The sequence below is a fragment of the Ascaphus truei genome, chromosome 7 (genome assembly GCF_040206685.1).
Source record: "Ascaphus truei isolate aAscTru1 chromosome 7, aAscTru1.hap1, whole genome shotgun sequence".
Taxonomy (NCBI): Eukaryota; Metazoa; Chordata; class Amphibia; order Anura; family Ascaphidae; genus Ascaphus; species Ascaphus truei.
Window position 1 is genome coordinate 72034896 of NC_134489.1, and position 288358 is coordinate 72323253.

Here is a 288358-nt window from a genome sequence, read left to right on the forward strand (position 1 = left end):
AAGGGAAGCGTGGGGGAGAGGTCACGCTAGTCAGAGGGGATCTGGAAGGTAAAGGAGGAGGGTGTATGCATGCAGGGGGTCTGTGACTCACCTGCATAGGCTAGCTTTACCCCGCAGGCCCTTAGGAGAAACCCCTGAGTCACAGTAGGTTGCTGTGCTCCAGGGACGCCTATAGTGGTAGCAATCAGTCACCTTACTGTGTAGACAGTTAGGGACAAGCGTGCGGAGCAGGTTTGCTGGTGAGCTGCTTGGGACCAGACAGCTGCACTGCAGACATCAAAGACAAGCAAGGATTCGGCTGATCCTTTTCGAAGCATTACCGGTCACCGCCATGACCGGAAGGTATTTACGTAAAGTGCACCAACACCGGTCAACAGGCGCTGATCCCGCCTTAGGCGTAACTCTTTGAGGACACTAGTGAGTGACCAAAGGCCTAATACACTGAGTTATTCTAGTTACTAGCGCAAGGACACGGTGTGTGGGGCACGCGGTGGCGGAACCCGGACATACTCATTGAGAGCATGGCTGAGCCACTACTGTACAGGACAATACTCATTAAGAGCGTGGCCGAGCCACTCAAGTTATAAGGACATTAGCATTTAGCTGCGTTAAAGTTATATTGCATTATAGGTTATGTGTTGGGTTATATGCTGCGTGTGTATTAATATGATAGAGTGCTAAGGTTATTGTGCATATAGTAAAGTTGGTTGCATCATACATGTGTGTGTATATGTTTCTTGCCCAGGGGAATCTCACATCACGGGGATCCTGGGTAAGTGGAGGCGCTGCGCTATAAGTGTGTAAGGAATCCGCTCCGCAGTTTACTGGTTGCCTTACCTTGCAGACGTGTGCAGTCCTGGAGCACCTCTCCTGATGTTTGCTGCAGCCTGGATTCACTCACCAAAGCTATACACACTCCCTCTGGTATCTACTGCAGCTGTGCAGCCTATCACTGCAACCTAGACTTGCATTCATTCATTGGAGCAGTACCTTCACACCCCCCTCCGGGGATTGGCCCGCTGGCCTTTAAGTATTGTCTTCCCATAATGCTCCCTGCCGAGCATAGTCCTTCCTGGATGTCACTATCTGTCCTGCCACAAGCCCTCGCTTGTTCCTGTCTCTCATGCTGAAGCGGAGTATTCTCCTTGTTGTCTGCAGCTCCAGGTTTCCTAAGGCCGGCTGCTATATTCACGCAGCGGTCTGCTCCAGTCTCCTGTGTTGTAGCTGAGTACTCTTCTTGTTCACTTCAGCTCCTTGTTTCCTGTGACCGGCTGCTATATTCACGCAGCGGTCCACTCCTGTTCTCCTGTGCTGAAGCGGATGTTTCGTCCCTGCGTTCTTCAGTCTCCTGGATTCCTGCACTGAAGCGGAGGTTTCCCTGTGTATCTTCAGCTTCCTGGTTCCTGGGGCCTACTCTTTCCCTAATCTAGAGAGGCCGTGTCCTGGTTCCTGCGCTGAGACAGAGGATTCCCTAGCCCGCTCAGGACTCTTGCGCTGTAGCACTGGTGCACCCGTGCAGCAAAGCGGTGTGCTACTCTGGTCTGCCTACCATCTCCTGTGACCAGTACCATGGGCCATGGTCGTCGCTCGCGCAGAGGCCAACCCCGCGCTCCTAAGCTGAAGCGGGGCTCTCCTGACTACCTGTTGCCGAACTCTTGCCTGAACAATGTTTATCCTGATGTCTCCTGTCCTGACCCTGGCTTCTACAACGACGACGCTGTCTTCTCCAATCCTGATCCTGCGACATATGACTACGAACTGCGCAATCCGGATCAGCCTGCGCGGTCTCAGGTCGGTGCTTTTACAACCCCACCTCAGCCTCACGGTCCGGTCCTGGTTTGTGGCGAGCAGAACCCTGACAGTATGCTCGGCCGCACAAACTCGGACCGCCCTGTGGTGAGGGTTGGTAAGTTTCTGTCTGAAAGCCTGTCCCAGCCTGTAAACCAGTCCCAGTGTGAATACCAATTTCTATGTGAGATAATACCCCTGATTGAAGATCTGATTGTGTTTGTAGGTTTAACCCCTTTGCAAAACAAATGCCGTAATGATCTCATGATGAAGGTTTACCGCCTCCGGGACTTAAAACAATCGCTGGCCGCTTGTATTTGCTTTCCTGGTTACCCTTTAACTTGGGAAAATGTGTACCCTTTAGAATTGGACGACGCCCAAAAGGAACTCTCTTCCCTGGCCTTGTCTTTAGACATTTATATAGCAAAAGAGGACCCTCTCCTCATGTTGGCTGATGCCCAAAAAACACTCTATATCCTTTCCATGACATTGGACATTTGCATAAAGGAACAGGATCCTCCCCTCGCCAGCTTCGCTGCCGCTTGGCTGTATCCCTGGTCTACCACGGATCCTTGCCCTGAGTGTATGCCCGGGTTCCCTGACACCAATTATATGTTTTCGTTAACCCCTGCCGATCAGTCCTGTGAGGTCCCCCTGGAGAATACATATGTTGCTCTACCCAGCCCTAATGTTCTTGTATCAGAGAATAAGTTCATTAGTTCTCCTATTTCTAGCTCAGAAGTCCTTTCTCTAGGTCTTGAGGGTTTTCCAGCTTTAACCCCTGCCGAGCAGTCCTGTGAGGTTCCCCTGGAGAATACATATGTTTCACTAGCCAACACTAAGGTTCTACTATCAGAGAATAAGTCCCTTTGTTCCCCTATTTCTAACTCCGAATCTGTCACTCCAGCTCTTGAGGGTTTTCCAGCTTTAAACTCTGCTAGGCAGTCCTGTGCGCTTTCCCCGTCAGAGAAAGAATCCCTAAGTTCTGTTCCCAGGGTCATTTCTGTATTAACCCCTGAGGGGCAGCTCTCTGAGTTTCCTTTGGTAAATCCCTGTTCTCTGTCAGCCATGGTCACGCCCCTAGCTTCAGAGGAGAGATTCCTGGTCTGTCCTAATACAGAGAGATTAGCTATGTTTTACTCTCAGGCATTGTCTGCATTAACCCCTGTAAATTCTTGCTGCCTCCAAGTTAATGCCTTCGTTTTAGCCTCAGAGAATGAGTCCACAAGTCAGACAGCAGAGGTTGCATTGAGGGATTCCTATAGCCGTACGGAGTCCCTAGATATTCTTTGCTATAAATCCCCTGCTTCAGCTCAAGTTTCCGCAGCTTCGCCTCCGGAGACTTCGGCTAAAGTTCTGGTTCCTGATAAATGTAGTCAGGAGTCAGGTTTTTCCCTAAGCTTGGTCGCAGAGTTCCTTCTCCCGGGTATTTCGCTGAACCAGCCTGTCGCCCACATAGCGGTGATCCCTGCTTCAGCGCATAGTTCCCACATTATGGAGTCTGCAGTAATTTCTGGTTTCCCAGACATTCCTTACCAAATACCTACTTCAGAGACCAGTACAGTTATGATTCACCCCCGTGTACTGTCTGAGTTCTCCTCCTCTTTAAGCTTAGGGTTAAAAGCATACAGTAGTCTGTATGTCCCTCCTGGGGTTCATATTATGTTCCCAGGAATGTTTGCTGACGCACGGTTTTCTCCCCAAAGTGACGCTTTTTCATATAGATTAGTAAAAAGCTTGCACACTGTATCCCTTTTCGCTGAATTGTGTCTTACTAGTTTTGAGACTCTGAGAGCTAATGATTCTCCTTCTGATTCTGAAGCTCTTCCTACAAGGAGTATCCTGATTGGGGGTCCCCCTGATTTCTCTGTCCAGGCTAATTCTCCAGGGATCAGCATATCTGTGGTCACTTCCTTAGTACTGTCTGAGGTCACCATGCATATATTACAAGTCCTGGGGTTTAAATCTGAGCTATTTAGCTGTCCTGCCTTTGCTGAAACCCAGTCCCTCAGTACTGTGTCTAAATATGCCCCAGCAAACATGGGGTTACTCTGGGAAGAAATGAAAACTCCTGTCTTAAAGGGTATTTTTTCTCACATGTCCAGCAAATCTAGAACCTCAGTAATTGTTTCTAAGTCACTTATCAATACATCTGATTTTTTCTCTAATCAAACCCAGACACCCTCACTATCGGTTAGGAGTCCTGTGATCAGAGATTTTGCACTAGAAAACACACCAATTCATGTTTTTGTCAGGTTAGGTACCCCTGTGGTTAGGGCCATTGCAGTTTCGGAAAAGACTCCTTGTACTCCTAAGGTGCCTGTCATTAAGAGTTTTCATAGTTCATACTTGCTGCTTGTTGATTCTCAGGGCCCTGTCACTGAGGTACAGACTTCAGCTTCTGATGTTAGCTTCCCTCCCACCACTACCCTGGCTCTGCCTTTTTCTCAAGCTACTGATTTAAAGATCCCAAGGACTATTCCTGATTCACTGACAATATTATCTCCCAATGAAGATTTCCCAGTATTGGAGAGCTCTACTGTTGTTTGCTTCTCTGCTCCTGCTAAACCATGGTTTTGTCCCTCGGAATTTTCGGTTGCCCCTGTTATTTCCTCTCAGTTGGAAATACTCTGTACGTATCCCAAGATTTCGGTCCCTATGCCTGGTTTACTGCTTGCCTTGTCACCTTCCATACCAATACCGGGAGATGCTTCCAACCAACCTATACCCTTACTAACCATTACCTGGGAGCCTTCTAGAGGAAAAATTCCTCGCAAATTCCAACATGCAGTGGTCAGCCAAGACTTTTTCTGTTACAAAGTTCCTCCTGGTGTATTCGATCAACTATCAGGGCCGCTGATCCTAGAGTCCGGTTCATTTATTAAAGACTGGGCTTCCTGTAGGGGTTCTCCTGCCGTTTCTGCTCTGGAACCCTCTGGTTCTTCACAGCCCTGGATTTCCAAGTCATTTTGCGAGGCGAGCCATGTACCAAAGATGTTTCTTCCATCAATCTCATATCCTAGAACTGTACTCACCAAAGAACTGCTCGTTTACGGATGCCCTTTCCACCTAAAGAATTTTAGGAACAACTCAATGTCCCCAAGACCCATGGATGGTCCTGTCTGGCCGCAGTTCTCACCGGGGGTTGGTGGTACACTAAGGACTAACCACGAGTCTCTGGACCACGACTCTAACCCCAATCCTAGACGGTTCAGCAACAATTCCCGGTCCCCCAACTCTAGGTGTGCTCATGTTCGCCCGGAGGTCTCGCGTGAAGGGGGGGGTACTGTAAGGAATCCGCTCCGCAGTTTACTGGTTGCCTTACCTTGCAGACGTGTGCAGTCCTGGAGCACCTCTCCTGATGTTTGCTGCAGCCTGGATTCACTCACCAAAGCTATACACACTCCCTCTGGTATCTACTGCAGCTGTGCAGCCTATCACTGCAACCTAGACTTGCATTCATTCATTGGAGCAGTACCTTCACACCCCCCTCCGGGGATTGGCCCGCTGGCCTTTAAGTATTGTCTTCCCATAATGCTCCCTGCCGAGCATAGTCCTTCCTGGATGTCACTATCTGTCCTGCCACAAGCCCTCGCTTGTTCCTGTCTCTCATGCTGAAGCGGAGTATTCTCCTTGTTGTCTGCAGCTCCAGGTTTCCTAAGGCCGGCTGCTATATTCACGCAGCGGTCTGCTCCAGTCTCCTGTGTTGTAGCTGAGTACTCTTCTTGTTCACTTCAGCTCCTTGTTTCCTGTGACCGGCTGCTATATTCACGCAGCGGTCCACTCCTGTTCTCCTGTGCTGAAGCGGATGTTTCGTCCCTGCGTTCTTCAGTCTCCTGGATTCCTGCACTGAAGCGGAGGTTTCCCTGTGTATCTTCAGCTTCCTGGTTCCTGGGGCCTACTCTTTCCCTAATCTAGAGAGGCCGTGTCCTGGTTCCTGCGCTGAGACAGAGGATTCCCTAGCCCGCTCAGGACTCTTGCGCTGTAGCACTGGTGCACCCGTGCAGCAAAGCGGTGTGCTACTCTGGTCTGCCTACCATCTCCTGTGACCAGTACCATGGGCCATGGTCGTCGCTCGCGCAGAGGCCAACCCCGCGCTCCTAAGCTGAAGCGGGGCTCTCCTGACTACCTGTTGCCGAACTCTTGCCTGAACAATGTTTATCCTGATGTCTCCTGTCCTGACCCTGGCTTCTACAACGACGACGCTGTCTTCTCCAATCCTGATCCTGCGACATATGACTACGAACTGCGCAATCCGGATCAGCCTGCGCGGTCTCAGGTCGGTGCTTTTACAACCCCACCTCAGCCTCGCGGTCCGGTCCTGGTTTGTGGCGAGCAGAACCCTGACAAAGTGTTACCCCAGGCTCCCAGCTAGCAGATGGCTCAGATCTCCTGGAGCCGCAGGTGCGTGCAGATATCCGTAGTCGCTTTAGCGTGTCAGAAAAAGGGCTACATTTGGAGGCGCTGCTGAGATCTCAGACCTGGGGTGCCCTATATTTTTTTTATTACTGTGCAACCATTTTTTTTCTCCCGCCATGTTTGTGCCCTCACAGCCTGAGGTGCGCAAGTGGGCCCAACGGCATGAAATTCCCCTCCCTGGGCACTGTGACCGATCTTGTCAGGAAACTCCCGCTCATGGACACTGCCCGAGTGCAAGATCACTATTACGACCGGGAACAGGACTGGCGCAAAATACTATTTGTCACTGACCAGGACATATGCCCCAAAGCCCTGCCCTTAGTATTACTTCTGCCCGAGGCTCCCGGCATCCACTGTCCGATAGTACAGGTGGATTCCACCGAACCACTGGCTGTGTCCACACCCCAGAGGGGATACCCCGACTCGTTAGGTACCGTCACAACCAGCTCTGATCGCACCCCTGAGAACAGTTTGAACCCCCGGTGGCCCGTTCACTCCCTCGGCCTTTAGGCCCGCGCTGAGCAGAACCAGCCTGTCAAGGCTAGACGCCTATTCACATGCTGGGAGTAGCCTGCCGGATAACGCCTCCATCCCTGCGCTAGCAGAAGCCATTCACCACACTACACAGTCCCTCTAATACCGAAAACTGAAGGCGTTTTCTGGGGACAAACCCAATCCACTGGGAAAAGTCGGGTTCGAGGAATGGCTGGACCACACGGAGCAGGTACTACCCGAATGGTCATGCACAGATGCCGTCCGGAGGCAGCACATAATTGAATGCCTGAGGGCCCCAGCATCCCACATGGTGCACTGCTATCGGGACGACCACCCGGATGCTGACGCGGCTGGCATCATCCACTGCCTGACCAAAGTGTATGGGGTTCCTGTGGATGCCTTTGCGCTAATGGCCAGGTTCCACGCTCTGGCCCAGAAAGAAGGAGAGATGGTGTCTGACTTCCTTCGACGGTTGCATCTGGACCTGTGGACCCTGGTGAGGAAGGGGGAGGTGCAGAAGATGGATGCCGACGGCCTACGCACCACCCAGCTACTGAGGGGACTCCTCCCCTTGCACCCGGTGTCTGTACGCGTCAGCAGCTGTCTCACGCCAGGGCAAGAACTGGCGTTCGACGACTTGATGGATCGGGTTCAGGCCCATGAGACTGTGCTACTGGGGCGTGAGCTGATCCCGGGAAAGAAGGCTAAAGACACCAAGAAGTCGGATGCTAATACTGAGGCACCCAGGGATGCGAACCCAAAGAAGGAGGACCTGGAAGCGCCTGCAGCCGCCAGGGAGCGCCTCGCGTCGGGGCAAGCATCATCGACCTTCCGAGACAACTCCTACCGCAGTCATCTCCAGTGCTATGCTTGCAGAAAAATGGGGCACATTCGTGCGCACTGCCCCATCCTACGGAAAACGGGGTCCCGACCGGCCAAGTCTATGCTGTGTACTCCGCAGACCGACGAAGCAGTGGCCCCGTCCTCGACGAGTAGTCGAATAGGGCCAGCGGCCATCGTCAAGGTGGTGATTGAAGGCATCTACGCCTCGGCGCTGATGGATACTGGGTCCCAAGTGACCATCGTGTATCGGCCCTTCTACGATCAACACTTGCACCGGCTGCCGCTGCTATCTGCTGACTCCTTGCGGTTGAGAGGTTTGAGCCATGAAGATTACCCTATTGACGGTGTGGTGAAGGTACATCTGGACATTCCCCAGTTGAACACAGGCAAGCATCACCCCATGGAGGTGGAGGCCTTAGTATGTCCAGAACCCCAGGATCATCCCAGCGCCCCGATAATCATGGGGACCAACACAGACATCGTACAGGATGTGCTCCGCAAGTATCTCCAGGAAACGGGTGAATCACCATTGCTGGCTCTAGCTGCTTGCCTGGTGTTGCAAGAGGTTTGCGGTAAGATTGCGACCGAAGAGGAACATGGGATGCTGTATAGTCAAGAGCGGGGGCTAACCGAGATCCTGCCCGGGGAAGGAAGAATGATGATCGCCGCCTGTCGTTATCCGGCCAGACGTCCGGAGGATCAACTGTTCTCCCTGGAATGCTCGATCCGCGATGACCAGCGACTCGGCTACGAAGTATTGGCCTCGATAAAGAAGTGGTCGGGAAAAATTCCGGCTCGAACCCAGGTGTACGTACGGAACCTTTCTCCCTACACCATGTGCATTGATCGCCGGCAACCATTGGGTCGAATCTATCCAGTAACCCCGGTGGAGAATAGTGTAGGTGAGCGCCCGGTGGTCACCACTCATGCCGTGACCCCAAGGTTGGCATTCGACTTCGGAGATTCACCCTTGACGGAGGGCTGGAAAGGAAGACTGCAGACCAAACTGGAAGAACGACGGGGGTTTTTCTCCATTAGTGATATGGATGTAGGGTGCAGTCGCCATACCATTCGACTGAGCGACCATGCCCCGTTCCGGGAACGTTCTCGCCGCCTAGCACCCCGAGACGTGGAAGAGGTGAGGAGATTACTAGCCGAAATGGAGGAAGCTGGTATCGTTCAAGGATCACGCAGTCCCTATGCCTCACCCATCGTAGTGGTTCGCAAAAAGAATGGGACCGTACGCCTCTGCGTGGACTATAGGACCTTGAACAGCCGTACGGTGCCTGATCAGTATACCCTCCCACGCATCGAGGACCTCTTGAACGCCCTGACGGGAAGTAAATGGTTCAGTGTACTAGATTTGAGGTCGGGGGATTATCAAGTACCCATGGATCTGGAAGATCAGGAGAGAATGACCTTCATCTGCCCGCTAGGGTTCTACCAGTTCACCCGCATGCCGCAAGAGATATGCGGGGCTCCTGCCACCTTTCAGAGGCTAATGGAAAAGACCCTGGGGGACCTGAACCCGCAAGAATGCTTGGTGTACCTGGACGACATTATAGTGTTCGGAAAGACGCTAGAGGAGCATGAGGAGCGGCTGATGAAGGTGTTGGATCGACTTCAAAAGGAGGGGTTGAAACTGTCCCTGGATAAGTGCAAATTCTGCCGCACGTCCGTGACATACGTGGGTCACATTGTATCAGCTGAAGGGATATCCATCGACCCAGGGAAGATAGAGGCAGTGGTGAATTGGCCCGGCCTAACAACGTTCAAGAACTTTGATCCTTCCTGGGGTTCTGCGGCTACTACCGGCGATTCGTGGATGGCTACTCCAGCAAAGCTAAACTCCTGAATAATCTCTTAAAAATCTGTCCTGAGGACACCGGCAGGAAAACCACCACAGCACAAACGCCATTTGGAGAGAAATGGACCTCTGCTTGTGAGCAAGCGTTCTTGAAATTGAAAGCCAGCCTAACGCAGGCCCCAGTGCTGGCCTATGCCGACCCCGACCGAGAATACGTTCTACACGTGGATGCCAGCTTCAGTGGCATGGGAGCAGTGTTGCACCAGAAACATGACACAGGGCTCCGCCCAGTGGCGTATGCGAGTCGAAGCTTAACTCCAAGCGAACAGAACTATCCTGTCCACAAGCTGGAGTTTCTAGCCCTCAAATGGGCTGTAGTGGATAAGCTACATGATTACTTGTATGGGGTACAGTTTGAAGTCAGGACAGATAATAACCGAATGACTTACATCAACACGTCCGCCAAATTGGATGCGACAGGTCACCTGTGGTTGTCGGAACTGGCCAACTATCGGTTCAACCTTAAGTATAAACCAGGGCCCACTAACATAGGGGCCGATGCTCTGTCACGGAGGCCGGGGCTTCAACCCACCATGGATGAGGAAGTATGGGAGGAAATTCCGGGGCCTGGCATACGTGCTCTATGTTCGCTAGCAGCAGTGGTCAACGATCAGGTGGCGTTCTCAGAGCTAAGAGTAGCTGATTCATTAGGGTGTCAATCCCGAGCCATTCCCCGGGCCTACCGAGGTCGGGAAGGAATGAACATTACCGAAGATAAAATCATTTCCTGGAAAGAATTGGTGCAACACCAGATCCAAGATCCAGTGGTGGAACTAGCTCGCCAAGCTCTGCAGCAAGAGAACCCCTCTATTCTTAAGCAAGCCCCCAGAGAACTGGTGAAGCTATTGTTGAATGAATTCGGGAAGTTCGAACTGGACAATTGCCTATTGTAGCGGGTCATTCCATACCACAATCATCCCAATCGGCGACAACTATTCTTGCCTGAAAGTCTGAGAAATATGGTCCTCCGGGCCCTTCACGATGATCATGGCCATCTGGGCTTTGACAAGACATTCAGTATACTTCGGGACCGGTTCTATTGGCCAAAAATGAGAGAATCAGTGGAAATGCATTGCCGATGGTGTACCCGCTGTATACAGAGGAAAACACTACCCACACGGGCGGCCCCCATGGCCCATCTGAAAAGCTCTGGTCCTATGGATTTGGTGTGCATGGATTTCTTGTGTATCGAGCCAGACACCCGGGGCATCGGTAACGTACTAGTGATTACAGACCACTATACAAGGTACGCCCAAGCGTTCCCCACCAAAGATCAACGGGCGGTGACAGTGGCTAGAGTATTGTGGGAGAAATACTTCATTCATTATGGATTACCGAACCGACTCCACTCTGATCAAGGCAGGGATTTCGAGAGTACTCTCATTAGAGAACTGCTGAAGTTGTTAAACATAGCTAAGTCACGGACTACCCCGTACCACCCAGAAGGGGATGCTATGCCCGAACGGTTCAACCGAACACTGCTGGACATGCTGGGGACATTAAAAGGCTCTCAGAAGACGGAGTGGAGCAAGCATGTGGAGACGTTGGTGCATGCCTATAACTGTACTCGACACGAGTCTACAGGGTATACTCCGTATTTCTTAATGTTTGGGAGAGAAGCCCGACTACCTGTGGATGTGCGACTGCGGATATCTACCGATGGGGTATCCAACAGAACGCATTTCCGTTATGTACAGAGGTTACAGGACAGCCTGCAGCAGGCCTATAAATTGGCTGAAAAGGCGGCGGCGCAATTAAATGCGGGTAACAAAAGGCGCTATGACCACAAGGTGCGACATAAGGAGATTCGCCCGGGGGATGCTGTTCTCGTTCGTAATTTAGGCATTCCCGGAAAGCACAAACTGGCTGATCGGTGGAGAGATGGGGTGTATGAGGTAGAATCACAGATGCCTGGCCTCCCGGTATACCGCATCAAGGACTACTAAGGCCGGGTAAAGGTGTGGCATAGGAATCACCTACTCCCCATACCTCAAGTAGGGGACAACGAATTGGAGGTACCCACTGTTTCAATTGATGGAGAAACTGAAAGTACAGAGGATGGCCTAGAGACTGTAATAAATGCCACCTCTGAGAATCCTATGGAGGGAACCTCTCAAAGGGGCCTTCCGGCCACGGGGGCATCTCCCGAAGGAGCTACAGGTAAAGAGCCCCTTGGTCCAACAACAGATACGCTGACTCCCGTGAGCCAGCCACTAGACCCGCAGAGCCCGTGCTTTGTGCCACAAAGAGACTTTGCAGACTTATCAAGCCCCTCAAGGGCAGAGTTGGAACTGCCAAATGGGAAATGCTACTCTCCAGAGGAGGTAGCTGAAGAGCAAATTCGCCCTAAGTTCTATCCCCTCATCAGCAGAACCCATTTCAAAATCAATTTCTCCATCCCATGGATGGTGGAAATAAAGTAAAGCTTTTTGGCGATTCCTGGCAACTCTTGCCGACACTGGAGGCACATAGGGTTTTACCCGGGCAACAGGCACAATATGAACAACATTGGTAGTAACCCCAGAGTCCTGAACCAAACCCACCCGTACCGGTAATCAGTAAGTGGCTTGGGGCCTTCCCATTTACCCAATGACCCACAGTGACTATGGCGGGGACCCGAAATAGCTGGGGCATGGATAGGGGAAATGGCATGGGCAAAGTGACTCTGGGCTGGGGCCGGGGCAGCAACAGTGAGCGGGGTAAAGTCCTTGACTTTGGTTAGGTCACGCCCTACTGCAGGGGACAGTGGCTTCTTGTACACAGCCTCGACAGGCTGTTGCTTACCTCGGTCCACCACCCTGTAAAGGTAGTTATCCATTCCTTGCCTGGAGAGGGCACTACTCATCGGAGCAGTTGCAGCATAGTCCCGGTCCGCTCCAGCAGTCGCCGCTGAAGTGACGTCATCAACAGGAGATGTCACGGGATCCCAGTGCAAGGCCAAGTCCCGCACCAGAAGTATGTCATCTGCAAGGCTTGGCACCGGAAGCTCGACGCTGTCCTTCACTGGATCCTGCGCCGGAATTTCAGCGACGCTCCTCTTCTCCGCGTAGGCCTTGTTCTGGGCCTCTTCTACGGCCTCCTCCATCGGAGCCTGTGGAGAGTAAGAGGGTATCTCACCACTCCGCTGGCTTGCGATGGGATCCATTCCTCCGGTTTCATCTCCGGTGGCTCCACCGACACACTGGGAGTCACCACGGCCGTAGGACTCTTCCACGGTTCGAGCCGCACCAGCGCTTGCTGTCGGGGGACATCTGGGCTCACCCGCTCCACATCACAGGTAAGTGGCTCTCTCTTTGCAGCACCACTGTAGGGGTCCGCCGGTAGGCGCATCACCCCCGCTGAACTGCTATCACGCTCGTCGTCCGACGAGGCAGGTAGGGACACCTTCTCATGGGTAGTATCAATGCGGCCTGCTTCATTTGGCGTAACAGCTGGGCTATCACTCCAGGCACAAGGGCACTCTGGATATGGGACCCCTGCTACTTTCACTGCCAGGAGATTCCCAGACAGGCTATACCTGAGAAAGTCACAGTGTGCCATCTCAGGTGTGAATAAGGTACTTGGAGGAAGCAGGACAGGTAATATAAGTCCTCTTTCTTGATCAACTCCGAGGAACTGAGGGTGCGGCAGCTTGTATCGGGCTTCTCCCTCAGTGACATCGGCGGATACTGATTGCCCCTCACTGTGCCCCCTCCCTCTGGTGGAGTTTAGAGGAGGAGCACATGGTAGTAGGGCGTGACTTTGGCTCCGCTCTAAGCCCGTCACAGCATAGGTAGGCGTGGCTCCTGCTTTCGCGTCACTCACCTCCCAGGGGTGGGACACTGACTTTTGCGCCAAACCCCGCACAGGTTTTGCAGATGATAGCATGCAACTTTCTGCAAACAGTCCATGCGGTCTCTCAGGTCGGCGTGAACCGCCATTTTGGTCACCAAGTCCATACGATGCGTTCCCTTGCAGGGGAACCACCAGTTTGGATGAAATAAAAGAACCTCACGATTTCGCAGGAGGCCCGCTCTGCTGGACTCAACTTCGTGGCCTCCGGTGGGGTTCCGGACGTCATTTTTAAATAGTCCACAATCACTTGCACATACTGGTCAAACCTGGGTAGGTATTACAGGCTGAAGAGCAGGCACATACACAATCTCAATGTCCTTAGAGTCTGCTCCCTCTGGTGGAACCAGGGGATCCATGCAGGACAAAAAGGGCGCGGCTATGGCTTTTGCGCCATTCCATAGCAACTTGGCAAAAGTCATTTCTGCATTTTGTACCTCCGTTGGGCACACAGCACGTGCGCTATCCAGGCTTGGCGCGAACCGCCATTTTGGATTCTTCGCACCACGCGGTGCATCACCACACACAGCAGCCGCCATTTTAGGTATTCCCAGTACTTTTAACACAGCGCGACCCTCCGATTTTTGGGGGGGACTCGCTCTCCTTTGCTCACTGCAATACATGTAGCCTCTGACAAGTGGTAACTCAGCATACCCCAGGCTAGGCTAAACTCTTTCTTGTGTATGCTGCACACGGTATCAGTCCAGTGTAAGTGCTCTGTGGTGTACAATCTGGTTACTGGCTAGAAGTACCTAGGATCAGCACCACTGTACTTAACATGTCACCTATTGTCGGTTATACATAGCGTTGACCCATACCAGGAGTTCCTGACCAAGTTAACAGGCTACCGCCTAGGCATCAAACAACTACCCTCCTCCAGGTGACCCAAGCAATAGCCTTGTCTCTAGAACTATATCACACCAATCAGGGGCATCTAGGGTGTGCTTTGCGAGCAGACAATCTACGCCTGACTACCCCTAGGCTTCCTTCCACTCTGCAGCACTTTCCTGGAAGCATACATGTTCCTACATCAGTAATGAAAAGTTCAGTCCGCGCTCTGGCTCTTTAAACTTGGAGTGTTGGTCCCTCTCACACGTGGAGGACAGGAGAGTGAACAGAGACAGCCCCAGCGCGCGGGTCTGATCTCTCAGAACTGAGATTACCCTTCATACTTCCTATGTGATGCCCTACTCCTGTGATAGACACCAGAATCGGGGATTATTAAAGAAATTTTATATGTAAGTTACTAATTTTATTATTTGTTGCTAATACAATATCTATCTCTCATCTTGGTGCGCTTTTGTGTTTTTTCTTGTTATGTTCCTACATCAGTTCGCCTAGCTGAAAGCCTGTCCTGTTGCCTATCCCAGCAGTGACTCCAAAATGTAACGGGTTTCCCCCCCCCCTCCCTCTAGGGAAATACTACTCTGGTTACACATGGCTATAGTGTGGTGCACCTGCTGGTTTACAGGACTCCTGAGTCTCCCGCTTGATGGTATGGGGAAGATCAGGACAGGCTTCTGGGGACATACCCAGTACATACTCACGGTGACAGCGCCTCCATCTATTGCAGGCCCCATGATATGGGGTGGAATCCCTGGAATAGAACGTTCCCCTCAGGGATGAGAGATTCCAGTCTCAAAACTGCTTCTTATAATCAGGAACACTTTATTGCACCAACAGCATACACTGGATCAGCATACACAGCAGTACAGGAACACAGTAACACAGGAGTTCTCCTGCAGGATGGACCTGGCCCTTCTCTCCCAGTCAGGGCCCTGGAAGCAGGCCTAGCTCTTCCACTACCTCCTATCAGAGTAGTGGAAACAGTCTACCTGCCTCTCCTCTAAGGGAGGGCCCACAGATTGGCAGAGCCCTGCACAACTGGGTTTGGTGACTGAGCTCCTCTCAAGGTAGGAGCAACTGATCTAAATCAGGAAGTGCTTCTCCCTAAATCACATTCAGCAAGAGCCCGTCCCTGTCCCTTATTGGACACAGACAGAACAACACTGCCTTATCTGACTCAGAGAGCTGCAGTGAGTGGGGAGAACCCATGATTACTCCTGGCAACTTACCCTTACTAAGTATTACTGCCAGGAGGAGAAAGAACAAAAGCCCCCAAACTACCCAGGGCTACATATGCAATATCAACATTTCGGCCCCCGCACCCGCCATTCTCAAGACCATCAGTAAAAGACCGACCACTCCACCTACATCACTTACGGTTAATCTATATTTTTTAGATTTGTGAGGATAGAGTAAATGTTGCAGTTACTCTCTTGAAAGTACACGTTTTGCTGTATAATAATGCCTTTAAGCTGAGTTTATGACTGAAATTCTAAATAAAAGTAATATATTTTTTATATATTTTGATCCCCTGTGTCTCTAAAACTTGATGGTATGTAAAATGTCTGACTTCCTCTTTGTTACATCTAACTAAAGAACAAGGTTAGCAACTCAACTCATAATGTGGGGTTAATTAACTTCTAATTGTTACCATATACATTATGCTAGCTATAGTAATGCTATTTCTACTAATCAGTGTGAACTGTGCAATATGTATTCAAGTGTATTGTAATATTGTTACCTACAATCGATATATGTTACTTTTCTTCTGCAATAATCATTCTAAAGTGTTTGAAACATTTAAGAAGTGACAATATTTCACTTACCAGTATATATATATATTTTTGTCTCTTTTAGATGTTCTGTCTACACCCTCGCTTCTTGTATTAACACTTTAAATATCTACTTTTTTCTTACTATTATTTTTCTACTCATTGTCGTTAATCAACATGACAATGACTTTTGTGGTTATTACTTTTTTCTATGCCGTCCTTCACTTATTATTTAATTGTCTTTGTAGTCATCAGTCTTTTACGGATTGTCCTGAGAAAGACCTGTTTGAGGGCTGAAACGCTGATATGGCATCAATAAAATGTATTTTGGCTAAGTCCACCAGAGTGCCCTTTAGGCCTTTATCATTCTGGCATTTCTTTTTGTTTTTTAATAGTTTTTTTTTATTGGGTTTACATGCATTAAACAACAACATTACAACATTCCAGACAGAAAAAACAATAAGAAACACAGAAAAAAATACCTTTACACAAAATAATTTTTAGTATTGCTCATCATACTTATAATATCAAAATTCAACACATTAACACAAATAATAATAAAAAGAAAAAACAGATAATAGCATTTTTAAAGATTAACATCAAAGCTATCACCACACAGCCTCCTAACAGAGTCTAGCATAAGATTCCCCATTCACTATCTCCCCCATCAACAATATACTATCATATTTCCTCATGGGTGAAATTATCTGTGACCCATCGCAATCAGTCTTAGGAGACCCCAAGAGGTATGCTCAAATGTCTGCATGATTTAATCCCTATCTTGTTGTGTCATAGTATCAATAAACTTTTCCCATTTTAAAAAAAAATGTCTCGGTTCTTAATTCTTTATTTGTGTCAGCTTCTAATTTGCCCATCATCATCAATTTATTCAGATAATCGTTTAAAATATCTAATGTGGGGGGTTCGGGCTTTATCCATTTCACCATGGACAATCTCTGCTAGCCTTGGGACATTCATTGTTCCTTAAATTGACCTCATTTCAACTTTCCATATTTCCCAACAGCAAGGCTAAGGGCTCTTTTATTGTAGTTATCCCAATAACTTCTTGTATATACTGCAGAACTTTATCCCAAAAAAGTAGAAATAACCAGACAATCCCACAAACAATGTTTTAAATCTGTTCTTTCCTGGGAGCACTTATTTTTAGATCACTCTATCCCCTTATAATTTATATCAAAAGCATATTAGGTCTTATGCAGTATCTTATATTGCATCTCTCTCCACTCCTCAGAAATGATCATTTTCCTAACCAGAGTTAACAGTTTGAGTAACAGGTCAACGCCTTCAATTCCTGGGAAATCTTTTCCCCATCTAGTGAACATTTTTCTTAGACCCTTACCATAGTCATTGTCCCTAATCCAGTCATATAAATCTGAGATAGAATATTTGGTACTATTAGCATCCTCAAAAAAGATATCAAAAACATTTATTCAAAAGAGATATGATTTATATATTCCCGTACTCTTGCAATAATGCACTACTTGTATATAAGGGAAGTGATGTGTTTGAGGCAGTCCCATTTGTTCTTTCAGCTCCTGGAATGTCAAGAACCTACCACTGTACACATCTAGCAACTGGCTCAGAGTTCTAATCCCCTTGTCTCTCCATATCTGAAAAGAAGCCGACATCTTTCCCGGGAGAAACCTTAAATTCCCTTGTATACTGTAGTTAAACATTTTGAGCATGTATTGTGACATAGTCCCAGGATAGTAGGCAGGTTTCTGTCTGATTCATAGCAGAAAGTGCAGATATAGTGTGGATGTGATCCGCCCCACAGATTCACAGTCACTAAGGCTGGTGGAAAGGAAATCCATACCAGACTTTACAATGGTTCTGGTTTCCCTCACCTGCTCACCTAATTACTAGAACAGATATTTAGAGAAGAGAGAGTTGCTTTTTCAGTCTCTCTCCTAGAGCCTGGAGGCTGCTGCTCCCCAGGATCCAATTCGGGGAAGACGGCCCCTCACGTGTTGCAGCATCTGAGAATCTATTGGGACGCTGTCCCCATCAGACAGTTAAGAATAGAATGTTATGTAGCGCACTTTCACCACCACCTGAGAGATGTGTGGCTACAGTGTACTGTATGTATATGGTGCAATACCTGTGGTGCACAGGAGATCTGAGTCTCCGCTTCTGGGAACCTGGGGTATACCTGAGTCGATGTTCGGTCGGTAGTGCCTCCACCTGCACAGGATTCTATGATAGAACAGGGGGGCGCAAACTTTTTTCCTGCGCTCCCCTGCCGGCAGTCACCTCATCCCCACGCCCCCCTCCCCCCACTGGCGTCGGCTCCGGCGTCATGACATCACGTTGCCATAGCAATGTGACGTCACATGACCTTGTGGCGTCATTTGATGCTGCGTTGCCATGGTGACGCGTGTGGAGCCAAGGTAAGTAAAGGTTTACAGAGCCCTGCAGTTCCCCAGCACTTAATTTAAGTGCCTTCGGGAAGCGCACAGGGCCTCTGTATACCGCGCAACCCCCGCAGGCAGTCTCGCACCCCTCCTGGGGGTCACGCTCCCCAGTTAGCGTACCACTGATGTAGAATAACCCCGCAACAGGACCCTCATACAATAAAACACACACTTAGGAAAGATAGCAGTTTTACTGAACATAAATAACCTATGATATATACTGTATAAAACACCAACCAGACCACGCCCGGCCGTACTCTCCAATGCTCCGCTCACCCACCAAAGGTTTGTGTGACAGTGCTGCCCCACTATAGTGTTTGAGTTGGTGCACTGATGCGTTGGGTACCTGCCGGGCGGTGCCACACCTGGGTGCGCGGATGCCACGATGCTGGGATCCACGGTTCCGATGCTGATACGCGAAGCCTCTGCCTCTATGTTGGGCGGGTCCCTTTTGGAGTGTACCACCGTAAAAAAATTATTTATTAATGTAGGGCGATCTGTGTCCTGGACCACAGGCCGCAGCCACCGTGTGGCGTCTCCCTGTGTCCCTAACACTAATATTGCTGAGCAGGGCAGGGTCCCTATCTGAGGGGCAAGTCCCTTTCGCAGCTACAAACTATCTGAGAGTTGGGGCCTAGCTGGGGCATAATAGGGAGTACCTAGTGCAGATGCCGCTGACACCTGCACATATCACTTACTCCTTCCTTGTCCCAGCTCCAACAGCCAACTCTCCTAACTGTCAGCTCACACTTCAAGCACACCCAAAGTTCCAATCTCCCCTCAGGAGATTCTAGCAGACCTATTGGCTGTACTTTCCATGTGTTGTGCAGCCCCTGCAGCTGCTGGGAAGTGTAGTTCCCCGGCTTAGCTTATGGGTGTAATGGCTGCCATTTCTGCTGTACTGCGCATGCGTGAGGAGTAGCAAGATGGCCAACGCAACTCGAACTACCATCTGCGCATGCGCAAACCTTTTCTGCGCATGCAAGCGCACAAACAAAATGGCGGCGCCGTTACCGGCTACCCGCTGATGCGTTTCGGCGACCGGGTCACCCCCACTACTTCCCTGACTGCCTGGCAGGCTCCCCGCCTGCAGCAGAGGTGAGGAGAGCTAAAAGGAGGACCGGGCTACAGTTATATCTGTGTGTTATTTAAAGTTGGTAACTGGCTTACCCAGCCAACATTGCAGATAGGGTTATGCTGTGAGTTAGACTCCTGACAGGAGTAGATGTTATTTTTATGATTTCTTTTGTTTCTTAAAGTGACGGTGTTTGAAATCTTTAATGTCACTAATGGAAAAAGAAACCGCTGAAGGTTGTGGGCTGAGTGCCTTTTGTGTGTATACATGTGTTTGTCCTTCTTTTCTATAAATTAAACCCTAGAAGATTGTGTCGCGAAGAGCCTACATAAAGGGAGCCGTTTGCCACAGTATATGATAGCCCACATTTTGTTTCTCAATATTCTCCAAGTAGCCCATTGTGACAGTCACTGACTCAGTAGGCTGAATCAGTGAAGTAAGTGTGCTTTCCAGTCCACATAGCGTTAATCTCCTTAGAGAAAGAGCAGCAGCTGAAATCTGATTAATCAGGGGCTGGGCTCCTCAGTGAAACAAGGAATTGTTTAAGACAAACACAGAGAGACAATGCTGGGAGTCACAGAGTGAGAGATTGTTTTCCCCAGAGAAGGGGGGTGATAGAAGTGTTCCCCAGCTGCGGAAGCTGTTTACAGAGGAGTTTCTCTGGGCTCAAGGTGGGACTGAGTTCCCCTAGGAAGAAAGGATGCAAGGCCATGCTGAAGCATTGACGTCTGCTCCAAAGGACTGACAGATAAGCAAAAACACTTTATTGTTGTATGCAGAGATTGTGTTACATTGTTGCATATGCCAGGGCATGTTTTTGGCTTGGGAACCAGCTTAGCTGACCATGCAGTTAGTGAGGACGAAAGCTATGGTTTAGTTAGCTTTCCCTAAAGGGAATAGGTGTTTATGTTCTATGCTTTATTATGATTTAAAGGGACAGCACCCATTATGTTAATTTGTCTGCTGGTTAATAAACCAACCCGGTTCAGCTTAATCCTCTGCCCAAGTGTCTTACTGCCGTGAGGCCATCCTGCCATACCCATGTATCCTTAATTAGCGGGTTTCCTTTGCTTCCATTGGTATTTCTCTCCATTTTACATGTAAAATCCCCGGGAGACTCTCTGGCGATACCCACTGCTCCTCTAATTCTAAGCCTGAGTAATAGCTGTTTCCAGTTATCCAATCTCCTACATGTCTTGCTACACAGGCCAGATTATATTTTCTAATATTAGGCAAATTAAACCCCCCATTTCTGGTATTTCTATAATAATCTGACAAAGAAATAATGGAGTGGAGTGTAACAAAGAGGATGGAGAAATACTGTAGCAAGAAAAATCAACCCATTAGAGAAAATAAATTGTCTTCTTTCAAGGCCCAGATCATTGGATATCCAAAATATTGACTCATACATAAATATGAGCAAAGAATGGACTTTAAACATTTGCAACTGACAAATAAAGACATGAAACTTCGTTGAAAACTGCCAGACCCGAATCTCTTATTCAGAGAGTGACTGTGACCGTGACATTCTTGAAAATGTAAGTTATTTAAAAAAAAAAAGTTGACAGAAATAGTCACGTTCCTCACATATTCGTATTAAAAAAAAATAAAGTTTGTATTTTTTACATTGTATGTTTGAACACAAATTAAGTTATTAGCAGAAAATCGTAGAAGAAACCAAGGACAATACTGTTCAATTTCAAGATTCACATAATCAAGAACATTATCATAATTATTAGTGGTCTCTTCACTAATCTCCAAATTAGTTGTTGAATTTTCTGTTCAATGCATTGAGGTTTCAGGACTCGAGCTTGGTCCTAGGTCAATTTTATCCATATCAGACAAAGGTGGCTATTACTAAGTTTAAAACTGCCCTATTGCCATTGTATTTATGCAAATAAAGATACATCAAATATGTATCGATGAATCAAGGTACTATGAATCAATGTTGACTGCTTTAACAGTTTATGTGTCAGTTTTTGATTTGGAGAATGGTTATGGGAGATATTAGGGTGAAGTTATCCAACACATTTATTATAATGAGATGTATCAAAGTCTGTCAGCTTCTTAGAAACCAAAAAAATTCTGCCATATCAGAGGTGCTGTAAACTCCTGTGACTAATGATCTGCGTCAAATGTAAGTCACTTGATTAACTGCTCCACCGCATAATACATGGGGGCTTTAATCTTTTATACAGTATTTTCTCTAACATATATGGTAATGAATAAAGAGTCAAATAATTAAGAGGAGGTGAAGTCCTATCCAGACATATACAGAATCAACTGCAATCCATAAGCAAACTCCATTACAACTTTATGACAACTTGTGTGATCACATACACAGGTAAATAATAGATTAACTCTAAACTCCTTCTGTCATAAAATACTTCAAAATCGTTCATTTGGAATACTTTTATTTTATAATTAGGATCCTCCTTACCTATTGTTAAAGTACATGATAATGTTGTCATTTTTGTAATTGTCTTTACTTTCCCATTGTACTGGGCTGCACAATATGCTGGTGCATTATAAATACATTCTAGTAATAATATTTGGCAGTCTAAAGCCTATGATTGTATTTGCAGAAGCATACCCCTCTCTCCTGCCTATACACTCTCCTATCCTGAGTTGTCCCTAATCCATTGAGGACCGATCTGAACACCTCTCTTTCCTCCTACTGAACAGGACTCTCAAATTACTATATTAATCCCTCACGGTTGTTTCCTCAGATTAATCCTGGACAAATACTAACCATTGATGTAGGCAAGGCCAAAATTATTCACATTGTACTCCTGCTTCAGTAAAGTTATTTCTCTGAGTTTAGACAGTACTCACAATTTACCTTGTTCTCACCTATTTTCATATAAACACATATTATTAAGTCACGAAAGATCAAGTAAGACCATCACTTCTTCGCAATGTCCTTACTAGTCAGTTCCCAATCAATATATTTTACTTGGTTTACTATTAACGCCTCCTATGTCAAAATATTATTTTTATATATTAATTGTTTATTTGCTGTGGACATTGTGCTATAATTTCTAAGTGTTGCTAAGACATAAGACTCCTTAGAATGCTGTAAGATACCTAACCGACCATTAACTTAAATGGGCTGTAATGTGCCTTATGGTTTAGCTCGACTTAGTAAATATGTTCCATCATGTTTGTAAGTATATTGTACATTATAGCAGCTAATACGTGCATCCAATATATTATTCAAATACGAAGTGGTATAGTAGCATTGATATGAAAAAGAGTAATAAATACTTTTGGTGCCCACAAAATTCAAATATTAACTAATTTTCTTATTTTACTAACTTTAGCCAGTTTATCTATTTGTACCAACAACTGTACTCAAATAAGTACTTCACAATGCTACATATTTGTTGTATTAAAAAGCTTTTCGACTATACAATGTGGCATCCCAGGTATGCATTTTACCTGCTTACACAAAGCACAAAGTCTATATAACTGAGTAAACAAATGACATAGTATTAGCCTAGAAATTGATACTAAATTGGAAGTTTTGCTTCAGTGAATGTTAGAATTTGCTTCATTAGCTTCTGCGAATGAGACCTGCCGGGTGTCAGAAAGAGCCGATGCCAATATATGATTTAAAACAATGCTTCTTGCCAAATAACAAAACAAACGTGGAAATTAGTACTGGAAGAATACTGAAGTTAAATCTAACCTTGATTCTTCAAGTAAAGGAGAATATCAATAACATGCTATTTGGAGGGAAATCCCGTTTGCAAGACTCTGGGCCTTTTTTGTTAAGCTGCGATACTGCCAATTACAAAGAAGGTGCCATTAACTTGAATTGCTCTCTGTGATAAGCACAGCTTAATGAATAGGGCCCTCAGTGTCACTGACTTTTGACTGAGCAAGTCACCTTTAAATCTTTGTTAAACATCAGCACCAATTAAATTATAAGGTCATCAGAGTATGTAGCCGTAGTCATTAAAATGATAGTTTTATAGGTTTAAATGTTTAGCCCACTAATGAGAAGAGTAATATATGAAAATAAATTGAAAATGTAACCATTGACACAAAAACATATTCCCCAGCCTGTTTTTCAAAGACTTGATGTACATTTTACATATGTGTAGTAATTGACATCCTGCAACTTCTTGCAGCGACTTCTCATAGGAGTGCAAAGCAGACGAAGCCCTGCAGCAAATGCAAGCTTATATTAGAATGTACATCAAATGAACCTGTCTCGAAAACCAGAAGTGATTTCTAAACAATATTTTATAGTGCAATTCCTTTATAGGGGTCAATGTCAAAATGTATTTGAAGCAAAAGGTGACACTGTCGGCTCATTTGCATGTAATTTCCCAGAATCCCTTGCTGCAATGTACGCTAGGAGATAATAGTGAAAAGCGTGATTGCAGACCTGTGTTAGACATGTGAATGTGCTCACAAGGGATTTTTTCATTTGTCGAGTGCAATTCAACTTACTTTGCATACTAAAGCACAGATATAAAAACATGATGGTGTGTTTCTGACAACCATTCAATGATGGGGATTAAAGTATTATCATATCTGATGACCAAAATTTAGCCAAACAATGTGTCATGAAAATGAGTAGAGACATTGAGTGTCAGATCCCTGTTCAGGTAGGTTATCTTGAACCGTTGAGTTATCTATAATCATCATCCGATGGAAGCAAGTTTGGGAATCTGGTTATTCTGTACAGCAGGGAACAAAGAAGCCCCAAATGCACAGCCAATGTGACATAATTTAGTTAATTGATATATTTTTGTGTTCTCATAAGTATGGGTCATTTAGTACATTTTGGGGGCCAGACCATGTTAAGCCTGAAACAAGGTAGACCCTTTCAACAGGTTCCAAAACTACTAATTTATATTGTATCATTTTCATCTCCTCCAGTATACAGTATCAATTCAGTAGTACCATCCTCAGGATTGTCAATCAATAAATAGATCAGAGCAAGTTCCAGAACAACCTCAAAAAACATCAGCACTAGATACCTCCAACCTAAATAGCTTCAGACCGGTTTCCAACTACCTATTCCTCTCCAAGGTCCTAGAAAAGGTGATAGAGTTCCAACTTCAAGCCGACCTAAAAAAAAGCAAAACACAATTCAGTCAGGCTTCAGAAAACAGCACTGAAACTGCTATAAGTGTGATAGATGACTTGTTGACTATGGGCAGGGGATCTTAATCAATTTGCCTCCTGCTGGACCTCTCAGCTGCTTTTGACACAGTTGACAATAGCGTCCTATTACACAAGCTGCAAACTGTTGTAGGGCAATCTGACCAAGATCTTGACTGATTTGCCTACTTGTTAAACAGAAGAACCCAAAGAGTATGCATTAATGGAATCTCATAATCCACAACAAACATTACATGTGGAGTGCCTCAAAGCTCAATTCTCTCCTCTTTAACATTGATATGGAGCCACTGGGATTCAATAAAACATTCAATAAATCCCTTAAGACTCACCTCTTTTGTGAATAATTTGGCACTTGCCTCAATTGCTCACCATATTGATCTGCACTATATTTGGTATTCGGTGCACTACAAAAACATTGATTCATTGATTGATTAGAAGGTACTATTCTAGCACATCTCCAATATTCTAGATTATGCTTCTTCTGCACTAAAACTAGAGAGAAGTGAACTCAGGAGAACATTTTTTTTCACCATATTGATAGTCATACATATCCATACGGGATATAACCATCCACTTAAAGTTGTTGCAATTAATGTATTACTCCCAATTAAAATTAAAATGCAAGTTATTTGTTTAACCTTTTGGATGCCGTTATGTCTCGGTATCTGGCACGCCAGGTAGCTACATCGTAATCTACCTAATTGTTTTTCTAGGAGAGATCACATTCACACTTAAGGAGAACCCAGCCAGAAACAACATCAATTGTCAAACTAAAAGTGTAATTTATGAATTAAAATGCCCCTGTAACCTACTATAGATGGAGATGACCTTGAGAGAGTTAAGGATAAGGGTTCTCGACCATGTTGGCAACATGAGGCATGCTAAAAGAGACATGGAGAATAGTAAAGCGGACTGGTGTGGCAAGACACATCATACTCGTAAACCGGGTGTTCTGAAAGCATTCGGAATTCAGAAAATAGTTATGGGTATTAGAGGAGGTAATGTGGAGAAGATACTGCTCCAACACGGAAGTTGATGGAGATTCAATCTGAAAATAGTAGTGCTATATGGTTTAAACGAAGAACTAAATTTCACAGGATTTCTGGGATAATCATGTTTGTAATAAGTAGTGTTTTTCATGGAATAGATTTTTATATGCATATAAATACGTGTTTTCCTTTATTTCTGGTGGTGATGTCATCAACCTTGAGGACTTAAAAATTCTCCACGTTACACGTATGGGAACTCAGCTGACAAAGCTACGTTTAGCGAAACGCACGTTGGGTGCATCAGAACACCAGCATGACATCACACAGCGTTCCAGGGACAAAATTCACTGTTTTTTGGATATGGAGTCCAGCACAGTATGCTACGATTACCGCGTAATATGAGGACACTGTAAGGTCCTGGGAGTCACGCCGTCCTCGGCGTGCTCCTCACTTACCCGTCGTGCCGCCGGACTCTCCCACGTCTCGTAGCGATCCTCCCTCCAGGAAGCCGATCGCCATATTGCCTAGGCGCGCGCGCACGTCAGCGCTCCCCTTCTAGTGTCAGGCCTGGGCATGTACTCGGTCACGCGCCCGCAACCCTAACCCTAATACGCGGCCACACGGGGGCGCGTCAACATGGAGGAGCACCAGCCTCTTAAAGGCATATCTCCTCTTTACAATGCCTCAATCAAATGTGCTCGTTTGTCTTGTTCCTCCTCCAGGGGTTTCTCTGGACCTATCCTTGCCTCAGCCTGGCCATTCACACCCCCCACCTTGCTACTCTGCAATTGGACCCTCGTGCCTATATATACCCTACAGCTTCATTAACTCATCGGCTGAGCATAGAACCAGTTGTTCTCATCACTCTCTGCCTCCCTAGTCCTGTCTTGTTTTGCAGTCTTCCTCGTGTACCGAACCGGCTTCCTCTACGACTACCCGCACCTCTGGCATCCCGAACTCGGCAAACGGCAACACGACTCTCCGCACCTCTGGCATCCCGAACCCGGCAAACGGTAAACGATTACGTCCTTCTCTCTAACCCCGGACTTGTCAAACAGCACCCTCTACCATCCGTACCTCTCCTGCCCCGACCTGGACTCCCAGACCACTCTATTCTCAAGACGTGCCCTCGTGGCTGTGGGTGGCGTTATATCCTATCCCACCTCAGCACCGCAGTCCCGTCTCGTTTGTGGTGAGCACGTCCTGACATTATGCTCAGCCCAACAAACATGGACCCCGCTGAGGTGGAGCGTACTTTAAATGCCCATACAAATCTCTTCACCAGGCTAGAGACTTATCTGGACCAAGCTGATAGGCGAATGGATACGTTACAGCAAAGCCTTCATTCCCTTACCGTTCAAGTCCGAGCTCTCAGTCGGGAACCTTCACCCATGGCTTCCACAACCTCCGCAACCGCCTTTCCAGCACCTCCGTTTGCTTTGGAACCTCGTATTCCTGCTCCCAAACACTATGCTGGGGATCCCCAAGGATGTAGGGGCTTCCTTAACCAATGCCTCATCCAATTTCGACTCTCGCCCTCTCGTTTTGTCTCTTCTGTCTCCAGGGTCGGCTATATCGTGGCTCTTCTCATCGACGAGGCGCTGGCATGGGCTTCTCCCATCTGGGAACAACAAGGTCCCCTCACACAGGAGTTCCGAAGAGTCTTTGACACTCCTGCACGGCAATTAACGGCAGCATCTTCTCTTCATCACATAACCCAGGGAGATCGACCCGTCACCCGGTACGCTGTGGAGTTCCGCACACTTGCTGCTGAGACGGGATGGAATAATGAAGCACTATCTTCAGCGTTTTGGCAAGGTCTGTCTGAATCCCTAAAGGATGAGCTCGCAGCGCGGGAACGTCCCACTGACCTAGAGGATTTAATCGGTCTGTGCGTTCGAGTGGACCAGCGTCTGCAGGAGCGGAGGACTGAACGTTCTCGTTACCGTCAACGGGTTTCAAGGCAACTTGCTCCATCGTTCGTGGCTCCTACACCCCCTTCCGGGGACGCCCCGGAACCAATGCAGTTGGGAGGTAACAAGCTGTCTGCTGCCGAGAAACAACGTCGGCGCAATGCCGGTCTCTGCATGTACTGTGGCAATTCCGGTCACATAGTACCCCAGTGTCCCCACAAGCCGGGAAACGCCAACTCCCAATGAAAACCCGGAGAGTTTCGTTGGGAATACTGACACATTCTCCCATCATCAAAGACGTCCTTCCCACCAGGATAATGTTGCCAGTAACACTGTCTGGAGAGGGGTTTCTCACTCAAGCACGGGCGTTCATTGACTCCGGTTCCGCAGGCAATTTCATCGATGAGACTTTTGCTAGACGGAACAATATTCCATTTATCTGTAAGAAGACGCCAGTAGGTCTGGAGGCCATTGACGGTCGACCTCTACAGCCGGCATTCATCACGCTACAGACGGTGCCTCTCCTACTGCAGTTCGTCGATGTTCATACGGAGATCATTACCCTCGATGTTATCCACACTCCCTCTGTTGAGCTGATTTTGGGTCTTCCTTGGCTTCAACTCCATAATCCTCGCATCGACTGGACGGATCGGGAACCCATCCAGTGGGGTGCTCCTTGTGCCAAGACATGTACCAGGATTTTCCAGAAGATTGGTGGGTTGTCTACCCTGCCAGAGATGGTCGACTCCCTACCTTCTGTGTATTGGGAATTCCGTGATGTGTTCGACAGAGCACGTTCCGAGGTTCTACATCCACACCGTCCTTTCGACTGTCCTATTGACATACTACCCGGGGCACCTCTTCCCAGAGGACGAGACTATCCTCTCTCTCTCCCAGAGACTAAAGCCATGAACACTTACATTGCAGAGAATTTAGAGAGGGGTTTCATCCGAAAGTCTTCCTCTCCAGTTGGAGCAGGCTTCTTTTTCGTCAAAAAGAAGGACGGTTGTCTTTGTCCATGCATAGACTACCGGGGTTTGAATAACATCACACGCAAGTACCGCTACCCACTGCCCTTGATACCGGAACTCTTCGACCGTCTTCAGGGAGCAACTATCTTTTCTAAATTGGATTTAAGAGGTGCCTACAATTTAGTAAGGATACGTGAGGGGGACAAGTGGAAGACTGCTTTTAACACCCATGACGGCCACTATGAATACCTGGTCATGCCGTTCGGTCTGTGCAACGCACCAGCAGTTTTTAAGGATTTCGTCAATGAGATTTTTCGGGACATTCTTAACAAATTTCTTATCGTCTATCTAGATGACATCCTAATCTTTTCTAAATACCCTCAAGAACACATCAAACACGTTCAACAGGTGCTGTTACGCCTCCGGGAGAAATTGGAGAAATGTCAGTTCCATCTCAAGTCTGTGGCATTTTTGGGATACGTTATCTCTGACTCCGGATTCAATATGGATCCAGAAAAACTTAAGTCTATTTTGGACTGGCCCCGTCCGACCACCCTCAAAGCCGTGCAACGCTTTCTAGGTTTTGCAAACTATTATCGACGCTTCATTCGCAATTTTTCTTCTACGGTATCTCCCATAACTGCTCTCACGAAGAAGGGTGCAGATCCTTCATCATGGTCTGAGACCGCCATACGGGCATTTAAACTTCTGAAGAAGGCTTTTGTGTCTGCCCCTATCCTCACCCACCCAGATCCTAAACTTCCATTTACCTTGGAGGTAGATGCCTCTGACATCGGGGCTGGGGCTGTCTTATCCCAAAGGATCTCTCCCTTAGCCAGACTACACCCATGTGCCTTCTTCTCGAAGAAATTCTCGTCCGCAGAACGGAATTACGATGTCGGGAACCAGGAGCTTTTGGCTATCAAGTTGGCATTAGAAGAGTGGAGACACTTCTTAGAAGGTACGGAGACACCTATAACCATACTCACAGACCATAAGAACCTTCTCTACTTAGAAGGGGCACGTCGTTTGAGCTCTCGACAAGCCCGCTGGGCACTATTTTTTTCACGATTCAATTTTCTCATCTCCTTCATTCCTGGCTCCAAAAATCTAAAGGCGGACGCTCTGTCTCAACAGTTCCTTGCAGAGGACAAGTCTGAAGAACAGCTAGAGATGATTATTCCCTCTAGATGTATTCTGTCCGCCAACTCCTTTGATATTATGGACAAGATTCAATCCGAGCAATCACAGGCTCCGAGGGGGCTCAAGGTTCCGGAGGGAAGACTCTACACGGCACCCCAACACCGCAAAAGGGTTCTCGAGTGTTGCCATTCCTCTAAATCGGCAGGACATCCAGGGGTACGGAAAACCAACGACCTTGTTCAACGTACCTTCTGTTGGCCAGAGAGGGCTAAGGATGTGGAGGAGTTTGTTAAAGCGTGTGGCACTTGCGCTCGCAACAAAGTACCCCGGGTCAGACCAGCAGGCCTTCTTCTTCCCTTACCCATTTCAGACCGTCCCTGGAAACATATTTCTATGGACTTCATTGTAGAGCTCCCAGACTCCAAAGGGAAGAATACGATTCTTGTGGTAATTGATCGTTTTTCCAAACAGACTCACCTTGTCCCCTTGAGGGGTCTTCCAAATTCCTCCAGGCTTGCGGATGTTTTCATCCAGGAGATTTTTCGTCTTCACGGAGTGCCTTCAACCATCGTCCCTGATCGTGGGTCCCAATTTGTGTCAAGATTTTGGCGAGCCTTTCCCCGAAAATTGGGTATTTCACTTCAATTCTCCTCGGGATACCACCCACAGACCAATGGGCAGACGGAGAGGGCCAACCAAAACCTGGAACAATACCTTCGGTGCTTTATAACCGATACACAGGATGATTGGGTGGATCTGCTCCCTTGGGCTGAGTTTGCTCTTAACTCCCTTCGCAATGACTCCACTCAAGAATCTCCCTTCTTCATAAATTGTGGCTTTAATCCTTCCTGTTTACCCTTCTCCCCTCTATCCTCAGGAGTACCAGCGGTTGACAAGCGCATCTCCCGGCTGAAAGACTTATGGACGAGGATTCAGGAGAACTTAAAGGTGGCCACAGGGAGACAGAAACTCCAGGCAGACCGTCTTCGACGCCCGGTCCCGGAATTCGTCCGAGGAGACAGGGTTTGGCTTTCTTCCAGGAATATCCGACTAAAGGTTCCTACCATGAAGCTAGCACCCAAGTTCCTCGGTCCCTTTTCTGGGGTCAGGAGGATTAATCCTGTGGCTTATCGCCTGCGCCTTCCACCCTCGATGAAGATCCCTTCAGTCTTTCATGTATCTTTGCTTAAACCAGCATTCCAGAGTCCTCGCTTTTCTAAGACCACGTCTCCTCCACTTCCTCTTCTGATCCAAGGTCAACAGGAGTATGAGGTTCAGTCTATCGTGGATTCTAGGATTTCCAGAGGAGGAGTACAGTAACTGGTCCACTGGAGGGGGTTCGGACCAGAGGAACGTTCCTGGATTCCCCACCGGGATCTCCACACGCCTCGACTCGTCCAGGCTTTCCATCGTAAGAATCCCTCCAAGCCATGTCATGGACGCCCGGAGGTCGCCCCTGAAGGGGGGGGGGTGTACTGTAAGGTCCTGGGAGTCACGCCGTCCTCGGCGTGCTCCTCACTTACCTGTGGTGCCGCCGGACTCTCCCGCGTCTCGTAGCGATCCTCCCTCCAGGAAGCCGATCGCCATATTGCCTAGGCGCGCGCGCGCACGTCAGCGCTCCCCTTCTAGTGTCAGGCCTGGGCGTGTACTCGGTCACGCGCCCGCAAGTACGGCCACACGGGGGCGCGTCCACATGGAGGAGCACCAGCCTCTTAAAGGCATATCTCCTCTTTACAATGCCTCAATGAAATGTGCTCGTTTGTCTAGTCCCTCCTCCAGGGGTTTCTCTGGACCTATCCCTGCCTCTGCCTGGCCCATTCACACACCCCCACCTTGCTACTCTGCCATTGGACCCTCGTGCCTATATATACCCTACAGCTTCATTAACTCATCGGCTGAGCATAGAACCAGTTGTTCTCATCACTCTCTGCCTCCCTAGTCCTGTCTTGTTTTGCAGTCTTCCTCGTGTACCGAACCGGCTTCCTCTACGACAACCCGCACCTCTGGCATCCCGAACCCGGCAAACGGTAAACGATTACGTCCTTCTCTCTAACCCTGGACTTGGCAAACAGCAACCTCTACCATCCGTACCTCTCCTGCCCTGACCTGGACTCCCAGACCACTCTACTCTCAAGACGTGCCCTCGTGGCTGTGGGTGGCGTTATATCCTATCCCACCTCAGCACCGTGGTCCCGTCTCGTTTGTGGTGAGCACGTCCTGACAGACACTTATTTACACATGATAAGATGAGTAATTTTTCTATACATTTTATCAGTGCATTGGATACATGTCATTTTCAGAATAATATCCTGTGTTTAGGAGTTCTTTATATAAATCAGTATCCGGGTACGTTGCCATTTTCAAGGATTCCATTTTGGGATACTGACATACTGATTCGCTTATAGGCTGTGATTTCATTTTGGGTTTTCACTATGCTATAGGAATTATGACGTGGTTAAGTGTTGGTTTGTAGTGCTGATGTTTGTTTTTTAGGGATTTTATGAGTATTGGCTATGTTATTGTATTTTGCTATGAATTAAATTATATGATATTTTTCCATATACAAACTTGAGTGCCATCATTAGGGAGTTTTTGGTCCCATCTTTTGCTGACAATTTTTTCTTTCTAGCTTGATCAACTTAAAAATGTTCACAACATTTTTTGCAAATAAATGGGCAAATTATACTTGGTTCACAAATGTCAGCAAAACATTTGCACATCTCTACTTGTAGAGTATGCGATTCTCTCAAATTCCATATAAAAAACTGTTATTGCACTTTGTGTCTGCATCTTTAGACAAAACTGACCTTTTTAAACAAAAATATGATTTTGTTCTTTTTTAAGAAAAAAAATATATTTTTAATTAGCATATGTACTCGGTTTAGAAACTGCAATTAATTGGTAAGAGTGTAAAAGACCATTATTTTTTACAATGGCTTCTTTGTTTGTAATACTTGGTTACTTGCCATTTGTTGGATTTGAATAAATGGTAATTGTTCTTGAAAAAAAAATTATTACAAGAGCAACCGTGTTCTTAAAACCCTTGTCACATGGAAAAGTAGGGCACATACGCTATTTGTTTATTTTTCTCTTTTGATAAAACTACCTTAACTATTTGTAAACCTTGTATTTTCTTTATTACTGAAACTCAAAAATCTATATTGGACAAGTAGTTGTGGACTACAGGGAAATTTTGAAAAACAGACTTTGTGGTTATGTGGCTGTTAATCCTGAAACCTTTAAACACTGTAATCAGTGTCGGACTGAAACAGGTTTTAAGGGACCCCTATAGTGCCATAATGTGCAAAAAGTTATAAAGGGGCTGAATATGTACATGCATACACTCATACAGTAAATATATACACTCATACCTCTAATAGCTCATCCATGAGGGGCATTGGAAAGGCATTTGCAACAGTCTAGGAATTAAGTTTCTGGTAGTCCCCAGAGAACCGGTTAGTGCCATCTTTTGTAGGCACTAGGAGTACCAGGTAGTGGTGCCCATTACTGTACTCCATATTCAAGGTCTGGTCTTACTAATGCTTTATAGAGGAGCATCATTTTGTTTACTTCCATTCCATGCAATCCCCGTTTAATGCAAGATAAGATCGTGTTGATCTTTCCAGCTACTGTATGACAATGGACACTACGGCTAAGTCTGCTGTCTACATGTACTCCTAAATCCTTCTCCATCAAGGATTCTCCTAATTTATCCCCATTTAATTTGTAAGTTGTCTGTTTATTCATGTTTCCCAAGTGCATAACCTTACATTTATCTGTATTAAACCTCATCTGCCATTTACCTGCCCTCGTTTCCAGTCTCTCCAAGTCCTTCTGGAGAGAAATGACACCCTGCTCTGATTCTGCTACCTTACACAATTTAGTGTCATCAGCAAAGATTGAGACATTGCTCTCTATGCCAACCTCAAGGTCATTCATAAACAAGTTAAAAAGCATGGGTCCCAGTACTGATCCTTGAGATACTCCACTCACATCATTAGCCCAACTAAAAAAGTTCAATTTACGACAATTTTCTGTTGTCTATCCTTCAGCCAGTTTTTAATCCAGGTGCATATATTTTTACCAAGTCCAATTTGCTTTATTTTCTACACTAACCTCTTGTGTGGAACCTTATCAAAGCCTTTGCAAAATCCAAGTAGACCACATCAACTGTATAACCCTTGTCTAAATTGCTACTTACCTCCTCAAATAAACTAATAAGCTTAGTTTGGCACGACCTCTCCTTCATAAAGCCATGGTGACTATAACTAATAATTTTGTTATCCATTAGGTATTCCTGAATATTATCCCATACTAAACTTTCAAGTAGCTTCCCCACTATTGAGGTTAGGCTTACAGGTCTGTAATTCCCCGGTTGTGATATAGCTCCCTTTTACATATAGGTACCACATCTGCGTTGCACCAATCTTGTGGTACTGAGCCTGTGAAATGGAGTCCTTGAATATTAAATGTAATGGTTTGGCTATTGCTGAATTTAACTCCTTGAGAACTCTTGGATGTATGCCATCTGGGCCAGGTGCCTTATTTACTTTCATTTTATCAAGCCGCCTATGAACTTCTTCCTCAATTAACCAATTGTTCGTTAATATAGAGGTTGTGGCTACCCTCTGTGGCACTATTATTGCAGTTAAAATCCACCAGCAGATTGTATCCAATGGCGGTTTTGGATTAATCCGCACGGATTGAAACTGTAACAATCCGTCAGTGGAGTTTATACTGCGGAATGGATTCGCAATGGCAAATTCGGGAAAATACAGGAAACAGATTTGGACTGGTTTGCCTATCTCTAGTCTTATATTTTCCTTTCTAATTTTTTTGTTATTAAAATACTTAAACAACTTTTTTTTTCAAATGAATTTTTATTTAGCAAAAATTGTTATGGGGTACAAAAAAAGAAAGGAGAACATTGAATAGGAACAACATAGGATACATAATACAAAATATAAAATTGGAGGCAGGAGTGGCGGGAGGGATTATGCAGACAAGTAAAACGAATATATAATATCTTGCATGGACCTATTGTGATTTATCAAACCTTTCACATATAACTCCCCAATTGCGGGTTCTAGCTGACCTGTTATGCTGATGTTAACCCCAAAATTCGTTTTGCGGTATAAAATCCGCAAACGGATTTGGGCAGTTTCAATCCGTGCAGATTCATCAAAATCCACCATTGGATACAACCCCTGGATGGATTTGAAGAATCTAATCCGCGGATACAGCAATCCATTGGCGGATTCTTAATCAGAACCCCTCAAAGGATTGCTGAATCCACGGATTGGATTCTACAAATCCGTCCATGGGTTGCGGAATCCGCTGAGTGTATTGGCAAAAATAAAATATCCGCAAAACTCGAATCGCCCTTTTTGACATTGATCCGCTGAAATCCGCGGACCAAAGGAACTGGCCGATCTGCTGCAGATCCAAATTCACACCCAAAATTTGCCAATCTCTAGTGATCGGTAGGTTGAGTTTGTCATTCTCTTGTCCGGATACTTGTGGAAGCCCATTTGCCCCAAGAAAATCAATCAGATTCCTTGCTGTATCTATCAATTGACCTGCTTTCATGCCTTCATAAAGTTTACTGTAGAAATGTTTTAATTCACCCAGTATTTCTCCTGGGTTGTTGGTCAGCAGGCCCGATTCTAGTTTTAGGGAAGTGATGTTATCCGCCGTATGTTCTGATGTAAGTTTTCTTGCCAGTGTAGCCCCCTTTCCCGTGTCTAAGGGACAGCGTGCTGCTGATTACCTGTGTAGCTTACAGGAGGCCTAGGCCTCCACCACGGGGAGCTTGTGGTGGTCTTTTTCCTCTGATTACAGTGCATCCACCTGGGAGGGATCTTAGCGTAGCAGTACAACCCCTCACAGGAACCAATACAGTCAGTAATTACACACAGAGTAACCCTAATATAACACAATATAGTCAAGGCCCCCACAATGCAGTATCCGCCCTCGAAATACCCAATGTGTGAGACAGCACTGCCCACAGTAACTGTAAGTGTTATAGTTGGTGCACGTTGTGAGGTACCTGCCCAGGTGCTCCAGCAACCGGGTATAGCCGAAAAGCAAAAAGGAACCACTGATCCAGCGACGTCGATGTCAGTGAAGCCTCCGCCTCTGCGTTGGGTGAACTCCGGTAGAAGGGTCTCACCTTTGATAGTCTATGATAGTGCGGTGGTGGTCCGGCCCCAGACAACAGTCCGCAAATCACTGCACGGCATCTAAAAAATGGCACTATACACTAACTGTATACAGCTACAGGGGAAATGTCCCTAGCTAGGGGTTTCCCTGTAGCAGCCACAATCTGATTAGGTGAGTGGGGCCTATCTTGGACCTAAAGGGTTAATCTGGACTAATCGGGTGGCACTGACACCCAGACCCTACCTTCCCTTTCTCTGTCCTGGATCCAACTGTCAGACACTCCAACTGCCAGTCACTCTAACTGCCAGAACTCCAACTGCCAGAATTCTAACTGCCATGCATCTCTCAGCCCTATTGGCTGCCTGGCAACATGTGGTCTGCAGCCCCTGAGGCTTCTGTGACTTGTAGTTCCCCTGCTGCATACTGCATACTCCTAATGGCCGCCACTTGCGCTTGCTACTGCGCATCCCCCCACACTCGCCCCAGCCTCCGCTGCCTATGGAAAGGTAAGAGGACAAACAGGGGACCAGGGGGACCCAGGCTATACAGGTTTATTTAGAAAATGGAAACAGGATTGGTCAGAACACTCACCATGGAAATAGTCCTCATATATAGGAGATAACATAGTATAGGTATGAAATAAGGGTGCATAGGAGGAGGAAATAGTACACAAAGTGCGGATCCAAGTAAGACCAAAAGGATCCTCCAAATAGTTGCACTCAAGCTATTATAAAGGTATATTGGACAACATTGGTCCGGCAGAAAGTATATCTGCAAGGTTGTCAGTTAGACATCAGGATCAGCAGTTAAAATAAAATAATAACATTTTATTACATCCAAAATTAAGGTGACAAAGTAGTGATAACTATATACAGTGACAGAGTATAATAAAATAATATAATATAAAATCCCCATAGTGGAAGAGTAGGTAGGAAATAGGGCTTTTGTAGTATGTAAGACCTGTCATAAACACTTTCAATTGCTTGTCTAAACTTATTTGCCCATAATTACTATGCTGACATCTAGGATACGCAGAGGTGTATATATGCTGTGATCTATGATAATGATCAGTAGATATAGGTCTCAGTGTGTATTATTGTATATAATCGCATGTATAGAATGATGTGTATGTAATGATGTATAAATGTAGGTCTCAGTGTATATTACATATATACAATCACAATCACATCACTACTCAGTAAAGATAGAGACATAGGTAATCTGTTGTATTCAGTATAGCTCTAGGTATTGTATACTTCCTCATAAACACATCATCACAGGCATGCTAGATAGCAAAATCACACAGGAACTCAGATGTACAGTGCCACTGGTAACAAGACCGGTTATATCAGTACCAGCATATAGTATTTCTACAGCAGTAGATCAGTGGTCACAGAGGACCAATATTAGCTTGAAGAGAAAAAAAACCCACCAGAAAACAAGCCGTGTAGTAAAGGCAAGATGACGCCACTTCAATAACGTCACAGCCGTGACGCCCTACTCATCGACACATGTTTCACGTGAGAATCAGGCTTCTTGAGGGGAAGAAGTCATTAGTAAATGTTAACAGTGAATCACACAAAACATAGATATATACAAAGATAACGTTTTGTGGGGAATCAGGAAGGGAACCCGGGGAGACTAGGGGAGGTATCCCGGGTTAAAGTATAGCAAGGTCACCCTCTGCAATATTTCCGCCAAAGTCCTCATCTCCAGGCACTGGGATAGAGTTTGCCACTAGGGTAAAGTAACTCAGCGTTCTTTTTAATCAGGAGTGCCCAAGGCCAGGGAAGAAAGAGGGAAAAGGGCCAGAACAAGTGATGACTTTCCCCGCCTCTGGGAACGTGTAAAGAGCATCTGTGTTCTCCGGCTGGAGAAAGTAAAGTCTTGGTTTGCTCCAAACCCTTTGGTGCGGGAACCGACTGCTTCTGTAATCGAGTCACCGAGCCAGGCACAAGGTAGGAGAGATGCTGCTGGAGCGAGTGGGTCTCACACAGGGTTCCTTGTCCGTAGTGTTGAACAGGTTTTCTCCGACCGAGAATACTGCTCACTATGTCGGTGTAAGGAATCCGCTCCACGGTTTACTGGTTGCCTTACCTTGCAGACCGGTGCAGTTCTGGATCAGCTCTCCTGAGGTTTGCTGCAGCCTGGATTCACTCATCAAAGCAATACACACTCCCTCTGGTATCTACTGCAGCTGTGCAGCCTATCACTGCAACCTAGACTTGCATTCATTCATTGGAGCAGTACCTTCACACCCCCCTCCGGGGATTGGCCCGCTGGCCTTTAAGTACTGTCTTCCCATAATGCTCCCTGCCGAGCATAGTCCTAACTGGATGTCTACTGTTTTGCCACAAGCCCTCGCTTGTTCTCCTATGCTGATACCAGGTTCCGCCCTGCGTCCTTCAGCTTCCTTCAAGCCGCTTGTTCTCCTATGCTGATACCAGGTTCCGCCCTGCGTCCTTCAGCTCCCTTCAAGCCGCTTGTTCTCCTATGCTGATACGGAGGTTCCGCCCTGCGTCCTTCAGCTTCCTTCAAGTTCCCGCTTGTTCTCCTGCGCTGAAGCAAAGGTATCCCCTATGTCTTCAGCTTCCTGCTTTCCTGCACTGAGGCAAAGGTATCCCCCGCGCTCTTCAGTCTCCTGATTCCTGCACTGTAGCGGAGGTTTCCCTGTGGATCTTCAGCTTCCTGGTTCCTGGGGCCTACTCTTTCCCTAATCTAGAGAGGCCGTGTCCTGGTTCCTGCGCTGTTACAGAGGATTCCCCAGCCGCTCAGGACTCTTGCGCTGTAGCACTGGTGCACCCGTGCAGCAAAGCGGTGTGCTATTCTGGTCTGCCTACCATCTCCTGTGACCAGTACCATGGGCCATGGTCGTCGCTCGCGCAGAGGCCAACCCCGCGCTCCTAAGCTGAAGCGGGGCTCTCCTGACTACCTGTTGCCGAACTCTTGCCTGAACAATGGTTATCCTGATATCTCCTGTCCTGACCCTGGCTTGTACAACGACGACGCTGTCTTCTCCTTTCCTGATCCTGCTACGTTTGACAACGAACTGCGCAATCCGGATCAGCCTGCGCGGTCTCAGGTCGGTGCTTTTACAACCCCACCTCAGCCTCGCGGTCCGGTCCTGGTTTGTGGCGAGCAGAACTCTGACAGTATGCTCGGCCGCACAAACTCGGACCGCCCTGTGGTGAGGGTTGGTAAGTTTCTGTCTGAAAGCCTGTCCCAGCCTGTAAACCAGTCCCAGTGTGAATACCAGTTTCTATGTGAGATATTACCCATGCTTGAGGATCTGATTGTGTTTGTAGGTTTAACCCCTTTGCAAAACAAATGCCGTAGTGATCTCATGATGAAGGTTTACCGCCTCCGGGACTTAAAACAATCGCTGGCCGCTTGTATTTGCTTTCCTGGTTACCCCTTAACTTGGGAAAATGTGTACCCTTTAGAATTGGACGACGCCCAAAAGGAACTCTCTTCCCTGGCCTTGTCTTTAGACATTTATATAGCAAAAGTGGACCCTCTCCTCATGTTGGCTGATGCCCAAAAAACACTCCATATCCTTTCCATGACATTATGCAAATGTCCAAAGGAACAGGATCCTCCCCTCGCCAGCTTCGCTGCCGCTTGGCTGTATCCCTGGTCTACCACGGATCCTTGCCCTGAGTGTATGGCCGGGTTCCCTGACACCAATGATATGTTTTCGTTAACCCCTGCCGATCAGTCCTGTGAGGTTCCCCTGGAGAATACATATGTTGCTCTACCCAGCACTAATGTTCTTGTATCAGAGAAAAGTCCCTTTGTTCCCCTATTTCTAACTCCGAATCTGTCACTCCAGCTCTTGAGGGTTTTCCAGCTTTAAACTCTGCTAGGCAGTCCTGTGCGCTTTCCCCGTCAGAGAAAGAATCCCTAAGTTCTGTTCCCAGGGTCATTTCTGTATTAACCCCTGAGGGGCAGCTCTCTGAGTCTCCTTTGATAATTCCCTGTTCTCTGCCAGCCACGGTCACACCCCTAGCTCCAGAGGAGAGATCCCTTGTCTCTCCTAATACAGAGAAAAAAATTCCTGTGTTTTACTCTCAGGCACTGTCTGCATTAACCCCTGTAAATTCTTGCTGCCTTCAAGTTAATGCCTTCGTTTTAGCCTCAGAGAATGAGTCCACAAGTCAGACAGCAGAGGTTGCATTGAGGGATTCCTATAGCCGTACGGAGTCCCTAGATATTCTTTGCTATAAATCCCCTGCTTCAGCTCAAGTTTCCGCAGCTTCGCCTCCGGAGACTTCGGCTAAAGTTCTGGTTCCTGATAAATGTAGTCAGGAGTCAGGTTTTTCCCTAAGCTTGGTCGCAGAGTTCCTTCTCCCGGGTATTTCACTGAACCAGCCTGTCGCCCACATAGCGGTGATCCCTGCTTCAGCGCATAGTTCCCACATTATGGAGTCTGCAGTAATTTCTGGTTTCCCAGATATTCCTTACCAAATACCTACTTCAGAGACCAGTACAGTTATGATTAACCCCCGTGTACTGTCTGAGTTCTTCTCCTCTTTATGCTTAGGGTTAAAAGCATACAGTAGTCTGTATGTTCCTCCTAGGGTTCATATTGTGTTCCCAGGAATGTTTGCTGACACACGGTTTTCTCCCAAAAGTGACGCTTTTTCATATAGATTAGTAAAAAGCTTGCACACGGTTTCCCTTTTCGCTGAATTGTGTCTTACTAGATTTGAGACTCTGAGAGGTAATGATTCTCCTTCTGATTCTGAAGCTCTTTCTACAATGAGTATCCTGTCTGGGGGTCCCCCTGATTTCTCTCTCCAGGCTAATCCTTTGGGGATCAGCATATCTGTGGTCACTCCCTTAGTACTGTCTGAGGTCACCATGCACATATTACAAGTCCTGGGGTTTAAATCTGAGCTATTTAGCTGTCCTGCCTTTGCTGAAACCCAGTCCCTCAGTACTGTGTCTAAATATGTCCCAGCAAACATGGGGTTACTCTGGGAGGAAATTAAAGCTCCTGTCTTAAAGGGTATTTTTTCTCACATGTCCAGCAAATCTAGAACCTCAGTAGTTGTTTCTAAGTCACTTATCAATACATCTGATTTTTTCTCTAATCAAACCCAGACACCCTCACTATCGGTTAGGAGTCCTGTGATCAGAGATTTTGCACTAGAAAACACACCTATTCATGTTTTTGACAGGTTAGGTACCCCTGTGGTTAGGGCCATTGCAGTTTCGGAAAAGACTCCTTGTACTCGTAAGGTGCCTGTCATTAAGAGTTTTCATAGTTCATACTTGCTGCTTGTTGATTCTCAAGGCTCTGTCACTGAGGTACAGACTTCAGCTTCTGATGTTAGCTTCCCTCCCACCACTACCCTGGCTCTGCCTTTTTCTCAAGCTACTGATTTGAAGATCCCAAGGACTATTCCTGATTCACTGACAATACTATCTCCCAATGAAGATTTCCCAGTATTGGAGAGCTCTACTGTTTGCTTCTCTGCTCCTGCTAAACCATGGTTTTGTCCCTCTGAATTTTCGGTTGCCCCTGTTATTTCCTCTCAGTTGGAAATACTCTGTATGTATCCCAAGATTTCGGTCCCTATGCCGGGTTTACTGCTTGCCTTGTCACCTTCCATACCAATACCGGGAGATGCTTCCAACCAGCCTATACCCTTACTAACCATTACCTGGGAGCCTTCTAGAGGAAAAATTTCTCGCAATTTTCAACATGCAGTGGTCAGCCAAGACTTTTTCTGTTACAAAGTTCCTTCTGGTGTATTCGATCAATTATCAGGGCCGCTGATCCTAGATTCAGGTTCCTTTATTAAAGACTGGGCTTCCTGTAGGGGTTCTTCTGCCGTTTCTGCTCTGGAACCCTCTGGTTCTTCACAACCCTGGATTTCCAAGTCATTTTGCGGGGCGAGCCATGTACCAAGGATGTTTCTTCTACTACTCTTATTTCTTAGAACTGTACTCACTAAAGAACTGCTCGTTTACGGATGCCCTTTCTACCTAAAGAATTTTAGGAACAACTCAATGTCCCCAAGGCCCATGGATGGTCCTGTCTGGCCACAGTTCTCACCGGGGGGTGGGGGTACACTAAGGACTAATCATGAGTCACTGGAGTATGACTCTAACCCCAATCCTAGACTGTTCAGCAACAATTCCCGGTCCTCCAACTCTATGAGTGCTCATGTTCGCCCGGAGGTCTCGCGTGAAGGGGGGGGTACTGTAAGGAATCCGCTCCACGGTTTACTGGTTGCCTTACCTTGCAGACCGGTGCAGTTCTGGATCAGCTCTCCTGAGGTTTGCTGCAGCCTGGATTCACTCATCAAAGCAATACACACTCCCTCTGGTATCTACTGCAGCTGTGCAGCCTATCACTGCAACCTAGACTTGCATTCATTCATTGGAGCAGTACCTTCACACCCCCCTCCGGGGATTGGCCCGCTGGCCTTTAAGTACTGTCTTCCCATAATGCTCCCTGCCGAGCATAGTCCTAACTGGATGTCTACTGTTTTGCCACAAGCCCTCGCTTGTTCTCCTATGCTGATACCAGGTTCCGCCCTGCGTCCTTCAGCTTCCTTCAAGCCGCTTGTTCTCCTATGCAAATACCAGGTTCCGCCCTGCGTCCTTCAGCTCCCTTCAAGCCGCTTGTTCTCCTATGCTGATACGGAGGTTCCGCCCTGCGTCCTTCAGCTTCCTTCAAGTTCCCGCTTGTTCTCCTGCGCTGAAGCAAAGGTATCCCCTATGTCTTCAGCTTCCTGCTTTCCTGCACTGAGGCAAAGGTATCCCCCGCGCTCTTCAGTCTCCTGATTCCTGCACTGTAGCGGAGGTTTCCCTGTGGATCTTCAGCTTCCTGGTTCCTGGGGCCTACTCTTTCCCTAATCTAGAGAGGCCGTGTCCTAGTTCCTGCGCTGTTACAGAGGATTCCCCAGCCGCTCAGGACTCTTGCGCTGTAGCACTGGTGCACCCGTGCCGCAAAGCGGTGTGCTATTCTGGTCTGCCTACCATCTCCTGTGACCAGTACCATGGGCCATGGTCGTCGCTCGCGCAGAGGCCAACCCCGCGCTCCTAAGCTGAAGCGGGGCTCTCCTGACTACCTGTTGCCGAACTCTTGCCTGAACAATGGTTATCCTGATATCTCCTGTCCTGACCCTGGCTTGTACAACGACGACGCTGTCTTCTCCTTTCCTGATCCTGCTACGTTTGACAACAAACTGCGCAATCCGGATCAGCCTGCGCGGTCTCAGGTCGTTGCTTTTACAACCCCACCTCAGCCTCGCGGTCCGGTCCTGGTTTGTGGCGAGCAGAACCCTGACAGTCGGGGAACCCGGCACCCTTGTCGTCAACTAGAGCTGCGCTCACGGCTTACTTACTGCAGGATCCAGACAGAGCACAATGGGCTTAGGACACTCCACACAGGATACAATTGATGAACTTTAAGATACACAGGCCCAGATCCACAAAAGGGGGCTAAGCTTTAGCACATCTTAACTTCCATTCAGTTGAATGGGGGGTAAATGCGTGCTAAAGTTTAGTACTCCCACTTAACATGCGGGATGCACATTGATACCCTGACAACCAAGACCTACGCCAAACTAGGGGTACTTTACAGGAACAAATCCTCCCTAAGTCTCCTGGTCAGAAAGCGTATCGCACAGCAGATGCTAATGCCAATTATTGACTATGGAGACATAGTATATGGCTCGGCACCTCAAACCCACCTTAGCAAACTTGACACCCTCTACAATTCAATTTGTCGTTTTGTTCTCCAATGCAACTACAACACACATCACTGCGAAATGCTCAAAGAACTAGATTGGTCAACACTAGAGTCTAGGCGCAAAGTTCACCTTTCCTGTCTTGCCTTTAAATTCTTCATGGGCAAGCTCCCCAGCAACCTGAACAAGCTCCTCACCCCTACCAATTGCAGCACTTATCACCTGAGATCAGACTCCAAAAGACTGTTCATGGTCCCAAGGCTCAACAAAGTATCCGGACGTTCCTCCTTCTCCTACCGTGCACCCCAAAACTGGAACAACCTACCAGACTCTCACATCCACCACCAGTCTAAATTCTTTCAAATCTAAGGCTGTCTCACATTTTAACCTTGTCTGTAACTGTTTCATACGCTCATAATATATATTTTCTGTAACTGTGCACGCAATGTCTTGTATATAATGTATACCCTGTTCATTTATGTAACTGTACATGTAACCATGTATTATTTGTTTTACTCTGTGCCCAGGACATACTTGAAAACGAGAGGTAACTCTCAATGTATTACTTCCTGGTAAAATATTTTATAAATAAATAAATAAATACATAAATCTACACTGGATACACAGGGAGACTCGCACAGAGTCTCCCCTTAATCAGGATCAGATAAAAAAAAAAACACAGAATGATGGCTGGTACAGGGCAGTTATACACCAGGGTCAATTAGGAAGGTGGTGAGTCATCTGGTTTGCGAAAAAGGACATCTCTGCACACAGCCCTAATTCAATCAGCCAGGGCTTCGCATGACCCTCAAACATTAGCCCCACCGTCACACTCCCTTCCTATTATTGTTAGGGAAAGGGTGGGTCCTTAGTAAAACAATACTACTAATTTCATTTTAATCATTTATATTTTTAGCTTAGTTTGTAAACGAAATGTTTGTTAAACCCTCTACTGCCAGACAGGCCAGCAATGCACTTCTTTACAATTGATGAACTTTAAGATACACAGGCCCAGATCCACAAAAGGGGGCTAAGCTTTAGCACATCTTAACTTCCATTCAGTTGAATGGGGGGTAAATGCGTGCTAAAGTTTAGTACTCTTTTTTTGGATCTTGGCCACAATGTGTTAGTTGCTCCCGTGTCTGCGCAGGGGTTACATTTGTATTTATTGTGGAAGCTTCGGGAAAATAAACTCTCCAGCTAACAAATACAATATATCTAGTATAGGTTTTCTGGAAGTCACTAGTACTGAATAAGAGATCATAAGTATTTTTTCTTGAGTAGAATTGTAAATGCTATCTGTAGGTGATGAAAGATGGATGCTTTAGTACACTGTAGTGCTCCCCTATTGGATTATATATGGATTATCTTTAGTGAACCAATAGTTCCAGCTAATAGAAAACAAAGACCAAAGGGACTTGGCCTTATAAAACCATCCCTACCATCCCAAACACATTATAATTCCAGCAGCCCAGACGCCAAACATAATTTATTTCTTAATGTTTGTAAAAAAAAAAAAAGAGTTTATTCCAAACATGGAAAACAGTAAAAGACTACAGAGGTTGAATTCAATGTAAATACAACATTTCGGGAATAACCTTTTTTTATCAGTTACTGTAAGTCAAAATATGAAAGAATATAGCATTTATAAAACCTGAGTAATAATCTACTACATTTTTGGAATCATTTTTTGGAATCATTTTTGGAATCACACCAAAATCTGTCTACGATTGTCACATAAAACAATTCACTAGCAAACACACCAAATAAATACACAACCATTATTCTACTGGTGTTCGACCGTCATTATTCATATTTAACATTCCAAAGTGACACATGGGAGGAGGAACACAGGGAGCTATGGGAGATGGGACAGAGGGAGGCAAGGGGGAGGTGACTAGTGAAATGTAGGTCCTTGTTTGCAGGATTTTGTAGACCCTCATGGTACTGAAGGCGTTACTGCTTAATATACTGTGACAAACGGCTTACTCCGGGGCTCCGCCGTCTGTCCGGGACTGTTAGAACACGGTCTTTTAGGGTAGGTTAAATGATGAGACGTCACGTACTGTTCCTTTAAACAGGCTATGCCTGGTTTATTCAGTCCCAGGCACTGAGACTGCCACAGTTTAAACAGAAAACAAAGCCAAACAAAAAGCTGCTCGTCTGAGCGATAACTTAAACTTAGATGTCCCTGACTCAGAGTTGGAAGTGGCTTGTCCACTTCCACCAACAAAATAAGTACCTTTGCAGTCTTTAGACAAACTAACAGAATGAATGAAGCGATTTGGGAAAGAGGCTTTCTCACCCCTCTGCAGTTCAGCAGCCTTCCAGGCTCTTGGGCGGGGCCCAGAGGAAACAGGAAACAGGTCTTATATACCTGAACTCTAATCAGCATGACAGGTGACAGAAAACAGGCAGCAGACAAACTGTGGAATGGAGTGCCTGTACTACGAGGCTGCCCTGTTCAGCTTAGACAGGACAGAAACTGTTCAGTATCCTGGGAGCCCTGTATATGGAGTTTATTACCAACCCCTGGTTTCTGTCACATATCCTCCCCCCCAGCTCAGACCTCGAGGGGTGAGCGACCATGGATATTAGGGAGTGCATCCTTGACAACCCGTCGACATTGCCATGTTTGTGCCCCGACCTGTGTTCCACAGAAAATTTAAAGGGCTGTAGGCTTAGGAACCACCTGGTCACCCTAGCGTTCTTCTCCCTATTTTGACACATCCAGGTAAGGGGTGCATGATCTGTGACCAATCGGAACTTTCTCCCCAACAGATAATACTTGAGTGTCTCTACAGCCCACTTTATTGCGAGACACTCTTTCTCGACTATGGAGTAATTTTTCTCCTGGGGATTTAGTTTCCTACTTAAATAAAGGATGGGGTGCTCCTCCCCTTGAGACTCCTGGGAGAGTACCGCCCCCAGCCCTACCTCAGATGCGTCGGTTTGGACTACGAACTCTTTGGAGAAGTCAGGTGTGACCAACACTGGTTGGGCACAGAGAGCTTCTTTCAGGCTTCTAAAGGCCTGTTCGGCTTCGGGGGACCACTTTACCATTAGCGGTCCTCTTGCTTTTGTGAGGTCGGTTAGTGGGGTTGCCTTAGTTGCAAAATTGGGAATAAACCTCCTATAGTAGCCAATTAACCCCAAAAAGGTCCTTACTTGTTTTTTTGTGACTGGCCTTGGCCAATTTTGTATCGCCTCTACTTTGAGTGTTTGTGGTTTGAGTAACCCTCTACCAATAGAATACCCCAGATACTTGGCCTCCTCCAGACCAATAGTGCATTTAGCGGGGTTAGCAGTTAGTCCAGCAGACCGAACTGCGTCGAGCACAGCTTGGACCTTTGGAAGGTGGGACTGCCAATCTTCACTATGGATTACCACATCATCCAGGTAGGCGGCAGCGTACCGAACATGTGGTTTTAAAATTTTATCCATCATTCTTTGGAATGTGGCGGGAGCTCCATGTAAGCCAAAAGGCAGCACCTTATATTGAAAGAGGCCGTCTGGGGTTGAGAAGGCTGTTTTTTCTTTTGCCCTTTCTGTGAGGGGAACCTGCCAGTACCCTTTTGTTAGGTCTAGGGTTGTGAGATATCGGGCTTTGCCCAGTCTCTCTACAAGTTCATCCACCCTGGGCATAGGATAAGTATCAAATTTTGACACCGCGTTTAGTTTCCGGTAGTCATTACAAAACCTTGTTGTACCGTCTGGCTTTGGGACTAAAACTATAGGGCTGTTCCACCCACTTTGGGATTCCTCAATTACGCCTAGTTTTAGCATTTTTTTAACCTCTAAACTTATAGCCTCTCTCTTGGCCTCTGGGATTCGGTACGGTTTAAGGTTAACTCGGACCCCCGGTTCAGAGACTATGTCATGTTTAATTACGTTAGTTTTACCTGGCTGTGTAGAGAAGATTTCTTTGTTCCTTCTCACTAAACTCTGGACCTCTCGTTTCTGATGCACGGACAGTGTTTCAGCTATGCTAACCTCTGGGTCAGTTTCTTGATTCTCTGACGGACCTGGGGGTACTAGAGTTAACAAGACCTCTCTATCTTTCCAGGGCTTGAGTAGGTTTATATGGTAAATTTGCTCAGGTTTCCTCCTACCTGGCTGCCTTACCCTATAATTTACTTCTCCCACTCTTTCCAAGACCTCATATGGCCCATGCCATTTAGCAAGGAATTTACTCTCCACGGTGGGAACCAGAACTAGTACCCTATCACCTGGAAAAAAAATTCTGACCCTAGCACCCTTATTATACGTATTCCTTTGTGCTTCTTGAGCTTTCTCCATGTGTTCCCTCACTATGGGTAGGACTGCAGCAATGCGGTCCTGCATTTGGGCAACATGCTCTATTACACTTCTGTAAGGGGTAACCTCGTGTTCCCAAGTTTCTTTGGCTATATCCAGTAAGCCCCTTGGATGTCGGCCATACAATAGTTCAAACGGGGAGAAGCCTGTGGATGACTAGGGAACTTCCCTAATGGCAAATAACAGGTATGGTAACAAACAGTCCCAGTTTTTCCCATCCTTATCGACCGCCCGGCGTAACATGCTCTTTAAGGTTTTATTGAACCTTTCCACTAAACCATCTGTTTGTGGATGATAGACTGAGGTTCTGAGATGCTTGATTTTTAGGAGTTTACATAGCTCTTTTGTTACTTGGGACATAAATGGTGTTCCCTGGTCAGATAAGATCTCTTTAGGAATTCCGACCCGGGAAAACAGAAGTACTAACTCTTTTGCTATGTTTTTAGCAGAGGTGCTACGTAGGGGAACTGCCTCCGGATATCGGGTAGCATAATCTAATATTACTAATATATGCTGATGTCCCCTAGCAGACTTTATTAGGGGTCCTACTAGATCCATAGCAATCCGGTCAAATGGTACCTCTATTATGGGAAGGGGTACCAATGGGCTGCGGTATGCTTTGAACGGGGCGGTGATCTGACATTCTGGGCATGAGGAACAATAGTTTGTAATTTCTGCCAGAACCCCAGGCCAATAAAAGCTTCGGAGAACCTTTTCTTTTGTCTTTTCCACCCCTAGGTGTCCCCCCAATGGATGACTATGTGCGAGGTGTAATACTACGTTACGGAATGTCCGTGGTACCAACAATTGTTTAGTTGTAACTGATTTTCTTTTATCAACCCGATATACTAGGTCGTTCTCTACCTCGAAGTAGGGGTAAGCAAGTGACCTATCTGGTTGGCCATGAGTACTATTCTGGTCCCGTATATTTCCCCTTGCTACCGCTAATGTGGGGTCCTCCCACTGGGCCTTCTTAAAACTCCCAGGACTGACCTCTAGGTCAGCGAGGGTCTTATCCTGTACTGGGGTGGTAAGTGCCTGATCAACATCTTGTTTTGGGGTATTCCCTACCAAAGTAGTGATGGGGAAGGGAATTTCACAGCACTCCTCCTTTTCCCCTTTCTTATTTGGGCCCTCGTCAACCTCCATTTCTGAAAAAGGGAAAGGATTTGTTTCTTCTAACACTTCGTTATGGTCTGCTATTGAACTCTGGGCGCTATTCTGAGCTGGGGACCACATTTTTAGAAAATGGGGAAAGTCGGTCCCTATTAACACATCATGTGCCAGTTTGGGTACAACACCCACCTTGAAATCTAAAGAACCAAATTCTGTTTAAAAAAAAACATCAACAGTGGAATATTCATGATTATCCCCATGTATACAACAAATTGCCACTCTTTGTGAACTGTTTACCTGTTTCTTCTTAATGGGCAATAGGTATTCGGACACTAGTGTGACCATACTCCCAGAGTCAAGAAGTGCCCGAACCCTCTTACCATTAACCTTTACAAATGCCCACAGATGGTTATTCAAGGGGTCCTCTGGGCTAGGGCCCATACATTGGGACAACAGCGAATAAGGTTCCACGCTGTTGCATTGCATGGGCTCATCATTTAGTGGGCAGATTTTTGCTGTGTGGCCCCTCTCATGACAATTTACACATTTAGGTACATAGTCTGTGTCCCACTTAGAGCCTTTTCCCGGCTCCCCATGTTGGCTATTGCCCTTAGTGTGCGAACCACTGTTGCTGGTGCTGGGTGAAGGTGGTCGCCGCTCTTCAGCTCCCCTTAACCCCGGTACCCTTTTACCGTCTCTGGAAGAGTCCTGGAACCTCGGGTAGTGGGGTTGCTCCACGACTGTGGGTTGCGGGTGCTCTCCTGCTGCATTGTACCTTTCTACGAGGGCCACAAGCTCATCCGCATTGTGGGGGTCACTCCGACTGACCCAATGGCGTAAGGCAGAGGGAAGTTTCCTCAAGAACTGGTCCATGACCAACCGTTCCACGATGTGGCTTGCTGAGTTGATCTCGGGTTGTAGCCACTTCCGGGCGAGGTGGATGAGGTCATACATCTGGCTTCGGGTGGCTTTATCCATCGTGAAGGACCATGCGTGAAACCTTTGGGCGCGAACAGCCGTGGTTACGCCGAGGCGGGCGAGGATCTCGAACTTCAATTTTGCATAGACGTTAGCTTCGGCTGGCTCTAGATCAAAGTAAGCCTTCTGGGGTTCGCCGCTTAGGAAGGGTGCGATTAGACCAGCCCACTCAGCTTCTGGCCATCCCTCTCTCTGTGCCGTGCGTTCAAACGTGAGAAGATAGGCTTCCACATCATCCGAGGGTCCCATCTTCTGAAGGTAGTGGCTTGCCCTGGTCATTTTCGGAACTGGGGCTGCCGCTGCCAGTGGAAGGTTACTGATAGTCTCCCTCAGGATCTCGAGTTCCTGCTGTAAGCCCTGAGCGAACCGCTGTTGCTCCTCTTTCAGCAAGCGGTTTGTCTCTTGCTGGTTTGCATTCGCCTGTTGCAGGGCTTCATTCGCGTCTCTCTGGACAGCGACATTGCGTACCAGCGCACTCACCACGTCTTCCATCTTGTTTGGAGAGAGAGAAAAAAAAAACCTTTTTTTTTTTTTTTTCTTTAAAGTTCTTTAACCCCCAGACCTTTTAGTGTTCTGCCCGCATTCTCCACCATATGTGACAAACGGCTTACTCCGGGGCTCCGCCGTCTGTCCGGGACTGTTAGAACACGGTCTTTTAGGGTAGGTTAAATGATGAGACGTCACGTACTGTTCCTTTAAACAGGCTATGCCTGGTTTATTCAGTCCCAGGCACTGAGACTGCCACAGTTTAAACAGAAAACAAAGCCAAACAAAAAGCTGCTCGTCTGAGCGATAACTTAAACTTAGATGTCCCTGACTCAGAGTTGGAAGTGGCTTGTCCACTTCCACCAACAAAATAAGTACCTTTGCAGTCTTTAGACAAACTAACAGAATGAATGAAGCGATTTGGGAAAGAGGCTTTCTCACCCCTCTGCAGTTCAGCAGCCTTCCAGGCTCTTGGGCGGGGCCCAGAGGAAACAGGAAACAGGTCTTATATACCTGAACTCTAATCAGCATGACAGGTGACAGAAAACAGGCAGCAGACAAACTGTGGAATGGAGTGCCTGTACTACGAGGCTGCCCTGTTCAGCTTAGACAGGACAGAAACTGTTCAGTATCCTGGGAGCCCTGTATATGGAGTTTATTACCAACCCCTGGTTTCTGTCACAATACATTATTGCTTGGTGTTTATGTTTTTATAAGATTACTATTGATTGTAATGTTATTTTTTTTTGCTACTTGAATATTTATTGAATAGTTTTCAAAGATTATGGGAAAAGGGTACATAAAAGAAAAAAGGGGGGTGGGGGCATGCATTGATACAGATAGTTGGTAATATCACATTTGGGGGAAGGTTAAGGGAAAGGGGGAAGGGGACAGCATTTGTACATATATAGCTTAGTGAATATCATTTTGAATACAACATAAATCACAACATTCAGAATATTTTAATCTAGATATGGGGATATACCTGCATTACTAAAACCAAGGGTCCCAACCCTCTGCGAATTGTATGGTGGATCCATTCAGATATGCTGAAAGTTTTTCCATATAAACTATATGCCATATTTTATTATTTATTTGGCTTAAAGATAGTGGGGTAGCTTGTTTCCAGTTCTTGGCGATTGTGCATCTAGTAGCATTCAAAATTTGGGAGATAACTTTGGCTTTTTATTTTGGTTGGTCGCTGGTTTTCCTAGTAGTATATAAAGAGGGTCATGTGGAACAGTGATCCCCATGACCCTTTCTATAAGGGCAAATACTTCTTTCCATGTTGTCTGGATTTTAGGGCATGACCAAAATATATGCAATATATTTCCCATTTCACTGCAGCCTCGCCAACACAATGGGGAAACACTTGGGAGAAAAGAGTGTAACCACCTAGTAGGGGTCATGTACCACCTAAATATTAGTTTGCAAATGTTCTCATTGATCACAACACATGATGAGTTCTTGGAGGCGGCCTCCCATATCTTTCCATATATTGAGATCCAAATCTGTATTTAAATCTCTCTCCCAAGAGATCATATATTTGTCAGGAATCAGTTTACTTTTAGTGGGAGTTAAATTTTGGTAAATCGTAGAGATAATACCTTTTGTGAAAGACTGGTGCAGACACCACTTTTCATATAGAGTTAGATTGTGGGATTTATGTGGTTTATAGATATATTGGATATAGTGCCTGACCTGGAGAAACCTGAAAAACTCAGAGGAGGGAATATTGTGGCTTGTTTGTAATAACCTAAATGAAGGGACCTTCCCATTAATAAGAATATTATTGACTATTGAAAGGCCTTTTTGGATCCATGGGTTGGATTGTTGGTTTCTCGTATATAAGGGCAGGGAGGGGTCTGTGAACACAGGTTGCATAAGAGAAGGGAGGCCGGTTTGTTGGAACCTGGATTTAAGAGAGTCCCAAAGGTTACAGGCAAAAGATATCACCAGGCTTTTATAGATCTCGGCTAGTCTAAATTTTCTGGTGAGCCAGAGGAGGTTCTTAATTTCAGATGGGGAGCAAATCAGATTTTCTAGTTCAACCCATCTTTTGTCCGTTGGGTTTGTATGCCAACTAATCAGTTGTCCCAGTTAAGCCGCTCTATAGTACTTTTGTAAATTCAGAAGAGCTAGGCCTCCTTCTAATGTAGATTTATAAAGGATATCTTTGCGATCTCTGGGGTGCCTATTTTGCCATACAAATTTGAGAATTTTCTTTTGTATTTTGTTTAGATCTTTCTGGCAAACTTTAACTGGGAGCGTTTGGAAAAAGTAGAGGAGTCTTGGTAAAATATTCATTTAAATCATTGCTATCCTCCCAAACCAGGATATTGTATATGGACTCCACGTGGCTAGATATTTTATTATTTGGTCGAAGGGTTTGAAATTTGTACTGTATAGTGTAGAGTAGTCTTTAGTTATTTGGACACCTAAATATTTAATATGGTTTACGTTCCATTTAAAGTCGAAATTAAGTTGGACTAGTTTTACCATTTTCTTGGGAAGGTTTAAACTAAGGGCCAAAGATTTAGTATTATTAATCTTGTATCCTGAGAGAGAGCCAAATTCCGAAAGAACTTGACAAAGATTAGGGAGTGAGATAAGAGGTTTTGAAAGCATCACTAATATATCGTCTGCGAAGAGAGCTACCTTGAACTCCTTTTTATCAACAGAAATACCAGAGATATTGGTGTTCAATCTTATCTGGCAGGCTAGTGATTCTATGGCTAGGGCAAACAGCAGGGGAGACAACGAACAAACCTGTCTAGTTCCGTTTAGTATTGGGAAAGGGTGAGACAACTGTTAGTCCTCACTATAGCTGCTGGGGCAGAGTAAAGTGTAGTTATACTGTAAAGAATTGTTGGGGTATATCCCATCTGTAAGAGCATGGTCGTCATAAACTGCCAATCCAGTCTATTGAACTCTTTTTCTGCGTCTAGTGAGAGTAGAAGGGATGGGCATGTTTTTTGTTTAGCCACATGTATTAAATTTACCTTCCTCCTTGTGTTGTCAAGGGCTTGTCTGCCTAAGACAAAGCCCACTTGGTCCGAATGGACTAGTCTAGGGAGAATACGGTTCAGTCTGGTGGCCAAAATGTTCTCATATATTTTTAGATCTGTATTAAATAAAGAGATAGGCCTGTAACTGGAACACAACAGGGGGTCCTTTCCTTCTTTTGGGATTACTACTATAGTTGCTCGCAGCATATCTCTACGTGGGGAAAGGCCTAAGAGCATTTCATTGAATATCTTGGTTAGATATGGGAGAAGTGTTGTGAAGAATTTTTTATAATAAAGATTAGAAAATCCATCCGGACCAGGGGCCTTCCCAATTTTCAAGGATTTGATCGCCTCCAAAATCTCGAGTGGCTCTATCTTTTTTCGAGATTTATTATGTCATTTGGCTCAAGTGTGGGAAGACGGCATTCACTTAGAAAGTTCCGAATTGTTTTTGCTTTTGTCTTTTTGGCCGAGTCTCCCTCTGGAAATGTTTCGCTTATAGTTTTAGGGTTGTGGGTTATAAGACCATTTTTGGTGTATATACTATGGATTTTAGCTTTTACTTGTTTTTGTTTTAGCTGGCGTGCCAGCATTCTATCTGCTTTGCTACTTTTTCGTAGTATCTCTGTTGGGTCCAGCAGATAGCTCTCTCCGTGTTTGTTACCAGCAGAAGGTTTAATTGGCCTCTTACTGAGATTATTTGTCTATAATTTTTCCGGGAGGGGTTTGTTTTGTGAATAGACTATTTCCGTAAATTTTTGGGTTAGTGTTTCAATTTGTTTTGTTTTTTTCTTTTTTTTCCGGGAAGCCATCACAATCAATTTGCCTCTAATCACTGATTTATATGCCTCCCAAAGGATAAAGGAGGAGATTTCTGGGGTATTATTTATTTCAAAATATTTGGCCAGCTCCTCTTCTATAAATTGGAAATGTTGTGTGTTCGTCAGTAAAGATTCATTTAGACACCACGATCTTGCTTTGTTTTTAGTAGTAAGGCCATCTAGTTTGGTCATGAGTTTGGAATGGTCTGACCAGGCAGAAGGGATGATTGTTGCTGAAAGAATATTGTCGCTAATTTGTTGGTCTACCAAGTTATTCGTGAATAACTATTATGGGGATGGGAAAAGAAGGAAAAATCCTTAACCTTGGTTTTCAATAATCTCCAGGAATCCACCAGCATCAGTTCTTTGGTCATCGAGACAAGTCCTCGAGTAGAAGGGGCTGTTTTTTGTGCTGGTGGAGGACTGAGAAATGTATCTAGATTTGAATCCATTATTGCATTTAAATCTCCAGCTAGGATTAGAAGGCCTTTCTGAACAGAATATATTAAATTTGTTAGCTCATGGAAAAAGGACTCTTGATTTTCATTAGGGGCATAAATATTGACTATTGTTAGGTGGATGGAGTCTAACGAGCCTGTGATAATCAAAATTCTTTCCGCAAGATCTGTTTTAATTTTGTCTACTTTAAAATGTAAATTTTTATGGAAAAGTGTGGCGACGCCATTTTATTTCGTAGGGGATGATGAGAGGTAAATTAAAGGATAATCATTACTAAATAGCAGTGATTGATCTCCTTTTTTCAGGTGGGTTTCTTGTAGCATGATTATATCTCCCCCTAATCTTTTAGCCTCTGAAAAACTATTCGTCACTTTCGGGGAGTATTTAGGTCCTTGGTATTTTGAGAGATTACATTAATTGGCATAGTAACATTTCGATGCTATACAGTCTAAATGAACAGAGTGATAATATGTGTACAGTATATTAAAAAAAACAGTATCTACCTTCATTAACAATTTAGTGTGAAAACATATATACCAGAAGATGCACAGATTTTTACATGGTAGTGACAAATGCTTGTAAAGTTGGACATGGGGAAAGGTTAATCAAGGTGGGGTAGTATATACAGAGGACCCCGGGTTCCAAACTCTGTTTGGAGGGACCAACCAAAAAAAACCTGTGATGCGAATCCATCGCAAACACAGAGTAGGTGAATATGGGGGGCAGGTAGAGGCCCAACGGTCTAACGTCGCAGTGCTCTTTTGTTCAGGGGCATAACCATTAAAGAGGAGAAATAAAAGAAATACACCATAAAATACAGGGTGCATTATCTGGGTAGTCATAAACCTTGGAACAAGGGAGAGGGGGGGGGGAAATCACACATTATAATTATTTACCTTATCTGAATAACTCGTGCCGACAGTCATGCTCAGCAATCTCAAAATCTATATTAAACCCTTATAATAATTAAAAAAAAAAAAATTATACATAGAACGTGACCTTAGATACCTGCTATAGAGAAGGGTTAGCCACTTAACTTTTAGAAAAACATTTCTGGGTAGGGCAACATATCAATCTGTAACTCGTAACCCAGACATCTGCCAGCCTGAAACGCCATCCCAGACCAATTCCTAATATAATAACTGTTCTGGTCTTCCAAAGTCTTTCGGATTGGCAGGCCCTCATAAAATATCTTAAGACCTATATATAACTTTGAAAAACATTTTTAGGGTGGTTAGTGCATCAGTCCATAACCTTATTCAGAGCACATCTCAGTTTAACAAACTGTCTTTGGTTGCTTCCTGTATTGCAAACAACTCCGCTCTTTCGGAGTGGTCCAGGCCGGCAAGCAGACCTCGGATGCCTCAGAAACCTTTTATTAACTTCAAAAAACCTTTCTGGGGTGGACAACGTGTCAACAGGAAACTTGGATCCAGAACATGTCGCCGCCTGCGGAGTCATCTTAGATAAATTCTTAGTGAATAGACAGCTCTAATTCTTCATATAGGCTTGACTTTCGCTCGCCTTGAGGTTGGGGTCTTTTCCCATGCCGGACACTGTGGTTTGGGTGGGAGACGATCCCGTTAGGGAGCCTCCAGGTCTTCCGGCTCCAGTAGATCGAGTGATCTCAGTCTTTCCTCGCGTTCTTCTGGTGAAAGAAAAACGTACATTGTTTCCTGGTAGGAGAACAGTAATTTGCACAGGAAGCCCCAGCGATAACGGATTTTATTATTTTGCAGTGTATTGGTAATGTGCACATACATTCTTCGTTTGTTCAGTGTCATTTGGGCCAAATCAGGGAAAATGAGAAGTGAGACATTATAATGCTCGATCTTTGGAGTGGATGTTGCGGCTCTCAAGATCTCCTCTTTGGTGCGAAATTAGTGTAAACGCGTAATCACATCCCGTGGCTTTGCTAGATCAAGATTTTTAGGTCTAGGGAGCCTATGAGCTCTGTCCATCTGAAGTTTGTCTGCCGATGTTTCTGGTAGAAGAGATGTGAAAAGCCGGGTAAGGTATGTGTCTAATTGGGCATTCTCCACTTCTTCCGGCACTCCTCTGATCCGCAGGTTATTGCGTCTTGACCGATTCTCGAAGATTATTTTAACTTGGGTCTTTAGCTCATGGATTTCCAGGGCCTGGGATGGGACTGGGATTCTTGAGCGTGGGCGGTGGTGTCAACCTTTTCTTCTAAGTCCGCAATATGGTCTCCTATGGATGCTATTTCCTCTTTGAGACTGCGGTGGATGCTCTGAATCTAAGAGCGAAAGGAGCTCTTGATATCCTGAACATACACAAGCATTTCTTTGCGAGTAAGTGGGGTATCCATTTCTTCCTTGGAGTATGGTTCTGGGCCTACGTCTTCGACCTGCGACAGACGCTTCTTGATCTTTGGTTCCCATACTGTATTTTTTAAAGAAAAGGGAGGCCTCCCGTGGGGGTGCTGCCTTCCTTTGTTGTTTGTTGGATGGCATGAATATTATTGGTCGGCGAGTTTTTATTTGTAAATAGAGCTTGGTTTGTTTGGGTGATGCGTGTTTTTAAGTTGAATTAGGCCCGTTCATTACTGAGGTGTCTTGTTCACTAGTACAATGTTTACAATCTTAGGGGATGTTCAGTATGGAATAACTGTTAGGGCTCATGGAGGGGTGCAGTTGGGGGGAGGTAGAAACCTTTGTTTGTGATCTGTCTCACCTCTGTGCAGGTTCTGCCCTACGTATATTCACCCCTCTAGAGGCAGGTTCTTAAAGCTTCTCCTGCTGTGTACTTTATATACAGCCTCCCCTCAATCTGGCAACATACCAGGGGGTCTATTTATTCCCCTCTCTGATGGGGCACCCAGGGGCAGGGTAGTTGTCCTGGGGCCCATGTTCTTCCTACCTTCTTGCTGCAGGTGGCGGGTAGCCCTATTGTACTTAGATTAACCACATTAATTTCATCCTCTGGGACCACACGTATGGGGTGCCGGTATCTCCTGTGCGTTTAAATGTCCCAGTCATGTGACGCGGGACATTTAAACAATGCAGGGTGGTACCGTAACTCCATAACAGGGCCTGTAACGTGGGAAGCAGGGGGTCCCCGAGTCTGAAATTAATGTGGTTCAGCTCAGGAGACCCCCTGCTTCAATACTCTGTTATTAAAACAGCTTCATTGCCTTAGCAGCTAGCGCTTACAGAGGCCCGGCGCTCTTCAAACAACAACATTTAAATTAAATGCCGGGGGGAGAGCTCGAAGTCTCAGTATATCCCTTACCTTGTCTCCGGCGGCATCTGGCGACACGTTGCCATGGCAACACGGAGGCAAATGACGACACGGGGTGAAATGCCAATGCAACATTACAGGACGCCGTGATGTCAGATGACGCCGGAGAAAAGGTAGGGGGTGGGGGGCACAGACAGGGGGAGAAAGCAGGCACGGGGTGCAGATAAAAAAGTTTGCGCTCCCCTGAGTTATAGCATGCAAAAAAGTATTGAAGATGGTCAACATCAGACCATAGTTTTGTCTGTATATACAATTCTAAACACACCATACCTTGAATATGGAGCGTAGTTCAGGGAATAAATTGAGATAAAAAATATCATAAAAGTAAATATATCACAAAAGTAAATACATCAAAGAAAGACTAATTATGTCACGAGTGCTCTCTGTGGGAAAGGCATCTACAGTATCAAGAGTTCTAATTACTATATACAAACCAATCAAGTATAAAATAAAGCGCAACCAGTGTGGCTTTTCACCTCAAATAGTGTAACCTTTTATTGGGGTGATATTCCAATCTTTAATGAGCTGCTAGCATTTGGTGCGGTGCTATGTGTGGCACGCAGCCAGAAAGGGATTGTGGGATAGCACTTAGTGCTACGCAAACTGCAGTGTGTTCATTATCAGCATATAGATACATTATCAGCGTATACAGTGCAGTGTGGGTCTTATCAGCTCTTATATAGTCAGCATAATTATACAGCACAACATTTTTTATATCAGTGTATTATTGTCAAACACATTTCTCCCCTCGCTCTCGTCTCTCTCTCTCTGCTCCGTCTTTCTCTCTCATATGCCCCTTTCCAAATTCTCTCTCCTGACCCTTTCCTCCTCCCTCCTGGACCTAACCTCTACCTTCCCAAAGCTCTCATTCCCCCGACCCGTCTCTTTATTACCTATCCTCTCCCCACTTTCTCCCCCTCTCTAATCCATCTCTCTTTTTCCTTCCCATCTCTCCCTGCTTCTCTAACTCCTCTGCTCTCTCCCCGCCCCTCTTTTCCTATCCTTCCCTATTCACACTCTTCTTTCCACTTTCTACCCCCCCTCTCACTCTCCTGCCCTCCCACATCTCTCTCTAACTACTCTATCTCTTCCCTGTCCCTCGTTCTCTCCCCCTGCCATTCTCTCCTCTCTCTAACCCCCTCACTCCCATATCCCTCTCTCCAACTCCCCTGCTCCATCTCCTTTCCTCCCCTTCCCCCCCACTCTTATCCCTCCCTTCACCCCCTTCCTCCTATTCCTTCCCCTCCTCTCTCTAACTCTCTTCCCTGCCCCCCCTCTCCCTTCCCTTCCCCCTCACTCTCTCACAATTCCCACCCTCTTACACACATCCCTCTCTCTCTCACACACACACACACACACACACACACACACACACACACACACACACACACACACACACACACACACGAACGGACCGGTTGAATATCAATGCTGAATGGATACCCATAAAATGCAATAAAAGGCAGCTTCATTTCCTACAAAGGAATCAGTTTATACAATGGAAATATGCAGACAATATCAGATAGTCTAGTATTGCCTTACCGTGCTTTGTTGACCCCAAACAAACAGTGAGTGAGACAGGCTACACCTTAAAAGTATTACATTATTTATTGTTTTTGTTAAACTTTTATTAAAGAATATTGAAGTTTTGAACTTTAAAAAAGACGTAGAATAGGAAGTCGCCAATTTGGTGGTGTCATTTATGGTACAGGAAGACATCGTAGACATCAATGTCAAGCAAAATACAGTGCGTATTGGTGCCTGGGCTGCTGGAAATATAATGCTGCGGGACGTTGAGGGTTGTTTTATGAGACCAATTCTGGGAAGACAGGGTTGAAAGCAAGACATCAGAAGTGAGTGCAATGCAGGGCCAGAAAATATATATTTTGCAATGTTAGTGTATAATTCCAATTAAAGTATTCTACGTGTGTCATTTATAAGTTGTTTCGCAGAAACAAGATATACATTTAATGACAGCTTTAATATCTGCTATCTCTCTGGCTGAAGTGGAAAATATGGGTATTTCTACATATGGATCTGATTAAATGCTTGACTTTATAAGCCTGCTATTTAGTATCATTGTTTGAATTACGAACTGTGATTTTATTTCTTTCTATAATCTTTGTAGTTCTTGTCATTATCCTTACATGTCTACGTCTGGCATAGTGTTTCTTTGAAACTTGGCCAAAAGTATTTTTGGTTCAGGTTTTGGCTCGATATTGCTCAAGAAAATCAAGCCTTGTTAACCCATTCTAAAGAATTCTTATTTGTAATTCTTTTTTAAGCAGTTTAGAAAGTGACAGGCTATATAATACACTTGCATCACTGACATAAATAGCAGATTTTTTAACAGAGGTGGAAAATCAGAATAAATTACAACATGGTTTACAAACGAGACAGGTTTATTACACTTTAACATGCAGATGATCTAAGACAGTAATATGTATGTATCCTGATTCCTGTACGGTGTAGTTAAAAAATAATAATATATATATTTGTTGCAGGGTACTGCAACCACACACGCGGGTTCTTTGGATAAGGCTTATTTATTTGAGCCTTAAAACATACAGCACACCAAAAACAAATAGCTTCTCATGAGCAAACAAAAGAAAATAGCTGCTTCTTCAGCAGACAAAACAAAATAGCTTCTTTTTAGCAGACAGAACAAAATAGCTTCTCTTTAGCAGACAAAACAAAAATAAGGCAGCTTCTCTTTTGTATGCAGGAGACAGACAGTTCATCACACATGTACTTTGCAACACAGATCTTACAGCAGTAATCTCTTCAGCATTTTCAGTCCTGTCACCTCACCAGCTCTCTTGCATGTGTGTACAGCCTGGGGTTTTAACACCTTGATTATGCAGCTGGGGTCAGACTAATTAAGCAGCCTTTCTCAACTTAACCTCGTCACTGCTCCACTGCCAGCCTAAACATAGGTTTTCCAGGCATATGGCTGGTGACGTTCATTCACCCTGTCACAATATTCTTTTTATTATTTTCACATTTTCCTATTACAGAAAAAGAACATATACAAATAGAGGGAAATCGCCGTCACTGAGGAGGGTGAGACAGCGAGCACGGCCGCACAGCAAAAATAGCGAGGCTGGACTGTGCTATTAAATGACTTTATTGAAGCATAGGAAAGTTAAAACAAGAGGAGGGGTGGCACCCCCCCGCGCCTTTTTGAAAAAGCCCATAACGGGTGAAACGCGTTAGAGGCGCGAGGGGGTGCCACCCCTCCTCTTGTTTTAACTTTCCTATGCTTCAATAAAGTCATTTAATAGCACAGTCCAGCCTCGCTATTTTTGCTGTGCGGCCGTGCCCGCTATCTCACCCTCCTTCTCAGTGACGGCGATTTCCCTCTGTATCTTCAAACAGCGTGGAGCACACGAATAACCGGATGATTCAAAGACATTATGTGAGTATTTTTATACCACTTTGAAAATCGGAGCCTCCCCAGGTGTACTGGTATATTGTGTTGCAGGACTTATGTATGGGGTCTCGGTGGGTCTTAGGACTTCACCTAGACAACCCTTCATAGTCTTGCCAGACCACGTCCCAACTAGGGGTTAAACCATATAAGCTCCACTGTTCATTTTTATTTGATTCCGGATGCAGCAATTCATTATCATTATGTGGGTATAATGCTCTGTAGCACTAGTCAATTGGGGGGACCTTTACCCCAATAATTCTGCAGCACATATACAAATAGTATAGCAATTAATGTTTGAATTCACTTAAAACATGATACAATACAGTACAATGACATGATATAATACCCGAACACCATATCCAAATAAGACAATAACAAAGATGACAAAAGAATTAAACATCACAAAAAACAACAATACAATTGAACGATAATTACGTTAATAATATTAATTTTATTTTTTACAGGTTGCTTACATATTGTAGTCTAGTGCGCTACCAGCATTCTATCATTACTGTTTGGGTTATTTTGTATTGGTTTAGGGCTAACTAGATATTGCAAGCCCTTTCCCGCCTTAGCCCCTTCCAGGCTTTTGGGGGATATTACCATGAAACTCTGACATTCTGTCATCATAGGTCAAATACTAAATACACTCCTCACTCCTACCTAACTCATCTTTTTCCCCCACCTCAGACTTATGCCATCACTCCGGTTATTTCCCACCCAAGATTTAGCAACTGTAACATTCTATTTAGAACCAATGTTGTTCCCTCAAAGACTTTCGAGATGTTGTCCGTTTGCTGAGAGGTAGAGACTTCAGGTATAAATCCCAATTATTAAAAAAATTCTTGGAACCTCTCTTCATATCAGAGAAAGCTTCTTTCCTATCAAAGTAGATAATGGAAATAATTTCCAATATTAGTTCCCCTATAAATGATGGAGACTGCTTTATCCATTGTCTTAAGATTATATTTGTTTGCTAAAGTTATTATAACTACATGTATTACCAGGGGTGGTATTTCCCTCTTTATGAGCTTTTCCCAATCTTCAAAATTCCCCACTAGCACTGCTTTGAAACTGTTTGTTATCTAAGTTTCAATGTATCATTCAGTAAATGAATCGTTTTATCCATACTGGATGAAGGACCCTGAGAGGTTCAAAAGCTTGTAACGTTTCAACTACTTGTTGGTCCAATAAAAAGTATCATAACACCTACTCCCTCTCCCTCCTTTGTTACTACATGGAACAAAGGACCTACACAGCTATTCACCCTTCTTTGCTTAGTTTTATTCTAACATTTTGCTATTTTCCCACAAGCCCATAACGTATACAGACTGCCTTACTACAGGTGCACTAGGGGCAATTTCCTTCTCCCTCCTTAGCCACGTATTTTCTTTGCCATGGAGATATATACACATCATTTATTGTTTTGAAGTAAGCTGAGCATAGTTATCTTCATTTTTTTTTCATAGTCCCCCATGCGGGTCGCATGTAAAGTAATCTCTGGGAAGTCTGCAGCCCAGGCTTTGACTACCCAACCCGCATTTCTTTCCATGCCGTTTGATATTACGAGACTATAAAACATATTACATTTCAATTTGTACTTTCCTGGTAGATCAACTGCCTCTTGTATCTCCCCCCTCGACCAGAAGTGCACATTCTTTTTTTTATCAGATTCATTTATATAATGTTTTGCTTGAAAAAAACATAAAATCATATGATTATTTGGTAAACTATATTTTATTTTCAACTGTTCTATCCCTTTATTTCCCAGGTAGTAAATAGAGAGTTTTCTATATATCCTACAAATATAGGATAAAGTATTTGTTGTCTAAATTTAGAATAGGTTGAACTTGATGGACGTATGTCTATTTTCAACCTCATCTACTGTGTAACTACCTCAGGTTCAAACATTGGATTTTTAGTTAATGGTAAATACTTTATTATATTTTTTGTACGAATCCAGATATGGAACATTTTAATCTTTTTCTCTTTGCTACATAGGAGATAACTGAACTCTCCTCTAAGGACTACCTTTGCGGTTTCCCAAAAGTGATAATATATACACACATTTCACTTATTTATGTCCGTCAGAGACACTCACTAGTGATTATTTTTTTTTGCGGATTTGGATCTCCTTCGGATTGTCCGGTTCCTTTGGTCTGCGGATTTCCGCCGATCAGGCTAAAAAAGGCCACATTGCATAGACATTAGCATATCTCCCAGCTGGGTACCACAGGTGTGCTCCTTTTCCAGCCTAGGCATTCTCCCTAATTTATTTGGAGTGTGGTTTGAGGGGATATACAGGCATACCCTGCTTTAAGGACACTCACTTTAAGTACACTCGCGAGTAAGGACATATCGGCCAATAGGCAAACGGCAGCTCGAGCATGCACCTGTCAGCACGTCCTGGACAGCAATACCAGCTCCCTACCTGTACCGAAGATGTGCGCAAGCAGGGAGACTAAAGAGCCTGTTACAAATGCTTTATTTACATCAGTTATGCACGTATATGACGATTGCAGTACAGTACATGCATCGATAAGTGGAAAAAAGGTAGTGCTTCACTTTAAGAACATTTTCGCTTTATATACATGCTCCGGTCCCATTGCGTACGTTAATGTGGGGTATGCCTGTATATACAACGACACTACTAAATTGAAAATCTCATCTCATCTGCAAAATTCTGGGACACAGATTTGGACTGGTTCGCCATCTCTAGTCACCCCCTCTTCAGTAGAGAGTGAATTTCAGACTACCACAAAAATGTTTCACACCTATTTGCTAATTGGAGATTTGATACATTCCGTTATAGGGATAGGTCATAGCGCCCGTAATGCTGTTTTGTTAAACAGTTTTTCTGGTGGTGTCTGGCTCCTCCTTTCAGGTTCTGAGCACCTTGCAAATTATATCAAATAGGTGTAAAACATTTCTGTGGCAGTCTGAAGTTCACTCTCTACTGAAGAGGTGGTGAGTTTCTACATATCACTTATCACTAACTTATGCACGCACAATTTTCCTTTATAATGTTGGGAAGCAAGAGAAAAAGTAATAATAATAATTTTTTAACTAAACATTTAAAGGAATTCTTCCTACTAGACGCCTGGCAAACAATGTACTCACAGAAATAAGACTATACAATCTTTTCTAACCCGTACAAAACATATTGGAGGATAGATTATACTTTTATAGACTACAGCATGTTTCCCCAGATTCGCACTGCCAATATACTCCCCATTACTTGGTCGGACAGTGCACAGGTAGAAATAACGTTTGACTCCTGGTGTAGACCTCCTGCTCTCCACTCCTGGAGACTTAATAGCTCGTTGCTGATAGTCCCAGAGATTGTCCACAAAATCAACCATGAGTTAGATACATACTTTTCCATAAATAATTACAAAGACACAACCCCAAGCATATTATGGGCAGCACATAAGGCAGGCATTAGAGGTACTATAATAAAAAATAGCGTCATACAGGAAAAGAAAAAGGCTAGCCAAAAATTCAGAATTAACGAAAGAGCTGATGGATCTAGAAGCCCGCAACAAACAAAAGTTTTACACCACAGTTAACGATAGAATTCAAGGTATCAGAAGAGAGCATAAATTAAGAGATAAACAAAGCTGGGGGCGCATGTGCGGCGTGAATAGAGAAGGAAGCTGTTTAGAACAGCACCGTTCGCGGCCGGGTTTAAAGTAAAAAAACAAAACAGGTCTTTAAGCAACTCGATCTGGGCACCGGACCCCCATAGCACTCGCTGGAGCCTCGCGCTACAAATAAATGCACGCAAAAGGAAGGGGGAAACGAGCCCAAGAAATCATAGGCAGCTCTTTTCTCCAGACGGAGTACGAAGGCTGCAAAGATGGCAGAGAGCAGTACACATGGGGATGATTCAGAGACCCCACAGACCCCTCTACTCCCAGAAGGGACTGGAGGCTCGTTGATCTCTTCAGAAATTCAGGTACTTTATGAGAACATTAACATTTTCTTCCAAAGTGAACTACAGACAGCACTGAAAGAAATTGGCAGGGAGGTGAAGTCCTTGGGCCAGCGTACAGACACCATTGAAGGTATAACAGGTGAGCTCATTATTAGTGTCAGCTCTTGAACAGGGCCTTCAAAAATCAAACAAAGAATTTCGGAAATGCCGGAGACAGACGAGGATATGGACAACAGACAGTGCAGAAATAATGCCCTCAAAGGTATCCTGGAGCAGGTAGACAATATTAACTCTTACAACCACCGTCTATTTAAACAACTGCTCCCTGACACAGACACAGAACTCTTCCACCTAGACGGAGCCCATAGGTCTCTCAGACAAAGACCTAAAGACGGGGAAAAGCCCAGAGATGTAATTCTCAAATTCCCCTATTTTCAAACCAAGGAATGGGTAATAAAGGTGGCAAGAGACACGAACAACCTGGACTTCGAAAGGGTTTACCTTGCAGAAATTCCCCGACTTGTCTCCCATCATGCTGAATAAAAGGAGAGATATGAAACCGATTACAGAGAAGTTAATTGAAATTAAAAATATATATATAAATGGGGTTGTCACCACTTGGACGTCACCAGGGATGGAAGCCTAACGAGGGAGCTCTTGGGACCCTCCTGAATAATATGGATAAAAAGACATAAAATTGACCCAAATCTTTCAACAAAAAAGGTAGCAGAAGGCGGATCAGACCCCCACCTACCTTCAAACATGACCGTGAAATTGAAAAGAACGATGCCACAAGAAGTATCACGCTTTTTTGGAGGAACCCACTCAAGTCCAACACCTGAAAATGGAGACCTGGAGGAGGCCGCAACACATGAGCCACCAAAGCAGAGTAGAAACAGAGAAGCAGAAAGTGAAATCACCAGGGACTTTCTGGAAGAACTGTTTAGGAAAATGCAAGAGAGAGGTAGGGTCAAGACTCTCACCCAGATGTAGAAGAAACATGTGATGCCCAACTTGGAACTATTCAGATATATGCAGTTGAGACATTTTGTCACGCAACAAGCAAATAAAAAAATCTGACTATTAACACAACCACATTTGAGGAGGTTTGTCTCTCAAATAAATTTGAAAAAGGCCAGATAACTGCAATTTACCAAACAACTATCCCACCTTTACCAGAACAGGATAAAGTTTAGGCGGTGGGCTGAGGATTTGGGAGAATCACAGAACCCTTTGACTTGGGAGAACATATTGGAAGACATCCTCTATATCTATAAGTACTCATTTAAAAGAAAACGCGTATAAAGTGTTATACCGATGGTATTTGACCCCAGACAGATTACACAAAATGTATGGCAGTGTCTCCCTAGATTGTTTTTGGGGTTGTGGTCAGAGAGAACCGATGGCACATATCTGGTGGAACTGTCCGTTAATAGCAGGCCTTTGGTCAGAGATTGCTGGCCTAATAAATAGAGTTCTAAATATAACATTAAAACTGAGTCCATGGACAGCCCTGCTAATTGAGCCCCCATTAAATATACCACACTGAGCGTAAGGTCATTTGGCATATTCTGGCGGTAACCAGATGCGCCATAGCAGCCTCCTGGAAGGGTCCTATGCCAAATTTAGCCAAAATAATCAGTCTGGCTAACATTTCGCTACGAAAAAATGACAGCATATTTAACAGACTCTATGCACAAATTCAGAAATATTTTGGGACCTTGGCTAGACAGAATGGCAGAACCAGGGTTTGTAGGACAGGATCTGCAACTCTAGACTATGTTTGTTTGTGGATGGCAGTCCCAGGAGGGTTACGATTAAAATAATGTTGTATTTAATAAAAATATTGAAAAATTAACAAATACTAAAAAAAAAAAAAAAAAATGAGAGACACTAGAAGAATATATATGTCACAGATTTAGTATTTATAACCATGTAACTGTTGTGCCATTTCCCTGCAACTGGTGTGCCACCATGCCATTCAATAATTTTTTGGCCTTTTTTTCTGTAATTGCAAAGTTGTTTTTTATTAAATGCATGTTTTTATTTTTTGCAGGTTGCCCATTGCATGGCATAGTGGCATCTTATGCCCACAGGTCATGGGAGTGCCACCATGCCAGTCAATTTTTTGTGTAGCATTTTAAGATTAAAATTGAATGTGTTTTTTTATAAGGTAATGAAGCTGCTTACATTTTATTTTTATTTATAGTGTGCGTCAGCAAGGGGTCTCCTGAGTTGAACAAAGTTGATTTCAGCCTCGGGTTCCCCCTACTTCCCGAGATACAGGCCCCGGTATGGGGTGCCGGAATCCCTCAGCTTTGTTTACATCCCCCGTGGATTTTAAAATGGCGGGGATACCAGTACCCCATACCGGGGCCTGTAACTCGGGAAGTAGGGTTCCCCGAGGCTGAAATCACCTTTGTTCAGCTCAGGAGACCCCCTGCTCAAGCACACTATGAATTAAAATAAAATGCAAGCAGCTTCATTACCTTAGCAGCTATCTGCTAAGGTAATGATTTTTTTATTGGGGATGGGGGTGCTTGATACGAGTGTGCGGGAGCAGGGGGTCTCCCGAGCTGAAAAAAGTTGATTTCAGCCTCGGGGATCCCCTACTTCCCGAGATACAGACCCCATTACGGGGTGCCGGTATCTTCTTCAATGTGAAAATCCCTCTGTCACGTGACCCACATGATTTTTACATGGCAGGGATACCAGCACCCCATAACCTGTATCTCGGGAAGTAGGGTGTACCGGACCTGAAATCAATGCGGTTCAGCTCCGGAGACCCCCGGCTACAATACTGTACTGTTAGATTTTAAATAAAACCCCCGCGATCACCTTTAAGAGGCGCGCAGTTAGGCTGAATCAGTCACTCTATCTCTTACTGTGCGTCTCTTACCGACAGGCACCGGGGTAGGATTAACACAGCAGGGACCCCTGAATTTGAAATCCAGACAGTTTTTTTAAACACTTCAAGATCATTAAAATGATTAGGTAGGGTGGTCAGATGACTAGATAATGTCAACAGGATGTCATCTGCGACAGAGACAGTTTATATGTTTTCTTCTGCACCTGTATTCCTGTTATATACTAGTTTAATCTAATATGGGCCGCTAGTGTTTAAATTGTACAGTGGCTTTTAAGTGTTGAGAATTCTCCTAGTCTTTAGTCTGACCTTTACACAAGGGTCTTTCTATTTAATCTGTTGTGTCTTTTCTGGAATCTCTGTAAAGACGTCACAAAATGACATAACTAGCTCCTTCAACTTTTCCAGCTGTTCGTTAAAAAGTCTTTTCTCCACCGACACCTGCAATTCGTTATGTACTAATCTGACTTCAGGGCCAATGTCATGTCGAGATTCAACTAAATGGATAAGGAACGCTTCCCGTTGAACCTATAGTTTAATCCTGTGATTAAATGGGTAAACAGTTGTCCTATGAACAAAAAGGGGACTTGTTAGCAATAATTACACAATTCCAGGATGTTTTTTCTGACTTACCAGGACAAACTAACTTAATTTCCCATGCAATCGAGACAGCACCTGGGGTAAAAGTACGTTCCCGTCCTTATAGGTTGCCTGAAAGCCGTTGGGCTCTGGTAGAGAAGGAGGTACAAGAAATGTTACACTTAGGAGTGATTGAGGAATCATGCAGTGAGTGGTGTAGTCCACTAATTATGGTCCCTAAACCCGATGGGAAGGTAAGATTTTGTGTGGACCTCCGAAAGGTCAATGCGGTATCCAAGTTTGACGCATATCCGATGCCAAGGGTGGACGAATTAATTGACGCCCTTGGTAACGCGGAATATATATCCAAGTTGGACTTGACAAAAGGATACTGGCAAATGCCCTTAGAGGAAAAGTCCAAATGCAAAACAGCCTTTGCCACTCCCATGGGTTTATACCAGTTTGTGACAATGCCATTTGGACTGCATGGAGCCCCAGCCACATTTCAGAGACTCACGGATAAGGTACTGAGGCCCCATAGGACTTATGCCATAGCCTACCTAGATGACATTGTCATTTATAGTAAACACTGGCGGGCCCATCTAAATAGGCTGAAAGCGGTCCTCAAATCTCTAAGAGAGGCAGGGCTCACAGCCAACCCTAAGAAATGTGCCTTGGGTAAAGCGGAAACCAAATATTTAGGGTATGCAGTGGGAGGTGGAAAAGTAAGGCCACTAGCCGACAAGGTAGCTGCCCTGAAAGAAGTTCCGACCCCCCAAACAAAAACGCAGGTACGCTCTCTACTGGGTTTAGCAGGGTACTACCGGCGGTTCATCCCCAACTATTCGGAAGTGGCAGCCCTTTTAATGGACCTCACAAAAAAGTGTGCCCCTACACAAGTGGTGTGGTCAAGGGATTGTCAGAGAGCCTTTGAGGACATAAAAAGGTGTCTATCAGAGGGTCCCATCCTTAGAAGCCCAGACTTCAACAGCCCTTTTATAGTGTAAACAGATGCAACAGAGATAGGGCTAGGGGCAGTGTTGTCACAACAGTTTGAGGGAGTTGAACATCCTGAGTAGGAAATTGTTCCCAAGGGAAAAAAACTACTCAGTGATTGAGAAAGAGTGCCTCGCAGTAAAGTGGGCAATCGAGGCTTTGAGGCATTACCTGGCAGGAGTCCATTTTACTTTGGTGACGGATCATGCTCCACTGAAGTGGTTAAATAGCATGAAGGATTCCAATGCTAGATTGACTAGGTGGTATATGGCCCTCCAACCCTTCTCATTTGAGATTCAGCATAGGCCGGGAAAAGAGAACGCAAATGCTGACTTCTTTTCTAGAGAAGGGGTGGATGGTCGGGCTTCAGCCATGCGTAGCCCCAGCCACACACTAACAGGGGAGGAATGTGACAGGGTAAATAAAAGCCACCAGCTATATGCCTGGAAAACCTATGTCTAGTCTGCAGTGCAGCACTGACTAGGTTAACTTCAGCTGGGAACCTCAGGACAATTAGTTGGAACCCAGCTGCCTAATCAAGGTGTGTTAAAACCCAGGCTGTAGACACATGGAAGCTGCTGTTGATGAGAGAGGAGTAAGAAGTAAAGAGATTCCTGAAAACAAGGTCTGAGTAGCAAAGTAGTTGTATTGTGAACTGTCTGTCCCCTGCATAGAAAAGGGTTGCTGCCTTATATATAAACTGTCTGCTAAAGAGAAACTGTTTTGTTTGGTTTGCTGAAGAAAAAGCCATTTTCGTTTTTGCTGATGAAAAGCTATTTTTGTTTTGTGTGCTGTATATCTTTTAAGGCTAAATAAAACAGCCTTGTCAAGAAAACCCACGTGTGTAGTTGCATGTACCCTGCAACAGCCTCCAAAACGAAAAAAATATCAGAACGACAAGAATACTTTAGAAAATATGGCACACTGTGCAGGCCCCCTCTCAGGAACACTCAGAATCTGAACCGGGGGTGGAGATAATAATAATAGCATGTTGTTGTATAGTGCTGCTAGTTTACGTAACGCTTTACAGAGACATTTTGCAGGCATAGGTCCCTGCCCCGTGGAGCTTACAATCTATATATTTTTTTGGGTGCCTGAGGAGATAAAGTGACTTGTTCAAGGTCACAAGGAGCCGACACCGGGAATTGAACCAGGCTTCACCTGCTTCAAACTCAGTGCCAGTCTTTGTCTTTACTCATTTAGCCACTCCTTACCGCTGAATAGACTTGAGGGAGTCGGGTTGTGGCCAATCCACTACGGCTTTAAGTTTCTCAGGGTCCATGGCCAATCCCGTGTTGGAAATAATATACCCAAGAAAAGAGCTGGTAGAAGGGTAAAAGAGACATTTCTCCATCTTGGCAAACAATCGGTTCTCTCGGAGGCGGGAGAGTACAAACTTAGTATGGATGATATGATGCTCTAGATTCTTGGAAAAACTAAGGATGTCATCCAGATAAACAATTACAAAATGATTAAGGACATCCCGAAAGATGTCATTGATAAAAAGTCCTGAAAAACCGCCGGGGCATTGCATAAGCCGAAGGGCATCACGAGATATTCGTAGCGGCCGCTACGGGTGTTGAAGGCGATCTTCCATTCGTCGCCCTCCCGGATGCGAATAAGATTATACGCCCCGCGAAGGTCAAGCTTGGAGAACAGGTTAGCCCCTTGAAGTCTGTCGAAGAGTTCAGAGATGAGTGGAAGTGGGTAACGGTTCTACACCGTAATGCGGTTCAGTCTCCGGTAGTCTATACACGGTCTGAGAGTACCGTCTTTTTTCTTGACGAAAAAGAATCCAGCGAATTGGAATGCCGTATAAAGCTCCGCTTCAGGTTCTCGCGGATATATTCGTTCATGGCTTCCGTCGCAGGTAGAGAGAGGGGGTAGGATTTGGATTTGGGCAATATGTATTCAGGTACCAAGTCTATCGGACAATTGTATGATCTGTGAGGGGGTAGTAGTTCGGATTGAGTTTTGCTGAAGACATCCAGAAAATCAGCATACGGAGCGTGTAAATCTCCCTTAGGGTTGGATGTATTGGCCAGCAGTTGAGGTGGAAGTACCGCTGGTGGGGATGACTCCTCTGACCTTGACCTCCAGATAATGGGATCTTGGGATGTCCAGTTGATGTGAGGATTGTGCTTCTGCAGCCAAGGTAAGCCAAGGGTGACTGGTGTTCCAGGAGCATGGATTACATAAAAGGCCAGGGTCTCCTTGTGGGAATGAGAAGAAAGGGTGAGGGGGCAAGTCTCCAAGGAGATGTATGCCGGGGTGAGCGGACGGCCGTCGATCCTGACCAAGGCAACGGGAGACTTCTTCCTAACGAGTGGAATCTGGTTCTGTTCAGAGAAGGTTTGGTCCACAAAATTTCCTCCCGCGCCGGAATTGATAAATGCCGCAGTGGAAGTGCGGAAGGTAGGACCCGAGATGGAGACGGGAATGGTCAACTTTTTGGGAAGTTCCTTCCGGGAAAGGGGACAAGGAGATTTAGCACCCAAGGAGAGCCCCTTCATACTCACTGGGTTTAGTCGTTTCCCGGGCGTAGTGGACATTCACGGACCAGATGCTGGGAGGATCCGCAGTAGTAACATAACCCACCGGCTTGGCGAGCTTGTCGTATCGGTGCCCGAGGACGCTGGACTCCAAGTTGCATTGGCTCCGGAGCCTCCAGAGCGGGCAGACGGCAGGTCCTGTGGTTGAAGAGAACCTGGGAAAAGGAGCACGGAAGGGCACAAATCGGGGATGCTGGTGCTGAGCGCGCGCGTACCTGAAGGCGCTGATCCACTCGAATGGCTTGGAGATAAGTTCCTCCAAAAGCCCTGGTCTGGTTTGTGAGGCGAGCTCGTCCTTCACCGAATCCGTTAAGCCCCGCCAGAAGACTGAGACTAAAGACTCCTGATCCCATCGTGTCTCAGCTGCTATGGTCCTGAACGCCAAGGTGTATTGGGCCACGGGACGACGTCTCTGAGAAAGCTCAAGCAAAGAGTCAGAGGCAGTTTCTTGGCGTGCGGGGGTATCAAAGACCTGTCGAAAGTCTTGTCTAAAGGCCGCGTAGTCGCGGGTGATTTCGGGACGTAGTTCCCAAATCGGGGAGGCCCATGCCAGCGCATTCCCTGTGAGTAGGCTGTATACATATGCCACTTTCTTACGACCAGTGGAATACTGCTGTGGGGCCATCTCAAATTGGATCTCGCATTGATTGAGAAAACCGCGACAGGCGTGCGGATCCCCCGCGTACGGTTTAGGTGCCCGGATCTTCTGGCCTGAGGTCGCGGTGGATACTGGTTCTGCCGACAGCGGCGGTGCGGCCACAGGTGGTGCCTGAAATGAAAGGTCCTGTACCTGTTGAGTGAGGAGAGCCATTTGATCAGTTAGGGCCTGGACTTGTTGATACATGGTCGTCATCATGGAGGCCATATCAGTCTGGTCTGCGTCTTGTGGGCTCGACATAATGTTACACCGCTGCTGCCCGCAGACCAGACTCGTCCCTTATACTGAGGTGGGGACGTATATGTGCACGCACCCTCAGCAGAAGGAGCGTGTCCGAAGTGTGGTGTTTTGGCGTTGCCAGGCAAGGTGGGAAAAGCTGTAGCAATACTTGCCGGTACCGGTACAGAAGAAACTAAGTTGTTGCCGTTAGCCAAGGTCAGGGTGAGAGAGATCCGGGAGGTCGAGGTCCAAGCTGTGGTCGAGGGATGAGAGAAGTTGCAAGGTCAAGTGGGAGCCGGGGTCCAGAGCCAGAGAGGAACGTCCGCCAAGCTGGGTCGCAACCTGAAAAAACGAAGAGCAAAGGGAGAGCCAGAATAGACGTCCGTAAGCAGAGACTATGTCGAGCAATGTGAGAGAGGCAAGACAGGTACTATATATTGCAGCTGACCAATAGGGAACGGAGTGTAAAAAAGCAAATGTGAGGCGCTCTAATAGAGGTGCAATAAATGTGAATAATAAACCTTATAAAAACCTTTTATAAAAAAGTGCTCATTAATAATGATAATAATAAATAAAATATATATATTGAAGTGAACTTCGCTGCTCAACCCTCTGTGGAGAAGATCCAATTCCTCCTGTTGTGGATTGTACGGAGAAGCTTGTGGGGAGCGCAGATGTCACCATATGTGGGAAAAGAAATATAAATATAGTGTAGTATGTTCTATAGATTCAACAATCAATTCAAAGAGTCACGATTGGGAACTCACACTTTCCCAGTAGGAGATCAGCAGTGGAGATAGTAATGCAGACTTGATCAGGGTGGAGTATCAGGAATCAGCAGCATAATCCCTCAATGTGAAAAGATAACACACTTAGTGCAACATTGCATGTTCCAGTATATTATTTATCAGAGGCAATAGGTATTGCACTTACATTAGGCACTTTGTGCATAGACACGTAACAATAGTGATGCGCAGCTTGTGTATGTCTCCAGCCCTGCTCCCAAGGTAGCGTTGCGTCACTTCCGGTCGGTCCGTCGCGTTACTTCCGGTTGCGATCGATCGCAATGATGGAATCACCAGGGAGAGGGGAAGATGCTCCATACACTTCTCACGCTGATGCAGGTTCAACTCAACGCGTTTCGCTGGCTTGGCAGCTTCGTCAGGAGTTGAATCTGTGGCATTACAATTGGCAATGTGTAACACTCAAAGAAACACATATTAAGGGGATGAAACAAAAAAGGATGATGCAGGAGAAAAAGGGGAGCAAGAGAGAGCAAAAAAATTAAATTTGTATAATATGCATATACACAAGTAAATATATTAAAAAGATATCCACCTATATACAGTGCATATAAAATACACATTCAAAATATACACACATATATATACAGTGTTCGACAAATCACCCAAAAATCTACTCGCCCAACCAAAAAATCTACTCGCCACCTAGTCCCGCCCCCAACCCCGCCCCTAGTCCCACCCCCAACCCCGCTTTAAAATAAAATATATAAATAAAATACATTTAATAAATTCCTAGTCAGAACTTGTTTTTGACAAATGTATTTATTGTATTACATTATACTACAATTAGTCCTTGTTACGTGTGTGTGTGTAAATGTCGGATCTAGAATTAAAAGCCAGGTGTGAATGACTAGTTTCCTGAACCCCTTAAACAGTGTCTGGATGCCCCCGCTTCACAATATCTAAAGCAGCAATTCCACCTGGGATCTTACCTGATCCGCAGTCCCTCAATGTCCAGGTACCCTCATTCCTGCAATGTTATACATTGGAGGGGAGGTGTTCCCTACCTGTCTTCTGGGTTAGGGGGGGTTCCGATGTCTTCCGTGTGAAGCTTGAGTCAGATCTGGAAGAAAGCAGTATAGGGCAGTTAAGATTTCGGTGTAGTATAGGGCAGTTAAGATATATAGGGTAAATAAGAGATCCAGATTCAGAGTGTGAGTGACAGAGAGAGAGAAAGTGTGGGGGAGAGAGAGTGTGGGGGAGAGAGTGTGGGGGAGAGAGAGAGATAGTATGGGGGAGAGAGAGAGAGAGTGTGGGGGAGAGAGAGTGTGGGGGAGAGAGAGAGTGTGGGGGAGGGAGAGAGAGAGAGTGTGGGGGAGTGTGGGGGGGAGAGAGAGAGTGTGGGGGAGAGAGAGAGAGTGTGGGGGGAGAGAGAGAGTGTGGGGGGAGAGAGAGAGTGTGGGGAGAGAGAGTGTGGGGGGAGAGAGAGAGAGTGTGGGGGAGAGAGAGAGAGTGTGGGGGAGAGAGTGGGGGAGAGAGAGAGTGTGGGGGGAGAGAGAGAGTGTGGGGAGAGAGAGTGTGGGGGGAGAGAGAGAGTGTGGGGGGAGAGAGAGAGTGTGGGGGGAGAGTGTGGGGGGAGAGAGAGAGTGTGGGGGGAGAGAGAGAGTATGGGGGGAGAGTGTGGGGGGAGAGAGAGTGTGGGGGGAGAGAGAGTGTGGGGGGAGAGAGAGAATGTGGGGGAGAGAGAGAGTGTGGGGGAGAGAGAGTGTGTGGGAGAGAGAGAGAGTGGGGGAGAGAGAGAGTGTGGGGGGAGAGAGAGAGTGTGGGGGGAGAGAGAGAGTGTGGGGGGAGAGAGAGAGAGAGTGTGGGGGGAGAGAGAGAGAGTGTGGGGGGAGAGAGAGAGAGTGTGGGGGGAGAGAGAGAGAGTGTGGGGAGAGAGAGTGTGGGGGGAGAGAGTGTGGGGGGAGAGAGTGTGGGGGGAGAGAGAGAGTGTGGGGGAGAGAGATTGTGGGGCGAGAGAGAGAGTGTGGGGGGAGAGAGAGTGTGGAGGGAGAGAGAGAGAGTGGGGGAGAGAGAGAGTGTGGGGGGGAGAGAGAGAGTGTGGGGGAGAGAGAGAGAGTGGGGGAGAGAGAGTGTGGGGGGAGAGAGAGAGTGTGGGGGGAGAGAGAGAGTGTGGGGGGAGAGAGAGAGAGTGTGGGGGGAGAGAGAGAGAGTGTGGGGAGAGAGAGTGTGGGGGGAGAGAGAGTGTGGGGGGAGAGAGAGAGTGTGGGGGGAGAGAGAGTGTGGGGGAGACAGAGGAGAGAAACAGTGGGTGACACACACAGAGGGTGGGTGAGTGACTGGCTGGGTGAGTGGCTGGCTGGGTGAGTGGCTGGCTGGGTGAGTGGCTGGCTGGGTGAGTGGCTAGCTGGGTGAGTGGCTGGCTGGGTGAGTGACTGGCTGGGTGAGTGACTGGCTGGGTGAGTGACTGGCTGGGTGAGTGGCTGGGTGGGGCAGGGGTGACTGGGTGGGTGGGTGACTGACACTGACTGGGGGTGGGGGGTGACTGACACTGACTGGGGGTGGGGGGTGACTGACACTGACTGGGGGTGGGGGGTGATTGACACTGACTGGGGGTGGTGGGTGACTGACACTGACTGGGGGTGGGGGGTGATTGACACTGACTGGGGGTGGGGGGTGACTGACACTGACTGGGGGTGGGGGGGGGTGACTGACACTGACTGGGGGTGGGGGGGTGACTGACACTGACTGGGGGTGGGGGGGTGACTGACACTGACTGGGGGTGGGGGGGTGACTGACACTGACTGGGGTGGGGGGGTGACTGACACTGACTGGGGATGGGGGGTGACTGACACTGACTGGGGGTGGGGGGTGACTGACACTGACTGGGGGTGGGGGGTGACTGACACTGACTGGGGTTGGGGGGTGATTGACACTGACTGGGGGTGGGGGGTGACTGACACTGACTGGGGGTGGGGGGTGACTGACACTGACTGGGGCAGGGGTGACTGACACTGACTGGGGCAGGGGTGACTGACACTGACTGGGGCAGGGGTGACTGACACTGACTGGGGCAGGGGTGACTGACACTGACTGGGGCAGGGGTGACTGACACTGACTGGGGGTGGGGGGGTGACTGACACTGACTGGGGGTGGGGGGTGACGGACATTGACTGGGGGTGGGGGGTGACTGACACTGACTGGGGGTGGGGGGTGACTGACACTGACTGGGGGTGGGGGGGTGACTGACACTGACTGGGGGTGGGGGGTGACGGACATTGACTGGGGGTGGGGGGGTGACTGACACTGACTGGGGGTGGGGGGTGACTGACACTGACTGGGGGTGGGGGGGTGACTGACACTGACTGGGGGTGGGGGGTGACTGACACTGACTGGGGGTGGGGGGTGACTGACACTGACTGGGGGTGGGGGGTGACTGACACTGACTGGGGGTGGGGGGTGATTGACACTGACTGGGGGTGGGGGGTGACTGACACTGACCGGGGGTGGGGGGTGACTGATACCTCATGCTGCGCCGTCATGAAGATAGCTGGGCACACTCTCCCATGCACACACGCACCCATGCATACACACAGACACACAGACACACACACGACAGGGGGAAGAAGAGGAAAGGCCGCGCGACCACCACCACTGTCCCGCTCGCCACCCCCCCCCCCCGTGACCATATCCAACCCTGCGCGGGGATCGGCAGGAAGTCGGGGTAAGCGGGGACAGGGACAGAAGGGGGGACACCCCCCTACCATCTCCTGCCCCGCGCGGGGATCAGCGGGAAGCCGGGATAAGCGGGGATAGGGACAGAAGGGGGGACACCCCCCTACCATCTCCTGCCCTGCGCGGGAAGCGGGGAGGAGGCTTGCAGGAGGCAGGGAAGGATCAGAGGGGCCGCAGCATGCAGAGATTGGAGAGTACTTACTCTCCAATAGATCTCCGGCCAGAAAGAATGGCCGCTGGTTGGGGGCGGACTCATATAGAGCCTGGCCGCGCGCCCACAAAGCCTGGGAGCGCGCGCCAATCAGCAATCAGGTAGGTGGAGTTTTTTTTTTTCAGCGCGAGCAGGGAAATTAAAAAAAAACAAGCACGTGTTCTGCTTGGGCCAATATTTACTCGCCCGGGGGTTAAATCCACACGCCCCGGGCGTGTAAATGTATAGGATTGTCGAACACTCTATATATATATATATTTATATATATATCTAAAAATTTATAAAAATATATTAAAAAGTACATATAATATAAAAATGTATAAAAAATGCATAAAAAACCACCAATATATAATAAGCTGATAAGAAAAGAATATAAATACACATATATATATACATATCTCTATCACCCTCAAAGTTTATATGAGGGATCAGGTATGATGTTCAATATACTGTTCGATAAAAAATGGGCACTGGGAATAACTAAAAACCATTGATAATTCATTCTAAACAAGGCAAAAAAAAAGCTGTGTGTGCTGTGCACGCGCATAGTAAGTGAAACTTCTTTGACTTTTGTCACAGAAATTGTATTTGTGTTGGTGATGTTTTAATTAAAAATCAAAATACAATTTGACTGACAAAACGCAAATAAATTTGACTTAGAATGCCCGTGCTCGGCACACATCCCCTGTATTAGTGCAAATAGCTAAGTGTGAATTCCTTGTGTGTGCGTGTGACTGAGAGTGTGCGTGTGACAGAGTGTGCGTGTGACTGAGTGTGTGCGTGTGACTGAGTGTGTGCGTGTGACTGTGTGTGCGTGTGACTGAGTGTGTGCGTGTGACTGAGTGTGTGCGTGTGACAGAGTGTGCGTGTGACAGAGTGTGCGTGTGACTGATGGTGTGCGTGTGACTGAGTGTTCGTGTGACTGAGAGTGTTCGTGTGACTGAGAGTGTGCGTGTGACTGTGCGTGTGACTGAGAGTGTGCGTGTGACTGAGTGTGCATGTGACTGTGTGTGCGTGACTGTGCGTGCGACTGTGTGACTGAGTGCGTGCGTGTGACTGAGTGTGCGTGCGTGACTGTGAGTGTGCAAGCGTGTGACTGAGTGTGCGTGCGTGCGACTGTGAGTGTGCGTGACAGTGTGTGTCTGAGTGCGCGTGTGTGTGACACAGGGTGTGTTTGACTGTGTGTGACACAGGAGGTGAGTACGAGTATATATGAATGACGGATGGCAACGCTGGGCCCCTCCTCCATCTTGATCGGGTGCTCGGTGTAGCAGGAAGAACTCTCCCTGTGAAGTTGTCCTAGGATGACTCGGGCCCCCCCACTTCCCCAGGGTGGGGCGGCTCCTCGTCTTCCTCCTCGGCCCCTCAGCTCCTAGGTCTCCTCCTCCTGCTCACCTCCCCTGCACGGGGGGTCCAGGGGGAGAAGCAGGATCCTGGGACTTGGGACGGGCAGGATCCCTGCACGTCCGCCTCCCCCCAGATATCCAGCAGGGCGTGGGTCTCCATGTCAGACAGACATCCCGCCGGACATGGGGTCGGTGACCGGCCCGGAGATCAGCTACAAGCAGGAGGCAGGCATGTGAAGCAGCGGCAGCGCAGGGAGGTCTCCAAGCCGTGGCGTCCGTGAGCGTCGCCATGACTACCGCATGCGCGGCATGTCAGCGGGCGCGGGGAACAGCGCATGCGCGGCATGGCAGCGGACGTGTGGGGGGGAATGGCGCTGCTGCCCGCCGCTTCTGCGCATGCGTGGCGTCCGGCAGCATCGCCATGACTACTGCGCATGCGTGGCGCGGGCAGCGCAGAGCTTGGCGGTGGCTGAATAGGTCCCCTTGCTGCCTGTACCCGAGTGAGATCAGCAGCGCATGAGCAGGGGGGCTCTGTGGAGTCTCCAGCCCGGCAGAGCGCGCGGCTGGGACAGAGAGCGGGTCTGGTCCCAGGAGCCGGTGCGGGTTGCCCCGGATGCCGCCTGTGCCCATCTCCACCTGATTGAAATTGCGGCCGTTAGGAGCGGCGCCGGCGGCTATTGCATATGTCGCGGCTGGGACAGAGAGCCCGGGGAGCCGCTGTACATTAGCAATGCACGTGGGGGGAATTGCGGCCATTAGGAGCGGCGCCGGCGGCGATCTGATTTTTTGAGCGGGTGTGATGTCAGCGTTGGGCTGAGCCAGAACACAGCCCGGCCTCAACTGCCAGCACTGACGTCACATCCGTTTAATTTCTGTCTCCACAATCCATTTTTGCCCCAGTTCGAATGAGGTGCCACTAAAGAAGTTTCACTTCAAATAGAAAATAGAAACACACATGTGTTTCTATGAGTGTTACACATTGAATAATAGCTCAAATATAGTTACACCCAATATATAGCTATCAGTCATTTGGAATCAATATTACCAGTTTATTTATAATTATTAGTTAGCTGTATTATGTATTAGGTAGCAACAGTTAAGATTTTTTCTATTATTTATGTGTTTTTCAAGTGTTTTTTTATGTGTTTTTTGTGAAACTATTTTAATATTATATAATTAAAGATTTTATGTTATGTATTATATTATGAGATTAGGACGAATCAATAGCTTCACCCATTAGCCAATCACGAGTGTTTAGTCCAACCAATCGGAAGTGGTGAATTATCCCTCTATCCAATAAGAACCCTATAGGGGTATATATATATTCTGAAGTGTAATGCCACAGATTGAACTCCTGACGAAGCTGCCAAGCCAGCGAAACGCGTTGAGTTGAACCTGCAGCAGCCTGAGAAGTGTATAGAGCATCTTCCCCTCTCCCTGGTGATTCCATCATTGCGATCGATCGCAACCGGAAGTGACGCGACGGACCGACCGGAAGTGACGCAACGCTACCTTGGGAGCAGGGCTGGAGGCATACACAAGCTGCGCATCACTATTGTTACGTGTCTATGCACAAAGTGCCTAATGTAAGTGCAATACCTATTGCCTCTGATAAATAATATACTGGAACATGCAATGTTGCACTAAATGTGTTATCTTTTCACTTTGAGGGATTATGCTGCTGATTCCTGATACTCCACCCTGATCAAGTCTGCATTACTATCTCCACTGCTGATCTCCTACTGGGAAAGTGTGAGTTCCCAATCGTGACTCTTTGAATTGATTGTTGAATCTATAGAACATACTACACTATATTTATATTTCTTTTCCCACATATGGTGACATCTATGCTCCCCACAAGCTTCTCCCTACAATAGGGAACGGAGGCAGTCCTGGAGGAACATGAGGAGCTGTCCTGGATTGGTTCCTATGATAGGCAGCCAGGTGGGAAGTTTTAGAGTTAAGTGGCAGCCTTTGTGAGAACTGGGGGCGTGGTTTCACTGCTAGTGCAGTGAATAAATTATCCTTGCCCGGTACGTACTCTGTAAGGTGGGAGAGCGCGCGCCCGGGACCAGAGGGAAACGCCAGAGCCCTGAGAGACCGCGGGGCAGCGCCGGCCGCCGCGATCCCCGCATCCTCACACAGGCCAAGAGACGTGGTGCTATGGTGCCACTACTTCAAAACAAAGGAGGCCTTCAACACAGTGACAAGAGGCTCCAGAGACCTCGAGTTCCAAAATATATCTTTGTAGGTGTATGCAGACTTGGCACCATCCACACTTGTGAAAAAGAGAAAACCTGCGAGAGGTAACGGCAAAACTGAGAGAATGTAATTTCAAGTACAGGTGGACTTTTCTGTTTGGCCTCATGGTGATCAAAAACGGGAGACCCCAGACACTCAGAAACCCTGAAGATGGAGAACTACTATAGCCAAGCTGAACTGTGCCTGACCTGCGCAGCATTGACGCCGCCACTATAAGGCTGCGGTACCAGTCACAGCGCATGACTCGGCGTGCGCTGTGCGTGTAAGTACCGCCCCTCAATGGGGAAGGGCCCAGTACACACCTTCCCGCAGAAGGTGCAGCCACGCCGTGCTGCAAGATTTTTTAAACTCAATGAAATTGAGTTTAAAACTTGTGACGGAGGCGTGGCCACGCCCCCACCGGCGGTTCACCCAATGAGGGCGAACCAGCCGCGTGATGTAATGGCCACGCCCTGCAAATCCCCGACCACGCCCGCTCCCATCGCAAGCTCCCTCTCTCCCCTCAGACCGCAGATCGCGGTTAGCGCTGTGCACGCGCGCCCCCCCCGCCGGCCGTGCGTGTCACAGACATTACTGGGACCGCAGCCTAAGCTTGGCCTAACACCAATCGTAACAAAATTGGTACCTGTAATATTTATCTACCTAATTACGACATATTTGTATGGCTGGAAATGTACCCTACAACCCCCATCTCTCCCCAAGCCCATTTTGTTTCTGTACCCATGCCACCAAGCCACGCCTCCCCCGTACCTCTTTAATTTCTGTACCCCCATTCCTTTTTCGTTTTGAGAAAAAAAAAACATAAAGTTCAATTTTTTTTCAAATATACCGAAAATTGCTTGACTTGTATAAATGTTATATACCTACCATTTAAACTACATAAGATGCTACTGCCGTTACCTCACTTTGCTCCTAGGAGGGGCTGCCAATTCACATTTATAGCCGTCATTATTACCTCAGTTTGATCCCATATAGGACTGAACAGAGCCTAACATTACAGAAGAAACCATAACGCACCACGTGACCTCACGTGATATCTCTGGCAGCCGAACTGTACTACGATTCTCGCTCTCATACACCCCCCTCCCCCTCCCATGCCACCTCCCATGCCACAAGGCTCTTGCGCGACGTCACAAACCGGAGCGTTCCGATTGGCTATTTCTGGCTGGAAAACTACAACGCTGTGTGTTGAACGCGCGCGCTGTATGACGGAGGCAGTGCGTGTGACCGGTGGGCGGAGCTGGGCGCTCGGTGAGGTGGAGGAGGCGGCTGTGTCCGCGGCAGGTAACGCAGGCTCTATGCAGGGGGCGCAGGGAACCGGGCTGTCACACTCTCAGAAGCAGGACTAGTCCTCTGCGGGTGCTGGTCCGAGTCACTGACAGGCAGTGGTCAGCTGTCCCGTGAGGACATGCCCCCCATTATATTCTACCTGTGTGACACGCACGTGTTTTTTTTATGTCACCCTAAAACATTCACCTGACCCAGCAGTCGCCTGTCAATCAGGGCTCCGGTGTGAGAGCTTTGTGTGCTATGGGGCCTTGCATTACATTCATACAGTACACAGTTCTTGTATTGTAAATTAGCTTTCTACATCTCATAGGTCACATTTTATGTGGGAAGAGGAGACTATAGTGATAGCATATACAGTACCTGAGCAGTATATACTGTACCTGAGCTGTATACATCAGATTATTCTGTCTGATGCATAAGGATGACTGGTTTAGTTAAGTGTGTCTGTCACTGTCTAATTTACAGCTATAAGTGTGGTTATGGGCCTTGCTTGTAATGTGGCTGTGTTAATTCAGTAGTCAAATTTGCTTAAAATATAATGGGGCAGTAGACATTTAGGACCACGTTTGCCCATTTTGCTATTCCCAAGCCTGTCAGTTTAGCCCATACATGCTTCGAGAATATCATACCAGTACTACTACAGAAAGGCATAAACTCCTAATGATTTGTATGTTCTCCTTTTCAATGTAGAGAGAATTTTTTTGCCTAAATTTGCAATGATTTGTGAGCAGCAATCCTATCTATCTATCTATCTATCTATCTATCTATCTATCTATCTCTATAGACCATTTAAATGTGCAGGATTTAACACCTGAAACTTAACAGGTAAGTATTTTGATCTTAAATGGCGTGGTTTAGCTCCAGACAACTCCACAGAGATATATATATCTCTCTCTCTCTCTCTCTCTCTCTCTCTCTCTCTCTCTCTCTCTCTCTCTCTCTCTCTCTCTCTCTCTCTCTCTCTCTCTCTCTCTCTCTCTCTCTCTCTCTCTCTCTCGTTGTCTGGAGCTAAATCACGCCATTTAAGATCAAAATACTTACCTGTTAAGTTTCAGGTGTTAAATCCTGCACATTTAAATGGTCCCCCAGAGGCAAGCAGCAGAGAGATACCCAGCTGATGTTACCCTTTCTAATTACCCTGTGAGATTTGGTCACCATTTCAATTTCCTGTAAGCCTTATATTGGGGGTTGGGGGGAGGCAGAGTTTAAGCCTTAATTTTTTTGGAACAAATATTTTAACCAGGGGGTCCTTTTGCGCTGAAATGCTTTCTTTTTAGCTCTCGAGACCCCACATTTCCTGAGATACTTACAGTTTTAGTTGCCCGTGATTACTTCCCCTTAAGCGCAAAAGGACCCCCTGGTTCAAATTTTTGTTCCAATGAAATTAGGGCTTAAACTCTGCCTCCCTCTTTCCCCTCCCCCCCCCATATACTCTGATTAGGCATGAGTATAGTAGAGAAGCAGCTCCCATGTATTTATTTGCCCAACAGAAACTGCACCTTTATGGCCTTTACTACATACAGAACAGCTGGCAGTTCAAGTTTACAATATGTCACTATATGTAGCCATTGGTCTACTTTTAGGCTGACTGCCATTCTATTTTAGGAGCCTCTGGCAAATAATTGTGCACTCCACATTTTGTACATGTGCCTACATGGTTTCTGCAAATGCCACAGCGTCCCCTCACTGGCTCAAGTCCATTAAACCACTCCAGATCTGCAGTCAGTTGGAAAGGCTGTCTAAAATGATCTGTTTAGAAAGAATACGTTTTATCCACTTTACGGTTTAATGGGCTGCTTGGTCACAGTGAGCATGCTAGACCTACTGTATTCAGACAGATTATCCTTTTCCTCCAGCATTAACTTTACATACTGTTATCCATGGCAGGGTTTGTTAGACTTCATGTAGGTATTTTGAAGGTGAAAAGTTTTAGTAATATTATATGTAATCACCATGCGCCAACAACTTTTTGAAAATGTGTAGTTTAGGTGACTGGAATAAGCACTTTAAAACACCATGGCATGGAAAAGTGTCACTAATTTGTGATTGTACTCTCTGAATTGTAAAATTCTGCCATCTTTAACTAAATCTGTCTTGTCTGAAATATTTAACTCTAGTTTCTAATTGTAATTTTAGTTATATATACAGATGTGACCAGTGTCGTTGGCCACAAGAGTGGCGTAACATAGCATACGTTTTCATAGGATGCAATGGTAATGCTAGTTCATTATTTTAACACCCAAATCATGTTTCATTTTTGTCCAAATCAAGATGTTTTTTGTGCCATGAACACTCTGCAATTGTTAATCCGTTCTATAATGCAATATCTTGCCAAATGCACATGAGATCAGGGCTCCCGGACCCCCTGGTTTTGATCGGAGTTTAAGGCATCTTGTTTAAAATGATGATGTAGGTAGGACACAGAATCACTAATAAAAATCCCAAAGAATATATACTGACCTATGCGAAAAAATACATCTAAAAATCTAAATTTGTTGTTACCAGGTCCCAATTACAAATAGCTTGTGAGAATGCACGATGATGACTTGTGGCTTATACTGTACGAACCTTAAACTTCTCAATGAACCGTATGTTGTAGTTTTCAAATAGTCTGGACTTATTCTTTTACACAGTTAAAATGAATGAATTCACAAATTAGTTCACTATCCATTGAGTTGTTCTTCCAAAAGCTGACCTTGAGGTCTTATTTTTACAGTACTGTACAGAATTTTTCATTCATCGCAATTTTTTTCATGCCCTCATTGATAAAAGCCAGTGAATTGTCCCAGATGTTGGAAAAATTAAACATTGACATTTATTTTTTTGAAAATGCTGATTCCCATTGTAAAGGGAAAATGTAGTTTGTTAATAAAAGAAGGCCTCTGCTATATTGTAGTCTAGGGGAGAGATGAAATGTTTAACTCTCTGCCCAGGACATACTTGAAAGCTAGAGGTAAACTCCGTGTATTATTTAAGTTATAATACCCGAAGAACAGGGTATTACTGGCCAAGAATGCACTGACAGGAAGAGTTGAAGGCCCGAGGCGAAGTCGAGGGACTTTAACCTAGCCAGGGCATTATTGGCCACTAATGCCCTATTCTGTGGGGATTATTACTAATATAGGCTAAATGTAGGCTTTTTTTTTTTATAAAAAAGATACACTTTTGTAGTCATATTGATTTTTATCAGCATGATTGTCTACATTCTTATGTTTTTACTACAAGTTTATTAAAAGTAAATTGTACACACACACACACACACACACACACACACACACACACACACACACACACACACACACACACACACACACACACACACACACCGCCTCAATATATGAAAGACTTTATAACTTTGTTTCCATAATAGACAAACGATATCTTCACTGTTGCGTCTGTGTACTTTATATACACAGATTGTTGAAATAGAAACCGCGCTCGTTCTTCTAAAGTTGGGTAAAAGTGTAGGAATTAGAAACTTCAACTCTCTGCTGCTGCTGCTGTGTTGCAGCACTCCAAGCTCCTACAATGGTTACAGAAATAGAAAAAAGTCTGTCTACTTACAATTTAAGTTTAATATCAGAAGGTGCGTATCCAGTCGTCAGGTGGTTCAGGCGTCCTGCGTACAATGTTCATCAGTGTGGATCACAGTGCCAGCACCCTGTGGCATGTCCTGTGTGCTCAGTATTTGTATACAACACTTGCTGGTTGTGATGCAAGTTTGCTCCCCTGGCTACAGACGGCTCAGTCTGCTAAGCAGGCAAGAGGTGCACCAAGCAAAAACGGATGTTGCAGCGGGATTGCAATGTGACTGCTACGAGTTTTCCACAAACTGCTTCATCAGGTAGTTTAAGGCTTGGTGTCCTTTAAATATCCCCTCACTTTGTTAATTATATATGTACAATTAGACAACATAATGGTTAAATGCAATATAAATACAAAAATATAACATGATGGAAATTTTATAAAGTGCAAATGTTCAAACATTGGTAATTATGGATGCTACATTAATAATAAAAACTGATATTTAAATCAAACAATATCCATTAGGTTTGCGGAATGATGTATATCAAAAATAAGGGCAGGATATAGTATAAAATAAATAGATTTGTCATCCAATGCAAATAATGAAGAAAAAATGGGAATGAGAGGGAAGGAAAAACAAAATAAATAGACCAGCTTGGGGAAGGGAATGAACCATGGCTGGAACAGGGATATCAAAAATATATTTTGAATTAATATTGATATAGTAACAAGACCATCACTCAGTATTCATCTTGAATGTGAGGAAAAGATACATAAAGGCAATGAGTTAGACGTTTATATCATAAAGGGAATAAGTTCTAGATGGTCATTAAGACCCCCTGGACATTTTTGTATTTAGGGTAAAGATCCAATCTTGTTCTCTTTTCAAGAGTAAAATGATGTCTATCCCCAGCTCTAATATTGGATGAGACTAATTCAATACCCATACATTTACTGTAATATGGTCTTGGTTACACTGGTAAAATTCATTGAAATGTGTCAATAAATGGGTTGGTGGTATAGCCCAGCGGTGCGCAAACTGGCGGGTGCGGGGGTGAGCGCGCGGTTTACAGAGGCCCCGCGCGCTTCCCGAAGGCACGAAAATGAAGTGTTGGGTGAGCTGCAGGTCCCCCGTAAACCTGCACTTACCTTGGCTCCACATGCGTCGCCATGGCAACGCAGCGGCAAATGACGCAGTGAGGTCATGTGACGTCACGTTGCTATGGCAACGTGACATGACGCCAGAGCCGAGGTAAGTGCGCGTGAGGGATGGGGTGATCTCCGACAGGGGGCGCAGGGAAAAAAGTTTGCGCCCTCCTGGTTAGCCTGTTCTCTTGTTTTTAGGCGTGTTTCTCAAGTGTTCCAATATGCAGACTTTGAGATTGTTTTGCCTACATTTTGTCTCCAACTACATTGGGAAACGTATACTACAAAGGTACTTTGACAATTAATAAAATTAGTAATAGGAAATTTGTGAACAGTAACTTTGAATATTACTGATAGTCATCTGTTTAGACAAGTGTTTTTCAAATTTTTGTTTTGTTAAAGAACTCCAGAATTATATTGTGAAATTCTGTTTAACACCCCCATCGCCCCTGTTTCTCGTCTGTCCCTCGTCTGTACCTCACACGCACCGTGGCTAATACTATACACATGATACATCAAGCATGGCCCCATGCAGACGCACTTACCAGAATGCCATCCAGTGTCTCTGTATGTTCTGTACCTAACATTTAGATTGTAAGCTCCTCGGAGCAGGGACACCTCTTACTAAATGTTACTTTTATGTCTGAAGCACTTATTCCCATGACCTGTTATTTATATTATTTGTTATCTATATGATTGTCGCGTATTACTACTGTGAAGCGCTATGTACATTAATGGCTCTATATAAATAAAGACATACAATATATTCAATACACTCTCTCCCTTATGCTCCCTCTCCCCCTCACACACACTCTCCTTTATGCCCCCTCTCACTTACACGCACACACTCTATCTTTAAGGGAGCTGCCGGCATCTGACACGACTTGTGGCGCTGACGGGAGCAGGCAGAGGAAGGATAGCGGTGACTGAGTGGTTGCTGCTGAGCTTGGGAGATGCTGAGTCACTGCTACGTTGGGTGCCGCCGCAGGGCCTCTGACAGCTGGAGAGTTGACCCAGCTCTCTCGCCCTCTCCTCTCTGACAGAACCCCTGAGAGTTGCTTGCAAAACCCCGGTTGAATATAACTGGTTTACATACTTTCCATTTGTTGCATCTATATTTGTGTCTTATTCCCAAAATCGACCTTTTTAAAAAAAAATAAGAAAAATTCTTCTGTTCTGTGCCCCGAAGCAGATTGGGGCTAATATATTTTTTGAGGATTTGTGCCCGTTTGAATACTATTGGTTTTGCATATAGTGTAGTTTAAAATCGGGTCCATTCGGAGATGCACCAGTAGTTTGAAAGCGCTTGTTTAATAGATTTGTGGAATTTATTGTATTGTGTGATAAATAATGGTATTTGACAATTGGGGATTTTGCTGCCATCAAAATTTAGTTTGAGAGTTTCCTGTATTGTCAATCTCGTTACTGGTCATAAATTGTTTTATATTTTGATATTGGTTCATCTGATAGTCATCTATTGAGGACAAAGGAGGCTTAAAGCAGTACCCACATCGAGAGAATTCCCTAATATCTGCCAACAATGGAATTAGTGATAAAGTTCCTCACAAATATATTATAAAATATATTATAAAAATCATAACCAAGGTCAACAAAAAAATATATAAAATTCTCCCAAAATTCCTGAATTTTTTTTTTTTTTCAACTTTCATTTTTTATTTGTGGATATCAGATATACAGAAACACACCTCCCATAGGCGTACATTACAGATATTCCACTTTTAACAACCGTCAACAATGACAGCATCAGACGAACGACATAAAGGGAAGCAGGACAAGACATACTGGACTCACTGGACTGGTGGGGTGGTACAGAGGGTAGGAGGGGGAGGGAGGTGGGGTGCTCTTGCCGGATTCTGGACAAGGGTTCCTGCGATCCGATGCGACAACTTCATGGCACTGCTGACCTTACTGCCTATTGTAACTCCTGGGTGGCACTACCTAGTGTATCCTTACGTCAATGTCCTGTCTGTCCCGTCCAAGGAGAACGCATTTGTGTATATTAATGCAGAATTGTAGCGGCGTCCACCCCCGGGATGTTGGATTGGTCTAGCCACGGGCTCCAGACTTTTAGAAATTTGGTGCCAGAGTCATTGACCCAACTCGTCAACTGTTCCATCTGGCACACTTGCCAAATTCGGTTCCTGATTTTGGGGATAGATGGAATCTTATTCTGCTTCCACAATGCTGCGATCTCACACCGGGTGGCGGTCGCGAAGTGCGTGACCAGTTTGTGTGTCGTTCTAGACATTTCCTGAGGCCGCCTGCCCACTAGGAACAGCCACGGGTCCAGGGGGATCTCTAATTCGAGAATCCCTTGCAGCCAGTCTCGAATTGCTTCCCAAATCGGGGCCACCCTTGGGCAAGACCACAGCATGTGTTTAAGGTCAGCCGATTCCCCGCACTGTTTTGGGCAGAGCGGCGAATAACCCTTGACAAATTTAGCTAATTTCACTGGGGTATGGTACCACCGCATTAGGACCTTATATGCGTTCTCCTTCAACGTGACACATATTGAGCTCTTTGCGGCAGCTTGCAATATGTGGTCCCAGTCTTCGTCCTCTAAACTATCCCCTAGATCTGTCTCCCATTGTCGCATGTATCGCAGTCGGGGGCGGTCTATATGAGCCGGACAGACTACCTCCCTGTACATCCGAGATGTCAGTCCTCGTGTGTCCGTTGATCTGGAGCACAGCTGTTCAAAATTAGTTCGTGCAGGACGAACAGGAAATTTGTTATAAAATGCCCTGACCTGGAGGAATCTAAATAGTTCTGAATTTGGGAAATTTGATGTCTCTTTGAACCAATCGAACGTCTTGATAGATCCCTTACCCCCCAGGTCTTTTAATCGATTGTACCCTGCCTGCGTCCACTTTACAAATTTATCGCTCAACAGCCCCGGAGCAAAGTCCGGGTTGCCCCATAGGGGGGACATTAATGTGTGGGGGGTGGTTAAGTTAGCTTTAAATTTAGATGTCTCCCAGACCGCTAAGGAGTTCGCCACTGCGCAGAGCGGCGTTCCAATGTCTTTTTTGCATCGTTTTGGTAGCCAGATCAAGTTATGGAGTGCAACTGGCGCACAGCATTCTCCCTCCAGTTCTGTCCATCTTCTATTTGTGGGGTCCGCATGCCACAGAATGATTTGGGTCAATTGTGCCGCTTTATAATACGCCATCAAGCAAGGTACCGATAGTCCTCCCTTTGTCACTGGTTTTGTCAGTAGACTTCTTGCAATTCGTGGGCGTTTTTTATTCCAAATAAATTGTATGATGTGAGTTTGAAGGGCTTGGATCTCTGATTTAATTACTGGTATTGGTAGGGTTTGAAACAGATATAATAGCTTGGGCAACAGATTCATCTTTACGCTGTTAATCCTGCCAAACCAAGATATCCCGTAACCCGCCCAAACCCTGAGATCCTCCTTTAACTTCTTCATCATCTTGGGGAAATTTGCCTTGTACAAGGTATTGTAATCCCTGGTGATATATACCCCTAAGTATTTGATTGCGGAGGTTTGCCATTGAAAATTAAAGTTAAGTTCCAGTAGTTTTTCAGTTGGTTTTGGCAAGTTGATATTGAGCGCCTCTGACTTAGCCTGGTTAATTTTGAACCCTGAGACCATGCCAAAGGTGCTCAGGATCTCAAAGACATTGGGCAGGGACGTCAACGGTTTAGAGATAGTTAGGATCACGTCGTCTGCATATAATGCAGCCTTGTGATGTTGCTCTCCCAGTTGGATTCCTGTTATATTGGGGCTTAGTCTGATATGGGCTGCGAGGGGTTCAATACAGAGAGCAAAAAGTAATGGGGACAGCGGGCAACCCTGACGGGTCCCACTGCGAATATTGAATAATTCTGAAGGGAAGCCCTGATGTCTTACCCTAGCTGTGGGTCCTGCGTAGAGTGCCATTATTGCCTCCAGGAGGCGGCCCCCGAACCCAAACACTCCAAGCGTCTCTCGTAAGTAGGACCAATCAATACGATCGAATGCCTTTTCGGCATCCAGGCTCAACACCATTGACGGTATACTTTTCTTTTTCGCCAAATCTATCAGATCAATTACCCGCCTGGTGTTATCTGCTGCCTGTCTGCCTGCGATAAAGCCCACTTGATCCGGATGGATCAAGCCCGGAAGGACACTACCCACCCTGTTTGCTAGCAGTTTGGAGAAGATTTTTAGGTCCGAATTGATCAGGGAGATTGGCCGGTAGCTCTTGCAGTCTGCCGGGTCCTTACCGGGTTTGTGGATCACTGAGATAGACGCCTGGAGCATCTGAGCCGGGAAGGGCTCTCCCTCCAGGATCCCATTAAATAATTTCAATAGGTGTGGGGCTAGCGTTTTACAAAACTTTTTATAGTACAAATTGGAGTAGCCGTCAGGGCCTGGAGCCTTCGCTGGTTTGAGGGACTTAATTACCTCTGTAATCTCTTCCAGGGTGAAATCACCCTGTAGGGCCTCTCTTTCAACCCTGCCCAGGGTCGGAAGCTGTGCCTCAGCTAGAAACCTCTGTAACGTAGCTAATGTTTTTTGGTTGTGGGTGACCTTATCTCCATCGTATAGTGTAGCATAGTATTGTCTAAATGCTTCCACTATTTGTCTCGGATCGGAGGTAAGGTCACCCCGCTGGGTTTTAATTGCCGCTATCCTAAAATTTGGAAGCTTGTTTCGGAGCTTATTGGCTAGTAAGGTATCTGGCTTGTTGGCTTTTTCATAAAATCTGCGCTTGGACCAGGTCAACTCCCTCTCGGCCTGGGATGATAACACTAGATTAAGGGCCGCCTTAGTATCTATCAATTCCTGCCACGTGTGCTGGTTTTTATCCACGGAATGCTGTGCAGTGAGGAGTGTTAATTTCGCCTGCAGCTCTTTTATTTTAATAGTTTTCTCCCGCTTCCTCTTGCCAGCTATATTCATAAGAAATCCTCTGAGAGTAGCCTTATGGGCTTCCCAGAGTGTGGCTTGCGATTGTACGCTTCCTATGTTTTCTTTAAAGAAATCCTTTATCCGGTCCCGTATCGCCCTTTCAGTAGCGGGGGCTTTGAGAAGAAGCTCGTTGAGCTTCCAGTTTGCTCCGGGTCTGTCGAGCCCTATCAGTGTGCACCTCAGCTCAATAGGTGCGTGGTCGGACCACGAGATCTCGTGGATCTCTGTATGGCCCACCACTGGAACCACTCTGTTTGATACTAGGAAGTAGTCTATGCGGCTATATCTGTCATGGGGGTGCGAGTAAAAGGTGTATTCCCTGGAAGTTGGGTGTTGCTCCCGCCACATATCTATCAGCTGGCAAACCTGGAGGCCGTCGCGTATTGTTAGTAAGTCCTGTCTGTGGGCCGCGTTAGATTGAGTGCATCTGTCTAAGTCAGGGTCCAGTGTTCGATTTAAATCTCCCGCAAGGAATATACTGCCCTTAGCTAGTTTATACAGTTTAGCAAAAAATTGCTCAAAGAAAACCGGGTCCTGTTCACAAGGGGCGTAGATGGTTGCTAATGTGATTTGCTGGCCTTGTATAGTGCCCGTCAAGATCAGAAATCTACCCTGTATATCAGCATGTTGTTTCTCTATGGTAAAGGCGAGCCTATTATGTATAATAATTGCCACCCCTCTTTTTTTGACATCTGCGGATGCAAGATAATATGTTCTATAACTTTTATCGAGGAACTTTGGGTGGTTTAGACGGGAAAAATGCGTTTCTTGTAGGAAGACAATGTCAGCTTTCCGCCGATTGTAATCCCTGAAAGCAATTCTCCGTTTAGTAGGACTATTAAAACCCTTCACATTATGGGAAACCATAGTAATATCATTACTCATCTGAGCTGTATATTGTGGGTGAGCTGTGTAACGGCCGCTGTCTCCGGTGGGTTCTTTGCGCCTGCCGCTTCCGTCTCCGGCCTTCAGATGGCCTTCTCCTCTCCAGTGTCGCCGGAGCTGTGTCGGTAGCTAGGGGGATAGGGGGACTGACACACAAGGGGGGTGGGGAGGGAAACATATACACACATAACAAGACAAATATTAGAACAATGGTCACATGACTTAGGTACCAGTACCCTAGTCCTGCGATCCTAGCCCTTGGGTAAACGGCGGGGGAGCTCGACCGCCCTCTCACTTGGCATCCCTCCCCTTCCCATGCCGCCTCCCCCTCCCAAGGGGCTTCGTCGGTAACCACTAGCCTAAGACTGGCTAGTCCCGACCTGGAGTACATGCGGAGGTCGGGGCCGGGTTATAACCCCCCGCCCCCTCTCCGGTTAGCTGACAGAATCTATAGACAGAACGTGGAACCCCAACTAGAACTTTAACTATAACACGACCCCTTAGCGGTATCCTGCCCCTGTTCTCGGGCACTGCTTTTCTCCCCTATTTCCGTATCTATTGGGGCTACCTATCCCCATTCAGCTACCCTAGCTCTCTCTTCCCCTTCTTTCATGGCCTTCGGAATGGGATTGTGCTACCTCCCTCTTTTTAAGAACACCCTTGCTTGGGAAAGTTCTTCAGTGCCTGCATCTCTTCTCTTCTTACCTCCCCCCTCATCGCCTGATTTCCCCGGCTATTTTTATCCTTCCGTCTGTCATCTGTGGGCTCTTTCTTTCCGTGTTCCTTTGCGCTCCCCTTCCTTCTTTAACATACCTCATCCGTCTACTGACTACACTTTCTGTAATGTCTTTTCTTTTTTTACTTACTCGCCCTTCTCACTTACAGTACTACTTCCGCTTCTTCGCTCCCTCCGCCTCTCTCCCATCTCCTAACTTACTCTCGCCCTGCTCTCTGTACACATCCCCCGTCTTTTCTCGCAACCTGCCTTCACCTATCCTGACCTTATTCGCCACTACTGATCACTTCCCCCTTCCATCTTACAACTTCCACTACTGCCACTCTTATTCTTTTGCCCTTCTACCCCTTCCTATCCTTCCTCTACCCAGCTATCCGCCCCCTATGCCTATTCCTCTTAGCCTCCTCCACTCTCGCTATATTAGAAGGCGCAGTCTGCCACTACTCCCCTCGTCTCTGTTCGCGCCATGTCCCTATTTCAGTCTCACTCCCTGTTCATGGGGATGTATACGGGCCAGTTCGCAACATCTGCGCAGACTCTCCTGACTTCCGACACGGCCGAGTTCCGGTGGCCCCTGTTCTCCCGTGGCCATCTCCTCAGGGGCTGTGACGGCATCTCTGCGCCGTCCCTCTGTGTTGTCCGCGGCAATTCCGCCCCTCGTAAGATGGCCGCCGTTACTCCCGCCTCTTCCGGTGACGATGTTCCTCCTCCACCATCTTGGATTGGGCTGACCTGCGAGGCGGACGCCTCTGAAGCCGCTCCTCCATCTCGATCTAGTTTCCCGCCTGAAGAGGGATTCCCGCCTTCTCCTCGACCTCCTTCTGCGTTTCACGCTGGGGGACCTTCCATCGCTGGATTAGGCGCCATGACTGGGCCACGAGGTGAGTAATTAGTCCTATTGTTTTTTCTTTTCCAGGGTGCATTGTAGCTTCGCTTTTAACCCGGAGACGGTTCTTATAGGGATCTTTATCGTGGGGGTCTCCGTCATACGGGGTTCTACCGTGTCAGCGTCGGGGCTAATGCAACTTAAACGGGGCAACAGGAGAAGAAGAAAAAAACATATTTCATCTTAACTTTGCAACTTCGGGGTTTTGGACCTGGTAGGGTGTCAGAGTCCGCTTCACTCGGTCTCTCCTCTGGGTGGGCTTCCCACTGTGGTCCATGCTGGGTCCATCGCTGGGGGGTCTGGGTCGGCAGCTGTGGTACCAGGAGCCGGCCCCAGCCCCAGCTTCTGCAGGAATTTATTTCCCTCCTCAGGGGCTTTTAGGTGAAGAGGGCGGCCATTGCGAATCACCATGAGACCGAAGGGAAAAGTCCAGCGGTATCTGACTGCCTTCTCCCGCAGTACCCTGGTGATGGGCCACAGGTCCCTTCGGCGAGCCAGCGTGATAGGTGAGATGTCCTGAAAGACAGCGATTTTAGCCCCCTCAAACTCCATGACAGGCGTGTTTCTAGATTTCTGCAAAATCTCTTCCCGGGTGCGGTAATAGTGTAAACGCACTATGATGTCCCTTGGTAGCTCATTGGGTTGGGGTTTTGAACGCAGCGCCCGATGACACCGGTCCATCAGTAATTTATCTTTAGGGGCCTCCGGGCAAACGTGCGCCAACCACCGCTCTACGAACTCCTCGCAGTCCACTCTGTCTTCTGGGATCCCGCGGAGGCGCACATTGTTCCGGCGATCCCTGTTCTCCGCGTCCTCTTGCCGGTCGCGGAGTTCATTTATCTGAGATTGCAGATCCGCTGTGACTTTAGAGGTTTTTTGAATGGCCTTAGTGTTCTTGTCAACCCGCACCTCCAGTTCTTGCGTCCGGGTTCCCAGGCCCCCCACTTCTTTAGCTAGGGCTCGTATTTCAGCTTGTAACACATCTTTTAGGTCCTGATAGAGCCTTTCAATATCACATCTCCTGGCCGATAGGAGCCCCTGGTCGTCCGGGTTTCCCTCACCTTCCGACTCGGAGCCTGTCCTCGATGCGGGGGCCATTGCTGTCACTGCCCTGCGGGTTTTCCCTTCATTAAAATATTCTGGTAGCCCTCGCTTTCCGGGGGTCTTCGTCGATTTCTTCGACATCCTGGGGACTTCTTGCAGCTTATGGGGTATTTTCAGTGAAATTTGGTGCAATATTGCGTTCTGTCCGTTTATTTCTGTTGGAGAGGGGCACAGAGCTATAGAATTATGCCTCCATGCTCTCCAACCTCGCGCATGCGCTCCCTCCTGAATTTTTTTAACCCAGAACCAGACGTAAACACAGATCATTACGATACCAATAGATGTCTCATTATAAAAAACAAGAACCTAATCGGTCATCATATAAACTATCATTTAGAAATTCTAATTAAACAAATGATTGGATCACCATTGATAGAAATACCTCACAAAATAGGTATAGATCTTCTTATAAAGATAAAGACTGAATTAGGGAAACACAATTTATTCCGGTTCCCACAGAGCTAATGAATCAAGACACATACTATTGAGAAATAGGTTCGAACCCCTTTATAAGCCTCAAGAAGAAAGAGGAAATTAGAATAATAAAAAAAAAAATCCTATCTCTCTAGATATTCAAAGTCCCCACATAAGGAAAAGATTAGTCAGGAGGGAAAGCGAGGTGGAGCAACACCACCTATCCAAGAGACCTACCCAGATTCAAGAACATTAATCTCTCATGGTATTTTTAATTTCACATTTTTTTAAATGTGACCATTGTTTGATGAACGTCTTTCAGAAAGGACTATCCTTTGCGCCGACAAGCAATCCAAAAAGTTTTGACCTGTATATAAATTTGCAGAAGTTTATCAGAAAACTAACTATGTAGACATTTTTTTCTGGTAGCATTGAATATGGGGCCATATCAACTACCCCATATATCATACAAGAAAATCCATTTGGAACAATTTAAGAACAAACCGCATTGGTTGACCTGATGGATTTACTATGAGGGAATTACTGATTTTAGATGGAGAACAACAAACTGTACATTCCAATTACAAACCCAAATCTATATTTTATTCCCATTATTCCAAGGGACACTATGTGAAACTATTTGGTGAACTAGTAGAGCAAAAATGTCTTTACTTTGTTGCACAAATTAACTCCAATAGTCAAAATCTCAATATTGAGGAAAAGGTAGCATTCAAAACTCTTCGATCCAATTCGAACATTATAATACGTGAAGCAGATAAAGGGGGAGGGATTACCGGTATATTACAGGATAGATCTTTGTCATGAAGCTATAAGAATTTTATCAGATTCTAAGTTTTTTTTATTTTTTATTATAGACTGAATAGAAATCCAACAGGAGTTGAGATCCTTGTTGAATGAGGCACTTTGGGTATTTTAACCAAGTTGGAATTTCAGTTTCTCTATATTAAAGCACTGACTCTCCCTATTTTATACCACTTAACTAAAATGAGCAAATCGCTAATTAACCAACCAGGACGTCCTATTTCTGTTATTAATTCTGACTTCTAATTTTTCTGACTGTTGTGTTTTTATTTTTGGAAAACAATTGGTTAAAAATCACTTCCTTAGTTTTTAGACACTACAGGCATACCCCGTTTTACGTACACCCGCTTTACGTACACTCACAACTACGTACATTTATTTTTAGTTGCACCATACCCCTGTGTACGTATGCGTGCTTCGCGAGTACGGACACCAGGGGGCGGCGTGCGCACCTCAACACTCCTGCAACCTCCTTCATGCTTGTCTTCATTATGGTGCGCTCGATCTCCCTGTTCCCTCTGCCCTCCCATCTGTCTCCGTTCCCCCTCCCATCTCTCCGTTCCCCCTGCACTCACGCTCCATAAAGCAGCAGCTAAACCAGCGATTCCGCCCGTGACTCTGCTTCCTCCGCTCTCCTCCTTCTCCCTCCCTCCCCCCTCAGAGCTCTGCGAAGCTTTGCATGTGTTGTGAATTACAGAACAACATTGAGGGGAAGGAGAAGATCTTCTGCTGCAATCTTTGTGTGTGTGACACACTGTGACACACTGTGACACACTGACACACTGTGACACACTGTGACACACTGTGACACACTGTGACACACTGTGACACACTGTGACACACTGTGACACACTGTGACACACTGTGACACACTGTGACACACTGTGACACACTCGCCTGCATTAGTCAGCGCGATTCCACGGACTTGCATGCGCGAAGAGAGCCGGGGGGAGGTGGTTGGAGGCGGGGCAGTGACGTCGCTGGGCCAATTGCCCGCGACGCACTGATGTCAACGTCACGGCGCCGTGACGTTGACGCTGCTTCAGGCTGATTGGATGTTTTCAGCCGACAGCGCGCTGAAAAACAGCTTGGCGCTCGGCTGAAAACGCCAAAGCCTGTGGACGCACACGTGAGCCCCCTCTCAAGGCATCCTTATTGAGGATGCAGGGGTTCAGCGCTGAGCGTCCGCACGGCTCAGCGCGGCCTGTCCGTCTATGGACTCGGCCTAAGTGTAGACAATAAAACAATAGTGAATTCGCTAAGTGATGTGTCTTGGCTCATATGCACAGCCTACTTCTTCACATTTAGGGAGTCGATGTATCCTCATTTTGTGGAGGAGATGCATCGAAGACATCCTCATAATTTGTGATGGGGACGAGGAATCATTCACAGAAATTGTGCTTCATCTCAACACAAATGATTTCAAACTCGGGTTCACCAGTAAAAGCAAAGTTGACTCTTTTTTTTTTTTGTTTTTTAGATCTGGCTATTTACATCGACTCGGACAAAATTCAGACAAAGACATACTTTAAAGACAAATGTCAACTCATTCTTGCATCCCACGAGCAATCATGAGAAAAAAATGCATACAAAATATCCCATATAGCCGGTTCTTAAGATTGAAACGCAAATGCACAGAAGAATTTGTATCACAAGCCACATTCCTTAGACAGGTTTTTGAAAAAAGGTTACAACAAAGATCATCTCATTCAGTCTGCACATTTTAAGTTCAAAAATGAGCTACCTTATTGCTATCACATTCAGAATGAACAACCAATATCAGACGAGAAGTAGAACTTAGGGGCCTATGCAGCAATTTGCGATGTGTGTGTCGGCAGCGCGCTTACATCTCCTGTGTTTGCCGGGAATTTGCCGCTAAATGCAGTAAATGGCGATTGTGAGGGAAATTGGTGAGTTGCACATGTTGCGAGTACAAGGCGCAGCGCTCCGCGTTACTGCAGTCAGTGGCGGATGACTGCATGTATCTGTATTTCACTTGAATGTGGCGTCAACCTCTGCACATAAATAAAAAAAACCTCCTTCTTGCTTAAAGCATTCAGTTACTCACGGTCTTGCTGTAACTGACATTAGCAAACCTTTTACTGCTGTCCCTAATTAGATACTTTTAGAAACATACCTGGTGCAGTGCTACAGTTGTGTCTTCTGTTCTTTGACACGTGAAGAGGTGATACATGTGTGCATGTGACTTGTGACATTTCATGTACATTTGTGTCTGTGTGTTGGACTCTGTTGCAAAGCGTACAGTACATTTCAGTGAGTTGCTGTGTGTACTGTAACCCGTGCATGCAGCAAGAGGGGGATTACGACATGTATCTGTATTGAAGGAGAATTTGGCGGCAACTTTTGAACATGAAAAAATCACCTCATGATAGTTTGACGCATTCTGTTACTCACAGCAGTGTGTTTCTTGCTGCTAGTGACATTAGCAAGGCTTTCACAGCGCTGTCCCTCAATAGATAGTTTTAGGAACATACCTGCTTCTTGTCATTCACAAGACAGACACCTTTGGCTAACATTAATGTATTTTATTATAAACAACACATGTAACAGGTTCTGAATGACATGTAATACAATTGAAGCTGCGCTGCCAGCAGCAACAGTACAATGACACAACAATGTCACTAGCAGCTGAAATTTTCGGCTCTCGCCTGCTTGTTGGTGCCTTCTTGTATTGCCGCAGCTTTTTGGCGCTTTTCTCGCAAGGAGTTTCTCCCGCGCACCCCCGAGATCTTACTCGGCATCTACTGAATTCTGAGTGCTGCTTAATATGGAGAAATAGCCATTCTCGCCACCCCGCCTGCGCTTGATTTCCGGCAACAATTGCATATGCCGTTTTTCAGTTAACTCGCACACATACCGCCATCAACTGCATACACTGGCGACACACTTTATTCGAGCTCGGCTAGTCCCACGAATTCGGGTATACCCGGGTGTATTGAGTTTTGTGACTGTTTTCTGCCCGAGTGCATTGAGTTATTTTCCGGCAGGGATTGAAGCATTTTATTCCCGCTGGCTGCAATACTGCACAGTAAATATATATATATACTGCATTACAATTCATGAATTTATGCCATCTGGTAGACACGCGAAGCATTGCAGCCTATTAAATCCTAATCATTATCATTTAACAGATCAGCCGCCCATCAGCCAGGCATGAACCCAGGCTGGGAAGGCAAATGCAACGGGGCTTGTCAGAGGTGAGGAGCGGCACATTCCAGGTATCTGCCAGGTACATACCGGGTATTTGCTCGAATAAAGTGTGTCGGTGCAGTACTACATGCCAATCTCGCAATAAAACAGCCAAATTCAGCCTTCTCGCAAGTTACTGCATAGGCCCCAAAGTTTCAAGTATCAGTGCTCAAAGTGTATACAGAACAACGCTGGAATGTAAAGCTGGTCAATTGCTTTAAGATGAACAAGATCATACACCTGTGAGTTGAGAGGGTTCTAATTTAAGTAGGCTCAAATACTGTGGGAATATATGAAGCCTGACAAAGGAGGGTAATAGAACCAATCTCTGCCCAGAGGGTAGCTATGGTTTGTTCTTTTTTTTTTTCTTTTCTTCTGCATACCGACTCTAGAGCACAGTACACGTATCTATCAAAATCTTCGTCACAGATATATATGTTTTAGATGACTGGGTAGTATTCACAATTTGGTGAAAATCATCTTCTGGTGCGTGCTTCCAACTGTGGTAGTAAGATGAAGAATCCATGAAATGGTGAAAAAATTGGAGCACAGCATGCAAAAACATGGGGCTAAGCAATAATGAATGATTAAAAACAACTTTATTTGGTTGGTGACCGCATTGGTAAATGCAGGTGAGTCACTCTGACGCGTTTCATGCTCACGGCGCTTTGTCAAAGAGTGTGACTGACAACACCGTGAGCATGGAACGTGTCAGTGACTCACCTGTATTTATCCATGCTGTCACCATCCAAATAAAGTTTTTTTCAATCATTTTTAATCCTTCATTATCGTGCCTAGCCCCAGGTTTTTGCATGCTGTGCTCCAATCTTTTTCACAATTTCTTGGATTCAATATCAAACAAAAACATATGACCAGTAGCGAGATTGACAATACAGGAACCTCTCAAACTAATTTTGATAGCGGCAAAACCACCAAGGGTCAAATACCATTATTTATCACACATTCCAATAAATTACACAAATCTATTAAACAGGCGTTTACAAAGCACTGGTACATTTTCCATATGGACCCAATTCTAAACCACACTTTATCAGCAAAAGTAGTATTCAACCGGACACAAACCCTCATATATTAGCACCCCCGTCTGCTCGGCACAGAAAATCTAAAAGGTAGATTTGAGTCATTATGGGAATAAAAGGTAACCATAGATGTAACAAATGGAAAGTGTTTTAACAGACGGCTCAATCTAAATCGGTAATATCCCAAGTTACTGGTCACAAATTTCCCATTATTAATTGTCAGTCTAACTTTGTAGTATACGTTTTGCAATGTAGTTGTGGACTATAATATGTAGGCAAAACGCAATCTCAAAGTCTGCATATTGGAACACATGAGAAACATTAGAAAGATTCCTAAAATAGAATGAGCTAAACCTTGAACCCATTTATTGACACATTTCAAATTATTTCACCAGTGTAACCCAGACCATATTGAATTAGTCCCATCCAATATTAGAGCTGGCAATAGAGATAATTTTATCTTGAAAAGAGAAAAATATTGGATCTTTACCCTAAAAAAAACATTTCCAAGGGGTCTCGATGAATACTATGTAGAACTTATTCCCTTTTTGAAATTAACTTCTGTAACTCTTGTTGCCTTTATGTATCTTTTCCTCTTATCCAAAATGAATACTGAGTGAAGGTCTTTTTACTGCGGTATACAGGCATACCCCGCATTAACGTACGCAATGGGACCGGAGCATGTATGTAAAGCGAAAATCTACTTAGCGAAGCACTACCTTTTTTCCACTTATCGATGCATGCATGTACTGTACGGCAATCGTCATACACGTGCATAACTGATATAAATAATGCATTTGTAACAGGCGCTATAGTCTCCCCGCTTGCGCACAGCTTCGGTACACGTAGGGAGCCGGTATTGCTGTTAAGGAGGTGCTGACAGGAGCATGCGTGAGCTGACATTTGCCTATTGAGCGATATGTACTTACTCGCGAGTGTACTTAAAGTGAGTGTCCTTAAACCGGGGTATGCCTGTATTCATATTTTTCAAAATATATATTTGTGATATTACTGTTTCAGCCATGGTTTATTCCCTTCTCCAAGCTAGTCTACTTCTTTCGTTTTTCCTTCCCCATTCCTTTTCACCTCATTCCCATTATTTCCTCATTTGCATTGGATCACCAATTTATTTATTTTATATATATATATATCCCTCCCCTATTCTGATATTCATAATAATTAACCAAATCTAATTATTATTGTTTGATCTATTAACAGTTTTTATTATTAATGTAGCATCCATGATTGGTAATTTAATGATTGCACATTTGTACTTTATAACATTGGATATTATAACATTTCCGTAATGTTATTTTTGTATTTATATATTGCATTTGACTATTATGTTGTCTAATTATACATATATAATTGTTCAAGTATTGTCTAATTGGTTAACTAAGTGAGGGGGAATATAAAAATGGACAGCAAGCCGTAAAGATGAAACCTGATGAAGCACAGTTGGTGCGAAACGCATAGCGGTCACGTTGCAGTCCAGCTGCGACATCCGTTTTTTGCTTGGTGCACCTCTTGCCTGCTTTGCAGGCTGAGCCGTCTGTAGCCAGGGGACAAACTCATGTCACATCCAGGTAGTGTTGTATACCAATACTGAGCAAGAAGGACATGTGCGCAGGGCACTGTGTTCCACGCTGATGAATATTCCAGGATGCTTGCTGCACCTGACGACTAGCGACTCACTTTCTGATATTTACTTAATTGTAGGTGTACATATATATTTTTACACTTGTAAAACTTTTTATATATACTTGCCTCTGGTGTGTTTTTTTTTTCTCCAACATAATATGCATGCCTGGGTATGAAATATGACAGCCTAAAGACTATTTTTGCGTGAGAAACATCTGTCCTGTGCACCTAATCGGTGATTGGCATAATTTGATTCGTGTAATTGCAACTGTTGCAAATATCTTTGCTATGCTTGCGAATTGCTGTGGGGCCCAGGATATTTCACATTTACTACATTTTCAAACTTTTTGGAATACCTTCTTTAGCACCACCCCCTGGTGTTTGCTGTTCCCCTTCAGGAATCTTTCAAGATGCAAAAAAGTGGTGTTTTTGTTTATTTCTGTCAAAAGATTTGCAACGCCAGATTTCCTAAAACCCAGGTTCTGACCCGAGCACCTCAGTCCTATAAAACACCTGCAACTAGGCCTGGTCTGTGGTTTAACAGGCCATAAAAACAGTTTTTGTTTTTTTAAGACGATTTGTAACCAACGTTAACAGTACCCCTTAGCACGATCACAGTTTGACCACTTTGTATAAGATGTTGATTGTTTGACTTGGGACCCTGAGGGGGGCGGTTGGAAAACCACTGCCCCAAGTTAAAATAAATAACTATAAAAGTGGAGCTGGCGTTTTTGTTTTGTATGTCCTTGGAATGAAAATGAGGAAATAACGTTGTGGTGGCTGTTACTCAATGCTGTAACCTGGCTTTGTTTATTCTTAAACATGCTGTAAATCAATTTGTTATTAATATCTTGAAATTACAGTTCGTATGAAATCTGCCTGTTCACAAAACAGTGACATTTCTGAAGCATAATGGCCAATATTTACTAAGCAGTGGCTTGGTCACTGATTTTTGTAGCTTGGTACATCTGGCCAGCGGTTCTTGGAAGTAATTCATTATGGTTTAGGACAGTAGCTTTAATTTTTAATTTTTTTTTTAAAAAGGGGCAATTTATTTTATGCCATGGTTTTCTAATTAAGCTAATCTAAATCATTTTTAGATATTTTAATTGTTTTTACGGCAAATTGAAATGCACTGTTCCCATTTATTATATTTTTTAGTAGTGCACTTTATGGGGGGTGCCTGGCTTGGAATTGTTACATGCCAGGGTTTCATAACACCCTGGTTGAGAATCACTGGTTTTGAAACTTGCCCATTTTCTGTTGGTAACCTTCTGTTTCGCAAATGATATTGGAAGATCTTTGGGACCTCTCATACGGATTAAGGTATCAAGTTTTGGTTTCTTGTCACTAATGGAACCATATTTCATGTTTTGCTTTCAGTCCCCTTACTGTTAACCATATATCAATACAGGGTTTGTGATTTCACAGTAAAACTGGATACTTATCCTTGTGCTAATGTACATCTAATAGAATCAATGTAACGCACAATGACTGACAAGTAAAGAGTAAAACGTTAAGGCCAATGAAATATCTCCTGTTTACTTACTGCAGTGGTTTAAAACATTTTTTTGACTAGGGCATTAAAGCATCAAAACATGTAGCACTGCACGAATTAAGAAAACATATATATATATATATATTTTTTTTACAGGGTTGAAGCTGGGTGTCTTCGGAGCTGAACCGTGTTAATTTCCGCTCCGGACACCACCTGCTTCCAGAGAGAGTTGCCTGTGTGTTGGGTATATCTCTGTGGAGTTTAAATGTCCAGGTCAGGCGGGCCAATAGGATGTCGCAAGGGATGACGTCACGGCTCCTTATTTGCCTGCCGGATATTTAAGCCACCATTTCGTTGGGCACAAGTTCCCTGGCTTGCACCCCCTACGGAGGTGCGTATCTCTGGAAGCTGGGAGTGCCGGGAGCTGAAATGAACACAATTCAGCTCTGGCAACCAACTTCAATACTGTAATAAAACAAGCACACAGCGCTACATGTTTTTGAGGCTTTAATGAACCACTTTCTATTCAGTAAGGATGTGGTTAAGTTAGTTTAACTAGTATGTAAAAATAAATTTAAAGGAGTAAATCTGCCTGCTGTAAGGACTCACTCCTTTGATGCCAGAAGGACCTGCAAGGCACCTTTGACTCTTGGCAGCAAAGGGATTAAACATTGCTGCCCACCAGATTGACTCTTCCAGTTATACTTCAGTATGGAATGTTGTCTATAGCCTGGCATTCTTGTTAACATGGAAATATGTAATGATTATTTTGCACCACTTTCTCTATTCCTCACTACTTTCATGTATTTCCTTCTCCTATGCTTCAAAGTGCATACCCCTGTATCTTTCAGCATCCTTTTCCCCATCTCTCCTTTTCTGTCTGTCTTGACTTCTTTGACTGCAGTCCCACACTGTGATCAGAGGAATCTTCTGACGCATAGCTCTTCAGTTCTTTCTTTCTCTACATGTTGTAGCCACTCTGAGCATGTTGTTCGGTTGCCTAAATGTAATTCAACATTGCATGTCACAGCAGATATTGAATTATCATTCAGTCATATAGGACACATTTGATGGTACTTTTTACACTTCTAAATCTAAGTAACATTGATGTCTTTATTTAGTGGTATACAACAGGGGTGCTCAACTCCAGTCCTCGAGTTCCCCAGCTCAGAGCCACCTGTGCTGAAGCAGGGACTGATTGAGCCACATGTACTGAAGCTGGGATATCTAGAAAACCTGACCTGTTGTGAGGGGAGGGGAAGAGGGGGGCGGGCTTGAGGACTGGAATTGAGCACCCCTGGTATACAACTCTGTTGCATTAAGTTCTTCCAAAAAGACCATTTAATGGGAGTTTTTACATTTGCACCTCTATTTACTTATCTCCTTCACTTTACCAATCCTTTTTTGATCTGGGGCCTGTGTTCACATTCTACTTGCCTGCTGATTAGGCAATTTATTGTAGAGCAAGAATTAAGTGTTCACAACCATAAAGTCACAGAAGTACAGTATGTGTAGCTGGACTGTAGCTTTCCAAATACATACTGTACATATAAAAATAATTTGACCGCTGAGAAGAATACTTTGTCCCATTTAGTTTGCCTAGTTTACCTATTGTAATAACCTGGCGACTTGTTTTGTGCAACCGTATGTCCCTGTTTTCCAGTGCTTATATCAGGGGTTTCCAACTCCAGTCCTCAAGGGCCATCAACAGGTCAGGTTTTCAGGATATCCCTGCTTCAGCACGGCTCCGTCATCGACTAAGCTACTGTTTGTGCCACCTGTGCTGAATCGGGTATTTCCTGAAAACCTGACCTGTTGGTTGCCCTTGAGGACTGGAGTTGGCCACCCCTGGCTTGTATGCAAGAGACTGTTTCTAGTGGTAAACCTGCAGTCAACTAATGTTGGTTTCAGAGCATTGAACAGCAATATACGAGTATATACATGGAAGTGGGTTAGCAGTCTTTGTTACTTAACTGCTGTTAACTGAATGGCTAGTAATGCATGAAAAGGTATCACACTTTTGTGAATATATCCCTTAGATTCAGAATAACTTCCTTTTAGTTGACAAAAATTACACTTTAAAAACTAGTGCCATTTATAAATCTATGACAATCTATACTGTATATGATTTCCCTTTTGAATAAAATACTGTATTCCCTAATAAGTAATGCCACATTGGTCTTGGTTCTGTTGCTTTTGCTGGTGCAAATTGCTGTATTGATATGTTTGTACAGGTAGGTATAGTGAAGCTGCCATTCGCATCTTGAAAATGTAAAAAAAAATAAAGGGGGGATGACGACGACACCTGCTTTTTGTAAGCTTTGTTTAAAAAATAATGTGTCACAGCATGTACAGTGGGATATCTGTTTTCAGTTCTATTTTTTCCCCCTTTTCAGTTCTATTTTTTTCCCCAGCTTAAAAACAAAACAAAAAGTCCTTATGTTAATGGCTGTTTTAGCGTTTCTTTCTTGATGACATTAGTAGACCTTTAAATAACATCCTCTGTGAACATTAAGATAACTAATTGTTTCTCTCTCTCCCCCCCACGCCCTCATAAGATCCTTTTGTAGACTGCATGTAAACAACTCTTCGCTGCCTATTGTAGTGGAGAAAAAGCTAAACATCAGGAGTTGCTATATGAACACTTAGGTTTTAATTTTTAAAGGTCTAAAACTAGGTAGTCAAAAAAATAAATGTACAGTGTGTTTTACTGCGCATTACATGGAGCACTTTTTCTAAAGTCGTATTTGGGGGGTGTCTGTTCAGCTTGCCAAGGTCATCCCTTTTTGTTATTTAAAATCTTTTTTATGTACATGTCAGCCAGGTCTTTAAATGCTCTGCCTTTGACCATTGCAATATAGAATTAGTGGCGTATTCTGCGTCTCATGGGCAATTCAGCAGTATTCATTTTTACAAAGTGACTTTTCTCTCCTCAGTCTTTCATTAATACCTTTGTGACGGTGAGGGGGTACCCAGGCCAATAATAAAGGTATTATGCCCGGCTGGGTGCCCCTGAGCCATGTTGGGGAGTTTGATGTGTGAACTCTGCAACCCAGTTATGGCATGTGAACTGTATTTTAATAAAGATGTACTGGTATGTGTGTTTTTACTGTTCCAGGAGTGCCAACCAGCGGAGATTTGCAGGGCATGAGTTTCAGGGATGATTTTACGGTAAAATGTTGTCAGGGTGTGTTTGGGTATAAGGGGGCTAGACTTGCTGGTTACCCCGAAACAGGTACCCAGGAATCCTACCAGATTCCTGGGGACATGAAGACACAGACCACCAGACAAAATCCTCCCAAGGAAGCAGTTAGCGGCTCACCGCCCGGTCTCCCTGCTTCAACACAGACCAGAACAGTAAGATCGGGCAGGGGGAAATCACATTCCAGGGTCCCCCGGTATATGCCCAAACCCCCAGAACCCAGTGTAGGGGTTCACTTACCCACCAGGTATAAGGTGGTGAGAGTAAAAATGTTTCCAAATCCAGCGCTTAAATAATAAAAGCGGCTGTGTGCTAACTTTGGTTAGAAAGCTCCTAGCGCCCTGAAACTTGCTGTGCGCGTAGTTCAAGGAGAAACATAGAAAACGACCATAACTTAATTTTTATAGCGTTTTATAAAAATTGATGAATGAAAGTCCCCCTAAAATAGTGTATTAAACATGATGGGAATAATTGGGCATTAATTCAGAACACCGGAGACAGGGAAACGCTAATTTATTGTAACACCCCACTTAGTATTAGTGTAGTGACTCACTGTAAATGAGCTGAGGATGTGCAGCTCCGGACTTCTAAGGCATCCTGCTGGCTTGATACCACAATGTATGTAAAAGCCCAGAGTTGAAAGGGCTCAGTGTCCCTAAGGTGTTAGGTTTGGAGGGGTCCCTCAAGTACCCTCATCCTAGTGTAAAGTCTGGGCTGTTTGGCAAGTGGTGGCCAGCCCAGATATACAGGTAGAGGGGCTGGGTCTCATATACGAAGAAGCAAAGTTGCTACGTTCGCGCATGCCCTTATCAGAATGAGAAGCCCCCTCTGCCCGGTTTCTGAAGTACAGGCATACCCCGCATTAACGTACGCAATGGGACCAGAGCATATATGTAAAGCGAAAATGTACTTAAAGTGAAGCACTACCTTTTCCCCCCCTTATCGATGCATGTTCTGTACTGCAATCGTCCTATACGTGCATAACTGATGTAAGTAACGCATTTGTAACAGGCTCTATATTCTCCCCGCTTTGGCACAGCTTCGGTACAGGTAGGGAGCCAATATTGCTGTTCAGGACGTGCTGACAGGCGCATGCGTGAGCTGCCGTTTGCCTATTGGGCGATATGTCCTTACTCGCGAGTGTACTTAAAGTGAGTATCCTTAAACCGGGGTATGTCTGTATTGGTAACTCCGGGATAGGTGGGAAAAGTTATTCCCACTGAGAGATTGGCTGCACGTTGGTATACTAGGTATAGGGTTCTAAACCCTATAAGAATTCCTGTAGCCCATCGGGTATCGGAAACTTAGAAGCTTGATGATAAGATGAATCTTGGAAGAATCCAAGTGCCAAGAAACAGCTGCAAGAACGAATGGTGTAAGCAGCAGCTGCGACTTGCACCGCTGACCGAGAACAGTGTATGTTGCTTTCGTGAGTAATCCCCGCTCCTGGGAAATTACTCCTACAGACTTTATTTTTCAAGATTTCATTCTGGAAACAAATGATTTTGTTTGTCCCGTCCCAGTAAGTGTATTTTGACTGTAATTGTGGAACATTGTGTGTCTTTTCGTGGAATAAATTACAATTTTTTTTCACCTCCTTGCTTTGCTCAATCATATGATCCCCGGTCTAAATGTGTTAAGAGACCTGGTCTACCGTGACAACCTTTTCTTGGCAAATCTATTTGCAAAGCTTTGCATAGCAAAGCTACAACAGCAACGCCATTGTGTGCTAATCTATCAGATAAGCAGTTTAAAGAAACTACCCATGCTAAGTGACAATCATTTGTATGAAACCAGCTGATTGCTTTTATTAAACTGATAACGTTGCCCCAAGAAGAGATTTCTGACTTATTTGTCTTTTGCCTCTAGCTGTGTGAAACGCATTACGCATTTGTGAACTTCAATTGTAACTATTACCAGTATCTGAAAGATGGGGGCTCTCGTGTCCCGGTGGAGGGTGAGTACATTTCTTTACAATGGGTCAATATCTAATGCTAGGCAAAATTGTAATATGTTATAATTGGTAAATACGATGTAAAATCAGTTGGTGTAAAATCCCTTTTAATTCACATCCATCATACTTAAAACACATTGGCCTGTTTTACTTGCACAATTTACTTTGTGTTCATACCTGGCTCATGCCTCATCACTAGAAAATTGTCAGAACTGGAATAATACAAGGTGTTAAGAATGGGCATTGTTGAAATGTAGAGTCCTTCCTAAAGTCATTCCGAAAGTTGGTCCTACCTGCTCTGTCCAAATATATTTTCTCTCTCTCCACCCCCCCCCCTATTTTTAAATGTATTTTTATTTTTTTTATTTTTTGCTACTGAGCCTTATTTTCCAACTTATTAAAATGTAAGTTGTATAAAAAAAAAGTTTAAAATAGGTTTGGTGTCTTGGTGTCTTTAATTTTTAATCCATGTTGAGGAATGATCTACTGTCCTATTTACACTTTTTATTATGTTTAAAAATGTGTGTGAATCTGTTTAAAGAACTAAACCGTAGTCGCCTAAATCCAGTACAACTCTATTATTATTATTATTATTATTATGTAATGAGATTATCCTCCAACATTAAATCAAAGATCCATTCACTTGTACAAACCGGGTTATTAATATGTTGCTAGTCTGTCAGTGACAGAAGATGCTAGAGTAGTGGACATTTGGAATTGAGGCAGGAAATAGGGGAATCCTTCTGGCATTACAAACTCACAGGGGTTAGTTTTTCTTATATATGACTTCATGGATAGGTGTCGATATGTTATCCATAGCTGCTGATTGAATCTCAAGTTAACCATTGTAGTTTATAATATCACTATTACATTTTCCACTTGAGTTAATCGCGAAAAGGTTAACATACAAAATGTGCTGGCAGGATTACACCCTAAAGGTGGATACATGTATTCCTCTAGTGTAATTATAAGGAACCTTGGAATGGAAAAGGTTTATATTACAAAATACTGTATCATTTTATGTTTGTGGTCTAGTTCTAAAAACATAAAATACTGTAATATGAATACTAAAGTGGTTTACAGTTTGTAACACTGCCTTTATCTCCTGTAACAGTGAACACACCATTTATCTATATTTATCTGGTGGAATTGGTGCTTTCCTGAACAGGGGCATTTGTATATATTTTTTAGAGGAGTCTTGGTAAATTTAGATTTTGAAGGACCAATGATTGATCTATGTCCCAACTAAAGTAGACAACACTTTTTATAGCGGTGCTTTAATGCTATATATTTTACCTTTTTCCGTATTTGTTTGCTGTTCTGGATTTTGAGTAAACATTATTCTAAGTCTTATAAATTTCTTCTTGACAATCAACAGGCAAAGCCCTCCACTGTTGAAGTTTTGGATAAAATGGAAAAGGTATTTGCTGTTTTTTCTTTATAATGTGTCTTTCTTGATCGCCGGAAATAGAAATGTATGTTAAAGGTACAATCGCTGGTAGCTGACAAATTGTTTACAAAAGGTTTTTTAAGCTTCCAAGTATATGTACATTTATAAAAAAAACAATTCTCGGGGCTCATAGATATCGGATTTTGGTTATAAATCATCAGTTGCTCATTTACAACGTGATGCTATTGCATAAAACACCATTAAGCACTGGAAAACCCGTTCCGATCCTGTAAAAACAGTCAGTAGGTACCGCTGTAAAGAAACAGCTGCATACCTTTTTATAGATAAATTACATAAATGTATTCCAGTAGCAACACCACTAGAAATGTGTGTGTGTATATATATATATATATATATATATATATATATATATATATATATATATATATATATATATATATATATATATATATATATATATATATATATATATATATATATATATATATATATATATATATATTATTAAATTTTTTTTATTTAAATTTTTTTTTTTTTATAGATTTGATCTGTGGCAGTCCCCTGAAGCTGAAACATGATACTCTGAGCTACGGAGACACATTGGTCCCTGCCATATTCAACTTTTTATTTTCTTGCCAGTATCCAATAATGCTTTTGGATCGGCAGTAGAACTTGGGAAATGGTTTTTGGTACCCTTTATAGCAAGTCGCATTATGAAATACATTTCAATATGTTTTCAGCATACGATCTAAAATCTCACATACCGCTTTGGCCCGAATATAGTACGGCCTCGCACATAATACGACTAAAGTTTCGCAGGTGTTCTACATGGAAAATAAAAGGTGTTGGGCTGCGCATATAATACGAGTACAGTTTTCGTAAGGACATTTTTAGGAAAAAAAACATAGCACTATACTCGGACCAATACGGTAATTATACTAATTTCCTGTTATATTACTACATACTTGCAGGCAAATAAATTCTCCCAAATACGTTTCTTGCAGGAAATTCAGTCTTTGGAAGAATTCCGTGAGAAAAATCAGAAGCTGAGGAAGATTTGGGTTGGGAGATTGCTCCTCTATTCCTCCATTCTTTACCTCCTCTCACTTATAATTCTATATTTCTGGTACTTCCCAGAGAAATGGCCAGCACGATTCCTCATGATGCTTCCACTGTTCCTGTTTCCAGTATTGTAAGTTAAATTCTATTACATTGTGTTATTGAAGTTCTTTTTGTTTCATTGGCGAAGTCCTAAACCCTTATAAAGCACTGTAACATGGTTTTGAATTGTATTGAATGGAAGTATTTGTTGGGGAAAATAATGTTCTAGAGCAGGGGTGGGCAAACTTTTCCCCGTGCGCACACCCGACACCGGGTTACCAGGACGACGCGTCGCTGTAAGTGTATTGTAGAGGCCTCGCGCAGTCCCATGGCATTTATTTTAAATGCCTGGTTGGAGAGCGCGGGACCTCTATAACTGCCGCGCGCTCCCACCAGTTTGCGCACCGCTGTTCTATAAACCCCTTAAATCTTGAACCGTACGTGTCAAAAACATTTGATGGAATTTATCTCAACACTTGTGTTTTTGTTTAGTGCTAGATAGAGGACTGTTTGAATCAGTTGTCTTATCCCTGGATGTCACTTATGAATTTTACTAGACATTATTAAATTAAAGACAAATGTAAAAGTACAGTTGTATTTCATTCTCTAGTACTGTAACTCCAACTAGAAGCATGAAATAATTATGCAGCTGACCAAGCAGACTAAAATGCTAATATAAATGGTGGCATCAGCAATAGGGTGGTTATGTAACAATAAAAAGCAAATTAAATTAAATTTTAGGTTTATATGTGCAAGTATAAGGAAAGATTTGGAACATGTGTTTATTTAGTTATGGCTAAAAAGCATTTCTCTGGGGCTACACAAAAACTAGGACGAGAAGGTAAAGATGAATCCTTGCTGCTTGGGTAATAACCATCTAGGTAAATAGTATAATAAAATAAAAAACAATTTGGGTATCAACAACATTTAAATTGAATTTGCTCAATGGTTTGTAGGACCACACATGGCTGTCTGGCAAATTATAAAGATAAGCTAAATAAATGGTTCTTGTACTTCATAACATAATCACAGGGAGATTTTCTGTCCTTGGGAATGTAATGTTTGTGAACCTGATACATATTTATAATCCTATTTCAATACATGTACCCTGTTCTCATTTGGAATAAATCACATCATGCAGATTTAAGATCTTGAGGAATTAACTAAAGATTGGCTGCCGTTCAAATTTTTCGACTAAAGGGTTAAATGGCTACAATGCTGTCAGTGAGGACATGCCAGTCTTTCTGCATAAGTGCAAGATTTAGTTCTCTGATCTTATGATCATCTACTTTATGTAAGTCTCTGACTAATTTGTATCTGTATGTAGATCTTTATGTAGCCCGCACAATGCTCATGGGGCTTTAAAACAGACACTACAGTTCAGGGAATTATAATACAATAAGTTCAACAAATAAAATCGGACAGTTGTAAAAGAAATCTGTACCCCGAAGAGCTTACAATCAAAGTGCTATGTTGGGAGACTTGGAGACAGCAGGTGAGGGTGTAAGTTCAGTAGAGATAGCAGTGCTTGATCACAATGGTCGGTAGGAGAGACACTGAGTGTCGAACAGTAGCCACCAGTCGAAGCTATTAAAATGCTTCATTTAAGAGGAGTCTTAGGTTTGACTTAAATGCGGGGAGTGGGGTGCTTAGCGTGTACAGAGTGTCAGGGAGTTCCACAGGTAAGGGGCAGTGAGGGGAAAAAGCTTTAAGGTGAGAGAGCAGTAGAGGTGATGGGGGTGGGAATAAGACAGGTTTTTATTTGTAGAACGCAGGAGATGAACAGGGGCATAACGAGAGATCAAAGCTGATATGTAGGAAGAAGAAGATAAGTGGAGAGCTTTAAAGGAAAGGAGGGGACCTTTATGGGTGCTCTGAAATTTGATGGGAATCCAGTAGAGGGATTTAATTTTTTTTCTTATCTTATAACAGTTTACTAGAGACAACTATATATATTTTTTTGTTATATTTTCGATAATACTTTTTTTTTATTTTTTATAACAGAGTATGGTTCCTTAGAACACTGCTTATTTTATGGTTTTCCAGAAGAACAGAGCTAAACAGTAAGTCTGTCTACGTTATATGTAGATTACTGTGGATTGTAGACATTAGAATGCTCTCCTAATAAAGGAAGTAAACAGAATCGGTATGTTGCCAAATGTTATGCCGTTTGTACTGAATGTTCTGAAATCCATGCAGAAGAAACACTAGTTACTCTTTAGATTTAACATCCAGGGCAGAATTATGAATTAATTCTTGGGGGCAAAACCACAGAGCTCTAGTAAATTGGGGCTAATAACGTGATGTTGCCTAAATGAGTAACAGATGTTATACTCCCTGAGTTTAATGGGTATCCACAAAGCTAATCATATGCAAAAAAAAAAAAAGAAAGCCTTTTAGTTCTTTCATTAGAATAGGCTTAATGCCATGTTAAGTTAGCACTGCCTTGCATTAGCTTAACATGACTTGCGTTAAGCTGGTCTTGCTTAAAGGTGGCATTCGCTCTCTCCAGACACTAAAATAAGGGTTTTGCAGGAGAGTGGTGATTGTGTCCGTCCGTCCGTCTGTCCGTCCTCAAACCTTCCTCGAAATAATATGGAGAAACACTTGTGCTCAAAATGCCAAGTATATTAAAATGACTTGCACCCCACACCTCCTAAAATATTTCCGTAAGACCTATTCATACAAGCCTAAGGCCACTTGTAAAGAAGGGGGTACTAGTGTTGGAACCCACAACCTCTGCTGTTCAGGGCAGCAGCGCTAACATTGAGCTATCAGACGCTGGATAGCTCCACTGTCCGTCTACTTTAGAGCTCTTCTGCTCACACCTGGAAGTGATCTGTAAAGGTAGCCAGGGGACTGTCCACTAGTATGACCAGCTTCTGGTTAAATCTCTGCATTAACCTGACTGCTGTTTAGTAGATATGCAATGTTGGGTGGAACACACCTTTTGCATATCATTAGCTGAACGGACAGAAAAATAGCCATACGTTATTTGTATAACGTGTAACTTGCTTAAGTGCATAGATGTTGGTATAATTATAAAGTTAATTTAGGTTAAATAGGCTAATGGAGCTTTATTTATCTGCCCCTTAGTGTCTCATTTCCCCAACATTGGGGTTCTTATCTTTATTCAACATAACTTTTCTACCCAAAAGTCGAGCTTTGTATTGTCTCCTGCCTAGACTGATTTTCAGTAATTTGTGCCTACGTCACTAGCCTAGATGTTAGTCAAAAAGTGTTGATTATCTAGCTGCATGAACAAAATTAAAAAAAAATATTTTTTTCTGATCAAGACACTTTCTAATTTCTGTTTAGACTTTCTATGCTTACTATTAAACAATGAAAGGCTTAAGTTGTATGCACATTTGTCAGATAATCTATTAATTCTTCAGTCTGGGAAATTTAATTTTATGATAGTTTCAAAGGAAAGGTACATAATGTTTTTTTTTTTCACTATCCAATTGTTTTTAATAAAGGGCTACGTACACAGCTTTAAATGGCAAGTGACAAAAATATAGAAGAATGGATATTTCATTAACTTATTTTGTGGCTGTAAGATTCTGCAAGGTGCTTGAATAGGTATGGGGTTTAAAAAAACCAAAGTGTAATTTATGGAGTCTCTAGCGGCCCCTTCTAAAGCCCCCACCGAAATTTCTTTTTCTGCCATTCAGCGATGAGTTATTTCTTCTGTCAAATGGCCTCCTCCCTCTACCGCCAAAATTGCCGTTCCTCGGGCGCTCCAGGTCCCTCTGTGATTCTTGAAGCTCTGGTAATTCGGTTGCAACAGAAAACTGCCAGCGTCTTGAATCTTTCCAGTTGTCCTGCATGGACTGGAGTCTCGGAACTGATATCAAAACACACGCCCATCGAGTCCTTCAATAAACACATTCTAGTTATTTTTGAATCGATGTCTTCTCCCATTTGTTCCTTGATAGATTTCCAGGCATAGCTTACGTTGTGGATAGCCACTGAACTGCGCAATATAATGGTTATACAGCCTGCTTCCATGTTGAGCATTGAACATAATGAGTTTTTTAAGAATTCAAGTTAATGTAACTACAGTATACTTAAGTTTTCCTACTAAGTATATGTGCAGTCTAGTAAATACATTTATAAAAAAATTTGTTTTGCAGATGATGCACTAGAAGATCTAAAATTACAGAAGAAAAAAATAGTGAGTGGACTTTTGGAAATAATTTTTTGCATGTACATCTATTTGTGTTAATGCATAGCACTTGCAAGATTTCATTACTTCATTAACCTAATGGTACTAATAAGGCTTATTTTATTCTATATTAAGTTCGATCAAGGGAAATATGGTCTTGGAGTATCATGGAATACTCAAGTGAACAACAATTATGCATTTTTCATAGACCATTTCTAACTGCTACAGGTGGTAGCTTTGGATTTAAACACCCTTAACCTAAATAGATATATTGTTCCTCTGTGTCTGTTTTGACAAATCCATGCGGCAGTGTGAAATCAACAAGTTGTCGGTTCAACCCACGACAATGCAGTGTATAGCAGCACCTAAACTAGTGGTTGAAAAGATTGTTACACTGTAGTTAAATGTTAAACGTGTGACTATTTTTGTATATATCAAAGTTTTAGGTATGTTTCCGTACAATGGTTCAGCTGTTAAAGGTGTGCTAAGCAACAACCGCAATGCCTTCAAGGAGAGGAGACAGATGAGATGAGTAGGAGGGAGTGTAGTGTGCACAGATGAGCAGACAGTGAGGCTACGGCCCTGCTGTCTGCGATGCACGCGCGCCTGCAGCCGAGTTCCCTGGTATGCAGTGAGCTGCAGGGGGAAAGACAGGGCGGGCGTAACGCAAGAGGACTCTGCGGAGTAAGCTTAATCATTAAAAAGAACTGAAAAAACAGTGAAATATTGAAGCTCGTCAGGAAGAGCAGCAGAATCATTATGCAATTGACACAAGCTTCAGATCAAAGTGTATTCCCCAACATCATGCAGGAAATGAAGAAGACTTCTACCATGAAATCAACCAACGAAACAACAAAGGAAATTACCACCAAGATTATGGGAAATGTTATTGCAAAGATTGTCGAGCCGCAGAGACCAAGCTTCACTGAGCAAGTATGGTTCGGGCAATAGGAATGTGGAGACAGGTTGGTAGAATTTGCTGAATTTCAAAACTTCTATATCATGAATGAATTCTCAACAAAATGGAGCCAAGAATATTACCTGTGTGACTTCTCGTGGCATATCACACTATGGGATGATGCTCTTTCCACACAAGTAGACAAGGTCTTACTTCTGTCAGGTAGGTATAGGAGGAAACGTTCCCTGCCTGCAGTCATTTTGGTACCTGTACCAAAATGGTAGGGAACAGGTCTTTAATTCTTGTCCTTGTTTTACCTCGGGCGAGAGGCGAGTTTTTTCCCTCTGGGTGAAGCAGACGCCTAGTACTCATCGTGGCAGGCTTTTCCCCTTATAAGCTGGGTTGTTGGAGGTGCGCTGTAGTTCCAGCCTTAACCCTGGGATATCTCTGCCGCGTCCAAGAGTACACGCTTGCACAGTCAGCTGAGATTATGTCAGGCAGGAATTTATTCCTCATGTGTGGTTATTCCTTTTCTTTGGCTGCTCCTCCCTCTTCTATTTAAGGTTAGCCGACTGATTTCCCTTGTCCTCGCTGTTCTGTCTGGGCTAGTTAATGTGAATTGGTTCTTTTTGTTAGCCCTTGTGTGTATAATTTTAAGTTGCTTAGGCTCCCCTCAGTCTGTGCCTTTTAGCACTATTAGGATACCGTTGTTGGGCCACAAACCTGATTTTGAGGGGGTAATGTGGTCTTGTGGGTTTGTTTACACTGCTTTATTGTCTCACACAAACGTCTTTTTCCCTGACCTATATACTCCCCCATAGGTATGGTACTATGGCTTTACATCCGACGGGGTAGCCTAACTACAGGGTTGTTTATTTTGGTTGAACTACAGTAATGATGGACAATTCTAATTGTCAACCATACGTCTTATAATAAGCAAGATGTCCAGCTCTCAGCAACCAGCTGACCTGAGGAAGGAGGAGGACTCTATAATCAATTGGATGCAGCAGGTCAAGTGGTTAGACACACTATCCACGAAGAGTAAATGCTTACTATGTAAGCGGTGTAGTGCACAGATTCCGCATCCAATCAGTGCTGCATGTGCATAAAGGATGGTGGGAGATATTCACTGTCGAATTTTGTCTTTGAGTTCTATTACACAGATATTGCAGGCGGAATACACCAGCCCCAACCACGCCTAAAAGGCCAAGGGAAGACTGGAGTAGGAGCAAGCTTTTTTTCCCCTGGAGTCCGTGTCATGATATGTTAATCATAAAAATTAGATTTGGGACAGGATGTCTTCTTCGATGTGGAATTAACAGGAAAGCGTATTAAGCCAATGAATGAAGCCTTGCAAGTTGAGGATAAGAAGGAAATGCCTTTTTGCAGGATGTTGATTTGCAATAAAGGCAAGTCATGCAGGTAATTTGAGCTCGATCAGGCAGCTTTTTGTCCAATAATGGGAACCTAGTGAAGAACTGTTAAGCGTCTTGAAGACTTGGAAGCATGTATCCCTTCAAAGGAGAAGATGCCACGTTTTTTGGGGAAGGATTTACTCTGCCATTACAGGGGTTTCTTGACAAACAGCAATTTCGGTGGAAGATGCGTCTACCATTAAAGATCACATGAATCAGAAGTAGAAGCAGCGTAGAAAAATATCTTCACTGCAACAGGCGCTTCATGCAGACCACGGTAGCCATCGCACCTCTGACGTGAGTTGTTTTGCTAACTTCCTTTGAGAAAAATGTAATGTCTCGAGGAAGAGATTCTTATATTGGCGATAGACTACTTATGTGTTTTTCAGTCTAATCCACCTGGCAGCAAGATTGATAACTTCTGTGGGCGCTAGCTGTGTTTGACATAAATATTGGCATGCAGACATGTCGTCTGAGAACAAACATTCTTTGCATCCAAATCCTTCCTGAACAGGACTTGATCCTTGAATGAAGATATTTATGCCATTAAGGATCAGAAATGCCCATTGCGCTTCCAAGAGCCGAGACTAAAGGTTTCTGTGGGAAGTTCTTCTGACTTTTTTTTTTTTTCCAGGCAGCATTTTAGAGATGTGGAGTTATATACCAAGTTGTATACATAAGCCCTCAGCATGGGATGCAGGTTTTTTTTAGTCTTATAGAGCCAAAGAAGCAGAAAGGTGGGAAGGTTTCTCCAACCCGCGATTTAAAAGTTTCTTAGCCTGAGGAGCCATGAATCCATTCCTCTGATCTTGGAGTACGTGGTGTAATTGCCTATGTCTCAGCGGTGTGGGCCCACATGACCAAAGATTCATGGGTTCTATAAATCTTAAATGCAGATTACTTGATAGAATTAATAAACAAACCCACCACTACACATTTTGTAGCTTCCAGGTTACCTGTAGATGTGTTAAATGGAAGCAATGACACAAACTCAAATTAGTTCAGCAAAAGGTAATTGTGAATGTTCCATTCGGCCAGTGAGGTTAGGGGGTATATACCACGTTTTTCTTGGTACACAAGCAAGGGCTTTTGAGCTGTTCTGGTCTTTAAATATACACTCACCATTGCTTAGCATTTCATGATGGTGTCACAGGCATGTAATAAAATCAGTAGAAAGATGGGACTTTATGGCTTCAGTGGATTCAAAGGACTCTTTTCTACATGTGCCCATCCTAGAGGAACATCAATGGTTTTTTGCTCAGTAACAAATTCAGTGCACGATCAGGCTCTACCCTTTGGCCTGTCCATGGCTCCAAGAACATTCATGAGGCGGATTGCAGCAAGGTTGAGGAAGACAGGGAATCTCTAATGCTCAACTCCACAATGGGTTAATAAGAGCTATGTCATGCGGCAGGCACAGTCCTTATGTGCAGATTCTACTGCGGGTGAATTGGGAGCACGGTTGGATCATCAACTGGGGAAAAAGAGCAAGCCAAAACATTCCCAACAATTGCCGTTTTGGTATTGAACAAGAATCCAAGAAAAACCCGCAAGACTCTCACAAGCAACAGAAAGCGGAAGATCAGAACAGTCGGATGCAGAGATATGTATACATTGACCCCAAGTATAACCTGACCGCACTATTCACTGGCAATGGTGAGCTCTGCCTGGCTGCCCCACCCAGTGCACCAACCGAGACAGATTTTTTTTTTTTTTTAGTCGGCATCTTACGTTTTAGTGCGGGTCTTGCCTGCTCAGGTCCTACGCTGGCTTTTGCCCCTGCCACCCATAATGTCTGCACACACAGGTGCAGTTTGGGGCCTAATTAAGCATGTGGTTCTTCACGCTCCTCCTGCAAGCTCAGGACATTATACTGCCTGGAATTGGTCAAACAGTTTTGTTGCCAATAGTTTGGATAGGCGATACCATTTATTAGGGGTTCATAGAACAAAGATTTTCTAGCAGGGGGTGCATGCTGCAAAAAATATAAATATAAATAAAAATAAAATTGAGAATTAATGCTCTAGTGGCGTAGCTCCTGAAAAAGAAACCCTGTTGGAACGGGGATACTCTGTACCAATGGTGGATACAAGTCTTAAAACAAGTTAGGATTCCACCTCTAAAGTGTGTTACAGGCGTTGTAACTTTTTTCAAAACTTCTGTGATATTAATTAACTCTCTTTTGACTACCGCAATTCCTGTAATACTGGAGTTTCTGCAAAAAGGATTTGTAAAAGGATCAAGCTTGCGTTCCATCAGGGTTCAGCTCTTCTCTCTGGGTATTCAGGAGAGCAGCATGCCTTTTAGGCTCTCATCCTTATAGTTGGGTTTCTTAAAGCACATATAATACTAGATTTGAACCTTGGCATCTTCTGGTATTGACAGCTCATGGAAGCACAATTTTGAACCTATTGATTTGATACACAGGCAGCTTCCTCTGAAAGCTTTCTTATGGCCATAACATCAACAAGAAGACTTGGAAATTAAAGTTCCTCAAGGAGCTTTTGTGTTTATATTTCCAGACAAGGTAGTACTCCAACTTTGTTGTTTAAAAAAAACAAAAAACTACCTGAAATTTCTTGTTTTGCTGTACCTAGAGAACCAGCAGGATTTTGCAGTGGATATCACACAATGGATCACATAGAAATTGTGCAAGAAGGTGTTTGCCATGAGGTCCAGTGTAAAATGGAACTGGGACAACTTGCTGGTGCAATAGTCTTAGATTTTTGCAAAGGCTTTTGATACAGTTGACCATGTTATATTGTTAAACATCTTTATATTGTTAAACATATTTTTCAGTGCCCTGGAATAGGGGAACACTTTAAACTTGTTACACTCCTACCTATCGGGTATATCCCAATATGTGTCCGTCTTGGGCTCAAGCTCTAATCCCTTCAATGTCATCTGTGGGGTCCCGTAATCCTCTGTTTTGGGGCACCTACTCCTTTTCATTTTTTTCATAAATTATCTGAAAATTAGATTGATTTTATATATAATTGGTGCTGCTCCAGAAAGGCCACACAGTCAAAAAGACATTCTTGAACAGAGCAGGAGCACAGCTCAATGTGTATAAGAAAAAGATAAATAACAGTGCAACACGGTTTGACACTCCCAAAGAGTATATAACTAATTGGCTGGTGATGGATGCACTCATGAATTTGCTGTGATTTTTCAAGCAATTGGTAAATGAGTAGTGGTGCTGTGATCTTGATTCTCGGAAATACAGTATCAGAGATTCTTCATCAAACTTAACATTAGAAGAGACAGAATAGAAACCTAGCATAATTCTATATGAAACTTTATGTATAAAGAATAAAATGGGTGCACTCACAAACTGCACGGTTTAAACGAGCATTCTGAGTTTACAGGCTCCAGTGATTCTTGGAGTCCCGATCTCTCCCTGGCTTTTACACTGCAGGATTCCTCCACGTCATCGTTTCCGGTTGTCTCGGGGGACAGCCGGAATACTCTCCTAGATGGTTCATTACCCAGGTGACGACATGGAGTCACTCGGTGTAACTGTTTAAATTCTGTGTACAGCTCTGCTTAATGCAATTAGAGAATGTTGAAGTGTACATTGATATTATAAGGAACTTTACGATAATGTCACATCAACGATTTGATTACATAAAGCTAAAAGTCTGTATTGGAACGAAAAAGGAATCACAATCAACTATAAATTCTTGTGGCAACAATGTCTGCAAGCGACTTAAGTCCAGAAAACTTCCATGGCAGTTGGCCATATCGCAAGAATAAATAACTAGTGTTGGACAAATATGGTACTTGACAGGATTCCAAAGGATTTTAAAAGACCAAGATAAAGTAAGCTGTAGAGATGTAATTGAGCAGAGTTGGTGCAACATGGCAAATTTGCTTGGCAGATCATTGGGGTAGCTTGATCCACCAGTGAACCTACAAGAACCGAAGATTATTTATGTATATCTTCTGGTTTCCATTTTATTTCAAATTCTTTTAATTTGCAACAACTTATTATGGCTGAACATATTTTTTTTCTTAATATTTGCTGATACGTCTCTTGGCTATAACCTTGTTGAATTCTGTCCCACTGCTGGTAGGACTGTAGCTTCAGGTCAGAAACGTTTATGCAACAAATTAGTGTTCCATAAAATTGTATGGTGCACGAAGTCTAGTTGGTCCATACATATGTCTCATAGGTTTTCTCAAGCTTGTAGATGCCAAGATTATGCTGATATGGATTATCGCATTGCATTCCTGTGTTAACTGCCATTGACTTGAATGCCATTAATGCAACAATGTGGTGCAATAACCTATTTTAGAGCTTTGTGGAAAATCAAGTTGAGCGTTTTGAGTGGTGTGTATCAAGGTCACCATTTGTTCTTAATATTCACGATACAAATGTATGGAACTTGTTTTGAATTGCTGTTCTGAGATTTATGCCACATCAGACCTGGCAGAATTGATGCAAAGCGAATGTAAAACCACACCCTTTTCAGATGCAAACTTTGCACCCCTTTTTATAATATACCTAGCAACTTCTGCCTTACCAGATCCAAATCTCCTTGCATTACAACATCAATACAATCCACACAATGACCAGGCATTGGCTAAATTGCTGATCGATCGGCGAAGATTTGGCTCAGGGTTTCACTAAATAGCTATCAGTGCAGCAGAAGAGGAACAAAGATGCAAAGTTCTGTGGGGAAGATCATGTGATACAATCTGGTGCACTGCTAGAGAGAGGGCAGGGCTCAAAAAGGGGCGTGCCAGAGCCTGTTTCAGAAAAGGAAGGGGATATGACTTTGTAAATGGTTACTATGGAAAAAATGCTAGTTACATTATAATACATAAAAAAATGTCATTGAGGTTTAAAATAAAAATGTTACAAGTATTTTCTCATAGTACAGAACTGATTTTATAAAAACAAACATGTAGGTTATTGCTTGGTCAGTAGCTTCAAGAAGTCTTAATTTTGTTGACACACAGGGACTCAATATGATATAAACTCTCAGCATCTATAGTTTTATGATAGTCACAGCACACATTTGCCACCCTTGACAATGCTGTTTTTTTTGTTGCTCTTGCTTAGAATTAAATATTTCTAGTAGAATTAAGATTTTTACTTAAAGCCGCAGTCCCCACAAATTCATATCAATGTATGTGGTGTCCTTACAAAAATAAATGTGCTTGTTTAAATGCCTTTCCCCTCCCCCCATTTTTTTAAATATATATTTTTTAAACTGAGTAATTATTTTTAGTCTTATCTGGTAGTAGTGGACTAAGTATGGAAAAACCTACCTGTAGATTTAGAGATTAGATAAAGATTATAAAAATGTTCCAAAGCTTTTGGTTACCACGGCAACCAGAAATGGCTTGGTGAGTAAAGACACTGAACTTTGTTAAATTCCCGCTGTCAGCTCCTTGTGACCTTGGGCAAGTCACTTGATCTCCCTGTGCCTCCGTCACCAAAAACATAGATTGTAGACTCACCTGGTCAAGGACTGTGTATGTAAAAATTCCTATGTGCTGCATTCTGCACAATATACTGTAATTGTGAAGCGCTTCGAATCCCATTGGAAGAAAGCGCTATATGAAATAAAGTTAATACAAAATGCTTCAAATGATCTTCATTACCCCCATTTTAACATCCATAAGAACTCACAACAGAATAAGCTTGTTATCCCGACCCCCTCCATGTAGGGTTTGTACCAGTGCAAAGTGTGCTTCAAACATGCATTCTTTTGGAAAACAGAGAAGTGAATAAGATTTTTCAGCTCACAGGAAAATGAAGCTTTAACCATTTAAAGAAAAGCAGCCAAGTTTCGGGAATGTTTTCCTCATTGAGTTTTCACAGCATTCAGAGCAAGCTAATTGCTTCTGTTAATAAATAATCTAAAATCGATGCTGACAGCAGTTAATTGGCACAGAGAGTTGATTCAGCAAAGCGCTTGGCTAACAACCTTCTTTAAATTAATGGCATTAAATGCTACGAGGAAATAAATCTGAGGAATTGCCTGTCATTTGCTGTCATGTCTAATAACTTCCAATAATGATGGCTGATAGATTTTTGCACATTCCATTATTGAAGTTGGTGCATGTAATTATCCTCCTCATTATATGTAAACAATTAGCAACATTTGGTATTTCCTTGCAATAAAGCTGTTTAATACCAGCTATGTTCTATCCTTTCTTTAAGATCACAAGTAACGCATGTTGCGTAAAAGTACTACATTTAATGTTGCTTCATATACAGTAGTAGCAGTTCGTGGTTGGCATTCCTGTGAAGATAAAACTGTTACAATATTCAGCAATAGTGAGTGTGCATACATACTATAAGCAGCTTAAAGTGTCTCCTTACAATTAACAGGGCCCCAATTCTGTTTTATCTATAGCTCTTGGCCTCCTCAACCTTCTGAAATAGTCCCTTATTCCTTTACAATGACAGCTTGACAAAAAAAAATCTGATCAGAAGAATTTACATGTTGGTTATGGCTGTCGGATAGTGGTTAGTGTGGGAGGGAACACCAGTCAACACAATTTGTGAGGGCTACAATTATGTTTATGCAGTAGAAGCATCGGCTTTCTACTTTATTTTTGAAAAAATGTCAACCTTGTAACAATTCTTGTTACTGGTGAACTAATCATCTTTATGGTAGTTAGTTATTTTTTGGTCCATTTTACTTTAAAAATGAATGTTTGCTCTTTATTTTAAATTAAACCCCTCACAAAACCATAACATTGCATGTTTAATACTGGGTATCTGGGCTTATATGTATCCCCCAAAAGAGAAAATATCAAACTGATATTGTGTGGTGCTCATGCTTGCTTCTGTTCAACAACTAGCAAGAAAATGCTTCTCCAAGTGAGTGATTCTTTATTGGTGTTGAGACTTGAAATGCTTTTGGGGCACTAATACAGTACTTTATTTTTTTTCATGGGGATGAGGGTCCAATTTTTCCTTATACTTTCTAGAGGACAGTATATGGTTATAATCTAAATTTGCTGTTGTGTTTTTTTATTTTATTTCTTCCTGGGATGTTTTAACAACCAATATCTTTCGACAGCTTGAAGAGGTTATGGAAAACGAAACTTACAAGGCAGCTAAATTAATACTTGAAAGGTTCGATCCAGACTCCAAGAAGATAAAAGTAAGATTTAACTCTTCTTTCTGAGCATAATGGCAATACAATGAATCGCCTAATTATTGTATTCTATTTCTTTTACAGGAACTTGAGCTTCCAGTTGCTGGGTCACCTATAACTCCAAGGCCAGGTCAAGGTAATGTGCAACAGGTTACTGATAACTTTATTAGTTGCCAAATTAATTGAATCATGAGTGTAAGACCACACATGATTGAACACAAGCGTCTTATTCTATAATCTCAGAAGCTGCAAATCTTGTTGCAATCGGCTGAAGACTCCCATTGGCATGAATAGGAATTTTTGTTGTCGGCTTTGGAGCTGCTCTAGTGAGACGCTATGTGCCTTACTTGGCAGTGCGCTCATGGTCTATAGTTCCTTCAGTTTTTTAATCACTAGGCAGCCACTCCATTATTCCTCTTGAGATAAAGGGCCAGCAACTCTCTCTCCAAATGAGAATTAAAGTCCCAAAAGGTGAACAGCACCAAGTTTAAATTGGGGCATCACGAAGAACATGGCAGGAACAGAGAGGTCCTCGCCAAGACGTTCAAAAGCATGTACAAAAAGAGAAATGTCCACAGGACTCTGATGCAAAAAACGATGATTTAAATGTATGTCAGCCCTATTGCAGCTGAAAAAATTGCTCCTCTTGCATATCTGCTGTACTACAATACATTTAGGGTTTAGGCATTGTCTGTTTTTCTGTCATAAGGTGAATTAAAACAAACAAACGTAACCTAATCGAAGTCACAGAATATATCAGACGCCATAATAGTTTGATATTACACTGATTCTAATAGACCTGTCCAAAATATCTCATCGATTTTGTAATATTTGTTAGGGCTTTTGTGTCTTGTACAGGAGTAAGTGGTTTGGCGAGTTTGTTTTTGTAGTAAGAACAAGAGTGGGCGTTACCGAACTTTATACATCGCGTCAATTTTTCTTTTCTTCTGTGAATCAAAAATGCATATCTGAGGTGGCACAACATAACTTAAGACCTTGGAACTTGATATTTAAAAACTAAAATGGTTTTGTCTATGAAAAGATGGTCAATCAACATGAAGAAGATCATATACAAACTTACCAGCCCCAATTTGCAACAGTGTTCAAGATTTAGCTTCCCTGCTGGCTAAAGTGAAGGGAAAAAAATGACTAATTTCAATTTTTACTTCTATCGGGTAAGAACAATTTGACCACCAATAGGAAAGCTCCTATTAACTTAAATATATAGCTCTTTACGGTCTTATGTTAAAATTGCTACGGCAACCTTTAATTGTAAGATCTTTGGGGCAGCATCCCACATTTGTTATATATAGCTTGCAATGTTCAATGACCACATTATTTTGCAATGGGAGTAATATATTTTATTTCTAAAGAAAGTATTGTTGTGTGTAACCAAATTCCTGTGGTACTTCCTAGTAGGGGAGATGATGGGTATTCACTTTGCAATTACATGTTTGAACTTTTGTAGGACATCTATCTACTTTACATTGTGTGACCTATAGCTTAACATTTGGTAGGTGTGCATGCTTGACGGTTAATTATGTTCTGCATAAAAGGGCATGTTCTTGGCATGTGTGATTTTTTTTTTTTTTTTTGGACTATACTTTATAATGTAACTTAACATTTAGCTGGATTTAATGAATGCCACTTAGGCATATTGACCATGCAGGGACAAATTTTGTGTTAGCTGTATTGTAGAAAATGGGTTCCAATTAGGGGCACATTTTTCAATTTCAGCATAACACGAAGTTGGGATCTTGTAGTAATCACAGAACTAAGCACTTCTGTTCAGTAGAGGGAAGTTGAAAGTATGCTGCTCGGCAAGCTGTTTGCAACTGTAATTCTCTCCAGACCTTGTGTATTGCTACTCACCCAAGCAACTTTATTAATGTTTGGCATGCCCAATAAGATGGGTTTAATAATGTTTCCATGGAAGATTCTGCAATTACAAAATACAACAATGGTACTTTAAAGCGGCAATCCAGTGACACTCAAAACAAAGTTTTAATTTAATTTTTTTTTTTTTTTTTTAAATATATGCAACCGTTATTGAAAACGCATTACCTATGGTGCCGGTCGTTCCCCCCCCACCCCCCCCATCATTCTCCTGTAATCGATCAGGAACAATCCTGTTTCCCAGAGTTCACTAAACGGCTGCCTTTCTCGGTTTCAATCAATCCTTCAGTCAGTGTGACTCGGCAGCTACAATGTATTCTTATATTACTAAGGTAACATCATCTGTTGTTAGTTTGCAAATCAAACTGCTGGGAATAATGGCAAGAGGTTATCACAGAACAGCAGAGGAGAAGAGGGGCACAGCTCACAACAAAAGCGTCAGCGAACGCAAGTAATGAGGGCAACTCCAGATATGGGTAAAAATATATATCAAGCTTTAATGGTCAGTACAGAGATAGGACCACGCACCAACGCGTTTCGTCCGCTTAGGACTTTCTCAAGGTGTGAGTCCTCTCGCCTGGATACCATGGAAGGAAGGTAAAGGGCATAGCCCATCGTTTTTTACCTCCATTGCTGGACTGTTCTTTGTTATTGCCCCAGGGTGAATTTATATCTATTGGAGACGTGGATTGGTCAGCTTTGTGGGCACCAACAAGTCCCGGTCATCACCCTGGGAGGTCAATTTAGTTCATTTTATACACATTGATCCTGGACATTGGATTCACTTATTAAAGGAGATTATACTATATGAGTCTATGGAGGTGATGCACCAATATACCACACAGTCTAAGAGGTTATCACAAACAGGAAAGTGTTGCCAAGATCATTCATGGAGAGGCGTGTGTAATATGTGTCAGTATATTAAATTGCATTAATAGTTAACTTGCCTTCATTGTTTTACTACAGAACACACATGTAGGATATTTCAAAAACACACATGTAGGATATTGCTCATTTAACATATGACTGACGATTCGAAGTCCAGCTTGTGTAGCATGGCACATGGGTGTGACGTTTAACTAGGCTGAAGGCCAAAATAAAATCTGCCATTGAGTATACTTTAACCCAGGGGTGCGCACAGTGGGGTGGGGGACACGTGACGTAATGTTGCCATGGCGATGTGACTTCACATGACCCCACAACGTCATTTGACGCCGGAGTCGTGTGGGGGACGAAGGGACGTGAGGCAGGGGGGTGCATGAGAGAAACTTTGCGCACCCCTCCTTTAACCCAATGGTGCAAAGTACTTTTGGAGCTACGCCCCCCCTACCTGCTTTCCCCCCCCAGTGCTCGTACCCCCCTTACCTTTTTTTTGCTGGCATCAAATGACGCTATGGGGTCATGTGGTGACATTTGATGCCGCGTTGCCATGGTGATGGGTGTCAAATGACCCTGCTGGGTCATGTGACGTGTCACACCGAGCTTCTGAGTCTTGGTAAGTTGAGTTGCAGAGGCCTCACACGATCCCTCGTCATTTAATTTAAATGCCTTGGGGAAGAGTGCGGGGCCTCTGCAATCGCCGTGCCCCCCCAGTATAATCTCACGCACCCCTGCTTTAACCCACGCTTGGCTGCACAAGATGGGAATACTGCAAGTTAAATGCTTTAGTGTGTGTGTGTGTGTGTGCACATACATACACACATGCATGCGCGCGCACACATGCATATATATATCTACCGCGCGCACACACTTATATCTATCTACGTGCACACACATATATCTACGCACACACACATATATATCTACGCACATGCGCGCACACACACACATCTATAGCTATATATCTGCACATGCAAGCACACATGTATACACACACATATATACACACACACACATATATATATATATATATACACACACACACACTGCACCCCATGCTAGAAAATATTTGTTCCGCCAACACCCAATTAATCTTATTGCCTTCTCATCAGACTATTGCTAACAAAACTCTGTGACCGATTCAAGGCATTAGTGTCCTGAGCTTGGGGAATACTCTTACGGCCTCAAACTGCACCTCGGTGTGCAGACAGCATAGATATTATAGCTGTCCATTACTGTTGGAGTGTCCAAAATCATGCCTGACAATGCCTTGCTGCTGTAGATGCAAAGCATTGTGGAGGGCGACTTTGGAAGGTCCTGTTGTAATTGATGGCAATTCCACCCATGCTAAGGTATAGTCTGGGGTCTTAATATGCATGCAGTCCCCCTCCCCCATGGGCTCAAGAACCACCATACTGCCTGGGATTCGCCTTTTTTCTTTTTGGCGAACCCCTTAGACTCATTGCGGTTCACTAACACCATGTTGGGAATCGCTGCTTTAGTGAGATTCCTGGTAAAGGATTTGAAAGGTACTTTTTGTATTTTTTCCCCCATCTACCTTGTCACTGTGGTCTCACATATTACATAATGAGACCAGTCTGGTTTATTTTATTTTTTTGTCACTGCTAAAAATGGCTACCATCTTTTTTCCATTGAGTTGCTTAATGAGTCCTGATCAGTGCAATTTTTTAATTGCTGCAATATCCTTTGGCTTGTACCAAATTGATTAAAGACCACACATTAAACATGCTGTGTGACAGAATATACTATGTTTCATAATACATCTACTGCTTTCATGGCCTTAATCTGAAAAGTCATTTTACTCCTCCCCTGCCATAGGAGCAAAGCGGAGCAGACCCCTCAGCAGCACAGGGATTAATATTTCTTAAATTCTTAAGGAATGAAAAATGAGCTGTTAATTGGCTAAGTGCTTTCCCCTTGTATTTCTGCAGATCATGATCTGGCACGTCTTTTTTTCATGTATTTTCCTCATTATGTTGCATGAGCTTTTGCTTTCGGTGTAAATGATTTTATTAAATTGCTATTAATAAATAAACTATGTGTTCCCGTCAGATCTGCGCCAGAGGACGGCATCTCAAAGAAACATAAGTGCATCTACCCCAGTAAACCAGGGCCAGGGCTCTCCACAAGTTCCAGCGCCGTCGGCGGCGGCATCACCAAATCTTCAAAGAGATCCTTCAGCCCCTGGTGGCCCCCCGGAGCGACCTATTACACCAGCAGTGCAGTCAAACCTCTTGCTGAGACGCCCTGGGTCGCCTGCCGCTGCGATATCTGGAATGGGTAAACAGAGCACTTACTGTTATTTACAGTTTATATAGTTTTCTCTAGTTACCAATAAACAGGGTAATATTCAGACACTATGGAAATGGCATTTCATTTGGAAATAGGAGAGCCGTTATCTGATTAAGCAGGAGTTCCATATTCAATTAGCTATAACTCTTTACAGCTGGCACCTTGTGATACTGAAGCCTATTGCTAGAGCTCGTTTAACTGTTATGGCTTCTTTGTTTAAATGGCAATAAAACTTTGCAGTATTCTGTAGTCAACGATATATAACCTACCTTTTTACAGCCCTAGGTTTAGGAAAGCTTCAGATTTATATGGAAATTTTATAAAGGCAAACACGTCTAGAATATATATTCTTGCTTTAGAATACTTGCAGTTTTTAACACTTTTTTTTTTTTTTTTAACCTTTCCCTGCAAGTTTTATTAGAACAGAATAATTAGGCCGACCGAAGTAGAAAAGAGGAACCCATCAAACGTATCACTTTAAATCTGAGGGTTTTCCCGGTCATTGGGTTAAAAATTGGGCACATAATATTTTTAATGAAATGTAAAGTAGAAATTCTGTATTTTGAAATACCGGACTTATTCTATTTATCTTAATTTTGTTTGGTATTTGTAATCCTTTTATTTTATTGAAGTCTGTTTAATTACTTCTGGAGCCAGCAATAATGCTTCATTAGTCTGAAAAGTCATTGAACCAACTACATGGAGACGCATTTTGATGCATCATACTGCTGTATAAAATACTATAGCATTTACTTGAAAAGCCTCATATTGTTAGGATGGGTGTTTAAATGTTGCGTTGTTCCAATAATTAATACCTCTACAGTTTATGAAAGTTTTTAAGCTAATTAAAGCATCTAGAGTCTAGAAGAACTCGTAGTGCATTAACCAAACAGATACATATTTATAATGTGAATACATAAAGATATATATATATATATATATATATATATATATATATATATATATATTTATTTTTTTTGGTTGTTGTTTTTTTTTCTCCCAACAGCAGCCAATCATTATTCGCGATAACAAGCTTTGCAATACAAGTGGTGATTAAAAGTTGGACAGATAATTTATCAGACTTACTGTGAATTAAAAAAAGTCATATTGTAGATGCTTGGCCAGTGTTCAGACTTTGTTGCTTGTATTCAAGGATTATATCAATGGGAAATAGTTAAACATGTTCAATAATCATATACGCTACCCTCCAAACACAATTTTTTTTATATATATATATATATATGTATATATATATATATATATATATATATATATATATATATATATATGTATATGTATATATATATATAGATATATATAATATAGTGTGTGTGAACATTTGCATGTCATTTCCCAGAATCCCTTGCTGCAGTGGAAGTGCTGTGTGCTGGGGGATAATGGGGAAAGGCGGGTTTTTTTTTTTTTTTTTTAACTCAACAGAACCTTTGAGGCAATCAAAGTACATGTATTAATATATGCAGCCTTTGATTACTTTTATTGAAAACTAATGGCCTAAACTGATTCGTTCTCCTGTGATCAATGGCAACGATCCTGCTTTCAGGGTTCCATTAATGTCTGCCTTTCAGTTTCAATCATTCCTTCAGTCAGTGTAACTCAGCAGCTACAATGTATTCTTATATTACTAAGGTAAGATTATCTATTGTAAGTTTTTTAAGCTCAAAACTGCTGAGAATATTGACAACAAATGATCACAAACCGGAAAGTGTTACAAAGATCTTGTACTGCGGCAGACATGTTAAAACCTGCTATAGAAATGAAAGGATGCTCTGTATATGAAAACTCATTAAAAATGGCAGAGTTGAATAAAAAAAAAATATATTAAGCTAATACACCAGAACTGCTTTATTTAAAAAAAACGCATATGTAGGATACAGAGGAGGTCTCCGGTTCTGTCTTGTCCTCCTCACGGCCCCCCCGCGGGAATCTTGTGCCCCATGTGCATGCGCTTCATCCGGCGTTCTACATGCCGTAGCGAGTGAAAGCGTGCTGTGGGAGGGCACAAATTTCCCTGTGGACAGACTACCCACGGAGCGTCCCTGGAGATCGGGTCAGAACCGGAGACCTCATCTGGATTACATGAATTGCTATTAAACTGCAAAATGGGGAGATGCGGGGGGGGCGTTGCTGCGTTATTTTCTTAACGGTACCCAGGGGTCTCCTGAAGCTGAACCGGGCTATTTCCAGCTCCAGCACCCTCCTTGGTTCCCAAGATTTTTACCCTTTTCATGTGCTGGTAAAATCTGATTGCAGATTCCCTTTGGTTGACTCTGGCATCCTTGTTCTGCTTTGACATTGTTGCTTCCTATATGCCTGGTGAGAGAGAGAGAGGCGCATTAATGGCAGCCATATTGATTTCCAAAAGGCACATAGAGGCAAATATCTCCGCAAATGGGGGATGACCACAGATTTAAAAAAAAAAGTGTTAAGCTTTGGAGTAACTCACAGTACCAATTTTATACAAAAACAAATACAACATTTCACTTTGTGTAAATGGTATTCCAGCTTTAAAAGAAGACTAGGGTGACCACACTCTCTGCCCCTTTGAGGACCGCAGCTGAAACCGTTTTCGAGCGCCCCCATATTTGCACTGCATTCAAATATCTGAAAAGAGACAAGCCGGTATAAAAAAAGTTACATTGCATTAAACCTGTCTCTTGCTAACATTTTGATTTGCATCACAACCCAGCATTACTTTTCAAGCCACTTTGAACCCGATCTAGTGTAAATATGATCGATTTCAAAACAGATCTGCTTTTGTTAAATATTTATTGCAAACCTCTGCACTGTATTTTAGAAACATTTGTTCTAGAAATAGGAAATTTCCACTCTGTGATACACCCAGATTAATACTGTTTTATTCGCACTTTAAAAAAAAAAACTTTTTATTTATTTATTTGAATAAGCATTTTTCAAGGGTGGAGAGGATACAGAAAAAAGAAAGGGACATTGTGACGTAATTAACATGGACAGCCCCCCCCATTCATTTACATATTACAAAGATCATGTCTTGTTGCAAGGGACTGAAGGGTAAAGGAACAGGGCTCCACGGATTTCTAAACTAATTTATGGCCAACAAGATAACTTGACGTTTCGGCCACACTTGGCCTTTCTCAAAAGCAGAATGGCATTGTTGCAAGGGAATCTTATACAGTACAGCATACTTAAATGTAACACAAGATATAAAAAAAAGGGGGAGGTGTCCGACCTCCATATCCGGAACTCCCGAGCGGGTCGCCTGTACTGAAACCTCCACCTCTCTGTTCTAACAATTAGATCTTTCTAGTAACCCGATTTAAAGTAAGGCTGTGTCAATGTTGGGGTATCCCAGTCCTTTTGCCTCCAACCAGCCAGTTGTTCCAGATTAGCGAACTTGCTGCATCTCTCCCTCAGGAAAGCAGTTATTCGTTCATGGTCATGGTTTGCCAAATCCTGTTTTTTACCCTGTTCATATTTGGGATAGTAGGATTTCTCCAGGCAGCGATACAACACTGTGAGAATGTGATTAATGAGTTTAACCTCACACCTAAAGCTTTTGGGGGGGTGGGGGGGGGAGAAGAGGTCTGCTCAACAGAGCTTACCAAGGCTCCGGCATCAATGAATTAATGAGGCCAAACACCCTTTTCCAGAAAGAAGCCAGTAGCAGGCAAAACTACCAGATATGAGCCTGGCCCCAGCCTCTAAATCAGGGGGGCGCAAACTTTTTTCCCTGCGCCCCCCTGACGGCTGTCCCCTCGCTCCCGCGCCCCCCCCCCAACCCCAACTTACCCGCGCTCCGGCGTAATGACGTCACGTTGCCATAGCAACGTGACGTCACATGACCTCGCAGCGTCATTTTGACGCCGCGTTGCCATGGCGACGCCGGGAGGAAGCCGCCGGAGCCACGGGTAAGTATGGTTTACAGAGGCCCTGCAGCTCCCCCGGCACTTAATTTAAGTGCCTTCGGGAAGCGCGCGGGGCCTCTGTAAACCCCGCCCCCCCCGTCGGCAGTCTCGCGCCCCCCCTGGGGGTCGCGCCCCACAGATTGCGCACCGCTGCTCTAAATCATTCGTCCTCATCTTGGATTTCACCTTGATATCTCTCCCATTTGCGCATATATGGGTACTTTTGGTCATAGGCCTGGCCCAGCACTAGCTGGTAAATTGAGGAAATTGGGCCCTTTTTGTAGGTATCTGGAATCAAACAGGAGCTCGAAGTACGTAATAGATTCACACACTCTTTAAAGATAAGCGGATTACATTTAGAAAGCCTCGCCCCGTTCCAGGTTTTTTTTTTTTTAATGCTTAAATATTGCTCAAATGTTAATGTACAGTCCAAACAGCTGCGCTCCAGTGTTTAATAAATGTAGATTTGTTTTGGCGCAGGACCACTCCTTTTATTAAGTGTCAACAACCCCTGACTAGGCATGTTTCCATGTAAATTAGGTTTCCTTGTTCTGCTCCTGCTTGTTTTAATTTAGATAAACAAGTGACATGAATTGTGAAACATACATTCTGACCATACGTAGTAAGACTTTATGACATACTGATGGAAGCAGCGGTCCCTGCTGTGAGGATCTTAGAATGTATAGAGATGGGGAAAGCAGGAGTCTAAAGGGTTAGAAAAGTTAGGTCACTGTGTGCCTGGTTGCGTGCTGTGAGCATAACAGCTGGGAGACATCACTTTCTTTGCATAGAGTAGCAGATGCCAAGAAAAGTCAGCATGTCAGAAGAGCTTTCAAAAACAAGTGAAGCATTTTAATAAACTTCTAGATTATTTTTTATGTTTTTTTACTATGTATAGATGAGAATTTTAAATCTTTCACGACTTTAAGAGGTTTGTGTTACTGACTCTATGTAATGTTTCTGGACTAAAATTACCAGTTCAGAGCAAAATGTAACATCCTTTCCTTCTCTTTTTGTGAATAGCTTCCGTTTTTAATACTACATTATGCTTCTGATATTATTTGACATTTCACATTTAATTTTCTTCTAAATGTAACAAACGTGTCAACCTTTGCTTGTGTCTTTGCTATATCTGCAGAGGACTATCCGATTGCAGCATTTTAGCAAGGTTTGATTTTTTTTTTTTCCAAATGGATTTGATTCTCTCTTATAAAGAGTGCCATTTATATCTCATACAATTTTGTGGGGGGGGAGGGGGAAGAAATCAATTTTAACACTCCTTACTTAGAGCTCCCATATGTTGGAAAATTAATAACCAGCAGGTAGTTGAGCGCACTGTATGCCAAGCCTGCTGAAATGACCAGTCGTCCTACAATGATTGTGTTTGATGTTTATTAATTACGGTTGTCCGTAACAGCATGAATAGCAAGATGCATGGCTGGAGAGACTCCCGTGAATCTAGAAGCAATTAGCATAATTTAAAGGAATTGCTATGTTGTATAAATGTGTCCCTGAAACCTGTGCGCTACATTTAGAATGTTTCAGTTTTTTTTGCTGCGATTTGGTTAACCTAATGGTCATGATGGGCTTGGGTACATGGTTGTTAAAGGCCAGTCCCACATTTCAGACAAGAAATGAACAGGGTATCAATGTAAATTGAAACTTGCTAGTTTCCTATGAAAAAGGAATTTAATTTTATTTTGGCTAATCTTTGATACATTTTGTGCTCCATTTTTGAGATCTTTGTAAACTATTGGTCGGCATGAACTGCGTTTCCATCACATGAATGAGATTGGATAAACTTCACCAAAACCCTCGAACATTTAGCTACAGTAGTATGGAAACGTGAAAAGAAAATAATGAATTTTTTATTATACGTGGCATTGGTTCACTTCGGTCCTAGGGCTCCCTCTTTTTGAGGGAAAATTATAACTGTTTTTGTCTATTGCCCAATTATTATTTGACAGATGAAAACAGACAATCGCACCCGACAACAAACCAGTTGTCTCCTAAATGTGAACACTTGGTGTATGGTCTGTTTATATCTGTCAAATTTTGAAAGCAAATTCAGAGGAGTGCCACAGACAAGCTCCTGGTGTTGTGTTCTCTCTGGGACAGGGATTTCCTTTCTATTTTCTGATTGCTAGTTTTGTTTTTTGTGGATTCCCGTATTTCCTGTTTTTTTTTTTTTTGGTCTTTATAAAGCACAGTTTTCATTGGCACTACATAAATACGCACACATGTAAGAACAGGAGTGAGGCTCTAAAGAAAAATGATTGAAATAATGCATAAGCAATTAAAGTCAAATGATTTAATTATGGCTGCAAGCACAAGACGCTGACTGTCCTGTAGTACTGTGCTATGGCATTACTGTTTTTCTCTATTGTGCTTTTTGTGGTTATAGAAAAGACAATCAACCAAGACTAATATAATTACACTGTACATGAACAGGTTAGTACTGTAGGTTCATCTTGTGATAATGCAAGAAGTCTGTAATGACTTCATATGATGGCCATTGGGAAATATATATTTTAAAAAGTTTGACTGCCATGAACATCTACAAACTGCAGTGCTACAAGAAGCCCTACACCAGGAAATATCACTGTTGTTTTCCTGATGCTTAAACTACCCTACTCCTGTAATTTGCACCTATGGGATACAGGCACGTGATTCCTTTTTCAGAAAATACTGTAAAGTCAGTTGGGTATTGTATGTTCTATATAATCATAGAATGAATAATGTATCTTATTGATATTCAACAGTGATTCTGACATCTTCAGTATTCACATATAGGAACGTTGGATAATTATGCAATATAATTATACTTGTATTCTGAGTAATTTAGGTAGATTTCATTATGGACATTGATCATTTTTCTTGCATATTTTTTAATATGTAGAGTATTTCAGCAAGAAACCTGTAAAATAATAGCTGCTTGGGAATCTCTTGAAGTCCTTAACAGTTCTTTTAAGGGAAGTTACTGATTTCCTCTGCCCCCAGAGTTCTTTCCTATTTGAAATCCACAGAGATTGAAGAGCTTGGCCTGGAGAAAATGCAGATTTCAGCTTCTGCTTTTTACCGCTGGCTTTAATGAACTGCATTGTTGTAGGTCACTGACATGTTCTGTGGGACATTAGTGTTGATTGATGGTTTTGGAAATTTATATTCTTAACTTCATGTAGTCTTTTTTTTTTTAATTTGTTTTATTCAGTTGTGCAGCCTCTAAAGTGGCTTTTTTCCCCCGCGCACTTAAACAGATTTGGTGGTTTAAATGTACAGTAGGTCCCTAATATGAGGTTTCCATGATAACTGCATGTAGTTGGAGTATGCGTTTTTGATTTTCTTGCATTAATGATTTCGAACTGGTTAAATCACGCTAAAAGTTTTACAGCAATCTCTTAAATTGTGCGTTGAAATTATTATTTTTTTTTACTGTTTCCCAAATGCTGTAATGGGGGGGGGGGGTTACATAATTAAAGAATGCTGCAAGGGGTACAAGAATAGTTTACACAGAAAATAGTTCCATTGATGGTTATGAAAAATATTAAAAAGGGTAGGAGAATAAGATCTGTTTATAGTTATTTGGCTTGGATTTTACATCGGTGTTCTCAGAATATCTGAAGTATATTGGTTCTCGCAGCAGTCACTGGTCTAGTAGGACTCACAGGGCCATATTAATAAAGGTCCGTTAGTTTAAATGCAGTATGCCCTTCTCTAGCACTGGGAAGTCGTTTTGCAGCATGTTAAATCGGGGCCGTAGACTTGGTGACATACTCTGCATTGTATGTCCAATAGCAAAACCAATAGCCAATATCTGCCATGTTTTGCATCGTCTAGTGCAGCGGTGCGCAAACTGTGGGGCGCGACCCCCAGGGGGGGCGCGACACTGCCGACGGGGGTCGCGGGGTTTACAGAGGCCCCGCGCGCTTCCCGAAGGCACTTGAATTAAGTGCCGGGGGAGCTGCAGGGCCTCTGTAAACCTAACTTACCGTGGCTCCGGCGGCTTCCTCCCTGTGTCGCCATGGCAACGCGGCGTCAAAATGACGCTGCGAGGTCATGTGACGTCACGTTGCTATGGCAACGTGACGTCATTACGCCGGAGCGCGGGTAAGTTGGGGTTGGGAGGGGGGCGCGGGAGTGAGGAGACAGCCGGCAGGGGGGCGCAGGGAAAAAAGTTTGCGCCCCCCTGGTCTAGTGCAGGGGTGGGTAACTCCAGTCCTCAAGGCCCACCATCAAGTTGGGTTTTAAGGATATCCCTGCTTCAGCACAGGTGGCTCAGTTGAAGACTGACACCTGTGCTGAAGCAGGAACAGCCTTAAAACCTATTCTGTTTGTGGCCCTTGAGCACTGGCGTTGTCCACCCCTGTCTAGTGCTCCTTCTCATAAATTTGGTTGGAATCATTTTAATGTGCTGCTGACCTTTTTTATAATGTGATTGCTTTTTTGCTGGCCTCCACATACTGTATATTATACTGGATTTGTGCTTTTCCTAGCTGTACATCCTCCAGGACCTCCATTGGCAAGACCAATTCTTCCTCGAGAAAGAGGTGCACTGGATAGAGTTGTCGAGTATTTGGTTGGTGATGGTCCACAGAACAGGTAAAGACTAAACTACTCCCTTATTTTGTAGCTGTGCAAATCTAGACTAAAACTTGAGTGCTGTTAATTCTTTCCACTGAAAATAATTTTCATAACTAAAGCTTACTGTCTTATTGCTCTGCTGTAAGGGGATTTGAGAAGCTTGTTTTTGCATTGGGCATTTAATTACATTCCTTGTACAAGTTTTTTTTTTTTTTTTCTAATCCTTTGCGTGTTGGAGCTGCAGCACCAGAGTGCCACAACCCTCCAGGACTTTAGGATCGCCGCATCACTTAATCTGGAAACTGAAGAGTATGATGTCCTCTGCCATTCCCCTGCTTGCTAGATCGCGTTCAGCGTTCTACCGGTGTGTAAAACACGATAACCCCCTAGAACAGGGGTCTCCAAACTCGGTCCTCAAGAGCCTCCAACAGGTCAGCTTTTATGGATATACCTGTTTCAACACAGGTGCCTCAGTCTTTGACTGAGCCACTGATTGAGCCACCTGTCCTGAAACAGGCATATACATAAAAGCTGGCCTGTTGGCGGTTCTTGAGGACTGAGTTTGGAGACCCCTGCCCTAGAAAAACAAGCTTCAAAGCCATGATGTAGCCACTGCGTTGTGGGACCCCTGATGTCGCTACTATATTAGGCCCTAGATTTCCAGACCCCCATGGCATAATGGCTACCTCATGGGGCACTCAAGTTATTAATAGTGAAATCTTTCAACTCTTTCCCTTGAGTTTTCAGTGGTTTCATAATTTAAGAGACATCAAAACAGTATGCCAAACACTTGAAAATATGTATGCGTATATTAAGCATTTAAGAATATCCCAATTCCAAAGTCTGAACTACATACGTTTTACCAAATTAGTTGTAGAGAATCTTCATGCAAAACCTTTTTTGTAACTTCAATTTTGGAGAAATACTGAAGGATTTTAAAGGAAGTACAGGATCAGTAGAGTATAGAACTGGAATTGTTTGTTCTAAATGATCCAGTAAAGCATTGATCACCCATAAGAACCTGAAAGTGGCAAGTTGGAATAAGGGAAGTTATTTTTTTTTTTCTTTGTGTTTATTAGAATTAAACTGTAATAACTTTGTGAATCCTTTCACTGTGTTAACAGATTTCAAACAAACAACTTAGATGTCAATGCATTTCCTTATATCTTTATGAGAAGGGGATTGTAAAAGCAAAATGTAGAAAGTTGGGGGGGGGGGGGGGGGGTTGAGCGAAGGCTGTATGCCACACACTTTAATGTGTCCCTAAACAGATGTTTAGCTTTGAAGTATAGTTGAAGTACTAGCTTAGTGGTAGTTTGTCTTGGAGACCCAGGGTCTAGTTCTTGTTTCACTGCCGAGTCACTTCATTTGCATGCTAATAAACCTCTACAGTTTTGTTTTTTTTTTAGTCTGTCATTGTTCTAAAGGCAGGAGGCTGTAATATCTATATACAGTAGTACAGTATTTTAAAATGCACACACTACACAGGAGCCCAGTGGTTGCTTATTGCTGCCCATTTTCCCCATCAGTCTTCTAGTGCAGCTGTGGGCAACTCCAGTCCTCAAGGGCCACCAAAAGGTCCGGTTTTAATGATATTCCTGCTTCGGCACAGGTGGCTCAATCATTGACTGATTAATCATTGACTAATACCTGGCCTGTTGATGTTTGAGAACTGGAGTTGGCCACCCCTGCTCTAAGAGGGTTTTAGATCTTGAACAGCCTCAGTGAGTTTTTTTCCCTACAGCCGTCATGTAGCTTGTTTTTAACCATGAAATAATTTGTATAAAAAATGCATTTTACAGTCTGTGCAGTCTACAATTGAGTTATTGGTTTTAAAATCTGTGCTTACAGTAACACGTTACATGTTTTTGTTTTTAATTTAGAACAGGGTAGGTTAACATGTGAAAAACTGGTAGAATTGGTATCGCATATTTCTTGGTTCATTAATACTTATGGCCTTGCTATACCCAGTAAATAAGTTGTACTTGGATTAAGTCAAGTGGTCATTAGTTGTATCATTTTAAAGAGTCCGTCCAAGCGGAAATTTAAAAAAAATATGCGGTGCCGTTGATTACCTTGATTAAAAACTAATTACCTAAGCTGCAAATCGCTTTGTTCTTTGGTGATCGATCAGCTAAGATACTGCTTCCCAGGGTTCACCAAATGGCTGCCTTTCAGTTTCAATAAATTCTTCAGTCAGTGTAACTCGGCAGCTACAATGTATTCTTCTATTACTACAGTAACATTATCAATTGTTTTATAGTTTGCAGCTCAAACTGTGATAGTGTTGTCAATAATCCCAGCAAACAGGAAAGTGCTGCAAATATCTTGCACTACCATTAACAGTTTAATAATAATAATAATAATAAAAAAGTATTAAGTATTATCTAATAGAACTGATTTCTTAAAAAAAACCATATATGGGATATCGAATGGACTGCCCCTTTAAAATGGGGGGAAATGAATGAAATAAGCATACAGTAGCCTACTTATAATTGATTAGAGCTTAATTTCTTTTAAAATATGGGTTTTTTTTTTTTTTAATTCAGCAGCTGGGGAGGTGTTTCTTATTTTGTGTTTGGGAAGGATGGTATAAACTTTGCACAAAAATAGAACATGGATACATGAGGAAACGGATACCTGCACTTGTGCACAACCATGGGACATTCTTAATGGAACTGAGCCTCTATCAGTTTCTGTGCTATACCGTTTGTTTCCCATTTATAAAATGCTTTGGTCTGAAAAGTTATTGATTATACTTTAAAAAAGCAACTTGCACTCTTTGGGATTTGGCAGCTATTCATTTTCCTTTTTCTCTTGTAGATATGCTCTGATATGTCAGCAATGTTTTTCACATAATGGAATGGCTCTAAAGGAGGAGTTTGAATATGTTGGTGAGTTCCAAGTATAAATAAGTACCACTCTCTATAAATGTTTTCTACTGTATATTGGCCCACATGGCAGTGGTGGGATCCATGCTTGAAGACTGAGTATGGTGACCAAACAAATGTAGTAGTGTAGCACATTGGGCAAACCATGACATTCTGAGCAGAAAGAAGGCACCCTCCAAATATATTGTTATAACTATAACGAGTCCCGTCATCTATTTGCGGAAGTGTTGCTGTTGGAAGTTGGGGAGATGAGTAGTGGTCAGTGACCTGAGCACAAGGGAACTAGACACCTGAAAATGTTAACACAAGAAATGTGGAAAAAACAAAATTTGGAGGAACATCAGGCATAGCTGAAAAGTGGCAAAGTAGCACATTATGCAGGAATTACAAAAATACCACATAACTAAGACGTTGTGCAAGGTAACAGCCAACATGGCAAACAGATGCTATATGTGACCAGCGTAGTCTGATATGAAAGTAGAGGTGGTGGTAGATTAAATACAGTTTAAAAATTGAATACATTTAAATGTCCAGGAATAAAACCGGCGACAATGTAAGAGGGACAAGGGAAGAGCAATGGAAAAAAATCAGCACAACCGGACAGACAAGGCAGCGTCCCCATAGAAAGTCAGAGTTGTGTAGACCGGGTCACGGATTGCTCACCTCCAGTTATAGCCTTATAAGGTGGAAAAGGTTGTAAGACTTGGTCACCACAAGAGGCCTGTGCTGTCAATGCTGCCCTAGGGTCCCCCCCCGCCCCCCTCCCGAAAATCTAGCAACCCCCCACTTTGCGCACTCCTGCCCAGCAGCCTCCAGCCTTTTCCCTAAAGAGGACTGGCAAACAAACATAGTAATATTTGAATAACTGGTTAATACTAGTGCCAATATCTTCATAAACCATTGTACGTTCTTTGAGAGGAAAATGTTGCAAGCTGTTGTAGCCTCTTTCCCCCTCCATTTAAGAAATTACTGTGTTGTGTCCCACAGTTGTGCATTGCCGTGGGACTTGGGAGAAAGAACAGTTCTTTATTTTCTTGGACGCTAGCCATGGCAGTGCACAGCGATTTCCCTCCCTAATAAATGTGTGTTTAGTACTTTTTTCGCTCGCATTTTTATTGGTATGCTTGGGACTGGAGCTTGATAGGAGAGGGTCTCCCTTCTGCTTAGTTAAAGCTTGTTTCCTATCCAGCCCAGAGGAGTTAATCCCACAGATGTGCACTGCCATAATTGAAAAATAAATAATGGTAAAATGGTCCTCTGTTCGGGGGGGTCATACTCTATATTCATAAATTATTTGGGTATATATGTGACGGCATATGTAAGTAAACCCAAGTGACTTAGAACGGCGCTGAACAGCAGTGATGGTGAAACATATGAATAAAGAAATATATAAAGTGGATTGTAAGGTGAAACGGAATTGATTCTCAACCTTCACAGGGAATATGTACAGATTCCCTTAAAGACAATGTTGTATCCAGGGTAGGAAGGGAGCGATGGTTTCAGAAACACCCCAAAAGAAAAGATAAAAAATGATGCTGCCGCAAGTTTACACAGTATTGGTACAGGTAAGTCTTGGCTCTATTAGATTTGCCTACTTACTACAGGTAAGTGTTAAACCAGCAGTGACAGGGAACAGGATAGATGATTCAGGAGTGCTCCCACTCGAGTTGATATTCATGGAAGACAAAGAGAGACCATAGTGTAGATCAAAAGTATCAAATTTATAAGTTAAAAGCATATAAGAAATGTACTTACAATAAGTACATAGGTAATGTACACAAGAGTTTACTTGAGGCAGTAGAGATGCCGGAACAGATGGTATGCTTGCGACTTCACTTCCAAGTTACCCCCGTTGGATCGCGGTGGATGGCGTCTGACGTCACGTCCGGTCAGGGACTGATGACTTCCGGTAGAGCGAACCAGGAAGCGGGCGGCAAGACAGCATGGCAATCTCTGCGCCTTCAGTTCTGAAACAGGCGTTTGAAGGCTCTACGCGTTTCGCTGTGCTAACGACAGCTTCCTCAGGAACAGATGATACCCCTAGTGGGTACGCACTATAAATAGTGTGTGTAATTAATCTAATTAATCAACTAGATAGCCAATTTTTACACAGGTTCTCCTCATTGGAGGTACATAACACTGTGGTCACATAAACGGCGCACTAATTACAAACGGGCATAGTTAAAACAATAAACATATAATTAAAGATAACTGAGCTCAATAACTTGTTAACAACATATAATGCATGAGACAAATGACTCCTTCTCGTTTGTTAACGGAGGAAGGGAGCACCGTTAATTGAGAAAACCCTAGGGAAAGATTAATGAGTGAAAAAAACGGATTACAAAGACCGCGCCATATAGACACAATATTCTCTTTCTCTCTCTCCCTATATTACTGAGTCATTTGTCTCATGCATTATATGTTGTTAACAAGTTATTGAGCTCAGTTATCTTTTATTATATGTTTATTGTTTTAACTATGCCCGTTTGTAATTAGTGCGCCGTTTATTTGACCACAGTGTTATGTACCTCCAATGAGAAGAACCTGTATAAAAATTGGCTATCTAGTTGATTAATTAGATTAATTACACACACTATTTATAGTGTGTACCCACTAGGGGTATCATCTGCTCCTGAGGAAGCTGTCGTTAGCACAGCGAAACGCGTAGCCTTCAAACGCCTGTACAGCTGTTCCAGAACTGAAGGCGCCGAGATTGCCGTGCTGACTTGCCGCCCGCTTCCTGGTTTGCTCTACCGGAAGTCATCAGTCCCTGACCGGACGTGACGTCAGACGCGATCTGACGGGGTTAACTTGGAAGTGAAGTCGCAAGCATTCCATCTGTTCCGGCATATCTACTGCCTCAAGTAAACTCTTGTGTACATTACCTATGTACTTATTGTAAGTACATTTCTTATATGCTTTTAACTTATAAATTTGATACTTTTGATCTACACTATGGTCTCTCTTTGTCTTCCATGAATATCAACTCGAGTGGGAGCTCTCCTGAATCATCTATCCTGTTCCCTGTCACTGCTGGTTTAACACTTACCTGTTGTAAGTAGGCAATCTAATAGAGCCAAGACTTACCTGTACTAATACTGTGTAAACTTGCTGCACCATCATTTTTTATCTTTTCTTTTGGGGTGTTCCTGAAACATCGCTCCTTTCCTACCCTGGATATGGCATATGTAAGTAACCATTTGTACTTGTAGTAAGGTTTTATACGGATTTTGCTTCCAATAATGAACTGATTATAAAGAACGATCTGTTTGCTGGTTCTAGTAGACAATTTGAAAGCCATTTTCTAGTTTGGTAAAACCTTTGAAACCAAAATTACTTGATCATGTGTCGGCTATCAGGATGAAGGGCTGTAAAATCATTAACATTTTGATATAGAATTGTGTGTTGTACATATACATATCTGCAGAGCACCTTGGGTATTGAGAAATAATACATTTTATCCTGGGTAAATAGTGTTATGAATTATCAAGCTTCTAATAAAATTATATCAATATTTTTATTATGCTGAATAACAGGTTATCAATTTTCAGGTCAAAATGTAAGCGATCTAATCAGCATTTTTATACAGCTTTTAGATGTGCATACTGCTATTTCTTGAATCCTGCAAGAAAAACCCGACCACAGGCACCACGACTTCAAGAATTCAACTTTGAGAAAAGGCCTCTGACTGATGCACAGAGCTCCGTTAGCTCTGTGCAATTGGTTGCGCCAGAACAGTTGGAAAACCAAACTGCTCCAGGTAAGCTTAGGAGGACCAGTCAACGTCAGGAGGAGACCATACAGGAAAACCTGTAATATCTGGTACATGCTAGACATGTCCTGTTGCTACAATGGTGGCCTGAAACTAAACTTGTAGTACACAAAATTGTCTGCCTCTTATGCACACATGTAATCGCATATATGTACTAGATTACACTGGGCAGGACCAGACCATCACCGAATAGTAAACCCAACTCCATACAGCGGAGGGCACAGTGTTATTTCAACTAGCTTGCGTGGGTACCCACGTGTGTCAAATTTAGTGTAAAGCAAGTTGGGCACATGCATTTAGATGAAAATTTGGTTATTTTTCTCCTTGGCTATATTCATGTAAAAATGTTATCTTTTAAAGTACCAAGATAAAATGCATGACTACACTGAAGAGCCCAGGAAAGAGGTTATTAAATTATAAAAACTTGAAGTGATTTATAGTGCTATTATTTGTTAAATATTGTTGATATAAAAAACAAGTTATTGTAAGCTGGTGCTACAAGTACAGTATATCCGTTTACTACTTTGCAATGTCAATGTATTTGCATATTGAGCAAATAACATTGTAAATGTCTTCCCTTACGTTTTTGATGTATTGGAATACAATTGTTTTTCAGATGCATCCTTGGCTTTCTTGTTGGTATTGCACCTTTTTGACAATTACCTTTGCATTTCTGCCTCTTGACGCCTCATCCTATTTCATCATGAGGCAGTTAGTCATGGCCTTTTCAGCATTCAGAAGGTTGATATAAGTAACAATCTCCGAAGCACATGGCATTACCTAGTAATTAATGCCCTTGGTGGGTTAGTGGGCTGAGGACTTTTAACCACCATTAACAGTCAGGTAATGCCCTGTCCTGAGGGCATTATTACTATTCTAGGCTAATTTATAACATATTTTTTTATTTACTGTTCCCTCCCCACTAATGCCCTCCCCCTCCCTCCAGGAGGGCAGTCTTAGGCCCCGCTCACATAGCACACTACACGACGCGCGCGCGTTCGTCTCAGATGCCTGGCGGCCAATGGTAGTGTTCAGTATTGAAACTACCATTGGCTGCAAAGTACAGCGTCGACACTGCTGCAGTCGCGGGTGTCTTTTCAACCTGTGATCTCTGGCTGCAGCAGCGCAACGTCAATTTCAGCAGCCAATCAATGTCCAGACGTTAACATTGATTGGCTGCTGAAATTGAGACTGGACGGGGGGGGGGTCTCCAGAGCGTAGAGCATCCCAGCGCAGCCTTGGATGGGATCGTGTATACACATGACTTGTCAGTACGCCGGATTGCTGCTTTATTAGAGGCTAAAGGGAGCTCCAGCACAGTGCTGAAGAAAAAGGGAAAAAAACCACCATCCATTTGCTCTGCGCCCGTGACAATGCGCCGCCCCTGCCCCGCCTGCTCTGTCGGATTATTCCGTCTGCTGGGGATGATCACTCATCGCCCAGCAGACAGACGCGCGAACGCAGCAGCATTGAGAAGCCCCCTGTGTGAATGCGGCCTTAAAATGCTGCAGGTGATTTAGTGAGGTACCAAAAAGCATGTGCATTACTCCAGGGGAGTGCGGTACTTACAGAGGTTCTGCGCTCTTCTCCAAAGCATTTAAATTCAATCCATGGGGAACGCACGCAAGGCCTCGGTAACTCACTTACCTGGTCTCTGGCGGCTTCTGGCGAGACGCCGCCATGGCAAAGCGACATCACGTGATGTCTGAAAACTTTGGTGACCAGATAAGGGGCAGGGGTGGAGAGCAGACGGGGGTGGGCGCAGACTAAAAAGTTTGTGCACACCTGTATTAGATTATGAATGCCCAGAAAATGCTAGGTGTTGTGCAGTTTGTAATTATATGCTTTCCCATGTTTGTAGATCCCTTAGAAGAACCAGAAGCATCCAGTGCCCAAGGAACAGAAGAGGTGGTTGAAGAGGAGTCAGTTGAAGAGGAGTCTTCGGGTACTGAACAATCTGAGAAATGTGAAGAATTAGCTGGCAAGATTGAAGACAAATCTGTAGTACAGGAGGTTAAACCTCCAACTACCATCACTGCCGATGAAAGTGAAGCATCTTTCATGGAAACAGAATGAATACTTTAATGGCCTCCACTGGTTTATGGTAACTTTGCTAGTACAGGTTATCTTTCTGGTGGAAAGTTCACATTTTATAATTCACATTAGCTAGAACTGCCTCGCTACCAGAATGCAGTGCCATATCGATTGGAAGTCTGCAACTACAGTGCACTGTGGAATGTATAGTTGGTATTAAACCTCTCCTTGCTGTAGGATAGGCCGGTAATTCTTTGTAGGCCCTTCAACAAGCATTGAGGAAAACCGCAATCAAGTTTTATTTTACATTTGAGTATTTTTAAGAAAACAAGCTTGCAGATATATTTATTTTACATGCAGTGGTAAGTAATAGGAAGTTTGTCTAGAAAGGTTTTTCTACCAGGGTTGCTTCTTGCAAACTAAAATTATGAGTCTTTATGTTTAAATGGACAACTATTGGTACCTAAAGGGTGTCTGAAATTTTCACAGGAAGCAATATAGAAGATGGCAGTTGTAAATGTTTTTTTTAAAGATATTTATAACATCCTAAGGGTGCACTTATACAATAGATACATGTCCAGTAGTAGTTCTGTAATTGACTTACAGATTGGCATCTTACAAGTGTATGCAATTCAGTTCATGTTTACAGAAGATAACATAGGAAGAGCTTATATTGTACTTTAATACAGAATGCTATTTATATCTGTACAACGATGGTACACAAGTAAACCATCGTGCGTTTTTGTGTTTTTTTGTTTAGTAAAAAAAATAAAGTGTGAATATTTAGCATGATTGGTTTATTTTTTTTTGTAGGAACATTTCATACTGAAAGCCAACATTTGTACATAAAGTTCACCAATTACTTGTGCTTTTATCTACAATATAAGAATGCAACAATCTGCTTTTGTTTTTTTTTGTTTTTTATATAATTTTTATAGGTGAGAAAAGAAATTCAAATCTGTTCAGCATTAACTTTTTCTCAACTGGTCATTGCAGATATTGTGATAAACTGCTTTATGTAGATCACAAAACATGTATTTATTATTATGGTACCTGTGGTTAATCAAAACTGTGCTTGGGAGATGTGGGAAAGAATAGTAAGGTCTGTGAGGGTTAATGTGAACTAGACCACCTAAAAATCTGGTGGTGTGTTAATTTGTGAAGTTTCAGATCATGGCTTCATCAATGATCTAGTCTCATGCCTCTAACTTATTGTAGGTCTGTTATTCTGTGAGCCTGACCAGATTAGTGATGTCTGACTGCATTTGTTCCAGCTGTACTGGTCTCAAATGATCTCCCTGCCACATTTCTTACACCTAAACTCCTATCTGATGGCCACCTCCCTGTCCTTTTTCTCTCTTCCATCTCTGATTTCTCTCCCCCTCTGAAGCTCTCTGCTCCGTGCTCCATCTCCTTGCTGGGAGGATTAATCTGCCACATCACTTGGTAAGTGTTAGCCACTCTGTACCCCATTCACCTCCATATTCAGAGGCCTCCTGCCTGGCATACTGCGTTCCCAAAGGGTATTTCACAGCATTGTGAAACCCCTCTCTTCCCCCCACACCTGCACTTTCACATACTGCTTTCCTCTCAATCAACTGTTGATTCCTGTATACACATGGTCTACTATAGGATGTGTTTGGTTTAGTTAGGGGCTGGGGCTAGTCGGTAAGAAGCGCTTTAATAGGGTATTATGTTCATTAACTTTTTCTCTTCCTACCACCTCCTTTTTAATCTCCCTCCCCTTCAACTTACTTAGATTTCCTCCCTCCCAAAAAAATAGTTGGCTGTTCTACAGCAAGTGTGGCAATAGGGTCATCAGTTGATCTAGCCATTTGTCAGGGCTGTTCTCTACCACTCATTTTCATTTGGCACCTGCAGTTTTTCTTAACCTGATCTCGTCAGTGCCACCATGGCATATATTATATCCAGTTACTCCCCTGATCCAGTAGAAGGTCCTTTCACATTACTCCACCTCAAACCTCTACCATCCATTTGTAATTGGATTATTCCCAAACTCATTGCTGAATTTTCAGTCAACTGGTATGGCATCTTCTGCATCTATTGCCTTCTCTTCACAAGAATATCAACCCAGTATCTTCAAATTTCCTTGCAATATCCCATTGAGAACAGGATTGGATCTTGTTGAGATATGTCATACTCCAGGCTAAAGATATCCGGCTTTGACACTCCTCCCTCCATCCAGACAGAGCAGCGGATCTGCGGCCGATGCTGTGCCCTACAGATGACAATTTCTTATTTGAGTGCAATTCATACTTTTATTAATTAACTTTGCAAATAAACTTTAAATGTTTTTCATTTTTGAGTATACCTGTCAAAATAATCTACAAATTGGAAATGTACCTACAAGTTCATATTCTGTGTGCTATAGAATATTCAGTGCACCTTCCTTTGTAGCTTTGAAGTAAATTTTGCATTCTAGAATCTTTAATGCACGTGCATTGTCACAGGAGACCAGCATTTACACCTTTTTTACCAGGATCATATATGAAGCAAAACAGGTAGTGAAATAAATTGTAAATTTATTTGCATAAATAAGGATACACACAGTGGAACACAAACTACATAAGAACACACTTATTTGGGAACGGGTGAAAAAAACTACACGTTCCTAGCTAAATGGTACGTCAAACAAGAGTCTTTAGTTGACCGGGACTTGGCCCGAAATGTCCTGGAACCCAAATTGACATGCGATTCCAGACGCCCCCGCTCTCCGGAGGACTTGCTTTTCGTTGACCGGGACCTAGCTCCAAATGTCCTGGAACTAAAATAGTCTTGAAATCCCAGCCGCGAGATTAAGAACTTGGTCCCAAAAAATTGGACTTAGAAAAATATTTTGACTTTAAATTTCTGAAGCCGGTCCTCTGCTATTCACGCAGAGGCATCTTTTTACACATGCAAAAAACCTGCCGCTGTTTTTGCGCTTGAGAATCTCACGGCTGATTGGCTGCCAGGTTTCTTATAGTATTTTGGAACTCATTCACAAAATACTACAGCCCATCATGTGGGAAGTTTCTAATCAGCCAATCAGAGTGATGCCAGTCTTCTGAAGCTGGGCAAGTGGAGATTCCTAATCAGCCAAGGACATGCACAAGTTTGCCACCTTAGCCACTTGGTATTCACAAGCCACCCACTGGACTAGGCTCCTCCAAGTCTGGTGAGGCAAATGGTAGTCCGGAGGACTTCCATTCATCCCAGGACGTGGGTACTTGAGCCTAGCCCTCCTGCCCAACTGTTCTTCACACCTCTGGCATCCTCTGTGGCTTTCATGTCCGAGTAGACTCACTGGCACCAAGTTGGTAGCCCAGTGACTCACTCAGAACATTTGGTTCTGAAAGTCCCAGCTCATAATACCGTGCGCAACAGTACATTTTATACCTCACACAATGTTAATAAAAATATACTATTACAGGTCCCAAGTCTCTGGGTATGGGGAATAGAATAAAAAGCTGCACTTTATTTTCTATTAGCCTATATTCCCCACATACTATAAAATAGACTTAGAACTGGACTCACAATCTTATATATGGTTGGAGCACCCCAGAACCTCTATACTCGTTCTGAGTGACCTGGGCAGTAACTGGGTATCTCCCATAACCTAGGGACCCCTTATCGTTACAGGGACCCTTTGCATAATTTACCTTTCTGGGCTGTGCTGAAGCAGGGAACCCTAGCGGTGAGTCACGCAAGCATTTTCAAGGGGAGATATTGCTGGGACAATGTGCTTTTATGTATCCGGGAATAACGCATGATTCTCGGGTACATTTTTGGGGTATCCAGCAACACCGGACCTCAACTACCTAGACACATTCTGACAACACTTTATCAGCAAAACCTCCATTGAAACATACCCTAGCAATCCCTGCTTTCTGGCATCCCTGGAAAGGTAAAAACACAAAAATTATTTGTCGCATAGTTACAGGTAATGCATATACAACAGTTGGGCTCAAGAGCTGACACTCTTGAACCCTAAACATGGATGAGAGGTAACCAAGTGGGCTTAACCTTTATTAGTGAGCCTGGTTACCCCCCTCACCGTCACACCTACCCCCTCAAGATGAAGGCTTTGTGGCAGTCACCTCATCTGGTGGCTCTGCAAGCCTGGATGCTCTTGAGGTTTTTGGCTCACTAGGAATGTCCTGTCGGGAAAATCCATCGGCATTACCATGCTCACTACCCTTTTTGTGCTGTATGGTAAAGTCAAATTCTTGAAGGGCAAGGCTCCAGTGTAGTAACTTGCCATTCTCCGTCACCCATTGTAGCCAATTCAGAGGATTATGATCTGTGATCACTGTAAAGTACCTGCCATACAAATAGGGCTGCAATTTCTTCAAAGCCCATACTATGGTCAGGCACACCTTTTCAATTATGGCATAAGCCACTTTCCTGGGTAGGAGTTTCCTACTCTGATACACAATGGGGTCTTCACCCACCCCCCACTTCCTTCCTCGCCCACCTGGCTGAGTCCAGCACCGATCCCATAGACAGAGGCATCGGTCTGCACAAGGAAATTCTTTGTGTAATCCGGTGCAACAAGCCAGTGCTGTCTTCAACGCCTGAAACAAATCTTCACAGTCAGGAAACCAGGCTACCAGAACCGAGAGTCGTTTCTGAGTCAAGTCAGTCAGGGGTTTAGCAATAGCACTATACTGGAGAACAAACTTCCTGTAGTATCCAGCGGTGCCCTAAAAAAGCCATAACCTGTTTCTTGGTCCTAGGAACTGGCCACTGAACTATAGACCCCACCTTAGTTGATTCTGGCTTCAGGTGCCCACCACCCACTCTGTGCCCTAAGTATAACACTTATGCCATACCCACTGACACTTTGTAGGTTTCAGTGTCAGCCCGGCTTCCCTAATTCTACTTGGCACCGCTGCTACATGAATTAAGTGAGTTTCCCATGTATTGCTAAACACAGCAATATCATCCAGGTATGCCCTTGCGTACCCCTGCATCCCTTCCAGTAACCTATTGACCAGGTGTTGGAAGGTGGTCGGGGCATTTTTCATGCCAGATGGCATAACCAGAAGCTTGTATAGGCCACGTGGAGTGATAAATGATGACTTCTCCGTAGCCTCCTGGGTCAGGGATTTGCCAATAACCTTTGGACAAATCCATAGTTGTCACATACCTTGCTACAGCAAGCTCATCTAAGGCCTTGGACATAGTAACTTGAAGCTTGCTGAGGCGCGCTCCTGCTCTGCCTCGCCCGCTGCTGAAAATTGAGCTTTTTCCTGTCCTTGCAGGCGAGGCAGTGAACGTGCTCTGGGGGCGGGGCAGTGAGCGTGCTCTGGGGGCAGGACGGAGCAGAGGCGTGCCAGGAGGCGGGGCTAGTCCCCCGCTCCCATTGGATGGGAGCGGTCACATGACCGCTCCTCTGCTTCCCCGAGCGCCAAATTTGACACTTCCCTGTCTTTTCCAATTTTCTGCGCCTCCGCACGCATCAGCGTGCATGCGGAAGGGGAAACTATAGCCGCGCTGATGACAGATGCAGGGGCTTTGTACATCTGCTCAGCGCGGCTCAGCCCGCCTCAGCGAGCTTCCTTTCACTATGTCCCAGGCCTAAGAGTTCATCCATGCAGGGCATGGGATATGCATCTGATACCGTCTGAGCATTGAGCTGCCGGTAGTCCACACAGAACTGAGTGGTTCCGTCCTTTTTAGGCACTAGTATTACCGGACAAGCCCAAAAGCTCTGAGAAGGTACAATTACCCCTAGGGCCAGCATCTCCTCCACTTGACTTTTTCTATACTCCCTTTCAACTCTGCAGATACCCGATAGGCATGCTTATGCAAAGGTCTCTGATCACCAGTGTCCACTGGATGGTCAGTAATATGTGTCCTGCCCGGCTTATCTGTGAACAAGACCCTATGCTGCTCTAACATAGCCTTCGCCTGCTCAGTGCACAGCAGAGAGTGCAGGCGAAGGCTATGTTAGAGCAGCATAGGGTCCAGTGGACACTGGTGATCAGAGACCTTTGCATAAGCATGCCTATCGGGTATCTGCAGAGTTGAAAGGGAGTATAGAAAAAGTCAAGTGGAGGAGATGCTGGCCCTAGGGGTAATTGTACCTTCTCAGAGCTCACTGATGCCACACTGTTGAAAATATTCCTTAATCATATTAATATAAGTCCTATTTCTACCTGTTTCTCCATCTAACTGTACAACGTAGTTGCACTCATTCATCCTCCTGAGTAACGTATATGGTCCAGACCAGGCAGCCATCAATTTGTTCTGACGAGTGGGCTTCAGAACAAGTACTTGCTGCCATGGGATGAATTCTCGGCTACAGGCATTCTGATCATACCAAGTCTTCTGTTTGGTCTGAGCCTCCCTGAGGGTGTCCTGTGCCAACCCCATGAGCCTTTCTAACTGGTCCCTGAGATCTACCACATGCTTCAGCACAGAAGCATCAGTATTGGTAGTCTCCCATTTCCATCCCTCACGGAATAGGTCTAGGGGTCCCCGTACCCTGCGTCCATAAAGAAGCTCGAAGGGAGAGAATCCAGTAGATTGTTGCGGCACCTCTCGGTATGCAAACAGCAAGTGCTGCAGGTGAATCTCCCAGTCTTTTCCTCTATAAATGCCTGAAGCATCTGCTTCAGGGTATCGTTTAACCTCTCACATAAACCGTTTGTGGTAATGGGTCGTGCGCTGGTGCTTCACCCTGCACGCATCCCAGAGACACTAGCAATTCACTCATGAATTTCGACACTTGGTCAGTTAGATTCTCGCTAGGGAATCTTACTCTAGAGTAAATAACAATGCCTTAGCTACTGCCCTCGCCTCATAGGTGGCAAGTGCCACAGCCTGGTGGCAAAATCCATCACTGTGAGGATGTAGCGCTTGCCGGACCAGCTAGGGATCATCAGAGGTCCCACTATATCCATGGCTACTCTCTGGAAGGGTTCCCCTATTACCGGTAGTGGGTTCAGGGGCGCCTTCACACGGTAACCTGCCTTACCTACTCGATGGCAGGCATCACAGGACCGGCAAAACTGTGCAGTAGAAACACTGCAACAACAGGGCTCTTGTGCCAGTATCCCCGCGTGATTCACAAAGCAGTGATAAGTTTGCTAAAGGCCATACACACAATGGGCTATTTTATTAGCTTGATAAATATCCTGAGCTATGCATTATATAACCAGAGTAAAGAAACCATGCATACTGCTTGGCTTCCTTTCATAAATTATTGTTAAAGATTACATGGATCCACCTCTATTTTGATCTAAATGCAGAAAAAACTTAATCTATGTTGCTAGTCTACGGTTGCTAAAGGTATATGATTTTTGTAGTAACCCAATGGGTGCTTTTCCCAAATAAATGAAAGAGGCTTCAGCAGTCGTCATAGTTCTTAAGAAATCTGTTCAGAGTTCTAAAGTTTGTACATAGTAAAATATAAGCTGACAAAGACCTCCAACGCTGTGCGATTGCCCGTTTATTTGTATTCTGGTCTCCAAGTTGCCTTTAAACTTCCCATACAAAACATTGAACACTGTCGCTCAAAGCTAAACATCTAGAGAATGCAAAGCCCTATTTTTAGGGCAGTGCTGTAGGTATGTATTGTAATAGACACAAAAGAAGGGGGAGGGGAAAACAATACCCCAATAAACGCTCTAGGAATTATCTTCTCAAGTTACGAAAAATAGATTTCAAACTGACATTAATCTGTTTTTTTATCAAAATACAAAAACCTCATATGTACTTTGTCAATCACAATACCCCTTGAAAAAGGAGTACTGAGTTAATCCTCTCTACTTATGCTTCGTTGTTAACCATACAGACTGCACTTCCTATACATACAGTATATTGTCAAATCAATATAAGTGCCCAACATATTTCCCCCTATTACTCACTACATTTAAAGATTATTGTTAACCGCCATATTTCACTTCTTGCCAAATGTTACCAAAACCACTGACAAAAATGTACGTAAATAACAAGCGTAATATTCACAACTTAAAAAAAAAAGCTGTGTGGGCTCATTCTCGATCTATTCAGAGTAATAACTGGGAAATATCACTCATGTTCGGCTGTAGGACTTTATATAAATAAAAAATAAATAAAAACTTGTATTTTTGGTAGAGAAGACACATTTTTACATATTGCAGCAGGATATGGTGCACCATATTTACCGCTATGTATAAAAAAACATTGTTTTGCATCAAATATCATCTTTTCTATTGTAGCAGATATACTGTATATGCCTTGCCTTTCTTTTTGATTATATGGAGAGTGGATTTGGGTGTATTACAGAGGGTTTTCCACTAGGAATCTACACACCTTTGTTACACCTGTGAGTTTAACCCATCACTGCCTGTTCTGCTTACATCCAAACAAAATCTAAACACACTGCACTATATATGTGTTTCTTTCTACATATGTTACATGGAAGCATCTATGGAGACCTACTATCAAATCTTTTATTGAGATTTATCTAAGCTGTAAGGTCATCTTATTTCTCTTTAAGAGTTATTTAGCCATTTTTTTTATCACCAGCATGCATTTACTCTATCTTTTGGGGTATTTTGCACTATTTTGAGACGTCTGGGGTTGTCTCTGTTGAGCTGCACTGCACGTTTCTGTTTTTGAAGTCACTTGCGCTTGTTTTTTGCACTTGTATTGGATTAGAACAGGAAAGCAGACTGCTTTTGAAGGAGTGTTGCAATTTAGTCTATTATTTTATTAGATTAACAGAATTATTCACTGAAAAAGCTCTGGACACATCTAAATTCTAAACAGGTTCACCGATTTAGAAACATAGAAACTTGCCCTTTAAGCTGTCCATTATCATATCTGAGGTTGCAGATCTTTGACTTTATCATATTCAAGATAGACACAAGACTATCATAAACAGTTTTCAATTCATTTAGTGCACTAGTTCCACCACCACCACCACTTGGGGGCTGTTTCATAAATTCACCACCCTTTCCTTTCTCACCTGTTGCTTGAGTGTTGCGCCCTCCAGCGTAAGGCCGCTATTATAGTGCCTGTGCGCGCCGCGAACAAAAGACTGTACCTCTGAGGCTGGACACAGCGCGTGCGACCGCTGCGCGATTCTTGGCCAGACAAATAATTGTGTCTTGCTGCGCAGTTTAGCCAGTGAGGGTGGACCACTCACCGCCACGCCTCCCTGTCGCCTCCCGATATCCTCCAGCCTCAGTGCATGTTTAATCTTTGCTTAAGAGTATGTCGTCAGGTTCCAGATGTTCCTTCTCTGAAGTACAGTTCCCTCCTAAACTTTGTATTTGTAAAAGTCTAAGGCTGCGCTTATACTGACGTCGACGCGACCGATGACGTCGACGTCGCCATTGCGATAGTTGTAATGTAAATTTAGACGACGTCGCTGCCTACAAGGCCAGTGATGTGCGAAAGGGGGAAGGCAGAGGGACGGAGAAGCTCTCCGATTGGCTACAAGGGGAGACCGTCACTGAAAAAATCAAATAACCGGGACTACCAGATTTTTGGTAGCGCTGTCGCTTGGTTGCGCCATCGCGTGCATTATTAGCGCCAAGACGGCGACAATGCATTTGTTTTGATGCGGCGGCGCCGTCACTTTAAGCGCAGCCTTATGCATAATGGATATCAACAAAGTCTCCATTTTAAGGCAGAAAGAACATAGCATGTACACTTCAGGTGAAATTCATAATTTAGAGCTGTAGCCCTTTTTCTAACGCCTTCCTAAGGGACTACTAGTACTGTACTCAACCTGCGGCTCCAGGAGATATGAGCCTCCGCTAGCTGGGAGCCTGGGGTAAGGGTTCTAGCGCAGCGCCTCCACTTGCCCAGGATCCCCGTTATGTAAGATCGCCCTGGGCAAGAAACATACCAACAGTGCGTGCAACCAAGTTTACTGTGCATAGGCAACCATGTCTTAATCTCTATATAACGTCACACATAACTTGCATATACATATATTATAACGTTAGAGTCCTTATACTACCGTGGCTCAGCCACATCCCTAGAGGATTTGTCCCGTATAACAGTGGCTCCGCCACGCTCGTATAGAGTGTTGTCCTTGCAAGATATTAGCTAATATGCTCAGTCCGCTAGCCACTTGCTTGTGTCACTACAAAGTTATGGCTAAGGCGGGATCAGCGCCTGATGACCGGTGTTGGTGCACTTGCTTTACAATTGTACCTTCCGGTCACGGCGGTGACCGGTGCCTCTTCGCAAAGGGTCCGTTGCCTCCGCTCTGGACCTCCAGATGTTGCGGTGTCCAGCCGTCTGATCCCAGATGACTGTGACCGTCCACAACTCCGTGCGCTGTCCCTAACTAAGGTGACAATTCCTTCCACTATCGGGCGTCCCTGCAGTACAGCAGCCTACTGTGACTCAGGGAAACTTCCTATGGGCCTGTGGGTAATAGCTGGCCTATGCAGGCGGGTCACGGACCCCCTGCACTCACACTACCTCCTCTCGCTCTGTCCCGATCTCCTCTGCCTAGCGTGGTCTCTCCCCCACGCTTCCTGTTCCTCCTTCCTTAATTCCCGCCCTCATTGGCTCCTAGCGTCAGGTGACTGTTCCAGAGCTCGCGGGAGTTGGGGTCCATTATCGGAGCCTTTCCCTTATTGGCCTGTCGTTCGCGCGCTCCCGTTGTGCCTGCGCGACCTCTTCACCCCGTCAGTGTCCTTTGCAATATTGCGCAACAACATGGCGGCACCCTGTACTACCGGGCCGTCGCGGAACCTGCCGTCGCGGAACCTGCTGTACTCCCTCCGCGCGCACACACACGGTATCTAACACACCCTTACATTCTCCCCCCCGCAGAACCCAACGTCCCCGCTTGGGCTACATCTACATAACTTTATACACAGATCAACGCAACACAGTACATATAACTTAGGCTCTAGATTAAATTGCACAGTTCTGTGAACATTACCACTACAGACTGTACTCTGCGGCGAGCCCACTGCTGAGCCTCATAATGGGGTGCCCCGAATTGATCGTAAGCCATCCTCATTGGAGGTTGACCCGTTCTTTGGCTTCGACGAGGTTGTTCTTCAGCTGCCTCCTTTGGAGGGTAGCAAGTCTCAGTTGGCATTTGCAATTCTGCCCTTGAGGGGTTCAATAGATCTACAAAGTCTTTGTGTGGTACAAAGCACGGGCTCTGCGGGTCTAACGGCTTGCTCACTGGAGTCAGCGTATCTGTCGTTGGACCAAGGGGCTCTTTACCCGTAGCTCCTTCGGGAGATGCCCCCGCGGTCGGAAGGCCCCTTTGAGAGGTTCCCTCCATCGGATTCTCAGAGGTGGCATTTATTACAGTCTCTGGGCCAGCCTCTGTATTCTCATCTTCTCCGTCTATTGCAACAGTGGGCACTTCCAGTTCGTTGTCCCCTACTTGCGGTATGGGGAGCAGGTGATTCCTATGCCATACCTTTACCCGGCCTTCTGAATCCTTGATGCGGTACACCGGGAGGCCAGGCATCTGTGATTCTACCTCATACAACCCGTCTCTCCACCGATCAGCCAACTTGTGTTTCCCAGAAACGCCTAAATTACGTAGAAGGACAGCATCCCCCGGGCGAATCTCTTTATGTCTTACCTTGTGGTCATAGCGCCTCTTGTTGCCCGCATTTAATTGCGCCGCCGTCTTTTCCGCTAATTTATACGCCTGCTGTAGACTGTCTTGCAGTCTCTGTACATATCGGAAATGCGTCCTGTTGGATACCCCATCTGTAGATATCCGTAGTCGCACATCCACAGGCAGTCTCGCTTCCCTTCCAAACATCAAAAAGTAGGGGGTGTACCCTGTAGACTCGTGGCGAGTACAGTTATATGCGTGCACCATGTCTCCACATGCTTGCTCCACTCCGTCTTCTGAGAGCCAGTTAGTGTCCCCAGCATGTCAAGTAGTGTGCGGTTGAACCGTTCAGGCATAGCATCCCCTTCCGGGTGGTACGGAGTCGTGCGTGACTTAGCTATATTTAACAATTTCAACAGTTCTCTTATGAGAGTGCTCTCGAAGTCTCGGCCTTGATCCGAATGTAGTCGATTCGGTAATCCATAGTGAATGAAGTATTTTTCCCATAATACTCTAGCTACAGTCACTGCCCGTTGATCTTTGGTGGGGAATGCTTGGGCGTATCTTGTGTAATGGTCCGTGATCACTAGTACATTACTGATGCCCCTGGAGTCTGTCTCGATGCATAAGAATTCCATGCACACCAAATCCATGGGGCCAGAGCTTTTCAAATGCGCCATGGGGGCAGCTCGAGTGGGTAGAGTCTTCCTCTGTATGCAGCAGGTACACTGTCAGCAATGAACCTCCACGGATTCTCTCATCTTCGGCCAGTAGAACCGGTCCCGAACTAACCCGAATATTTTGTCGACACCTAGATGGCCATGATCATCGTGTAGGGCCCTGAGGACCATATTCCGCAGAGTCTTGGGCAGGAATAGCTGTCGTCGGTTGGGATGATTATGGTAGGGTATGACCCGATACAGGAGGCAATTGTCCAGTTCAAATTTTCCGAACTCATTTAACAAGAGTTTCACCAACTCTCTGGGGGCTTGCTTAAGAATAGAGGGGTTTCCTTGCTGCAGGGCTTGGCGAGCTAATTCTATCACTGGGTCTTGAATTTGATACTGCACTAGCTTGTTCCAGGAGATAATCTTGTCTTCTGTAATATTCATTCCGTCCCCGCTTCGGTAAGCCCGAGGGACAGCACGGGATTGACACCCTAATGAGTCGGCTACTCTTAGTTCCGAAAATGCGATCTGATTGTCGACAACTGTGGCGGTGGAGCATAGAGCACGTATACCAGGCCCCGGAATCTCTTCCCACACCTCCTCATCCAGGACAGGCGGGAGCCCCGGTCTTCGTGACAAAGCATCGGCCCCCACGTTGGTGGGCCCTGGTTTATACTTGAGGTTGAAATGGTAGTTGGCCAGTGCCGCCAACCACTGGTGACCGGTCGCATCTAGTTTGGCGGACGTGTTAATGTATGTCATGGGATTATTGTCTGTCCGCACTTCAAACTGTACCCCATACAAGTAATCGTGTAACTTGTCCACTACTGCCCATTTGAGGGCTAGGAACTCCAGCTTGTGGACAGGGTAGTTCTGTTCGCTTGGGGTCAAGCTTCGACTCGCGTACGCCACGGGGCAGAGCCCGGTGTCGTGCTTCTGGTGCAACACTGCTCCTAGTCCGCTAAAACTGGCATCCACGTGTAGCACGTACTCACGATCAGGGTCGGCATAGGCCAGTACTGGGGCCTGCGTTAGACTGGCTTTTAGTTTCAAGAACGCTTGCTCACAAGCCGGGGTCCACTTTTCTCCAAAGGGTGTTTGTGCCGTGACACTTTTCCGACCCGTATCCTCAGGATAGATTTTTAACAGGTTATTCAGGAGTTTAGCTTTGCTTGAGTAGCCCTCCACGAAACGTCGGTAATAGCCACAGAACCCCAGGAAGGATCGCAGTTCCTGGACGTTACAGGGCCTGGGCCAAATCACTACGGCCTCTATCTTCCCTGGGTCGGTGGAAATCCCTTCAGCTGATACGATGTGGCCCACGTATGTCACGGACGTGCGACAAAATTTGCATTTGTCCAGGGACAGTTTGAGTCCCTCCTTCTGAAGTCGATCCAATACCTTCATTAACCGCTCTTCGTGCTCCTCCAAGGTTTTCCCGAACACTATAATGTCATCCAAGTACACTAGGCATTCTTGCGGGTTCATGTCTCCCAGCGTCTGTTCCATCAACCTCTGAAAGGTGGCAGGGGCCCCCGCAGATCCCTTGTGGCATGCGTGTGAACTGGTAGAACCCTAGCGGACAGATGAAGGCTGTCCTCTCCTGGTCTTCCAGATCCATTGGCACTTGATAGTATCCTGACCGCAAATCTAGGATACTGAACCATTTACTTCCCGTCAAGGCGTTCAGGAGGTCCTCAATGCGCGGTAGAGTATACTGGTCAGGTACCGTACGGTTGTTCAATGTTCGGTAATCTACGCATCGACGTACCGTCCCATTCTTCTTACGGACTACCACGATGGGAGAGGCGTATGGACTGTGTGATCCTTGAACAATACCAGCTTTCTCCATTTCGGCTATTAACCTCCGCACCTCTTCCACATCTCTGGGAGCTAGACGGCGGGAGCGTTCCCGGAACGGGGCAGCGTCATTCATCCGAATGGTATGGCGGGCACTGCGACTGCATCCCACATCCATATCACTCGTGGAGAACACCCCTCGTCGTTCTCCTAGCTTGGTCTGCAGTCTTTTCCTCCAGTCTTCCATTAGCGGCGAGTCTCCGAAGTCAAAGGCCAACAGGGGGGTTACGGCATGAGTGGTGGCCGCCGGCCGTCCTTTCAAAGCCTTCTTTTTGGGTATCACCGGATATATTCTGCCCAGCGGCTGCCGACGATCAATGCACATGGGGTACGGGGAGATGTTCTGCACATACACCCAGGTTCTGTTCGGAATTTTTCCTGGCCATTCCTTTACGGAAGCTAATAGTTCGTAGCCAAGCCGGTGATCATCCCGTGTCGTGCTTTCCAAGGAGAAGAGCTGATCTTCCGGACGTCTATCCGGGTAGTGGCAGGCCGCGATCATCATTCTCCCTTCCCCAGGAGGGATCTGAGTCAGTCCCCACTCTTGACTGTACAACATTCCATGCTCCTCTTCCGTCGCGATTTTACCGCAAGCCTCTTGTAGTGCCGGACACGTAGCGAGGGCTAGCAGCGGGGCTACGCCCGCTTCTTGTAAGTACATGCGGATCACCGATTGCACAATGTCGGTGTTGGTCCCCATGATTATCGGGGCGCTGGGGTGGTCTTGCGGCTCGGGACACACTAAGGCTTCCACTTCCGTGGGGTGGTGCTTACCGGTGTTCAGCTGGGGAATGTCCAGATGTACCTTCACCACTCCATCGATGGGATAATCTTCGTGGCTCAACCCTCTCAACCGTAAAGAATCAGCGGATAACAGCGGCAGCCGGTGTAAGTGTTGGTCGTAGAAGGGCCGATACACTATGGTCACCTGAGATTCCGTATCCATCAATGCCGAAGCATAAATACCTTCAATTACTACCCGAACGATGGCAGCGGGTCCGATCCGATCACTCGTGGAAGGCTGGGCCACGGCTCCAACGTCCAGGGGAGTACACGGCATAGACTGAGCCGGTCGAGACGCCGTTCTCCGTACGGAGGGTCAGCGTGCCCGAAGGTGTCCCATCTTCCCGCAAGTATAACACTGGATTTGACTGAGGTAGGTATCATTTCGCGCGGGAGGTGAGTTTCGCCCCGACACAGGGCGGTGCCGGGCAGCTGTCGGCGCCTCCGAATCCTCTTTGTCGAGGTCCCCGCTCTCTGATGCCTCGGCTTTAGCTTCTGACTTTTTGGTGTCCTTGTTTCCACCCGACACCTTCTTCCCTGGGGTTAAGTCACGCCCCAGCAGCACAGTCTCATGCGCTTGGACTCGGTCCATTAGGTCATTAAACGCCAAGGCTTGTCCGGGTAGTAGGCAGCCGCTGACACGTACGGACACCGGATGCAGGGGCAGGAGCCCCCTCGGTAGCTGGGTAGTGCGCAATCCGTCGGCATCCACCTTCGGTACCACGCCCTTTCTCACCAGAGTCCACAGATCCAGATGCAGACGTCTAAGGAAGTCGGACACCATTTCTCCCTCTTTCTGAGCCAGAGCATGAAACTTGGCCATCAGGGCATAGGCGTCCACAGGGGCTCCATAGGTCTTGGTAAGGCAGTAAATGAGTCCCGCCGCATCAGCGTCCGGGTGATCGTCCCGATAGTGCACCATGTGGGACGCTGGGGGTCGGAGACACTCCACGATACGCTTCCTCTGGACGGCGTCAGTGCAGGACCATTCAGGCAGTACCTGTTCCGTGTGATCCAGCCACTCTTCAAATCCAACTTCTCCCTGAGGCGTGGGTTTGTCACCTGAGAACGCCTTTAACTTCCGGTATTGGTGGGCCTGTGTGGAATGGTGGATGGCTTCTGCAAGCACAGGGATAGAGGCATTATCCAGCAGGCTACCCCCTGCGGGTGAGTAGGCGTCTAGTCATGACATACTGATTCTACTTAGTGCAGGCCTCAGGACGGAAGGGGTGAACGAAGTGCCCAGGCCCATTGCAGCAGGCCATCGAGGGTGCAAACTGTTTTCAGGGGTGCGGTCAGAGCCGCTAGTGACGGCACCTAACGAGTTGGGATACCCCCTCTGTGGGGTGGAAGCGGCCAGTGGCTCGTTGGGGTCCACTTGCACTATTGGACAGTGTACGCCGGGGGGCCTCAGGTAGCAGTAGTACCAAGGGCAGAGCTTCGGGGCATATGTCCTGCTCAGTGACATATAATATTTTGCGCCACAACTGGTCCCGATCGTAATAGTGATCTTGCACTCGGGCAGTGTCCATGAGCGGAAGTTTCCTGACACGGTCCGTCACAGTGCCGAGGGAGAGAACGGCGGGAACATGTCCCAGGCTAAAAGCACGTGTCAGGGGAATCTCATGCCGCTGGGGCCACTTGAGCGGCGAGGGCACAGACATGATGGAATAAACTTGTTGCACAATCGAGAAAAAAATTATAGGGGCACCCCAGGTCTGATATCTCAGCAGCGCCTCCAAATGTAGCCCTTTTTCTGACGCCTTCCTAACGGACTACTAGTACTGTACTCAACCTGCGGCTCCAGGAGATATGAGCCTCCGCTAGCTGGGAGCCTGGGGTAAGGGTTCTACCGCAGCGCCTCCACTTGCCCAGGATCCCCGTTATGTAAGATCGCCCTGGGCAAGAAACATACCAACAGTGCGTGCAACCAAGTTTACTGTGCATAGGCAACCATGTCTTAATCTCTATATAACGTCACACATAACTTGCATATACATATATTATAACGTTAGAGTCCTTATACTACCGTGGCTCAGCCACATCCCTAGAGGATTTGTCCCATAAAACAGTGGCTCCGCCACGCTCGTATAGAGTGTTGTCCTTGCAAGATATTAGCTAATATGCTCAGTCCGCTAGCCACTTGCTAGTGTCACTACAAAGTTATGGCTAAGGCGGGATCAGCGCCTGATGACCGGTGTTGGTGCACTTGCTTTACAATTGTACCTTCCGGTCACGGCGGTGACCGGTGCCTCTTCGCAAAGGGTCCGTTGCCTCCGCTCTGGATCTCCAGATGTCGCGGTGTCCAGCCGTCTGATCCCAGATGACTGTGACCGTCCACAACTCCGTGCGCTGTCCCTAACTAAGGTGACAATTCCTTCCACTATCGGGCGGCACCCTGTACTACCGTGCCGTCGCGGAACCTGCCGTACTCCCTCCGCGCGCACACACATGGTATCTAACACACCCTTACAGAGCTAAACCTCCCTGCATGATTTTCAAATTTCTATATAAAAATTGTAATTGTAAGACACTAGGCCTAAATATTATTCATTGAAAACATTTTTTTTCTTTTTTTTCAAACAATTTTAAGCTTGTGCAATTGGTAATGAACAAGAAAATAAAATGTCTTATTTATATTTAACACACTTGTTTCTAAACCAGCTGGATTATTTATATAGATGAAATAAACGCTATATACCCTTTGATTTAGACATGTAAATGACATGGCGGAAAATAACTGGCACCAACTGTAATTAATTGTCAGGATGTGGACAATACGTGGTGCTACAGAAATGTATACAAATGGTCATATTCTATGACGCATGGCATAATATTACATTAATTGGAGAGTTTGTTTCACAAACAAATAGTAAAGGGGCAGATTCACATATTTACAAACTGGTGTCTTCATTGGGAGGATTCAAATGAACACATCTAGGTAATGAAAATAAGCCAAAATTAACCTGTGCATAAAGCAGCTGTTGGAAAGTAAATTATGTTTATTTGTCTAATACAATAGACATCTATATTATATTTGAGGATTTGGAGAACCAGGTTAGTGGTGTAAAATAAATCGACAACATGACAATTTAGCTTTTGTCCTAGTCCTGTATAATTATCTTTTTATTCTGAGAAATAGCCGGTTTGTTGATTGGTCAACATATCCCCTCCTCTCTGCTACATACGCGTGTTATTAATAAAGCTGCAATAGTACCGATTGGGGCATTATCACACGGGAACTTCCATTGACTCCCATGACTGGTGGTCATATTGTGCGGAGAAACTACTTACTTGGTATCTCTCGGAAATCGAGACGGCTGGAGTTCAGGGGACCACAGATTGTCCCTGAGGGTGCTCCTGGTTCAGGTAATATAGGAAAATAAAAAACGAGCTGCACAGATTGCTACTTTAAGGTTTATTTAAGATTTACTAAAACCCTTGCATAAATTATCATTTTTTTTAATGTACTACAAAAAGGGATGTTTAAAGCCATCAGATAAGCATATGAATAGAACTCTGTTTCTTATCTGTTTGTTCTTGTTTTAATGCACCTAATAAAGCTTGGAACATTAATACCAAGTGAGCACAACGATGCATTAACTATGTTAATTCTTATAAATATGAAGGCAATAGTTTTACAGATCATCTTTAATATGCTTTAAACTATAGGTTCTGAGTTGTCTTATTAAATTATATGTTAAATACATTCTCAATGGTATACAGTAGATATGTCCCCTTAGCTACATTAATATATTTGTCACATTAATGCAGTGATTTTGCATTTACTGTTGATTAAAATATTAAATAAAATGTGTAGACCTTTTTACCAAAAACATAGTGAAGACTGATCATGTGTGTGACGTTCTGCATGCTATATTATTTGCCCACTTCAATGTGCAACTCCAAAAGTTTAGCAAGTCCTTGCATACAGTACAATTAAATGCTTCTCACTGCAGCTCCCACAATCTAGTGATAGGAGTAGTTAGCCATGGTTGTCATTTACAAATATATACACATTGGACACAGTGGCGGACTTACCTTTCTGCCGCCTGTAGGCAGGGGTTGGCACTTCTCGGCAAATGATGTCACAACCTCGCATAACGCGGCATGTGACACAGCGTTGTCATGATGACGCTACTACAGGAGAGAGCCTGCTACGGAAAAGGTAAGAGACACACACCACACACACATCAATTGCCTTCTCAAACAATTGCCACTATAACCTACTCGGCCTAATGGGAAAACTGCAACTTCTATTTCTCTATACTTAGAGGTCAACTTATCATATTAAAAGTAGTGATCCTACTTATGATAATATCCCATTGTAGACACAATATGTGAAGCCGTTTAGTAAGTGCAGAGTCTGTTGACTCGTGATGCAGGTGTAGTGGTCTTTGTGGAGATGTGCAAACGAGTGCTGGTACACTTGAGAGCACTAGGAAGGTGGCAGATCATTTTGTTGATGAAGTAACTCCAGACATCTAATAATAAATTCACATGTTTAGGCCTAAAAAATGGCTGTGTCCTGTTCAAAGAGTTAATTAAATCTAATTGATCAACATGTTTTTGTTTTTTTAATAAATACAAATCAGGCACCTGGAAGGCAGACAACATATTGTTAATTTTTTTTTTTTTTGCCAAAATCTGGGATTTCACCTTTTTGTTGTCATATCAGTGATTTTCAACTGGGGAACCCTTCAGGGGATCCGTGGCCGCCAGGGGGGAGAGCTGGGATGGCACAGCGGCACCCCACATCGCAGTGACCCAGCGGCTCCCGAGCTCAGCAGCAGCAGCAGCCGCCTGGTCTCTGCTATCCTTCCGCTCCCTGCCTGCTCCAGTCAGTGCTGGAAGTTGCGTCAACTTGCGGCTGACTGGAGGGAGAGGAAGAATCGGGTAAGAGAGCGTGCGAGACGGGGGCAACTGAGGGTTGGGGCTCCCCAGAATTTCACAATCAAATTCTGGGTTCTCTAACCAAAAAAAGGTTGAAAACCACTCTGTCATAAGGTAGTTTTATTGATCAACTAGCTGAGAGACCCGGCGTTGCCCGTGAGTTACATTTACCGCTAGGAAAAGGGGGGGGGGGAGAAAATGGGGGGGAGGGGGGGACAGGGGACAGGAGGGGGGGGACAGTGGATGGGGGGGACAGTGGATGGGGGGGGACAGTGGAGGGGGACAGTGGAGAGGGGTGACAGTGGACAGGACAGTGGACGGGAGGGGACGGGGACAGTGGACGGGAGGGGACGGGGACAGTGGATGGGAGGGGACGGGGACAGTGGACGGGAGGGGACGGGGACAGTGGACGGGAGGGGACAGTGGACAGGAGGGGACAGTGGACCGGATGGGGGACGGGGACAGTGGACAGGAGGGGACGGGACAGTGGACAGGAGGGGACAGTGGACAGGAGGGGACGGGACAGTGGACAGGAGGGGACGGGAGAGGGGAAGGACGACAGTGGACAGGAGGGGATGGACGACAGTGGACAGGAGGGGACGGACGACAGTGGACAGGAGGGGACGGACGACAATGGATAGCAGGGGACGGACGACAGTGGACAGGAGGGGACGGACGACGGTGGACAGGAGGGAACGGACGACAGTGGACAGGAGGGGACGGACGACAGTGGACAGGAGGGGACAGGGGGACAGTGTACAGGAGGGGACGGGGACAGTGGACAGGACGGGACAGTGGACAGGAGGGGGGCGGACAGTGGACAGGAGGGGGGATGACAGTGAACAGGAGGGGAGGGTGACAGTGGACAGGAGGGGGGGTGAAAGTGGACAGGAGGGGGTTGACAGTGGACAGGAGAGGGGGTGACAGTGGACAGGAGGGGGGGTGGCAGTGGACAGGAGGGGGGGACAGTGGACAGGGGGTGGTGGCAGTGGACAGGAGGGGGGGACAGTGGACAGGAGGGGTGGTGGCAGTGGACAGGAGGGATGGTGGCAGTGGACAGGAGGGGTGGGGGCAGTGGACAGGAGGGGGGACAGTGGACAGGAGGGGGGATGACAGTGGACAGGAGGGGATGACACACACACACACAGTGAGACACACAATGTCACACACACACACTGAGACACACACACAAACACAGTGAGACACACACACAGTGACAAACACAGTGACACACACACACACACCGTGACACACACACACAGTGACACAGTGACACACACACACACACACACACCACCTCTCCTTCCGGGCGCCGCCATCTTAGTTCCTCCGCGAGGGAGGAAGGGTGTCCTTCCGGGCACCGCCATCTTAGCTCCTCCGCGAGGGAGGAAGGGTGTTGTTCCGGGCGCCGACATCTTAGGCGCCGCGTGCGGTTGCCTGTCCCCCCTTGGGGAGGGAGGTGAGTGGAGCGGAGGTGAGTGCAGCACCGGGGAGGAGTGCAGCACCGGGGAGGGGGGGGGAGGAGTGCAGCACCGGGGAGGGGGGGGAGGAGTGCAGCACCGGGGAGGGGGGGGGAGGAGTGCAGCACCGGGGAGGGGGGGGAGGAGTGCAGCACCGGGGAGGAGTGCAGCACAGGGGAGGGGGGGAGGAGGAGTGCAGCACCGGGGAGGGGGGGGGGAGGAGTGCAGCACTGGGGAGGAGTGCAGCTCTGGGGAGGGGGGGAGGGAGGAGTGCAGCACCGGGGAGGGGGGGGGGGAGGAGTGCAGCACCGGGGGGGAGTGCAGCACCGGGGAGGGGGCGGGGAGGAGTGCAGCACCGGGGAGGAGTGCAGCACCGGGGAGGAGGAGTGCAGCACCGGGGAGGAGGGGGGGGGAGGTGTGCATCACCGGGGAGGGGGGCGAGGAGTGCAGCACCGGGGAGGAGGGGGGGCGAGGAGTGCAGCACCGGGGAGGAGGGGGGGGAGTGCAGCACCGGGGAGGAGGGGGGGAGGAGTGCAGCACCGGGGAGGAGGAGGGGGGGGGAGGAGTGCAGCACCGGGGAGGAGGGGGGGGGGTGCAGCACCGGGGAGGAGGAGGGGGGGGGAGGAGTGCAGCACCGGGGAGGAGGGGGGGGGGGTGCAGCACCGGGGAGGAGGAGGGGGGGGGGAGGAGTGCAGCACCGGGGAGGAGGGGGGGAGGAGTGCAGCACCGGGGAGGAGGGGGGGGAGGAGTGCAGCACGGGGAGTGTGTGTGTGTCATTGTGTGTGTGTGTGTCACTGTGTGTGTGTGTGTGTGTGTGTGTGTGGCCTAGGGGGAAGAGAGTGGCAGTTGGGTGACGTCAGACCCAACAATCTGATTGGCCAGAGGCTGAGGACCAATCAGATTCACCGCAGATAGCACTGACCATTCGATTTTATATATTAAGATAGGATGGTTTAAACATTCCTATTCTATAAATTCTCAGCACCTCTAGAATGCCAGAATACACAGAAAATATGTAGGTATACTACATAACTGCATATACTCTATACCATCCGAATGTATGTATGTATGTATGTAACTGCAGGATAAATTAGCAACAGGGTTTTGTGTGCTGCATAATAGTGACCTTTAAACATATCTTCATTAGTGTCTGACCATATTATGTGAAGATGTCTTAAAACCAAACCATGTTTGATCAATTATGTCAAAAAATAATTAAAACATATACCTTGTATTTATGATTGTATTCAAAATTAGATCAAATCGTACTAAAAAAGTCATGATTCCCCGGTGATGTCATGTGACGAGGCTTTATTGATTTGGTTGGCTATGGATTTATTGAGTCGTCATTGGCTGGTGATATCACGTAACCAGGTTTCTTGGATTTCGTCGTTTATGGTATCGATTAGATTGGAGGCTGACTGGCACCTCCTAACCTTGACAAAGTAATACGTCAAAACGCGTGTCGGATGTTGACGTCAGTGTGCGTGTCACCATGAGTGATCCCTCTACTCAGTACTGGCAACAGACTCGGCCGATGTGCTAGGCCATGCTGATTAATCAAGGGTTCTGTATACCTTGCAGTATTGTTTTTTAAATATCAACGTTCCGTTGGTTGTGTTCTTAATTTTACCCCCTTTTGAGACCCTGTCATAGGGCATAGCTCTATTTGTGGAACGATAAAACTACTGTATAGGGCTTCTCGATTGTTCAAGAATATTAGAAAAGATTTACCCTACTAATCATTTTTTTTTTTTTTTTTTTTAAATCTATCTCACTCTTGTTCTTTCTGTTCCATCTGTTCAGGGACTTACTCCCCTTGCGGGAGTAGAGGGATTATAGGGAAAGTTATTTTAGGGACACAATCCTTCTATGAGGGAGTGCAGTGTAGAAAAAAGAAAACTGGCGCACAGCCAAAGGAGTGGGTCACCAAGGAATAGTTGAAGAATGATACTTTATTAATCCAGAAAACAAACGGCGGTTAGCACCCTCCTACGCGTTTCGTGTATGCAAGGAATACTCCTTGATAAAGTGTACTTGCGTACACGAAACGCGTAGGAGGGTGCTAACGTCCGTTTGTTTTCTGGATTAATAAAGGATCATTCTTCAACTATACCTCGGTGACCAACTCCTTTGGCTGTGCGCCAGTTTTCTTTTTTTCTACACTGCACCAGCACTTCGACTCGGTAGCACACCTTTTAGGACATTGAGATTGGGCAATATGTGAGTACTTTTATTATCCTACCATTGTGTTACATTGTGAACCAAGGGACCATCCCCATGAGGAATTCATATGGGCTTCATTGTTAGCCCTATCTTAAGGGATCTTCTGGTCCCACAGAGGACTTTACATCTTCATTATCTCACTAGCCCTATTTTTTGTACCTATTTGCATTTTATGAATGAGATGGACCGCATTAATCACCAACTATCTTTCTATGAGGGAGTGGCGTGATCATGGGGATACTAGAGATACATTTAGATCTCTCCTGCAGTCCGTTTTTTTTATTTTGCTTCCCCCTTTTTTCTTTAGATTCTCTCAGTTGTTGTTTTGGCCGACGTGAGCATACTGTATGTGTGTATATGTATTGGCAAGAGAAATATGAGAATATTATATGTTTAACATCTAGAAACGTATATACACATATGTTCTGATTTTGCCCTGAATATTGAGGTGTCTACAGAACTATGGAGATACAGGAGCATAATTATTTGAATACTATTAAGAGATATTGTGGTATATCTTTGTCAGCCTGGTGCCCATTAAAAAATATGGGCAATTGTCACCTCGATTTACCATTATTGATTTTCTCATATAAAAAAACTGGGCTCCCTTTCAAGTGGTGACCTTTTTATTTTTACCCGGTGCTATTTTTATTTTTTATATTTCACCCATGTCTTTATAGCCAAGTACCATTCTTAGCTCATTAATACAATAATACATCAAAGTTAGGTCAATTATTGTTTGAAAGAGAATTTGAGTGCGAAGTATACAGGGCATTATCTGTTCTTTTGGGTCCCTGTTGAATGATTTGACACTTCCTGTAGGCACCATCACCTACTTTTTTGGGGGGCTGATTCTATGTGCCGAAGCAACGAATCACGCTGTTGTCAGTTGAAATTTCCCATTGAAGTCAATTGGGGAATTTCCACCAATAACATCCCATTAGCTGCTTTGGTACTTAATTTAGCTCCTTGGAATTGAGCAGGTATATTAAGGTTCATTTAATTGATTATATGATAATACCTTTTGTAGCAGGACTTTTTTTTTTATTTATTTATTTATTTTTTTTAACCATATTTCATATAGTCAGAATACAAAGATTTTTTTATGAGGACTTTTGTGGTTCTAATTAAGAAATCTTGGAATAAGTCCCATTGTGATGATTGAAATGGGTATTACAATTAATAAAATGTTGTGTTGAATTAATGTAACAAATATTGAAAACAAACGTTTAAATATGAATATGTTGCTTTGAACAGAAAAAAAACAACAATTTACTAAAACTGCATTCACAATATATCCTTTTACACATAGTGCTGGTAATCTGAACACTTAAACTAATCAGATTTAGAAAAGTAAATTATTCCTATTTGTGCAATATAACTGATGTGCATGTTACATGTGAACATATGGAGAGCCAGATTATTAATGTAAGTGTGTACAGGTATCATAACAACAATTTACACGGGAACTATCTACAGATTTTAGAATATGTCTGCATGCTTTAAACTACATGTAATACTTCAGTTCTGTACCATCACTCCATTATACACGTATTGAATGCTCTCTTACATTCTTGCTCTCATATATGGTAACGGGGATACACTTGTATTTAAGGTCTGCAGTATAAATAATGTTATTCACTTCTAATTTCAGTTTCAAGCACTTTTTGTTGCTTCTTAAAATCTATGCTGATTAGTAAAATGCACTTACTTGAAACTAAAAAGGAAATGTTTGTTTAGTTAACATTCAGAATATTTATCACGTGATTAATTTACTGAACTGATCAAGCCTTTATTTTACACTCACCAGTTTTTGTAATTAAAATCTTATCTATGCTAAAAGAGATGCTATCAACCTATTTGTTTCAGTGTGTTGTTCACATCTTAAACAAATGTATTTGATCTATTCTGAATAACCGTAGGTAACAAACATATAGTATATATCGAGTTACTCAGGGGCTTGTTTATTTCAATTTTACTTTGGTAGATTGATTTTTATTGCTATAAACCCCATTAAAGATATGAAAATTTGGGGGAACCTTGTATTGCTACCTGTATCCAATTTTTCTGGGCCATGTAAAAAAAAAATGCTTGCCCTTGGGGGGAGGGGTGTTGGTTGTGTGTCTTACCTTCTGCGGAGCGGACTGCCTACTGTCACATTGCCATGGTGACCGCCGGATAATGCTATGGCAACATGATGACACCCACTCTTCCCTACGCATTTCTGCGTCACACATTAAATCCTCTGGAAGGTCAGGGTATGCGTATCCTTCCAACCTAAATATTTGGACCAGCACCCTATCGGCGCGACTACTTTTGGTCAAACTGTGCCCATAGGCCTGACCTGGTAGTACCCAATATATGGATCCTACCCACAGAGGCTCACTACTTGAGTCCTCTCCCTCTGGTCCAGAGAAAATACCCTCCATCTTGGCACAACACTCGCGCATTATCTCTACTTGTTGCTCCGCAGAGAAATAACCATCTTCCCACCAATGGTCAGTATGGGATCCCCATTCTAACACGAACCTAGTTTGTTTTAAGTGGGGCACGTATCCCCTAAATTGTGGAGCCCACCATGGCAAATGCTCTGCCTTGTCAGATACATTGTCGGATAAACCTGCTATAGTCTTTACCGCAGGAATAGCTACTGTCCTAATGGGCGTAACAGTTCTGGACAACCGGGCGTGGTCATTGTGGGGCAACGGTACGGAACTGGCCGAGGGGTAGAACATAGCAAGTCCCGTACTCCAAAGTCTAAGTTCTCCATTGGATTAGGGCTTCGTGCCCCAGCCGGAGTGGCAGCCAGACAGGCTGTCCGTAACAAGGCCAATTTCTGGCCACGCCCCAGAGTACGAGTAACAGCTCCCGAGGATCGGGCAATGTCCTCCCGGGCCTGTATTTCCAAAGAGCAACGTCTCTGCTCCACCGCCTGCATCCGTACTGGGCAACGCTGCAAGAATAGGTCCCCCGGAGGGGTACTCACCACCATGGAAGCATGGGCAGACGTAGAAGCCGGCAAGTCAGTAGCATCGGCTGACACTTCCATTGAAGGTTCCGCATCGTGGAGCACCCCGTCCGGGCACTCTCCGTAGGTATGGGCCACGTAGGCCATGGCTCAATCGCGGGCCTCGCAAATGGCCCCACACTGAAGACAAAGCTGCGACATCCCTCCCGGAATATCGGTACGGTGAAAATCAGCATCTGGCATCGGTACATCTAGATAAGCGGCAGGACTCGCGAAGGACGATAGGGTCGTAGCTTCGGGATCATTGGAGGTCACATCCAACCCCTCCTCGATGGATGCACCCTCAATGTCGGGCCGGTACCGCACCAGTCCAGTGATGAATGGCTTCTCCGGTGGTGAGTAGAACGGCAAGGGCATGGCAGGCCTTGCTTGGCCTGGTCTTTCCAGGCACCTTCTCGCCTCATCCAAGGTACAGATCGTAGCTGGGACAAGAAAGACGGTCGAAGGGGACTCACGTAGCCACACACTGGCCGGTGTGGGCACAGATACATCCACTATAGAAACTTCTCTCACAGGGATGGAGGAACCGCTAGCCTCGGTTCCCAGCACGCCCAGCGATCCCGCCCCAGAGTCAGTGCTTAGTGATCTGCAAATCCCACATTTGAGGTCGGGACTCACCAGGTGCTGGTGCATGGTCCAGTAGTCATGCCTAGGGGCTTTGTAGGTCTGTCCCACCACCTCCACCAGTCTCTGGAGGAACCCAGCGATCTCGGGTAATCCTGGGTTGTTTGGTAGAAGGTCGATGGAAACTAAGGTACTGCATAGTACATTCTGAGCCCTGGGAAGCAGATCCCAGTGCAGGCTCCACCTGTATGCACTGCGGGCAGACCAGGCATAGTGAGTTCTCCCCATCGTTGGGTAATAGTAGCAACCCTCCAGGGAGAATGAAGCGAACACCTTCTTCTTCCATCGTTGAAGTCTAAATCAGAGGGAGTGAGTATGTGTGCGACTGTAAGGCAGGCTACCACGTGCAGTTGTTGCCGGATCTCCACTCCTGCAGCTCGGCAGCAGAGGGATACGCCCTTAGCTCCTCCCACTGGTTTTGAAACAGTCCACTAGCAGCTCAGGGAGGAACTTGGCATTCACGCCAATTCGGATACTTTGCCAGAAGGTCGCGGTCAGGCTCCGCGCCAAACCCAGAGGTTTTGCAGAAAAAGTTTTGCACAGGTGCCATGCGGTCTCCCATTTCGGCGGGAGCTGCCATTTTACACACAAAAGTACAGTCTTTGCAGCTCCCTTTGTGGGGGCTGCTTTGGGTATAAGGGCAGCTCCTCCAGCAGAGGTTCTGGCACCCAAAGAACGGGCGCCCCTCAGATGAATGCCTCAACATATCCTATGGGGAAACGGCGGAAGGGCAACAAGCTCCGTGGGACCTGTCCTGTCCCCCCCCCCCCGGGCTTTTTAGATAGGCCTGGTTAGGCAACAACCTCCCCAGCGACTCCTCGGAAGTTGTCCCCACCATTCTTCTCCGTGTATATCACTTTGCGGCAGCCCCATGCTAAGGGGACTGCCTGGTATAGTACAGCTCCTCAAGCAGAGGGACTCTATCGCCCCTCCTCAGATACCTGCCAGCTACACCAATGGAGAGGACAGTGCAGGCTGCAAAGCATAGGCCCCAGTCCCTGGCACTCCCTAAGTCCTTACCGCACACATAAAACACAAACACCTGAGTGGTATACAAGAGGCAGGAGATCTCCGCAATGTTGTGGGGAGGACATCAGGACAGGCTCATGGTGGTTCTTTAGGTGACAGCGCCTCCAGTCCAAGAGGATCCTGAGGCTTTCAGGATGATCCTCATGGACACTCTTCTTGTGGTCAAGTCAATCATAACTCCAGATAGGGTATAACTGGGTTTATTGTACAGCAGGATAAATAGGATACAGTCCATTGTCATAATACCCAGAATTGAGGCCTTAACTATTATCTTCTTGGCTTGCCCTACTATGGGGTAGGATACTATCAGCCTACTCCTCTAGCAGGAGAGGCTTTATTCTATGTCTGCACACACTGAAGTCTATCCCAGAACTACTCCCACTAACCCTACTATACACTATAGAGGAGAGAATAAACCTCCTTCCCTGGGGAGTGGCTTGTAAGACGGCCTACACACTGTCATAGGCCCCCCTTACCATAGCAGGCTAACCCTGAACTTTATTGAACATGCACACTGAACAATGTAACATTCCCATCATAGTCTACTACTGACACTGCCCACTTACTAAATGGGACTTACAGTGTTATAAGGTCAGGAAATCAGTAGTCCCAGGGGACTGGGCTACATATGTAGCGTCCTTAAAACAAACATCTGTAACTTTTCCCCTGCTTCAGCCAGGCCCAAGGAGGAGCCCTCTCACCTGGCCAAACCCCCTGGGGCCACGTCACAACCCTCCCCAATGCCTTAAGGAAAGAAGGTAATGGGGAAGGGGAGGCCCTCGCTGTAGTGGTCGCGCCGTTGTCCCTTACTTAATGGCACAGGGCAACCTTACTTTCATAGACCATGAATCAGAAAAGTAACATATATACTCAATGTTACATATAGATGTCTCCACACAAGTCGTATATATAGACGGTAACCTTTTGTGCTACAAATATTTTCATATAATTTTTTAGTAATAGACTATAGTGAGACTTTAATGGTAAAATATTTGTTAACTCCTTTCTGGACACTTTAACAGCACAGTGGTGGATTTCTGCGAGTAATAAACATAATATTGACTGCAAAATATGAGTAGCTGCAGATATTTTAACTATTTTATTATCTCTGTTAGTTTCTCATTCATATAATCCAGGGGGGCGCAAACTTTTTTCCCTGCGCCCCCCTACCGGCTGTCCCCTCACTCCCGCGCCCCCCCCCCCCCCAACCCCAACTTACCCGCGCTCCGGCGTAATGACGTCACGTTGCCATAGCAACGTGACGTCACATGACCTCGCAGCGTCATTTTGACGCCGCGTTGCTATGACGACGCAGGGAGGAAGCCGCCGGAGCCACGGTAAGTTTGGTTTACGGAGGCCCTGCAGCTCCCCCGGCACTTAATTTAAGTGCCTTCGGGAAGCGCGCGGGGCCTCTGTAAACCCCGCGCCCCCCGCCGGCAGTCTCGCGCCCCCCCTGGGGGTCGCGCCCCACAGTTTGCGCACCGCTGATATAATCTATACCTGTATTCATATATTATTGAGCGAGGGACGCTGCCTTGTAGTTAAGCCCTGTGTTGCCATGTTTTCTCAACCCTTTCAGGTTTTCATGAATAAAATGCTTAAGCTTGTCATCATTCTAGCACACCCTTATGATAATGAATGGTATTCAGTAGGTCCTTGCAGTGACTTCTAACCTTGTCATTCTGACTATCTGACCCATTGCTAACTGAAACATCTGCTTCATTTTCAGAAATCTTTTCTTAAAAAAAAGAAGGGAAAAAAAATCAATTTTCACTTGTACCATGAGTTGTTTAAAGATTGGGCAGAATCAAATATTGCTCTTTTAAATTTGATAATGTATGAGTACAAAACTGTGACCTGTGATACGTAGCAATATATCAATGTGACATAACCAGTAAATGCTGCAATTACCTCTGCTACACCAGAGAATGTGTTCTATCTCTTAAGCAATTGTTTTCTTGGTTTATTAATTGTACCAGCTGTAAAGAGGATCCAATTATTTGAACTTTGATTTTGATCCCTTATATATTTATATGAGCAGTTTTTTTTTTCCAAAGTGGTTGTAATTATTTAATGGAGTTTAATCCACTAGACTTGCTGTTAATGGGTTTTCTGAATTACTAATAAAATGCTTAGTGTTGCATAAATAGGCAATCAGTGGCTACACACTTTATACAATAGTAAGAATCGAAGCTAATATCTCTACAAATGCGGTGGTCGCACCTTTTAAAGCATAGCCATTTTTTATTGTCATGCCAGTCTCATATAAGGTACATATATACCGGTATTCAAAAAGAAGATTTTATACTTCAACCCTGAAAGAATTTTGGAAAGGTTTCATAAACTTTATAAAAATAAGAGACATAACACAACTCTGTCCTGATAACAAAAATAAGAGAATATTAAACTACATTTTATATTGAATCAACCAAGACATGTAGCCGTGCAATGTTGATGCTTAATAATACAGAGGTGTCTATTGAATGGTTCTGTATGTTCTCACAAATATCACTCAACAGATGTTCCATATGATTCAATAGTAACGTATGTGTGGATTATAACCATTATCTTCACATGAGTATAATTATTGTATATCTGTAATTAAATTGGTCTTTTTATATCCATATTCTAACATTTGAAAATAATTAGTGATATGTATTATAGAAAAAAGTACAACACATACTCAAGTCGATGTTAGCTGAAGACGTATGAATGGTTAATAATATGCTGAATTTTACATGGCTTTTTGACCTGTTACAAAACACTAAAATTGAAACAACTGAACTGTAACATAAATAGGGAACCATCCTTAGGGAGGGAAAGTAGTTTTCGTCTTTCCCCTGTCTTTGTCCATTTGGTCTAGAGTGAAAAACGTAGTGATTGACTCATTCGGTACTGAAAAAGCAAATTGAGCATTGCAGACTATCACTGCTGAACCTTTAGTCACCCTTAAAGCAAACATTGTTTCATTTAACACTTTTGTGCAATTAACATCCATTTTCATTACCTTTATGTGCCAGGATAAGCTGATAAGGAAAGATTGAACTTTCTATAGATACAGGCCCATATTGCCAAGCGGTGCTACTCCATAAAACACCTTTTAAAGCACAGGAATACACCTTACAGCCCATTCACAGTGTCTTCTTTTGTTAAACCTTTCAAGATGCAGTCTCACGTAGCTCATAAAAGTTTAAGAATTTAGCAAAATATTTTTTCAGATTACATGAAAAGAAAAAATAGTCAGTTTTTATTTTCATCGGAGGTTTCAATTTAGTGGTTTCTTCGCCTTTGATTCATAAGAGAAGACACTTGGCATGTTGAACATAACCTGATCTACCGAAGGACATTTCAGCTTCCTGTATTAACACACTAACTTGAAAAATTATTTGAAAATACTTGTAGGAGTTTTTTTTTTTAAATTTTTAAAGGGCAGCGTTCACCCTGAATTAACCTTGAAACATGCCAACACCATTAGTTCAGTTTGGTGGATGGACTGCAACTTTGTTTGTCACACAGTTGACTAATCTGCACTGGGATATTATAAAGGGGTAGTAGGATCGGTGGGGATTACACATCACATCTTCATTATGAAGACTGTATTGGTGCAGATGCTGTCAAAACATATTTGAAGACAAATAATACATTTTAACTTGGTTTGATACATGAACATCTTTTCTAATAAATTATCAATGCTTATATGTTGGCAGAATTCATGCAGAATGGAAACTACTTTAAATTATTCATTTTATATAGAAACAACCATTTCTGTAAATCTTTATTCATGTTGAAAACTTACAGGCAAAGCACTGTATGATGCGACATAAGGATAAGGTTGTCCAACAAGAAGAGATTGCCCCAAAAAGCCTAAAATCTAAGTTGGCCAGTAACTGCTTCTTTTCCCTGACCCAGCCTATGGACACGTTTTAGCCGCGTGCAGAACTCCAGTATGTAAATCTGTTACTATTTGAAAGCTGTACTAACACTTAATTCTGCTCTGCAGAATGAGATTATGGTTTGGTTATAAAGCAAACGGAAAGTAGATTCTTTCTTCATTGAAAGCAAAATATATTACGCTTTTAACCAGCATTTAATTTTAAGTACACATTTTTAACCCCTAATTCCATGTCTGCACACTCTTTCTCTGCCATATAATAGTCACTTTAAATATAAATGTAAGTTGCTTTTTTCATTGGTAGACATCGGACAGATTTCAAGTACAGAATTTTACTGAAGGGGATTTTTTTAAAGGACCTATCAAGTCTGTATCCTGTCTAACTTGTGATAGGTTTATGTCTGACCATTTAAGTCGTTGGAACAGCATGTTCATTAGATCTTTTCACGTAGTTGTAATTGGTTGACCTAAATGTTCACTGATCTTTTATTTACGCTCTAAAAATATGGGAAATAAAAAACATAAGTGTTCTTGATATTGTATTTTGTCATCTCTATCTAAGAAGATTGAAATCCTGAGATACAATTTTCTGAAGAAATGAAATAGAATGCCCTCCAGAACCCTTGGGGAAAAGAGTCTGTATATTTGCTCCAAATATGAAACCGTAAAGCAGGATAAGCAGAACAGACAAGCATGGTAAACATGTCACATTTCTATTTACGCAGGTTGGAATGATTTTTCAAGAAAATTTTAGACTTATTTCTACAGGTAAATTGGGTGGCGCAAAAGCATTTATTGATAGAGATTTAAAAACCAATAGTTTTTGCCTGCTACCAAAAACCCTCGTTTCCAATAAAAATTAGAAAATGACTTTACAATATTTTATTAAAGGAGTCAATAAGTAAAATAAAGGAAGTTTATGTGAAATATGGTTCTCATAAATGCAAACACCAATTACCATTTATTTATGAGGCGACAACATATGATGCAGCTCAGTGAAATTGCAAAGAAGGATACCATACAAGGAATATTCTATGTATACATACGGATGTGGTGGGCTTCATTGTTCTCTGTGGTGTAGTATGTTTGGATATATTGTGATATATTGTCAACATTTTTAGTGAATCATAAAAACTGGGATATTCTGAGTTATACTAGGATCTATTGTGTTATCTGGGGGAACAACATCACATGCTTCATATAAATATATACATGCACATATATTCATGTATTAGATATTTCATTATACATACACTGGCGACACACTTTATTCGAGCTTGGCTAGTCCCACGAGTTCGGGTATACCCGGGTGTATTGAGGTTTGTGACTGTTTTCTGCCCGAGTGCATTGAGTTATTTTCCAGGCAGGGATTGAAGCATTTTATTCCCGCTGGCTGCAATACTGCACAGTATATATATATATACTGCATTACAATTCATGAATTTATGCCATCTGGTAGACACGCGAAGCATTGCAGCCTATTAAATCCTAATCATTATCATTTAACAGATCAGCCGCCCATCAGCCAGGCATGAACCCAGGCTGGGAAGGCAAATGCAACGGGGCTTGTCAGAGGTGAGGAGCGGCGCATTCCAGGTATCTGCCAGGTACATACCGGGTATTTGCTCGAATAAAGTGTGTCGGTGCAGTATCAAGTTGGTTCAATAGCCTATGCTTCATTTACAAATAAGTCCCATAGACTGTTTAGTTTCTAGGTAGGCCTTTCTTGCATTTCCTTTAGCATCTCTACTTTTATTTACACATTAAATAAATTAATACTACTGAACAACTGCTTTTGTTTCTCTGTATGATTTGTTAATATATTTGAGAGTCATAACACAATATGGGTTGTCTTTACTTTGTTGAAAATGCTACGTGTTTGTCTTATATGCGTTGAAGTTAAAAAGTGTGTCTGGCCCTGTGAGGTCTATTGCAATATTTGCCCATCCTGACAAGCTGGGTTCCTGGAAGTTGCTCTGTGAAGAGGGGGTATTGTTAGACCCATCAGGACTTGAACCTATGGCCAGCAGCTCTGTCAACATGCCAGATCAGCACCTGGATAATGCCACTGCATCAGTGTGCCCCTTGTTTCTGTAGCCATTGTTACTGCTTCCCACATCTGTGGTGCAACAGCCTCAATGACAGGGAGTATGTCTTCCTATTAAGACCATTTAGTTACTCTTTCCTGTGCTAGAACAATGTGCCTAGTGCCTTTGAATCCATCGTACCTGTACGGTATAAGCCGATTCCCTCCCCCCTTCCTGGGCAACTTCTCTCCAGTCATCTTCTTTTTACTAGCTCCCAGTGGTGATACAGTGCTTGCCTTTTTACCTCTGCTTCAACCATGTCCTCCTCCACCATCATTCCCTTTGCCCACTCCAGAACACATAGGAGCCTCCCTGGCCTTCCTATCCACCGAACTTTCAAGCAACTGTACCCAGCAAGATCCTTTTGGTTCAGACTTCCTTTCCTGAACTGATAGGATGACTGGTGCTATGGATATACCTTTATGCTTAAGCAGAAAATAAAGCCGCTGGGTCTTCAGTGTACAAACCCCGCCCAACCTAATCTCAGGCACAATTTTCCCCATTGAGTATTTTTGCCTTCTTCCTAACCCAGGATAAGAACTGCTCCACCAGCCCAGGCTGGCACTCCTTTGCCTCTTCCCCCCCACACACGCCTTTTGGGTTTTGTGCTTGTTCTGGTAGCCAAACTATACTGCTGATGCAGCATGGATTCCCAACCAACAGAGTTCCTGGGTTGGAACCAGTCAGAGTTGAGCCACCCTGACTGGTTTCAAGGTCCAGCCATGGATTATTACTCGTCACTTCTAAACCCTCCCAGCAGCCAGAGATGGTCAAAACCAAGATTGCGATTTTTAGAACTGGACCTCCCAAATTATTTAGAAAGAAACCGAAACAATATTGCATGATGCAAAACAAAAACAAACAAATGGGCTTTGGACAAAACCAACCCCCGCCCCCAAATGTTTGAACCAGAACATCAGAGTGTAATGCTCGGCCTGCTCACAAGCCAGATGAGACCCCGGGACTGAGGTGGAAAGGAGTAATACCACACACCTAACAGTATACGTGGGCATGGCCGGAGTGTGGAAGTAGCGTAGATGGTCCGGGTAACAAGAATGTAAATGATTCCGTACTTGACAGCTCCGGCAAAGAAGGGTAAAGTTCGTAAGCCAAGGGATCGTGGATTGGAGAGAGCAGCGTAGTCGATTGTCCGTAAGCCTGGGTCGTAGAGTGGAGAGAGCAGCGTAGTAGATTGTCCCTGTGCCGTGTCCAAGGGTTGTAGAAGACTGCAGCGTTGAAAGTCCAAAGGGTTCCAGAGAGCAGCATAGTAGAGTCCAAAGCAAAAGGTCAAATCCAGGGAGGTCAGCAGAATTTCCAGGGACAGGAGCAAGCACAGAAAGACAAGAGAGGCCAGGCAACAGCAGACAGCACCAAGGTACAGAAGCTATGCAGAGCAAAGAGGAAATGGTGAAGGGGGATTATATAGAGGGCTGGGACCAATCAGGGGAAGGGGAGTGACGGAGGAGCGGCCCGAAGAAGGACCTGATAGGAGAGCAGAGTGTGAAAGTTTGGGACCAATGGGAGTGAGGGGAGGAACAGAGGAGTGACCTAGGAAAGACCCATATAGGGGAGAATTACTAGAGGCTTGGGGAGTGGTCTGTTTAAGGGGAGGAGCGGAGGGACGGACAAGGGAAGGGACAGAAAGGAAAGAAGGACCTGAGAGGCATAGCTGATGGGGAAGGGGCGTGTAAGGTATGTGCGCCGCATCAGAGGTGGCGGAGAATGGGAGAGCCGTACCGGAGGGTTTGGGAGTAGTCAGAAGAAGGGGAGGAGCAGAGGGACGGACAGGGGAAGGGACAGGTAAGGAAGAGGAACCTGGGAGGCGGAGCTGACAGGGCAGGGGCAGAGACACGCAAGGTGCGTGCGCCGCGTCAGTGGAGGCGGAGTCAGGTGCCCGGCGCCAACTAATGGCGGCTTGGGTCCGCGCGCACCCGTAGGGATGAAGCGCGTGGCCTGGAGTTGCGGGGACAGCAGGTAGTAGCGGGGAACGCCGCCGGGGAGCCTGAACGGCCTGTGAAGAAGGTAAGGAGGCACTGGATGCGGGTATACCCGCAGCGCGGATCCTTACACAGAGCTAGTTTCCATCTATACTGACAACTACGCAAATAGGTGACAGCAGCGGCAGATGTAATACACAATAAGGGAGGACCCACCAAAACGACTTTGCAGAGTAGACTACAGCACTCAGGTAGTCGGTGAATATAGAAAGGGACACACAGACGTCAGGCCTCCAGTGACCATTTCAGAGTTTAGAATTCCTCTGCTCAGTCTGCGTTCTCCACTCAGGATTCCTCTTAGGGGGACGATATCCGGTAAAAATAGCAGTGATAGGGATTCAGATATCGAAGTGGAGGGGAATCAAGGTCCTTTGTTAAAATGAATGAAGAATAAAACTTCCAGGTTATTGGGAAAAGCATAAAATCCCTAGAGAAGCAAAATGGGTCGGGTGGGAGGGGGGGGGGGTGAGGAGGCAAGGAAACAGATCAAGCGACAGCGAGCAAAACAAGGGAACATTGCAGGGTTGCACAAAAGAGAATGTACACGCCGACGAGTATTCTAAAACTTGCCTTGGAAAATCTGTGGCAATCACCAGCAATAACCAGGTACATGCTGGGTACATGCTGCAACATTTCACTGACATTTCTGCAGAGACTAATGGCCCATCGGATTAACACAGCAGGGGTCCCTGGCAGTCCCATTCATTTTGAATGGGACTGCCAGGGACCCCCGCTGTTATGTATGTATGCCTCCTACCTCCCAGGGCCAGCTAGTAGCTGACAAATTAGGAAAATCAAGTCAGAATGCTGGGGGTTTACAAAATGGCAATGCTTGCTTGGGGCCTCCAGCAGGTACAAATATACTGTATGCATATCTATACTGCACAGAGACAAAAGCTACTTTAAAAAAACAGAGGCTCCCCACAGCCAAACTAACCTGTGGCAACCTCTTTGGCAAAAACTAAAATAAGGCTCCTCAGGAGGTAGGTGCTAACCTGCATTGTCAACAGTGTATGTGTTAGTGTATGTGTTGGTGCAAAGCATGTGCCAGGTAAGCAGAATAACATCGCGGATGGTCTATGTCAATTCATGTTTTAAAGTGTTTATGGGAAACCTTCATGAAATCTTTGGCAGCTCGCTCTTCAGGACTAGAGGACCTATAAGGAATGTATAGTGCTCTGCACATGGAAGGCAATGACAATGATGTGGCTATCTTTTACTGACAATGCATGGAAAAGGAACAGATAGAACAAAATAGGTCTCAATGCAGTTTCTGCTATCGCTTAGGGATCAAGACTTCACAAAAATGAGTGTAGACATTGTCATAGGAGACCAGGACTCTTAGGCTAAGGCCCCGCTCCCTCCATCAGCGCTCCCGCACTGCAGACAGGCGGGGCGCTGACATACACAGACAGCGATCTGCGGTCTGTAGGGAGCCAGAGCCGGAGCAGGAGGTGGGCAGGAGTGGGAGGCTTGAGTGGGAGGCTTGAGCGGGAGGGGGGGCGTGGCTTGAGCGGAGGGACCCGCTACTCTTCCCCCCCCCCTCACTCCCTCCACGGGCTCGGGCTGGAGCTGCTGATGGAAGTAATCACAAGCAACACACACACTAATACACACACGCAGGCACTCTCACACACACAGACACAGATAGAGGCAGGCACTCACGCACTCAGGCACACACATACACAAACACAGATAGGCACTCGGACACACACACAGACAGGCACTCACGCTGCTTTCCCTCCACACTCCTCCCCGCTCCCCGAAGCCTCTCCTCCTCCCAAAGCCTCCCCTCCTCATTGGCTCACAGCCACACCACGTGACGCGTCGAAGCTAGGGATTACAATTCTCTTGAATCCCCTAGCGGCTGACGCGTCACAGCGTGTAGTGAGCTGTGCCGCCAGGGGGAACCGGGACCGGCTCGAGAGGATTCCTCTGCTGGTGGGGAACTCTCGTGTGGCCGCCCGCGCCGCCGGGCGCAGCGGGTCCCAGCCCTTACATGGGATCAAGCACCAGACAGGACACAGAGATCAAATAACCGGGTGTTTATTTCAGCCGGAGCCAACAACCACAGCACAAAGTCACCTAACAGAGCTTTACTCGCTCCACATGGGGAATCCTAGCAACCCAAGGTGCCACTGAAATGGCTTACCCGGTGCAGATTTCACTCCTGTTGGGGATCGGGAACTTACAGGCAGTGCTGGATAGAAGTCACAGGCAGGCACGTTTAAATTGCCTGCTTCAGAAAGGCATGCAGCCTTATCCTGGGGTGTCTCTAGTACAACTTCAGAGTTCACAATTTAGTCCATCTACATGCCAGTCCAGGAATGATCTGTGGAAATAAGATCGACTACCCCTTTTAAATGAGCCCTGCTTATGAGAAGATTAACAGATAAGTATTTAACTATATCATTTGTCATATTGGATGTAGCACTTAGGCTTCCTGGCTTTTGTTATATACATGAGGTCACAATCCCAGTAGCGATCCTTTCGACACAAATGTATATGGTTTGGGTTCTGAGCTTGCAGGGGTGTGTGTGTGTGTTTGTTGACCCCATAGTATGTTGGATCAATTACAAAAATGCTTTACCAAAATGGAAAAATTGTCTGGTTTTCCTTTTCACCATATCTTCTTATTTCCTAAACAAATAGCTTTACATATATTGTATAAACAATGTGGTAGCTCACTCCCTGAAAGTCTATGCAAATTATGCATCCAACGAGATTTTATATACAACGATTTAAATTACCTTTGACCGGCTTGTTTTATGGCAATCTTACTTTCACATGCCGAAAATGTGTAGGTCACGCATATTATAAATACATAGTTTGCTGGGAGAGAATGAAACACAGCTGGCTATCAAGCAATATTTCATCATAAATGGGATCGCCAGTCTTTTTGTATTCTCTTTCTCAGTCTACTTCATGTCGGTATGAGCTGAAGCTTTAGTGTTCATTGTTTTATAAAGTATTTACAGAAAACACAGGTTGGTATTTTGGTATCTGTGGGGGCCTAATAATGAAACCGTGAAAGCGTTAAAAATGTGGAGAGTTCTGCGTATTCATTAAGAAATAGAAATATAGCACTTGACGGCAGATAAAAATCCCTTGACCCACCTTGTCTGCTCCTTTTCCTATATGCTATAAAACCTCAGACCCTATTTGCTCCTTGACTTTCTTTCAGAGTTAGGACAACCTTATGTCTATCCCAAGCACTTTTGTATTCCCTTACTGTATTAGCCCCTACCACCTCTGTTATGAGCCTAGTCCACAAATCCACCACCCTGACCGTGAAGAAGCCCTTCCTCGCATTTCCCGTTAGCCTGTCACCCTCAGAGCGTGACCTTGTTCTAGCACTTCTCTCTTTAAAATGTGCTTTCCTTCTGTACCTTGTCGAAACCCTTTAGATCTTTGAAAGATTCCCTGCTCTCCCTTTTCTCCTCCAAGCTGTACATATTGAGGTATTTTACTCTTTTCCTAATAAGTTTTATTATAGACAATGCACTATTTTAGTAGTCATTCTTTGCACAATCTCCAATTTTATTATGCCTTTCTGAACATACAGTACTACGCTAGTTAAGGTCTTACATATCAATTGATCTGTAAAGTGTCATTACTATTGCTACCTTTCTGCTGTTAATACCTCTCCCTATACAGCTATATCTAAATTTAACCCATTATTGACTGAGTGCAGTCATATGAGAGTATGCCTGAATCAATAAACAGGTAACAACACTTATGACCCATGGACCAGGAAGAAAAAGGTGTAATCTCTTTACTGAGGTAAACAGACGGAGCGGTGCACTGAGGTAAGTAGGTAAGACCAAAACGCAGCTCTAACAAAAACGGCTATTTATTGAAAATAATGGACAAACATCACGTAACTAGATGACCTCTGACGCGTTTCATCCCGCAAGGGACTTTTTCAAAGAGTGAGTGGTAAACGTCTGTATGCTCCCCTATATACTACCAGCTATACTGTGATAGGCTAACCACAAAATTGTTTAAATGGCAACTCCTCTTACACAGCTGAGTCTTAATTAATGAGAGTGCCATTCAATCTATACAGACAGTGGTATATAGAAAGGGGAGACAAAGCATACAGATATAGCTAATACATACATATATATACAGCTAAACAACATATATAACAAACATGATAAAAAATAAACAAACAACTTATTGCAACAGTACTTTCAGATAGTAACAGCAGTAATGCAAATGTATAATATGAAAACCAACATACAAGCAACATGAATAAAAGCAAGGATATGATTAGATAAAGAAATAAATGATCAGATAACATTATCAGATGTGCTAAAAGACAGGATGACAATAGACTAATTGAAAAAAATAAAAAAAATATATATATATAATAATAGAAAAAGTGAAAAAGTAACATAAAAGTATGAAATAACATAATAATAATAAATAAATAGATATGGCTGGATAATTCCAGAGAACAACAAAGGGGGTGGGATAGGGAGGGATCAACTAGAAACCATACAAATTAGGCAGAAAAATAATAAAGTAATCGATAATTAACAGGTGGGTGCAAACTGTGAACTGAAGTGAATCAGAAAAATGATAAGCTCACAAGACTGTGTGCTCAAAGGAAAATTCACTTAAATGCACACCACTCATATATATAAAATGTAACTTTTATTGACATTACATAAAACATATATTACCGATAGTGTAAATGTAGCGCAGATTAAAAGGTAAGTATGACGAACTGCCTCTACCCCTTCCTAGATAGTTAAACACTAAGGGCCTCATTCAGAAAGCCTCGATAAGGCCCTTATTGAGCACTTATCAACCAAAATGGCTACTCGTATTCAGAAAGCCTCGATAAGTGCTCGATAACGGCCTGTATCGACACAAAATTTTATCACCAACAGAAATTCACCAATTGAGCGGCGATCAGCCGCTTATCGACCATATTCTGAAGGATCATAAACTCGCGCGATTCAGATACCCGCGAGTTGGCTGTCGCGGCCTATCGCAGCCCTAAAAGGCGTTCTTCTCCCCAAATCCAATTCACCTCAAACTTTTGGTAAATTGGTGGGGAGATGACCTCGATGAGCTGCGATGTGTCGGGACTTAGAAAAAATCAGGCCCTTTTCCTGCCTCGGATTGATGCCGGGGGTCTCCGGAGCTGATAGCCATTAATAGCAGCTCCGGCCCCCCCCGGCATGCATCCGATGCAGGAAAAATGCATGTACAGCAACTTCATTACCTTAGCGGCTAACCGCTAAGGCAATGAAGGGGTTAAACACCCGTGCCAGGCTAACTGTAAAGACATACAATACAATACAATACTGTGGCTAGCGAGGGTGGGTGAAGGGGGAATTCGGCCCTTAGTGGCTGTTTAGGCCTTGCGGGGGGACTTAACCCTTCATTACCTTAGCGGGTTAATACCGCTAAGGTAATAAAGGGGTTAACCCAACCGCTACCCCCCGCAAGGTCTAAACACCCATCCTTAGGGCTAATACCCCCTTCACCCATCCGTGAGGCCTAAGCACCCACCCCAGACTGACTATACCCACCCTGTACCCATTGAGTAGTATAGTGGTACATCATACCCATATAATAATAATATGGGCATGATAAGCCTCTATAGCACTCAATGGGCACCCTAATTACAATACATTAATACACAAGACACACAATAATAAAACCTAACTAAACTCCAAAATAACACACTTCACTAAATATAAACAGTAGCCAGCTAATACAATCAATACAAGTAGTAAAACAATCAACAATGAATTAATTAAACCATTACCCAATCAAACCAATTAATTCCTAAACCAACTCAAAATGAATAGTAACACTAACCAATCCAAACAATGAATTACTCCAACATTAATGAATGTAACCATTAAAAGACAAAGAAATAAATTCAAACAATATCTGAAGTAACCATAAAACACATTAGCTAACATAATATAACATTAAGTACATGCGAACACCAATCGCAAACCTTTTATTACATTAAGCATGAACAAACAAATAATGACATCCACATAATAAAGTGAAATGAAAAAAAGCAACAGCAATACAAAGCCAGAAATGCCCTCCAAATACTGTCATAATAATGTATTAATCTGTACCCTAAAGTGGTACAGATTAATATATTATCTGTCAATGTGCCTCCCCCCAAAAATAAAAAAACACATCCAAATAAAAAACCTGTAAAAAGAGACATTTACAAACATTGAATATATTACTTACCATTAGAAGCGGTGGCCCTCAGACTCCTGGGGTAACAGGAAGCTCACGTACCTTGAAGGCCTCCAACAGCATCCGATGCCATCACCCATGATGATCCGGATCAGGTACCCCAATCTTCTTTTTTCTTTCTTTAATCACCTTCTTCTATCTTCATCTGTCACCATTTCTTGATCTTCTTTATCTTCTATCTTCATCTGTCAATCCAAAAAACCCCATGGTAAATCCCAACCGATGTTGTCTCGTCGGCTTCTTTGGCTCAAATGAGGCGTCACGGCCTTAAATAGGGCTTGTGACGTCACATTTAGCCTCCAAATGGTTAACAGCCACCTGATTGGCTGTTTAAACCATGTTCCGACGTAATTTTTTTTTTGACATGACGTCACTTAAAGGGAATGATGCCAGCCAATCAGAATGGCTGTGCTTCATTTGCCTTTAAGATGATGTCACGAAGCCGGCGTCACTAAATCCAAGATGGCCGCTGTGTCACAAGGTATTTCAGCCAATCAGAGTGTGGAATTGGTTCCCATGATATGATTGGCTGAAATACCATGTGACGCCGGCTTTGTGATGTCATCTTAAAGGCAAATGAAGCACAGCCATTCTGATTGGCTGGCATCATTCCCTTTAAGTGACTTCATGTCAAAAAAAAAAAAATTAAGTCGGAACATGGTTTAAACAGCCAATCAGGTGGCTGTTAACCATTTGGAGGCTAAATGTGATGTCACAAGCCCTATTTAAGGCCGTGACGCCTCATTTGAGCCCAAGAAGCCGACGAGACAACATCGGTTGGGATTTAACATGGGGTATTTTGGATTGACAGATGAAGAAAGAAGATAAAGAAGATCAAGAAATGGTTACAGATGAAGATAGAAGAAGGTGATTGTAACAGGGGAGTTATCCCTGTTCAGGTAATGTGCCTCTAATCCAGCAGTGTGGTGGTTAAATGCTGGTAGTCAATTAACAAACACCACCTGCCTGATTAGATTGCTTAGAAAAGCCTGTCTTTTGAGACAGGAAGGGAGACTCCTTAGCTCACACCTGAGCTGAACTTGGAGACAAAGCAGAGATTGTCCCTTACTCTCACAACTTGTGAGACTGACATGGGGACAGACGTCTTGAGTCTACTGTACCAGAAGAGGCTGCTTGCAAGACACAGAGGAAACTTCTAAACCTGAATGCTGACAAATCCTGAAGAAAAGGTAGCAACCAGGAACAGAGAAGATTTTCCCTCCAAACCACAAGGAGCAGATAAGACTTTCATTTATAAGACTTTTTTTTTATATCTGTTCATTTCATGCTATATGTTTGGGGCTGGGAGACATGCTTATCTAAAGGGAGTGGTGGATTGCATAATATTTCACTAGAAATACTCCCAAGGGAAGAGAAGCTTTGTTTACCCATTGTTTGGTTTCCTGATGTTAAGGAAACAGGCGCAATTAAAGCCTTATTTAATTTCACTATAACCAGACTCCCTTGCATACCTCTGTGAGCGTCCGCCTACATATGGTGTCCGAAGTGGGACGAGAGGTGGTTCTTGAAGTTAAGGAACCCGGAGTTCGGCTGTGAAATTTTTTTATGCTTTTTGCCTACAAACAGTCTGAGCAACGTAAAAAAAAAAAAAAAAATCTCTTGCAGCAGAGACCAGAATTAAAGTGATACACACCCATGCAGGAAACTTACACTGCACTGAAACTTACAAAACCACAGATGGACTCCTTTCCCCAATCCCAAGAGGAGGGAGAGACTGCTGAAGCAGGTAAACCTTATTTGCCTATCACAATAATAAAGTGTAATATGGTCATTGAAATAGGAGGTTTTGCCTTCCAGCCATAGTCAGGGTTCAAGAAGTGAGTTAGCCCTTGAAAGAGATAGGCGTTTGTTGTTTTCAAATGTTTAGCTGAAGCAGTGAATACAGATGGTGACCCATGAACGGTACTGATTCTGCAAGTAAAGGCTGCCACACTGCATAGGACTACCAGTTGTGAATGGAGTATATGCAGAAAAATGTGAAAATTGATGCAAAATTGTGCTGAATTTTCAGTAAACAAGTGCTGAGGATAAAATTGCCTACTAGAAAAAAAAAGGAATTGCTGAACTGTGTAAAAGGTATCCCAAAGTGTGAAGAGTGAATGTCATAATACCCAAAGTTGAGACTGAACTCAAGCAGAAAATCACATTATTTGGCTGAAGCAGAGAGATTGCACCTAGCAAGTAAATGGTGTAAAGCAAACATAAGTTTTTAACTAGCAACTACACAACCAGCATACCTAATGAGATTAAACCTAGCAAGTAAATGGTGTAAAGCAAATAGACGTTTTACCTAGCAACTGCACATCCTGTATACCTGATGAGAGAAAATGCATGCACAGCACTGCTGATATTGTAAAACTTATCCAAGAAAGAAAAAGTCTACAGAGTTGCCTGAGAGAGCTACGACCTCTACAAGCAAAATATGCCCACCTGTAGGACTACCACAGTTGGGGGTTCTAGCAAATACAGTGGCAACAGCTGCAATAGCGCCTCCTGAGGTCAGGAAGAAAACTACACCTGAGAGCCCCAAAATGGAGGACAAGATGCAGCGTTCCTGTAATGAACCCTACCCCACGGAAGAGTGGCCCTTCTAGTCCAATAAGGAGGAAGACATCTCTTACAGGGAACCCGAACCGAGTCACACCCACAAAACACCCCAAGAATGGTGGGGGTGCCTGAACTCAGCACGAACAGAAAAGACCGCTCACTATGATGACGAATATGGTCGACAAGAGAAAGAGCGAGAGCAGCAGATCACCCAATATTTCTGTCAGCTAAAGCAACTGCAAGAAAAGCCTAGCGTATATAATGAAGCTGTTGAAGTATTAAATAAAGAAGGAGACCCCAGTATTCCTGATGGGACAGAGTCATCCAAAACAAAAAGGCGGAAAAAGAAAAGCGGTTCTTCTCTTACCGTGGAAGGAACAGACACGTCCGCAGACCCTGTGGAGAAAAAGGGGGACCGAGATGCATTGCAGCCTAGAGAAATGGAGAACTCGTCCGGCGGATAACCGAATATCCAGAGGGCCCAAGGCAGAAGTCGTGTACCCCAAAGAAGTGTCTGTCCGGTGCCAACAGTGAGGAACCCTCAACCAACCATCCCAGGGAAGTGGAGCCGGAACCAGTGAGTGTCTATCCCTTGACCAGCCCTGAGGATGTCCTGAAAAATGCCAGGCGTGACTGTGATATACTCCGTGAACAATTGAAACAAAAGAAAGATGATTACGCGGAGCTACTGAAAGATAATGCTGAGTTACAGAAGACGGTGCTCGCAATGTACTCTGCAGCCAGGACAGAATTGGACGATCTCAAGACTGAGCTAGATACTGCAAATGCTACTATTTCTGCCATGGATGAAAAGCAGAGCCAATCTGATAAAATGATGGCTACGCTAAAGCGGAAGTATGAGGAGGCACTGAAGCAGATGACAGTCTTCCAGCAAGAGGTTCACACTCTTCGCATAGAGCTGAATGCCTCACAACAGGAGGTCAACAGTGTCCAGACAGAGGTGGACGTAACTCAGAAAGAGGTTCAGACACTCCGCAGAGCACTGGATGCCTCACATCATGAGACCAACAGCTGCCGCACAGACCTGGAAGTTTCCAGAAAGGAACTACACAGTCTCACTGAGGAGCTGGACATTTCTAAAGAAACGATTGTCAATCTAAATACAGATCTCCAAGTCTCCCAGAAGGAGCTTCAGACCCTCAACCTAGAGAAGGAAGTCTCACGCCAGGAGACTGTCATTCTCAAAGCAGATGTGCGTAAATGGAAGAAGGACTGTAAGGAGGCCCTGAATAGTACAGAGACTGAAAAAGGAGAAAATGTAAGATTACAAAGAAAAAAATTAAAACTCAAAGAAGAAAATTTTAATTTGACAAACAACGTCAAGGAAAAAAATGAAAAGCTGCACGAGCTTAAAGAAATAAATAGACTTTTGGAAGGTGAGAAGTTTTGAAGCAGAGGACCGACTGCAGAACCAACTGCAAGGTCTGCGTACGCACCTCGAGAAGGCCGAGGAGAAGCAGCGAACTCTGCAGGAAGACAATCTGCAGGCTGTTAAAAAATCCAAGTGCTGCAGGAACGACTAATTACCCAGTATGTCCCCGCAAAGCAGCATGAGAAACTGAAGGCTACCCTGAGCGTCACCAAAGCATCGTTAAAGGCCAAGCTTAGAACCCAGGTGACGCGGCACAAAAGGGAGCACAAGAAGGTCCAGAAACTGAAAAGAACTATTCATCCCACGGGCAGTACAAAGGACTCGGGGCCATCCCTTAAGGTTGGAGGAAAGGAAATTTCACCAGCAACAAAGGAAAGGGTTCTTTACAGTAAGGGCAGTTAAAATGTGGAATTCATTACCCATGGAGACTGTGATGGCAGATACAATAGATTTGTTCAAAAAAAGGTTGGACATCTTTTTAGATGGGAAAGGTATACAGGGATATACCAAATAAGTATACATGGGAAGGATGTTGATCCAGGGATTAATCCGATTGCCAATTCTTGGAGTCAGGAAGGAATTAATTTTTCCCCTTAATGGGTTTTTTTGTTTGCCTTCCTCTGGATCAATAAGTAAGTATAGATATAGAATAAAGTATCTGTTGTCTGAATTTAGCATAGGTTGAACTTGATGGACGTACGTCTTTTTTCAACCTCATCTACTATGTAACTATGTAACTATGAAACAAGTTACTATGGCCCAAGCAAAGAAGTTGATAGTGCTTCACAATGCAATAAAAATGTGGAAGCAAGCTCAGAGAAAGCAAAGCATGCAGATAAATTCCCTGAGAAGAGACTTGCAAGACGCACTCAAAAAACAGGGATCTCTTGCGGATGAGATGAAAGTTCTACAAGGACAAGTATTGACCCTGACTAAGCGTCAGTATCCCACAGCCACCAAAACCCATGAAGACAAGGGTACAGTGAGAGCTGGGAATACCGCTTGTCTGAAAGACAAGGTTGCAAAATGTGAACCACCTAAACAAGCACTAGCAAAACCTTCAGCCACCCAACAGGCAATAAAAGAAGGTACACGTGCTGAATCAAAACCAGAGGAATCCTTAGCTGATGAAGCTGAAAAGATGGGACATTCTCTGGAAGTGGGGGTGGAATTACAACTTAATCCCAAAGAGGCTGAACTAGCAACCCCATTGAGTGGAAAAAGGGCAGAGAGACAGCTTCAAGAGCAGAAAACTCAAAGGGCTGTTTTTAAACGCTCTGCAAATACTGCCATACAGTCTGCCTACAATAAGACGAGCACCCGACGCGAGGGAAATCTCATGACCGCGCACATAGCAAAAAGACTATACTTAGAAAAAGTCCTCCTCGAGCGACTGAGGAGTGCTGATCTCAAGCACCTTCGGGAGGAGACACGAATAAACTGGAGAAAGGGCTCCAATCCCAGCAGGACTGAGGGTTCTCTTCCTCCATCCACTCTCATTCAAGTCACAGAGATATCTAGAATGAGAGTGGAAGGGTGGGCTTTGGCCGTGGCAAGCCCGAGCTTCCCACAAACAGGGGAGGTATGTAAAAGGGGAGTTATCTCTGTTCAGGTAATGTGCCTCTAATCCAGCAGTGTGGTGGTTAACTGCTGGTAGTCAATTAACAAACACCACCTGCCTGATTATATTGCTTAGAAAAGCCTGTCTTTTGAGACAGGAAGGGAGACTCCTTAGCTCACACCTGAGCTGAACTTGGAGACAAAGCAGAGATTGTCCCTTACTCTCACAACTTGTGAGACTGACATGGGGACAGACGTCTTGAGTCTACTGTACTAGAAGAGGCTGCTTGCAAGACACAGAGGAAACTTCTAAACCTGAAAGCTGACAAATCCTGAAGAAAAGGTAGCAGCCAGGAACAGAGAAGATTTTCCCTCCAAACCACAAGGAACAGATAAGACTTTCATCTATAAGACTTTTTTATATCTGTTCATTTCATGCTATATGTTTGGGGCTGGGAGACATGCTTATCTAAAGGGAGTGGTGGATTGCATAGTATTTCACTAGAAATACTCCCAAGGGAAGAGAAGCTTTGTTTACCCCTTGTTTGGATGGTTTCCTGATGTTAAGGAAACAGGCGCAATAAAAGCCTTATTTAATTTCACTATAACCAGACTAATTGCATAACTCTGTGAGCGTCCGCCTACAGTGATTAAAGAAAGAAAAAAGAAGATTGGGGTACCTGATCCGGATCTTCATGGCGGATGGCATCGAATGCTGTTGGAGGCCTTCAAGGTTCGTGAGTCGGAGTTCCACCGCTTCTAATGGTAAGTAATATATTCAATGTTTGTAAATGTCTCTTTTTACAGGTTTTTGATTTGGATGTGTTTTTTGATTTTTTGGGGGAGGCACATTGACAGATAATATATTAATCTGTACCTCTTTAGGGTACAAATTAATACATTATTATGACAGTATTTGGAGGGCATTTCTGGCTTTGTATTGCTGTTGTTTTTTTTCATTTCACTTTATTATGTGTGTCATTGTTTGTTTGTTCATGCTTAATGTAATCAAAGGTTTGCGATTGGTGTTCGCTTGTAGTTAATGTTATATTATGTTAGCTAATGCGTTTTGTGGTTAGTTCAGATATTGTTAGAATTTCTTTCTTTCTATTTTACTGTTTAAATTCATTAATGTTGTAGTAATTCATTGTTTGGATTGGTTAGTGTTACTATTCATTTTGAGTTGGTTTAGGAATTAATTGGTTAGATTGGTTAATGGTTTAATTAATTCATTGTTGATGTTGTTATTGCTTGTATTCATTGGATTAGCTGGCTACTGTTTTTATTTAGTTAAGTGTGTTTTTTGGGAGTTTAGTTAGGTTTTATTATTGTGTGTCTTGTGTATTAATGTATTGTAATTAGGGTGCCCATTGAGTGCTATAGAGGCTTATCATGCCCATATTATTATTATATGGGTATGATGTACCACTATACTACTCAATGGGTATAGGGTGGGTATAGTAAGTCAGGGTGGGTGCTTAGGCCTCCCGGGTTTGTATCGGGGCAGGGTGGGTTAACCCCTTAATAACTATAGCGGTTAGTACCCGCTAAGGTGATTAAGGGGTTAGGGGCCATTAGAATGTCTTTATTATGTATATACTGTATATGCTTTCTTGCTACGTAGGACAGAGGGACCTGCTGTTGTGGTAAGTATAACTGTATTTTTTTACTTTATTTTTGTATGCTAATGCAGTGATTAATAATGAGCAAATAATCTATTATCCATATCTGGATAATAGTTATTTTGCCCATTACTGTACTGTATGGGTTTGGGCGGAGGGGGAGGGGGGGGTGTGTATTGATGTTTATTAAAATATTTATTGCTATACATTTCTTTAATAGTGTAGATGTGCAGAGGGTCTCCGGAGGTGAAACACATTGGTTTCAGGTCCAGGGACCCCCTGCTTCCCGAGATACAGGCCCCATTATGGGGTGCCGGTATCCCTCTGCATTGAAATGTCCCGCGTCACGTGACCGGGACATTTCCTTGCATAGGAGATACCGGCACCCCATAAAGGTGCCTGTATCTCGGGAAGCAGGGGGTCCCCGGACATAAAACCAACGTGGTTCAGCTCCGGAGACCCCCTGCACCTCTACACTATTAAAGAAATGTATATTTAAATAAATAATTTTCGGGCGACATTTCAGCTGTGAGAGGCGGCTCTCTCAGAGCCGCTCTCTCTGCAGCAGAAATGAATCGCCGGTTTAGGCCTTTTCAGAGGCTCGATGCTCTCGCTGGCAGCAACTCGCCCGTTTTGGGAATTTTGCTATCACTGGTAACCTACCAGAGACTCTCACATCCACCACCAGTTTAAGTTCTTTCAAATCTAAGGCTGTCTCACATTTTAATCTGGTCTGTAACTGTTTCATACACCCATAATATATATTTTCTTTAACTGTGCATGCAATGTCTTGTATATAATGTATACCCTGTTCATTTATGTAACTGTATTTGTAACCATGTATTATTTGTTTTACTCTGTGCCCAGGACATACTTGAAAACGAGAGGTAACTCTCAATGTATTACTTCCTGGTAAAATATTTTATAAATAAAATAAATAATCGAGCCTTTCTGAATACCGTGATAGCAACATTCAAAAAACAGTCATTTTAAATTCCCTGGCGATATTTTTTTATCAACCCTCTCTGAATGAGGCCCTAAATGTATTGCTTAACAAATGGAATGGGATACAAAAGGCAGATGCAGCACTAGTATCGTCTGAGACCAGATCTGGAATGCACCTAATGGGTGAATGTATCAGGTAAGGTGCATTTAGATTGACCACCAAGAGACTGATGTGACCTCAAATCCCAATCTGGTAGAGTGTACACCGAGGGTTAAATGCTGCCCTGTTGATCAGAGTAAGGTGTATGGTAGTGAATAAATATACCAAAACTATAAATTAACACAACTCCACAACAGCATCTATACAGGTGCATATGTGATATTAAGCATAGAGAAACACCTGTGGCCGGACATAAGAAGGATGAAATCAGTCACCAGAGCTATGTACTAATAGGTAGTGCCAGATACATAAATCCCAAGGTATATAATAATGTGTCTGCTAATGGTGGAATAATTACTGGTCTGCTGCAGTTTCGTCAGACTAAAATAAAAAAAACTTCCAAGTAGGAGTCTCACAACAGCACTACGTACCCAGCACACGTTTCCCTCCAGCTATGGAGCTTCCTCAGGGACATTTTTGCAGGTGAAAAAAGGCAAAGCTATTTATAGGGGAACATCACCATGGCAACGGAATCGGAGAGTAGCGCATGCGTGAACTGATAGCTGATAATCAGTGTGTAAACCTTCACTGCGCATGCGATCAAGTCCTAACCTAATGGCAATATAGTCACTAATTATTGTTTATTGATTAAGATGGACAATAGTGTGTAACAGTATAATTTTAATACCAAACGCGGGAAATAAACACATTGTGATGAAAAACAGACATAAGAATATGGAGATAAAGTAAGTACAATAATTCTTAAATAACATATTGCAGGAGAGCAGAGCATGAGCGTATCACATATTGTCACAATCATAGATATTCAGTTCAGATAAAAGGAGTATAAGTGAAAACTTCGTTTAGCCCATTCAGGCTACGTGTTTTAATTTATATATCCATTCCGCCTCAATACGTAACAGCATCAGATCAACATTGCCACCTCAAGCAGGGCATTTGAAATGGTATATGCCCATGAACGTTAGGCATTTCACGTCGCCATTATGGAATTGTGTAATGTGCCTAGCAACTGGAGTGTCATTTGCATGTTTAATAGAATTGACATGTTCTAATATTCGTCTGCGCAATTGCCTAGTGGTCTTACTCACATATCTCTTCCCGCAGATGCAGGTAATGAGATAAATCACATTTGTGGTTCTAGAGTTAATAAAGGAATCCACGTTGAAATTCTGTGAACTATCATAATTTGCGAACGTTTTTGCTATGATAACATGTTTGCATGCTTTGCAACCCTGGCAACGGTACATGCCTTTCATAGGGCTCAGGAGAACACACAAATAATCAGAGACTATAGCAGCCCCCTGTAATTGCACTCAAGGAAGGTGACATTGAGTGATGTCACTAGAAATATAAGGCAATGTATAGCCTAGTCCTGGTATAGGACACTCTAAAGGGTCACACTATGAAATGGAAAATAACAAAATTTTAATAATCTATAGTAAAAACCGACGAAACACCATAAAATTGCAAAAGATTGCAAACATAAAATCCCCAAGTGTGTTGGGTAACAGAACTGAATGAACAGTATATGTATCAAGTAGCTGTCTTATAATAAACGCTATAGTTTAGGCTGCATACTGGATGCTGCAGGTGAGTGTGTACGCAGTATGTAATGAACTGCTAACTTGCACCTTGGGTGGCCTCTGTGGGTAAGCACTAGTGCGTAATAGTAAGCTGATTTGATCATAAACACAGTTTTTACAATCACATAAGTATAGTCCCTCTATGTGCTAAATGGCTGCACACAGAGTCAGCTATACTAGAGTCACAATGAACATATAATGAAAGCAGAGCCCACGGTTCAAAACATAGGAGCCTGGGTTAGTGTAGTCCCTGCTATAGAGTGCAATAAACCCACAGACGGTAGATAGCCGGCGGTGTATGAATGTCCCCATATACCCAAAGGAGTCTAGGTAGAAACACTCAATCTAAGTGTGTACCCGCCCGTAATTGATCTAAATCGTGTTTGGCTCGCTAGAGGAGACTAACGATATGTCCCTGTGCGGTCCTGGTGCAGCAGGGGTCACAGTATAGCACCATACAACCTGTGTCTCAAGAATTCTCCTGCAGCCTGCTGCCTAGAAGCTCCGTGTGGCGTGGGGAGCTGCCGTTACTCCAAACAACACATCGCGCATGCGTCAGCGTGATGACGTCATGCCGTCACCTTCCTTGAGTGCAATTACAGGGGGCTGCTATAATCTCTGATTATTTGTGTGTTCTCCTTAAGTTTCTCTCTCCCCCTTGCACCAGGTTGTGTGTCTGTGTTTGTTGGTCTGGTGTAGCGACGTGCATCTGTGGTTTCATAGGGCTCAGCCAGTTCTCTGCCCTTGGTCGTTGGTGGTGGCTATGAACAAGGATATCGCGTAGATTTTTTGAGCGTCTACTTGTAATTGTTGGTCTTGGACCCAAAACGTTTGCTAAGACCTCGTCAGACAGGAGAAGATGCCAATGGCGAGTGAATATCCATTTTATTGCCCACCATCTCTTATTGTAGGTACCAATGCATCGTATGGTAGAATCCTGTGTTTTGATTGGATTAGAGGCAAGAAGAGACTCTCTATTACTGTGTAATGCCCTATGATAGGCGCGGTTAAGTGTTTTGATTTAGTGTCTGCGACGTAGGAAACGGTCTCGTAGTTCTTTGGATTGGCTGACGAACTCCTTTATAGTGGAACAATTCCTCCTCAACCGGTGATATTGCCCAGTAGGTATACCGGCTATTAGGCTAGGTGGATGTTGACTCTGTGCCAACAGTAAACTATTAGTAGCAGTGCTTTTCCTATATACCTTAGTTTGAATGTTATAGTCCGAATCAACATAGATATTTAAATCCAAAAAGGTGATGGAAGTAGTACTTAGCACAGTGGTTAGCCTTAGATTAAGATTGTTGGTATTGAGGCACTTTACAAATTCCAGGAGGAGCGACTGAGGACCGTCCCAAAACAACAGGATATCATCTATGTATCTGATCCATAACGAAATATTGTCAGTATACATAGATAATATGTCCGAGAATACGTGAATTCGTTCCCACCAGCCCAGGCTCAGATTAGCATATGTAGGTGCACATGCAGTGCCCATAGCTGTACCCTGGGTCTGGTGGTAATATTTCCCGTCGAACACAAAATAATTGTGTGTCAGTATGTGTTCCAATAACTCAAGGAAAAAAATGTATTATTTTTGTCAAATCTAGGGCCTCTGGTAGACAGGAAATACCTAACAGCAGCTAGACCATTCTCGTGAATAATATATGTATATAACGATTCAACGTCTAAACTTACAAGAATGGTATCAGGAGTGATATTAATACCATTAAGTCTGTTCAAGGTATCTTTGGTATCTTGCACATAAGAGGGCAGACTTATGACAAAGCTGCGAAGGACCTTGTCAATATAAATACTGCTGCCCTCTGTCAGGCAATTATTACCTGAGACGATTGGACGTCCCGGTGGATACTGCTGTTGTTTGTGTACTTTAGGCAAAGTGTAAAATGTTGCCACAGTTGGATATTTAGAGTACATAAATTCGTATTCCTGTCTGCTAATCAGATCAATATCGAGGCCCTTTTGCAAATGACAAATAGATCTTTTTTATATTGTGATATGGGGCTACGTTCCAGAATTTCATAGAACTCCCTATCACTCAAGAGTCTCTTATTTTCTCTAACATAAGCATCGGTATCTTGAATGACAATATTACCGCCTTTATCAGACGGTTTGATGGTATATGTGGTGTCTGACATCAACTCTTTCAGGCCACTTCTTTCTTTGGATGACAGGTTATTAGCTGATCTACAGTGTGTTGGTTCCGCTTCTAGATCTCTAGTTACACATGAGACAAACAGGTCAACAGCATTTAACCCTCGGTATACACTCTACCAGATTGGGATTTGAGGTCACATCAGTCTCTTGGTGGTCAATCTAAATGCACCTTACCTTCACCCACACCCACTCCACCTGATACATTCACCCATTAGGTGCATTCCAGATCTGGTCTCAGACGATACTAGTGCTGCATCTGCCTTTTGTATCCCATTCCATCTGTTAAGCAAGACATTTAGTGTTTAACTATCTAGGAAGGGGTAGAGGCAGTTCGTCATACTTACCTTTTAATCTGCGCTACATTTACACTATCGGTAATATATGTTTTATGTAATGTCAATAAAAGTAAAATTTTATATATATGAGTGGTGTGCATTTAAGTGAATTTTCCTTTGAGCACACAGTCTTGTGAGCTTATCATTTTTCTGGATAATTCCAGTCATAAATAAATAATACTAATTAATAATCCACAATAAATAATATTGAATTCATTATGGATCGATTCTATATCAGATATGTATAAATCAATTATAATCACTAAATATATATATATGAATAAATATTAAATCAATCATTTAGTATCAACTTGTCTCACATCATTATAATAATAAGAGATTGTCACAAAAGACACATTATAGTGATATTAACACTTTCTAAGTATATATAGTAGTAATAAAAAACATTATATCATGGTATACATTAGTAATATCACAGAACCAAGATATATATAATATATATAATTAATATACATAATATATAATAATATAAAGAGGAGAAGTAGCAAACGGAATAAACTAAGGGAGAAGAAAAGAAGAGGGAGACATATACACATTGGATCAACCCATAGCATTATAAGGATAAAGAAAGACAATACATATCTAATAATCCTAACTGCTTACTATTAGACCAGAAAATGCTTGAGTTCCCAATCCGTGTTTATACCGTTTGGGTACAGTGTGTTCATAGTATAGATCCAGTGCATCTCTCTCTTATTTAGAAGATTCAACCTATCTCCACCTCTAGGATGACATGGAACATGTTCAATACCAACAAATGAGAAATTGGATATATCTCCTTGAGGACAAATAGAGAAGTGACGAGACACCGGATGTTTATCATCCTTCTTTTTAATAAGGCGTATGTGTTCCATAATTCGTGACCGTAAAGGTCTCATAGTGCGTCCTACATATTTTTTATGGCACCCACATTGTAACACATATATAACAAAGGATGTATAACAATTAATAAAACTATTAATGTAATGATTGGATTTATATGATTTAAAGGATTTTGTGGATTTAGAATATTGACAAATAGAACATCTCCCACAAGTGAAAAAACCTTTAGGGATCCCATATATCTCTCTATAATTATCATTAGATCTAAACATACTGGGTGAGAGATGACCAGCTAAAGACCTCCCTTTTCTGAATACAAATGTAGGACCTTTTTGAACAATAGATGAAATATCTTTGTCTAAAGACAATGTATTCCAGTGTTTATGTAAACTGGCTTTTATTTGCCGTGCTTGTCTATTGAAGGTAGTAATAAACATAGGACAGACAATATCATCCCTTCCAGATTGTGTAGATATTCTATTACATTTTTCCATGTTTTTCATAAGTACTGTCCTATCAAGCGACATAGCATGGGTGTAAGCCTCTTTAATATCATTTAATGAATAACCTCTTTCTTGAAATCTATTCGATATATCTTTTGACTGAATCTGAAAGGCCTCATCACTTGAACATAACCTTCTCAACCTAATAAATTGTGCCTTGGGGATGCCCTTGATAAGAGATTTGGGATGACAGCTCTGAGCAGAAAGAAGTGAGTTATGAGAATGTGTTTTCCTATAGATGTCAAATTGGATAGATTTGTTAGTATCAATATATAAAGTAAGATCTAAGTAATTGATATGGTGCCAATTGTGCTCAAACGTAAATTTTAAATTCAAATCGTTGGTATTAAGATACTCATCAAATGAAAACAGTGCATTATCATCCCCATCCCACACCAAAATCAAATCATCAATGTAGCGTGGTAATAAACATCGCTATGTTTCCACAAGTCTGGCTTGAGGAGTATCCCAGAACCTCTGGTGGATGGAGAAGAGAACAGGAGGAAGGGGGGGGGGGGGGTGAATTGACACTCTACGAGCCAGTGATATATCTATCTAATAAGCATTTTAGGAATTATCTAGGCGTAAAGGAGGTTTATAAAAATATTTGGGCATCGACGATGCTAAAGTGCGTCTCTTGGGTACATTGGCCTTTAAATCGCTTGTAATCCAGAATAGCCATTCTATGCTTGTGTGGGTTATTAAGAACTTTGGTATAATGAGATATAATCTTTATGGAAGGCATGGGTGGAAAGAAATGACCAGAGCAACCATGCCCAACTCTCTAACCAGAGAGAGAGAGCCGGGATCATCATTATACTGAAATTAAGCAGCCATGCTGCAACCAGAGAGTGAAGCTGTTTCCGAGTTGGGCAACATGGTGCCATCTCCTCTGGACCAGACTGGAGCCCACTCTGGTGTGAAGCAACCACAACAGAATGATATATTTATATAAATGTAATAGCTGCGTTCCATTCAAATAACTAAATACAACCACTTAATAGGGGAAAATGTTTGTGCGCATGTACAAAAATTAAGTCTATGAAGACACATGGGGATACATTGTGTTACTGGGATGTACTCAAACATATGGGAATGGTGCGCATAGGGGAAATGAACACCATATTGTTAAAAGTAAATGTTGGAAGTTAGAAGTCGGACTGCCTCTTTGGTTTGGAAATAGTGGCACCGAATGATGATGTCATGCAAAGGATCCTAGGCTTGGCTCACTAGGACCTGTGGGTCCTGTCAAGTATCAGATACTCTGAATTAGTCTCTGGTAGAAGGGGGTCGAAGAATGCGTTTTACATGTTGATTTAATCTGGTCAACAGTTTCCGGGACTCCTCTGATCCTAATGTTGTTGCGCCTTGATCTATTGTCCAATCTCATTTTGGGAGATAACCACCTCATCCAGTTTCTCCTTCTGGCCCCCAATTCTCTCACCAAGGAAGGTCTTCTGGTTCACCTCCCACAGGGCCATTTGGACTTCTTGACAGAACACAGCTTTAATATTACTGTAAAGCTCCTCTATATCCTGTTTGGTTGATGGTTGTCTAACCATTTCATACTCTGAATCAGAGTTGGCTATAGAGCGCCGAGAAGCGCCATTGTCTGGTGACTTAGCAGACCTTTCTCGCCTCTTAAAGAATTTGTCCACAATGTGGGACTGTTGATGCGGCAGCCTTTTACATCATTTTAGTGAAGTTTCTTGGGCTTTTACCCTGCTTACGTAGCTAATTGGCGCCAGTTTTCAGCAGAGCTGAGCTAGAAAGCAGCCATTTGGCTCAACTTATTCTCCAAGATTGAGAATTTTGAGGAGAATGAGAAAGAGATTAAGGAGGCAGAGAAGGAGAGAGAGATTGATGACATTGAGGGAGAAAACGATTAAGGACGGAGACAGTGCAATGGAAAACATCTCACCCCAAGTTGAATAGGTTAAGTATTTTTGTGGTATGGACCCCTTCTTTCCCTGTCTCTGCAAGATTTTCTCAACCCTACTACATGTATGTGCACAGCCAGAACCAAATTGTAACCTAAAATGCAATTTATGCATGGTTTGGCCATGTGAGAACTCATAAATGAGTACAGCAACATGTGTTTCCATGCAAACATGTGAATTCTCTCAGCTTAGGGAATAGGCCACAATGGTTTTAATACAAAGTAGAGGAAGGGGAAAATTACCGGTAAGACCTTGTTCAATAGTTGGAAAGAATATTTATCTAAAACATTTTGCTCCTATTTTGCCCTTGCACCAACGCAATGTCAAATGGATCAGTAAACAACTCACTACAAATATGCCAGGGCATCATTTTATTGCAAGCATTTGACATGCATTCCACTCTATACTGCTGCTTAAACCTTTTTAGAAGCCTTGCAAGTGTCCCAATACTTTTTGATCTCCCTTATTGTATGACCCACTTCCCCCTCTATTGAGAGTCTGTTCCATGCATATACCACCTTTTTTTAAATTAAGTACTTCCTCACATTCCCCTGAGCTTCCTACCCTCTAATTTTAAGGCATGACCTCTCTTTCTTTGACATATGCTTCCCTCCTTTACCTTGTTGAAACCGAATGACTTGGTGACAGCCCTAACATTCATTTCCCTAAATGATGGAGACTTATGTTCAAGAAAAAGTCACTACATTGGACATATATGAAAGCTGCAGTTTGTTTTAAAATACCTTTTTATGCAACTCCAAAATAACCTGTTTAACTGTATAATTTCTCGCATAACAACCCATCCATCCCAACTCAAAAGAACAGTCAGATCATCATGTATATTTTTATCGCAGATTGCATATTTGTTTCACTACATATCGACACTGTAAATATTTGTTATATGTATATATTACCTTTAATTTTAAATAGCTAACGCTATTACGCCTTCCCAGTGGAAATAATCAGCAGCTCTTATTTCCCTTTCAGTAAACAACATACCAGTTGCCGAGTAACTCCTTTGACTTTGAGAAAAGGTGAGCTGTTATAGGTTCATTAATATGTAAAGTGTAGTATGTAGATCTCAATGAAAGTGACAAACAAGTGTCACACTGGGTATTGCTGAACACAGGAAATGGTTGGTTTGAGCTAATATATACTTTTGGCACTACTTCATTTTAAAATCATACATAGCATCCCGCACCAGCAGGTTGGTTTTATAGCTTCATCTATTACTTTACTGTCACTGTTAATTGTCTTCTTTTACCTCTGCAGTATTCTACAAATTGGGCCTATCCAAAGTGACAGGAGGAAGAACATTAAGCATCTGACAAGATGATATCTAAGTTCAATTTCCTACTCTTTACCTGATTTATACCTGCAGACGATAATTTTCCTTTCTGTCATAAACAGCCCGATAAATCACAAGTGCTTATGGAACAACTACATCGAGAGCCCCCAGCTTTGTATCCTCTGTGTTTCCTATTAGGAAGCCATTACTGCAGAATTTTCCTCCTTCAAACAAAAATGATGAAATTTAATACCGCCGAGATTACAAAGATTAAGAGCTGAAGTACTGCTGGGGCTTTTCAATTGAAGCAGCTATCTGAGCAATCTTTGCAAAACTCAATAAAAACAGGGTTTCTGCCTTTGACATCATTATCCATCTGTTTGGATGAAATTGCTGTATCATGGTATAAATCTGTGATACAAGTGACATATCCTCTGAAATAAAAGGGAACATTAACTGCTCTATCTTCTAGAGGCCCTGGGACAGGCTGGCTATAAGCTCACTCAAGTGTGATGGCAGTTATTCTGTGTTTTACTAGACTGCAGACAATTATCCTTTGCTCTCCTCCCCTCTTATGACAAACTGCCAGAGCTTCTGCTGAAATGATCTCAAATAGATTTTCCAAAATGCTTAGTATTAGATTGCCTCCATACATTATTTCTTTTCAATGGTCTGAAAATAAAAACCTAATCCACAAATCAATTGCTGCATCTATCAGACGCACATTGTATTTTGTGCCATCAAGATTTTATATGGTATATGTTCCCTGCTGCATTTTACATTGATGTTTATGTTGGGGTCCAGCGCGAGGATATGCCTTATATTTATGTTGCGGAAGGAAGTGATGTTTCTTTGTAACTAGAGATGTGGAAACTTTTCGCCGAAAAATGTGCCCGGTTTTAAAAGTTTGCAAGCAGTTCACCCAGTAAAACACAAACTCAATTCCATGGCCTGGAATGTGTTTTTTGTTGTTTTTTTTTTGGTGAGAGAGAGAGAGCCCTATTTCCAATTCTGGATATTGTTCGAATATAGATGTGCTGGTGAAATTCAACCAATTTTCCAAAAAGTTACACAAGTTTGAGCCAATTTCTCTAGAAGTCACAGCAATATTTTCAGAGCGTTTTGGCCCAAAAAGTTTGAGGGAGCTTTTTGTGATTTTTAGAACTCTTAGAAACGTTTCAGAGAAACAGCAGCAAGGCGACAGACAGCATGTTCTCACATCTATTTGTAACCATGAAACGCGCACTTCTCATGTGTCTAGAAGAGAAGGAGCACTTTCAAGACATTTGTAAAAGGGCTAAAACTAAAAATAAAGGTTATATACATTAAGAATAAAGGTTATATACATTAAGATTATTGGAAAGGAAAACTACAAATAATCATAGGAATCCTTAAGTAAATGCTAGTTTAGAAATAACCTCCTATTTGAAGAGTCACTAATGTTTTCCGGCATACTCTACCATTTTTCTGTCTCTTTAATATAAATGACTATTAAAGTAGCAATCCAGCTTTCCTTTAAATTTTTGTAGAGTTCTAGGAATCAATTAGGGTGTCTCCGGAGCAGAACTACGTGAATTTCAGCTCCAAGGACCCTCTGCTTCCTGAGATACTTACCTCTGCAGGGGTGCTGGTATCTCTCTGCAGGTTTAAAAGTCCCGGTCACGCAGGCCAATAAGAAGCCGCAAGGGATGATGTCAAGGCTTCTTATTGGCCCGCGTGTAAGCAGAACGCTTTAAATCCGCCATTTTGATAAACCTGCCAATCCCAGTCGGAGCTGCTGCCTGCACTTATTTACAGAGATACCGGTAAGTATCCCAGGATGCAAGGGGGTCTATGAATGTCTTTCCGCAATAGCACCCTCCACCGATTAAAACGTAACATGTCAAAGACGTAGCTCCTCGTACTTTATCTCAAGCTTGACTCTATTAATCCCTTTCCCATTTCGGACGGCAGCACTGTCATACACCAAGTATCACAAGCACTCTGCCTAAGTATCACAATTCACTCCTCCCTCACAGTCGCCTCTTACATTCAAATTGCCATTAAAACCTGTCGATACGTTCTTACCATAACAACCTTCTAGTGTCTCGGTAAGTTCTCCCTACACACCACTTAGATCGTAAGCTTTTTGGGGCACAAAAAAGACACTACTTTTCCTAATGTTTACTTTTATGTTTGATGTGATTATTCCCATTATTGCTTATATTAGTTTGTTTTTACTGCTGTCAAGACCTATGTACATAGATGGTGCTATACAATTAAACATATACATACCTAGATACATCCCTCGAGAATGTAAAACTGTCTAGCAATAATATGATTGTATAAGTGGAATCACGTATTTGAAGAAAAAGCAGTGCACTGCTATGATTCAAAGATGGAGGCTGGATCGCTCAAAAGAGATAAAAAAGTAATTTATTGGGCTACTCGCAACATGATAAAAACAAGTAGGGAGAACAGGCAGAGAGAACCTCGGATGCGTTTCGTGTGTATGGGCGCTTTGACAAAGTTCTCTCTGATTGGGGTGTCTCATCAGATATCTCCATATAGTGTGTGCTCAGTTTCTCAGGTCAAATAGATGGGGAGGGGTTGGTGTAGGCTGGGTGTGCATGAAAGTAGGAATAGAAAAAGGGTGCCAGGAACTTTTATACTTTTATAAAATAAATGTTTATTGAACCCAGTCCAAAACCAAAAGATGATGATGATACAAAAGGCATGGCAAAAATAGAAGCTTTGGAGAATCATCTTCTGGAAGGTCCTGGGCCTACCCAGAGGAGGGACTTATCTTTATACCAGTAGTAAAGGGTGGGTGAGAGGTATCCTGTTTGGGCTCAATAATGCATCAGAACCTTCTGGTTGCCCGGTTCGACATATATGCAGGTTCCTGATTTAGCAACCGTATGTGAAATATGCTGCCCCCTTCTCCATGTACATGAACTTCCTGATCCTCTCTCCAGGTGCTTACTTAAGAACAAAAGTGAGATGACAAAGCTAGCTGCAGACAACAACACAGAAACCTATTTACAGGACATACATGAGAACTTCACTTAGGACTATGAAGAACTGCTTCTAGAATATGGGCGTGGCTATTTATACCTACATACTCCCCATGATGACATCACTGGTGACAAGGCAAAATGAGAGGGGCATAACATCGTGATCCCACACAGTTTAACCTCTTCTTTCAATGAGCCGACTCTTCCTTTAGCCGATTAGTAGCCAACCAAGAGGGGGTTCCAAAAGGAATATGGGAACGTGTCTGAGATGAGAGAGAGGTTAAAAAGGTGACAGGGTAGGTACTTGGTGCACCAGAGAGGAAGCGGAGGAGATCTGAAGGATAGAATCAAGGGGCAGGTTGTAGTATGGGATGAGAGAAGTATGGAGACGTCTTCCTCGGTCACAGGGGAAAGGGTATTGGGCCATGACGGCGGAAGGGGTTACAGGCACAGGTGGGCAGAGAATGGAGTTAAAGGTGGCTAATAGGCATTGTGGTTTAGAGGACAGAGTTAGTATGAGTGAAGAAAAGTAGGTGTGCTTGGCAAGTGAAAGTGTAGTGTTATAGGAGAAGAGTATGAATTTATAGTGGAGGAAATCGGCTTTAGAACGCGATTTCCTTCAGAAACGTTCAGCTGTGCACGAGCATTGTTGGAGGTATCAGGTAAAGTTTGTGTACCATGGTTGTGACTTAAATTGTCAGGTGTGATATCTGGTGGCAGGAGCTGTCTTGTCTAGTGCTGATTAAAGTGTGTTGTAAAGAAAGGTTGCTAGGTCTGGGCAGGAAAGGGTAGAGATTGAATGGAGGAGAGGTTGTAAAGATGCTGAAAATTGGAGGGAGTGTAGAGCATGTAGGTTTCTCTATGTGCATGTGGAAGAAGATGTTGTGGAGGGTGCAGTGGATAGAGTGGGGTTAAAGGTTAGGAGGTAATGATCAGAGCTAGGGTAGGCAGTGATAGAGGAGTTAGAGATTGAGCAGAAGCTGGAGAAAACCAGGTCAAGGGAATGTCCATTGCAGTGAGTAGGAGTGGTCCACTGGGAGAGACCATAGGAGATACCATGAACAATAATACAAAGAAAATATTCTGAACCCTTACAGGTAAAGTAACATAAGCTCAAGCGTTAATACTCCGTCTGTAGGTGATCATTTGCTTAAGAGATATGGCTGTTACTTCACAATATTGTACTAGGCAGAACAAAACAGCATACAAGTTAGGGTGGTCCTTAAAAATGGATTCATATCTTAAGTGCATTTTGAAAGAGAACAAAAACACACCAGCAGTTTGTCCATTCAATTCTAGTTGCATAGTTTGACAAGGTGAAATCCCACTGGAGCGGTATCTACTACTGGTTTAAATGAAAAGGACCATGTGCGCAGAAATATTATATTTATTTATAAAATATTTTACCAGGAACAAATTACATTGAGAGTCATCACTCGTTTTCCAGTATGTCCTGGGCACAAAATAATGTTGGCAACATTACAAATTACAGGTACAAACATGATTAAAGGAGGAAATAGCCAAAGTCTTGAAAGAACTTAGACAGGAGACGGATTTCAGAGACTAAATTGTTCTAGAAGAGGGGTGTTCAGTAAGAGAAGGAAGAGCGACTAGATTCTTTATTGAACCTTGGACCCATACGCAGGTTTCTGGTGGGGGATCTAAGGCGATTAGTGCTATAGTACAGTAGGGATGAGAAGACTGCTCAGATAATTGGGTAACTCCAGAAGGTATTTGAAGGTGAGACAGGAAAGATGCATGTTGCGTCTGGACTCAGGGGATAGCCAACCTAGTCTAAATACCATATCATAATGGTGGGTGCTGAAGTTACTGTACATAATAAGACAACTTAGCATATTGAGTTGGAAAGAATGTCATGTTTGCAGAGGTGAATTTGGGGTGCTGTACCATACACTATATCCCCATAGTCAATAATTGGCAGTAGCATCTGCTTTGCAATGTGCTTTCTGACCAATGGGCTTTGGCAGTATTTATTTCTATAAAGTACACCTATTTTGCCATAGATTTTGAATATCAGTTTGTCAATATGCAAACCAAATTTTACATGAGAGCCTAGCAACATATGAAAATATTTAAAGCTAGTAAGATTAGTGTTAGAGCTGGTTCACATCAGTAGCTCTATTGTGGGAAGCTTTAGAAATGTAACTTTAGTGCCAAGTAGAGATACACGAACCAGCAGGGCACACGGACTGATTCAAAATCAACGTTTAATCAGCCATAGTCTTCACCTTAACAAAGGCTGCTTGGCAGCCGAAATGTTGGTTTCTATGGCTGATTAAACACAGTTTTTACATCGGTGGTTAGAGTTGGAGTTTGAGAACATATTAGGATCTTTATGATAAATGAGAGATAAACCAGTTAAAAACATGGTTGTCAAAACTTCAGGAGCAGATAGTACCTCAGTGGTCAGAATAGCAGGGGGCAGGAGAGGAGGCGTCGGGTTCATCAGCAGGGGTCCAGGGCAGGTGGCAATCATCATGGTCGGGGTCACAAGCAGGGTCCCAGGGAAGGCGGCAATCATCATCGTCGGGGTCACAAGCAGGGGTCCATGGCAGGTGGCAAGGATCATAGTCGGGGTCACAAGCAAAGGTCAGCAGCAGGAAATCCACAGTGACAGAGGCAGTGCAAGAACAAACGGGGGAAAGCCTAGTGCAGGCAGGGCCTTTATTAGGGAACAGATAGAGGAACAAGCTCAAGCATTAGTCAGGGAACACAACACAAAGCAAAGGCAAGGAAGCACAGGAAACAGGAAACTATAAGTACAGAGGACAGGAGCACCAAGAGGAGACAGACAGACAAAGGAACCCCAAGACAGAAAGAAAACAGCAGCACACACGGTGGACAGACAAGGGAACTGTGGCTGGGAGCAGGATGCTTAGGAGACCCTGACAGTGGTCCAATACCAGAGTAGTGGAGTTTGTTTTAAATAATTGCATGGTTAACAGTATCAAAAGCCTTTGCTAAATCTAGGAATATTGCACCACTCAACTGTCCATGTTCCACTCCACAGTGAATATCAATGCACATTTTTAAGAGGGTTGTTACTGTCTGGTTGGAAGCCAGATTGGAATTGACTAAGAAAATCTGACTTCTTATAAAAGTTGCGTAGTTGGGAATGAACACATTTTTCCATGATTTAGGATAATAGAGGTAGAATAGAGATTGTTCTGTAGCTGGAGAAAATATTGTTGTCACCACTTTCGAAAACAGGGATAACTGGTTTTCCAGGCCTTAGGGATTTGGCCAGAAGACAAAATAGAGTTGATTATGGAGGCAATTGGCTTAGCAATGACTGGGGCACCAAGATGTACGTAGGAGCTTAGATTGCTATTGGTCTGGCCCACATTGTTAGATAATCTTTGTGTTAGGAGCTCCTGTACAGTCTCTTCAGACACAGATATAAATGTGTTCTTGGTTTGGGCTTTCGGTTTAACGTCACATTTGTGTTTTGATAATAAGGAAGTAACAGACGCCACAAAGTATTTATTGAATGTGTTGGCAATGATTGAGTGATCAGACAAAGTTAAATCATCCTTTTTTGGTACTGGAAAGTTATTGGGAACTACAGGGCTAAAAACTATTATTATTGACTTTCCAGAATTTTTCAGACTGTTATGTGTTTTGATAAAAATTGCCAGAGTATTATTGTGATTCGGCGAATCTAGTTTGCCTTGTGCATATACAGTATTTTGCAGGGATGTATAAGTTTTGAGAAATTGCGTAGAACACGTTAATTTGTATCTATTCCACAAGGCATCTCTAAAGTGGTAAAGCTCAATAAGATTAGATGCAACCCAGAGAAGAAGAGGCTCACATACTCTGACTCAGTGGAGCATGGATATGTGAGGAGTCACCGGGTGCACCGTCTTTGCCGGGTGCACCAAAATGGCCACCGAAACAGGAAGCTAGCTTCTTCTTTGAGCTGGTAATTGTCTGCACCTGGCCTAAGCCAATATATGATCACCAGAGTGATCAGTCTTTTGCCCGAGCAAGGTATTTCTTTCTTTGTGTTCCTGGACCTATCTCTATCCACTTAAGCTTTGCCTTGCTGAAACTCTGCTGAAACTTGGACTTGGTTTGACACTCACTTGCAGTGAACATTGGGACCATGACTCAGACTTCGCTGCTGCACTTTGCCCTGCACTTGGAATCGTGACCCCGACTACACTGCTGCTCCTTGCCCTCAACTTGGAACCGTGATCCAGACTACACCGCCGCACCCTGCCCATGATCCTGGAACAGGACCTGACTATTCTTCCTTGTCTAGGCACCAGATCCCAGGTCAAGGGCCGGTTACTGTACTCCCTACCTCTGACGTGCGTGTCCATCTCATGGACTGCATTTATCAGCATTACAGGATATCAGAGTTTTTTAGGAACTCACTGGAAATAGTTAAGTGCAAAATCAGGGGTCTGCTATCAAATCGATTCTGAACCAAGGGCAGTTGGTGAGGTGAATAAGAAATTGTTGAAGGTTAACATTTCTAAATATTCTAGTGAATAGGACTTTAGGGCTAGATTTTAATAGTTTGATTTTATGTACACAATAAACTATTGTATGATCACTGAAAATTTTAGGCAAGATACCAGAGGTTTGGTACCTGCTTTCCTCTGCTGCCTGGGACTCACGCCTACACTCCCGCCTACCTCCCCGTCGACTCCTCACCAGGAAGCGGAGAAGCTCCGACCATCGTGGAAGGACAAGAAGTCAAGAATAGGATTCCAGAGATTGAACCGTGACTCAGAGGTGTCTGACAAGGAATAAAGGGCAGTTTCGATAAGGACCGTCCAAGACCACCCTAAGCCGGGACAGTAAGAACTTATTGCCCCAGGCCCTGCACTCCAACTGAAGCCCCTATCTCTATAGGCCATGTAGTCCAATAGAGATCCCCCCTCTCTCATTCAGTCCATCAATTGAACGTCACAATGGTCCCGGGTGAGGGCATCTTTAGTCGGGTGGCGGTTATGATGCAGAGGTTGGGAGTGGAGGGGGCGACGAACATCAGGCTACAGACCATGAGCAAAACACCCATTGGTGAGGTCTCTTAATACCCCACACTAAGGGGGTTTAGAATGTAGGAAGGGTTGGATGCACACAAGTAGAGCATCATGCCCTATAGGTCCATTGACATTTAGAAGACAATAATATATGCATAAGCCAAGATATTATAACTATATTTATAACATAAACACAACTCTTACACACACTTTGAAAGATGTTTGTACTATACTGTACAAAGCTAAAGCAGACGTATACTTTAAATAAAAAAAGTAATACAAATAATTAGGCCACAAAAAGAGAAGGCATGCTTGTGTACATAAATGAGCGCTTCATAATGGCCATCACCTTCATCGTTCTCCCCCTTACAGCCGATGCCTCCATATCAGCCTAGAGCAGGGATTTTCAACCAGAGTTCCGCGAGCACCTCTCAGGGGTTCTGCGGCCGCCAGGAAGGGAGAGCTGAGACAACTCTCCCAGCTGTTCCAGGCTCGGCGGGCAGTGGCACCCCCACATGGCAGTGACCCGGTGGTTCCTGAGCTGAGCAGCAGCAGCCGTCCGGTCACTGCTTTAATTCCTCTCCCTGTCTGCTCCGGTCGGTGCGGCTGACAGGAGGGAGAGGAAGGATCGGGCGGGTGCGCGAACACTCTCAGGTGTGTGTGTAAGTGGGAGTGTGTGTGTATGTGGGAGACTGTGTGTGTGTGTGTGTAAGTGGGAGGGTGTGAGCTGGAGAGGGAGCGTAAGGGGAGAGTGTGAGGAGGAGAGAGACAAGGGCGACAGGGGGAGAAAAGAGAGATGGGGCAATGGGGGGGGGGGGGGGGTTGGCGTGGGAGAGTCCGGGGGCGAGGGTTGGGGTGCCCCAGAATTTCAAAATCGAATTCTGGGGTTCCCTAACCAAAAAAAAGGTTGAAACCCACTGTCCTAGAAGAAGGAGACAGAAGGGGGAGACACAGATAAACCCATAATTACATAAAAATTCAAAAACCAACCCCCACTTCAGGTGGAATACAGAAACGTGAGTGTTCTATAATTCCCAAGTTGGGGAGTCAGGATGATAGTGTTGCTATTCCTGGAACTCTCATCATCTGAACTACCCATACTGTATATATATATTTTGTCACATTGCTAATTCTCTTAAGGTACTTTGATTTTTTTTAAAAAGTTAGATATATTGTATTTGTACATAAATGTGGCCCTGGGATCCAGACCAACTCTTTGGCTGTTGATCTTGGCAGCTCCGATGCGCTCCCCACCTCGGTGGGTGCAACCCAAGTTGACCCTTGATTCCCAATTCCCTCATTCTGCTACCTAACTTTACAAAGGGCAGTTGAGCACTAAACAAGAAAAGCCTGTAGACTAGAGGCTCGTTTCCCTATCCTCTAATACCACCCCCCCTCCCTTAATCTCTAGAAGGGCACTAACCAGTTCAAATATTTTTTCACTGCAGCAAGGTATACTGTCTACCATCAGGAACTCTCACGAACCTCTCACTCCCCAAACCTATTCACGAACCTCTCACTCCCCAAATGTCTCTGAAAGTCATTTTTCACAACAGAAGAGGTTTCACTAGCCCATGTAAAAGACAAGTAGTGTTATCTGACTACAAGAGAAGGAAAGGAGACGTTCTCTTGCTACAAGAGACACATTTTAAAAGGTCCAAAACTGCGCCATTTTTTGACAAACAATATCGACCGTTTTTCCACTCATCTGCCCAAATCAAAAAAAGCATGGTGTCACAATTTTACTGAATAACTAGGCGCCTTTTATAGCTGACCTAATACGAACAGATGAGGAGGGAAGGTTCTTGATTCTGGTAGGAACTCTATATGAGCAGGACCTCACTATAGCAAATGTTTATGCTCCAAATGAAACTAGCTCCAAATTCCTGACAATTCCTGACAACATTTTTCAACATTTTAGGGAGTATAGTAAAAAGCTGTCACTCCCGCCCCTTGATCAGGGGCATTCCGAGGGGCCAGTTCCTTCGTCTACGGCGGAACTGTTCCATCCTCGGTGCCTTTGATCGAAGGGCGGGTGAGATGAGGGACAGATTCCTAGCAAGAGGATACGCCAAACAAGATTTAGATACGGCTTATGAAATGGCATTGGGTGCAGATAGAGATTCATTGATTAAAATGGACATCAAGAAATCCGACACGGACATATCGCTAAATAGCTCCGATACACCCTATTTCATTACAAACTTTAGTGAACAAGCTAATGCCATTAAGGCCATTATCCAGAAACACTGGGTCACACTATCTATGGACCCACTTTTACACAAAATGACTTGTACTGGGCCACGCATAGTCTTTAGGAAAGCTGCAACGCTAGGCAATGTATTGTCACCGAGCATGCTTCGGTCTGATGTTCGTAAAGACAACAGACGATCGCTGTTTCCCACATTACAGGGTTCATTCAAATGTGGCCACTGTAGCATTTGCACATATATGACTAAATCAACACACTTTTTCAATTTTGATGAGTCGCGTAAATTCAAAATTAGATCATTCATTTGCAAAAAAACAATATGTGGGTCTCACTACTAGGACACTCAAGATTCGCATCTTAGAGCACCTGAGACTTATACGCAACCAGGATAATATACACCCAGTACCCATACACTTCAACACCTGTCCATTGGGTTCAGTTAAAACATTCCAATGTTTAGCCATTGAACATATCCCTTTACCTCCCCGTGGAGGAGACCGAAAGAAAATACTGTATCAACGAGAGGCTCATTGGATTTTTACTTTAAATACCCTGCAACCCAATGGACTTAACATGGAAATGGACTTGCGTTGCTTTTTATAATTTTTTATAAATATCAATTCAGATGCATCCTGTAGTCCCATGAGGTTTTCATTATTATACCGCTAGTCTTCCTTACATTGTCATAATACACAATAGTTAAAATTTGCCTATACTCTGCATCTTGTTCCTTCACTTTTCCTACCCACCTTACCCAATTCCCCCCTCCCCCCCCCCCCCCCTTTTCCTTCCCCCATCACCCCCATCCATCTGCACCCATCTCCTATACCCCTGACATGACCTTAAATAACAGTATTCATTTACTCTGTACCTGTGAATATTTGGTTTACATTTAAAATATGTCTTACCCCCTATACAGAAACTGGATACTGTTGATTAAACAATTAGGTTTAAAGGTATTAAGAGGTGGTTTCTTGCAATGTTGTGGTATCTTTTTAGAGTACCTTCATGTCTAAGATTAGCCTTTAATTCAATCTATGTATAATGTGCATCACTCATGTTGCTAGTTTACATACAGGCTATCCCTTTAAGATACAAGATATACCCACTTAACACTATGTTAATATTGTTTTTGCATGAAGGGGTTAATTATCAATTACTACTCACCCGTTTTCACGGGCTTTTTACTTTAAATGTTCTGGCAGCACCACGTCTCCTCACTCCAAGACGAAGCCCCATTCCCAGGGGTGAAACGCGTAGAGGAGGAGATCGTGGTGTAGCCCCATTGCCTATGTGTCAATAAAGTTTGTTGCTTCAATCCGGGACTTCGAGCAGTTCTGTCATGCGCAGTAGCGCCTCCTTCATACATCCTACTATCCACAAGCACTGAAGGCAGCACGCGGACGCTGGAGGAAGGAGAGAGCAAGACCCAGACCGGAGTGGAGCTTTAAGGTAAGAGTTTTTTACTTCTTTACCTCTCCACACACTCCGGTCACACTAGGGTCCATTTAGCTCCCTCCCAGCCAGATACATGACGGCTTGACACCCTGGTGCAACCACTGGTATTCTGATGCGCAGGACAGGCTTTTTCCCTTTGCATATAGTAAAATGCCACATTGTTTTAGGAGGAGATTTCAATCTATCCCATAGTAATAATAATAGCATGTTCTTGTATAGTGCTGCTAGTTTTACGTAGCGCTTTACAGAGACATTTTGCAGGCACAGGTCCCTGCCCCGTGGATCTTACAATCTATGTTTTTGGTGCCTGAGGCACAGGGAGATAAAGTGACTTGCCAAAGGCCACAAGGAGCCAACACCGGGTATTGAACCAGACTCCCCTGCTTCAAACGCAGTGCCAGAGTCTTTACTCACTGAGCCACTCCTTCTCATCCATCCTTGGATAGACCCAAGGCCCCATGAGCCGCAGAAATTAGGATACTGCTGGCCTAAAATGATCTAATGCCTGGAGAAACCTGAATCCATTAGCGAAATACTTTACTTACTTCTCCCCCTCTCACCAATTTTACTCTAGAATGGATTACATTGTGTATCGATGAGATTACCCAAAATCTCACATGCCAAAATACTTGACATAACCTGGTCGGACCATGTCCCAGTTGAACTGAGGTGTGCTCACTTAAACGTAAAACACAAGGTGCACATTGCAGACAAAATAAATCCCTGTTAAAAATCAAAAGATTTGATCAGAGATGGAGGAAGACCTCTCCGTTTTCTTCCAAAGCAATGCAGGCAGCGTGTCCTCTCTTTCAACCTTCTGGGAGGCACACAAAGCCAAAATAAAGGGTAGGCTGATAGGCATAGTGACAGACAGAAAAATAAAAAGATGAGACTAAATGAACAACCTACAAAGCTTAGTTTGCAGAACTCTCCAGACAACACCAAACAGACGGTCCAGAAACTACTCTTAAAAAATGTAATCAAACTAGAGCAGAACTAAACATATGTCTCATCTCTCATGCTGGGCAATCTTTGAAGTGGGCTAAGCGTACATTTTTTTAGAAGGACAAGAAATAGAACACTTTGCTAAAGGTCATACCGAGGAATAGACAACCTCCTCAAAATATACACACTATGGGGGCTATGCACTAAGCTCCGTGCTATTGCGTCTGTTTGAAATTAAAAATCACGTCCGATACAAAGTGAAGCCAGAGACGCGATTCACTAAGGCCTTGAGCCCATTTTCTCTCGGACAGGCCAAAAACTGGCTTATTGTTCAAGCTTTCCCCCCTGCTAGCGTTCTTAAACTTTACGTACGCAAACTGATAGAAAAAAAAGCCACTTGGAACATTTGCATGGAGATTTGCCATCTCCATGCAAGGCTGTTACAGGCAATTGTACACAAAACAAATACATTTTAATAATAGTGTACATGAGCAGGGGGTCTCCGGAGCTGAACCGCATTGGTTTCAGATCCGGGGACCCCCTACTTCAAGAGATACTGCACCGACACACTTTATTCGAGCAAATACCCAGTATGTACCTGGCAGATACCTGGAATGCGCCGCTCCTCACCTCTGACAAGCCCCGTTGCATTTGCCTTCCCAGCCTGGGTTCATGCCTGGCTGACGGGCGGCTGATCTGTTAAATGATAATGATTAGGATTTAATAGGCTGCAATGCTTCGCGTGTCTACCAGATGGCATAAATTCATGAATTGTAATGCAGTATATATATATATACTGTGCAGTATTGCAGCCAGCGGGAATAAAATGCTTCAATCCCTGCCTGGAAAATAACCCAATGCACTCGGCCAGAAAACAGTCACAAACCTCAATACACCCGGGTATACCCGAATTCGTGGGACTAGCCGAGCTCGAATAAAGTGTGTCGCCAGTGTACAGGCCCCATTATGGGGTGCCGGTATCCCCTGCACTTTGAAAGCTTCCGCGTCACGTGACCGGGACATTTACATTCTGCAGGGGATACCGGCACCCCATAACGGGGCCTGTATCTCCTGAAGTAGGGGGTCCCCGAGGCTGAAACCAATGCGGTTTAGCTCCGGAGACCTCCTACACATCTACACTACTGTCAAAACACACATATCAATAAACAATAATTCCTTACCTTAGCGGCTATCCGCTATGGTAATGAAGCTGCATTAATGTACATTTTAATAATAGTGTGCGGGAGCAGGGGGTCCCCTGAGCTGAACCGCATTGATTTCTGGCTCAGAGACCCCCTGCTTCCCAAGTTACAGGCCCCAGTATGGGGCATCGGAGGCCAATGTCACCGCCATCTTTATAGCGCCCAAGACGCAGATTCATTACCTTAGCGGCTATCCGCTAAGGCAATGAAGGGGTTAAGGCACAATAGCATGTTTATTGGGGACAATTGCCCCCAATAAACATAGAAATATACAACACACATCCCCCGCTCCCTAACACATACAATACAGTAATGGGCAAAATAACTATTATCCAGATATGGATAATAGATTATTTGCCCATTATGCATAAATAAAAACATGAAATCTTAATCTGAAAATCATCACATTGTATCTTACAATTAAACCAGCAGCTAGACAAATGTATATCAAATGTCACACAATTGCATTGAGTGTGTACATGATGCAATTAATCTGTGCATCATGTAACACTATGCAAAATCAATTTAAAAATAAAATACACTATGAACAATGTCCCCTAACCACCAATGCCATCCACAAAATCAAATAGAAAGTATGCAACATAAATAAATTTACCATAATCAATCAATTTCCTAAACCAATTACAATCCAATCCAAATCAATTATACAATTCCCTATTCAATTCCTAAAGCCAAACCATTGCCAAAATAATTCTAATTGAAAGTAACCACCATCATTCAAATCTAACTACCAGAAATAAGCCATTAAAAATAACATGTAACTAAATAAAAATTACATTACACACACAAATGTATAAATAAAGCTGCTAAATACATTAGAAATACATGAGATACATAAACATTAGCAAAACAATCATTTATTATCCCTGTATTTATATACATAACATACAGGGGCAATAAAAGAGCATAATAAACAATGCATTTACATCCCAAAATCACATACAATACACCCATTCAGTGTCCCTGAATGTATGTATATCCATAGGGACATAGATCAATTCAGGGGCATTAAATGGAATTAAAAAAAAATACACATGAATAAAATATCAAAAAAACCTGTAAAAGTTAAAATAATTAACTTTTCTTTTGTTTACTTACCATTAGATGCCCACTCACCGAAATCCAGGGGAACCGGAAGCTCACGGACCAAATCCAAAGGTAACCATAAAATAAAAAACCATAACAATCCACGTCTGTGTCTTCTTTCTTCTATTTGTAATCCTTTTCGTCAGTGTTGGGGTCTTCTTTTCTTCTTTGGGGTCTTCTCCGTCTTCTTACGCCATGCCCTTATTCTCTTCTTAGGAGGGGAGGTCTTCCCTCCTCGGCGTCTGGCTTCAAAATGAGACGACATAGACTTTTATAGGCCTCTGACGTCACATTTTCGTCAAATGGTTCCCACGGCCCTGATTGGGCCGTGAAAACCATGTGATTTGGAGGGGAAAGTTTTTTTTTGATGACGTCATTTAAAGGCAATGACGCCAGCCAATCAGAATGGCTGAGCTTCAATTGCCTTTAAGATGACGTCATAAAAACAAAGATGGCCGATGACACATGGTACGGTAGCCAATCAGAGAGTGGGAACCAAATCCCAACTCTGATTCGCTCTGGTAGACCATGTGACAAAGACTTTGCTTCAGCCAATCAGAGTTGGGATTTCATTAATGTATAGGTCAGGTTTATTTTTTTTACATACAGGGTTGATTCCTTTTGGTCTGCGGGGGACCTCTGGAGACCACCCACAGGTCTCCTCGGGCTTTCCACGGGTACCAGGCTGGAGGTGTCCACGGGGGATACCTGCGGGGAAGAACCGGTGGCCCCACGTCTGTAGGGACCACCCGTGGGCCCACAGACCCCCGTGGGAACCACCTGAGGCCCCTCAGACACCTGTGGGTCTGACCCGGGGCACCCCAGACAGCCGCGGGCCTACCTGTGGAGACCCCATGGTGACCCGCGGACACCACCTGGTGGACCACGGCGCCTTGCGGGGACCACCCACAGGCCTCCAGACCCTGTTTGAAACATGGTGCTGGGCTACTGTGAGGTCTACGGACACCCGTCAGGGCCACCGGGGACTCCTGTGGGCCTGGGGTATTAACCCTGTGTGTAAAATAATAAATCATGTATTTATGGGGGGGCACAGGGGGTGGGTTATGTATTGAATAAATATAATGATGTTTATTGTGGGGCTGTGTATTGTTTTTCTTGTGGTTACTAGGGGTGTGGGAAGGGGTTATTGGCCCCAAGGGTATGTGGTTAGCCCTCCCGCCTGGGTTAGTTAGTGAGGGTGGTTAGGCCTCATGGGATGGGTAGTGGTGGAGGGTATTTAGGCCTCCCGAGTGGTGAGTGAGGGTGGGTTAACCCCTTATGACTGTAGCGCTTTATGACCGCTAAGGTGATTAAGGGGTTAGGGGACATTACATTGGCGATTTTAATTCTTGTGTATGTTTTGCAGCACCGGAGGGACATGGGCCGGCTGAAGATGAGGATAAAGACAGCCTTCATCGTGGGTGGCTGGAAAAGGTAAGTGTAATATGTATTTACTGTATTTATTGTAATTTATATGTATTTAAAATGGGCAAATGCATTATTATCCATATGTGGATAAAAGTAATTTTGCCCATTACTGTATTATATGTGTTAGGGGGGTGTATTTAGTTATAAATATTGTTTATTATTTTTGGATACATAACATTGGTAACGCAGGCCCACGGGTACCCCGGGTCGGCCGCGGGGACCCCCTGACTCCCTCGGGGACCCCCGCTTGGTGAGCCGGGAACCCCCGGACCACTGCGGGGTCAGCCAGGGATACCCGCATGACCCCCGGCCTCCCTCGGGGACCCCCGCATTGTCAGCCGGGGACACCCGCCGGCCTGTTGTATGGGTTTTGCGCATGCAAAAATGTAAACAAAGAATTTTTTCCAGCTTTTTTATCACCTGCCTTGAGCTGGCGATCTTTTTTGAACGCAACTTTCGCGTACGATAACTTTGCGTAGCTTAGTGAATCCCGGAGAAGGGCAGAATTGAACGCAAACAGGTTATCGTACAAGCAAAGTTGGACTTTGAAAAATTTCCAGGAAAAAGTCACTTTAAGAACGCAAAGTGCCTGTTTGCGTGGCTTAGTGAATCATGTTCGGCGGAACATCACGTTCTAAGAGCACTTTGCGCTCTTAAAACGACTTATCGGAGCTTAGTGCATAGCCCCCAATATGACTAAAATGAGGCACTCTCTCATATAATCCCAAACTAATAACTAAGGCATTTCAGGCCTTTCATACCAATCTTTATAATGGTAAAAAAGTTAAACGTAACGACCAAACTGTCAGACAGCTGGTAGAACCCTTGATGTCGGTTGATCTACCAAAGCTGAACAAGACCATGCTGGGGCACAAGATCTCTATAGAGGAATTACTCCTTGTTATTAACAACCTAAAATCATCAGAGGCACTAGGCCCTGATGGTTTCTGAAATCACCTCACCTGTTAGGCTTGTTCAGCTCGATATTCACAGATGCCCCTTTCCCAAGTAATATGCTACAAGCATCCATCTGCCTTATCCATAAAGAGGACAAAGACCCAACAGGTTCTGCACGCTAAAGAAAAATATTGTTGATAAATGTTGATTTTAAAATATTTTATATAATTTTGATGGACAGACTGAATTTCATCCTCCCCTCCCTCAAACACAGATCAAATTGGATTTGTTCCAGGCTGACAAGCAGCGGACAATACCAGATACATTATAGATTTAACAGCCTTGGTAACCAAAAATCCGACACCCTCAATGTTTCTAGAATTGGACGTTAAAAAAGCGTTTGATCGAATGGTTTTGGCATACTGTATATGCGCTCAACACTGCAAGCCTCTGGTTTGGGTGGAAACTTTCTAAGAGCAATTTTTGCTCTCTACACCCAACCAACGGTAAAAGTGATTTGCCAAGGTTTCCATTATGATTTTTCCACTATCAAAAGTTGCACGAGACAGGGATGCCCACTCTCACTTCTTCTATTTGCTCTATGCATGGAAACGCTAGCAGCCAATATTTGGAATAATCCAGAAATTGGGGATTCAATCGGGACCAGAAATATAAAATAACACTATTCGACAACAATATCATTCTTACCCTCTCAAAACCCCTGATCTCATTCCCAAATTAAATGAACGCTCAAAATTCAACAAAATCTCAGGATTAAAAATAAATAATAGTAAATCCGAGGCCTTCAATATAAACCTAGCAAAGAAAGTGGTTAAGTTACTTGAACTACATTTTTATTCCAAGTGGCAACCCTTAGCCATCAAATATATAGAGGTCCACATCACCAATGACTATGGCACGCTCTTCCGGGCAAATTATTCTAAAAAATTAGTTAAAATTCTCAGAAATGATATTAGGGCATGGTTCAACTACAACATTTCATGGATTGACAAGATCCAATGTTTAGAGATGAATCTATTACAGCATATACTCTAACTCTTTTAGACTGCATATCCTAATTGCAAATAAATACATCCTTGCCCTCATATCCCTGATTACCAAATGTATTTGGAAAAACAAAAGACCCAGAATCAGCAGACACATTTTTACTATCCCTAAGGGGGTGGGGCACCTGGCCCTACCCTGCTAAATCTCATATTATAGGTCAGCTCAGATGGGCCAATTGGTTTAATGGCATCCAGACCCAAAACATAGATGCTGGTAGGCCCTGGCAGCTTCATTAACCTACCCTGTGGAGCTTAACAAATTAATCTGGCTACCTTACTCAGTAAGTGTGTGTGTGTGTGTGTGTGTGTGTGTGTGTGTGCGTGCGTGCGTGCGTGCGTGTGTGCAAGAGATGTGTGCAGAGGTATGCAAATGGAGACCGTTTAGTATGAAATTAACATCTGTCTTTATTGAGCCTTTCCCTTTAAATAGCACAGCAAACACAAAATACAAAAACAACAAACACCTATCACTTTGTAAGGGCTAACTCACTTTCCACAGTCCCTCTCTTACAAGACTGGGAGGATAAGCTCCTTTCCAGCCTATCACCCCAAAGTCTCAGCAGAACCTTAAAGGTCAATGGTGTCCAGGTATCTTGGTGTGCTTGAGGGTCCTCTGTGTCCAGGAAAAGAGGTCTGCTCCCTTTGTGTCTTGCTGTTAATACACAGTTCTCCTGTATAATCAAGACATTCTCCTCATGTCATCACCCTTGTGTCTACTGTAGGCCTGTTTTAGCAGGAGTTTTAAACCGGTCTTAGAGTCCTAATTAGCCAGATGGAGTTTGGTTAATTGCCTGGCTGCACTTAACCAGCTCCCTGCTGGATTTAGAGGCAGTTTCTTACACAGAGATAATTCCCTGTTACATACCTGTTACATACCTCCCCTGTTTGTGGGAAGCTCAGGCTTACCACGGCCGATGCCCATCCTTCCACTCTCAGTTGGGATATCCCTGTAGCTTGAATGAGAGTGGATGGAGGATGAGAACCCTGTGTCCCTCTGGGATTGGAGCCCTTTCTCCAGGTTAATAGTGTCTTCTCCAGAAGGTGCTTGAGTTCAGCACTCCTCAGTCGCTCGAGGAGGACTTTTTCCAAGCACAGTCTTTCTTTTTCCAAGCACTTGTACTTTTTTTTAGCAGCCTGCAGATTTTCTTCCTGCAGAGATCGCTGCTGCCCTTCGGCATCCTGTAGATGCGCGCGCAGCTCTTGCAGCTTGCTCTGCAATATATGCTCTGCTTGTGTACGCTGCTCCAATGCTTCTAACTTTTCATCTTCCAATAGTTTCTTTATTTTTTTCAAGCTCGTGCAGCTTTTCCTTCTTTTCATTGACATGGTTAGTCAAATCAGAATTTTCTTCTTTTAGTCTTGTATTTTCAATTTTTCCAGTCTCTGTAATATTCAGGGCCTCCTTGTAGTCCTCCTTCCATTTACGTACTTCTAAGTTGAGACTCCCAGTCTTCTGGTGTGAGACTTCTATCTCTAGCTTGAGGGTGTGAAGCTCCTTCTGAGAGACTAAGATCTATACTAAGACTGTAGACAGCTTTTTGAGAGATGTCCAGCTCCTCTGCGAGACTGTGACGTTTCTTTTTAGAGACTTCCAGTTCTGTGCGGCAAGTGCTGGTCTCTTGATGTGACTCATCCAGCTCTATGCAGAGAGTATAAACTTAATTCTGCAATATGTCCACCTCTGTCCGGATAGTGTTGACCTCCTGCTGGGAGGCATTCAGTTCTATGCGGAGAGTATGAACCTCATTCTGAGAGACTTCCAACTCTCTATGGCAATTGCGAACCTCTTGCTGAGAGAGGCTCTTTCAGTGCCTCCTCATACTTCTGTTTCAGATTAGCAATGATTTTGCCAGATTTGCTCTGTTTTTCATTCATGGCGGTCCTTAGAGCCTCCAATTCGGTCTTGACCTCAGAGTAAATTGTGAGTACAGTCTTCTGTAGCTCAACGTTACCTTCCCTCTCCAGTTTTAATTGTTCACGGAGCAGATCACAGTTATGCCTGGCATTTTGCATGGAATCTTCAGGGCTGGTCAAGGGATCATCACTCATTGGTTCCGATTCTGTTTCCCATGTATAGTTTGAGGGGTTCTCACTGTTGGCACCAGACAGACACTTCTTTGGGGTACACAACTTCTGCCTTTGGCCCTCTGGATATTCTGTCATCCGTGTCACAAATCCTCCATTTTCTCTAGGCTTCAGGGTCTCTTGTCCCCCCTTTTTCTCCGCGGGATCTGCAGAAGTGTCTGTTCCTTCCACGTAAGTGAAGAACCAATTTTCATTTTCTTTTGCCGCCTCTTTGTTTTGGACGACTCCCTCCCATCAGGGATACTGGGATATCCTTCTTTATTTGCAACTTCAGCAGTTTCACTGTATCCGCCATGCTTTTCTTGCAGTTGTGTTAGGTGGCGTAAATATTCAGCGATTTGCTGCTCCCGCTCTTGCTCCTGCTGATCACCACACTCGTCATCATAGAGAGTGGTCTTTTTGGTGCATACCAAGTTCAGGCACTTCTACCATCCATGGTGTGTTGTCCTCCATTTTGGCGATATTGTAAGGAATCCGCTCCTGGGTTTTGCTGAAACCTTTTCCCTTACAGAGCCTTGCAGCTTCTAGACAACTCCCCCTTGAACCTGCAATCAAGAATCACCTGCTCCTGCAATTAGACTGCAGCCTGCTTCTTGTTGCCTCCTATGCAGCTCTGCCCCATTGGCTGTCTGTTCTATTTAACTCCTGCCCCGCCCACTAGGAAGGGGCTGAACATAGACTTTCTCTAGTAACTTTGCTTGCCACAGCAACTCTGTTTGGCCTGCCTTGGCCTTCTTGCCATTGCTCCTAGTTACTGTCAGACTCTGCCGCGCCGCCGCGGTTACACTGAAGCCTCAGTGTTTCTTGTCCTGTCTGCAGTGCTTGTTCCCTGTGTCCTTCCAGTGGCCTCCACCACTCTCAGCTGTACCCAGCTAGGGGGTGCTGTTCTGTGCTGTAGCACTGGATCCTCAGTTCCTGTTACCTATCTGCATATCCCTCCTTGCAGAGGCCTGCATCATTGTTTCAGTTACCTGCTGCAATCTCCTGCTTCCAGTGGCCTCCACTACTCTCAGCTGTACCCGGCTAGGGAGTACTGTTTCGTGCTGAAGCATTGGATCCCTTTCCTTCCCTCCTGCAGAGGCCTGCATCGGTGTTCCTGTTACCTGCTTCATATTCTCCTTGCAGAGGCCTGCATCATTGTTCCAGTTACCTGCTGCAATCTCCTGCTTCCAGTGGCCTCCACTACTCACAGCTCTTCCCGGCTAGGGAGTGCTGTTTTGTGCTGAAGCACTGGATCCCCTGCTCCTGTCCTTTTTAAGTTGAAGCACCTTCACTCAAGCGTCTTGTTGCCGAACCACAGCATGGATATCGTTTACCCAGCCTTCTCTAATCCTGACCCCAGCACGTCCAACGACTACGCTGTTCTCTCCAATCCTGAACTCGGCCTTTTTGACTATGAACTTCGCACTCCGGACCAGCCTGCGTGGTCTAAGGTCGGTGTATATCTATCCCCACCTCAGCCCCGTGGTCCGGTCCAGGTTTGTGGTGAGCACGTACGTTACAGGTATCAGGTGTATTTTTTTTCCTGACCACGAGAGGCCCTATTGCAGCTGTTTCCTCTGTATTCGCTAGAACTCCAGTTGGTAGTGAGAGAGAGTGACACAGCATGGGGAGAGGGAGAGAGAGTGACACAACATGGGGAGAGAGAGAGAGACACAGCATGGGGAGAGAGAGAGACACACAGCATGGGGAGAGAGACGGACACAGAATGGGGAGAGAGACACACAGCATGGGGAGAGAGACACACAGCATGGGGAGAGAGATGGGCACACAATGGGGCGAGAGACGGGCACACAGAATGGGGCGAGAGAGACACAGAATAGGGCGAGAGACAGACAGAATAGGGCCAGAGATGGACACACAAAATGGGGAGAGGGACAGAATGGGGGGAGAGAGAGACACAGAGAATGAGAGAGACAGAAAATGGGGGAGAGAGACACAGAATGGGGAGAGAGACAGAATGGGAAGGGTGGAACGAGAATGGAGGGATGGGGGAGGGAGAATGGGGTGTGTGTGTAAGAAGGGGGGCAGAGAGGGGCGGGGTGTCAGGGTTCTGCTCGCCACAAACCAGGGTCGGACCGCGAGGCTGAGGTGGGGTTGTAAAAGCACCGACCTGAGACCGCGCAGGCTGATCGTTGTCAAACGTAGCAGGATCAGGAAAGGAGAAGACAGCGTCGTCGTTGTACAAGCCAGGGTCAGGACAGGAGATATCAGGATAACCATTGTTCAGGCAAGAGTTCGGCAACGGGTAGTCAGGAGAGCCCCGCTTCAGCTTAGGAGCGCGGGGTTGGCCTCTGCGCGAGCGACGACCATGGCCCATGGTACTGGTCACAGGAGATGGTAGGCAGACCAGAATAGCACACCGCTTTGCTGCACGGGTGCACCAGTGCTACAGCGCAAGAGTCCTGAGCGGCTGGGGAATCCTCTGTAACAGCGCAGGAACCAGGACACGGCCTCTCTAGATTAGGGAAAGAGTAGGCCCCAGGAACCAGGAAGCTGAAGATCCACAGGGAAATCTCCGCTACAGTGCAGGAATCAGGAGACTGAAGAGCGCGGGGGATACCTTTGCCTCAGTGCAGGAAAGCGGGAAGCTGAAGACATAGGGGATACCTTTGCTTCAGCGCAGGAGAACAAGCGGGAACTTGAAGGAAGCTGAAAGACGCAGGGCGGAACCTCCGTATCAGCATAGGAGAACAAGCGGCTTGAAGGGAGCTGAAGGACGCAGGGCGGAACCTGGTATCAGCATAGGAGAACAAGCGGCTTGAAGGAAGCTGAAGGACGCAGGGCGGAACCTGGTATCAGCAAAGGAGAACAAGCGAGGGCTTGTGGCAAAACAGTAGACATCCAGTTAGGACTATGCTCGGCAGGGAGCATTATGGGAAGACAGTACTTAAAGGCCAGTGGGCCAATCCCCGGAGAGGGGTGTGAAGGTACTGCTCCAATGAATGAATGCAAGTCTAGGTTGCAGTGATAGGCTGCACAGCTGCAGTAGATACCAGAGGGAGTGTGTATTGCTTTGATGAGTGAATCCAGGCTGCAGCAAACCTCAGGAGAGCTGATCCAGAACTGCACCGGTCTGCAAGGTAAGGCAACCAGTAAACCGTGGAGCGGATTCCTTACAGTACCCCCCCCTTCACGCGAGACCTCCGGGCGAACATGAGCACTCATAGAGTTGGAGGACCGGGAATTGTTGCTGAACAGTCTGGGATTGGGGTTAGAGTCGTACTCCAGAGACTCATGATTAGTCCTTAGTGTACCCCCACCCCCCGGTGAGAACTGTGGCCAGACAGGACCATCCATGGGCCTTGGGGACATTGAGTTGTTCCTAAAATTCTTTAGGTAGAAAGGGCATCCGTAAACGAGCAGTTCTTTAGTGAGTACAGTTCTAAGAAATAAGAGTAGTAGAAGAAACATCCTTGGTACATGGCTCGCCCCGCAAAATGACTTGGAAATCCAGGGTTGTGAAGAACCAGAGGGTTCCAGAGCAGAAACGGCAGAAGAACCCCTACAGGAAGCCCAGTCTTTAATAAAGGAACCTGAATCTAGGATCAGCGGCCCTGATAATTGATCGAATACACCAGGAGGAACTTTGTAACAGAAAAAGTCTTGGCTGACCACTGCATGTTGAAATTTGCGAGAAATTTTTCCTCTAGAAGGCTCCCAGGTAATGGTTAGTAAGGGTATAGGCTGGTTGGAAGCATCTCCCGGTATTGGTATGGAAGGTGACAAGGCAAGCAGTAAACCCGGCATAGGGACCGAAATCTTGGGATACATACAGAGTATTTCCAACTGAGAGGAAATAACAGGGGCAACCGAAAATTCCGAGGGACAAAACCATGGTTTAGCAGGAGCAGAGAAGCAAACAACAGTAGAGCTCTCCAATACTGGGAAATCTTCATTGGGAGATAGTATTGTCAGTGAATCAGGAATAGTCCTTGGGATCTTCAAATCAGTAGCTTGAGAAAAAGGCAGAGCCAGGGTAGTGGTGGGAGGGAAGCTAACATCAGAAGCTGAAGTCTGTACCTCAGTGACAGAGCCTTGAGAATCAACAAGCAGCAAGTATGAACTATGAAAACTCTTAATGACAGGCACCTTAGGAGTACAAGGAGTCTTTTCCGAAACTGCAATGGCCCTAACCACAGGGGTACCTAACCTGTCAAAAACATGAATAGGTGTGTTTTCTAGTGCAAAATCTCTGATCACAGGACTCCTAACCGATAGTGAGGGTGTCTGGGTTTGATTAGAGAAAAAATCAGATGTATTGATAAGTGACTTAGAAACAACTACTGAGGTTCTAGATTTGCTGGACATGTGAGAAAAAATACCCTTTAAGACAGGAGCTTTAATTTCCTCCCAGAGTAACCCCATGTTTGCTGGGACATATTTAGACACAGTACTGAGGGACTGGGTTTCAGCAAAGGCAGGACAGCTAAATAGCTCAGATTTAAACCCCAGGACTTGTAATATGTGCATGGTGACCTCAGACAGTACTAAGGGAGTGACCACAGATATGCTGATCCCCAAAGGATTAGCCTGGAGAGAGAAATCAGGGGGACCCCCAGACAGGATACTCATTGTAGAAAGAGCTTCAGAATCAGAAGGAGAATCATTACCTCTCAGAGTCTCAAAACTAGTAAGACACAATTCAGCGAAAAGGGAAACCGTGTGCAAGCTTTTTACTAATCTATATGAAAAAGCGTCACTTTTGGGAGAAAACCGTGTGTCAGCAAACATTCCTGGGAACAAAATATGAACCCTAGGAGGAACATACAGACTACTGTATGCTTTTAACCCTAAGCATAAAGAGGAGAAGAACTCAGACAGTACACGGGGGTTAATCATAACTGTACTGGTCTCTGAAGTAGGTATTTGGTAAGGAATATCTGGGAAACCAGAAATTACTGCAGACTCCATAATGTGGGAACTATGCGCTGAAGCAGGGATCACCGCTATGTGGGCGACAGGCTGGTTCAGTGAAATACCCGGGAGAAGGAACTCTGCGACCAAGCTTAGGGAAAAACCTGACTCCTGACTACATTTATCAGGTACCAGAACTTTAGCCGAAGTCTCCGGAGGCGAAGCTGCGGAAACTTGAGCTGAAGCAGGGGATTTATAGCAAAGAATATCTAGGGACTCCGTACGGTTATAGGAATCCCTCAATGCAACCTCTGCTGTCTGACTTGTGGACTCATTCTCTGAGGCTAAAACGAAGGCATTAACTTGGAGGCAGCAAGAATCTACAGGGGTTAATGCAGACAATGCCTGAGAGTAAAACACAGGAAATCTTTTCTCTGTATTAGGAGAGACAAGGGATCTCTCCTCTGGAGCTAGGGGCGTGACCGTGGCTGGCAGAGAACAGGGAATTATCAAAGAAGACTCAGAGAGCTGCCCCACAGGGGTTAATACAGAAATGACCCTGGGAACAGAACTTAGGGATTCTTTCTCTGACGGGGAAAGCGCACAGGACTGCCTAGCAGAGTTTAAAGCTGGAAAACCCTCAAGAGCTGGAGTGACAGATTCGGAGTTAGAAATAGGGGAACAAAGGGACTTATTCTCTGATAGTAGAACCTTAGTGTTGGCTAGTGAAACATATGTATTCTCCAGGGGAACCTCACAGGACTGCTCGGCAGGGGTTAAAGCTGGAAAACCCTCAAGACCTAGAGAAAGGACTTCTAAGCTAGAAATAGGAGAACTAATGAACTTATTCTCTAATACAAGAACATTAGTGCTGGGTAGAGCAACATATGTATTCTCCAGGGAGACCTCACAGGACTGATCGGCAGGGGTTAATGAAAACATATCATTGGTGTCAGGGAACCCGGCCATACACTCAGGGTAAGGATCCGTGGTAGACCAGGGATACAGCCAAGCAGCAGCGAAGCTGGCGAGGGGAGGATCCTGTTCCTTTATGCAAATGTCCAATGTCATGGAAAGGATTTGGAGTGTTTTTTGGGCATCAGCCAACATGAGGAGAGGGTCCTCTTTTGCTATATAAATGTCTAAAGACAAGGCCAGGGAAGAGAGTTCCTTTTGGGCGTCGTCCAATTCTAAAGGGTACACATTTTCCCAAGTTAAGGGGTAACCAGGAAAGCAAATACAAGCGGCCAGCGATTGTTTTAAGTCCCGGAGGCGGTAAACCTTCATCATGAGATCACTACGGCATTTTTTTTGCAAAGGGGTTAAACCTACAAACACAATCAGATCCTCAAGCATGGGTAATATCTCACATAGAAACTGGTATTCACACTGGGACTGGTTTACAGGCTGGGACAGGCTTTCAGACAGAAACTTACCAACCCTCACCACAGGGCGGTCCGAGTTTGTGCGGCCGAGCATACTGTCAGGGTTCTGCTCGCCACAAACCAGGGTCGGACCGCGAGGCTGAGGTGGGGTTGTAAAAGCACCGACCTGAGACCGCGCAGGCTGATCCGGATTGCGCAGTTCGTTGTCAAACGTAGCAGGATCAGGAAAGGAGAAGACAGCGTCGTCGTTGTACAAGCCAGGGTCAGGACAGGAGATATCAGGATAACCATTGTTCAGGCAAGAGTTCGGCAACGGGTAGTCAGGAGAGCCCCGCTTCAGCTTAGGAGCGCGGGGTTGGCCTCTGCGCGAGCGACGACCATGGCCCATGGTACTGGTCACAGGAGATGGTAGGCAGACCAGAATAGCACACCGCTTTGCTGCACGGGTGCACCAGTGCTACAGCGCAAGAGTCCTGAGCGGCTGGGGAATCCTCTGTAACAGCGCAGGAACCAGGACACGGCCTCTCTAGATTAGGGAAAGAGTAGGCCCCAGGAACCAGGAAGCTGAAGATCCACAGGGAAACCTCCGCTACAGTGCAGGAATCAGGAGACTGAAGAGCGCGGGGGATACCTTTGCCTCAGTGCAGGAAAGCGGGAAGCTGAAGACATAGGGGATACCTTTGCTTCAGCGCAGGAGAACAAGCGGGAACTTGAAGGAAGCTGAAAGACGCAGGGCGGAACCTCCGTATCAGCATAGGAGAACAAGCGGCTTGAAGGGAGCTGAAGGACGCAGGGCGGAACCTGGTATCAGCATAGGAGAACAAGCGGCTTGAAGGAAGCTGAAGGACGCAGGGCGGAACCTGGTATCAGCAAAGGAGAACAAGCGAGGGCTTGTGGCAAAACAGTAGACATCCAGTTAGGACTATGCTCGGCAGGGAGCATTATGGGAAGACAGTACTTAAAGGCCAGCGGGCCAATCCCCGGAGAGGGGTGTGAAGGTACTGCTCCAATGAATGAATGCAAGTCTAGGTTGCAGTGATAGGCTGCACAGCTGCAGTAGATACCAGAGGGAGTGTGTATTGCTTTGATGAGTGAATCCAGGCTGCAGCAAACCTCAGGAGAGCTGATCCAGAACTGCACCGGTCTGCAAGGTAAGGCAACCAGTAAACCGTGGAGCGGATTCCTTACACGGGGAGACATAAAGTGCAGTTGGTGATGTCATTTGTTTTATAAATATTTTTTTTAATTTGTCCAGGTTTTAACTTTTGTAAATCTGGTCACCCTAGGTTAAACATATAAGCATACTCCTCCTCCTCCTCTTCTCTTTGCTCAATCCTTCCGAAAAAGGGAATAATCCTCTAAATTAACTGCCCAGTCATGAGTTTCATCCCACCATATGTCAGTGTAGCCCTGTTTCCTATTGAATACAGTGCGCTACCAATGCTGTTCAACCTGTTGGCTCGCAGGGCCTAAGCCTCCGCCACGGAGAGCCTGGGGTAACACATGTGAATACCGATAAACTTTTACCAGGTGCAGCGCCTCCACCTGTGACGGCTCCCAACAGAGTGGAAGTTGTTCCTCACAGGACAATAATGTAATACAATTCACCCACAGAATATAAAATAACCAATGACTTTACTAATGGCAACCATTACCTTGCATATCATCAAACAGGTGTCCCTCCGTATAGGAGACACTATACTACTGCGTCTCGCAGGACGCGACCCCTTCACCGTGTACCCCACCTTGTCCAGTTCCCCACACCACAGTTCCCCCCACCCCCAACGTAGGGTATCTGTGTGTGTGACTGCGCAGCCACTATGTTCTGATCTTATAGTTGGTGCACTTATTGAGGTTACCTGCAGTGCTCTGGCCTGCAAAGGAACTTCACAAAGGATCCGACAATGAAGACACTCCAAGGATACCTTTCCGGGGCGATCCCACCCGGTTGGCGACTGCTGTGCTGGCCGAGGTCTGAGCCCAAACCTCCGGCTATGGTAATGCCACAGTCTATCAACTCTCCTACTGGTAATAAACGGGTCTGGTTCCTATCTTAGGGCCTGTCCCTATGTCCACTTCACTCACGGTGACTCAGGGACTAACTGGGCCGGGGGTATGTGGCCTAGTGTAGGGGCTACTGGCCACCCTACATGCAGAGCTCCTTCTCCTTCCTCCTCCTGATCAGCTATCTCAACATGCTCCCCTGCGCAACCCCCTAACCCTTCCTTCTGTGAATCCACCTGCCCTATAAGCCCCCTGGCGTCACCTGGTCTCACTAAGGCTCATAGGACTCGTAGTCCCGTGCGCTCCACCTTATAGGAGTAGCTCCTGTTTCACGGGCTCTCACAACCCCTTACTCCGCATGCGCGACCTCTGCTCCCTCACCACCTCCACGGGCTCACCGCGCATGCGCAAACACCAAACATGGCGGCGCCCTACTCGCTCGGATCATTGCGGAGCCTCCGATGTACCGAAGCACTCCCTGCACGCACTGCAACCTTCCCTATTCTCCCCGCATACGGAGATAAGGGTAAGCCTGGGGGACCTGGCTACATCCTCCCCCCTGTGGACTCCAACGGCCCCGCTTGGAATACTAGAACAACAACTGGCACAACGATTATATAATAAAAATGCATGAATACGTACAACGATACATTTCACACTCTATATAAGGTTATACATTTCACTGAACATAACGATAACAGACTTTACTCGATTGCGAACCCACTGCTGAGCCTCATAATGGGGTGCCCCAAACTGATCATAGGTCATCCTCATTGGAGGCTGCCCAACTCTCTGGCTCCGTCGGAGCTGTTCTTCTGTCACTCCCTCGGGAGAATGACTATTATAGTCTTGAGGCGCAGCCTCTTCCCTGGTGGGGGTTACAGTCTCTACATGATCATTGAACGGCACAAAACATGGACTCTGCGGGTCCAACGTAGAATCCTCGGGATCCACCGTATTAGGTGTTTGTTTACCGAGCCCTTTACCCGTAGCTCCTTCGGGAGATGCTCGTCGTTTTGGAGAGCCCCTTTGAGAGGGTCCCTCCTGTGGGTCTTCATAGGCCGTATTATTGTCAGTCTCTGGGCCAACCTCATACGGGCTCGTTTCTCCATCCAATAGTAGCTGGTATTTCGGTCTCGTCCCCTTCCACTTGCGGGATAGGAAGCAAATGGTTTCTGTACCATACCTTTACCCGGCCCTCAGAGTCCTTGATACGATAGACCGGGAGGCCAGGCATTTGCGACTCTACCTCATAAACTCCTTCTCGCCACCGGTCAGCCAGCTTGTGTTTCCCCGTACTCCCAAGTTGTGGAGAAGTATCGCATCTCCAGGTCGAATGTCCCGTTGTTTGACCTTGTGGTCATAATGTTTCTTATTACCAGCGTTCAGCTTTTCCATAGATCTTTCAGCTTGCTGATAGGCCTGTTGCAGGTTATCTTGTAGTCTCTGTACATATTTGAAATGAGTGGCGTTATGAACTCCATCAGTGGAGACCCGTAACTGTATGTCTACTGGCAGTCGGGCTTCTCTCCCGAACATCAGAAAGTAGGGCGAGAATCCGGTGGATTCATGTCTGGTACAGTTGTAGGCGTGTACTAACGTTTCAACATGTCTACTCCACTCAGTCTTTTGAATCCCCGTTAAGGTTCCCAGCATGTCTAGCAAAGTGCGATTGAACCGTTCGGGCAAGGCATCTCCTTCAGGGTGGTACGGGGTGGTTCGTGATTTGGTGATATGCAAGATCTTTAATAATTCCCGGATTAGTTTGCTCTCAAAGTCTCTGCCCTGATCTGAATGTAGTCTGTTGGGAAGCCCATAATGTATGAAGTATTTTTCCCAAAGAACCTTGGCTACCGTGATGGCTTTTTGGCCTTTCGTCGGAAAGGCTTGCGCATACCGAGTGTAATGATCTGTGATGACCAGCACATTGCAGATTCCCCGGCTATCCGGTTCAATACTCAGGAAGTCCATGCATACAAGTCCATGGGACCCGTACTTTTCAAATGGCCCATTGGGGCGGCCCTGGTGGGAAAGGTTTTGCGTTGGATGCATCGGCTACACCGTCGACAATGATGCTCCACGGCCTCTCTCATTTTTGGCCAGAAGAATCTATCTCTCACGAGTCCAAAGGTTTTGTCGACGATGGCCATGTTCGTCATGTAATGACCTTAGCACCAAATATTGTAGCATTTTAGGTAGGACCAGCTGCCTCCTACTTGGATGATTAAGATACTCCACAACTCGGTATAGTAGATTGTCTCGTATTTCGAATTTATCTGCTTCTCTCATCAGAATACCGCTGGGGTCACTGTATGCAGCCGGGATGGCTTTGGACACACACCCTAGAGAATCCACCACCCTTAATTCGGAGAATGCTACTTGATCATTAACTATGGCTGCAGTGCAGCACATGGCTCGCATCCCGGGACCGGGGATTTCTTCCAATTGGTGGTCGTCGGGGGTGGCGACCAGCCCCAGTCTTCTGGAGAGGGCATCGGCTCCCACATTCAGAGGGCCCGGTTTGTATTTCTAGGTGAAATTGTAGTTAAAGAGGGCAGCCAACCAACTATGACCAGCTGCGTCTAGTTTAGCTGAAGTCATGATGTACGTGAGTGGGTTATTGTCCGTTCGCACCTCAAGGTAGTTCCATAGAGGTAGTCATGAAGCTTATCCACGATGGCCCACTTTAAAGCGAGAAACTCTAGCTTATGCACTGGATAGTTTTGCTCACTGGGTGTCAGACTGCGACTGATGTAGGCTACCGGTCGTTATCCTTCTGGGTGTTTTTGATGTAGTACGGCCCCATGTCCGCTAAGACTAGCATCTACATGTAGGTTATAGGGTTGTTTGGGGTCGGCATAGGCTAACACCGGGGCAGCCGTCAAGCTCTGTTTCAGGTCCAGGAAGGCCTGTTCACACTCCGTAGTCCACTTGTCCCCGAAATATTGTCGTGCGCAGGTTGCCTTTCGTCCCGTGTCTTCTGGATATATTTTGAGAAGACTGTTGAGGGGCTTGGCCCAACGAGAATATCCATCCACGAACCTGCGTTAGTATCCGCAGAACCCCAAGAAAGAGCGCAATTCTACCACATTATCGGGTCGCGGCCAGCTTACTACGGCTTCTATTTTGGCGGTGTCAGTGGCTATTCCCTCGGCGGACACGATGTGTCCCACGTAGGTCACTGAGGTCCTACAGAATTGGCATTTATCCAAGGACATCTTGAGTCCCTCTTGGGCGAGACGGTCGAGTACCATCAGGAGTCGGGTCTCATGTTCCTCCAGTGTTCTGCCGAAAACGATAATGTCGTCCAGATATACCAAACATTCTCTGGGGTTCAGGTCTCCCAAGGTTTTCTCCATCAGTCTTTGGAAGGTGGCCGGCGCTCCACAAATGCCCTGTGGCATGCGGGTGAATTGATAGAATCCCAATGGACAGATGAAGGCCGTCTTCTCTTGATCCTCGGGGCTCATGGGCACCTGGTAGTACCCGTATCTTAGATCCAACACACTGAACCATTTGCTCCCATTGAGGGCATTCAGGATCTCTTCTATGCGAGGGAGGTTATACTGATCAGGAATCATGCGATTATTCAAGGTCCTATAATACACACACAGTCTCACAGTCCCATTCTTCTTCCTCACCACCACAATGGAGGATGCGTAGGGACTCCTTGACTCCGTGATGATCCCGGCCTCCTCCATTTCGTGAATCACGGCCCGTACATCGTCGATGTCCCTAGGGGCGATGCGCCGAGAGCGCTCATGAAAGGGAGTCGTGTCATTCATCCGAATAGTATGCTGGGCACTGCGACTGCACCCTACATCCATTTCACAAGTAGAGAAGACGTCTCGCCTGTCCTCTAATTGGCCCCTTAGCCTCTCTTTCCACTCCTCGAGCAGCCCGGACGACCCGAAGTCAAATTCTAGCCCTTCTGGGGAGCATCCTGCGCGGGCAGTTTGGACCTGGACAGGCTCATCCACTAGACTGACCGGGTAGATCCGACCAAATTTTTGTCCAGCATCTATAGTCATGGTGAAGGGGGAGAGGTTCTGCACCAACACATAGATGCGACGAGGCATGGCAGCGGCCCAGTTCCGAAACTCAGGTACTATTCGGTATCCTCTCCGGGCATCTTCTTCAGGAGTGCTTTCCAATGAGAAGAGGTGCTCGGTGTCTTCACGCTCGGCATAGGAGCACCATGCCGGCATTCTCTGTTTCACTCCCGGCGGAATTTCCGTTAGCCCGGCTCTGCCGCAGAACAACAGTCCGTAGCTCTCAGGGACCGAGGCCGGAGGGTCCCTGCCCACCTGAATAAGCTGCAGTTGAAGACTGGACATAGGCAATTCATTCGTCTCTTGCAAGTAGGCCCAGATAACGGCCTGCACAATGTCGGCATTGGTCCCAAGGATGATCGGATACTTGGGCAGGTCCTTGGGTTCCAGACACACGAGGGTGTCCACGTTCATGGGTTGTGATTTCCCGGTGTTGAGCTGCTGAATCTCCAGAGACACCGTCACGATGCCATCGATAGGGTAGTCTTCATTGCTCAGGCCCCTCACTTTTATGTGTTCGGCCATCTTCAGGGGCCTGTTCTGGAGATGTTGGTCATAGAAGCCTCGATATATGATGGTCACTTGTGACCCCATGTCCAGCAAGGCCGAGGAGTAGATGCCATTCACTAACATGCGTATGAGGGCCACTGGTCCCACTCGATTGTTCCAGTCACGGGGACAGTCATCATCTCTAGTAGTGGTCGGAACTAGGTCATCGGTGGTGCGGGATTCGGGTGGAGCTGGAGCCTCCAAGGCCTCTCCGTCGGCGGTGTATACTCCACAGATCATGGCATTGGGCGTGAACTTCTTGGGGGAGGGACTTCGATCACGGGATTCTCCCATCCGGCAGTCATAAGATAGGTGCCCCTTTTTCCCGCACTTGTAGCATGACAGATCACTGGGCAGCGTACGACGGTTGTAGGGGGGAGAGGTCCTCCCCGAGAACTTCGGCCGCTCTGCCACGGTTTTGACCCGGGGATCCTCTTTCTTCTCACTAGTCCCCTTACTCTTGGGGTTGGAGACCCCTTTTGCTTTCTGTGGAGAATGAAGCAATAGATGAGCCTCGTGCTCCTTGACTTGCTGTAACAACTTCGTGAACGTAGGGGGGCTCCCTCTGGTGAGGTTATCACGAATCATGTTGGCAATGGGGTGGTTAGGGCTGGACCCCCGCAGGTATTGTTTACAGAGATACTCATCCATCTGTGAGGCTATAACGTACTTGTGGTGAAGTAGGGGCCCCAACGCTATCTGTACTCGATGGATGTAGGCCGACAAGTCTTCCCCTTCCTTTTGGTTAATGGCATAGTACTTGGCCCACAGGGCCCCATCATCTTCTGCCACGCCATAGGCCTCCGTCAAGAATTCGACGATCATCCGGGAGGTCAAGTCAGGATTTTGCTCTCTATGAATACTGACCAGAGTGGACGCTGGGGGTCTCAAGCAGTCCATGATGCGTTGGCGTTTGACCGCGTCGGTACAGGACCATTCCTCCATTACACCCCTGGTGTGTTCTTTCCACGGGTCTATTCCGTCTTCCCCAGCCGGGACGGGCAGGGTCCCTGAGAAAGCTTTCAGTTTCCTGTAATTTTGGGAGTGTGTAGCCAGAGTGAGTGTAAATTATTCTCTACTGCTACGTAGGAATCTTCTCTCGTACTTGGATCGATCACCCTCAGAGGCCTTTCTCCCACTCTTAAAGTGCTGGACAGGAAAAGACGAGCAGCTCAGAGGAGAAGTAATTGAGTCGGTGTAACAGGGGACTTATCCCTGTTCACAAATGTGCCTCTAATCCAGCAGTGTGGTGGTTAACTGCTGGTAGGCAATTAACTAACACCACCTGCCTGATTGCTTAGAAAATCCTGTCTTTTGAGACAGGAAGTGACTCCTTAGCACACACCTGAGCTGAACTTGGAGACACTTGTCTTGAGCCCTGCCAGGAGAAACAGCAGAGCTGCTTTCAAGACACAGGGGAAACTTCTAAACCTGAATGCTGACACACCCTGAGGAAAAGTGAGCTGAACCAGGGACAGAGAAGATTTTCCCTCCAAACCACAAGAAACAGATAAGACTTTCCTTTATGAGACTTTCTATATCTGCTTATTTCATGCTATATATTTGGGGCTGGTAAAGATCCTAGCTAACCAACCCAGTCAGAGAGGGCTGAGCTATATGTGTAGATAGTCTCCAAAGCAGAGATAGGTTTTCTTTGTTTGGCTCACTATTTCACTTATGTTGATTTTTGCTGTGTTTTAAGCGACAGGCACAATAAAGCCTTGTTATAATTTCACCTTACAAACAGTCTCCATTGTGTACCTCTGCACATGTCCTCCTACATATGGTGTCAGAAATTTGGGATGAGAGGGGCCTTTGAAGTTTAAAGGGCTGGAGATTGCCTGTGGAATTTTTTTTTGTGCTTTTGCCTGCATACAGTCTTGCAAACAAACCTGAGCAACAAAAACAAAGATTCACCTGCAGCAGAGATCAGAATTAAAGGGATACACACCCAGGCAGGAGACTGCTGAAGCAGCTAAACCTTATTTGCCTATCACAAAGTGTAATATGGTCATTGAAATAGGGGTTTTGCCTTCCAGCCATAGTCAGGATTCAAGAAGTGAGTCAGCACTTAAAAAGGGATAGGTGTTTGTTGTTTTCAAAAGTTTCGCTGAAGCAGTGAATACAGATGGTGACCCATGAGTGGTACTGATTTTGCAAATAAAGGTTGCCACACCGCATAGGGCTACCAGCTGTAAATGGAGTATATGCAGAAAAGTGTGAAAATTGATACAAGACTGTGCTGAAGCAGGGGAATTTTTAGCAAACAAATGCTGAGTGTAAAATTGCCCTACAGGGGAAAAAGGGATTGCTGAACTGTGTAAAAGGTATTCCAAAGCCAATTGCTGAGTGTGGAGTCACCCTGCCGGGAGTGAAAGAAATTTTCCACTGCAAAGAATGTTTTTTTTCTGCAAGTAAAAAAGTCTGCCTATATATATCTTGGGAGCAAAACAGACACCCAAAGTGTGAAGTGTGAATGCCATAATACCCAAAGATGAGACTGAAAATTACTGAACTCAAGCAGACAACCAAATTCTGTTGCTGAAGCGGAGGGATTGGACCTAGCAAGTAAATGGTATAAACAAACAGAAGTTTTTACCTAGCAACTACACATTCAGCATACCTAATGAGAGATTATACCTAGCAAGTAAATGGTGTAAAGCAAATAGACGTTTTTACCTAGCAACTGCACATCTTGTATACCTGATAAGAGAAAATGCATGCACAGTACTGCTGATATTGTAAAACTTACCCAAGAAAGAAAAAGTCTACAGAGATGACTGTGAGAGCTACGACCTCTACAAGCAAAATATGCCCACCTGTAGGACTACCACAATTAGGGGTTCTAGCAAATACAGTGGCAACAGCTGCAATAGCGCCTCCTGAGGTCAGGAAGAAAATTACACCTGATAGCCTAAAAATGGAGGACAAGATGCAGCGTTCCTGTAATGAACCCTACCCCACGGAAGAGTGGCCCTTCCAGTCCAATAAAGAGGAAGACATCTTTTACGGGGAACCCGAACCGAGTCACACCCACAAAACACCCCAAGAATGGTGGGGGTGCCTGAACTTGGCACGAACAGAAAAGACCGCCCTCTATGATGACGAATATGGTCAACAAGAGAAAGAGCGGGAGCAGCAGATCACCCAATATTTCTGTCAGCTAAAGCAACTGCAAGAAAAGCCTGGCGTATATAATGAAGCTGCTAAAGTATCAAATAAAGAAGGAGACCCCAGTATTCCGGATGGGACGGAGTCATCCAAAACAAAAAAGCGGAAAAAGAAAAAAAAAAGCGGTTCTTCACTTACCGTGGAAGGAACAGACACGTCCGCAGATCCTGTGGAGGAAAAGGGGGACCGAGTTGCCCTGCAGCCTAGAGAAAATGGAGAATTCGTCCCGCGGTTAACCGAATATCCAGAGGGCCCAAGGCAGAATTCGTGTACCCCAAAGAAGTGTCTGTCCAGTGCCAACAGTGAGGAACCCTCAACCAACAATCCCAGGGAAGTGGAGCCGGAACCAGTGAGTGACGATCCCTTGACCAGACCTGAAGATGCCCTGAAAAATGCCAGGCATGACTGTGATATGCTCCGTGAACAATTGAAACAAAAGGAAGATGGTTACACAGAGCTACAGAAAAATAACGTGAGGCTACAAAAAGATGTGCTCACAATTTACTCTTTAGCCAGGACAGAATTGGACGATCTCAAGACTGAGCTAGATACTGCAAATGCTACTATTTCCGCCATGGATGAAAAGCAGAGCCAATCTGATAAAATGGTGGCTACGCTAAAGCGGAAGTATGAGGAGGCACTGAAGCAGATGACAGTCTTCCAGCAAGAGGTTCACACTCTTCGCATAGAGCTGAATGCCTCCCAACAGGAGGTCAACAGTGTCCGGATAGAGGTGGACGTATCTCAGAAAGAGGTTAAGACACTCCGCAGAGCACTAGATGCCTCACATCATGAGACCAACAGCTGCCGCACAGACCTGGAAGTTTCCAGAAAGAAACTACACAGTCTCACTGAGGAGCTGGACATTGCTAAATAAACTATTGTCAATCGTGATACAGATCTCAAAGTCTCTCAGAAGGAGCTCCAGACCCTCAACCTAGAGAAGGAAGTCTCACGCCAGGAGATTGTCATTCTCAAAGCAGATGTGCGTAAATGGAAGGAGGACTGCAAAGAGGCCCTGAATAATACAGAGACTGAAAAAGGAGAAAATTCAAGATTAAAAAGGGAAAACTTAAAACTGAAAGAAGAAAATTTTCAGTTGACAGACGAAGTCAAGGAAAAGTTTGAAGCAGAGCACCGACTGCAGAACCAACTGCAAGGTCTGCGTACACACCTCCAGTATGCTGAGGAGAAGCAGCAAACGCTGCAGGAAGAAAAGCTGCAGGCTGTTAAAGAAATTCAAGTGCTGCAGGAACGTCTGATTACCCAGTATGTCCCCGCAAAGCAGCATGAGAATCTGAAGGCTACCCTGAGTGTCACCAAAGCTTCGCTAGAGGCCAACCTTAGATCCCAGGTGACCCGGCACAAAAGGGAGCATAAGAAGGTCCACAAACTAAAACAAGTAACTGTGGCCCAAGCAAAGAAGTTCATAGTGCTTCACAATGCAATAAAAATGTGGAAGCAAGCTCAGAAAAAGCAAAGTACGCAGATAAATTCCCTGAGAAGAGACTTGCAAGACGCACTCAAACAGGTTGAGACTCTGCAGACCAGTAACTTACAGATTCCTCCAATACGAAAAAAGGGTATTGGCTCTGCCCAAGCACCAGTATCCCACAGTAACTAATGCCCGTGAGGAAAGGGTACAGTGAGAGTTGGGGACTCCACGCACCTTCAAAACAAGATTCCGAAGTTTGAGCCACCTAAGAAAGCACTAGCCAAACCTACAGCTGCCCAACAGGCAACAAACAGAGGTAGGAGTGCAGAATCAAAGCCAGAAGAATCCTTAGCTGAGGAAGCTGAAAAGATAGGACGTTCTCTGGAAAGGGCGGTGGAGGTGCAACTCAGTCCCAAAGAAGCTGAACTGGCGACTCCGTTGTGTGGAGGAGGTGCAGAAAGACCGCTTCAAAAGCGGAAAACTCTATGGGCTAGTCCTAACTGCTCTACAACTGTTGCCATACAGTTTGTCTACAAAAAGAGGAGTGCCTGACGCAACGGAAATCTCATAACCGCGCACTCTGTATAAAGACTTTACTTGGAAAATGTCCTCCTCGAGCGACTGAGGAGTGCTGATCTCAAGCACCTTCGGGAGGAGACAAAAATAAACTGGAGAAAGGGCTCCAATCCCAGCGGGACAGAGGGTTCTCTTCCTCCATCCACTCTCATTCAAGTCACAGAAAGATCTCGAATGAGAGTGGAAGGATGGGCTTTGGCCGTGGTAAGCCCGAGCTTCCCACAAACAGGGGAGGTATGTAACAGGGGACTTATCCCTGTTCACAAATGTGCCTCTAATCCAGCAGTGTGGTGGTTAACTGCTGGTAGGCAATTAACTAACACCACCTGCCTGATTGCTTAAAAAATCCTGTCTTTTGAGACAGGAAGTGACTCCTTAGCACACACCTGAGCTGAACTTGGAGACACTTGTCTTGAGCCCTGCCAGGAGAAACAGCAGAGCTGCTTTCAAGACACAGGGGAAACTTCTAAACCTGAATGCTGACACACCCTGAGGAAAAGGGAGCTGAACCAGGGACAGAGAAGATTTTCCCTCCAAACCACAAGAAACAGATAAGACTTTCCTTTATGAGACTTTCTATATCTGCTTATTTCATGCTATATATTTGGGGCTGGTAAAGAGCCTAGCTAACCAACCCAGTTAGAGAGGGATGAGCTATATGTGTAGATAGTCTCCAAAGCAGAGATAGGTTTTCTTTGTTTGGCTCACTATTTCACTTATGTTGATTTTTGCTGTGTTTTAAGCGACAGGCACAATAAAGCCTTGTTATAATTTCACCTTACAAACAGTCTCCATTGTGTACCTCTGCACATGTCCTCCTACAGTCGGACACCAGTGAGCTTTGTCAAAAACCTCTCCCATTTATTAATGGTTACAGTCAGGTTATATAGGCGAGCGAGCGTAGAAAAAACCACGTATACGCGCAAAACTTACTTCCCTTAATGTTTATCTAGAAAGTGACAGATGGAAAGTTACAATTTGGGAACCAGTCTAGTTGCCAGATCTTGGGGAAATCTAGGGAGCGTCATAATTCTTGCTGTTAAGACATTTCATAAATTTAGGCTAAGCACGGTTGGCTAGAACTTCCTGTTTCTACATTGTGAAATATGTCTGAACATAGTTCAGTAGTTCAGTCACCATTAAGTGGGTGAAAGGTCAGTTTAACATCTGACTAAAAAGCATAATGGCATAATGGCAGTGTTAGTATAAAATGGTTATATAGCAGCCAAAATGGAGCCCCCCCCCTTGATACTCACATTATCAGTGAGTGCTTCTACTAGGGTTGGGAAACTGGGTGGGGAGACCAGTTGGCCTACCTTGTCATTCAGTTTTTGCAGCATATCCCTACACAGTCCAGCTTCTTCGGACGCACTGGACCCCGGGTAACTGAATTCTGACCGACAACTACCCGCATCACTGGCCGGGTAATTGGCAGAAGAGAGAGTATGACAGTCTTCGCCGAGCACGTCGGTGGGTATGTCCCTGAGTGGGTAGACAAAGGGGCTTCTGCCCGGTGGGGAATTGGGGAGCTGTACGTATTGGGGAACGGAGGGTTCCAGGACCACTAAGTCTCTGCGACAGTCAATTAGCAGCGTGTTCCACTTGGCGTCTTGGTGTATCAGGACATCCACCAGGCGGGCTTTGGAGAATCCTGGTAGTTGTCTTAGGGCCGTTTGTAATGTCTCTAAGGGCAAGGCTATAGGAACTTGACTCACGGCCACCACGTGGCGGGCGGGTGTTTGCATCTGCCGCGCCCATTCCCGCACGCTCTCACGCGAGGGGAGAGTCATTCTGGAACGGTGGCTGTGTAAATTTCGGATCGGGCACCCCAGGTCTGATCTCTGCAGCGCCTCCAAATGTAGCCCTGTTTCCTATTGAATACAGTGCGCTACCAATGCTGTTCAACCTGTTGGCTCGCAGGTCCTAAGCCTCCACCACGGAGAGCCTGGGGCAATACATGTGAATACCGATAACCTTTTACCAAGTGCAGCACCTCCACCTGTGATGGCTCTCAACAGAGTGGAAGTTGTTCCTCACAGGACAATAATGTAATACAATACACACACAGCATATAAAATAACCAATGACTTTACTAATGGCAACCATAACCTTGCATATCATCAAACAGGTGTCCCTCCGTATAGGAGACACTATACTACTGCGTCTCGCAGGACGCGACCCCTTCACCGTGTACCCCACCGTGTCCAGTTCCCCACACCACAGTTCCCCCCACCCCCAATGTAGGGTATGTGTGTGTGTGACTGCGCAGCCACTATGTTCTGATCTTATAGTTGGTGCACTTATCGAGGTTACCTGCCGAGCGCTCCAGCACTCGGGCCTGCAAAGACGACGATGAAGACACTCCACGGATACCTTTCCGGGGCGATCCCACCCGGTTGGCGACTGCTGTGCTGGCCGAGGTCTGAGCCCAAACCTCCGGTATGGTAACGCGACAGTTTATAGGTGTAACAACTCTCCTACTGGTACTAAAGGGGTCTGGTTCCTATCTTAGGGCCTGTCCCTATGTCCGCTTCACTCATGGTGACTCAGGGCCTAACTGGGCCGGGGGTATGTGGCCTAGTGTAGGGGCTACTGGCCACCCTACATGCAGAGCTCCTTCTCCTTCCTCCTCCTGATCAGCTATCTCAACGTGCTCCCCTGCGCAACCTCCTAACCCTTCCTGCCACCCTATAGGCTCCCTGGCGTCACTTGGTCTCGCTAAGGCTCCTGGGACTCATAGTGCCGTGCGCTCCACCCTATGGGAGTAGCTCCTGTTTTCGCGGGCTCTCACAACCCCTTACTCTGCATGCTCGACCTCTGCTCCCTCACCACCTCCACGGGCTCACCTCGCATGCGCGAACACCAAACATCGCGGCGCCCTACTCGCTCGGGTCACTGCGGAGCCTCCGATGTACCGAAGCACTCCCTGCACGCACTGCAACCTCCCCTATTCTCCCAGCATACGGAGATAAGGGTAAGCCTGAGGGAACTGGCTACATCAGTAATGGCTATGATATCATACTGTACTGCTCCCTTGCAGCTATTAATTAAAGTTCCCCCATTTTATCTGTCAGGCTTCTTGCATTAGCAATCATGAATTTAATGTTTTTTTCAGTCTGTACTATTATCTTATCTGCTTCTTCCTTTCTGCGCCAACTTGGTTTATTCTTTAGAAGTTTTCTAGTATTATTTGTATTTACTATGAGTGTTTCACTGTTTGTCAAAGTAGCACTTGCCCCCATTCTACCTCCATAACACCTTGTTTCCTCATCTATTCTATTTAGTTCGTTATCTGTTTCATTCCCCACCCCCCTCCATCCTAGTGTAACGGTGTTTCCCCCCCCCCCAAAACACATATTGGCCCCTTCCGTGAGGAAACTGCCCCATGTTACATGTAATGTAGTGTGGTGCACCTGCTGGCTTACAGGACTCCTGAGTCTTCTGCGGTGATATGGGGAAGTACATCCGGACTGGCTCGTGAGGTAATGCTGAGAAGTACTCACTTCTGGTACAGTGCCTCCATCTCTTCCAGGTCCCCACGACAGCAAGGAGGAGTCTCTGGAAGAGAACCTCTGGGTGCAGCTTCTGCCTGAATGACTCCACTCTCAAGCAAGAAGGTTCTTTCAACTTGGACATTTTTTATTGTCATCTTTAGTGGCAGACTGCCCATCATTGCGGCCAGTCTCTAGCCGCTCATCATAAAGGTTGCCCACCTCAAGGAAGTCCCTGGACACCACTCATAGTCAGGACCCTAGAAGCTGTCCTTGCTCTTCCCTTACTCTCTAATAGAGTAAGGGGAATAGTCTGCCCACCTCTCCCCTAGGGGAGGGCCACAATCCTTGCCAGAGCTCTGGCACTGTGTTGGGTCAGACAGTCTCATTCAAGTGGGATGAGACACTCACACACTTCAACACTAAATTCAGGAAGTTATGCATACTATATAGCTCCAGTAGGCACCACCCCTGTGTCACTGTAATTGGACACAGAGCATGATGTCACTTCCTTCACTACACATTACACATCACAGGGGATGAGGGCAAACCTCATGATTACTCCTGTCAAACCTGCCCTTTTAACAGGGATTATTGCACAGGAGGAGAGAGGCATGTAACCCCAAAATTACACAGGGCTTCACTAGTTTAAAATCTCCTTCGACCTTTTTAACATTCTCCCCCCTAGCACAGAAGATCCCTCTTCATTGAGGTGCAATCCGTCCCTAGAATAAAGTTGGCACCTCTCAGAAAAGGAGTCCCAGTGCTCTATATGTACGTCTGTATGTGTGTGCATGATTATGTAGGTATGCCTGTATCCAGGGCCGCCAAAAGAAATCATGGGGCCCAGGACAAATGAAAGGAGCAGGGCCCCCCCTTGAACCCATAGCGTACCCCCCCGAACCCATAGCGCACCCCCCCCAAACCCATAGCGTACCTACCATGAAAAAATATTTTTTAGCGTGCAACTTTTACTTAACTGTTTTCTTATTGTGATAAAGAAAAAAACATTACAATGCAACCTGTTTATTTTTATATTTTCAACAAAAGACAGGTGATTGTCTGCCTGGGTGTGTGAGTGACTGGGTGGGTGAGTGACTGGGTGGGTGAGTGACTGGGTGGGTGTGTGACTGGGTGGGTGTGTGACTTGGTGGGTGTGTGACTGGGTGAGTGGGTGGGTGGGTGAGTGACTGGGTGGGTGAGTGACTGGGTGGGTGAGTGACTGGGTGGGTGAGTGACTGGGTGGGTGAGTGGGTGGGTGAGTGAGTGGGTGGGTGAGTGGGTGGGTGAGTGACTGAGTGGGTGGGTGAGTGACTGGGTGGGTGAGTGACTGAGTGACTGGGTGGGTGAGTGACTGGGTGGGTGAGTGAGTGGGTGGGTGAGTGATTGGGTGGGTGAGTGACTGAGTGAGTGGGTGGGTGAGTGACTGAGTGAGTGGGTGGGTGAGTGACTGGGTGGGTGAGTGACTGAGTGACTTGAGTGACTGGGTGGTTGGGTGAGTGACTGGGTGGGTGAGTGACTGGGTGGGTGGGTGAGTGACTGGGTGGGTCGGTGAGTGAGTTGCGTGACTGGGTGAGTGAGTTGCGTGACTGGGTGAGTGAGTGATTGGGTGAGTGATTGACTACCATGTTAATAAACATTTCCTTGATAAACTTTTAAAAATACTTCTACTAGCCTGATTTAAAAAAACAAAACATCATTAACCTTTATTATGAAATATTTTAAAATATTACTGTGACTTGTTCCCTCTGGTGCAGTATGTGGCTGCAACTTAAACTCTTTTGCCGTGCTATTCATTTCAGGAAGGGTTAAACAACAGGCTGCCAGGGTAAATGGCTATACTGTATCTCATTTATCCTGAAACACCGCAGGGCTCCTTGCACTTGCCCTAAGTCTATATCTTGCAGGTATAAACTTTACAGGGGTTATGTGGATAAACTAATCCAATTTAGTGTATTGAGCTAAGAACCTCTGTAAAAACAAGTGTTGATTGTATACAAGGCCTGGAGGAGAGGATTTATTTGAATGCAGTTGTTTGCAGTTAATGTAATTGGCTTGTGGTTTGTGACAATATGAGGTATAACCATCATTTATTTATTTGTGTCATGTTTGCAGTATTCATGTTCACAGAAAATGATGAATTCTTTGCAGGCTGTGATACCAATATTACTTTGTTTACGCCCCCCTTTGGAATCAGGACATTAGACCAATAAAGATATAAGTAGAACTATAGTCAATAATTTTAAGATGTTCCCTGTGGTTTATTTCCTTTGATACCTTTTATTGGACCAACATAAATATTATATATAGATGTTGTTGAGCATCACTGCGTAGGTCCTTTCCTTAGATGTCACACTTAAATGCTTTTTAGTGTAGATAAATGGCTCATTTATCATGTGTCCAGGAGTGACCCATATGGTAAATTGATGCAATTTGTGCATTGTTGCATTGCCTCTATTTATATAGCTAGATTGCATCTGAATTATGGCATTTGCACTTTTTTGACTCGCTTTGTATAGCTCAAATCATTAAATCTAAGTAGAAATTACAAATAATGCCACACATTAGTATTGTATCAGCTCAACATCTTTTGTCCTAATAAAAGACTAGTATTGTGGACCATCAAGCTTTCAAACTTTCCATGTAATAGGGACATCTCTTGTATCTACTAGTGGTTGTGTCAGATGGAGGGCCACCGAGAGCTGGTTCGGGCTCCGATTAAATGTTTTTTTTTTTTTCGGGCCCCCCCCCAAGGTCGGACCGGCTAAAAATCTTTACATGGGATTTGTATTGATGTGCATGAAAAAAAATACAAATATATTCCCTGCAGGCGGATGAGAATGAGAGAAGATGGTAAATCTGAGACATTAATGATAATAATAATAATAGCATGTTCTTGTATAGCGCTGCTAATTGTACGCAACGCTTTACAGAGACATTTTGCAGGCACAGGTCCCTGCCCCGTAGAGCTTACAATCTATGTTTTTGGTGCCTGAGGCACAGGGAGATAAAGTGACTTGCCCAAGGTCACAAGGAGCCAACACCGGGAATTGAACCAGGCTCCCCTGCAGCAATCTCAGTGTCAGTCAGTGTCTTTACTCACTGAGCCACTCCTTCGACCTACAGCAGCTCTTTTCTCTCTTTCTTTTTGTTCTTTCCGTTTCTGTGCACCAGATTTGTGATGATAATCCATGGTAAGAATTGGAAAGGGGTAAAAAAAAAAAAAAAACATTATCTAAAATTAAGAAATGTATTAAGATATTTAAAATTCACTGCAATATAAAATAAATGTGTGATCTCAATTTTATGTTGATAATAAATATGATAATATTCGTACCTGTTGAGAATATTAAGATCCCAATGACTAGTATCAATAATATAAGCACCCACACGATCGTTGCTGAACTAACCATACACTTTAAACGTTAAATGTGTATGTGTAACACAACACAATGTATATCACACAACAACTTTGTTGTGTTCACTTACGAAAACATACAAATGTGATTGCGCATAATAAAATGAGACTGCACTGTCATACTGTCAAAGGGCAGAATCGAAAGTTCACAAGCCGTTTTTCAGAATTGTGCGTGCATTGAACACGAAGTATATATTTTGTTAAGAATGACATTAAAATATAATTTTATATTCTGTTCTTAATATGTGATTAGTAGTTCTTTGGTTGATTGAGAGTCTATATTGGCCGATAACTGACCGATTTTTTGAATGGATGTCAAAAACAATCGACAAATAATGATACAGTACTACTGAGAGACAAAAACATATGCAACAGATACCGTCTCCCCTCCCCCCTCTGCCCCCCCCCCCCCTGTTGTCGGCTTCGGTGACAAACTAATTGCTAGTTAACTTTCTTACGTTTCACATCACTTACCAGATGTATTTGTTTTCTTCAACGCAAAATCAAAAATGGACACATTCTGTAGTAATATTGTAGTAATATTGCATCATGTAATATGCCATTAACTATTCTTTTGCTGAATGTAATCCCTAATGAAACCCACGGAAAAGGGGTGCAAAGTGCTTTGCTAACTTAACCTCTTCAGTGCCGGAGGGTCTATTTTCTTCAGTGGTCACAGCTCCTCCAGTTCAAGTGATCACATGACCTCTTCCATTGATGTGCAAACTTTGTTGACGCACAACGTACATCACAAGGGCCCGCTGGCTGCCATCCTCCATGACAGATGCTGTATATCTATAGGGCCCCTACGCGTTAAGGGCATGTTAAAAAATATTCCCTTCGCTAATAAGCCATTTGGTTAGGTTTATAAATAGACTTCTATGTGTGTGTTTTTGACCCAAATAGATTTCTGTATGTTTGTAATTGATCTAAATGTTTTATTTGAAGTAACAGAGTCAAACACTAGATCTTAAGAAAATGTAAAGGTTTCTGAATAGGTGGATATATTGATTTTTGTTTACTGAACCCCTGCGGATTTTTTTTTTGTCAAGAGAATGTACAATATCAAAATGCATCAAACTTGTAAAGAAGGATTGAGAAAAGGAGACCAGTGGGTGGACTGAAAATCATTTTGTGGCATAGACGGCCATGGGAGAGGGAGACGTGGGTACAAAATCAACTAATTTCAAAGAGACTAAAATATGTGTCAAATTATTTTCTCTCAAAAAACACTAACTTTTCCACAAAGCATTCTGAGATTTTTAGACTTTTTTGTTATTGAGAAAAAAGAAGCAGAAAAAAGGTTTAGATCTATTAGTCATATTAATTTGTGTAAATGTAAACCCTACATGTAGCTCACAGATATAACAATTCTCAGTGTCTTCTTGGAATACTGTATGCAAACTTCAATTAAAGTTGAAGCCCCAATAGATACTAAAGAACTACATATTTCATCAATCATAATAGGGAAGGTCCTAATTTCAAGGGGCTGTTCATGAAAAGCCAATGGAAAAACACAGTCTGTAAGAACTGCACCTGACAGCACTGTAACTGTTTTGGGAATGGTCATTGCCATAGGGAAGGTGATAAGTGTTAGGCCTGTAATATTGTAAGTGTTGGTGTGCGTGCAGCCACGCGCGAGGCAACGATAAATACCTGTCTCCCTGTGACAGTTTACCCAGTGCTGACGCGCTCACGGCAGACAGAGTTGGCGCAGCATCTGTGTGGAAATACAAAGAAATTTGTATTTTCGAGCGGCTGCCATGCTACATGACACTGTGAGCCAATCCCAGTGCGGCCTACCGTTGTGATATCATGGCCACGCCTCCTAGCCGCATGTGTCACCGTTTGGCCTATAGGAACTAAACACCCCTGCCACGTGCATGCGAAACCCTGACAGTGCTTACTATATAACATGCCTTATAGTCACAAATCCACAATGCGAGGTCTTGGAGCTCTGCACTTACCAGTATCCAGACTTCCACCTAATGTGCCTGCCTGCTACACTTGATGAGCTCTGACGATCCTTTATGTTTTGTATGAGAGAAAATCTGTTTGTTGAACTGTAAGTGAAAAATTAATTAAATTGAAAAAAAAAAAACACAAGCATTTGCCACTTTCCTTAATACTGTATCTACTATGTTGTATAGTATGATTGCAGAAGTTCATTGGTGAAGAGGGCGGCTATGTCAAGTCCAGATTCCGGACTTATACAGTAAGCAAAATGTATGTTATGATTTTAAAATGAGTTGGTTAAGACTTGCCTTTTGATTATAAAGTTTGTTCCATAGCACTTTTTTTCTGTGTGGCCTGTCATCAAATTACTACCATGGTACTGCCTTGGCTGTTTCTGACAAAGAGGACAATTAGATATTACCCAATTACCTGGAATGACCACAGTACCTTACAATCTGTAAAAGTTAGGGTTATGGGTATTTGAGCATTTATAAACGTTTATTCCATGGTAGCAACAAGTAACTGTGACAGAGTACCTGTCTCTGTAGGTCAGAGAGAGGTTCAGCATGTATGATTTCCAGAAGCAGAAGGTAAAACTCCTCTGGAGAGGCAAGCTGCAGGTGCACCTAATTAGGGCAGACGGAACTCCGGACTGCAAGGGAGTTTTAAAAGGCAATCAGCAAACTGCCATAGCTGAGAGAGACAAGAGACTTTCCCCAACCAGTAGGACACTGGTTGGTTTGTTTCCCCAGGCCTTCTGGCTGCTTGACCGGTTGAGACCCACATCCAGCCACAGAACCTCCAAAGCCTGCTGAGGTGGGCAGAGCTGCCCTTTCTGCTAGGTGTCACAGTTCCAGAGGGATTTCCTGGAGACTCCTGGGATTGATTCCTAGCACCATCGTCAGATCATTTGTATTTTTGGTTTCCTGACATCTAAGGCAGGGGCGCAAAAACTTTTTATGCTGCACCCCCCTGCCTGCTCTGCGGTCGCACCTCCTTACCTCGCACAGCGTCAAATGATGCAGCGGGGTCGTGTGACCCACAGTGTCATTTGATGCCACGTTACTGTGGCAACCGTGATGTCACATGACCCAGCGGCGTCATTTGACGCCGCATTGCCATGGTCACGCATCAAGAAGCCACCTGAACCTCGGTAAGTAGAGGTTGCAGAGGCCTCGCGTGGTCCCCCGGCATTTAATTTAAATGCCTTGGGGAAGAGCGCGGGACCTCTGCAACTGCCCGCGCCCCCCCCCCCCCCCCCCAGACAAATCTCCCACACCCCTGGGGGGGGGGTCCCCAGTTTGCGCACCGCTGATCTAAGGTATAATGTTTAGACTTGAACTAGCCTTGCTAGTCACTTAGGTAGACTCTGGTATGTCTAGTTAGCCTCCCTAATGCAGAGTAGGATTTTGTTTTATGATTTTGTTTTGCCTTAAAGGGACAGTGTGTCTACATTATCTGTTGTTGACGTGGAGAAATAAAACACAAGAGTTTGTTAAATCCTAAAATGCACTGTGTGACCTCTTTCTGACAATACAGTGAGACCGTCCTGCCACATAATCTTTACAGTTTAATGCAGATTTTTTAAATAGTTATTTTCTTGGGAGGAATGTTGCTTGTGTTTTATTTTTTTTTATTATTTTGAGGTTTTAGGTTGTATACATCATTAATCAGAATTTTGGGAAATTTTGGCAACATTTCTAGCAATGTGAAATTTTGGCAACATTTCTAACAATGTGAAATTTGAATGCTTCTTAAACAAGCAACATTTATGAAAAATTGTTGACTATGATTAGTCTGATATGAATATCAGTGTGTAATCCTGGTGCACCACTGTGATGACTATATGGGCACCACAAACCATGTATTATTTGTCATCATAACTCTATGCCCAGGACATACATGAAAATGAGCAGTAACTCTCAATGTATTACTTCCTGGTAAAACATTTTATAACTATATAAATAAACAAAGAATGACCTGAAAATGAACGGAGCAATCCTGACTATTTTCTATATTGATTTTGTTTTTTTAACAGAATTTTTTAAAGGAAAGGTTATCCAGAGCTGACCTGCGCTATTTATTATTTATTTATTTTTTAACTCTGGGTGTTCCTGGATCTTCAAAGATGGCGCCCAAGGTCTTCCTGTAGGAAGCCATTTAATGATGTTGCGGCTTCATGTTGGCCAGGAACAGAAAAAGATGAATGAGAAAAACAAGAAAAAATACCAGACAAATTAAAGCACAGTGGTATAGAGTACAGGTGTTAGGTGTCTATGGAGTAGGGGAGGGATAGGGGAAATGTACAATTGTATGATGGAATAGATATTTACAAAAGAAGATGGGAAAAAACAGACTTAACTCAACAAATTGATCTTGAAAATAAAACTAATCAGTATTTTATAATAAACTGGTGTTAAATCATAATTTTAATAATAATATGATGCATGTTATCATTGTATTTCCTCTTTGGCCCTAGGAAACCTCTGTAAATGTACATCTTTGTATAATATAAAAAAATGTCTGTCTTGTAGACCAGCACAATATTACAAATAATGAACAGATTACTCGCCTTTCTCTTTCATGGTCACTTAAAGTAACTGAACAACAGTGTGCCCTATTCTATTCGGCTGTACATGTTCTGAAACAATACCTAATGATGTGCAGGACCTCATACTCCTAACCTGATATTCCTAAACCAATTTAAATATAGAATGGCCATTAAATTGCTAAAAATCAAATATGATTTATTTCAAAGGGATCTGCAGAAAGCTATGATTACAGCATTTTCATTTTACTTTTGGGGCTAGTTATGTTCCAATTATTTAGGGGCACAAACAAATCAATTCTGAGATCAGGGTTATCAAGTAATGCAGTTAAGTTGAATAAACGTTAATGTGCAGATTAAGTGCATCCTATTTGTTATGTCTGTAACAGGTATTCCACCCCACCCAATCGCATATATAGTGTGGGTGAGTAGAACATGCGGTGTTACCGGTGTGGTGCGTATACCTGCAGGCTCACAGGAAGTCTGAGCCTCCGCTAGTGAGAGCCTGGGGTGAATCCTCTGGAACGTATCTTCTTTCAGCGCCTCCACCTATGTAGGATTCTAGGGAAATGTAGAATGACCCTAACATAGGAACCCACTCAGAAACCGACACACACAGTGATTATATAACTAATGACTTTACTAACAAATAATACGACACATCACATTCATAACATAACCTGTGTCCCTCTCACGAGGAGACACTAACTGTGACGCCTCACAGGACGATTCCCCAACACTAGGTGATCCCACCCAGTGTCCCAAGAACCCCACCCAATGTCCCGTACTCCTACAGAGATAGTCAATGGGTGACTGCGCAGTCACTAAGAACCTCTAGGCCTGTTGGTGCACATATGATGGTATAATACCTGCCGAGCACTCCGGTGCTCGGGTCAGCAACAATCTTCTCAAAGGATCAGTCGGGCGATGCCTCCTTCTGATCCTTCAACCGCACTCCTTGTACGTGGGCCGCTAGAGCGGTCCCACTCCGGAACAGTCTCTGTGGACCCCAACGTGGGTCCAACCGCTTCACGGGAACAGCAATACTTCTCTGTGTCCCTACCTATATAAGGGACACGTGCTGCACTATGGGCCGTCCCTATAATACAGCAACCTGTGATGGCTTGGGATACTCCTATGGGCCTAAAGGGTCAGGACCTGTCCCACTCCCCTAACTACCCACGTCCCTAAGCCTCTCTAACGCTAACAGCCAACGTGCTGCGCAACAAGGTGCCTGCCTGTCAGACCTCACAGCACGGCCCGCTGTGACTCTGACAAGGCAGCACTCCAAACTAGGGGCTGTGTCCCTCTCTTGGGCCTCCCTCAGCAGTTACCCACTCAACTAGTGGGGAGTTGGGGCCTACCTTCGGTGTAGGTACATATATGGGGCAGAAGCTGCACTCGCTCCTCGCACCCTTCCTTCCCTACAGCTCCCTGACTCCAACTCTCTGTAACCTTCCTTTCCCAGCTCCCACTAATGTAAGTGGCAGGGTCCCTAACCTGAGGGCTGTCCCTGGCAACACTCACTTTACTGGGGAGCTGAGCTATCTTGGACCAAGGGGGTGCTGGCCTAATACAGGGGATCCCTCTCTCCTGTACCCTACCTCCTTCCTCTGACTGCTTCCTCTGACCTCCTCCTCTGACTGACTACGCAGCTCTCTGCCCGCGAAATGTATCCAATCTATCCAGGGCAGTCCTGCAGCCCTATTGGCTCCTATGAGGCACCTGATGCCTCCCTCGCTAGGCACTATGGGAATTGTAGTCCCGGGGCACTTACAATAACATTGGGGCCGCGTGCGCTCCCTCCCTCTGCCTACACTAAGCCCTAATGGCCACCACAACCTCTCACTAGCTATCCCTACTCTCGCGCGACTCTCCTGCACCTTCCCTGCCCTCACGCAACTGTTCCCTGCCTCTCGCAGCCTCCCTGCGCATGCGCGAGCTATCTGGGCCGCCGGGGACCTACTGCGCATGCGCAAACTGAAGCGCAATGGCGGCGCCCTATCCGCCCAGCTCCGGGAGCGCCGAGAGCCCTGAGATGCGCGTGCGGCCTCACGCGTCCCCGGCAACCCCCGAGCCGGAACCTGACCGCCCTCTCCCCTGCCATCGCCGGACGGAGCCGCTATTGGACGCGGCGGCCCCCGCGATCGGCAATCAGGAGAGGGGGGTGCTGGAGTGCTGGGGAGACCTGGCTACATGTCATACAGAGGAAGTCAATAATGTGCATTCAGAAGAAGGTAACAAATGCTAAAAAGAAAGCATAAAAAGTCCAAAATTTTCCACCTAAGTTAAGGAGATTTTAATGATGAATGGACATTTGGTACATGTAATGTACTGTGGTGACGCTTGTTTAAATCCCAGCGTCATCTGGCACTAGTGTTATAGTTTGGTCCGCCAATTTCAAAGACGGTACCTTTTCCACAGGGCCTTCCATACCGGTTTTTAACAAATACTGTGCTCTGCATTTCATACCTTTGCTAATGTTCGAGATAAAAACAACTTGTCTGGTGCATCACAGAGTTGGCTTGTTTGCTTGTATATACATGTAGCAGTGTTTACCCCACTCTCTGGGAGATTTGCCCTGCTACCAGGTGTGTAGTGCTGGTACCTGCTGGCTTACAGGATACTGAGTTGTCCGCCGGTGATAGTGGGGACAGCAGGACAGGATTCTGGGGTAGATGATGGTTTTTTATCTCATTGGTGTCAGCGCCTCCATCTCTTGCAGGCTCCAGGGATGTGAAGGAGAACACGCCGCTACTCCCCATGATAGACAGCACTCACAAGGCAGGAGTATATTTTATAAACAGGAACACTTTATTCTCTCTCTGCATATAGCATACACCGGATACACTGAAACACTGCACACACTAGGCCTACGGATGGTCCCTGGACTCACACCCCTGGCTATGGGCACCAAGGGCGGTCCTTGCTCTTCCCTGACTCCCTATTAGAGTCACAGGTATCAGTCCCACTCCCCAAGGTGAGGGGATAGGAGGTGGCCAGAGCCCCAAGGTGAGGGGATAGGAGTGGCACACACTCTTTTATGATATGTCCCTCTCAAGAGAGAGACCGGCGGGCTAAATATGGGTGTGCAGCCCCTTAAATAGGGGCAGAGGGGTAAGGTCCAAGGTCTGAGCCCCTTATTGGGCAGAACACAGGCCTTAGTCCACCTCCTCCCTTGTCACTCAAGGGAGCTGCTGCTGCTGCTGATGGGGAAAACCCTGGGTTGGTCCTGACACTGCCTGCACTGTTACCAGAGCCTGTGTGTCAGGGAGGGCCGATTAGTAGCCAAGCCAGGCATGGCGACATACCTATATTTTTCTTTGTTACAGATAAACAATGGGGAGACTAAAAGAGAAAGTATTTAAACTGTTGATGGGCCAGGACCACTGCATCCACCTAGGCTACACATTATTCCACCTGCAGTAAAGGCTCAGACTTCACTTACTGTACGCCTTGGTTTTTTAATATTTAGGACACTATTGTGTGTGTGTGTGTTCCAAACTGTTTTGTATTGAATGATGTTCTTGTCCAGGAAGCTCGTTGATGAAACCACTACCATTTTAAGGAAGAAGTCCTTTCTCACTTTTCTCCTGCGCCTACCAGCTTTACACGCAACCTCTTCTAACACTTCTTCCTCTACAAAAATCATGTAGGTTGATCAGTTTGATAAATCTGAAAGTTTCTATTATAACCCTTCTAACTAATTTCCTTGAGGGTAATAATTAAATGCGGGACAATTACCCCACCCTGTAACCCCTATAATATCTTTAACATAAAGCCACATATGTTTTAGTGTGAATGAATGATAATGAATGGGAACATTTCTTACTCCATTACAGTGACTACAAAAAAATATACTATGTGTGTGTATATATATATATATATATATATATATATATATATATATACAGCTCAACCCCTTTATAGTGTGATCCACTATAACGCGGATCCGCTTATAACGTGGTTTGAGCGTGGACCCCGAATAAAAAAAATAAAAAAATTAAAGATTTTTTTTGCACACACACTGCACACACTTACTGCACACTGCATACATTCACAGCACACTGCACACACTCACAGCACACTGCACTCACAGCACACTGCACTTACAGCACACTGCACTCACTCACAGCACACTGCATACACTCACAGCACACTGCATACACTCACAGCACACTGCACATGCTCACAGCCCACACTCACAGCACACTGCACACACTCACAGCACACTGCACACACTCACAGCACACTGCACACACACAGCACACTGCACACACTCACAGCACACTGCACTCACAGCACACGGCACTCACTAACAGCACACTGCATACACTCACAGCACACTGCATACACTCACAGCACACTGCACACGCTCACAGCACACTGCACACACACAGCACACTGCACTCACAGCACACTGCATTCACAGCACACTGCACTCACTCACAGCACACGGCACACACTCACAGCACACTGCATACACTCACTGCACACACTCACAGCACACACTCACAGCACACTGCACACACTTACAGCACACTGCACACACTCACAGCACACTGCATACACTCAGCACACTGCATACAGTCACAGCACACTGCACACACTCACAGCACACTGCACACACACACTGCACACACGCACGCACGCACACACACACACACACACACACACACACACACACACACACACACACACACACACACACAGCACACTGAATACACTCATAGCACACACTCACAGCACACTACATACACACTGACACACACACACACACACACACACACACACACACACACACACACACACACACACACACACACACACAGAGACACACTGTCTCTTTAAGGGAGCTTGCTCTCGCAAGACGGAAGCAGAAGCAGGAAGCAGAGACAGGGAGAAGAGCTGCCAGATGCCGGGTAAGTGCTGTTGCCGCTGCCCCACCGGGTCTGGGAACGCTGGGAGAGTTCCCAGCTTTCCCCCTCCGGCGGACACGGAAAAAAAAACCTTTAAAAAAAAACGCGGTGGTCGCCGGTGGCCCCCGAGGACCGCGCTATAATGGGGTTAAGCTGTATATATATATATATATATATATATATATATATATATATATATATATATATATATATATATATATATATATATATATATACATAGACTATTTTTGTCACCATATTTTTAAAGGCAAATTGCCTTTATTCTTAAGAAAAATTGACTGAACCATGATGTTTTTTTTGTAAGTTTGAGATACTCAATTTTCCAATCATAGATAAAACTACAACTTCAAAGATCTGTGATCTGGCTTAGCCTGTCAAATGTATCTTGCCAACATACCTCTCTGAATTGTTGAACCATTGCATCTGAACATGAAGCGGTGAACCCACACCTGAAGCCCATGTGCTAACATGATCTTTAAAATTGTTTATTGCATCAAAATTGCAGTGCTAAAAAGAAGCACCAACCTTAAAAAAAATACTGTGCATGAACATTATGTGATGTACAGTATGAAGCATAGATCGTTGTCTGAAATTACGTTTGATGCATAGGTGGTGTTGCATACCTTTTGTGTATTCTGTATTTTTATTATATTAGTATTGGTAAATATCAAGTATTAGTTTAATATATTTTATATATATATTTTACTAATGGCCCATCGGTTTAACAGCGGGGGTCCCGGGCAGTCCCATTCAGTCTGTCTGCAGAAATGTCACTGAATTGTTGCAGCATGTACCCAGCATGTGCCTGGATCTTGTTGGTGATTGGCCCAGATTTGTTTTAGAATACTCGTCGGCGCTACAGTAACACTGACCTAAGCAAACACGAATACACGATTTTGAGTGGTATAAACCGCTGCACATTCTGTTAGAGTCATCTAAATAGTTAATAAAGCATTATTGCCAGGGATGTATATTTAATCTTTTTCAAATGGGCTTCTGGATGTCATAATAACAATAGAGTCATTTTGAAACATAATTTGTCTGGATGACACACTGTCCAGCCATTTTATCTGCAGGAAAAGATAGTGGTTTAGTCCCGCTACGTTTTTATTTACAACCTGCCAAATCTATATTTTGTCAAAACAGTAACTGCCCAGTAATGCATTGTGTAGTAAGTATTTTTTTTCTAGAAATGGACAAAATAATGATTTCAGAGATTTATAGATTTCAGTGGCAGAGCTGTAGGCATGTTGCCTATAAACCTCACTGAGCTAGAGGATTTTCTGACTAGGAAGCAGTTCAACACCTTGCTTTAATTGAGAAGTGCTGTACTGGGTACAAAAAAATATTCCTTTTAAGACATGTATTCCCCAAACTGTAATTTCTATAAATATAACATATTGGTGTATTCCCATTTAATAAACACAAAATCACAGCAAGCTGAAGAAACCCCCAAACCCACCGCATAATATATATATGTATATGTGTCCAAAAGGAGCGTGGCCAGATGTATACAGTACAACAAATACAAAAATATTGTCATATTGGATGTAGCATTGGGCTTTTTTGTCTTTTGTTATATACATCTGGCCACGCTCAGTAGAACTCCTTTTGGACACTTATATACAGTACATATATATTATGCGGTGGGGTTTGGGGTTTCTTCAGCTTGCTGGGATATTGTGTGTTTATTAACTGTTATTTTCAGCCGGACTCAGCTGTTTGGAGGTTAGTGGCCCCTCCTCCCCAGGGTCCTCCTCCGCCCCTCTCCACTTTTCTAAGTTAGCAGGTCTTTTTCATGTTACTGGGGTTGGACAGATCCAATGTGGTCATTCTCCCTCCAAATAGAGGCAAATGAGAATTTCAATCAGGTAGTGTTAGGACCTGCAAATGGTCATGCCTAGATGTTGCTAGCAGGCTTATAAGCGTTGGCCAAAGGATTTTAACTAAATGACCCTGTATTCTCATTTATTTAGTTCATATTCACATGTAACATGTAACATAGTTGCTCCAGATAACACCACATATGTCAGTACCATTTAAAGTATCACAGCGTTTCCATAGGTTTGAATTGCTATGTTAGTGCAGTATACTGTATTACAATACAGTATATCCCATAATAGCACATTAGGGAAAACAATGAAGCCTGCAACTTCTGTAGTCACCAGGGATAAAATGAGTTTGATGAGATCCGTCATCTGGGCCCATTTGTACTGTGGAAATGACTGTAAAATGTTGTCTTGCATATTATAGGTCAAATAAATAGGGCTACAAGACCCTTCAAACAGTTGAACTAAGCAGAGAATATTTACACCATGATACATAATGCAAGTTTATTGGGGATGTCAAGGTTCATTGCAGTTCATACTTAATATCATACGTACTGTATCTGATACTTAAGAAACGGCTACAAATGACAGTGAAATAAGCTACATTTGATTGATCTTAATATCATCATCAAAATACAGTGAGACTGTCCTGCCACATAACCTTTACAGTTTAATGCAGATTTTTTTTAAAATAGTTATTTTCTTGGGAGGAATTTTGCATGGGTTGTATAAATTATTTTGAGAAGGTTTAAATTGTATACATCATTAATCAGAATTTTGTGACATTTTGGCAACATTTCTAGCAATGTGAAATTTTAACGCTTCTTAAACAAGCAACATTTATGAAAAAATGTTGAAGAAAATGTAGATGCAACTTTAAAGACATTTGTACATCTCTATTTAGACCTCACCTTTTATTAATCAGGACTCGAACGTGGGGTCCTCTAGAGCGGAGACCCCGTGGTTACGGTGATACTTACAGTTTTAGATGCTGGTATTCGCCTCTCCCATCCTGGAGAACTAAGCGTCCCTCAAAACGTGGGCCAATAGGAAGATGCAATGGATGATGTTGCAGCTTCCTATTAGATGACTGTTCTCGCCATTTATAAAAAAAAATCTGGGCCCATTTTTACTCTGGAAATGACTGTAAAATGTTGTCTTGCATATTATAGCAAAAAAAGACGGTGCAAAACAGCGCTACAGAACAAACGTGAAATGTTAACCTAATTAATTTTAAGGTGAAAATAAAAATACTGGCAGCCAGACAATAACTAACAGTACAGTTAGTCAATAGACAGTATGGAAGAACCAGGCACTTACCTTTAGTGTCAGATTTAAGGAAGAGTGGTGAAACCAATAAATGTGGTTTCTCTCTATTAGTGTAGAGATGGTCTTGTGATCCCTTCTGCTTCTACCCCTATTAAGGGATGATCCAAAAGCCCTTATGGAAACGTAGAGACAAACAGAGTAGGGGGAGCGAGGGATAAGTAGATATACGTATAAACAATTGTGGACGTTGGGATTTACATACAGTAAACCCAGTACAGTGGGGGTAGGATAGGGAGTAATAAATAAAGATAAAGTATATAATAGATACTTACACGGCCGTGTGTAAGCACAATCCAAAGATGGTATCTTTATGATAAATGCTGGCCCTTCCACAAGTGGGTGCAGGGGGGTCACAGTAATTAGAATAGGACTATAGATAAATACTCACACGGCCCAGTGTGAGTAGAGGTGTGGGGCAGATGTCTTTAGGGTTGAATTAGCCCGTCCAGGATAGTTGCGGGCCGGTCACATCAGATTGGGCCCAAAAAAGGCTAAGGCCGGTCTGCCCTCCTCTAGTGTTTGTAATCAAGCAGGTTAACTCCCCCATTCAGCGGTATATAGGGATCAGTGAGGCACAGGTTCAGTGATAAATATTTAACGGGTATTTATTAAGATAAAAAACAAGTATCACACTCACATAACATAAAAATGTCCCCTGGCTTCTCCGTAAGGTCCAACTCAGCAGTAAACTGCTCCGGCCCCGCGTCCGAGGTGCAGAGTGCTGGAACTGGCCTGCCCGGCTGCAGATGCTGCTGGAAAGGATGTCTACGGAAGCCTCCGTGGGACAAAACAGGAACAGGAGTTTGAGCAACGCGTTTTGCCGATTGCACAAAACGCGTCGGGAAGATTTTCTGTATCTTAGAAGCTGATCTTTGGTCTGTGGAGGACGTTGTACAGCAGCAGTTTGAGCCGTGGGGGACGAGAAGTGAGAGAGGGACATCGGGAGTACCTTAGGGCGTGACGTCACATCCGCCCGGAAGCCCTGGAGTTCGAGTGACTCGTGTGCTCCAACCCACCATCCCCTCAACATAGAGACACCCGCGAGAGAGCTCCGGTCGCCATCTTTGGCATAACATCTATGAGAATCCATTTCCACTGCCTGTATACATCTAACATCGTGTGAGTAGGGTTACAATTTTTCCCCTCCGGATTGGTGTGTGTCAGCCACCCTCCCACACCCAGCTATAGTAGTTGTTTAATAAATAGCTTTTTTAATCATTATTCAGCCTTGCTAGTGTTGTTTTTATCTGTTTTGTTTGTCATGTGTTGTTAGTCTGTTTATGGTTTTAAGTTTGCATTGACATACTGCACCATAATTTGTTTTTCTCTTTTTCCCTTTTATATTGCACTGCATTCTGATGAGATTTGTCAGCTCAATTCCTTACCATCAACTCTATTAAGGACTTCAGTTGGACTGCACACTGTCATGGTTTGGACTTTCTTTCAATGACAATTTATTATTGGCGCCGATATTCTTTTTTTCTGCTTGCATATTATAGGTCAAATAAATAGGGCTACAAGACCCTTCAAACAGTTGAACTAAGCAGAGAATATTTGCACTATGATACATAATGCAAGTTTATTGGGGCTGTCAAGGTTCATTGCAGTTCATACCTATCATCATACGTACTGTATCTGATACTTAAGAAATGGCTACAAATGACAGTGAAATAAGCTAAATTTGATAGATCTTATTATCATCATCAAGAAACTCTTGTTATCATGTGCATCAAGCAACACCTCCCACAGGACCAGATTCACTCTGTTAGCCTATTTAACGTGACCTAATTAAATGGCCATATTGCAGTATACACTCATGCAAATAACCATATCAGCATTCATGTCCCTCGACAAGATGTGGAGCAATTAATCAATTGGTGAATATTTATTATTTTACCTGTACCTGGATGTTAAAAAAAATAAAGTAGTATTCTGTGTGTGTAATTACCTATAATGAGTGTTGACAACCATTGTAATGACACTTCATCTTTTGTAGATTGATATATAGAATGTGTCAATAAATCATCTAGATTATTATTTCTACGATATGTAAATGTAGGGAATGAAGATACAATATATTGTAATTTATGTTCCTGTTAAATAATGAACCAATTTTCCTTTATAATAGTTTTAATTAGCTGTGAATTGGTTAAAGACAAAAGAGCAAAACATATGGGATAAGTGTCTACACCAGATTTTACTGACGGTTCTTCAATTTCAGAAGATATAAGGAACAGAGAATCTTGATATTGATCTTACAGACATTGCATTGGGACTCACTTCACGTTCCCCGCTTTTCGAGCGTGAAGAAGAGAAGATAGGAGGAGTCTCATGAACATCCTCATACATACGCCTGGTTGGTGGATGCTAAAAAGTAAAGCACCAACTTATGCGGTTGGGTCCATGGTAAACTCTGCCGCGGAGATTGTGCAGGCCGGACTTATGCGGCTGAACCGCACCTCTGCCCAAGTCTTAGGAAGCATGGGGCCAACATATGCGGTTAGGCCCAAGAAGCCAAAGGGGGGGACTGGGCTTGGAGCATTCCTAGCAGGGCGGTATGAGACCAGCTGGACGTGGCGTAAGGGTCTCCCGCCATACTACTTGCAGGACACATGGGGTCCTCTGCATAGAGGGACTAGCGAGCTATCTGACATTTTTATTTTTCAGAAATAAAGCTGTGACCTTAATTTTACTTCCACAAAACTGTGTCATCTCCGTTTGTAGGTGGGGGTAAAATCAAGGATAGGCACACTAAGCATTTTAAGGCATCTAAGGGTAAGGAGAAGTGCTTAAAGCATTGTAATGTGCAATACAACTTTGGAATACCTAGCCTGCTAGTACACAACACACTGAGTCATTCTTTTGTATAGCCTAAAGTTCCATTAAAATAAATGACTTTGATTCAATGAGATCACCTCACTTATCAGTGGGTTAGTGAGTTCTAGAGGTGAGGTGTAGTCCAGAAGAGGTCTTGAAGATGGGAGAGGGAGAATGTTATGAGGAGAGAGGAGTAGGTTATGGGTAGAGTAGAAAGAACACGAGTAGAGGCAATGTTGTGAAGAGTTTTGTAATGAAAGACAACACAAAATATAGATTTGTGTTCACTTTATTGCTGTGTTCCCTATACAATTTTTTTAATACAGCAGTGTGAGAAAACATTAAAGTTAATGTGAAGTGAATGTTTGAATTTGTTTTTATTTTGAGCTGTGAATGTAGATGCATCGATATGTGGTCTATTACTTATAAACAGTTTTGTGTCATTTCTGATCTCCTTCTGAACATAAAGAGGGACAGAAGCAATATAATTTTAATTTTTACTATTATACAAGGTGCATTCTGGTTATACTTTTCAAAACCTTGATCAGACTTAGGAAATGCCAAGTTTAATGCTCTACAGACTTTGCTACCAATTTAAAAAATACAATATTATCTTGTAGGCCTTATTCAGATTCAAAATGGCCACAGCTAGTTTATTGTCTGGACATAAAGAGAGTGCAAAAACTCTATTGTTTGTGAAATAAGAGATATTTTACCCAAAGCAAAGTGGTACTTGTGGGCTTATGAAAAGAAATGTCAATCTTTCAAAGGGGCAGTTTCGAGATGCAGGCAAAGTGGTTTTTCCATTTTTTTTATAACATCGAATAAATGGAAATAGCCCTATTCCTTAAGTTCCAAATGAAAACAAGAAAAATCCCCTCTAAACGCATCTTACCGATTTGATTAAATAGTTATTGTATTTGTTAAGCCAATGAGAACATTTCACAAACCAATACACTAAATGATCCACTCCACACATAACTGTAACACCAGCAATAATTAACCTACTCAACTTGTAGTGACCCAAATGATTCCATATCTTATAAACAGTCCATGTAGGAATATCATTTCTCATGTGAACTAATGTAGTTTTAAAATATTATGAGCTAGTGATTATGATGCTACAAATTGTAAAAGTAATACAAAGAAAAATAGGAGCCAGTGCACTCAATTTAAACCTGTATATTTGTTGTTATCTTGCAGCATAAAAAATGTAACAGATGGAAAGACAAAGGACCAATGTTTTTAACAGACCACTTTTGTCATTGAATCCGCACAGAAATGGTTTTTTTTTTCTGTATATGTTTTTCTGATTTGAATACAGATCACCAGGAGTTAAATAAGGAAGCGATTGTCAGTGGTATATAAGGGGAGAGAGACATTCATTTTATATTTGGAGGCTCTTTCAAGCTGCAGCCTGTGCTGCTATTTACCGTTTCAGAGTTTACCACATTCTGGCAACGTCCGTCCATGTTTTTCCACCCTCTATTCCTATACATATATAGTGACACAGTAGATGAGGTTGAAAAAAGACATACGTCCATCAAGTTCAACCTATGCTAAATTTAGATGACAGATACTTTATCCTATATCAGTACTTACAGTATATTGAATTATATCATTTGTGTTATTCCAAAATCTCCAAATACAGTAATGTGCGTGTAAATAAATCGTTTTCTATGTAGGTGACTTTTTTTACCTTTGACCTTTTTACGTGAAAAATGTACACATTTACAAATTCACTAATTGTTAATTAGAGTTAAATTTTCCTGATTCTCATTTGTCAGTGAATGATCCCATGTTTTCCTACCTTACACCATAAGTACGGACATCAAAATTAGTGGAGTGCATCCAATATAGGCAAGGCTGTACATGCAGTATTGATGTTGTGTGTTGTTTTTCTATTATCTTCTCCATTTCCCCACACTGGTGGCTCTTTAACATTTTTGATAGTTTGACCATTTTGTGTTTATAGCAACATAACTTAATATGGGAGGGATATGTCCCTCATTCTCCATAGCTTAAATGATATATTGACAGAATATGTGCCTTCACTCTGTTTTTAAAGCAGTTATCGCAATAAAAAGAGTTATTGGGAAAAAAGCTGCAACAATATTTTGCTTTATATCGCGTCTATTCTATTTAAAAACAAGAAAACTTGTTCAGTTTTTAGAATATAAACTGCAGTGTCATGGAAAAACAAATAATTATTTGTGCACTTTCTACTCCCTACTGCATTTTGAAACTAGGAGCAATTAATTATTATTTTGGATGAAATAATTTTTTTTCACCTAACAACTTGTAATATAGAGCATGCATGTCATTCAGCGAGAGCCAGTGTGCAATTTGCATACATCAGCACTGATGTGAAATGGTCAATGCATACAAATTAATTGCTTTCTTCACAATTGCGGCTTTTACAGGAGACCTTGGGCATATGTAATAGTTGCCATTAATGAGTTTTCAAAATTCTTTATGGTAACTAATTTTTAATCAGAGTAAAGGCACAATATTTACAGTGATGGGCATGGTAAAGTTTTATCTGTGTGTGCATTCAAACGTTCCTCTAATGCAGTGTTTTTGCATAGGTGCCTTCATTGTTTTAGCTAAGTGTTGGCAAAGGAAGTGGTCATGAAGTATCAACTTGGAATGAGAGAAGGAGTAAAGACTGGCACTGAGTTTGAGTTTGAGCAGGGGAACCTGGTTCAATTCCTGGTGTCGGCTCCTTGTGAGCCTGGGTAAGTTACTTTATCTCCCTGTGCCTTGAGCACCATAAACATAGATTGTAAGCTTCACAGGACAGGGACCTGTGCCTGCAAAATGTCTCTGTAAAGCGCTGCATACAACTAGCAGTGCTATACATGAACATATTATTATTATTATTATGTAAGCAACATAAAACTTGTTAAAGGAAATAACTTTCACGGCATTATTCATGAAAAACTACTTGCAAAAATGTAAATTAATAGTATTTTGTATTAGTGTTGTCTCCCATAGAATTCATGTCCACAAGGTTGGGCATGGCATGATGATGCCATTAGCTTACTACTGTAATGAGAGATGTGCACTTTGTTAATGGTACTGTATATGTATGTATATCTTTATTTAAATAGCGCCATCCATGTACATAGCGCTTATCAGCAGTAATGGTTTTGTAAAGACACCACCAAACTCTGTTTCCAAAAATATGCCTCCATTTCCCCTAAAAAAAGCATAGTCCTGCCACCTGATAGGTGAGTTTGAATGGTTAAGGAAGATGGGGTTAAACAGGCATTTTTCTAATTTTGCATGTCAAATTTTTGGGGGGCAAAACAGCCATCTGTGATTAGGTTTACTGGCTATATACTTCTTTAACCCAGGCTGTGCTGAAAAACTGTAATTCAGCAGGCATAAGCTTATAGGGCTCAATGTTAAAATGGACAAGAAGCAAAAGGTGATGCAATGAGTGCTCATTTGCATATCATTACCCAGTATCCCTAGCTGCAGTGGACGCATGGTATGCTAAGAGATAATGGGGAAAGGCAAGCCTGTTTGTAGACCTACGTGACGTGAATGTGCTCACCAGTGGTAGTTTTATTTGCTCAAACAATTTCTCAATTCTGAATTGTGCCTGAATATCTTTCACATCTGTAACTGTAACAGTGATATTCCTGCCCCATACAAGCCTTAGGCTGCGTCTATACTTACTCAGACAGAGCGGAGGCGCACCCACGCTGCGCGATCACATCTATTGTCCTCTTTGAGGATGCCTAGAGATGGCGCCAGCGCGCACATCAGACGGAGCTCACAACGGCGCGAAATTCAAGAAGACAGAGGCAAGTGATTTTTTGCGCGATGGCATCGGGATGTGAGGTAGGAAAGTGATGTCCCCGCCGGAACGTCATTGACACGCCTCCAAATTCATTGCCATGCCTCCAAATCGCGCCCGCGGCATACCCTGCAAAGCCATGAAAAAGCTCAGGCTTTAGCAAGTGTATTGCAGCGTGTGTCGCCTCCCCTCCGTACCGCTCCGTCTGCCTGAGTATAGACATAGCCTTACGCTTTTCCTTGACTTGGTTGTATTAGGTCAGGGGAGCGCAAACTTTTTGTGCTGCGCCCCCCTGTCACTCCGCTCCCCTGCCTACTTTCATTCGCGTCAGATGACGCTGCGTGGGCGTGTGACGTCAGGTCACATGGTGCCGTGGCTTCTATTGACGCCGTGTTGCCATGGCGATGCAACACAGACGGCTGAATCCCGGTAAGTAAACAGTTGCAGGGGCCTCACGCGATCCCCCGGCATTTAATTTAAATGCCTGGGGGAAGAGCGTGGGGCCTCTGCAACTGCCCGCACCCCCCCAGCACAATCTCTCGCCCCCCCCTGGGGGTCGCGCCCCCCACTTTGCGCACCGCTGTATTAGGTGACAGTTCATCTTTGTAAATCAAGTGTCTGCATTATTAACACTTTCCCTATGTTGTTTAACAAGGAACCTAATGGATTAAAAAACAGGAAGCCTTCTTGCAACAGAGTTTCTCTAGAATAGATACAACCTTGCATAACGTTTCTTTAATTTAATAGTCTTAGAACACATATCACTTTTAGAGTTGAAAATCATTTTATAAGATCAGCAACAGAATAATATGACAATTTGTTTACCCTCTTAGGCCCAGATGCACTAAGCTCCGTTAAATCACCCCTTTCACCTCTACTGATCTCTCTCGCCTTAAACTCTTTTCCTTAACTGCACTGTTGAACTCCCTCACCCTCCGTATACGCCAAGCATCTTCTATCCCCACCTTCAATGCAAACCTAAAACCCACCTCTTAAATGAAGCATCCCAATAGCCTTGACTCATGGCTACTCTCCCACACCAACAGTCACTCCTGCCAAGCACTGAAATCTACTGCACTTATGTGACGGATCGGGGGACTCGAGCTTCCCAGCGTGTCCCCATCACCTCTGTTTCCACTGCATCTAGCCCTCCCTCTTCCCTGCGTCCTCACTCTCTCCCTTCTTTTCCTCGCGGCCGTTCCTCAGTGGCGCGGTTGGCATACTCTGACGCGTGTTCAGGTCACGGGCACGTCCTCTGCAGTGTGCGCACGCATTCGCGATCACTTGCTCCCCTCCGCGGCGCTCCCGGCGTGTCTCTATTCCCCCAGCCTCCACATTACCTTGCTCCTCCGCTTCTCCGTCCCTCTCGCCCCCTTTGCCGAGCGCCCTCGCGGCGCTGTGTCCCTCACGCTCGGTGACACGCGCGGTGCGCGCGCATAGTACCCTTATAGAGGGCACACGCTTCAGTTATCTGCCGTCCAACTCCGCCCCCCCATGGCTTACAAGCCATATCTCTTAATTATTCCCCTGTCTCCTCCCCTGCTCTCTCAGACCTATCCCTGCAAACTCTCACTCAACCCTCTGCTCCTCCTCTCTCCCCTATTGGTTCTCCTTCCTTTATAACCCCACTCTGTCCTCTTGTGCATTGCTCTGCATAGCTTTCCTGTGACCCCTGTGTGTGCAGTCTCTATGCCTAGCTCCCTTGTTTGTTTCAGCGCTGGAACCTGTCTCTGCTTCTGTTTGGATTCCCCTGGCTTGGACTTGTACTGCTTTGGATTTGACTACTCTGCTTTCTCCAACCCCTGAACATTGGCTTACGGACACCACTATGCTGCTCTCTCCAATCCTTGAACTCTGGCACACGGACACTACTATCCAATCTCTGGCACCCCGGACTTTGCAAGTATATGTTAACCCTTTTCTTACCAGGCCCGGCAACGCATTACCACACTTCGGGCACGCCCTCTCTGCTGTGGGTGCGTGTTATACCCTTACCCACCTCAGTATGGGGACTGGCCAGGTCTGCGGGCATACAGGCGTTACATTATGCAGAGCCAACAAATGCAGACCCCCTGAGGTGGGCCAAGGTGTTTCCGTGGAACAGTTGCAATTTGTAAGTAATCAACTTACCACAGTGTCGCAACAACTTGCCAATTTGTCCCCCCGGGAAACTCCAGTTGCCCCGTCGCCCTCTGTTCCTATGGCTATAAGTAATCCAGGACCACGTATACCACCTCCCAACCGGTACGATGGGGACCCCCTCGCTTGCCGAGGATTCTTGAATCAATGCGAAGTTCAATTTGAGATGTCCCCCTCCCTCTTTCCTACTGATCGTACCAAGGTGGCCTACATTTACGCCTTACTCACTGGTGATGCACTCGCTTGGGCTTCTCCCCTCTGGGAACACAAACCTGAGTTAACCCAAGACTACCCCAAGTTCAGGCATGAGTTTGAACAGGTGTTTGATACACCAGCACGTAGGGAAACTGCTGCTTTTTCATTGTTTCATATCACTCAGGCTCGGAGGTCAGCTGCAAGATACGCGGTGGAGTTCCGCACCATCGCCGCAGAGACCCAATGGAATGACGAGGCTCTTGCCGCAGCATACTGGCACGGTTTGTCCGACAGCTCACGCTCGGCCTTCTTCCCTTGAAGAACTCATTGCACTCAGCATCCGTATGGATCAACGCACACAAGAATGACGACACGAGCGTCACTGTTCTCGTTCTCTCCTTCCTCCGTCTGTTTCTCATAGGTCTCCTCCTTTGCCCTTCCCTGCGTTGGACGCTCCTGAACTGATGCAAATCGGTAGTCAACAACCTCAGGCAGCTGAGAAAGCACGACGTCGTGAGGAGGGTCTTTGCTATTGCGGTTCCCCTGAGCACCGGCTCCGAAACTGTCGCCTGAAGCCGGGAAACGAGAACGCCCAGTAAAGGTAGAGGGGCTTCTACTGGGTACTATCTCCCCCTGCCCCTCTCTTCCTAAGGATCTACCTAAGAAGCTTATGCTCCCTGTTACGCTGGCGGGTCCTGATCTTCTAATAGAAGTGAAAGCTTTCATCGACTCCGGGTCTGGTGGTAACTTCCTCGATCACACCTTCGCTTGCAAGAACCGAATTCCACTGGTCAAGAAAAGATCACCCATTGGCCTGGAGGCTATCGATGGACGCTGGCTCCAGCCCGCTTTCATCATTTGGGAGTCCATTCCTCTTACCCTGACCACCACGGATGGCCATAATGAGGTAATGGTCTTCAATGTCTTTCATTCCCCTACTGTCCAGGTCATTCTAGGATTGCCATGGCTGCAGCTTCACAATCCGCGTATAGATTGGACCGATGTGTAACCCATCCAATGGACTACCACCTCTGAGAAGACGGTTACCTCTCCTAATGCTGCCGTGCTCGCTGGCCTGGACACCACTTCCACTAACTTCTCTGCTCTGCTGACAGTGTGTGAGGTCCGGGGGAACACCTCTCTCTTACCTGCCTCCGCTCCGGCTCTGCCTCCTCGCCGCCGCGGGCGGGATCTTCCTTCTCCTCCGCTTCCCGCGGCGGCTACTGAACATGCGCGCGCACGTCCGAGGACCTTTACATCCTCCCTCAGGAGCAGTTCCCGCCCCCAGCTCAGGCCGCGTGCGTCTCTCCCACGCGGCGCACACGCCTGATGCGCGTGCACCGACCACAAGCTTCACATCCAGCGCAGCTGTGGTAATATCCATCCCACCAATCCCTATCTTCCCTGGGGCCGCTCCCTCATCACTCCCCCTCTTCCTATTGGTCCCTCCTCCTATTTATACCTTGCTCAGCCATTCCTTCTTTGGCTGAGCATAGCTTTGTGTGACCTGTGTTACCCACGGTCGTGCCTGCCTCAGTTCCTGTCTTTTTGTCTTCTCTAGTGATCCCTTGTGTACCGTACCGGCTTGGCTGTGGATCCGCTCTGGACTTTGACCCTTGGCCTGCACCCTGACCTCCTGGACTCCCCGAACCCCTTTACCTCGGCTTGCAGATTCCGACCTACCTCCCGGCTCTGGCCCCCAGGCTCTCGGTACCAACTCTCTTATGGAACCTCCCTTCTCGTCTGGCGAGTATCTTACTCTATCTTATACTCCCAGACGGTTCCAGACGCCTATTTTCCACTTTCAAGGTGTGTCCCCGTAGCTGTGGGTGCAGTTGTTACCCATCTCACCTCAGTTTCGGGGTCCCTCCTTGTCCGTGGTGAGCACAGCGTAACATTATGCGCAGCCCAACGGACATGGACCCCGAAGAGGTTGAGCAACCAAGCCCCATGCAGCGACTTCTCCAGCTAGAGGCGCAGCTTGCCTCCATGACGCAAGAGCTCTCTAGACTCTCCTCATTACAGCATTCCACAGGTCCCTCTCCCATGGCAGCTGTGGCGTTTCCCTCTCCAGGTCTTCCCGTGGCTGTGGATCCTCGTCTCCCGGTTCCCAACCGCTATGCAGAGGATCCCCACGAGTGCAGAGGGTTTCTCAATCAGTGCGAGATTCAATTTGAATTATCTCCCTCGCGCTTTCCTACTGCACGCTCAAGGGTGGCCTATATCATGTCCCTCTTGAATGGAAAGGCCCTAGCCTGGGCATCCCCCATCTGGGAGAGGGATCCTGCCTTGACGCGTGACTATTCTCGCTTTCTTCGAAAATTCAGGCAAGTATTTGATACGCCTGGTCGCCAAATTACGACCAATTCTTCTCTTTTCCATATTTCCCAGGGTACCCGTCCTGTTGCCGAGTATGCTCTGGACTTCCGGACCATCGCGGCGGAGACCTCCTGGAACGATGATTCACTCTCCGCAGCTTTTTGGCAGGGTCTGTCGGACGCCATCAAAGACCAGCTGGCCACTATGGAGAGACCCATCAAATTGGAAGATCTCATTGCGGTCTGCATCCGCGTGGACCAGCGGTTACGAGAGAGAAGACTTGAACGCGCTCTTCCTCGTACCACCTCCTCTCGGTCTACCAGCCGCAGTCTCGTCCATTATGTTCCCCAACCCATGGATGAGCCTGAACCTATGCAGCTCGGAGGTCATCGGCTATCCTCGTCTGAGAGACAGCGTCGACGAGATGGTGGACTGTGCCATTAATGCGGTCATCCCGGTCATCTGCTGGTAAGCTGTCCTCTGCGGACGGGAAACACAGAGACTCAATAAGGTATGAGAGGGTCTCGTTGGGTGTAATCTCTTCTCCTCTTTCTTCTTCTAAAGTACTTCCCACTCGAATAATGCTGCCTATCTCTCTGGCCTGGAATAACTCCCTGATCCCTGCCTCCGCATTTATAGATTCTGGGTCTCAGGGAAACTTTATTGATCAGAGTTTTGCCTATAGGAATGGGATTACCTTCCGATCTAAGGCTGTTCCAGTTGGTCTGGAGGCCATAGACGGGCGTCCACTCCAACCAGCTTTTATTTCCCTGGAGACTTGTACTCTATCCCTCTCCACGGAGGACGGTCACCAAGAGAAGATTATCTTGGACGTGATCCACACTCCATCGGTAGATGTGATTCTGGGACTCCCCTGGTTGCAACTTCATAACCCACAATTAGATTGGGTTAATAAAGAACCCATACGATGGAGCCCCCAGTGCCTTAAGACCTGTCTTCCCCCCAAACGGATGTTAGCCGGAGAGGAATTACCCGCAGAGTATAAAACTTCCCATCCAACGGTCTATTGGGACCTGGTGGACGTTTTTGATAAGGTACGTTCTGAGGTGTTACCTCCCCATAGAGACTTTGAATGTCCTATTGATCTCCTTCCCGGTGCTACCTTACCCAAGAGCTGTTCTTACCCCCTATCCATACCCGAGACCAAGGCCATGACCGAGTATATCCAGGATAATTTGAGGAAGGGTTTCATCCGCAATTCTTCATCTCCAGCTGGAGCTGGATTTTTTTTTGTTAAGAAAAAGGATGGTTCCTTGCGTTCCTGTATTGATTACAGAGGTCTTAACAAAATTACGATCAAGAACCGTTACCCCCTGCCACTCATTTCCGAACTCTTCGATCGTCTACAGGGGGCAACAATTTTTTCCAAACTTGATCTCCGCGGAGCCTATAACCTTGTCCGCATCCATCAGGGCGACGAGTGGAAGACCACCTTTAACACCCAGGATGGGCATTATGAATACCTAGTCATGCCTTTCGGCCTGTGCAATGCCCCGGCGGTCTTCCAGGAGTTTGTCAACGAGATCTTCCGTGATCTCCTCGACAGCTTCGTTATCGTATACCTTGATGATATCCTTATTTTTTCCAAATCCCTCTCTGACCACATTCAGCACACCAAATTAGTCCTGTCCCGCCTTCGGGAGAACAACCTCTACGCTAAGCTAGAGAAATGTTCTTTTCATCTTTCTTCCATTCCCTTTCATGGATATATCATTTCTAGCACTGGCTTCTCTATGGACCCAGTCAAACTCAAGGCTGTCTTAGAATGGCCACAACCCACTTCCCTGAAAGCCATACAGCGATTCTTGGGATTTGCGAATTACTATCGTAAATTCATCAAGAATTTTTCTTCTACCGTGGCCCCCATTACCAAATGTAAGTCCCTTGGCAGTCCCTTACCAAAAAGGGAGCTAACACAGCAGTCTGTTCTCCTGCAGCTCTCCAAGCTTTCGACTCCCTAAAAAAATCTTTCGCTTCTGCTCCTATTTTGCGTCACCCTGACCCCGAGGTCCCTTTACTCTAGAGGTGGACGCATCCAACGTCGGTGCTGGCGCCATTCTCTCTCAGAGATAGTCCCCACAGGCCAAACTCCATCCCTGTGGGTTCTTTAAAAAAAAAAAATCTTTGGCAGAACGGAACTATGACGTCGGAAACAGAGAGCTCCTGGCTATTAAACTCGCCCTTCAGGAATGGAGACATCTTCTGGAGGGAACGGAGACCCCCATTTCGATCTTTACTGATCATAAAAATTTACTTTACATTGAGAGTGCACGTCGCCTTGGGGCACGTCAGGCTCGATGGTCTCTTTTTTTCCCGAGATTTAATTATCTCATATCTTACATTCCTGGTTCAAAGAATCAAAAGGCTGACGCACTTTCACGTCAATTCCTGTTTGAGGACAATTCTGAAGTTATCTCCGAGACAATATTACCCTCCAAATATATTATTTCGGCCAACTCTTTTGATATCCTGGATCAGGTCATGGCAGCACAATCTAATCTCCCGAGGGGCCTTAAGGTGCCGGTCGGCCGTCTGTATGCAGCTCCACGCTTCCTTAAGAAGATTCTTGAGTGGGGGTCATTCTTCTAGGTCAGCCAGTCATCCAGGCATTAGCAGGACTTCTGACCTCATTGGTCGTACCTTTTGGTGGCCAACCATGTTGCAGGACATTTCGGAGTATGTAAAGACCTGTTCAATCTGCGCCCAGGTTAAGACCGCTTGTAAAAAGCCATACGGCCTTCTACAATCCCTCCCTATACCAGAACGCCCATGGAGTCATGTGTCCATGGACTTTGTGGTGGAACTTCCAACCTCTAAAGGGATGAACACCATTTTGGTTGTCGTGGATCGTTTTTCCAAGCAGGCCCATTTCATTCCTCTCAAAGGCCTACCCAATTCCCCCACCCTGGCAGACATTTTTGTTAAGGAAATATTCCGCATTCACGGAGTTCCTCTTTCCATTGTATCCGATCGAGGTACACAATTTGTCTCAAAATTTTGGCGGGCCTTCGCTCGCAGGATGGATATTACCCTCCATTTTTCTTCCGGGTATCATCCCCAAACTAATGGGATAACCGAGAGAACGAATCAGACTCTGGAGCAATACCTCTGATGCTTCATCGCAGAAAGCCAAGACAATTGGGTAGATTTACTTTCGTGGGCAGAGTTCTCCCATAACTCTTTAAAGAACAGCTCCACATTGAAATCCCCTTTTTTCATTAATTATGGGTTTCAGCCGGGTCAGCTGCCCATCACCTCAGTTCCTTCCAGGGTTCCAGCGTCCGATGACTGAATCAAGGATCTTCAGGAATCCTGGAAAAGGATCCAAGAGGCTTTAAGAAAGGCAAATTACAGACAAAAGGCACAGGCAGATCGTCACCGCCGTCAGGCACCAGTCTTCAAACCAGGGGAAAAAGTCTGGCTCTCCTCCAAGAACATTAGACTGAAGACTCCAAGCCACAAGCTGGCTCCCAGGTTCTTGGGTCCATTCTCAGTAATAGAACGGATGAATCCTGTGGCATATCGTCTGGAACTTCCTCCATCCATGAGGATACCCTCCACGTTCCACGTGTCACTGCTGAAACCTGTGTCCCAGAGTCCGCGGTTCCATAGGACACCGATTGACCCTAAGCCAGTCATAGTTCAGGGGCAGGAGGAGTTTGAAATTCAGTCTATTCTGGATTCCAGGAGGACGAGGGGTTCGGTACAATACCTGGTTCACTTTGGTCCAGAGGAAAGATCTTGGGTACCCTACCATCAAATACATGCTCCCAGACTGCTGAGACTCTTTCACGCTAAATTTCCCCAAAAGCCATATTGGGGTCATCCTGAGACCGCTCCTCAAGGAATGGGGTACTGTGAGGTCCGGGGGAACACCTCTCTCTACGGGGGTTCCTCCAGTGACTTTACCTGCCTCTGCTCCGGCTCTGCCTCCTCGGGCGGGATCTTCCTTCTCCTCCGCTTCCCGCAGTGGCTACTGAACATGCGCATGCGTGCGCACAGCCGAGGACATTTACGTCCTCCCTCAGGAGCAGTTCCCGCCCCCAGCTCAGGCCGCGCGCGTCTCTCCCGCACGGCACACACGCCTGATGCGCGTGTACCACCCACAAGCTTCACATCTAGCGCAGCTGTGGTAATATCCTTCCCACCAATCCCTATCTTCCCTGGGGCCGCTCCCTCGTCACTCCCCCTCTTCCTATTGGTCCCTCCTCCTATTTATACCTTGCTCAGCCATTCCTTCTTTGGCTGAGCATAGCTTTGTGTGACCTGTGTTACCCACGGTCGTGCCTGCCTCAGTTCCTGTCTTTTTGTCTTCTCTAGTGATCCCTTGTGTACCGTACCGGCTTGGCTGTGGACCCGCTCTGGACTTCGACCCTTGGCCTGCACCCTGACCTCCTGGACTCCCCGAACCCCTTTACCTCGGCTTGCAGATTCCGACCTACCTCCCGGCTCTGGCCCCCAGGCTCTCGGTACCAACTCTCTTCTGGAACCTCCCTTCTCGTCTGGCGAGTATCTTACTCTATCTTATACTCCCAGACGATTCCAGACGCCTATTTTCCACTTTCCAGGCGTGTCCCTGTAGCTGTGGGTGCAGTTGTTACCCATCTCACCTCAGTTTCGGGGTCCCTCCTTGTCCGTGGTGAGCACAGCGTAACACAGTGTATCACGAGTATCTAGATGTTTTCAACAAAGTACAAGCTGAAGTGTTACCACCCCATCGCCCCTACGATTGTCCTATTGACCTAATTCCAGGAACCATTCTCCCTAAATCCAAGTCGTATCCCTTATCTGTGCCAGAGACAGAAGCTATGACGACTTATATCCAAGAGAATGTGGCGAAAGGGTTCATCCGCAATTCTACCTCCCCTGCCGGGGCAGGCTTCTTCTTCGTGAAGAAGAAGGAGGGCTCCCTAAGACCTTGTATCGACTTTCGTGGGCTTAACAAAATTACGGTAAAGAACCGATACCCACTCCCTTTAATTTCTGAACTCTTCGACGTCTACAAGGAGCATCTGTATTCTCCAAACTCGATTTAAGAGGGGCCTATAATCTTATTCGAATAAGAGACGGGGATGAATGGAAAACTGCGTTTAATACACGTTCAGGACATTATGAGTATTTAGTGATGCCGTTCGGGCTGTGCAATGCCCCTGCTGTTTTCCAAGAGTTCATGAACGATATCTTCCGGGACGTTTTGGGGACGTTCGTCATCGTATACAGTATTTGGACGACATCCTCATTTTCTCTAAGAACTTAGAGGAGCACATTCGCCATACCAAACTGGTACTCTCTAGGCTTTGTGCTAATCGCCTCTACGCAAAAATTGAGAAATGTCTGTTCCATCAGACTTCCACAGCCTTCCTAGGCTATATTATCTCTAACCAAGGCTTTACTATGGATCCCGAGAAATTGAAGTCTGTACTCGACTGGCCCTTGCCGAATTCTCTCAAAGCTGTGCAACGCTTCCTTGGCTTTGCCAATTATTATCGGAAGTTCATCCGTAATTTCTCTACTATCGCCCTGCCTATCACCACCTTAACCAAAAAGGGTGCTGATCCGACTACTTGGTCCCCCGAAGCCATAGAAGCCTTCAAATTCCTCAAGAAAGCCTTTGTGTCTGCACCCATCCTACGGCATCCAGATACTTCTCTCCCCTTCACGCTAGAAGTTGACGCCTCCGATGTGGGTGCCGGTGCAGTACTCTTTCAGAGATCCACTCCACAGGAAAAACTCTATCCGTGTGGATTCTTTTCTCGAAAGTTCTCCTCGGCTGAAAGAAATTAAGATGCTGGGAACCGTGAACTACTGGCCACTAAAATGGCACTCCAGGAATGGAAGCACCTTCTTGAAGGAACCAAGGAACCTATAGCCATCCTCACCGATCACAAAAATTTACTATATATTGAGGGGGCTCGTCGATTAGGATCCCGTCAGGCTCGTTGGGCACTGTTCTTCTCTCGATTCAATTATACCATCTCTTATATTCCCGGCACCAAAAATATTAAGGCTGACGCTCTCTCTCGTTAGTTTTCAACGGAGAACGACGCTAACGAATCCTCTGAGACAATTCTTCCCGCCAAATTTATAATTTCCGCCAATAATTTTGATGTGTTGGATGAAATTAATAAAGCCGAGGTTCACATCCCCAGGAGACTTAGGGTGCCAGAGGCACGCTTGTACGCAGCTCCACGTTTTCGCCACAAGATACTACTTTGGGGGCATTCTTCCAGATCGGCCGGTCATCCAGGCTTCTAGAGGACAGCAGATCTTATCAAACGGACCTTTTGGTGGCCTAAGATGAACAAGGACATTTTCAACTTCACCAGTGCTTGTCCGGTCTGTGTCCAGAGCAAGTCCGCCCGTCACAAACCCTCTGGTCTCCTCATGCCCCTCCCCATTCCGGAACAACCTTGGAAACATATCTCTATGGACTTTATTGTGGAACTCCCCAATTCTAAAGGGATGAATACCATCCTTGTTGTAGTAGATAGGTTTTCCAAGCATTCACACTTTATACCCCTCAAGGGTCTTCCTAATTCAGCTACTTTGGCTGACATTTTTTCTAAAGAAATTTTCAGATTACACGGTGTACCTATTTCAATTGTTTCTGACAGAGGTTCTCAATTCATTTCTAAGTTTTGGCGTGCGTTTTCCCAGAGACTTGGGATTTCTCTTCTATTTTCCTCGGGTTATCACCCTCAGACCAACGGTCAAATGGAAAGAATGAATCAAACCCTGGAGCAGTATCTCAGATGTTTCGTCTCCGAGTCTCAAGACAACTGGGTGGATCTATTACCTTGGGCCGAGTTTGCTATTAACTCCTTAAAAAATGAGTCTACGCAAGAGTTGCCTTTCTTCATTAATTTTGGTTTCCACCCTAGCAGTCCTCCCCTCTCCTCCCTCCTCTCTGGTGTTCCTGCAGCGGATTCTCATGTCGCCACTCTTCAAAACTCCTGGAGAAAGATTCTAAAAACCTTACAAACTGCTGTCCAAAGACAAAAGACGAAGGCTGATCGGCGACGGCAAGCGGGCCCAACGTTTAAACCAGGAGACAGTGTTTGGTTATCCTCTAAAAATATAAGGCTAAAGACTCCTTCTCAGAAACTCTCTCCGAGATTCTTGGGTCCTTTTAAAATCCTTGAGAGGATCAATCCGGTCGCATACCGGTTGGCACTTCCTCCCACCATGAGGATCCCCTTGGTGTTCCATGTGTCATTACTCAAACCAGTTAACCAAAACGCTCATTTTCCTAATCGTCCTCAAAGACCCAACCCTGTCACCATTCAAGGACAACAAGAGTATGAAGTCCACTCCATAATCGATTCCCGTTGGTCCAGAGGCAGATTACAATTCCTGGTCCATTGGAAGGGTTATGGACCAGAGGAACGTTCCTGGATACCATCACACCACATTCATGCTCCTACGCTACTTAGGCAGTTTCGCCGGAAATTCCCGCATAAGCCATGGCAGGATTGTCCGGAGTCCGATCCTCAAGGGGGGGATACTGTGACGGATCGGGGGATTCACGCTTCCCAGCGTGTCCCCATCACCTCTGTTTCCACTGCCTCTAGCCCTCCCTCTTCCCTGCGTCCTCACTCTCTCCCTTCTTTTCCTCGTGGCCATTCCTCTGCGGCACGGTTAGCATACTCTGACGCGCGTTCAGGTCACGGGCGTGTCCTCCGCAGTGTGCGCGCGCATTCGCGATCACTTGCTCCCCTCCGCGGCACCCGCGGCTCCCGGCGTGTCTCTATTCCCCCAGCCTCCACATTACCTTGCTCCTCCGCTTCTCCATCTCTCTCGCCCCCTTTGCCGAGCGCCCTCGCGGTGCTGCGTCCCTCACGCTCGGTGACACACGCGGTGTGCATGCATAGTACCCTTACAGAGGGCACGCGCACACGTTCCAGTTATCTGCCGTCCAGCTCCGCCCTCCATGGCTTACAAGCCATATCTCTTAATTATTCCCCTGTCTCCTCCCCTGCTCTCTCAGACCTATCCCTGCAAACTCTCACTCAACCCTCTGCTCCTCCTCTCTCCCCTATTGGTTCTCCTTCCTTTATAACCCCACTCTGTCCTCTTGCTCATTGCTCTGCATAGCTTTCCTGTGACCCCTGTGTGTGCAGTCTTTATGCCTAGCTCCCTTGTTTGTTTCAGCGCTGGTTCTTGTCTCTGCTTCTGTTTGGATTCCCCTGGCTTGGACTTGTACTGCTTTGGATTTGACTACTCTGCTTTCTCCTGCCCTTGAACCTTGGCTTACGGACTGACTACGCTGCTTTCTCCAACCCCTGAACATTGGTTTACGGACACCACGACGCTGCTCTCTCCAAACCTTGAACTCTGGCACACGGACACTACTATCCGATCTCTGGCACCCCGGCCTTTGCAAGTATACGTTAACCCTTTTCTTACCAGGCCCGGCAACGCATTACCACACTCCGGGCATGCCCTCACTGCCGTGGGTGCGTTTTATACCCTTACCCACCTCAGTACTGGGGAATCTGCGGGCATACAGGCATTACAACTTATTCCCTCACCTGCTATCTTTGTAAGTTTCCCAACATACCACTTAGATTGTAAGCTCTCCGGGGCAGGCATTTCCTTTCTTATTGTCTGACTTTGTTGCGCTTATTGTATTATACTTCCCTGTACTATATTGTCTTTTTAAAGCACTGAGTACACTGTGGGCGCTGTATAAATAAAGATGTACATACATCCATGCCTGCACTGCTGCCATTGTAACAGCATTGCAGGAGAGAATTTCCATCATCCTCTTAGTGGAAAAATGATCAATTTTAATGAATTCTATACGTGTGATAGCTCGTGGGTAACTTGTTTTTGTAGTTTGTCCAACATAATCAAACAAAGATTGTATTAGTCAGACATAATGCTAAAAAGAGAAGAGTCCCGAGTAGCCCGACATTTCACAGAAAGTAGACATAATGTGTCACAATTAACATACTTTGTGTTGGAACATGTGAAAGCACATTCTAGGGGAGGTGACCGTAGGAGACTGTTACTCCAAAGCGAGGCACATTGGATATATCATTTACAGGCAGAATCATGTTGCAGAATGAATGAGCAGAATTATATTAGCTGCTTTTTATGAACCCCTTGATGCGTTAACCACGGTAGGTATATATGGGATAGATCCTGCCTATGCGAATTGTATAGGTCTAGGCACCTACTTTATAGTGGGGAGACCTAAGGGATATTACCCTATATTACTTACGTCTGTCTTCCGCCTACACAACCTGATGATTGGTTGATGTACCACGGGATTCCTTCTTTTTAAAGGTGACCTCACACAGCCCCCCAAAAAGGGAAGGATACCATGGTACATTAACCAATCAGGTTGCTTGATGTACCATGTGATTGCTCCACTTTTGCCTGAGAGGTAATTTTTAGGTAAAAGTCATTGGTTGATGAACCATGTGGCTGGTCAAATGTGATGTTACAGGCCTTATATAAGGCCTGATACTGTACATCTCATTTGAACAGAAGAAGACCAAGAGGCAACATCTGGAAGAAGAAAAGAAAGAAGACATCTCTAAAAAAACAAAGAAGAACTACTCACCGGAGACTGCTCTTCAATCAATGGAGGACCCACCGACAGACAGCCGGATGCATCCGGATTGGATTTATTGTTCCAGATTTATTTTCTGTTTATTTTTGTGCCACCATCAGGGATTTATTTTCACGTTTCTTTATATTTTCATTTATATTGGCCATTCAGCTAGGATTTTTTTTTAATGGTTGGGCATCAACCTTTGATTGGAATTATCTGCTGGTACCCTGAGGATGACCTTCATCCCGGCAGGGTTAAGTAATACTTTTATGTATTATGGGTGTACATGGATTGCCAATGTGGTTATCTAGGCTCCTATTGAGGCCATAGGTAGCCACAGTGGCAATCAATGGATTAAAAGGGTAGAGTTGTATTTGGTTATTATTTATTGTAATATGTATTTTGTAACCTGTATTTTTTATAATGCTTTTCTATGGGCAATGTCCCTATTAGCCTCATTTGGCTAATCGGCCGATCACCCATTACTGGACGGGGTGGGATGGGAGTAGTTGCCTCTGGGTGAGTGGTTAGGCCTCTGTGGGGATGGTGGCAGGAGGGCTTAACCACTTTATTACTTTAGTGGTTAGTAAAGCATTGTATAGTATCAGGCAGATGTGGTGCATGATAAAAAGGGTAAATCTAAATGTAAAAGGTATATATATATAAAATATACCTTAGATGAAAGGTAATGAGTATATATATATATATATATATATATATATATATATATATATATATACTCATTACCTTTCATCTAAGTGCATTTTTTCATTTCTAACTTAGTGCATTTGTTTTTAATAGCTACTCTATGCTATAAGCATCTCTAGTAACAGTCACCCAGCGATAAACAGTCAATTACAAAAGCATAAAATACTGTATATGCAGACTGTTGTAAAACTTGGTTACAGAAGACAAATGAAGCCCCATGAATAGATTATATATTTTCAACAAAGCAATTTTCTTTTAGGTGTGGACAAACATAAATCCTGGTCTCGTCCGTGTGTCATGCCCCTTTCTTTTCTTTACTCTTTTTGGGAAGTAGTAGGATGTGGTCATTAACAAAAAGCAAAAGGTGAATTTCACAGGATCTGTTATAAACAAAAGCCTATCCATATGTCACAAGACACATGTAAGTAACATGTTTATTCCATTATTATACGTTCTTGCATCTAATCTCTGGAATAAAAGCAGCAGACTTTAGTCCAACTCTCTACTACTGTATATCAAAACATGTGTAGCCCCCTCCCCCCATTAGGGACTACAAAGGGGTTAACACTATGTGCTTAGAAAGAGTAACGCCTTTAGCCTGTCACCTGGTACAGGATGACTACGTATAATCCAAACCATTTCCACTGTAGGCATGGTGACCAGTGAAGTCACTAGTAGATATATAGAGTGGGGGTGGAAAGTTCTAGATTCATGTCCCAGTAGGAGATACATATGGGGGACCTCACTGTATATAGTTTAAATCATGTTTAAGTGTAGAGCTATAAGTATTAAGGATGTATTTTCACCTTTTATTATTTTATAATTATGTGGAACATGCCCCTTCTAGTCATAACCAATAGTAGTGGTCAGAGTTTAGTTGTCTGCCCTGAAAGAGGAGGATGCCTAGTACTCAGGGTGGAAATCTTTTAAATAAAAGGCTCTAGAGCACTGCAGGATTGGCCCATGCTGACCAGTTATAAATGTGAGCCCCTTTTGATACGTAGGGATAAGGAGGGTACTACTCAGTGACGGGATATATATCCTTGAAGATAGGAGTATCCTTACCATGGGTCCTGGTGGGATGGATGAAATCCAAACACAGTGAAGGGGCTACCACGCAGACCCAGAGCTAAGGATTCAAAGTCCAGAACCTCCCTAGGAGAGTGGTGAGAGCTACCAGGGAAGAATACCTAATGTTAATGCAACTGTATTATTTGCCACTCATTGTCTAAAGTGAAGATGTCCTTGTAAGGATCCGTCATCCGCGCCCCTCCCAGCACGCTCCCAGCTTACCAGACCCCTGATCAGGTGTCCTGCCTCTGCTGCCCCCTGCAGCACATCTCGCAGACCAGTCATTACCAGCATACCTTGTAGGGGAACACACGGACCTCACTCGGCACTAAATGTCGTCCCCGCCAGTCCCGCCTCCAGACTTCGCTCGTGCCGTGACGTCACCGTTGCGCAGCACGCACCCACTATGCGGGTCTCCTCCGTTCCGCT

General features: G+C 44.6%; 2 protein-coding genes across 4 annotated transcripts; one reads left to right on the forward strand and one right to left on the reverse strand.

The window, feature by feature from the left end:
- Positions 1 to 23565: 23565 nt before the first annotated feature.
- Positions 23566 to 82415, reverse strand: LOC142499531 (uncharacterized). Of its 3 annotated transcripts, none has more exons than XR_012802695.1 (2): positions 82245 to 82415; positions 23566 to 24456 (listed from the first exon to the last, which is right to left on the reverse strand). XR_012802695.1 is itself a non-coding variant. In XM_075609011.1 (2 exons), exon 2 carries the CDS (start codon positions 73099 to 73101, stop codon positions 72139 to 72141), a length of 963 nt encoding a protein of 320 aa, XP_075465126.1. In that variant the 5' UTR covers positions 73102 to 73422; positions 82245 to 82415; the 3' UTR covers positions 67659 to 72138. The 3 variants fall into 3 exon arrangements, 1 of the variants encoding a protein (XP_075465126.1); XR_012802694.1 differs by lacking the exon at positions 23566 to 24456 and adding an exon at positions 59453 to 59659; XM_075609011.1 differs by lacking the exon at positions 23566 to 24456 and adding an exon at positions 67659 to 73422.
- Positions 82416 to 82503: 88 nt separating this feature from the next.
- LNPK (lunapark, ER junction formation factor) lies at positions 82504 to 148844 on the forward strand. The gene is made up of 13 exons (XM_075609010.1): positions 82504 to 82661; positions 109588 to 109675; positions 111051 to 111092; positions 112088 to 112275; positions 114189 to 114247; positions 116321 to 116361; positions 125709 to 125792; positions 125871 to 125922; positions 130635 to 130862; positions 139270 to 139375; positions 142181 to 142251; positions 145841 to 146011; positions 147885 to 148844. The coding sequence occupies exons 2-13, from the start codon at positions 109649 to 109651 to the stop codon at positions 148097 to 148099; spliced, it is 1284 nt and encodes a 427-aa protein (XP_075465125.1). The 5' UTR covers positions 82504 to 82661; positions 109588 to 109648; the 3' UTR covers positions 148100 to 148844.
- The last annotated feature ends 139514 nt before the right edge of the window (positions 148845 to 288358 follow it).

Excerpts from the sequence above, each read along its gene's own strand:
- LOC142499531 (XM_075609011.1), bottom strand. The coding sequence starts at position 73,101 with ATGTCGAGCCCACAAGACGCAGACCAGACTGATATGGCCTCCATGATG.
- LNPK (XM_075609010.1), top strand. The coding sequence starts at position 109,649 with ATGGGGGCTCTCGTGTCCCGGTGGAGG. Across the intron at positions 109,676-111,050 it reads CTCTCGTGTCCCGGTGGAGG|GCAAAGCCCTCCACTGTTGA; the intron begins GTGAGTACATTT and ends GACAATCAACAG. Across the intron at positions 139,376-142,180 it reads GGTGATGGTCCACAGAACAG|ATATGCTCTGATATGTCAGC; the intron begins GTAAAGACTAAA and ends TTTCTCTTGTAG.